The 288,358-nt window shown below is 42.7% G+C and overlaps 7 protein-coding genes across 8 annotated transcripts; 3 read left to right on the top strand and 4 right to left on the bottom strand.

Moving 5' to 3' along the window:
- Nucleotides 1-73,875: 73,875 nt before the first annotated feature.
- On the bottom strand, nt 73,876-78,125 carry spry1 (sprouty homolog 1, antagonist of FGF signaling (Drosophila)). The gene is made up of 2 exons (XM_085789222.1): nt 77,390-78,125; nt 73,876-75,983 (listed from the first exon to the last, which is right to left on the bottom strand). The coding sequence occupies exon 2, from the start codon at nt 75,926-75,928 to the stop codon at nt 74,840-74,842; it is 1,089 nt and encodes a 362-aa protein (XP_085645348.1). The 5' UTR covers nt 75,929-75,983; nt 77,390-78,125; the 3' UTR covers nt 73,876-74,839.
- Nucleotides 78,126-80,423: 2,298 nt separating this feature from the next.
- On the bottom strand, nt 80,424-206,504 carry afg2a (AAA ATPase AFG2A). Its single transcript, XM_085789221.1, has 18 exons — nt 206,402-206,504; nt 205,574-205,778; nt 204,326-204,450; nt 203,013-203,170; nt 202,433-202,491; nt 201,589-202,248; nt 201,384-201,513; nt 200,793-200,849; nt 200,515-200,638; nt 197,546-197,647; nt 197,126-197,279; nt 184,773-184,927; nt 176,281-176,490; nt 171,931-171,984; nt 171,514-171,593; nt 165,826-165,955; nt 107,548-107,712; nt 80,424-81,094 (listed from the first exon to the last, which is right to left on the bottom strand). Exons 2-18 carry the CDS (start codon nt 205,746-205,748, stop codon nt 80,915-80,917), a joined length of 2,718 nt encoding a protein of 905 aa, XP_085645347.1. The 5' UTR covers nt 205,749-205,778; nt 206,402-206,504; the 3' UTR covers nt 80,424-80,914.
- A 4-nt stretch (nt 206,505-206,508) lies between these two features.
- nudt6 (nudix (nucleoside diphosphate linked moiety X)-type motif 6) lies at nt 206,509-225,820 on the top strand. The gene is made up of 5 exons (XM_085789223.1): nt 206,509-206,856; nt 207,786-207,989; nt 219,936-219,991; nt 223,954-224,008; nt 224,401-225,820. The coding sequence occupies exons 1-5, from the start codon at nt 206,607-206,609 to the stop codon at nt 224,778-224,780; spliced, it is 945 nt and encodes a 314-aa protein (XP_085645349.1). The 5' UTR covers nt 206,509-206,606; the 3' UTR covers nt 224,781-225,820.
- fgf2 (fibroblast growth factor 2) lies at nt 224,190-232,960 on the bottom strand. The gene is made up of 3 exons (XM_085789224.1): nt 232,241-232,960; nt 229,473-229,576; nt 224,190-226,151 (listed from the first exon to the last, which is right to left on the bottom strand). The coding sequence occupies exons 1-3, from the start codon at nt 232,416-232,418 to the stop codon at nt 225,966-225,968; spliced, it is 468 nt and encodes a 155-aa protein (XP_085645350.1). The 5' UTR covers nt 232,419-232,960; the 3' UTR covers nt 224,190-225,965.
- A 3,184-nt stretch (nt 232,961-236,144) lies between these two features.
- On the bottom strand, nt 236,145-239,816 carry bbs12 (Bardet-Biedl syndrome 12). Of its 2 annotated transcripts, none has more exons than XM_085789215.1 (2): nt 239,681-239,816; nt 236,145-238,243 (listed from the first exon to the last, which is right to left on the bottom strand). In XM_085789215.1, the coding sequence occupies exon 2, from the start codon at nt 238,226-238,228 to the stop codon at nt 236,285-236,287; it is 1,944 nt and encodes a 647-aa protein (XP_085645341.1). In that variant the 5' UTR covers nt 238,229-238,243; nt 239,681-239,816; the 3' UTR covers nt 236,145-236,284. The 2 variants fall into 2 exon arrangements, with proteins under 2 accessions (XP_085645341.1, XP_085645340.1); XM_085789214.1 differs by lacking the exon at nt 239,681-239,816 and adding an exon at nt 239,174-239,269.
- cetn4 (centrin 4) lies at nt 239,384-245,844 on the top strand. The gene is made up of 5 exons (XM_085789216.1): nt 239,384-239,513; nt 239,709-239,864; nt 240,098-240,226; nt 245,023-245,160; nt 245,592-245,844. The coding sequence occupies exons 1-5, from the start codon at nt 239,511-239,513 to the stop codon at nt 245,679-245,681; spliced, it is 516 nt and encodes a 171-aa protein (XP_085645342.1). The 5' UTR covers nt 239,384-239,510; the 3' UTR covers nt 245,682-245,844.
- Nucleotides 245,845-254,412: 8,568 nt separating this feature from the next.
- il21 (interleukin 21) lies at nt 254,413-258,008 on the top strand. Its single transcript, XM_085788693.1, has 6 exons — nt 254,413-254,992; nt 255,087-255,128; nt 256,930-257,043; nt 257,158-257,196; nt 257,306-257,386; nt 257,553-258,008. Exons 1-6 carry the CDS (start codon nt 254,849-254,851, stop codon nt 257,577-257,579), a joined length of 447 nt encoding a protein of 148 aa, XP_085644819.1. The 5' UTR covers nt 254,413-254,848; the 3' UTR covers nt 257,580-258,008.
- Nucleotides 258,009-288,358: the final 30,350 nt, after the last annotated feature.

Raw genomic sequence — 288,358 nt, 5'->3', positions numbered from 1 at the left:
CATGATCGACGTGTCCGCCTTCAACTCCTTTGTGATTTACACTGCCGTGAATCCCAACTGGAACAGTGACAAGAAGAACAGGAGGAGGCTTTTCTTAGAGGAGCTGGGGAAGAAGTTGGTGTCTGGAGAAATGGTGAGGAGATTTCACCTCCCCCATGGACCGTCGTCTGCTGCTACTACTTTGGCGCACGGTATAAAGGTCTCAGCAGCAGAAGTGGCTCCCATAACGGAACTGCCCGTCAACTCCACAAAGAGGAGGGCATTCTGCTCGATGTGCCCGAATAAAAAGAGGAAAATTGACACCTGTTGCATCAGGTGCACCAAGTTCACCTGCAAAGATCACAGAATTGAATGCTGCAGGGCCTGCTGGATCGACTGAACCATCTCTTAAAGCTATGGTTTACCATTTGGAAGATTGGTAATTATTATCAACATAGTTTATACAGCGATTATGGTCCTGTAGTCCGATCTACAGAATATGAATAGCAAAAAGAGGGGGGGGGGGGCATTGCTAATGAGCTGCTGGTGCTGTGCAGAAGAAGAGCCCTGAGAAATGGCACAGGTTTTGTGATTTTGGCTAAAAACTTCATAATCACACATTTTTTTAAGTATATTTTTTGGGGTTTTATTGCCTTGAATTGATAGCAAAGCTGACAGAGTGACAGGAAATGGGGAGGCAGGGGGCTGCCCGGTGCGGGATTCGAACCGGGGCTGCCTGCAGTGAGGACTGTAGCCTCAACATGGGGCGGCAGCTCTACCAAGTGAGCTAAACGCCACACCCATAATCACAATTTAAAGACCACAGTGAATGTTTTAAAATAACCAAAAAGGGTCGCGGGAGGGGGACTTTAAGTCCACTCACCACTTCAGAAAACCATACTGGGGGTGTAAGGAAATATTGATAGAATGAAATATTGCAATATTTCATTTAGCAATACTGTATTAAAGCAGAAGTAAGCGGAATGTTTGTGTTAATATAAGTCTTAAATAGTTATATCTTCCGACAACAATCGATTAGAGTGTTTGGTCTGAAACACGGGTCTGTCAGTCACTCAGCTCTGCTGTAAGCCGAGGAGAAAACTGTCCTTGTATCCTACAACCTTTATCCAATGAGGAGAGAGAACGGCATAAAGGGGCGGTCCTCTCTGTGTGTGCAGCCAAGGGATGCGCGTGAATGTGGTGACGTAGGGACAAGGGCGGGGACTGCTATCGGCTGACAAGAAGTTAGCCAAAACGACCGGATTGCTTACTTCTGCTTTAATACTGCATTAATTAAGATGCAAACATTCACTGCGGTGGTTCGTGTTTGTGTTGAATTTAAATTCTGACAGCTAATTGGCCACAGTCATTCAACCATTGACTCCTTCGCTGCTCTGCTACCATTAGCTAACTTAGCACAGTCAAAAAAGGAAAAAAAAATAGCAATATTGTACTGTTGCCCCTGTATCGTATCATCAGTATCTTGCCAATGCACACCTCTAGACCACACACGCACACACTTTTTGTTCAAATACTGATGGAGAGATGGAGCAGAGATCGTTTTTGAGTTTTATATTCAAGTGGGCCTATTGTTTGTATAAACATACCTTGTTATTAATACACAGGTTCATATAGTGTTTTTTGTTATGTTTTTTTTATTTTAGGTGCAGTGAGTGGAATGTTCGCGCCTATGCCATTTTTAGTTTAATCATAAATGTGAAAACAAAAACAAAAAATCAAAAATTTTGTGCACCTCCTACGGGTCAAAGACCCCCTGTTGACTACCTCTTTTCTTAAAATGTTATGTTTGTTTACATCACATTTATCTTCTCATTTTCTGTAACATACTCGTTCAGAACATAGCCTATGAATGTTGATTGTAGTTCATTATTCAAAATAAATACTGATATTGCTCGATTGGGCTACTCTTCATCTGTCTCACGCTGTATTAAATATTGTTTCATTAAAAAATAATAATAAAGATTCAAGCAACAACAAAACCATTCAACACCTCCCAGGGCTTACTAAAGTTACCGGAGTGTCAAACTGAAATACACAGTGGGCCAAAATTTTAAAATTGGTTCAAGTCTAGGGCTGGACTGGTTCAATGTTTATTGAGAACTTATTGAAATGACCTTATTGCACATATTGAACCTGCAACTAACAAAGCTTGTAAGTTATTGCATATAAAACAACATTAATCATTAAATAAATGCATTTATTTCTTATGGCTCTATAGCTTTCCATAGTCATTTTTAATTAGTGATGCACAACAAATAGCAAGAACTGACCAGACAGATAACATTTTTTTTTATTAGCTCCTTATGATGGCTTTGTGTAACACTAGTTCCGGTTATTCTGCATACATTGACTGACAGTTACACACAACTCTGAAATGTTTATTGTAAAGAGTTGAGCTCTAGCTACTGGGTAAGAGAGTAAGATGCTGTTCACTGTGAGAATTTATTGTGTTGCTTATTCTCCTACGACTTCTTGTTTACAACATAGAGTTGATTATTAATTGATTACAAATTTAATGACAATGAAAATGGAAAATTAAAAGGTCATAAGGGTTTCCGCTAGGGAAAAAATGGCATCGCACAACGTGACCACCAGGTTTCAATTTACTAGATTGTTTGAAAGTAGCCCATTATCTGACTTTATTGAGCTTAAAATGATAAATGATATGCAGGCTATATGATCATATCAAGGCGTGGAAATTCAACAATTCAAATGCATATTGAGGGAATATTTTCAGCTGACATTTTAACCGAAGGGGTTAAAAAATACCAGACAACGGCACATTTTGCCAGTCAAAGTCCGGTAATTACCAGGAAGAAAGTAATTAATGGAAACCCAGGTCATAGGCATCTTCCTACAAGGTGAAATATTTAATGGGACCAATAAATGCAAGATGAAGAAATACTGTAAACAGTGTGAAACTACAATATAAATATCGAAGAGAGTGAGTGATCAGTGGCATCCTTTGTTTTTTGTTACTTTTGGCTGTCAGTCAAGGAAATTATCAGCCAGCCTTTAAATATAACATGTACATTACTGGTGTAATAATTACATTAACGCTCTTATATAATGACACTCAAAGTACCTTGCTCTCTAAGGATTCCAGCTTTCATCACATTAGGAACAAACATGACAAATTCTGCATGGATTTCAGTAACTGTAAGTAACAATAATTTAATTTTCATCTATTTGTGCCTAACTTACTCTACTCACAGAGTAGCCTATTGGAGATGATTCCCTTCATCCAGAGTTTTATTTATTTAGAAATGTCACATTGTGGGTTGTATTTGTCAGCTGGAGGGAATTGGACACACATCCCTGTTGCTGCATCACTGTCTCATTCATTTGTATTATGTAAAACTTATTATGACTTGGAGGTCGGGAATTCTGGCTTCCAAGCACAACCGGAACGCACCACAACACCCCCGGATTTTCTCGCGTTTTACTCTCGCGAGTACAAACAACTCGCGCGTATTCGCCACTCCGAAACTACAGCTCCCATAAGCACTATCGTCACACGGCGTGTGCTCATTGGTCCATCCTTCTCGACGTCGCTCTGAACAGGAAGTCTCTGTGTCGAACACACAGTGGAGATTTGAAACAGTGGAGCAATTTGGCGGGACAGTACAGCTGTAGCAAAACTGGAAAAACGCGGAGAGGAGACCAAACTACAGAGGCTACACAGGGAGACAGAGGAGAAAGAGGCAGAGCTGAAACCAGCTTCTGAATCACGGCATCACTCCGCCTCCTGTGCTTCATTCCGCGGCTCCGCATTGCCACAAAGGTAAACAACCCTCCCCCTCTCTCTCAGCAGGTCACAAGCAAAAAGTACAGGCAAACTTTTTACATTCAGATACAAACCATTCCGAATGAAGACTTCATATCAACATGCGACGTGACACACCGAGCTGGTGTTTACCTGTGAAACTTGTCTTGCCTTCTGCATTTATTCAGAGCGAATGTTGATAAAAAACATCCCAAACAAAGGCTCTATTCGAAACCGCCTACGTCCAGCCAGCTCCACAGTCATGCTGCATACTGAATACATGCAACTACATTGTCTAAATATGCGATTAGCATGTCGTTCGGGCAGAATGCATTTTGGTAAAGCAGGTTAAAGGCTGTTTTAATCCCCTCTGTATGGCTGCTAATGTAACTTTATTAAGTTTTAATTTTTTTTTCTCAGCCACATTCATTTGTCTGAATGTAAAATTAAAGGGATAGTTCAACATTTTTGGCAAATTGGCCCATTGCCATAATCGCTATAGTCACAGCAGTAGGTTCGTTACCTTTAAAGGGGCGTTCACACCGGACGCGATAGACGCGAATACAATCGCGCCAGACGCTTCATTCGCGCCGCTTGGTCATTTTGGATCATTCGCGTCCATCGCGTCATTCGCGCTAGACGCTCCGTCCGTTCATTTGAAAACCGGTAGCCTACTCTCCCTGCTCTCTTTCCATGTCGATCGTGGCTGATATCACCACCGTTGCTGCACTGTACTTGCTGTACAAGTCTCAGAAACACCGGAAAACCACCCGCCGTCGTGTCTGGGTTCACTGTGTGTGTTTTTTGTTTTTGTTTTTTGTTCACTCTGTCTAGAAGATGGCAGCAGTGCCCACACACAGCTAACGTTACAGTTAGCTTCTCCTTCATGTTGGTCTGTGTGTAAACAACCGTACAGAGAAGTAGCGTCGTCGGCTTGAATTCGTCGCTGATTGGATGTCACGGCGCGATGCCGCCTGAAAAGTTCAATATTTTCAACTTTATTCGCGTCGCTCCAGACGCTTCATTCACGCCGCGTCTCATCGCGCCAGACGCTCCATTTGCGCCGCCTCCGCCTGAATCGCGTGTCATCGCGCCATTTACATTGATTTTCAATGTAGAGTTGCCGCTCCATTCGCGTCTATCGCGTCCGGTGTGAACGCCCCTTAATTGTCGATTTTTGGAATGGCGGAGCAGAGCAGCAGGCTGCTCAGAGCTAAAGGCTGAAGGAATTTCTTGGTTTCCCTCATCAAACTCATCAAATACACAATCCAACAACTCCAAAATGCTCTGGTGGACAAGTTGTGAGCTGCACAATCACCACGCTATAAGATAATAACGGAACGTTATGAGACAGAGTTGTTTTAGAGGGAAAGTCATGCAAAACCGCTGATGCATGTTGCGTTCAGGGACAGTTTTTCAGCAAGCAGTCTCTGTATTACCTCGAAAACGGCTCAGTTTCGTAACGTTGCGTTATTATCTCATAGCGTGGTGATTGTGCAGGTCAAACTTGTCCATGAAAGCGTTTTGGAGTTGTTGGATTGTGTATTTGATGAGTTTGATGAGGGAAACCAAGAAATCACATGAGCCTCCGTAGCGCAGCTCTGAGCAGCTCGCGGCTCTGCTCCGCCGTTCTAAAAATAGCTTACACCGAACCTACTGCTATGACTATTGGGATTATGGCAATGGGCCAATTTGCCAAAATGTTGAACTATCCCTTTAAAGCTTTTCAGGGCTCTATAGGCTACACAGATCACCACATTTCAAATTTCAAATACATGTTTTAAAATGTACAGATAAGTCTTATTTTTTTAAATTATTATTAAGCTTCATTATTAGCTCTACATCCGTGGTGGAAAAGTTCTGCGTGCTGTGCTTGGTAGCCGCCATATTTGCAACTGAAGACAATTACATCAGACAGAGCTACAGATATTCACCACCCCTCCTATTTTCAGAAATAAAATGCAGGGAATAAAGGCCCTTTCACACCGGAGACGTATTTTTCGTGCGAATAATTCGCGCATCAATATATTTTTTCGAACCCCGGTTTTCATAACGGGTCCTTTCACACCGACCGCGAATGTGTCACGGCGAAAATGCGACATAATTTTTTTTCGGAGCAAGGTCGATTTTTCTGAGCTTTCGCCCGGCGAATAAACGCATCAACCAATCATGTGGCGTGAAAAGGAGGTACGCCACAGCCCCCACGTCAGAACACAGCTGTTTCCCATAACAGACGGTGGCCGCACAGTCTCTCACAGGAAAAATAAGTTGTTGTTTCACCGTCTTTGCTCTCATCTCTGCCAGTCAGCCCCTCCACCTGCCGTCTCTCTGGCGTACGGTCGCACCGCACGTACACACACACACACACACACACACACACACACGGGCGCATGGACACGTGCTTGGCCGCTAATGTAAACAATGTAAATAACCTGTGTCTCGGAGGAGAGAGGAAGAGGAGGGGGGGAGGAGAAATAGCAATAGAGTGTGTTACTGTCAGGACAGTGATCAGATATTGATCAGATATTGATCAGATATTGATCAGTGATCAGACAGTGAACTGCTGTGTTGAGTAAAGTTGGTAACAAGACGACAGTGGCATAACGTAGCGAATACATGAGGGATAATTAACAGATTAAAGACATGACGTGGAGGCGAAAAACCACCCGTCGCAAAGCGAAACTTTGGAATCTAATCGTCACATCTGTCGCATATTCGCATCGCCGCCGGTGTGAATGGTTTTGATGCGAAATATTTGGCCGCGAATATTTCGCAATTTCGTGTCGTTTATTCGTTACGTCCGCGGTGTGAAAGGGCCGTAAGACTTGGTTTTACTTTGAAAATGTTCCCCCCATTTAAAAAGATCCCCGACATTAGGCTATTTATCCTGTAGAGGGCACATCCAACTGCATCCACTATCCACTAACCACCGCACAGCAGAGTGACTGATCTGCAGCAGGACACGCTCCGCATAGTCACCCACTCACACTCACACAGCTTATGAACAACTTGATTAACTGTTAACTGTCTCAAAACCAGTGTTGCCGCTGGCTTTCTTTTTACTTTTTTTTTTTTTGCCCGAGGTCGGGTGAATTAATTAATTAATGCTCTTGACTGTTGCCTGTTTATCACCAATAAACGCAGTACCTGGATGAGGTGGGTGAGTGACTGAGCTCATGCTGTGTAACAGCTTGGACGCACTAGACGCGGAACCGAAGCGCAGCGCCCTGGAGCGGAGGGAGTTTCAGTTCGGCGCACATGTTAACAGATCTGCCTGGCCGCACATCTCGCGCTGTGGAGCGCAGTGCGCGCGCCTGGAGCGCTTCAGTTCGGTTCATTTCTATTTTTTGCGCGAGCCGCGCGCACCGAGAGCGCCGTCTGTCAAGCTGGACAGACGTGGTCGTACCAGACAGGAAGTCGGGCACAGAAAAGGCGAGAGAATCCGGTCATTTTTCAAAATAAAATAATTAAATGATGATTAATTAAGTTGTTGCTTGTCCATCTATACATATTTGACCGTTGCGTCTGCACATGGGGCACACAGACACATGTTTAAAATTACGTGTAGGGCTGCAGCTATCGAATATTTTAGTAATCGAGTACTCTACTGAAAATTACATCGATTAATCGAGTAATCGGATAAAACGTATTTTTGCTTGGTTAAAGAGCAATTATGAATACACAAGAGAAAATAACATATTTCACTTAATAATGAATGACCAATTGGTTTCCTTTTGTAGAATCAACTGTTTTTATTTCTTAAATTCACAAGCAAGTATTTTCTGATCTTGAAACATTACCAAAGAGGCGACTGCTGCTAGCATAAATAAGAATAAATAAAACACAAATAAAAATAAATTAAATTAAATTACTTTCAAGATATCAAAAATAAATTAAATTAAATTACTTTCAAGATATCAAAAATGTTTTCTGCGGAGATGCTGCAACATGGAAGACGTGCTGTTGTGGTATGCAAGGGCCGTGTTACAACTATAGTGCCTATAGAGAGACATTTTCTGTCTTTTTGTCGCCTTTTTCTCCCTCAGTCAAACACCGATACGTCCGCCCCCCCCCCGCCCGCCCGTTAAGCCGGGTTTCTACCGAATCAACGGTCTCACCGCAACATATGGTTCACGTCATGATAACTTCAGTATTTTGGCCATTCAAGCTTCCACAGTCCATAGTCCTTTTCTTTGTTTGATATTTCAAGAGACTTGGTTAAGTAGCCTAACCATGGATAGCTCCTAGGCAGGATTGTTCTGCTGTGTTGTCGCCACCGTCGCCACCGTCACCCCACCCCCCGGTCGTCGCGGCCATCGCCTCGCCGCCGCCCCCCTCCTCCCTATCTCCGCCGTCATCCGCGGCGGACGGCCGCGGGGGGGCCCCGCACGGTTACGTTCATAGGTTACGTTACGGCGCACGTTGTGCCACATTGAAAGTAGTCCGTGCGGCCGCTTGAACTACAATTAAATTAACGATTCCTCGAGGCAGAAAAAAATCCTCGGACCATTTTTTGTAATCGAAGTACTCGAATTACTCGAGGAATCGTTTCAGCCCTAATTACGTGTGTGTGAAAAACCGAGTGAATATGAGTATGAACGACTGCAGTCGATGTCTGACCGGCGCGGAGAGAGGAGGAGAAGTATGCTCCCAGTGCGACCACCCAAGCGCCCGAGAAGCCGCGCGCAGTGCGCGCGCCCAGCTTCCGCGTGCAGTGCGTCCAAGGGGTTAGACAGGGGAGGGGCGGCGGTGCAGGTCTCTGACTGCAGCAGGGCTATCATGTCTCTGCTGCGTGACGCCTGGGATCCACTGGCGTCAATGCGATTTCTCGCCGGACGCGACGCCTCCAAAAAAACGGACGCTTCGGCAGGGGTGGAAAGAGTACCAAAAAAATCTACTCAAGTAAAAGTACTGTTACCTTGATGAAATTTTACTCAAGTAAAAGTAAAAGTACTGGTGTAAAAATCTACTTAAGTAAAAGTAAAAAGTAGTTCATTTAAAATTTACTCAGAGTAAAAGTTACTTAGTTACTTTTTTTTTGGGGGGGGGGGGCTATAATGGCCAGAGATTGGCCTAACATTCTCTGTGCATGTCTCTGTGTTTCAAATGTGTCCCTTCTCCATCGATACACTGGTCTCCATCATCTTTTAGCTCCTGTGGCACCAACTTGATTCTGACCTTCTGACACTGCAGTTGTCCAGAGCCAATCAGATGGACAGTTGCAGTTACTGGCCTAAGGTTGTCACGATCATGATCATGATACTAAAATTTTCAACTCAATATCGATATTAAGGAAAATATTCGATACTCAATACCATTTTCAATACGGATTAAAAAAAGCAAAGAAAAATCTCTCTCTCCCTCTTTCACTCACACACACCTGTTTTTTTTACTGTCTTTCCTGTCTGCTGGGGGGGGGGATTTTACTGTACTGTAAAATGAACAGGCAGCCGCGTCGCGGCGGACGCAACGAACCCCAGTGGATCCCAGGCGCCACACTGAGCGCTGTGGGACCGGGGCTCGCGGTGGGACCGGGGCTCGCGGCAGCACCTGCTAAACGTTGGAAACAGCGGTGATACGTGCTTCCACGTCGGAGTCAACAAACCAGAAACGTCTGGAACAACATTGGAAAAAGTCGCTTTTGAAAAAAAAAAAAAAGAGAGAGAGAGAGACCGCCGTGCCGTGTAAAAACCAACAACAACAAAAAAGTGTCACGTGTCATGACTTCCTGTATCTGGCCCTTCAAATTAAAAACCCTATAGCCACAGTTAAGTCATATTGATTTTGACTTAATTTTGACAAGACAGGGCTCCAAATGTTGTTGTTTTTTCCTGCAACCAATTGACCAATGAAATTTTGGCAGCCCTTATTTATATATTATATAATATATGTAGATATATTACTTAAATTAATAACATTTTAAAACTTAAAAATAATAATCCGCCGATTAATCGGTTATCGGATTTTTTCCCCCCTAATAATCGGCATCGGCACCGGCCCCAAAAAATCCATATCGGTCGGGCCCTACCTCTGACTGGGAACTTGTGGCTTGTGCTGGCAGCTGAGCTGTGGCAGCTTATGTTGACAATGATGATTTTACAATCGTGAGTTTATCCATTGTCTTTTTTTCTTTTTTAATTTACCGGATGCTCGGAGCGTTTCACTTCCAGGTTGGAGTGATCTAATCTACGTGAATTGATGCGTGATGGATGGCTGTGATATTCTTTGGTATTGAAGTAATCCAAATGTAACTAAAGTAATCCGGTACACTACTTAATTTTGTGATACTTACAGTAAATTACTGATTACAGTTTTTAACAGGTAACTTGTAATTTTACTGGATTTTTAAAGTGACCCTTCCAACCCTGCTAGTTACATTATTCCATTCCCGGCAAAAAACAAAGAAAGAAAGAAAAACAATGTTTCAGGCTGACACTGGAAGCCCAGGACAGGTGCCCAAGTGTGAGTAAGAGGATCAAAGAGGACCTACAATGGTAACAGTTGCCTTGGCTTAACCATAATCTAATTACTATTTTAGAATTTATAATGTGTTAAGGGGGGTACACACATGAAGTTTTTCTAAATCTCAACTGATTTTTTATCTGTGAGAGACCCCACACATGAAGATAAAAAAAATCTTTGATTGAACAGTTTTGATTGTGTTGTGTGTGGTATGCTGCGATATTCCAAACACAGCACACCACACACATCACGATTTTTCAGAATCTTGACTCTCCGGTCAGAAAACTCAGAAAGAGATTGTATTCGTATTGTTGTAGCTACTCTTTCGGGTCTATTTCCGGAATGGACAATGAGATCGACGTTTTTGTTTTTTTTAATGAAAGCGGGACACTTCAGCCTTTACAACGATCCCATCAGTGTGTGTCTGTGGCTCCAGACGCCGGGCAGTCAAGCGGCTGTCCAATAGGGACCTGTGCGCTGTCACATGACGGGCTGTGAGTGGCGGTCACATGATCGTTTAAACATGGTTGCTCTATTGCCGGCTGTTGCTGGCTATGATTGCTACCGTCTTTGCTATCGGCTATCAGGAAATCTCCCGTGTATGCGTGAATGTCTGTCCTCATGTAATGCCAGGGCTGTACCAAGGCTCTCTGTGGGATTGCCGGTGTTGTGCGGAGAAGTGGCTTGCCGCGAGCAGCATGCAGAGCTCGGCATGCAGAGCTCGGCAAGCAGGCACTTCTCGGCACAACACCGGCTTTCCACACATAAGATGACTTTTGATTGAAACGGCCACGATTGTTGGGGCTGAACGTTTTAAGAGCCGATTGTCGGGGGTATTTTGAGTCTCAACACACCACACACTACAAGAGAATCTCATAAAATAATCTTAGGAGCTTAAGATAATCGGCCGATTTTTGTCTTTGGTCGGAAGAGGGAAAATCGGGGGGAAATCAGCCCGATTATCTTTATGTGTGTGGTAGGCATTACATCACTCTGTTACTAAAAAAAGTAATCAAATTACAGGGAATGCCCAACACTGCAGAGACATTTTTCGTGGGGTGTTCAGTTGTTGTTGAGACCTGCTGTCAGGGCTTGTGGACTCTGAATGTAATGTAACGTTACCAAACAACTTATTTCCCTCTGTACACCAAACTTCATTCAAATGTGACATTTTGTATGCCACAGCCGCTGTTGGTTTACCACACACACACACCTCAGACCATGACTGAGGGCTTCTGCTGTAAATTTTAGCATGCCATAGTCAAACTTGATCATACTAAACATAATGTCCCAACAAAAAAAATGTGGCCTATGAAAATGCTGACTGACTAGTAACTTTGGAAAATCACTACACTGGTTTGTGAGCAAACTAGGGATGCACATTTTGAATTTTTTTTCTGACCGATAACCGACGCTCGTTAACCGATTATTAACCGTTAACCGATAAGATTAAGACACTTGCGGCGCACAGCCAAAAAAAAAAACCTTCCTTCACTGGGGCTGCTGCTGCACATACTGTCAGTCCTCCTGTATAACTTTTTGCTGGGAAATATGACTGAAGGCACGTGAACTCTGCACGTGTCGACACGCCCCCATGAGTTGACGACATAGGAGCTAATAAAATAAATAAATAACCGATAGTATTAATCGGTCAAAGTTCTTGTTATCGGTTAACGGTTAAACGGTTAATCATGTGCATCCCTAGAGCAAACAAAAGTCAAATGTCAAACCCTGCTTACTAGTATTTAAAACTTGGTTCATGTTGCATGTATGCTATACAACGCTGTTTCTTTAAAGACCCCCTCCGATAAAAATCGTGTTTTTCATGCTTTTCACGTGTTCCTGTGGCATTTTTCTGATGTTAGAGGACATATCAGCAGAAAAGTAAGTGCAAAATAAAAAAGAATAATAAGATTGCAGAGCAGCACACCTGCCACTCAGTGGCACATTGCTAATAGGGATGCACCGATGCATCGGTCTAACATCGACATCGGCCGATGTTCGGCTCGTTAACTGCCATCGGCCATCGGCAAAAAAAGATGACATTCACCGATGGCAGTGGCCGATGTTTATGTTGGTTTAAATGGCGCATGAACAGCTGTGCTCGGGAGGAACCTTTCTGTTTTCCTTTGTTTGGGGGGGAAGATATTAGTGGTGCAACGGATCATCATTGATCTGTGATCTGTTCGGATCAATATCTTCGGTTCAGCACACATGTGATCCGCGGATTGATTTTTGAAAAAAAAAAGTTGCGCGCATGTTTAATAAACACGCTTGATATGTGCAGCGTGGTCATGGCGAGCGGAGGAACGGAGGAGCCTGAACGCCCCTCGTCATTTAAATCCCCTATGGGCTTAATACACCGTTAGAGAGGAACTCGTCTGGTCGCTTTTTTTTCCTCTAACCTCCGCCTGGCCACGTGTATGTGTTTACAACGACGCCAGCGAGAAATCAATAAATGGAGCGGTGGATTACGTAACTGTTATAAACATTACGTTACGCAGCGCGTCTGTGTCGCGGTGCCACAGAGACAAGAGCTGGGACACGAACACCGCGGGGCCAGGTAGACTACTACACTGATGTTACAACGAGAGAGACGCCAGGTGAAGACAGAGAGCCTCCGTTAATGTAGTTAACTATCACAATCACTCTGGGGCTTTTTAATTGAGGTAAAAATGTAGCATAGCCACGGGAGAAATCCTGCTTAGTTCCTCTTTCAGTGTACATTATACAGATTATTTTTAGTTCATCAACTGTTTGGGAAAAAACAACAACCTTTTATCCTTCTGTCTCTGTGTTACTAGCCTACTGAGCAAGTTGGTTAATTGCAGATAAAGGGGGTTAGGGAGAGAAGTTGAAGTAATTTGACATATTTGAGCATTTTATTAAAAAAAACACTGTAAGTGTTTTAAGGTTATGTCAAGTAAAAATTGACATTAAAGTTTGTTTTTGTTTCATAAATTTGTCTAACTGAATTTGTGCTCATTAAATAATAATATGAAGAAGAGCTGAAAGACTTTTAAAATAGTTCAGTAGCCTAATGTTTCTGTGGCACCAAAGACGGAATACCGTAAATAACAAAAAGAAAAAACATCGGCATCGGCATCGGCCATCGGCCAAATTGTTATTTTAAACATCGGCATCGGCATCGGCCCAGAATTTCACAATCGGTGCATCCCTAATTGCTAATGAGCTGCTGCTGCTGTGCAGAAGGAGAGCCCTGGGAAATGGCACAGGATTCTGGCTAAAAACTTCATTATCACAATTTAAATACCACACAGAATGCTTTAAAATGACCAAAAAGGAGGGGGACTTTAAGAAACATACATCACTAGGATTTCTGCCAATTTGGGCATCTTGAGCTGACCATTTCGTGTGCTGTGTTTTTTGTAAGACCTGTAAGCCTTTTTCTTGACAAATTTTGGAAATCTGATTTTAATATTCTAATAGGTCAACAGAACACTGGAAAAATATTCATCATACTCCCAAATAATAACTGAACAAAAATATCCACTTCCAAAACATGCTATGAAGACATTACACATTAATATGTTTTCTTCTGCTTTTCTACCAATGTTTGTAGCTTGGCCATTTCATTCCTGTGACGAGGAAGGAGCAAGATGGAGAGGTGTGTCTCTGAGGAATGGGCTCAGCATGGACCCATGGAGGATGCACCTCCTGGTGCGGATGCACCTTCTGAAGAGGATGCACCTCCTGGTGCGGATGCAGCTCCTGGAGAGGATGAACCCATGGAGGTTGCACCGCCTGGTAAGGATGCACCTTCTGGTGAGGATGCACCTCCTGGTAAGGATGCACCTTCTGGTGAGGATGTACCGCCTGGTAAGCATGCACCTTCTGGCGAGGTTACACCTCCTGGTAAGGATGCACCTTCTTGTGAGGATGCACCTCCTGGTGAGGATGTACCGCCTGGTAAGCATGCACCTTCTGGCGAGGTTGCACCTCCTGGTAAGGATGCACCTTCTTGTGAGGATGAACCCATGGAGGATGCACTTCCTGGTAAGGATGCACCTTCTTGTGAGAATGCACCGCCTGGTAAGCATGCACCTTCTGCCGAGGTTGCACCTTCTGGAAAGGTTACACCTCCTGGTAAGCATGCACCTTCTTGTGAGGATGCACCTCCTGACAAGGTTGCACCTTCTGGAGAGGACGTACCTCCTGGTGAGAATGCACCTCCTGGCAAGGATGCGCCTTCTGGAGAGATACAGGACCAGGCTGATGAAAGTGAAGCAGTCACAGAGGGAGAGACTGACGTGGACTTGGCGGTGGAGTCAGATCATTCCTCTTCCTCATCCTCCTGTCCTGACCTTCACACTGATGATGGAGAGGACAAACACAATCCTGAAAGGGAGTTTACTTCAAGGAATGGGCAAGTCTGGCTTCCTACGGATGCAGAGACCATCCGTTATGTTCCTTCTGGCAAAGGTTTGACTTGTGGGCCGACACGGTACGCCATCTCCAGGATGGACAAATTGGAGTCCTCGTTTGATTTGTTTCTCACTCCAGAGATCATCGACATCATCGTCAACATGACGAACCTGAACGGAAAATATGCAAAAGTGCCTAAGTGGAATGATGTTGATGTCACTGATGTGAAAGCGTACATCGGGCTCCTGATTTTGGCTGGTGTATACCGCTCAAAGGGAGAACCCCACTCCAGCCTCTGGGAGGACCGAACTGGACGTGCGATCTTCCGAGCCACCATGAGTTACACCAAATTCAACCGAATCAACTCCACCCTCCGGTTTGAGGACAAAGACGGATCTGACCATCTCGAAGAGGACAAGCTTGCCCCCATCCGCGTGATCTGGGACATGTGGACACAACGCCTCCCAATGCTTTTCAACCCCGGGGAAGATGTGTGTGTTGATGAGCAGCTTGTCCCTCTCAAAGGCCGGTGCGAATTTGGACAGTATATACGGAACAATCCAGCAAAGTACGGACTGAAAATCTGGGTCGCTGCTGATGTTGCCACTTCGTATGCCTGGAAGTGCCAGATCTATACTGGAATGGACTTGGACGATACTGGGGATGTGCCCCAGGGAGAACGTGTTGTCCTGAAGTTTACGGAGAAGCTCCGAAGGGTCACTGTCACATGTGATGATGTCTTCACAACATATTCACTTGTGCAGGAACTTCTGAAGAGGAATGTGGCGATGGTCGGGGCCATTAAAAAAAACAAACCTGAGCTTCCTCCCAAGCTCCGACAGGAAAAATCGAGAGCCGTCCAGTCCTCTATTTTCGCCTTCACAAAGACAACCACTGCAGTAAGCTACGTTCCCAAGCGGGGCAAGAACCTGGTCGTCCTCAGCAGCAGACACAGAGACATGGCTATGAGCAAAGATGATAAAAAGAAACCTGTGATCATCAGAGATTATAACCGCTGCAAGGGAGCTGTTGACAACTTGGACCAGGTACGAGCCTTTACACACATTACAGCATGCATCTATTCCAGACTTAGCCTGCTTACTCTTATTGAAATGATGATTGTCTGAGATATACTGTATTTGGTGATTTTTTTTTATTTTTATTTTGTAGGCCATCAGCACCTACAGCTGCAGAAGAAAGACCTCTCATTGGCCACAGGCTTTGTTCTTCAACATGATCGACGTGTCCGCCTTCAACTCCTTCGTGATTTACACTACTCTGAATCCCAACTGGAACAGTGGTAAGATGAACAGCAGGAGGTTTTTCTTAGAGGAGCTGGGGAAGAAGTTGGTGTCTGGAGAAATGATGAGGAGAGTTGACCTCCCTAGTGCACCGACTGCTGCTACAATGGTGCAGGAATTACAGTCCTCAGAAGCGGCTCCCACAACTGAACTGCCCACCAACGGCTCCAAAAGGAGGAGGGCATGGTGCTGGATGTGCCCGAAAAAATTTAGGAAAGTTGACACCAGTTGCATGAAGTGCAACAAGCAAACATGCAAAGAGCACAGAGTCTTATGCTGCAGGTCCTGCTGGATCGACGGAACTACCTCTTAAGTCCACTCACCACCTCAGAAAACCAATGGGGGTGTAAGGAAATATTGATACAATGAAATTTTGCGATATTTCATTTAGCAATACTGTATCAATATTCAAACACACTGTACAGATTAACAGGCAAACATTCACGGCGGTGGTTCATGTTTGTGTTGTATTTAAAATTCTGACAGCTAATTGGCTACAGTCATTCAGCCATCGACCCCTATGCTACTCTGCTAGCATTAGCTAACTTAGAACAGTCAAAAAAGGAAAAAAGATAGCAATATATTGTACTGTTGCCCCTGTATCGTATCACCAGGATCCTGCCAATTCACACCTCTAAACTACACACGCACACACACTTTTTGTTCAAATACTCTAAAACAGGCCAAGGACCCCCAAACTGATGGAAAGATGGAGCAGGGACCCCCCTACTGTTGTATAAGATTGGGTTTTATATTCAGGTGGGCCTATTGTTAGTATAGACGTACCTTGTTATGAATACACAGGTTCATATAGTGTTTTTTATTACATTCTTTTTATTTTATGCATGTGCAAGGTGCAGTGAGTTGAGTGTTCACGCTAGTGATGCGCGGGCCGGGTTTTTTTCCAACCCGCGGGTCCCGCATCTATGAAGTATTTTGACCCGCCCCAGCCCGCCCCGCACCACCGTATCTATTTTCACAACCCGCCCCGACCCGCCCCGCTGCTATTAAACGTCAGACAGCGGCCTTTTTTACTTTGAAAGGGCAGACAGAGGCGCTGTGTTGCCGGTAGCTTGTCAGTGTGGACTGTGGAGCTCATGAGGAGTGAGAGAGTCACAGTGCAGCGTGCAGCAACCGCGGTGGCCGCCGCCTCTCGTCCTCCCCAGTCCCTGCTCTCAGTGAAACCAACCCCGCTCTGCTGATGCGCCCAGCCGCCGTCTCATCCGGTTCCCTCACACCTCCGCCGGCTTTCCCGTCAACATCAGCGCGGCCCTGATAACACACTCTGGACTTCATCGTCAGTTTTTTTAATGACCCGCCCCGACCCGCACCGCAAATAAAGTAAAGATTTCTTGACCCGCACCGCCCCGCCCCGCGGGCTGACCCGCGGGACCCGCGGGCTACGGGTCAGCCCGCGCATCACTAGTTCACGCCAATGCCATTTTTAGTTTAAGCATACATTTTCTAATAAACGAAAAATGTTGCTACCCGCACTGCAGTACCTCCGTGCACCTCCTACGGGTCAAGGACCCTCTGTTGACTACCTCTGTTCTTAAAATGTAAAGTTTGTTTACCTCATTTGTACATTAATGTCCTCATTTTCTTTAAGACACTTGTTTAGAACATAGCCTATGAATGTTGATTGTATTTCATTATTCAAAATAAATACTGATATTGATAAATCTGGCTACTCTTCATCTGCCTCACGCTGCATTAAACATTGTTTCATGAAAAAATAAAGGCCGACATATTTCAGGCAAAAACAGAACCATTAGACACCTCACCCATCTCCAGGGCTTAAGGTGTGTTCACACGGGACCTTTTATCGCTCTGTCACTCAGCTGCAGTCGCTCGTCAGTTTGGAACGATACAACAGATTGCTCTGATGACGTCATTCAGGCGATTTCAGTGAATTTCACCTCGCTCTTTTCTTCCTGTTTGTATTGGTCCAGTACGGCTGACGTTGTAGTGTTTCTGCCGTTTGCCTGTTGTGGAAGTCCCACAAGCGCTGTACAACGTCAAGCCAGCTTTGCTCTGCCGGACCGGCGGAGTCGTATTACGTTTCCATGATATTTCAGTAGTGGTCATAGTTACGCATAGATTACGGCAGCCAATCAGCGCTGAGCGACAAGTGACTGACGGCCAGAGAGTTGGCATTTCCCATCTCGAGCCCCAGCGATTTTTGCGAGTGATTAAACGCTCAGTCGCTCGTTTGCATTGACTTAATATGTAAACTTGTCACTAGTGATAAAAATAAAAGGTCTGGTGTGTGAACGCACCTTTACTTAAGTTACAATGGTAACATGGTAATCAGTGACACCAGCAGTACAAAACAACCAAAAAGAAAGTTGGCTGACAATTTGTGGTTTGTTAACAATGTTATGAAGAGAGTGATGATTTTGAAGATGTCACAGTGCGGCTTGAGACAGTAAACTGCTGAATTTAGACATTTCTCTGAAGTCTCTGTTTTATTTATAGTGTGGCTGTGACACTAACCTTCTCTATATTCAATCATATATTTTACCTTGTTAATGTCACCAAAACAAGGGCTAAAATCCACTGAACCTTTCCAGTATTATTGTTGATTTTAAGCATCACAGTTGTTTGTTGTTTTGGTCAAATATTCTTTTGACTTTATTGGATTTGCAAAAAAATGTTTCTTTTGGGACTAAATCCGAACTAAGTACAGCATGGTAGAGAAACGGCAGGAAACAAACTATGTCGAATTAATCTCAGTCATAGTTTTGTGATGATTTGAGATCATCAGCCAACCTTTAATATAACGTGCTGGTGTAATAATTACATTAAAGTTCTTTATATAATGACACTCAACGCACCTTGCTTTCATCACATTAGGCGCAAAAATGACAAATTATGCATGAATTTCCATAATGATTTACTTTTCAGCTATTCCTGCTAAACCTTCTCCACTCAGTCACTCGTTGTTGGGCTCCTGTTAAAGATGATTCTGATTCATCTCTTTTATTTAGAGATGTCACATTTGTTGTAGGCTAGCTATATTTTTGTCAGCTGGAGGGACACGTATCTCTGTTGCTGCATCACTGTCTCATTCATTTGTAGTATGTAAAACTTATTATGATTTTTCATGGTTCACATGTTTATTAACTTAACACATTTGTGCATTAAAATTACGACTTGGAGGTTGGGAATTCTGGCTTCTAAGCACCTGCAAACTGGTCACCTTTGGCTACAGTCACCTTTTTTATGTCAACGGAGTAGTAGAAGTGAATGAAGAGGATTTTAGTTTTGTATGTTTTCACCTTTTTCACTACTACAAAGTTTGTAGATCTGCCTGCTTCTGATTTTTCTACTCGCGTTACTCTCGCGCCACTCCCACTGTAAGCAATATGCGGAAGCCACTACGAAACTACAGCTCCCATAAGCACTATCGTCACACAGCGTGTGCTCATTGGTCCATCCGTGTCGCTCTGAACAGGAAGTCTCTGTGTCGAACACACAGTGGAGAAATGGTGGAGCAATTTGGCGCAGTAAAGCTGTAACAAAACTGGAACAACGAGAGGAGACCAAACTACAGAGGCTACACAGGGAGACAGAGGAGAAAGAGGCAGAGCTGAAACCAGCTTCTGAGTCACGTCACTCCGCCATCGTGTGCTTCATTCCGCGGCTCCGCATTGCCACAAAGGTAAACAACCCTCCCCCTCTCTCTCAGCAGGTCACAAGAAAAAAGTACATGCAAACTTTTTTCATGTAGAAACCATTCCGAATGAAGACTTCACATGCGACGTGATGTTTTCCGAGCTGGTGTTTACCTGTGAAACGTGTATTTCCTTCTGCATTTATTCAGAGCGGACGTTGATAAAAAAAAAAACATCCCAAACAAAAGTGAAACCCCTAACTAACGCCCTGCCTACACTCAGTCATGTGCTGCATAGGCTACTAAATACATGCAACTATGTACGATTAGTTTGTCGTTACACATATATCACCACATTTGAAACTTCAAATACATGTTTTAAAATGAACAGATAAGTCTATTTTATTTTATTTTATTTTATTAAGTTACTTTACAGCCTGGATCATTACTATAGCTACATCCGTTCTGCGTGCTGTGCTTGGTAGCCGCCATATTTGAAGACGCTTGACGATGCATTTAGCTACGCCAAAGCATAGATAAGCACGTGCACGTGCTTTTGTTGTGGTTTATTAACGCCACTGTCGGCACGAGCGGACGAGGCAGCACGCATTCGGTTTCTTTTTTTTCTTCCGTGCATGTCCGCGGTCCTCTACGAAGAATGCAACCATTGCATCCACCTGTTTTGCAGATGGTTTTGCCCTTTTTGTGGAGGCGGGCTCGTCATCAACAGCACCATCACCTAGACCAGCGTTTCTCAAACTTTTTTCAGTCAGGGCACCTTTCAAAAGTGCATAAAATCTCACGGCACCCCTGTGTAAAATATAATTCAAAATGACACTGCATAGCCTAAATGTAAATGTCCTGTTTATTTAGACGGGACAGTATTACAGTATTTATGCATAGGTGCCTCTGTAGCCTACATGCACACACGTACACAATAATCCGCAATGTGAGAGGAAGAGAGAAAGGTCTACATGCGCGCAGCGCGCAGGCACGCATTCACATGAATATCCACCGGCGTCTCCGCTCCGTTCTGACTCCGTTGCGAACAATCAGATAATTTCCACCGGTGGAAGAGGAGGAGGCTGTGACTCACCATCAATGTGAGACGTGAGCCTGGTACGACGCATTTTTTTCATAGCGTCCGGTGGACACGGACCCTACTGCTCTGAGTGCCCGTGACCAACGGCCGTGTCCACGGAGCGGTCTCTCTCTCTCTCTCTGAACGCTGCCGAAACGAGCCGCCAGTGCCGCTTGATATACTGTATGGGGTGGAGTGGGGCAGGGTTAGAATAAGAAAAATAAGAAATATGGGTAGCTATATTTTGCTATTTCCTTCAGAAGTGGGCACCAGTTAGATCATGGATTTGTATTAAAAGTAGGCTACAGAAATGCTGAATGGGGTGAAAGAGCTGCAATTAGTGTCACTCAAGCATTAATGCTGCTGACCATAACATTACATCCAGTCAGGTATATTTCCCCCTCCCTACTCTGCTCTGTGAATGGATTTTACTGACAGCGCGCTGCACACGCCACGGTTTCGGGTCTTGTCCATAGACTGTAAAAAGAAGTCTTGTCCTACTCACCAACATGCTTCGGCGCCCATAGGTTCCGACTCTCAAGTGGTTAAAATCCAGAAGTAAGCACGGACTGTGTTGTCTTGTTAAATTAATATACCGTAAAACACCAAATAAGGGCCCGGGCGTTTATTTGCTTAAATCGCTCAAATCAACAGGCGTTTATTAGGGACCTGCGTTTATTAATAGTGTTCAACCTGGACCTCCTTCTGGGGAAAGAGGCTTCACTCTGTGGCGGCAGGTGGTGGTGGAATGATACGTGCGTTTCTCAAGGCATTACTGTAAATACGGCCAGGGCGGACTTGTTCGCTCTCTCGCTGACCTCCGCGGTCCTGGCCCGCACAGGTAGGCTACCAGGAGACTGAGACCCCCCGTCATGTCGGTCCTCCGCCCTTCTTGATCCGCCGCAAGTTGCAAAAACCCTGCGGACGCCCAGTCTCTCCACCCCTCTCCCACACTTCAGCACCTGTTGGCTCGCACCACCGTCCTTTTTTGTTGTTGTTGTTGATTGAATGAAGTAGGTCTATAACTAATAATAATGCAACGTATAGCCTAACTAAATACGCGCATGAGTAATCAGAGAACAGTAGGCTGTTTACGCTACTTTTAAAAGGAGTCATTTAAAACGAGGAGCGAGCCGAGCCGAGCCGACACTGTGCAGCCCAGGACAGGTGCTGAAGTGCAGATGAGAGGATCTGGACAGACCGGGCAGGAGCCACCAGCCCAGAGGCGTCTCGTCGGTCCTCGGCCGACTTTAATGTCTAGAGACACCCGCTATATTTGCATAGAATATTTTTTGGCAACCAGAAAAACAATGTTTGACCCGGCGTTTATTTGGAATGGGCATTTAATATAAAAAATATTTTGCTACACCCAGCGGTTAATTGGGACTCGGCCATTATTTGAAGTTTTACGGTAACTTATAAATAACGTGACACACGGGCAGGACTGATACGCTTTGCTGTTTAGCTTCCGTGAGTCGTTCTATTTTTAGCCCTAGCCGCTAGTTTAATGATAACTTTCTCAGTGACTTTTCTCTAGTGCGTTTCCCATTTCCCATGAGGCTTTGCGCCATTCTACAATTTAAGAACGAACAAACATTGCTGGTTATTTTATATGTTTGGTCATGAAAGTTCAGTTATAGTGGGGCAGATAAGCAAAATAATTGTGCGTTTTAATGACTAGGCTAAAGCATGAAACTTTCAGCATTTCATCTACATACCCCAAGGTTTAATTTCAGACGTGGAACCACTTTGGTGGCTGACCTTTAGGGGTCTTTAGGGGTCTTTTTCCACATTATTCTCCATTGGAAACCTATGAAAATCTGGGAAGTAAATCATTACCAATGAATTTCTTCACCATTGTGTTTAGGAAGGTGTGTAATATCATGTAATAAAATGTTGAAATTCAACTCCAGTGGGAAACCCCCTAAAAAAACTACTCAAAGTTGGGGTACCCGTGCAGATTTTGCGAAAATTCCGAAATGTTAAATTTGGCCTTGTTGAATCTCGGACCCAACGCGGCCGGAGTCATTAATTAATTAATTCTCAACCTGACCACGGGCAGAAAAAAAAGGAAAAAGAAAGCCAGGGGCAACACTGGTATTGAGACAGTTAACTGTTAATCAACTTCATAAACTGTGTGTGAGCTACTATGGTGGAACGTGTCCGACGGGGGTGGGGGGGGGGGTCGATTTGTTTTTTTACAAAATCTTTGGTCGGGGGCAGCCCTAAAGTTTTCCAAAAGGTTTTACAGTATAGCCGCGTTTCCACTGCAGGAGTTCCTGGTAAAAGGAGGGGGTAGGAACTTCTACAGGAACCGTCCTCTCACTTGGCCCTCTCAGTGGCCGTGTCTCCACTGCAGACAGGACCCACCGGGCTCTTATGGCGACGTGCAACAGTTTCGATCATTGCCTGGTCATTGTGCAGCGTTTTTTTTTTTTTTTTTTTTTTGTTACTGCTCTTCTTGTTGTTGTTGTTTTCTGTCAGTAGAGACGCTTTCTTAGAAAAAAATGATGTCTCGATCGTCACGTAATTTACCTTTACCTTTAATTTATTCTTTTTTTTTTACCAGGCCGACTGCTACTCTCGTCTTTTACTGAGTTATTCTCTTTTTTCCGGCTGTTTTTCCGTTTTTAGTAACGTTGGGTTATAAAATGCATCTTATTTTGGGGCTTCCTCTTAGAGTCACATGATCTTGCTTTGAGTCTCAAGCCCTACCAGGACTTCTTCAGGGCCGATCCGAGTACCTACCCCCAGGCAGGGACTCCGTTCGGCCCCACAAAAGTTCCTGTAAGCGGCCCTGTGGGGGAGGTTCCTGCAGTGGAGACACACACCAACGGGGCTGGCCCCGTAAAACCCCGAAGTTCCTGCAGTGGAAACACGCCATATGTTTTTAAAAACCGAGGTTTGAACTGAACCGTGAGTCAAAAACCGAAGTTCGAACCGAATCGTGGGTTTGGTGAACTGTTACACTCTTAGTTACATCACTCTCTAAAAAGAAAAAATCAAATTACAGGGAATGCCTAATGAATGCCCAACACTACATCAGAGACATTTTTCGTGGGGTGTTGTTGTTGAGACCTGCTGTCAGGGCTCGTGGATTCTGAATGTAATGTAATGTTACTAAACAACTTGTCTCCCTCTGTACACCAAACTTCATTCTTCCTGCTGTTGGTTTACCACACACACACACGCACACACACACACACACATACACCTCAGACCATGACTGAGGGCCTCTACTGTAAATTTTAGCAATGCCATAGTCAAACTTGATCATACTAAACATAATTTCCCAACAAAAAAATGTGGCCTATGAAAATGCTGACTGGCTAGTAACTTTGGAAAATATTTAAAACTTACATAGGCCTACATCACAAACATACATCACTAGGATTTGGGCATCTTGAGCTGACCATTTTGTGTGCTGTGTTACTGCACTGTTTTTGTAAGACCTGTAAGCCTTTCTCTTGACAAATGTTGGAAATCTGATTTAAATATTCTAATTGGTCAATAGAACACTGGAAAAATATTCATCATACTCATCAGCATATAAATCATATTAGGGCTGCAACTAACGATTATTTTGATAATCGATTAATCTGTCGATTATTCCTTCGATTAATCGATTAATCGGATAAAAAAAGGCACAAATTTGATTTACATTGTAGGGAAGAGAAGAACGAGAGGAGGAGTTGTTTCTCAGTTTGATCCAGCATGTCACTGGTATCATTTATTTCTTTCTCCCTAACTTTATTCAAAAACATAATGTTATTCCAAATGGACAATATTAGTGCAAAAAATTGCACAAATACGTTTTTTTTTAACTTAGTTGAACGGCCCAGAGCTGTTAAACTAATAATAATACATTAAAAAATAATAATAGACAAAATTCATTAGGGCACTGCCTGATTTGCTTACAAGTGGAGGTCTGCAGCATGTTTACATCCAGAGGAAAATTCTGATCAACCCTGAAAGTTCATCATTCACCGGATCAACCGACAACAACCTGACGTTACTCCGACAGTTTTCAGTTTGGCTCACAGCCCACTTCCCCGACCGGCCCACATCACACCGTGATAAACACCAGTCACCGCGGGGGGACAGGCTGGACCCTCCGGTCTCACACCCACAACGTTACACACACACACACACACACACACAGCAGCGATCTGATGTAAACATCGGTATTAACTGTAATAGCGCCCATCACCATAAAATAAAACGGGTAAATGATGATCAAATCTCTAATCTGAGTCTCCACACACCGAGCTCTGAGCAGAGGAACAGCTGATCAAACCTCAAAGAAATATTTCTTACCTTTACTCCAGGTGTCCAAATCAGTCAGCAGCAGCAGTCATCAAACTCCAACAGTTTTATAATCCATATTATTCCTGTTTGCATCGCGTTCCTCGCGGCCAGCTGCTTCATTCATTTGCATTGTGTGAAAAAAAAGAAAAAAGTTTTAGCTAACGTTAGCTTTAGCGTTAGCGTTAGCGTCCTGACAGGAGAGGCTGACAGAGGAGACAGTGAAGCCTCTCTGCTGCCGGTACCGAGTCCAGACCACCGGTCCAGACAGTCCGTGACCATGTCCGTGACACACCGCGTCCGAGCCGCGCGGACCGTGAGTAACGTTGGACAGGGGAGTAAACAACACGGTGGAACCGGACAACACAGGTCCGGTTGATCAGAAACACGGCTGTTGCTGTTGCCGCCGCTAAAAATACCTCTTTTTTTTTTACATGATGCAAATGAATGAAACAGGCTGGCCGCCAGGAACGCGATGTAAACAGAAATAATATTAGTGGATTATTGGAGCTGGATGACTGCTGCTGCTGACTGTTTTGGACACGGTAAAGATAAGAAATATTTTCTTTTTTTCCCTGGCTCTGGGCCAAGTTAATCGCTACCCAACGAATCGACAATCAAATTCGTTGCCAACGAATTTAATAATCGATTTTTATCGATTTTATCGATTAGTTGTTGCAGCCCTAAATCATATCATCATATAAATATCCACTTCCAAAACATGCTATAAAGATATTACAGATTAATATGTTTTCTTCTGCTTTTCTACCAATGTTTGTAGCTTGGCCATTTCATTCCTGTGACGAGGAAGGAGCAAGATGGGGAGCTTCGTCTCTGAGGAACAGACTCAGCATGAACCCATGGAGGATGCACCTCCTGGCAAAGATGCACCTCCTGTTAAAGATGCATCTTCTGAAGAGGATGCACCTCCTGGCAAAGATGCACCTCCTGTTAAAGATGCATCTTCTGAAGAGGATGCACCTCCTGGCAAAGATGCACCTCCTGTTAAAGATGCATCTTCTGAAGAGGATGCACCTCCTGGCAAGGATGCACCTTCTGAAGAGGATGCACCTCGTAGAGAGGATGCACCTTCTGGACAGGATGAACCCATGGAGGATGCACTTCATGGCAAGGATGCATCTTCTGAAGAGGATGCACCTCCTGGAGAGGTTGAACCCATGGAGAATGCACCTCCTGGTAAGGATGCACCTCCTGGCAAGGATGCATCTTCTGAAGAGGATGCACCTCCTCGCAAAGTTGCACGTTCTGAAGAGGATGCACCTCCTCGCAAAGTTGCACGTTCTGAAGAGGATGCACCTCCTGGCAAAGATGCACCTCCTGGAGAGGTTGAACCCATGGAGGATGCACTTCATGGCAAGGATGCACCTTCTGAAGAGGATGCACCCCCTGGAGAGGTTGATGAAAGTGAAGCAGAGGGAGACATTGACCCGGACTATGTGGTGGAGTCAGATCATTCCTCTTCCTCATCCTCCTGTTCTGACTTTCACACTGAGGATGGAGAGAACGAACACAATCCCAAAAAGGAGTGGACTTCAAGAAGTGGAAAAGTCTGGCTTCCTACAAATGCAGAGACCCCCGGTTATATTCCTTCTGGCAAAGGTTTGACTCCTGGGCCGACACGGTACGCCATCTCCAGGATTGACAACTTGGAGTCCTCGTTTGATTTGTTTTTCACTCCGGAGATCATCAACATCATCGTCAACCTGACAAACCTGAACGGAAAATATGCAAAAGTGCCTAAGTGGAAGGATGTCGATGTCACATGTATGAAAGCGTACATCGGGCTCCTGATTTTGGCTGGTGTATACCGCTCAAAGGGAGAACCCTACTCCAGCCTCTGGGAGGACCAGACTGGACGTGCGATCTTCCGAGCCACCATGAGTTACAACAAATTCAACCTAATCAACTCCACCCTCCGGTTTGAGGACAAGAATAACAGATCTGGCCGTCTCAGAAGGGACGAGCTTGCTCCCATCCGTGGGATCTGGGACCTGTGGACACAACGCCTCCCACTGCTTTTCAACCCCGGGAAAGATGTGTGTGTTGATGAGCAAGTTGTCCCTTTCAGAGGCCGGTGCGAATTTCGCCAGTATATACCGAACAACCCAGCAAAGTACGGGCTGAAAATCTGGGTCGCTGCTGATGTTGCCACTTCGTATGCCTGGAAGTGCCAGATCTATACTGGAAAGGATTTGAATGATACTAGGGATTTCTCCCAGGGAGAACGTGCTGTCCTGAAGTTGACGGAGAATCTCCGAAGGGTCACTGTCACATGTGATAATGTCTTAACAACGTATTCACTTGTGCAGGAACTTCTGAAGAGGAATGTGGCGATGGTCGGGGCCATTAAAAAAAACAAACCCGAGCTTCCTCCCAAGCTCGCGCTACGGAAAGAGAAAGCCCTCCACTCCTCTATTTTCGGCTTCACAAAGACAACCACTGCAGTGAGCTACATTCCCAAGCGGGGGAAGAACCTGGTCGTCCTCAGCAGCAGACACAGAGACATGGCTGTGAGCAATGATGATAAAAAGAAACCTGTGATCATCACAGATTATAACCGCTGCAAGGGAGCTGTTGACAAGTTGGACCAGGTACGAGCCTTCACACACATTACAGCATGCATCTATTCTAGACTTAGCCTGCTTACTTTTATTGAAATGATTATTGTCTGAAATATACTTTCTTTGGTGATTTTATTTATTTATTTTGTAGGCCACCAGCATCTACAGCTGCAGAAGAAAGACCTCTCAGTGGCCACAGGCTTTGTTCTTCAACATGATCGATGTGTCCACCTTCAACTCCTTTGTGATTTACACTGCTACCAATCCCAACTGGAACAGTGGCAAGACGAACAGGAGGAGGCTTTTCTTAGAGGAGCTGGGGAAGAAGTTGGTGTCTGGAGAATTGATGAGGAGAGAACGCATCCCCATTGCACCGACTGCTGCTACTATGGTGCAGGAAATTAAGGGATTACGAGAATCAGAAGCGGCTCCCATAACTGACCTGCCCACCAACGGCTCCAAAAAGAGGACATGGTGCTGGATGTGCCCGAAAAAACAAAAGAGAATTGACACCTGTTGCATCAAGTGCACCAAGCAAACATGCAAAGAGCACAGAGTCTCATGCTGCTGGTCCTGCTGGATCAGCGGAAGCATCTCTTAAGTCCACTCACCACCTCAGAAAACCAATGCGGGTGTAAGGAAATATTGATAAAATGAAATTTTGCGATATTTCATTTAGCAATATTGTATCAATACTCAAACACACTGTATAGATTAACAGGCAAACATTCACGGTGGTGGTTCATGTTTGTGTTGTACTTAAAATTCTGACAGCTAATTGGCCACAATCATTCAGCCATCGACTCCTTTGTTACTCTGCTGGCATTAGCTAACTTAGAACAGTCAAAAAAGGAAAAAAATGTTGCCCCTGTATCGTATCACCAGGATCTTGCCAATACACACCTCTAAACTACATACGCGCACACACACTTTTTGTTAAAATACTCCAAAACAGGCCATGGACCCCCAAACTGATGGAGAGATCGAGCAGGGACCCCCCTACTGTTGTATAAGATTGGGTTTTATATTCAAGTAGGCCTATTATACCTTGTTATGAATAAACAGGTTCATATAGTCATTTTTATTTAGTTTTTTTTTATGCATGGGCAAGGTGCAGTGAGTGGAGTGTTCACGCCAATGCCATTTTTAGTAAATGTGAAAACAAAACAAAAAATTAAAAATTTTCAAATAAATGAAAAATGTTGCTACCCCCACTGCAGTACCTCCGTGCACCTCCTACAGGTCAAGGACCCTCTGTTGACTACCTCTGTTCTTAAAAGTTTGTTTACCTCATTTGTACATTGTCTTCATTTTCTTTAACACACTTGTTTAGAGCCTATGGATGTTGATTGTATTTCATTATTCAAAATAAATACTGATAAATCTGGCTACTCTTCATCTGCCTCACGCTGCATTAAACATTGTTTCATAAAAAAAAAAAAGACTGGCACATTTCAGGCAAAAACAAAACCATTAGGCAACTCACCCATCTCCAGGGCTTACTTAAGTGCAGTGACACCTGCAGCAGCACAAAACAACCAAAAAGAAATATGGCTGACATTGTGAAGAGAGTGATGATTTATTTTGAAGATGTCACAGTGTGGCTTAAGAGAGTAAACTGCTGAATTTAGACATTTCTCTGAAGTCTCTGTTTTATTTATAGTGTGTCTGTGAAACCAACCCTCTCTCTACAGTCTATTCTACATAATTAATGTCACCAAAACTAGACTTCATGCAAATAATGTCACACCATAAGACACAAAACATTGACCACTATTGATGATGTCAGATATATTGCTTTTTAAATAAAAATCTAAAAGGCAGAACTCACCTCTTGACCTGGCATACCACTCCAGAGATGTTACTGTAACTTCCTGGTTGAGTGTGGTCCTCTTTATCATTAAGATGTCCAAATTATTGCCCATTCAAAATATACAAAATAGTGTCACACCGTATGACGCCCATTTTGCGGACAAAATGTATTTGGTCAAAACTTGTTTGGACATTATGCACAGACATCAAATCTTTCTGTGGGCTTTAAAAACACTTCATTATTTTATATGCATTGTACAACTATCAAATATTTATAATTTATTTGGAAATATGCTCTTATTATTAAGGTCACACATATGCTGGACAGTCACACCGTATGACATTTTTGATGTTTGGATCAAAATTCTGAGTAGAAATCTTAATACACCACCAACAACTTTGGTATTATTGTACTATATCTTGTCAGAGGAACAACATTTACATATATATTCTTAAAAAATATAATTTTTTATCAGTATGTGACACCCGGACAGTCAGAATTGTGTTATTCGTCAACCATCCATGTGTGTTGCCCACTTGCTTGTAAATTTATAAAAACGGGCCGTGTTTTTGTTTTTAGGTCTCTTGATCATATCAAATTATACTTATAATTTGTTTATTACAAAATGTAGATTGAAACATTAAGGCAGACGTAAGCGGAATGTTTGTGTTAATATAAGTCTTAAATAGTTATATCTTCCGACAGCAATCACTTACATAATGTTTGGTCCGAAACACGGGTCTGTCAGTCACTCTGCTCTGCTGTAAGCCGAGGGGAAAACTTCTTGTATACTTCCTTGTATCCTACACCCTTTATCCAATGAAGAGAGAGAACGGCATGAAGGGCTGTGTGTGCAGCCAAGGCATGCGCGTGAATGTGGTGACGTAGGGACGAGGACCAATAGATCCATGACGAGGACAGGGACTGCTAACTCCATCGGCTGACAAAAAGTTAGCCAAAACGACCGGATCGCTTACTTCTGCTTTAATGTAGACAACTGTTTTTTTTTGTGTGTGTTTTTTTTTTACTAGCCTATGTGTTAATATTCATCTATAAAGGATCCACGGTGATGCTATTAACGTGGGTGATCTATAAATGTCCTTAAATTATTGAAAATATCAGTGATATCAGTCAAAACAAAGTTGAGTGGCTTTGAGATGAGATGTACAAAAACAGATGTAACTCAAAAAAAAAAAAAAAGCTTTATTGAAAACAACACTATAAGAATAATTCAAGAGCATCCGCTCTTCTTCTTTTTTCAAAATGGCAGTTATCTGCTTTTGCAAATGAACTCTTCATTTGTTGCATTAATATTCCGATTTGGAGGTCGGGAATTCTGGCTTCCAACAACTGGAACGAACCACAACACCCGGATTTTCTGATTTTTCTACTCGCGTTACTCATTCGCCACTCTGAAACTACAGCTCCCATAAGCACTGTCGTCACACAGCGCGTGCTCATTGGTCCATCCTTCTCGACGTCGCTCTGAACAGGAAGTCTCTTTGTCAAACACACAGTGGAGATTTGAAACGGTGGAGCAATTTGGCGGGACAGTAAAACTATAACAAAACTGGAAAAACGCGGAGAGGAGACCAAACTACAGAGGCTACACAGAGAGACAGAGGAGAAAGAGGTAGAGCTTAAACCAGCTTCTGAGTCACGGCACTCCGCCTCGTGTGCTTCATCCCGCGGCTCCGCATTGCCACAAAGGTAAACAACCCTCCCCCTCTCTCTCAGCAGGTCACAAGCAAAAAGTACATGCAAACTTTTTTTTCATTCAGATACAAACCATTCCTGAAGACTTAACATGCAACATGTAACATGCGAAGTGATGTATTCCGAGCTGGTGTTTACCCGTGAAACTTGTCTTGCCTTCTGCATTTATTCAGAGCGGACGTTGATAAAAAACGTCCAAAACAAACTGGCTCTCTTTGAAACCACCTAACGTCCTGCCTATTACACTCAATCATGTGCTGCATACTAAATTCATGCAACTACATACTAAATGTGCGATTAGTATGTTGTTCCACAGATAGGCTATCACCACATTTCAAATTTCAAATTTCAAATTTCAAATTTTAAAATGAAAAGATTAGTCTATTTTGTGCTGGACAACATTTTATATCCCGATATAGGTAATTTTATATCCTGATAATGATATACATACAATATTGTATTTTCTCTTAAAATCATATAGGCCTATGTACAGGGTTTTTCCTGCATAGATAATTTGGTGGCGGCTGCCACAATATCTCACCGTCGACTCACGAGTCAGTGTTTGTTTGTTTTTCTCTGACTTTTTGTGCATTTATTTTGAAAGGACAGCTGGAGAGAGACGGGAAGGAGGAAGAGAGAGCACTTCTTCAGCTTCAGAGTTGGGGCAGACGCACAATAATGGCCCTTTCCACTACAAAGTTACAGCTCTGGTTTAGGTCCTTTTCGATAACAGCTGAGTTCCTCCTCAGCGGCCGGGGACACGGTCGTCATATCACAGCCGTGCGTGTCGCTCTCTTTTTTCTCTCCTCCCGTCAACTCCAAACACACTCGTCTGTGACTCGATCACGGACTACAGCGTGTTTTTCCACACAGCAGTTATTTCCCCCACAACTCATGTGAAACAGTCACCTGTTAACGTATGGCGTAACCACAACGAGCTAGGTGTCCTGTTCCTGTTTAGTTTACAGTCTCCTCTCCTGCAGCATCACGTCCTCACTACAGCTGTTCTGTTGTAAACAAACCCACGTGTGGAGTTCGGCTGTTTGTCTGTCACTCACAGCGTCCAGGGATGATTCAGTGTCCCACATCCTTGAGTTTTACACTGCTGACTTGTACTTGTAACAAGTTTTACATGTCCTGCGACCCAAGTAACGTCACCGTTGCAACAGAGCTAACCCAGTACCCCACACGTTAAAATTACGATATAAACGAGAGGGCTCGTTCGTAGGCTACAATAGACATTATTATATATCGCACTACGATATATATCGTAATATTGCACAGCACTAGTCTATTTTATTTTATTTTAATAAGCTACTTAACAGCCTGGATCATTATAGCTACATCCGCCGTGGACCAGTTCTGCGTGCTGTGCTTGGTAGCCGCCATATTTGCAAGTGAAGACACTTCACTACGTATTTACGCCCAAGCAGAGCTACAGATATTTACCTCCTGTCTCTCATTACATAACTCAGTGTTGGGCAACATCTTAAGGGATAGCAGAAAAAATACCTCTTACTCTACCTCTTGCTCTAAGAAGTCATTTTAATAAATTAAATCATTAAAAGTAATCGCGTTACTGTTCTTCAGTACCTTCTGACTGGGGACTGCTGTGACTTATGTTGACAATGATGATTTTACAATCGTTAGTTTATCTATTGTCATACTATTTTTATTTTTTTTTTACCTGATGCTCGGATCGTTTCACTTCCGGGTTGGAGTGATCTAATCTACGTGAATTGATGCGTGATGAATGGCTATTAGTGCTGGGTTGAAAAGATCAATCCACCGATTTTAAATCGATTCTCATTTTAATTCCTACAGATCAAGTAGGCCTACGTTAACTTTTTAAAAAAAATTGTTATATATATTGTAGTGTCTGACCGGACGTGATAAAAGGATGATGAGGAGTTGTTCAACAAACCTTCATTTATTTCAGGAACGGTACAGTTACTGTCAGCCGTAACCCAAAAGAAAGAAAAACAACGACAAACTTCACTCCTCTGCTCCTTTCGCACACCATGCACACGCAGGCTCGGTCCTCCTCACACCCGCCCCCCACTCTCTCATCCAACCAACTTGGCGACTTTCTCTTTTTTAGTCAAAAGCGACTAGCGACATTTTCCGGTCTCTCGTTTGTAGACTCCAATGTGAAAGCACGTCTCAAGCACCATCTTCAATGAGCCGTGGGTGCTGCCGTGAGCCCCGCCCCCCATCCCCGTCCCAAAGCACTTACAGGCGGTCAGTCTCACAGTGGTGTCACGGTCCCTGCTGCAGTCAGGGACCCACACCGCTCCACGCCACCGACCGCTCGTCAGTCATGCTGCTTTTCACACTGATGCTGCTATTCGGGCTGAAGTGTGCACAACATGCAGTATAGTTCACTGTGTGACCCTACACTTCACTGTCTTAAAGCAGAAGTAAGCTGAATGTTTGTGTTAATATAAGTCTTAAATAGTTATATCTTCCGACAACAATCACTTACATAGAGTGTTTGGTCCGAAACACGGGTCTGTCAGTCACTCTGCTCTGCTGTAAGTAAGCCGAGGAGAAAACTTCTTGTATACTTCCTTGTATCCTACAAGCTTTATCCAATGAGGAGAGAGAACAGCATGAAGGGCTGTGTGTGCAGCCAAGGGATGCGCGTGAATGTGGTGATGTAGGGACGAGGACCAATAGATCCATGATGAGGGCGGGGACTGCTAACTCCATCGGCTGACAAGAAATTAGCCAAAACGACCGGATCGCTTACTTCTGCTTTAAGTTGTTCACGTTCACAGCTGTTTGTGGGCCAAATGGCCATGACAAAATTAAAATAATAGTACTTTTGTATTCAACAGCAACAGCTTTTGGGTGAATTCTTCATGTCATATTTTTAATAATGCACCAGGTTACTGTCCCAGTGTCCCAATAGCAATCCATTGCTGCAGGTGCCCTGGATCTGTTCAGTAATTCTGCCCTACAGCATGTTCATAAAATTCTAGTCTATCAACATTCTGGGATTGGTCCTTGCCATTTTCACCAGTCTTATAGCCATCATTAACTACTACTACTACTACTACTAAACTACTTCATTAATTTAATACTATTAATATGTTGCATAACTAGACAATCAGGTATTAATAACAGCTCAAAAAACGGTTTTAATGACACTAATCCAAATTGATATCGGATCGAATCGAAAAAAACGATTCTGAATCTTAAGAATCGGAATCGAATCGATTCTTGAAATTTGAATCGATACCCAGCCCTAATGGCTATGTGATATTCTTTGGTATTGAAGTAATCCAAATGTACACTATCCGGTACACTACTCAATTTTGTGATACTTACAGTAAGTTACTGATTACATTTTTTAACAGGTAACTTGTAATTGTACTGGATTTTTAAAGTAATCCTTCCAACCCTGCTAGTTACATTACTCCATTCCCGCCAGAAAACAAACAAACAAAAACAATGTTTAGCAAGACAGCGGAGCGGGCCGACACTGGAAGCCCAGGACAGGTGCCCAAGTGTGGGTAAGAGGATCAAAGAGGACCTACAATGGTAACAGTTGCCTTGGTTTAACCATAATCGAATTACTATTTTAAAATTTATAATGCGTTACATCTAGGGGTGTAATAGCCTCGTAAAACCAGCCTCTCGCGGAAGTGCATTTCATTTAATTCCGAGGGAGAGTCTGGCCTCATCCCCCCTGTAAGCGTTTGGGGTGGGCGGGAGCTGGGCGGGAGTAGTAGCAAAGACGGTTTAATATCTTTGGTAGTAGCGTTGACAGACAACCCTAGGCCTGGGACGATAATCAATAAATCAATTAATCGCACGATAAATGAAAATGAACTCGTTCATTTTTCCGGCCTCGATATATCGCCATGTGCATGCGCACGTACAGTATTTGTTTTACTGGTCTCTCGCCTCCAACCAGGCTGGATGACAAGAGGCTTCACTCTGTGCATCGGTCTCAGCACCTGGGCCGTTTGTTTCATAGCAGAATGAAAGGAGTGAACCCTCTTGTCAGTCATCCAGGATCTTTGTTTCCCAGAATGCATTTGGCAGCAACCGGCAGCGCTAGCTGTAAAGCTAAGCAGCTAAAAGCTATTTTCAATCAATCAATCAATCAATTTGTTTATTTCGGGCATGTCAATTTAATACATGGCCGAAAGGGAAAAGCGGGAGAAGCAAAAGCTTATCTAGTCCCGCCCCCACCGTAATTCTCGCTGCAGCGCCATTAACACGTCACTTTTTAAAGTTTTAATATTTTTTCATGCCAGAAAGTCACAGTTTAGATCCCCAGTCTGTGGTCAGTTTATCCACATATCGCCTGTTAGGAGATTTCCTCCGACGTTTTTGGAGCTAATGTGGTAGCAGCGAGCAGGAGGAGCGAGGCTTCCCACAGTCTGCAGCATGGATGTATTATGGTCTGCAGCAGCTCACGGCCGGTCAACCTCCGTCATTGGGGGAGAAAACGACTAAGAAAACTTATCAGCAGGTTTTTAGAGGTTTACCGCCGGCTGGTTTAATGCTTTTTAGGAGATAAATGCTAGTCTCATTGATGAAATCTTACATCAGACTGTGGAAGTCACATTAGTTTGTTTGAATGAAAAGTGGAGCTTCAGGTGTGTAACGTTATTGGACAGAAGAGCTGCACTGCACTGTTTATTATTTTTTGTTTATTTTATTTATTTAGGATTGTAGCTATATAAGTTCTTGTCATTCCAATTACAATGGTTAAAAAATACTTATGAGAAATAAAAGTTTATCGCATTTAAAAGGGTCTACTTGCATTATTATGAAATATTATTATTATATTAGTGGTTAATTTGTTCTCAAAAAAATGTGTCAATATTGATTATCGTCAATAATTTGTGGGACAATATATCGTCCAGCAAAATTTATTATCGTCCCAGGCCTAGACAACCCCCTTCAGCCATTCAGCCAATCAGCAAGTTGGTGTAGTGACGGGGCTTTGCACCAGTCGGTCCCTGATTGGCCAACGTGCTGTGTCAATCACAGTGGGCGACGCTGATTGGCTCGGCCTTACTTATTGTTATACCTCGGACTGGTGTAAGAAGTTTTTTATTTTTTTTATTTAGATGATGTTGAGTAGCCTCGTAAACCAGCCTCTCGCGGAAATGCATTTCATTTCATTTCTCGGGAGAGTCTGGCCTCATTCCCCCTGTAAGCGTTTGGGGTGGGCGGGAGTAGTAGCATTGACAGCCAATCAGCAGAATGGGGTTGTCTGTCAATGCTACTACTCCCGCCCAGCTCCCGCCCACCCCAAACGCTTACAGGGGGAATGAGGCCAGACTCTCCCGAGAAATGAAATGAAATGCATTTCCGCGAGAGGCTGGTTTACGAGGCTAGATGTAGAGTGGTCTTAAGACAAATGTTAATTTTTTTTCTATCCCTGGATAGTTAAGAAATTAATGTAAGTGTTTTTTTTTAATTTATCTATTTTTTTTATAGGGGACTGGTCTAAAGAGAAGTGTTATACTTGGTTAAGTTAATATAATTCTGTCAGGATCACTATGTCAAAATAATATTTAATTACTTGCACAAGTTTTATTTGGCGGTATGATACTGTTCTGAGACCCCCTGCTCTTCCAAGCGCTTGCGTGGAAAGCCTGAGGCAGGAAGAGCACCTTCCTGCCCTTCATGAGCTATCATGAACGGCATAAGCAGGGAGCGCAGCAGCAAGGGAGGTGACGTTGGACTAGAGCGGTTTAAATAGCGCGCTCTGAATGCAATTCCCCAATAGGAAGCGGCCACGGGGAGTCAGCTGAGCCATCAGCTGATCTGCACCGGTGATGCAGCTACGCTGTGCTGATTTAGAGCTTGATGTCATGGCTTGCCAGAACTAATGCTACGCTTGATTTTAAGTCATGTTCATGTTCTTGATATTGCAGTGTAACAATCCAGACATTTTTCTGGAAGTTTTCCAAAAGGTTTTTTAGTATGTTTTTAAAAACCGAGGTTTGAACCGAACTGTGAGTCAAAAACCGAAGTTCGAACCGAATCGTGGGTTTGGTGAATTGTTACACCCCTAGTTACATCACTCTGTTACTAAAAAAAAAATCAAATTACAGGGAATGCCTAATGAATGCCTAACACTACATAACTATCATCAGAGACATTTTTTGTGGGGTGTTGTTGTTGAGACCTGCTGTCAGGGCTCGTGGACTCTGAATGTAATGTAATGTTACTAAACAACTTGTCTCCCTCTGTACACCAAACTTCATTCAAATATGACATTTTGTATGCCACAGCCGCTGTTGGTTTACCACACACACACACACCCACACACACACCTCAGACCATGACTCAGGGCCTCTGCTGTAAATCTTAGCATGCCATAGTCAAACTTGATCATACTAAACATAATTTCCCAACCAAAAAAATGTGGCCTATGAAAATGCTGACTGGCTAGTAACTTTAAACTTGTTTCATGTTGCATGTATGCTATGCAACTCTCTGTTTCTTTAAGCAACATACATTACGAGGATTTTTGCCAAATTGGGCATTTTGAGCTGACTATTTTGTGTGTTGTGTTACTGTATGACACATGTTTTTGTAAGACCTGTAAGCCTTTCTCTCGACAAATTTTGGAAATCAGATTTTAGGTCAACAGAACACTGTGGAAAAATATTCATCATACTCCCAAATAATACGTCTACAAAAATACCCACTTCCAAAAGATGCTATAAAGATATTACAGATTAATATGTTTTCTTCTCTTTTTTATCTATTTCTATGTTTGTAGATTGGCCATTTCATTCCTGTGACAAGGAAGGAGCAAGATGGAGAGCTGCGTCTCTGAGGAACGGGCTCAGCAGGAACCCATGGAGGATGCACCTCCTGTTAAAGATACACCTCCTGAAGAGGATGCATCTTCTGAAGAGGATGCACTTCCTCGCAAAGTTGCACGTTCTGAAGAGGATGCACCTCCTCGCAAAGTTGCCCGTTCTGAAGAGGATGCACCTCCTCGCAAAGTTGCCCGTTCTGAAGAGGATGAACACATGGAGGATGCACCTCCTGGTAAGGATGCACTTTCTGGAGAGGATGCACCTCCTGGAGAGGTTGATGAAAGTGACCAGGTTGATGAAAGTGCAGCAGAGGGAGACATTGAACCGGACTATGTCCCTGACAAGGATGCATCTTCTGAAGAGGATGCACCTCCTGGAGAGGTTGATGAAAGTGAAGCAGAGGGAGACATTGACCCGGACTATGTAGTGGAATCAGATCATTCTTCTTCCTCATCCTCCTGTCCTGACCTTCACACTGAGGATGGAGAGGACAAACACAATCCTGAAAGGGAGTGGACTTCAAGAAATGGGCAAGTCTGGCTTTCTACGAATGCAGAGACCCCCGGTTATGTTCCTTCTAACAAAGGTTTGACTCCTGGGCCGACACGGTACGCCATCTCCAGGATTGACAACTTGGACTCCTCGTTTGATTTGTTTCTCACTCAGGAGATCATCAACATCATCGTCAACATGACGAACCTGAGGGGAAGAAAGACAAAAGCGTGGAACGATATCGATGTCACAGGTGTGAAAGCGTACATTGGGCTCCTGATTTTGGCTGGTGTATACCGCTCAAAGGGAGAACCCCGCTCCAACCTCTGGGAGGACCAAACTGGACGTCCGATCTTCCGAGCCACCATGAGTTTCTCCAAATTCAACCGAATCAGCGCCAACCTCCAGTTTGATGACAAGAAGAACAGATCTGGCCGTCTCAGAAAGGACAAGCTTGCCCCCATCCGCGTGATCTGGGACATGTGGACACAACGCCTCCCATTGCTTTTCAATCCCGGGGAAGATGTGTGTGTTGGTGAGCAGCGTGTCCCTTTCAGAGGCCAGTGCGAATTTCGCCAGTATATGCCGAATCATGAAGGAATGTACGGAATGAAAATGTGGGTCGCTGCTGATGTCGCCACTTCGTATGTCTGGAACTGCCAGATCTATACTGGAAAGGCCTTGAGAGATACTTGGAATGTCTCCGAGGGAGAACGTGTTGTCCTGAAGTTGACGGAGAAGCTCCGAAGGGCCACTGTCACATGTGATGATGTCTTCACAACGTATTCACTTGTGCAGGAACTTCTGAAGAGAAATGTGGCGCTGGTCGGGGCCATTAAAAAAAACAAACCCGAGCTTCCTCCCAAGCTCGCGCTACGGAAAGAGAAAGCCCTCCACTCCTCTATTTTCGGCTTCACAAAGACAACCACTGCAGTGAGCTACATTCCCAAGCGGGGGAAGAACCTGGTCGTCCTCAGCAGCAGACACAGAGACATGGCTATGAGCAATGATAATAAAAAGAGACCTGTGATCGTCAAAGATTATAACCGCTGCAAGGGAGCTGTTGAAAACTTGAACCAGGTATGAGCCTTTACACATATTACAGCATGCATTTATTCCAGAATTAGCCTGCTTACTTTTATTGAAATTATGTGCCTGTCTGAGATATACTGTATTTGTTTTTATTTATTTATTTTGTAGGCCATCAGCACCTACAGCTGCAGAAGAAAGACCTCTCAGTGGCCACAGGCTTTGTTCTTCAACATGATCGACGTGTCTGCCTTCAACTCCTTCGTGATTTACACTGCTGTGAATCCCAACTGGAACAGTGGCAAGACGAACAGGAGAAGGCTTTTCTTAGAGGAGCTAGGGAACAACCTGGTGTCTGGAGAATTGATGAGGAGAGTTCACATCCCCAGAGCCCCGACTGCTGCTACTATGGTGCAGGAAATAAAGGGATTACGAGAATCAGAAGCGGCTCCCATAATTAACCTGACCACCAATGGCTCCAAAAAGAGTAGGACATGGTGCTGGATGTGCCCGAAAAGATTTAGGAGAGTTGAAACCTGTTGCATCAAGTGCACCAAGAAAACATGCAAAGATCACGGAGTCTTATGCTGCAGGTCCTGCTGGATTGACAGAAAAATCTCGTAAATCCACCTCACCACCAGAAAACCAATGGGGGTGTAAGCAAATATAATGAAATTTCACGATATTTCATTTAGCAATACTGTATACTCAAACTCACTGTACAGATTAACAGGCAAACATTCACGCCGGTGGTTCATGTTTGTGTTGTATTTAAAATTCTGACAGTATGGGCCACAGTCATTCAGCCATTGACTCCTTTGCTACTCTGCTAGCATTAGATTACTTAGCACATTCAAAAAAGGAAAACAATAGCAATATATTGTACTGTTGCCCCTGTATCGTATCACCAGGATCTTGCCAATACACACCTCTAAACTACACATGCACACACTTTTTGTTCAAATACTCTAAAACAGGCCAAGGACCCCCAAACTGATGGAGAGATGGAGCCGGGACCCCCCTACTGTTGTATAAGATTGGGTTTTATATTCAAGTAGAACTATCGTTAGTATAAACGTACCTTGTTATGAATACACAGGTCCATATAGTAATTTTTTTATTTTTTTTTTTATTTTATGCATGGGCAAGGTGAAGTGAGTTGAGTGTTCACGCCAATGTGAAAACAAAACCAAAAAAAATTCTAATAAATGAAAAATGTTGCTACCCCACTGCAGTACCTCCGTGCACCTCCTACGGGTCAAGGACCCTCTGTTGACTACCTCTGTTCTTAAAATGTAAAGTTTGTTTACCTCATTTGTACATTAATGTCCTCATTTTCTTTAACACACTTGTTTAGAACATAGCCTATGAATGTTGATTGTATTTCATTATTCAAAATAAATACTGATATTGATAAATCTGGCTACTCTTCATCTGCCTCACGCTGCATTAAACATTGTTAATCAAAAATAAAGACTGGCACATTTCAGGCAAAAACAAAACCATTACACAACTCACCCATCTCCAGGGCTTACTGAAGTTACCATGGTAATCAGTGACACCAGCAGCACAAAACAACCAAAAAGAAACATGGCTGACAATTTGTGGTTTGTTAACAATGTTATGAAGAGAGTGATGATTTATTTTGAAGATGTCACAGTGCGGCTTGAGAGAGTAAACTGCTCAATTTAGACATTTCTCTGAAGTCTCTGTTTTATTTATAATGTGTCTGAAACCAACCCCCTCTCTTATACTGTATATTCAATCATATATTCTACCTAATTAATGTCACCAAAACTAGGCTAAAATCTACTGAGCTTTTACAAGGCTATAGCCCAGGATTATTGTTGTTTTTTATCATTATTATTTTATTAATACCCTTTATCAGGGGGGTAAAGGAGTAAGTCCAACACCACCACCACCCCCCCCCGTCCCCTTTCTGGGACCCCAGAGACAGAACGGAAAGCATAAACACTCGCTGAGCCTCTGTGATGTTTTTCAAGTGCTTAACAGCTCAATCTCTCTTAAAATAATTACACCTGAAAGGCAGAGATCCATCACAACTGCGCCGCTCTGGAAATTGCCCTCAGATGGGCACACACAGAGAGAAAGGGGCAACATTTGTAAGCTATTATAGCTGCCTCCCTGCCTCTGCTGCTTCTCTGTAAACCTTTGCTCTGCGAGTGGTGGTGGTGATGATGTTGATGATGATGCAGGATGTGGTCAGAGGACACATGTCTGACTTTGCTAAAGGCTAAAAATTAAACCTGCCATCAATGTTAGTGCTGACATTAACCATGGGGTTAGTATCAAGTATTAGAATAAACATCAGAGTGTGTGTTGGGAGTGTTCAGGAAGCAAAACTGTTGCTCATATCCTAATAGACAAAGCAATTGCCCATAGGTTATTGACAGTTGGAACACATTCAATAGTTAATAGTTCTATGGACATGAACTGTTGAGATCTTTAGTGAAGGAAAAAAGACCAGTTAATCCATTAGAAAATCATTACTTCTACAACATTACAGGCTTTTAACAACCAGAGGTGAGGAATCAGAAACATTTCAAGCTACGTCCACACTACATTTTCATTTTAAAGCAAAAACATTCTCTGTCTGGACCAGTGTTTGAGTTTCTTATCAGATAATATAATAATAATCTTTATCTTTCCAATCACACTTCAGCACATGTATCACATGACTATTTAGAGACAATGGGCATGTGTGAGCCAGTGTAAACAGGAAAAAGATTGTCTACTCTCAGTGCAGAAAATACTACAAATGAAGAGCAGCAAAGGCAGCTGTAGCAATCCAATGCAAAATATAACTGCACAAGTACTGCAAAGACAAGGTTGTTGATGCTTGTGATTCATCATCATCATCATCATCGAGGCTGTTAAGCAGGGAGCAACCATGGGGCGTCTTTAACTTTGTTTCCAAATGTTTGAATTTCTGTCCATCCAGTGTGCAACACAAATCACAGTAATAAAGATGTGTTTTAAAACTAAAAGAAGTCTTAGCAATAAAAGTCTAACTCACTGTAATCTGGAGCTAAAGATCACATTTTGTATAAACTTGATGGAAAAATTAGGATTTCTTGCTGCTTGGGTTTTATTTTTCTAGCTCTGACCATATTATCACAACACTGTGCTCATCAAAGTAATCGCTTAATCCTGAGCTGCAACCCGATTTGTAATAAACCAAATCTTCCATTTAATAATAAAACCAGTTCACTCCAGGATTCTGGATCAGCGCAAGACTATGGCACGAAGTTCAGGTCCTTGGTTCCAACAAGTGAGATTCAGGCCTCGAGCCGGTGTCTTCGCCACATCGACACCCCCCTGAGGTCGACGGTTGTTGTCATTTTTAGAAAAATCGATGGAAAACACTGACTCCTCAGAAATTAAAGTTGGAATATTAATAACCGATGGGCACGACATAAAACTTAAGCATCATTAAATAATCCAGGAGACTACAGCGTTTCTATTTGGAGGAACAACACTGAGGTTGTCATGAAAAAAAAGAAAAAAATCCCTTAAATGCTAATTTTCAGTGGGGGGAAAATATTTCCAAACCCAGTTGCAGTGCAGTATTTTTAGCATTATTTTAATAGCGGGTGTCCTTTAATCCCACAACTTGTAAGGTTTTCTGGGTTAAACCTTAATACTGTGAAAATATCCACTATTGGAAACTACAGCAACGTTAGATTAATAGTTTGCTCAAATAAAGCAGGTTTGTTGTGCCCATGCAGCCGCTGTGCTGCTAACTGCTTGTGTAAAAAGTGAATCATATGATTGTGCGCTGCCGGCCTGAGCCTGTTACAGTCCAAGCTGCTGCTGCTGTTGTTGTGAAGGCCTGCGATACAGAGCTAGTTAATGTTTACCCAGAAAATATGTAATTGCAGACTTCCCCCTAATAAACTGTTCCAGCATGCAGACCACAATCCTCCTGCTGTAACATTATTATTATCCACAGGCCTCTGACTCCCTCTTTCTCCCTCTCCGCCTCACTCACACATGTATTTATACACACACGTCTGTAGTTATAGAAATGATACGACCAAACTAAAAAATAAAATAAAAAAACATTTGGAGACAATGCTATGCAGAGTTGTTGTGAAATAAAAAGTCACACTTGTACTTTTTGAAGCCGTTTTGGCCTCAAAAACATCAACACATTCAGATTTGAAGCACAAGGATCTAGTTTCTGTGTATTTTTAAAAGCTTTGATGTCCTAACTAAGAACAAAGTGTCACACCAGGTACATAAAAACATATCAAAAATGCTGATAAATGACCCACAGTCCTTTGTACCAACTGTGCTTCAGACTCTCCATTTACTGCGCTTTATCTTTCTCAGTTAAAGCTGCCAGAATAACTAACCAACGACTGAAATCTAATCTGTAGTTATTGATAAATGAGTGAAACATACAGCACATATTATGCTCTTTGAACTCTGTCTGATGAGATGTCAGTGCACCACAGCAGCGGGGTGAACGGGGCTGGGGGAAAAAAACGCAGCCAAATAATATTTACTCGTATTGCATCCTGTTCAGGTTCCTTTATACAATAAAGCAGCAGTGTAAAATACAGTTCCTGCTCCGGATGTTTTTATATTACTTTATGGAGCCATCAGTCACACTGATAGAAAAGGAGGAAGTCTGATTGCCAGCGGTTGCCAAAAAATGATTTAGTTCTGTGAAGAAAAAAGTCGACCGACTCATTTCCTCCTCATGTAAATAAATAAAACTTGTAGGCAGTTGACCTCTTTGATTTTTACTCTTTTTGTGTATGTTGTTATGTCAAATCATGTGTCTTTGTCTGTTGAACACCGTGGGAGATTATAGACTTACTTGTTATCTTTCATAGAAGAAATAAATAAATATAAAATACTGCTCTCATGCCTGTGCATAGACACAAACAGACGTCCTGGAGGTGATTAGTATAGCTTAGCATAAGGCCTGATAGCGTGAAATGGCTCGTGTCAAACAGTGGCCTTCACATCTTCTACACTTCTGTCATTAACATAATTTATATTAGAAACTTCGGGGCGTGTCTCCACTGCAGGAACCGCACCGAAAGAAAAATCTCCCAGAACTTTTACAGGGTCTAAACCTGAGGGTTATATGCTGTCATTCCTACATACCGCTATTCCGACATGCCATCATCCCACCACTCCGACAAGGCTTTCAATATGAAGAAATGTGCGTTACTCAACAGGTGACTCCCTCCTACTTATCTGGGTTTTCTCTATCTATCTGGGCTCTCTCTATCTATCTGGGCTGTCTAGCCTCTACCTGGTCTTTTTACTAAACTTAACCAATCTTTTGAGTAGAAAATACACTATTAAAGGAATTGTCAGAAAGGCCGGATGTTTAAAAAAAGAAAATAATACCGTCATTCCGACCATAGGAGGCAAGAATTGTCAGAATGATGGGACATTTGATAGAAAATTAAGTGTTGCCCATTTAGACAATTAGAGGCCTATGTCGGACTGGTGGGATGGCGGGATGGCGGCTGTCCCCCAAACCTGAGTCACTGCCTCAGGGTAGGTAGCCTACTCCAAGCAGCCTTGAAAAATCCTGGGTGGGGGCTCAAGGTTTACTCAGTGCTGATTGGGTATACTCAATGGAGGATGTGACGCCAAGAGAAAGAGCCCAAATAAGCGGCATTTTTAAAACCCAGCAGATGAGGAGCATTAGTAGAAAGTGTCAACAACAACAGCAGCAAAGAGAAGAACAATAAGGGTTATACAACGATTATGTCCGGTGGGTCCTACACGGGTCCTACTCTGGTCCCGCCTCCAAAATTTTACCAGGAATTTTCTCAGTGGAAACCATACTATAGTTAGTCCATGCAGAATCATACATTCAAAAGAGGATATATGCTGCAAATGTTTCTTGGTTATGTGTAGTGACCAACAAATTTTCATTTGACGTGAACATCGATGAGGTTTAGATCCCTATAAGCCCCTACAACACCAACGCCACCTGTTTCAAGTCTTTATACTAAGCTACCCTAATCACTTCCTGATTCCAGCCCCACACTCTCTTCCAAATACACAGATGCGAGAACCGCATCAATCTTCTTGCAGTCTAAGTTGAACTACAGCACACCAACATCTTTCATTGACACTCACACCACAAATTCATATTAACACAAAACAGAGCACTTTGGAGACCAGGACTTGTTTTTTCCTTGTGAGAAAAAAAAGATTTTCAGAGCAACGAGGAATTTTTCATATGTATCAGCCAAGCCACAAAAGGTGAGTGTGGTCACTGAGGTCGGCAGGAGAGCTCGTGTGCACAGAAATAAATCAATCCTTTCAAAATGTCAAACATCAGCATCATCAGGTGAAAACCACAGCAGTCAAATTTTCTCAGGTTGAATGCTGACATGTTTCTCAAACCGTTTAAATCCTGTGTGTTTGTTCTGCCTGGAGAAAATCTCATTGTGTAATGGAGAAAATACAATAATAAGCATTCTTTCCATCATTCCTGCATAAACACATTTCGCAGATATGTGGGTTTTTTCCGTAACAGCAGTGATATTTCTTAAACACAGGCTTAAGGTTTCACCCAGCAGCTCCGGAAGAATGTTAATATTCAGGTCAGATAAAAAAGTAACTCCCCGTTTCCGGCCACGGCTGTAATTTTTACGCCACAGATGTAACGCTGGACGTCCCAGTTGAGACTGAGGTTGGCTGACGTCGCTTACATTCATGATTACCGTCTGTAACATGTCTTTAAAAGACCATTTGGGATGGAATTATTTTATGCCGGATTATTTTTACATTCTGCTTTGGCTTTTTGTCATGTTGGACAGCTAACTGTAGCTGGCTCTTTCATTTTCCTCTTCTTTTCACAACGACTTATTGGTTTCTGCTCTGCTTTCACTGTAATAAGAGCGGGCATCTGCCTCCAAGTCTGCCCAGTTTAATATATAGAGACAAATTGCATTACCTCAGTCTTTAGACCCAGTTAAGTAGCCAAGATGGCCACCGTGACATTACTGGGACTTTCCTTCATAGAGGTGGTGCACTGCTGTGGATGTGTGGCTCAATCTGTAAGTGTCTGAAGAAGTCTGAAGGACTGATCATATGATATTGATGATGATATGGATGTTTCTTTACCTTAAAAATCAATTAAACTTATTGATCTCTTCTTCCCAAGACACACACACAACACATCCAGTATCCTCAAATGTCAAACGGTTGTCCTGTCTCCAAAGACACTTTAAAAACTGTTTTCAAACTCATTAGATAATCAATACCGTGATTGCTGCTTCGTATTATTGATTGAATGATCAACTATCACACAATCTCATTGAGATAGAGTTTGGGTCTTGTGAAGGTGTATTGATCACCAACTTCCAGGAGGCATGACCAATGGATATGGATCAAAATGCCTCTGTACACAGTCGGATAGACCTCAAAACAATCAGAGCAATGATCCAGATGACATTTGTAGAACGACAGAAAACGTGTATGTCAACAAATGTGGTTGTTTGTTGTATTTTTGCAGGAGCGATGGCGTTGAAGGACTTCTGTTGGTTTTACAAAGAAAATGGGAGAGTGTCTGGCGTCTACAGCCACTCGCTTTTAAGCCAGCCTAAGTAAAAATCCCATTTGTAATTGGGTTCCCCAGTTTTCGGGTAATTGGAAATTTGCCTCGAAGGCTTCTTCTCTAGACTGATCTACATAGCAAAATGAAATTGGTGGCAGGTTCACACAGGGAAAATGGTGGCAAAACCAACATCCAAGTCACTGGTGCAATCCAGCCAATAAAAATCAATTCACCTGTCAAAGCTTTTCAATATCACATAAATGTCTAGCGTAGCTAAACAAGAGCAGAAAGTTTCAGTGTTCTCTGCTAGACGTAAAGTCATTAAAGTCGTCTCGTCACCAGAGGTCATAAAGGTCTGAACCAAACGGCACCAAACATTTGCTGAGACATCTCACTCTGAACCACAAATGTCAACCTGTTGTAAACGTCAGAGGAGAAGTGAAGGGACGAGCAAAGACGTTAGCATTCATCTTCTGTGATAAAACTCAAATTGTAACGAACAGGAATCCTTCAATGCGGCATCAGGCGTGCGTAAAATAACTCTGGCATCTTCTGATGTAAAGAGAAAATCCAGGCGTGACACAGGTGACGATCACAGTGAGTCACAACATAATGGCTCCTGAAGCCAAAGTCAGACTCAGTGACTGGAGCCCAGAGAGGGGAGGTGGGCTGTTTCTCTGCTTCTCCCCCTATGGGAAAAAAGGGGGTTCAGGACATGCTGACATCCCAGGCCAGGACACACTGAAAAGGGGGTGGTGGTGGTGGTGGAGGTGGAAGTGGTGGTGGTGGTCTCTCTCTCTCTCTTCTCTTTTCTCCCCCCTTTCCTCCAACTCCACTCTGCCTCGCTGCCCTTGACTCCGCCCCTTCCGTGAGCCGGGAGGTGGTCGAGAAGTGTGTGTGTGCATGTGTGTCTGTGTATGGAAAGTGTTGAGTTGGGTGGAGGTGGTGGTGGTGGAGGTGGGGGTCCTTATTGAAGCCGAACGGAGTGGAACCTCTCGTATTGTCTCCCCCCGTCCTGCACCCCACCTCCCCACCCTCCCTGCCTCACCCCCTGTCTCCCTCCTCCTCCTCCTCCTCCTCCTCCTCCTCCTCCTCCTCCTCCTCCTCCTCCTCCTCCTCCTCCTCCTTTCTCCAGGGACAAAGAATGCCCTGAATGCCTGGCGTCTCCTGCAGTGTCAAATAACCAAAGGATAGGTGGAGTGGTGCAAGGGCCCAGGAAGGAGAGGAGGAGGAGAAGGGGAGGAGGGGGAGGGAGGAAAAGAGAAAAAAAATCAGAGGAAGTGATCCTCTACTTCTTTTTATATATTTACATAAACCATCCATCCATCTGTCAACAGCACTGGTCGTTTCCCCTCTGAAGACATCTGTATGAGCGTTTCCTAATCTGTGGTCAATAGTTAGTAAAGTAGTTCAAACAGACAGTGTGAGATAGGAAACTAGGTTAAAGACTGGGAGAGAAGATTTGGGTCACTTTTCCTTGTAAACTGTGTAAAAATGGTTATAACACCATTCAACCTAAAATCCTATATCAGCCATAACATGTTGTTCGAGCAATCATAAGCTGCTTTTAAAGGAAATGCAAACCAACAGTTGTCATTCAAGGTCTGTGATGAGATGTTATCATTTAAAACCTCAGCTGTCACATGTCCGGATATGATCACTATACTATGTAGCTGTATGTTTTTAGGTGTGTAGTATGGAAGCAGATCATTTCTGATACAGAACTAAAACCACTGATCATTGTTGTGTAAAACAAACATAGTCAACACAGATGGATACTGGAAGTAGAAATCACAAGAAGCCCCATGATAAAAAAAAAAAAAAGAATACAACACTACTTATGTCTCAATGCAATATTATTGTTATCTTAAACATTTTGTGATATCCTCAACATGTGTTTTATCCACCAAGATAAAGTTGTTCGTCTGTTCACACTTGAATTATTGTTCTTCTTGCAAAACGGGATTGTAAAACAGCCAGACTGACCAACACAGTCATAAATCGTAATTTAGTATTCTGGTGCTAAAAATTTCAATTTGTATTTGCAATTCATACGATAAAAAATTGATACTTGGCGTCTGTGAATCAATACACTATTGCCACACAAAATATTGCGTTACTATGCTTTTCCCCAACACCACTAGGAGGTATTGAGACGTTTAAGCCTGGATCTTCCTATACAGTAGATGCACCAACAGCGTCATCCCTAAAGCTGATATGTGTCTTTCAAAGGATGCATACACACTCGGCTCTGTTCATGCAACACTGACACAAACTTGAGCTGTCAGAAGTTTCAGGGTTAGACCCCCATGAAAGATGTGAAGTGTGATGTCAGACACTTTTCAGACCCACCAAGACGCCGCTCTGCAACTTCCTGTGACTTTGCGACTGAACACTTTTTGCATCTCCTGATGAACATAATTTAACATCTCTCTCTCTCTCTCTCTCCCCCGCAGTGAAAATGTGAAACTGCTGAACTGAGGCAAACCCTCCTCCTTCAGTTTGATTGATTACAGGAGCGAACGGTTCCATTTCTTAATTCCATGCAGCAAAATGAAATCCAATAATTCACTGGATACTGTTTTCTTTCCTGCGCCGAACAGCTCGGAATTGTTTACTGGCAAGAGCTCCAGCGCGTATTTCACTTGTCTCTGCAAACATTTGCCAAAAGTAGTCTTATGAAACTACAAGTGTGGTTTGAAAATTATGTCCCATGAGGTTTTCACGTTCACATCTGCAAACCAACACACACACACACACACACACACACACACTGAAGCTCTCAATTCCACGTGCACACGCCCAGGCAGACACGCTGCAGCCCTATCATACAGTGAATGTAATGGGTGAGTGCGCTAATTGCTGCAGCGCGCTGGAGCAACAGGAACAGCGCGGCCTCGCAAACCACATGAAATCATCTTATTCCGCAAGCAGTGTGTGCAAAAGAGACCATCCATCAAGCTGTCATACTACCCCCCCTCTCTCTCTCGCTCTCTCTCTTCCACAAGGTAGGAAGTGAAACTCTCACACAAACACACACTGTGAAAAGCATGACTTCATCATGACAACACACACCATCCCATCCACTGCTCAAGAAGACACACGGACACACAAAGTCACAAAGCTGAAATCAAATAATAGCTATTAGGTTTGTTTTAATGGTGGTGCCGCGGCTGCAGCAGACGGGCGGCTGCTATTGCGTCAGGATACGTCGAATTGTTCCAAGTATGCCGTCAACCACAGGAGAGCACGATGATTTGATGTTCAGGAAAGTTACTGGTACGCTTTGTGTGTGCCAATGTGGGGAGAAACTCGCTCCATCTGGTGCTGCGCACAGATCAAAACAAAAGGGAGAAGAAGAAGAAGTATTTGGACGTAGCTTCTGAACCAGCCCTGGATCAGAGAGCTTTTTTTTTCTTTTCTTTTTTCATGCATGTAATCAGATGTATCAGAAACTATGCGTGGGATATTCACCTTTTTGACTGCAACGCCAGTGACTTCATCTGAAAATAACTAATTATGCGAAAGCAAAAGAACACATCTGCGCTGCTCCATCACGTTAGCTGTTTCGCAAAACAAAAGGCGTTTCAGTCAAACAAGAAAAACCGCACGATTGAGCCGTGATGCGAGCTCGATGCGGCTACGGTTTGTTGTAGTTACACACGAGGATCGGTTTACTCATCCTGAGCCATGCTTTGCCTTGAGAGAGCAGCTACACGAGAAAACACTGTGATAATGTTGTCAGCGTTTTCTCGGCTCCAGTTGAAACAAAAGTCACAACATTTGCGAAAGCAGGGAGGGAGATAATAAAAAATGCAAGATGCTTGTGTGGGGAGGGGAGGGGGGGGCATCATGGGAAATGTAAGGTGTGTGGTAACCATTTGTAGGCAGATCACCGATAAACATTTGTAGTATTTGTGTTTACATGACAGTCCACAGTTTTGTTTTATGTGTTTCAATAAAGTTGAGTCAAAGTTAATTTAGAAGAAGTCAGGTTTTTTCAGGAATTATCTGCAGCAGTAGCAACACACAGACTTAAGACTTTCCATTTGCAGTTTAGCAAAAACAGCCAAAATACTAAAATAAACATCGGCAATTTCAGTTTTTTGTTTACTTTTTGCTCATCGTGTCTCGTCTTATTCCCTTCGCCATCCCATTTCTTAGTAACACAAATTCTTGTCATCTGGTTGAAGTTCTTGGCCGCAGCTTGGAGCCGGTCTTCAGGGACCACCAGGTGGCGTCCTGCAGCCCCCACCCAGCCAACCACCCACCCTTCTCTTCTCTTGGTGCCATTTGGCAGGATACCACCAACAGTGGTTCACCAGCAGAGATAGGATGAAAGTTTGGCTAAGTGCTGATCGCTGGCAAGATACGCAACTGCTTTGCAAATGGTCCGTTCCACAGAGGGAAAACTACAGGAGCTCTGCCGCAGCATGAAGCTGCAATTTTTTTCTTTTTTTTGCAGTCGACCAAATTTCTTTCATCTGTTGTTCCAAACCAAAGTGGACTGGTGATACGAGGAGGAGGAGGCCGTGTAAAAGACACGGTTTGGTTTCTGTGGAGAGTGTTGCTGGACTCTGACCGAGGAGGTGAAGCTGTGGAGCGGATGGAGAGACTGGAAAAGGAGGAACTGACAAATCTCTCATGAAATAAACTTAGTTTGCTGCAACTAAATAAAACAAGCATCATAAATAAACTGCTACCACACACACACACACATACACATAGACACACAGAAAAAAGAAGATTTCATGGAAAGTGGAGTAAAAAGCAGCTGCAGGCGGAGACGCAGTGACATATGGATACTGCAGACACATGGTGTTTGTATTGAGAAATAATCAGGCTGCACTTTTTTCTGCTCTCACTGACATGAGATATGATCTGTAGCGTGGAGAGGAAAAGCAGAGGGAATGGTTGAGAGCCAGAAATTAAATGTGCATGTGCAGTGTGTGTGTTTGAGTGTGTGTAAAGAGACAGAGTCCCGCAGTTTACGAGGTTTTTGTCCCGTTGCCCCTCAGACTGGACTCTTAAACCACTAAAAAAGAAAATCAGGGAATATTACTTCAGGTCCTGTGCTTCCTTCGCTGCCGGCCTATCAAATACACAAAGCAGTTAAATCAAATGACTGGAAAGTGCACTTTGAACTCGGCCCCTGGCAGAGGTCCCATTCAAGCAGAAATGTAAAAGTTCCTGTCCCCCCCCTCACCCGCCCACCCCTCCCTGTTAGAGGGTGTCCCATAAAAAGACTTATAGCTGGTTACAGCAGCTTGGAAAGGAGCCCATAGATGGCCCAACAAGCCTCGACCAGCATTATTTCCTGCCGGCCTCTTTGTTTGGTGAAGCCTCCGTTCTTGGCAGAGTTCCTGTTGCAGCACCCGACCCCCCCCCCCCCCCACCACCACCACCACCACCACCGAGCACGGCACTGCGAACGAACCCCACAGGCTTCTGGCCCTCCACGTTTCCTTCAGCAAATTAGTCAAAACTTGTTTTTTTCTTGTTGAGACCTCACTGCAACATAAACCACATATCGATCACTGATACTTTGTCGTATTTCTTGTCAAAATGTCTCATTTCTAGTCAAAACTAATCTTTTTCCACATAGACTCATCATCTAAAAATTTACTTTTCAAATAAATTTTCACTTGAAATAAGTAGAAAAAAAAGTTTTTCGTGCTTGTAATAAGAAAGAAAAACTTGCCCTACTATCAGATTTTTCTATTTATTTCAAACAAATATGCTTGAAAGTAAAAAGTGTCTAAAAACAAGTTACTTTGTATGTGATGAGTCTTATTTTAAATATAATGAGATTAGTTTTGACTATAAATGACATTGTGACTAGAAATAAGACAAATATTCTTGGAAAGATTTTGAGTTTTTTGCAGTGAAGTAGCACCTACTTGGTTATTGTTTTCACTGTTTTTTTTATGAATGGGCCCTGCAATCAAAGTTCACTATTGTTTTATTGTCGGGCTAATTTATCAGAGTTCCAGGAGTTAATGGTTTCCTTGCCCGTCTCAACAGCTTGTAAAGATCTGGCTGCTCTCAGCGAAGGTTAAGCACAATTTATAGTTAACTGATAATACAGAGTTACCCTCGCTATATGACCTTATTAAGGTTCTGTAAACAATTATATTCAATCAGCTGTATTCATCCCTTTTCGAGCAGAAATGACTCTTGGACGTGGGGGCTGAGTCATTTGAAGTAAATGAGCCGCGGGGCCGAAGCAGCCTGGCATGGTTCGGCATGTCAGTCACAGTCCACAAGCAGAGCACAGTAGCACCTTTCCATGTTGCCCCCGCTGCCTGTCAGCAGCTACATTAAGCCATTACACAAGTGTGCAAAAGAAAACCGCCCCCGTGGCTGGGCCCACACCGGCACACATCCGCTCAGGGATACATACCATAATTATCCCCCCACTTCATACTCATCTCCCCTGGCAACTGCAATCATACAGCCTAAATAGCTCGGGCTAATTCATTACTTTGGTGGAGGGAAGTTGGCTGCCTGTAATGACACCAATTGCCCTGACCTAAACGCTGTAATAGGACCTCTCGGTACACTGGCGAGGAAATGGCTGCAATTGAGGCTCTTCCACTTCCTAGCAACCGAGGCTCGGGCCTACAATTTAAAAAGGGTAGGGTGGGGGGGAATGCTTTGCATTACCTGTGCCCTGCAGCTTGAAATGCAGCCTAATGAAGGTGAAATTGTACGAATTAAGCAGGCTTCAGTGGGGGTGGGGAGGTGTGTGTGTGTGTGTGGTGGGGGGGGGGCAACAAATAGAAAAGTGGAAGCATGTGTGTCAAATAGGTTTTTCTCGTGAATCCGGTGGGTGTCTATAACGGTGAGATTAGAGACCCCGGCAGAATTTAGCCTGGACGCCGCAATCACAGGAGAGGGCCAGAGGTGAAACAAACACAGGCTGGTCTGTTCGGACCCGGCTGGACACAAACAGAGAGAGAGAGAGAGAGAGAGAGAGAGAGGAGGAAGGGAAAGGTGGTGGAAGTGGGTGGGAAGGCCGACAAGCCAGAGGGGAGGTGGTGTTGGTGGTGGTGGTGGTGGGGGGGGTTACAAAGTGTAGAGTCCAACATTTAACAGTAAATTGCAGGGCGAGCGTTTCGCAACACCGACCCGGGTCAAATAATATTAGCAAATACTTTTTTATGATGTGTTATATACCGCTCAGGTGCCAGATGGAGACGGTGCACCGGGACGGACAATACAGAGAGTGAGAGAAAGTTCAGATAAGCACAGCAGCATAAGTGTTTCTAAAAATCTGCCAAAAAATATATATATAATAACACACATACACTATCTGAGTTTTCCCTGGGGGGCGGAAACAAACGGCTTCCAACAGACACTGAAAACAGGCTCGAAATTTACATATTTGACAAGACAAAAGTCAACAGTGAGACAGAGAAATGTGTCTGCTGCCAAGTTTTAAAGGGTCACATCAACTAAATCACAAAAATAACATAACATTTTCTCACGTATCTGCAGTGGGATCTGGTTTTAAAGAGATATAATTCCCACATCATATCATAGAGGTGAATGGGATTTTGTCTGAGGTTTCACTAAATCAACAGAAACTTCTTTCTCTCAACTTTGTATGTCTTACAAACAGATAATGTATTTTATTCTGGCGAGTAGATGCTTTAAACTTCTGATTATTCAAAAAGCTGTGAGATGTTCACAAACACAAACAACATGTGAACGAGGAGGAGCCTCAGCAGACAAGACAAAGTGAACCTTGTAACCTTGGTTTTGAAAGGTGCTATAGAAATAAAGTTTATTATTATTATTATTATAACTCGGCTCAACTCGGCTCAGCTCTGCACAGCGCTGACATGTTATCCACGCTCATCATCACCTCGGCAAACACCACAAAACACTGGTTGGCCCCAGTTTTTTAGCCGTGGATCACATCTCCACCCCTCCCATTGGTTGGCTCACAATAAAAGCACGGCTCTCTCTACCAGCTCATCTGTTGGAAAAGCCAACCTGTGGGACGAGGTACGGATCCAGGCCTCTGATTGGTCGGGAACGATAACGTTATCTGGCTGATCTTCAGTCGGGACCGACGGGGCCAAGAAGAGCTCATCGGGGGCCAGGGGAGCGATCCAAATTTGTGGACTGGTGAGCAGATGGAAAACCAGGAGAGTTCGTCTTTCTCACTGGGATCCAGGTGGTGGTCCAGGTGAACCGCTTCACCCCCCCCAGAACCTGCAGAGGAGACGGGATCGGAGCAGACACACACTGTATTTCATGATGATTTCTGTTGTTGCTTTTGTTTTGTCTGTGCATAGTTTGGACGACAGGTGCTCAATTAGCTGTTTAGCCGTTTAGACGTCAATGTGCATCAGTGTCACGAAGATAAATAAACAATTAAACAATTGGGAAATAAAAATCGCACATCAATGCTGCCAAAAGTCAGTATCACTTCCCAAGAAAATAATCAAAGTCAAAACCTCAGCAGACATTTAACACAATCAGCTGGACTAACCTTCGAGCTCCCGGGGGTGCAGCTGCTCTCCAAACTGTTCCTGAGATGTTGAAAGTTGCTGCGAAGCTTTTATAATGTCTGGAATCAATTTCTTGTCCACTTTCAAAAATCATCATCATCATCATCATCATCAGGTGTAACTGTGGTTCGTTGAAAACTGAAAACACATCACTGGGAAAAATGAAGCCTCCCGAAATCTGCTCGGGTGTTGACAGATTCCAAAGAAAAACACACAAATCTCGACAAAAAAGCTCAGTGAGTTCATACAAACATAATAAAATTCTTCATTACTCAGCTCTGCAGGAAAGTGTTGGACTTGAAGGAGCTCTGGTTTTACTGCAGAGAGCTTAAGAGATAAAAGAAATAAATTAATTAAAATGTTTGATGGCAGGTTCATTTGCAGTCAGGTTGCAGCTGCAGGTGAGGGAGCTTACTTCCTGGTTGTGATGCACTTTCTGTTGAAACAGCATGTTAAGGGGCGGGGCTTAACACAGAGCTAGAGAAGCTTATTTTCTCAGCTAAAAATATCTGAGTTATTGCAAAAATGTTGGAGGCTTCATTTTGTGTGGTCTCAAATGCAAGTTTTACAAAAACACAATAAATTAAAACTTTTTTTTAAATTGATTCCACTTTAATTTACTTTTTACAGAAGCAGAAAGTACAAAAAAGAGGGTAAAATATAAAGAGACACTTTTTGTTTTTACACAATATTTAGGAACATTTATATGGTATAATATAATATTGATACTTGCATTTTCTTGTTTTCCCTTTACTTTTATTGGTAAAGTACTTTTAAGTGCTGTTTTTTTTTATGTTTTGTGCTCGCAAATGCTTTCTGAACTGGTAAATTACAACTATGCACTGTGTGGGAGTTTGTTTTTTTATTTTCTGGCAAACCAAAGGCAATCAATGTTGATTATCAACATAATGACAAAATGTGCAAAAGTGTCAACATTTTTCTCTCTTGGCTTCTAAAGCAAGGGTAACATTTATGTATAATAGTCACGTTTTGGCAGCTCAAACAACTCGGTTAAGGTTTGGTAAACACCAGTGGTGAGATATGCATGGTTAAAATATTGAGGGTTCAGATGTGTGTGTGTGCAGCTTGGTTGAGATGAACAAACATGAAAGCTGCAAGTTTCCTTTTTTTTTTTTACCAAAGGCCCAAAACCTTTTCCCAAACCTTAAAGGGATAGTTCAACATTTTGGCAAATTGGCCCAGTGCCATAATCGCTATAGTCATAGCAGTAGTTTCATTACCTTTATTTGTCGGTGTAAGCTATTTTTACAGTGGCCGAGCTGAGTGGCAAGCTGCTCAGAGCTATGCTACGGAGGCTCATGGTATTTCATGGTAACTCATCGAATACACAATCAAACAACTCCAAAACGCTCCGGTGGACAAGTTGTGACCTTCACATTCACCACGCTATGAGATAATAACAGAACGTTGTGAGACAGAATTGTTTTAGAGGTAAATTCATGCAAAACAGCTGATGTGTGTTGCCTTCAGGGGCAGTTTTTCAGCAAGCAGTCTCTGCATTTCCCTCTAAAACAACTCTGTCTGGTAACGTTCTGTTATTATCTCATAGCGTGGTGAATGTGCAGGTCACAACTTGTCCACCAGCGCATTTTGGAGTTGTTGGATTGAGTTTGATGAGGGAAACCCAGAAATCCCATTAGCCTCTGTAGTGTGGCTCTGACCAGCTCGCTGCTCGGCTCAGCCGTTCTAAAAATAGCTTGCACCGGCAGTTAAAGGTAACAAAAATGTGTGCCAAAATGTTGAACTATCCCTTTAAAGCTGCAAGCTGCTGTTTCCTTTTTCACCAAAGGCCCAAAACCTTCTCCCAAACCTTAACAAAATGTGTCAGTTACTTTATCTCAGTCACACCTGGAGACACAAACACGGGTTCTTCCAAAAATGGCTCTATATGGAGGATGTGTGGTGACTGTCATTAGTCTGGTGGAGCTCACTGTGATGGAACGCACAGGACACTGTACAAAGTTTACCAAACTACTGGGCGTAAAGTTTGGATGTGTGCGTCCTGAGCAGAGAGGATGGAGCTTTTCTCTCTTGTCTTTCCGTCTGCAGGGCTGTGTGCCACTCTGAGAAGTGGGTTAGAGCAGCAGAGGAGCCCCCCCACCCCCCCATCCCCCACCACCCAACCACCACCACCAGCACCCCCAGCACCAGTCACTTTTGGCCGCTTCAAGTCACGTCACATAAACAATGGCACTTCATGGGGAGAGGCTCGTCTTCCTTCCTGCCTGGCTTCCTGTCGATCGTTCTGCCTGACTTGGCAAACTCAATGTGTCCTACTCCCCCTCCCCAACACCCAACACCCCCACCTCCCCACCCTTTACCCATTCCTCCTCCATGCACCAGCCCCTCCTCCTCCTCCTCCTCCTCTTCCTCCTCCTCCTCCTCCCTCCTGAATCAGACAGCCAAGTTGGTCATGGCTAAGGAGGGGGGGACAGAGTGTTGTCAGAGAAGAAATGATAAACGACAACAAAGCTGCAAGAGGCTCCAGTGGAAGTGGAACATACCAGGACAACAAGCAGGAGCCATTCACATGTAGATGGTGGTGGTGACGGGGTAGGAAGGCAGTGAATGTACCGTTTGGCACCTACAGTGCACTAAACTTTTAACCCCGCCCACGACCTCCAGCTCCTTTCTCATGCAGGCCCCTCTGACCAGATTGATGATAGCGGTGCACTTCCTCTGCAGGGAGCGCGACCTCTGCCTGAATAATAGCTGACTGTTGATTAGCCTGTCTCATTAGCATTCAAGGCCAGGTGTCACTGCATCCTCAACTGTACTACCGCCAGTCTGGGGAAGTGATGAATTGCCGAATTGTTAAATTTAGCACAAGGGAGGAATTTACACATAATAGGAAGGAGGAAATCAATGTTCACAGTCCATTCACTGATTCCACAAAGAATCAACATGATATGACTTTTCCATTTAATACAAACTTTTTTCTACAAAATAAAATCCGAAAAGAAAGAAATAAACTTGATGAACTTGTTTTTTTTAAAAGAAGTCACTCAATCAGAATTACTTTATTGTTTACCGAGGGAGAAATCTTTTGTCACAGAGCTCCTGATAGAAAATTGGAAATATGAAATGTAATATACATAAGACTGGAGTTAGGGAAAAACATAAATTACAATAAAAGAAAAGAAAAGAAATAAGATAATAAAATAATACAATACTGAACTTTTAGAATATAGATACCACATGGCAGCAAAATTAACATATATATAACAAATGAAAGTCGACTCCAGGTTGTGAATTTGGTTGGTAAAATTGAAAAAATGTTTCTGCAGACTTTCAGGAGTGCAGCCAAATTTATGTGATCCTAATTTTTTCTTTGTCTTTTTTTGGACACAGCCTCTATACAAGAAACACAGTTTGTCATAGGAACTAAAGTCTTTAGCACTGTTTTTTTTTTTTTAAAACCTCAGCTAAATCTGTGGTTGTAAAAGAACACATTGCTTTCCTTAGGAGAACATCCTGTCAGACCGACAACACACACAATCACAGATCTGAAGGCCGATCCATGACCTCCGTAAGATGGCCATTGACTTTTTTTTAGAGGCTGTAAACTCTTACGGTGTTTATGGGATGAACTTCCTGAGGATGCAAGATACCTTTATCTGTTTTATGGACCTATTAGGTCAAATCCAGATCAACGCGTCTGGTACAGAAGTGCGAGCAACCTTTGGCACGTTGAAGTACAATTTCAGGACGATTTACTGCGGTTTAAATGACATCCTGACAACTTTTGTTATCTGCAGCCTGGATCGGAGATAGCAGACACAAAGTCGTAAAAGTCCAAAGAATACCCGAGAGAGGCACGGCTGACATCATCGGCCCACATGTCCACAGACAGGAGGGGAGAAGCCAAGGAGCTTTTTCTTTTTTTTTTTTTTTTTAGACAGGTGGTAATTTGTGTTTCTGTTTAGTGTCTGAGCTCCTCGGAGTCTTTACCTGGAGGTTAGGTTCATTCATGAAAAGGCTTTTGTGAAGCAAACTGTCACCTGTCTGCATCTCCGTCTCCGTCATTGTCTCGCTCTTTCAATGACTCACTGTGTCTCTGCCCCCCTTTAGACTCCACTTTCAGCTGTTTAGGGCTGCACCCACTCTCCAAGGTTTTGATATTAACCCCCTGACTTCCACACAAGTTTTAAAATATTTAAAAAGAAGATTTTTAAAAACCCTAACCTGTGCTGTTGTAGTTGGAAAACGCTGCTCAAACCTTTGGAAACACTACACCAACAGTTGCTCCCTGACTCAATCTTATCCGACTCAACTACCAGTAATGAAGGGAACATGAATAACAATTTACAAACATTACTCTTTCACATTAATCAAACATTACTCTGCTTTCCATTGACACTGCAATGTTTTTGTCTCTAGTTCCTGTTTTATTTTGAAACTCCATTGTCTTGTCTTCCTGTGTCTCACCTGTGTTCGACTGCCCCACTTGTGTGTCGCTTCCTCATGTATTTTTACCTCAGTGTTGGTTCATCTGTGTTTGTCCTCAGCATTCCCCAGTTTGTTCTTTTGTCTATGAGTCAATAAATCATCTCTTCGTCCAAACCATATCTGGTTCAGAGTCTGCAAAACCCCAGTAGTTTACATGATTGTTAAAGGGATAGTTCAACATTTTGGCAAATTGGCCCATTGCCATAATCCCTTTAGTCATAGCAGTAGGTTCATTATCTTTAACTGTCGGTGCAAACTATTTTTAGAACAGCGGAGCAGAGCCGCGAACTGCTCAGAGCTACGCTACGGAGGCTCATGGGATTTCTTGGTTTCCCTCATCAAACTCATCAAATACACAATCCAACAACTCCAAAACGCTCTCGTGGACAAGTCGTGACCTGCACATTCACCATGCTATGAGATAATAATGGGACGTTACGAGACAGAGGCAAATGCAGAGACTGCCTGCTGAAAAACTGCCCCCGACGGGAACGCGCATCAGCAATTTTGCATGAATTTGCCTCGAAAACAACTCTGTCTGGTAACGTTCTGTTATTATCTCATAGTGTGGTGAATGTGCAGGTCACAACTTGTCCGCAAGAGCGTTTTGGAGTTGTTGGATTTTGTATTTGCCGGCCGCCATTCCAATAGCTTGCACCGACAATTAAAGGTAACAAACCTACTGCTATGACTATAGCGAATATAGCAATGGGCCAAAATGTTGAACTATCCCTTTAGTGTATGAATACGTTCTCAGGTGCGACAGTATATAAACATGTAGAGCAGACAGAGCCTTATTACATAAAGTTTGCACTCCTCAGAGGTTTTGGGTCAACCCTGAGAACGACGTCCAAGAACCCATAAAATATTTGATCCCTGAATCCAAATATTTTCCCTTCATTTATTTCGGTATAATTGGTGGTAGTGTTTTTAGAGTCATGGTTTGGTTGACACACTCATAGAGTTAATGTCATGTTCATATTTTGGAATCAGAAGAGAGAGAGAGAGAGAAATAAAAACGTCTATGACCTTGAAATGACGATGAGAGAAACGAGAGAGCTGGTTAAAGAAGTGAGGGGAAAAACATGAAGGGAGAGACGTAACTGCAGGCGTCCAGCAGCCCGCCTGCGATGAGAGCGCTTTTAAAGTTGCACCTGTACAGCGTGGTGGGGGTCCGGCTTGATGTGGGCACACTGTTCTCTACCCCCTCAGGAAAGGAAAGAATTAGAGGGGGGCCTTTGTTGTCTACACCAGCTACACCTCATATATATTTTAACGGCACAAATACTTGAGGGTAGCCAAGCCTGTTCACCCCCCAACCTACCCTACGCCCCTCCCCCCCTCCCTTCAAAAATCGACCTTGGCTGAACATCTCCGATATTCCTGTAAAGGCAAATTGAGCGTTTGATTGTGGCCAAACTTGAACAAGGGTTATGAGCATGCGCCGCTGCAGTGTCGTAAAGACGAGGCACTTCCAGACAGCTGGTTTCACTTTTTCGTTCACTCTCTCTTCCTCTCTCTCTAACTCTACGCTTTCCTTTTGTTCGACCGAAAGTGTTCCTCTTTTTGATTCATCCTGAGTAATGGTGTGAGATTCGCAGGGCAGCTGAAGTTTCCTTTCAACTTCTCACATGGCCTCCACAGCTGGCCGTCTCTCCCGAGCAGGACCCTGGAACAGATGCAGACGAAAAGCTATAGGGCCCTTTTTTTTTATTTTTTGCGTGACAGCTATTTTTTCCATCTGCTCTGCTGCGCCGGCCGCCGGTGCCTGTTGGAGCTGAGGCTGCGAGCAGGAATTAAGATTAGTGCAAGTTCTGGTATTAACAGCGGTTTAAGCAAATTGGTGGAAATCCAGAGTGACTTTCACATCATCATCATCATCCACTTGTAGCATCATGATATCACCACCATCGCTCCCCGCCTCGCCTCGGCCTGAAAGCACCAAACGCTGCTGAGGTTTGTCACCTGCCACACTGGCTACAGATGCTCAGACACAATAAAACAGGACGACCGCTGTTTTATACAGACGTGGACTTGTTTCTGCAGACCTCAGTAGACTAAGAGCGAAAAAACTGCTGATAGGAAGTCTGTCTTACTGACTTACAACAAGGAATAGCAACAAAATCTTTAAAAAGTATAGAAAAATACCAAAAGTTATGCAAGTAAAAGCTTAATCAGAAATCAGTATGAAAAACCAGAAATGATGTCTATATTCAATAATATATGCAGTTATATTAATCACACTTTACCCCAATACATTGCAGGAGTTTGCATATTTAAAATAAATGCCCATTTTCACGTGTGGACCACATGTTCGAGAAGTTTCTAATATCAAGAACGTTCATATAACAAAGGGTGAGCTTTGAAAGGAACTTTTTTCTTTATTCTTCAATCGATCCATTTGGTAACGTTAGAAATCAGAAACATATGTCGCCCTGAGAAAGTCAAGATATCTGAGGAAGTTATCAAGAATCCTGGTGTCTTTTTGTCCAAAGTTTGCGCCAGAACATGACAGAGGAGCTGCAAGGAAAATGAACATGTGTTGTGAAAATACTCTGGAAACCAAAAAAAAAAAAAAAAAAGTTTAGTATGAGAGTTAAAATGGTAGTTTTTTCTGGTGCCAGACTTCCCTGCTCTGTCAGGAAGGCAGAAAGAAACATTTTATCTGCTGCCGATTCGCTCCTACAAAAAAAAAAAAAAAAACTGAAAAGATTAGAGCAGCCTGCACAGTAGTCTACAACAACAATTTTGGGTTGCAAGGAAAATTACTTTGGAAATTTGGGTCCGCTGAGAGAGTTTGGAAACCAGTGAAGCGTTGCATCTGTTCCACAGGATGGTGTGCAGGATTGCGTATCTTGCATACTACCACTCTGAGTATATAATGGTCAACATCTAGCCTTGGCCTCTCCATGCTGAAACTGCTTTGTACTGCAAATAGCAGCCTTCAAACCTCAGCAACTTTATACACACACACACACACACAACACTCTGGCAGGGCAGCGATGTGGAAAAGGATCTCTGCACACTCCTTCAAAGACTGCACACATCCTACAAGGTGCCAATCAATGCAAGCGTTGACGATGTCAGAGCCTAACCCCGCGGCTGTGATTGACAGGTCTGTTTCTATCGAGGGGGCGTGGTCGGTGTGAGTCAAGCTGGGTTGTATTATCGGGGGGACGTACTTAATAAGATCTACAGCAGGGAAAGTGCCTGCCCTTAAGGTCCAATTTCCCCTTTGGCATAATAGTGCCATTGAAGGAGATGGAGATGGAATCGCACCTCTCGCAGAGTTCGAAATTGAAATGTTAAAGACCAAGAGGAGTGGGAATAGAAATGATTGAAATCTACTTTACAGGAGCGAGGAGGTGAACTTTTGCAAAATGCCACCAAAGGAGCTCCAGAGCTGGTTGTTGTTAGTTTGGAAACAATACTCCATGTTTTCTCTGTCACATTTCACCACTTAACACCCCCCCAACTCCCACCCACCCGACTGCCTTATCTGCTCTTACTTGTTGCTTTCACTTTTTAAGGGCCCTTCAGAACTGTACCCCAGTTTTTCAAAGACCTGGAAGAACAAATGCATTTTTAAAAAAAAAGATGAAAAGGTTGAGATTCAATGATCCAACCCTGTAATTCCTTGACACATTTCTAGAACCCTGTGCTTGAGCGTAAGCCTAAAATCAACAACAGATAAGCCTTTTCTGTGTCCTTTCTCTTTGATCTACAGCCCCCCCCCCTCTCTCTCCTTCAAGCATGTTGTATGTGTGTGTGTGTGTGTGTGGGGGGGGGGGGGGGATAAGGGTGAGGGAGGGGAGGGTACCTCTAAGCTTCCTGTTCAGGACCCCCCCTGCTCTGGATTTGGGGCTGGAGACCCTGGAGGGAGGTGGAGGGAGGAGGAGTGCTCAGCAGATGCCCTCAGACTTTCCACAGAGTCACTGTAATAGGCCGACTGACTGTAAACAGCCACTAACATAATTATTAAAAGCATTTTGACTGAAACTTGATACAGACCTGTCGCCATCTGCTCCCAACGCCGTCCACTTATTTCAACTGCCTGACGAGAAATGACTTGAATTGTGCTTCAGCGTGGTCGTCATGCAGGTTTTGCATGGACTTAAAATTCTTACTCCGGGTCATTCAATATGTTTGCATTAAGTTGAGCTGCCCTTATGCCCCTTGGACATTTAATTGGATGACTTGTCCCAGTACAGAAGGAACTTTGCTATAAAAGTTGGCGATACGCCTTCGGCTTGTTAGCATTGGGGCTTTTTCCGTTGATCTTCTCTCAGACCAAACAATCAACAAACAAGTTAGCTGGTGGCAAACTGGTAGCATCTTTAGCAGTGAAGATGTGCAGTTTTACCGTGTTGAAGGCAACATGTTACTTTTTGTCACTGTCCTCTTCTTCTGTCGTATATTTTGATTATTATATTCAGACTCAGAGCCAAAGTGTTAAGCATGCTCAGAGCATCAAGGCTATTTTGCACCCAACTAAGGCCTTGTCCGCACAGAAACAGAGTTCCTCCCCAAACGATCTTTTTCTTGTTTGTTTTGAAAAAGTTTTCCGTAAACATGGCATCGTTTCAAGAAATATCTGCATACACACGGATCCACTGAAAACAACTCGAGACTCTGTCTACATGTGCCAGGTCTGTGTGGCACTTGTTTGGCACTGTAACCCTCCCACACAAAACACTGTAACTCCAAACATTATAAGTCGACTACATGTTGACAGGGAGTCGTGTCAAATCATGTGCAAATATGACACTTTAACGGATGCGTTTTGGGCGCAGTATCCAAGAAACCCAACAGTAGTCGGCCATTGTTGTTGTTGTTACGTTACGTCCATAGACTGTGTATATACACTACATAGCAGTGTGGCTACAGGTTACAGGTTAGAGTGGTGGGGGTATGAAATCATCGTTTCACGAAAGATCCAATTTGGGAGTCTATATAAAAACGTTTGGGCCACATTTTGAGATTTACCAAATCTGTCTCAAAGGAGGTTAAATCGAAATCAACTGGACTTAGTTGTTTGTCTGGGAAAACAAACAACCAGACAAACAACTAAGTCCAGTTGCTTTCGATTTAACCTCCTTTGAGATACTATGACCTGGACAAATGAGAATATGCACAGGCTTACCAAATGTGGGACACGTTTTCGAAAAATACAGTTTTTGGCCTCACAAACACTGTTTCCTTGTAGTCGAAAACACTGAACTGATAAAAAAATAAAAAACTTTTGCGGATACTCCTAAACCTGTATCTGTGTGGATGACCCCTAAGATAAACATACAGGAGAACTTCAACTCCCAACTGCATAATGTGGATGTGTTAGTCCAACTTTGAGAAATTCAATTCAGTATTTCAGGCATGTCAGTTTTATTTATGAAGCACCCGTTCACATCATAAAGTAGGCTATCTGATGACACAAGTTTTGGTTTTTCTAAAGGAAAAAAAGTGGCAGAAACCAGTCGAAGCCTACTAATCTGGTTTCAGTCAGACTAACACAACCTGATTGATTTGAAATATTGGGTCCATTCAGCATTGTGTGATTGTGTTGCGTGCAAAAAGGTGAACCAATTTCCCCTCTGAACAAAATGGCTTGTGTGTAAAATGTAAATGTTTTTAGGTAGAGCAGAGGTAGGAGAGGGAGTGACATGAGGTCAGCTCCTTTATGGAGGTAATCAGAGTTGTCTTCCTGTCTATTCTCCCCCTATTCACACAGCCTGGCCCTCATTCCCAAAGTGAAACTAGACACCGAGGGTTTTGTTATGGGTTTACAGCTCCAGAGGGCGAGGAGACAAACAAGACGGCAGAGTGAGAGGGTGAGAGGGGGAGAGAGAAAGGCGACATCTCCCCTGGAGCTGCAGCACCGCTGTGAAATTGACACTGAAGTCAGGAAAATAGTTTACATAGAAAGTTAAGACTTGACTTTTTCAGAGTGTGGTGTTGTTCCTTTGATAGAGATAGTTGCTGGATGGCTGGGTCTCGTGTTAAAACTAATTAAACGAGGTTGTGTGGTTGTACATTTGACGAGCAACAACCACAACCACACAGTGGAGAAAGGAGCCAAAGATGTGGGCAGATGTCATGTCTCCTGTTGGGAAACTATCAAATCTGAACCCGGGGCGGCGGCGGCGGTGGAGGCGGAGGACTGGCGGTGTTTGAAATGGGCTGTGTCACTTTTACAAGTGTACGAGTGAAATATCAGTAATGTGATTTAAAGGAAAGGAAAACTGACACATTCTTCAAGATTGTAAATCATAATATAGTTTCCCCGATTTCAAATGCAAACCCACCAGCACCTGTTGATCTAAGCATTTTAAAACACTGTCACGATAGGGAATTTGTTTCATTGGTCCCCTGTTGTTTCACCCAACCGTAGCAAAATCGGTTTATTTCAGAGGAATCACCCGCAAACCATATTATGAATGTTTCCTGTAGTTCAGACTTTGGCCCGCTGGCCATGAGCAAACCGTCCTGTCAGTGAGTGTAGATCTCTGAGGGAGAGGTGAGCAGCAGAGGAAGCTATCGTAGCTCATTAGCCACGTTGCACAATCAACTGTAACAAAGAGCGAGAGTACGTGACTTTCACCACCTCAACAGACCTCAGCTGTCTTCTACAGGTAGACGGTGAATGTTGATTTGTAAATAGTGAAGAGTGGCAGAACATAAAGAAAAAGAAATGCAGCAATTGCTAACAGTTGTCACTTAGCTGTAGTAATAGAAGTCACCCATCGCAAAGATATTGGAGTATAAACATCCACAGGTCTTGAGTTGCAGACACATGAATAAACACAACTCATTTTCCCATTAGCAATCATGCTAATTAGCTAGATGCCACGTTTGAAGAGCTAGTCCTGTAGTCTAGACAAAATGTTTCCATGCAACCTAAGCACAGCAAATATTTAAGGAAAGATTAGATTCCTATTACAACAGTGAGGATGGGTGTGCATGCATAGGCCCAGCTATGTCATATTTGTTTTTAAATGAAAACATCCATCATGTAGCTCAGTGTCCATTAATAGTGAATCCAGCATTTTCAAATTTGCTTTCTTTGGGGGGGGGGGGGGTTGTGTTTAGACTCTCACATTGCTCAGTTACAGTGAGTGGCCATTACTGGTCTGTGAAAAAAGTTCACAGTGACCCCAGACAACAAGGTTATTTACATAATACAATAATACAATAAACACCATGACCTCTCTCTGACCTTAACCGCAGTGCTTTTGTTGCCTAAACCAAACCACAGACAGGACTGTGGATGTGAAGCCTGGTCTCTGGTGTGATGGTCATGTGCTTTGTAGCTACACTCACTGAACCTCCTGAACCACCTCAAACGATCAACAGCAAATACTAAATATTTTTGCTGTTACAGTTAGGCTAGCTATAATTTCTGGAAGAAGTTCATCTCAACAACTAATAGATGCATCTTACATAATAGGTTGTTTTTTAAAGACTCGTCCAGAGAAAGGTTTTCACTGATTTGATCGTATACAGTCAGATCCAAATAAGTGAACTTATGTTGGCCCCGAACTGAACCCAAACCTGGCAGAAAACAAAATATACACAGAAGGGGAAAAACTCTGGTCTGTCTCAGGCCAGACCTGAGTCTTTGTCAGGAGCACGGGTCTTTAACAGGATCAAAACCAGCCTGATCCAAAAGCTCCACAAAAGCCAAAATATCTCAGCGAGCCCACCTGTCGGCCGACCACACAGCCGCCTCAAAGGTCCGCTGATAGTGCAGCAGATTAAAGCCTATCTATCTGTGTCTGGGGAGGCTCTTAAAGCAGATAACAGCGGCACGGCCGTTTCGGCTAATGCTGTGTTCAAGGCAGGCTTTTGAAACCGTAAGTTACAGCTTCAAGTCACAACTACGACTTGGTGTGTGACTTCACAGGAAGGAAAAACACAAAGTACGAGTTTCCTTGAACGCACCATGAGTTAGCAGCCCCCGCCCTTGTCAGGCATCAATTGGTCCTCGTGCTACGTCACCACATTCACGCGCATCCCTTGGCTGCACACACAGCCCTTCATGCCGTTCTCTCCCCTCATTGGATAACACATGTAAGTGATTGCTGACGGGAAACAAAAACATTCCACTGATATCTGCTTTAAGGGTGGGAGGGAGGGGTGGAGAGGGGCGGGGCGGGGGGGTCATCAGAATAGGAAGAAGGAGGAGGAGGCCTTCGAGGGTCGAAGGGTGAGCAAACCAGCAACTGGGAGGTTAACCATCATACTGGGGATGGGATGGAGGCTTTTTTTTTTGTGGTGGGGGGGTAGGAGTGGGAGGGGGGTTGCAACTTCCACCCTGTGACTGGCTGACTGATGGAAAAAAAAAAAAAAAAAAAAGAAAGTCCCCCGTGACCCCCACTCTGTTGCCCCCCAGCCGAGAAGAGCCGGACGGGACTAAAGCCCCCCATTGTTGTCCCCTCACACAGGATCACCAAGGCCCCAACAGTGAGAGAGGGATGGGGGGTGGGAGAAAGGATGGGGCCGGTGTGGGAGTGGGGTGTGTGTGAGTGAGTGAGTGTATGTGTGTGTGTGTGTGTGTGTGGGGGGGGGGGGGGGGGCTGTGGGGTGGAGGGGGGAGGGGGGGGGTCGGTCCGCCAGCTCAAACACAATCGTGTGATAGGACTTGGCCCTATCTAATCAAGGGCAGGAGGTCACTTCCGAACAACTGGGCAATAAAAGATTATTTTCAGCCACATAACAGAGGAGCCGTTGGAGGAGGGGGGGAGAGGGGAGGAGAAGGAAAGAGAGAGAGAGGGAGAGGGAGAGGGAGTGAGAGAGAGAGAGAGAGAGAGAGAGCAGAGGGGGGAAGGGTGGCTGTCTGTGAGGAGAGGAAGTGAATTGAAAAAAGCCAGCAGACGGGAACCATCTGTCTGGATGCATAGTCTAATCTCAAAAAAAAAAAAGAGGGAATGCAGGGGGGAGGAGGAGGAAAAGGGAGGATAAAGAAAGAGCGAGCTTCCTCTTCTTCCTTGCAAACAAACACGCAGTCAAATCTTACGCTCAGCTGTCAGATTAGCGGGAACACCTTGCTTTTAAAAAAACGAAGGCAGCAGATTAATCCAACAACAGGCCTGAAATAACCCACCGTATTCATGAGGGACATGTTCCTGTTGTTTAGCCTCCACTCACTGAAGTGCAAAAAAAAACACCTCAACATCTTCCATGATTAACATATAGTTGAATCAACATCAAAAACTTTAACATTATAACTTTCATGAAGGAGGATGTATCGCTATCTGATTGTATCTCTCCATATCTTTTGAAGTTATCTATCTAATGCGTAGCTGTGTGATGTTTGATGATTCTTTTTTTTTTTTTTGGTCGTCCTTGGTTGAGAAATCAAAGGGAAAAACAGAACAAAAGTGGTTGTAGGGGGCCAGGAATGCAGCAAACACACAAAACTGTCCCCTGGGGCCGTTAAAAGAGGAACAAGGACATGATCTTGTCAGAGGCCATGTGAGGAAAAAGTTAAAGCAGCTCCGAGTTAGCCGGAGGAGACGCTGCTGTTCGCATTAGAAATATTCTTCCAGAAGTGATCTTTTTCTTTTTTCTTTTTAATGTTAAGGCCAAGCTGTGGTTGGATTATTGTCCTTCTTCAACTATACCTTCCCTTCTTCTAGTATCGTTGATATCCGTTGAGCGGCTCCGTTGAGCATATTTGCAGATCAAATCTAACGACTCTTGACAACTGTGTGTTTCCAGCAACAGTCTCCAATAAGAGCAACACTGATACAAACACCCCGCTGATTTAATTAGCGAGCAGAATACAAAATCACAAGCCGGGTCCATTGGGATCTCTGTGAGAGCTGGCAGAGGGTTTTTCTTTTTTTTTTTTTGCACTAACTTTGCAGAAAGGAAGTGACACTTTGAATACTGATGAGTCAATCGCGCTGATGAAACAGGCCGCCATTGATCATGAGCAAATCTCATCTGTAAGCCGGAGTAACGCCGGGCCATTAATTACAAAAGAGGCCGCAATGAATGATTTGCCAAGGGTTGTGTTTTTGTATTGATCCATCGGCCTCCTCCTCCTCCTCCTTCTTATCATCATCATCATCATCATTGTCGTCGTCATCCCCACCAAGTGGCCTTTGTCCATAAACTGGCAGACAAAGACAAGAGACAGGAAGGGGGCTTGGAGAAGAATGTGGTATCAGATAGCCAGTAACGCTGCATAGACACATAGCAGGTTAGGAGGGAAGGGAGGGAGGGAGAGGTGGTGGGGTGGGGGTGTGAAAGTTTTACGCTGAAGTTCCTGTTGGTGGGTGGGTGGGTGTGTGTGTGTACCCAGGAGCAAATGCTTAAGAGGCTCAAGCTCCAATGAAACACCTCCATCTTGAATAGCCCTCAACACCTGATAAAACACTGGGTCATCCCTGCAGGCCCTTTATGGCTGCCGAGGAGGAAAGAGGCCGCTAAACGACCGACCGTCTGTCTCCTGACACGCCGCTCGTCTGACAAACAACACAGCCCGGCTGAATGTTGTTTTCTCCCGTCTCAGTTACACAGTCTTCAATGTGTATTTTTCTACTTTTGTCGACCTGATTATGTGGGTTCTTTTGAAGTTTGTGCGTCCGTTTGTTTTTGTCACGTTCATAGCCGTTTTGCACCAAACTTTTTGTATTGAGAAACAATGTCTTGGTTGCTTTGGATAACCCACAGACCTCAGTGTCAACAGCTTTCATGGGCGAATAGTCCTCATGAAAACTGTTGACAGTGAGGTCTACGGATCATGCGTGGTAACCAGGACACAGTTTCCGCTGTAATTTGTCAAAGATACCAACGGCAACAAACAAAATTCCCTTGACTTGCATTGTTTTTTGAGTTGTATGGAGGGGAAACGTCTTCTCTAATTTGTCAATACGAAACTGCTAAAGTGCCTGAGTGATCTTTATTTGTGTTTGGAGGGACATCTCTCCATGAGATCACCTGTGGATCTACTGTCAACACAAACCAACACTGCAGCAGCAGACAGCAGCAGCTCCAACCGTGTTTACCTTCTTCTTCCACAAAACCTGTTGGGCCTTTTCTGTTGTCGAGCCAAAGAACAGTCTTTATGGTATCATCTCTGTTAGGTAAAAAAATATCAACATCTTCTCCACCTTTGAGGGGATTTTTCATGTTTTTGGAGTTAAATTGAAGGATTACATGTTCCTCTCTGGGTTGAGAAACATCTCCCAACCACCCCCCGCTTCAATAACCTGTTGTATAAACTCTGAAACACTTTGGTGGTCGGGGTAAACACAAGGCTGCTTGTCTTATTTACTGATGTGTTTACACTTTGGATACGTCAGGTTTTCACCAGATAACAGCAATATGTTGTTTCTCAGATATTTAAGACGTCGTGAGTTACAGCAGGGACTTTATCAGGACCTTTAGAGAAAATGTTTTATGGCCGTCTAATATATTTTTTAATGTTATTCTAATCCTGCGGAGGCCAGTGTGTATGTTGGAGAAGTTTCTAAAAACGCATGAGCTCTCACATGTTGCTCCAGCGGCACCGGCATCATCCAAATCCAAATATCTGAGGAGATAACTTCCATAAACTTTGGTCATCACGCTGAAGTCCAAAAAAGCCGCCTTCCTCTCCAAAAAATCCACCACCACCCCCACATTTCCACTGATTGCTAATTTCTATTTATATGCCATGAGGGGAAATAATGAAAACCAGATGAGGAGGCGGAGGAAAGCTGAAGCAGCAGCAGCAGCAGGCCCTCTGGTGATGAATGCTGTGGAGGAGGATGACTGTTTATAGAGTATCCTGCTCCACCACCGCCACGGCCCGCCATGCCGGCAAAGCAGTGCCATGGCTAAGAAAAGGACTGCCCCGGTAGGATGTGTGGGCTGGAGGTTCCACCATGACTCACTTGGTAGTCATGCGTGTTTGCACTTGTATGGTCCCAAAAAACCCAGAGCTGGAGTGAAGGGACCCCGCCAAGCCTGACGACTCCAAATAGCATTACGTGGGTGTGTGGAGCAGCTAAATTTACTCTGAAACAAGTGCAAAGAGGAAGAGGAGGGGGGCAGGGGGGGAAGTTGTGACCGTTTATACCATTGAATTACTTAATACTGACTCAGATTTCACTCCTTCTCTTCTTTTTTTTTTCTTACAGTCAAGTGGTAGCCCTCTGATGAGTGAAATGTGACGCAGTTGCAGAGCGGTTCACGTGGCAGGGTGACTGAAAAAGTGAAAGAAACTATTCAGAGACCCTCACAATGTTATTTTAGACACCTGTGCTGATTAGATCAGAGATTTAAGAGACGTGTTGAGGACTTTGCAGAGCCAAGTTCTGGAAATGGTGGGAGTAGGATCTGTTTCCTTATTTGGCTTAGGCTGGAAAATACCAAGTAAACACTGTCTTCCTGTTCACCGCCTCCTGAATACACTACCACCACCACCACCCCCCCGTCCTCCTCCCTTTTCTATCCATACAGGGGAACTAAAGTGAAACCTGAAAAAAAAGAAGAAAAAAAAGAGAGGCCTCCTATTGTTTGCTATCATCTATGAGCCAGGAGCAAACAGGGCTCAATTTGCAGCTCTGAAAGGTAACAGGAAATTGACATGTCGCTAATCCACTCTTAACTATTCAGAGCAACAAAACGCACATTTGACCAAAAAGAGACGGAAAAGCGAGTAAGACTAAGTAAGGCCCAGTTGTCTTAATGCAGACATTGTGAACAAACTGGATGCACGCTAGTCAGAGTGTTAGCTTAGCCTGGTCACAGCTCCTTTGTGCTCATGTTTACCATGAGCGTCGTCTTATCTGTGGAGCATTTATCTGTTCCTGCTGCTCAACACTGCTGCTGCAGCTTTAAAACTGTGGGGCTCTTTAGCTTCATGTTCCTGTTTAGCAAAAACTCCACAGATCCCAGGCCTGTTGCACACAGCACCTGAGGGCACCAGCGAGCGTCATATGTGGCTGATTACAGACACGGTTTGTGTTGTTTTCTTGCCAACACTGCAGCGTTCCAAACCCTGAGCCCCCACGAGTATATTTTTTCCCTTTTGTCCCAGAGAATTTCCTGGTCACAGTTTGTGTTTCCCCCAACTGTTGGCATTTCTGGCCCCGGCCAACCAACTTTCAAAGTGATGATCTCATCCCCTTAGGGGTGATGGGGGTCAGCGGACTTCCCAAGTGATAAATTCACTGACAAAAAGTAAAAAAAAAAAAAAAAGAGGCGACCAAACGGCGGGGTCTGTGGGATCTGGTGGGGGCTGGATTTGCCCCCATGTCGTTGCCTTTAGTGCAGGAACCGCGTCATAAAAGCCCAGCATTGATAGCCCCAGTTTATTATCTTTGAACAGGTGGCCCTGGCTACTCGTAATGGTCGCTCTCATTTCTCAAGGCACACACACTGTTGGTTGGCCTCTCTGCAATATGGAGACCATTTGGGAGTTTGGGAACATCCCGATCTAGCCGTGTTAAAGCCCAGGGAATAAACTATAGCACATAGTTTTGTGATGACTTGTTGGCTGGTGTGTGGAGTTTGAGCAGAAGGAGAGTTAAGGGGGGGACGACAACTTTAGAGTTACTTCCTGTGAGCATAACTCATGGAAATGTGGTGGAGGCTCTTGTTGATGCTATAGCAGCTTCGGGGGCTAATCGTGTCAATGACCTGTATTGTTTAGCTTTCAAGGTTACCGAGGAGAATCGCAGCAAAGAAGCCCCCTCCAAGAATGTAAACAGTCCCATTTCTACAAGCTACAAGCTGTTTCTACTCTAACTGCTGATTTTTTTTTTTTTTTTTACCAGGAATTCCACACCCAGCATGAACACACACAGCACGCATGCATGCATACACACACACACATGGAAAAACAGTGATTAGCTGTTCGCCAATGAGCTGGAGGAAACAGGAAGGACCCGCCAATCAAAATCAATCACCAATCACCAATCACATCGTTCACTCCGCAGACCAGTTTCTGTTCAGCTCAATCAAGACACCAGACAGGGCTATTGTTTTCATTAATTAATATATTTTCTGCATTAAAGTTAACATAGTTTTCTTTTGTGCCACCCTTTAATTTTTCAGTAAGTATTTGATATTTTTGTTATATTCAGACATGAGTAAATTTAAGACTGTCTCTTGCAATAAATATCATAAAATAATAGAGCTTCACATAATAAATATTTTTTACAACAAAAAAAATGTTTTAACAGACATTTTTCTTTTTTTTAAAAATAGCCAGAATTCCTCTTATGGATTTTGAGCAATACAATTTACACAAAATAAAGAAAAAAACAAAACAAAAACAAAAAAAACAATGGGAGAATGCCACAGAATGTGTATGAAGAGTTCAGATGGGTGGAAGGAGAGAAACATATCCAAGTGGGAGGAAATACTATGAGATGGATGTGCTTTCGTTAATGCAACATGAGCATAGGAACCACATTTTCTTTTTTTCTCTCTCTTTTTTTTAGTGTGGTAGCAACCAATAATTCAAACATACCTGTTTTGCTATGAATACCAGGTAACAGCTACATAATCGCCCTATAGAAGATCGTCCTTCACAGATTTGGTGAGAGGCAGCTTCCCCCCTGCCGGGCACTTAGACCCCCATCGGAGGAAGCTGCCTACCTAAAAACGGAAGAAAAACTTTTCTTTTTTTCCATATATATAAAAAAATAGTGTTAATGAGGAGCTGAGGATAGACATAGAAACAGTTAAGGCAAACACTGGTCTGTAAAAACATGGTCCTGATCCAGAGAAAATAAAAAATAAAAAATAATTGAGTGGTTTTCATTACTCCTTTGCTTAGCTCCTTAGGGTTCCGCAGTGAGGAGGGGAGGCGGGTGGGAGGTGCTTAGAGAGTGTTTGATAAACATTAATTTGTGACTATCATCATCATTATCATTGTCATCATAAGATCCACATCAAGAGTTCTCCCGCGCACACGCAATCACAAACACACAGGGGCGATCAGGAAGGTTTTTCCTGGGTCTGTGGGTCCCAGCTCTCCAGTTTGCAATAGACAGTGTTGGAGTTCTTGCAGCGACAGCCGGGCCTGTTGACCCGGTCGTAGCAGCTCTGGCACGCCTTCAGACACCCCTTGACAGGCGGGTAGCATAGCAGAGGGGGGAAGAGTACCGACATTAATCCCATGCACAGGAAACGAGAGCAGCAGTGGGAGCGTGACAGCGAGCAGGGGTGGTCAGCGCACGAGTCCCCCTCGTCGTCGTTGGAGCAGTGGTAGAAGATGCCCTTTACCAGGCACATGCACGTGCCGTGCTCCAGCGCGCTCTCGGCAGAGCACAGGCACTGGCCGTTACATGCCAGACACGAAGGCAGGCTCCTGGGAGCCGTGCAGTCGCTGCACTTGCACTTCCCACAGCGCTCACAGATGAACTGGTGCCCAGCAGCAGCCACCACCCCGTTGCCGCTGCCAGAAAAGTCTGATTTCCCTTTGCCCTGGGGCTTGAGTGGAGCCTCTAGTGGAGGCTGGTGGAAGTGAGGTCCCTGCTGGGGCTGTGAAAGGGCCTTGGGCTTGGGCTGAGTCCGTACAGGCCGATCCGCTCGGTGGTGGTTCTGCAAGTTCATGCCGGGCCTGGTGGGGGGCGAGCGTGCCAAGAGTCCCTGCTCAGAGGAGGCGCTGCTGTTGCTCCCTGAGCTGGCAGCACTTCCTGTGCTAGTGGAGCGGCTGAGCCCCGGCGCCCGGGGTCCGCCATACTGCTGCCCCCCAGCCACGACCACCACGCCGCCCCTGACCTGATGGTGGTGGCCTGACGGCCGGTGCTCATAATTGTTGTTCACATTGACGAGGATGACCTCGTGAGTCCTCTCCTGCTTGTCCTGGGGCCTGGGGGCCATGCGGGGCGCAGGGGGCCTCCGTACCACCGAGGGCCCCTCGGTGTACTCGTTGCTGGAGCGGATGGCCTTGATTTGGTCCAGGGAGAGAATGGCGGCATGCTGGAGCTCCCGCTCGTAATCCGACCTCTGCCGGCTCTCCAGGGAAGGCTGCTGGATCACCACTAATGAACCGCCGGGGCCATGTTGACTTTGGAGCTCCATCTGGGGGGATCACCACTTCCGACATTCACCGTAGACTTGGCATGCATCGGAAAACCTGCCAGAGGGGGGGAAGAGAGAGGGGAGAGACAAAGGAGAGGCAGGAGGGAGGGGACATGATCAGAGAGAGCCAAAACATGGCAAAACTGGCAAACACACAGTGTCCTGATGGAAGAGGCTCCACATGACTCCCTGGATATAACATGTAGACCCCAAACAGCATCACAACATCATCATCACTCCTGAACCACAACACTAAACTGACTCTGCAGCTACAGAAACACAAACTCTCAACGTGGACTGATGTTTAAGAAGAAATCACACACTTGAGCTGCATCTAAACTCGATCCACACTCCCCAGTTCTCATCCTGTCAACGTGACAATCTGTCACTTTTGATCCGGTTAAGTGAGGCAACCCGGGGAAAAAAGTTGACTATTAACAAGACTTTTTGTACCTTCCTCCCCAAATACGCTCACATCTAAACTTCAGCAGGCCCTACAAATACTTCCCCTGCTCATTTACATTTGTATGACTAGTTAACATTTAAATGCACCGCGGCGACGAAATGAGGACACGATCCAAGGGAACTAAATGAGCTGCCTCACTTAGTATTCTATTACTACACCAAAAAGGATTTCAGGGAAATGGGGACAAAAGTAGAGCAAAAAAAAAAAAAAAATCCTAAGGTCAGACCAAGTTCCGACAAAATACAGACAAACCGAACTCTGCGCTCGACACTTGTCCGAGTAAAACTGCATCTTAAAGCTGCAGAGAGACGCTTGAAGTTTCTAATAAGAAGTAAATAACCGCGTGTGTGTGTGTGTTTATGCCATTAATACCAACAAACTCTCATTATTAGTAAGAGGCAGAGCGTCAGTGGAAGACGCAGCAGGAGCGAGCAGCCTGATCCGCACAGGAGCGTGTCCCGGAGCGAGAGAGGGAGAGTCGGTGCGCAGCGATAAAACAAGAGAAAAAAGAAGCAGGATCCTGCTACGAGGCTGAGAGCAGGAGATATTACAGGGCGCATCCAAACAGACTCGGGGAAAAACTTATGAATGAAAACAACCGCCGTGGGGGGAGGGGTGTTTATTACAGCAGAGCCGCAGAAGGACACGGGCATGGAGATCCATCAACTTCTATCAACTCACCGAGACCGATTCTGTCTCTCTTTCTCCTTTTTCTTTTATTTCTAATCCCCTAACCCTCAGCTGCGGGTGTTTTTTTTTCACGTGCCAAACGTGTAAAGCATTTTTTTTTTAAAAAAAAAAGAAAGAGACGGAACCTCTCCGGGGTTTGTGCACCAGTCAGACGAAAACATTTATTTCGCTACACAGCGGCGCAACAGCACACACACACACACACACACCGCTGCTGCTCTCCGGCAAGAAACGCCGCTAAAAGCACACAACACAACGTGCGTAAAACAAGTGTAAAATAAATAAAGGTAAATAAAGATACGTACCTATATGCAGTCATCCATAAAGTCGAATCCATCAACCAGATGAGCCTACTAACACTCCATCCACAAGGAAGGGGCCAATGTCCACACGGAGACTAGTTCACCAGGTCTAATGCATAACATTCACAGCCTTGTTAATCCAAGTGCGAGTGTATAGGATCCCTTTGCGTTATTCCCTTTATTTATTTATTGTTAATTCTTGGTTGGTTGGCGTAAAGAAAAGTTCAGCAGCGTGGGGTTTTTTTTTTACGCATGCACTCGTCCCAGGATAAAAAAAAAAAGCCCCAGTAAATCCACGGTGGAGATTCTGATGGAAGCGCGCGGAGGGGAAGGAAAGAAGAAGGCACCCGGAGGACTGCTGCGCACTTGAGAGGACAATCTTTACAAAAATAGAAAAGCAAAGACAATGTTGCCCCTCAAAGCTTCTGGAAGTCCCGTGTGAATTGTTGAAGAATTTAAAAATAAAAAAAATAAAATAAAATTTAAATTAAAATCACAGCGTTAGAAAGCAGTGAAATCTTGTAGCTTATATCCCAGAGTTCCTCTTCTTCTTCTTGGTGCCTCTTGCAGAGAGCTGAGCTGGAGTTCTGGCTCTGACTTATTGTTGCGGGGAATCTGCTGCTGCGCTCTGGTGCAGAGAGAGAGAGAGAGAGAGAGAGAGAGAGGAGGAAAAAAAAAGCGTCGTCGGGTCTCGGGCGACGGTGCGCTCTCTCCAGCTCTGCGTTGCCTGTTCAGCACTGAATGAATGGGAACGCAGGACTCAGTGTTTGCTCGACAAGCCAACTCCCATTGGCCATTCACTCCACTGAAAAAGGATACATCGCATCCGCTCCTGATTCATTGGGCAGATGTAGAAGGCCGGGCAATAGAGATGTGTGCACTAGTTAAGGTGGAACGGCAGTTTTATGTCGAGGTTGGCTCTCGGTGAGGGGGCTCGGGGAGGAAAACACACACACAATGACACACATACACTCACATGCACTCACACTACTAGTTTCCGTTCCTGTGGGTTATGAATAATGATGTGAATAATGTTTTAATGTGACTAAAAGTTACCTAATGTAATAAACGCGCCATTTAAGGCTATTTATACTCTGGCTGCTCACTACACAGACCACACATGGAAGGAAATGAGAGGAAAAATAAAAGTCTCACTTAATCATTTTTTTTCTCTGCTTGTAAAATATAAACTAAAATATCATCTCGGTCCAAATAAAGATAAAAAGCCATTAGGCTATAACCACTTAATACATATAGATCCTCACTACTTATAAAGCAGTTTAAGGCATTTTGATCTTATTAATTGGCCATATAAACACAAGTGTATCTTTCTTATATAGAGCGTATAGGTTGGCAAAGAAATGAAAGCAAAAGCTTTTAACTGTGTATTAAACTGAAAGCAGTGATAATGGATGATGGGAAATGAAGCCGATAAACTAAATAGGAGTGTTTAACTTTTTATTTATACTTTAGATGATCTAAATTGTTGAGAAGTTCACATCAGGATCATATCTCTGTAGAAAACCTGTACATCTGACTGACTGTCATATTCACTCCAATGTTACAGTGTCTTATTCTAAGTTAATTTGATTCAACGTGGACTCTGTTGCAGGAACTGAGACCTCACTGTGTGTCTTCTCTTCTGCACAGACAAACTGTGATTTCAGACAATTCAGGGAAGAAACATCAACAGGATGTCTATCCCCACCCTCCCTCCCTCCCCCCTCTCCGGAATGTTCCCATTACGCATTTACGCATGTCATCAGAGGAAATCAAATGTGTGGAGATGAGTCTGCAGCTTGTGTAACTCTCTGATACGGACACTTTCCCATCATTTGATGAGTTTCATGGGCAGGATTTTTTATTTTGGATGAGGGAGGGGGGAGAGCAGCAGGAGGAGGAGGGGGAGGTGGTGGAGGGGGGGAGTTTAGTTCCAGTCCACCTTAAGAAAAACGCAGCCCTGCAGCCAGGGGAAAGACTCCCCCCTCCCTCCCTCCTCACTCCTGCCACCCCACCCCCACCCCCCTCTCCCTCTCCCCTCCCCTCTGTTCCTGACTGTCTGGTTTGATTGGTGTCGCGGATGCGCTACATCCGGATCCATGAGAAAAGGAAGTTCAATACAAAGTCAATTTATCCTATTCAAATGGAAAAATCAATAGATGAATGACCCTCGGTGCCATTTCGGGTCAGCAACAGCTTCCAAAAAAGAAAGCGAGCAGCAGCCTGAGCAGAGTTAACGGACTGTTAAAGTGACTCTGCTGTGGCGCAGGAAAGAGTCAAGTTTTTTTTTTTTTTTTTTTTTGAGAGCTCGATGTTAAAGCGGAGTCTCTCGGTGATAAAGCCAGTCCTGGTAGACCGACAGATGGCCGCCTCGATCCCCTGCTCTTAGTGGTCGGAAGTGCGGACGGAAATCTCACGATTACAGCAATTAGCTGATTTTCCATGGATGAATGTGATGAATATACCAGCCGCGGCTGTTTTTCTCCCCGTGGATGTAGAGCACAGTTTCCCAAACTAGGGGTTTAGTAACCATCAGAGGTCCTTGAAGCGGGGTGGGGGGGTCCTCAGGTCCTCACTTACAAACCCTAATCCACAGAAACAGAATATCCTGATTAGAGGGTTTATTCTCTCTCCACTTGCAGAATAATCTGTCGTAAAACAGATTTGAGGTTTATTGCAATCTTTTCAAAATATGAGGCTGAAGTCTTGGATCTTTTTGTGCAAGAACTGTACACATAAGATCCATAAGTAGTTCAACTAATAAAAATCATTAAGTGGCAGTAAAACATGCAGGAAGGGTTTAAAGCTGAGCCGAAGCAGATATATGCATGTGAAGAGTTCAAATCCAGTCTAAACCTGTAACTTTTGCATTGAAACACACTGAATTACTAGAAAATATGCATCCACTTTCAGACTTTTCTAACTTTGCTGCAGATGCAGTGTCAGAAAAACGTGTTTCTTAACACTTTATAGTAAGAAGTAAAGTTGCAAAAAAGCAATGTGTTGTGGAAAAAAAGACACAAGGCAACCACAGACAATCAGTACATAAATAATGTGTTTTAATACATTATCAACATTTCATATCATCACACTTTCTTTTGCACAAACCAAACCAAAAAAAAAGAAATGAAATAAAAGAAACAACGCCGTCCTCGTCCTGCTGAGCTGCTGAGTATTTTGAAACTTCAGTCTTAGGAACAGCCAAGATTTTAACAGGCATTTTCGGGAAACTAAATTCTTCTATTTGGCTTGATAGTGCGTGGACTCGAAGCCACTTTTTTAACCACATTTGTTTTCTAATAGCTATAAAATAAATAAAAAATGTTCATAACTTGGCAGAGCAGCTACAAAAGAGAAATCTTCCCTATTTTGCCAAAATCAGCATCGACCACTTTTCAGCTGGACGCCGTCTTATCGTGTTGGTCGGAGACTTCTCCTGTGAGAAGAAAACTTAGACTTTTTAAAATAATAAGAGAAGAATAAGAAGAAAAAGCTCTTTAGTTGTGGATGTGTCCATGGCAGCGTGGTTCAGAAGAAGCCCAGGCCGCTGCGCTGCTGCTGATAGCTGATATACGACTGGATGAGAGAGTCGGGGATTCGGGGTTTCACAGTGTTCAGGGCACTTTCAAAGTGTCTGGCCTCGATGTGCTGAGCTTTGATGTCCTCTTGCAGGGCCAGGAGGGCAGCCTCTCTGCATACTGCTGTTATCTGGGACAGGAAACAGACACAGATATTCAGCTGTCAGGCCGAGCACTGCTGCTGCTGCTGCTGCTGCTGCTGCTGCTGCTGCTGCTGCTGCTGCTGCGTCCACCACAGGACCACGTGAGCGGCCGATCGACTCTGCGATACACAGCTGAGGGCAGATTTGTCATAGCAACAGAGCAGCATTTTGTTTATCTGTATCTGTAGAAATATCTTTATCTCACGAACATCAAAAGCCTGTATAATCTGCACAACCACCGACAGATCGACCGCCGCCTGTGCCGCATGTGATCGTCTGTGGACGTGAAAACATTTCAAACTTCTGATTCTGATTTATCACCATTTACAGCTTACATATTGAACGTATTAAATCCCTTAGAAATATTGATCACATCCCGTTGGCCATGTGAGCGCAGTAAATTACAGCGGTGCAGCGTTGGCGCTTCATGCTTTGGAGAAGACAATCAGCTAAATCAGCTGAAGTACGACATGTAATCACTGAAATCCTAGGAAAAAATGAGGCGTATGATATAAACAATAGGTGAACGGGAGTTTAACTAGGTCTTTAAAAATGTCAATCATCATATAAAACATAATAGTAAAGTGATGAACTTTTTACAGGCTGGAAAGGAAACAAGGAAAATGAACAATTTTGGATTAGAGAACGTTAAAAAATTTGGTTTTGCACACATTTCTCCACTGTACAGTTCAGTTTCTTGTGAGTTTTTCATCTAAGAAGGAACTTTACTACTGCAATCTGCAATAAAACAATGTGTAGGCCCTGGCTCTGCCCTTTAAGATTTACTTAATAGGATTATTTCTGCCTCCGGAGCATCTCTTTTAATGAGAAATGTGTATGTAACGAACATTTCTGCTTTGCTGTGTCTGAAGTGTAAATACAGTAGTTCCTAGGACTTGATGGCATTATGCAACGGCTGACATGGAGGAGGAGTGCTGCTGCAGGTGAACTTTTCGGGGAGAGATTCTGCACACGCCAGAGGAGTGACTCACTTCCGAAAATCGGCGGCGATGGCTGATGGAGCCCAGGCAGGCACCTTTCCCAGCGCTGCCACCCTCCTCCTCCTCCCTTTTTTTTCTAGAAGCACAGCTTTGTTCTGAGCCGGGGCAGCTTACACAACTCCCTCCGACGAGAGCCTCGCAGGAAACTATTCGCCTGTACAACCGCTGATAACGTCTGCTGGGAGGTTAGTGGGACATGCAGTCATGTGATGCAGCAGCAGCAGTAGAGAGAGAGAGAGAGTGGTGGAATATTGCACAGTGAATGTAGAGCAATGTGGGTCCAGGGAAATTGTTCAGTGGCCCGCGAAGCGCCGATGGTCACCGCCCTTTCCCTCTGCAGCTGCACTGTGTGGCACGCTGCGTGACATGCAAGCTGATACCAGATATTCACAATCACATCACACCGTGTGAAGCAAAAACAATTTACAACTAATACGGATGTTGCACTCTCCCTTTAACCACTGCTGCCTGTTCACAAAAGCATGAACAGGCTCAGAAACTATGTCAGGGTATATACACAAATCTTTGAGTCAATTTACTACCATTTAATACCTTTTTTCACTACCTTCAGATTTTTTTAAATACCACCACGACATCGAGTTGCACCAAGTATCAATCAGAAAGATTTTATGACATGTACATAGATTTTATCATCCAACACTTACTTACATCATTACCATTACCCAGGAGACTCGGTTGCACAACAGGGCATCATCCATAAGTCATCAGGAACATTTGATCAAAAATAAAATATCTTATCATGCCTTTCACAATCACCAGCCTCTCTCCCCTGATCCCACCCTCACCTGCCCCCCCCCCCCCCTCACTCACTCACCTCACTCCACCTCCCTCCCTCACCCAGTTTGCCTCGCTCCGTCTTCCTTCCTCACCTCCCTCCCTCACCCAACTCACCTCACTAACTCTTTAAATAAATACCTGGTTCTGTCTCTACCGTCACAGAACACAGTGGTAGGCCATATATATGTTTTTTTTTTTACATCAGTGTGAAAAGTTTCAACAATGTCCGCACATCTGCACCGTCGGTCTGTGTCTCACGTGCGTTCCATCTGACCTCAGCTCTCAGTAGAAGCTGCAGCTGCTGCAGGTGTCTGTATCTGTAGCGCTTCGGGGCTTCCTGCCCTTTCAAACGGAGCAGACCCGGACCCGGTCCGAGTCCGTCCGACTAAACACCGGGCTGGCGGTAGAAGGTTCATGGAGCTGTGAGCCGCGAATGCATGAAAAAAGAGCACATCGGATGTGCGGCGCGTGACGTGCATCTACATTGACACACACATAGGCTACATCAAGGCGCCTGTCATCTCAATTTAAGTCTTCTGCAAACTTGCATTTTCCCATATTCGAAACGTTTTGCCACACGCTAAAATCCGAAGAGATTCACTAGCACTTCTATCCGCCTGACAACTATGCGCGCGAAGACGATTTTAGATTTCTAGCGGCCAATGAATACAATGAATTGATATGACGTCAATATCATTCCTTTTTTTTTTGAAGTAGCGGCGCAAGCAAGTAATGCTTTATTTATTTTATTACGCCTATTTCATCAAAATAAAACCAGTCATTGTCCAATACAAAAAAAATAATACCTATTCTTTAAAATTAATACCTTTGGACCAAATTTATCACTTTTTAAGGCCATTAAATTTTGCTTTTTTGATTTATCACTTTTTAATACTTTTTAAAACCCCGCGGACACCCTGCTATGTAGACACTAGGCTACAGAACTTAAAGCTGTAATCAAATCAACTTTAATCAAGGTGTTATTACATCGGGACTGATTCATTTTCAGTTTTTGAATGAAAAAACCCACTGAATGAGATCTTGCTGAGGATTCAAGAAAGAAAATGACAGTTTAATAATTAATTGTTTAATGTTTGTGCACTTTTCTCATCCTAACTGGCCACTACAAGCGTTGCAGCCATCATGGGTAACCTGAAGTTCAGTATCTTGCCCACCAATACTTGGAATTGAGCTGCTGTTGAGCAACATACCTCCAAAAAAGAGACTTAATAAAAGAAATTTTTTTTTTCGTTAAGTCTATAACAAAAAAAGAGCTCCTATTTCTCTGAATAAGTTTAAAAAAAAGTCTGTCAGACTGTTGTTTTCTCCTTTTAGCTGATAGAAGTGTGACATTAGCCACCTAGCTAATGTTTTCACCCAAGCCACGCTAACAAACTCATTAACTTCGGTAATGCTCATCCAGTATTTACGACTTCTATTTACTAATTTACTTAATTTCTCTCACCAGGGCAGAAACTTAACAAAGAGCAGCTGTTGCACTCTCCATTAGCTAATGTAGCTACTAGCTAGCAAGAAAATGTTAGCGAGCTCTTTATCTAATTTCTTTTTATTTGCTAAACAATTCACCTGGTAAAAAAAAAAAAAAGGATAATTAACAGGTTTCAAGATACGTGGTTCGCAGGATGTGGTTATTCAGGTTTACTCTTGAAGTGTTGGGCTCCAACAGCTGCAACTGTGCAAAGCAATAAGTCAAAGTCTACAGTGAAGCAGTTTCCTCACTGAGGTCGACTGACGGTGAGACAAAGATAAGGAGCTGCAATAAAAAGCCGATGTACTGTAGGCTGCTGCTGCACTGTCTAAATGTGTCAAACATGAACGCAAAGCTTAAAGTCTCAACACAAGGTCCCTGATTCAGTTTGAGGAAAACACATCTCTACGTTTAGATAAAACTATCAACAACATGACATCATCATCCGAAACAAATAAACCACTCAGACTCTGTGGCGACAGGAGAAGAAGAAGAAGAAGAAGAAGAGGAAGAGGAAGAAGTGTGCAGAGGAGGAGGTCGTCCACTGTTCCAGCCGAGGACAGGCCTGCATGGGGAGTGCATGGCTGTTTCAACGTGCTCCGGCCTCGGCCTGCATCATGCACGACTTGGGACAGGTGCTTTGCAGATGTCAGGATGTGAGGCCTGCTGCCCCCTCCCCTCCCCACTCACCCCCTCCTCCTTCTTCTGTTTCAAGCCAGTGAGCGGCATGATTCAGGCCGGGTAAACACACGGGGCTGGGTTAATTTTCTGCGAGGGTTTCTCATCATTCAAGTCATTTAGGCCTGTCAGTAATAATGATGCGAAACAATGAGGCCACGTATCCCTGTTCCCCTGTTTACAAACGGACTTCGAGGGCCGGGCGAGTAAACGAGCGAGAGGGATGCCACATGTTGAACAATATGATTTAGTGTTGTTTCCAAGCAACACCCATAAACAGGAACAGACAAAAAAAAACGCTGCAGCACAATAATCAAGACTGTAATTTCTTATTTACTTTGACTTACAGGAACGCGTCCGCCTCCCTCTGCCTCCGTCTCATGATTCAACGGTTAATAATTATTTGCTTGTTTACTTCCACAACACCCCTCGGGTTTATTAAAAAAAAAAAAAGGGGAGGAAAATAAATGTCCGGAGCTGCTCTTGAAGTACACAAACGACATACACACACACAGGCCTCGGCATTCATGCTCCCTGGGTTTATGAGCTGGTCTGTGAAGGCGATCAACAAGCCAGTGTTTCCTGCTGTGTGTTTGCCCGTACAGGCCTTGAAAAAAAACAGAAAGCCACAAAGGCAAACAGGGCGAGCGAAAGAGCCAGTTTGTTTGTAAACGTGAAGGCATTCCTACACCGGAGCCAAAAGTCCAGCAGCGTCCAGTATCCAGCGCTGACCCCCCCCCCCCCCACACACACACACACACACTCCTACAGCACCACCTTGATACCCCCCTACCACACTGTAAAAACTCAAATTCTTTGATATTTGTCTTATTTCTTGTCAAAATGTCTCAATTTTAGTCAAAACTTATCTCTTTCCACTTAAAATAAGACTCATCACCTAAAAATGTACTTGTTTTTAGACAGTTTTCACTTTTTTCAAGCAAATTTTCAATTGAAATAAGTAGAAAAATCTGCCAGTGAAAGCAAGTTTTTTGTGCTTGTAATAAGAAAGAAAAACTTGCTCCACTATCAGATTTTTCTACCTATTTCAAGTGAAAATCTGCTTGAAAAAAGTAAAAAGTGTCTAAAAACAAGCTACTTTTTAATGTGATGAGTCTTATTTTTATGTATAATTTGATTTGTTTTGACTAGAAACAACATTTTAACTAGAAATAAGACAAATATTCTTGGTAAGATTTTGAGTTTTTGCAGTGCACCACCACCTCAAATACAGCAACCTACAACCCCTTAAAGACGGGCCCCCTGCGCCTCTGAGGAGGAAAAGGAGGAGGAAGGCGAAAAACTGCAAATGCACAGAAATGAGAGTGCATATGTGTGTGTGTGTGTGTGTGTGTTGAGGAGGGGGTGGGGGTGGGGGGTGGAGGGGTTGGGGGTCAGGGTTGGTGGTGAAGAGTGCTGAATTGTGGCGGGCCAAATAAATTATAGATCTCCCTCTCTCTCTCTGTTTTATTTTATTGCAATGCAGACTTTATTTTTCATTCCCTTCATAAATTATGTCAGCAATCACTTAAATATATGGAGAGGGAGGGGTGGGGCGGGGGGCCGCGCTGCTGATGCATTGCAGTGGCTGCTCTCTGGTGATGTGGTGGGCGAGCTCAGAGTTCCTGGAGGTGGCACGGAGCCAGTCGTAAAAAGGCAAAAGCAAATGAGAAAAAAAAAAACTGAAAAGAAAAAAAAAACAGCAGCAATCATCAAGAACTCCTCAGTTTGGAGACTTGCTGACTCAAGATGACCCAGAAAAAAAAAAAGTCGGGCTGATACTGAGTCAAAGAGGGTGGTTTTGATGACGAGGCAGAAAGCGGTAGGGTGAAGCTGGTGCCAGTGCAGCTGGTTCAGGTTAAACAGTAACGCCTGTGACAAACTTCTCTGAATCAGGGGTTTTCGGGGCTCGTCCTTCAGCACATCTGAGCTGATGATACAAACATTGAAAAAATCCTGTGGTGCATTGTAAATACACTGAACTTCCATACTCTTATCAACCAATCAGGCCTCGTCTATACGATTGATCTCTATCTTTTTTGTTCTTGAAAATGTCTGCATACACACAAAGTTAACCCTCTGTTCACTTCCTTTCGTCCTTCCTTCCTTGACCCAGGAGGACAGCAGGAGGGTTAAAAAAATGTAGCAATCCAAGTGTTTCTTACATTTTTTGAACTTTATACCTCATTAGAAATTCAGCACCCAGTTTTTGTTTCTGTTCATGTGAGTTCAGCGTGTTGTCTCCCATTTAAAATGCATACACACAAAACCACTGAAAATGTCTCTAAACGTTGTGGCGGTGTAACGCTGCCACAGGAATACACCAAAAAACACAGAAGAACGTGTGCATAACAGTTTGCACACTGTATATCAACTTGTCCGTGACCATTTGTTGCTCAGCACAGTCATACAGGAGCAGAAGGTTTTGCTGAAGTGGCTCTAATAAAAGGCTCGGTGCCTTCTGTACAGGCTTGTAGTCCACCATTTTTGTAGTTGATGTCTAGCGGAGAAGCTGAGGTTATAGAGGTTAGAAAGACAGGGCTATCACATCATTTCACAAAAGCTGCATACAGGTAGTATACATGAAAATGCCAAAGATGGCGTTTTGAGATTTGTTCACACATGTTTTAAACGAAATACAGATACTCCTGTCCTGAGCTCGTCTCCGTCTGTGTGCTTCACAAAGGGAATCTACATTCACCCGTTCACACCCACAGTCACAGACCTACGATACGTCATTGACATGCAGACTGGACGAGCCGGGAATCGAAACCACTGACGTTCCCGTTGGTGGACGAGCCGGCCGGTCGACGACCTCCTGAGCAACAGAGACGCTTCAATCATCGTAAGGGACAGGATGTGTGTCTTATGGGATGAGATCATGAGAAGTAATGATCAAAGTGTCATGTCGTTACTCTTTTTGACTGTCGGTTTTTGGTTGAAAATCATCACTCCTGAAGGCGTTGTTGTCACCTTCTTCCTTTGATTTGAGGGTTCCACCTTCGTCTGCAACATCTGTGTTGAAGAAACATCTGGTATAACAGGTCGTCTACTGTTCTCTAATGGGGAGTCTAAAGCCTGGCGCAAAGGTACCGAAGTACTTTGTTTGCTCAATCATGGAAGCAAAAAGTCACATTTAAAGGGATAGTTCAACATTTTGGCAAATTGACCCATTGCCATAAACAGTAGTCATAGCAGTAAGTTCGTTACCTTTATTTGTCGGTGCAACCTATTTTTAGAACGGCCGAGCCCCGATCAGCAGCGGTTTTGTATGAATTTGCCTCTAAAACAACTCTGTCTTGTAACGTTCTGTTATTATCTCATAGTGTGGTGAATGTGCAGGTCACAACTTGTCCATGAAAGCGTTTTGGAGTTGTTGGATTGTGTATTTGATGAGTTTGATGAGGGAAACCAAGAAATCCCATGAGCCTCCGTAGCGTAGCTCTGAGCAGCTCGCGGCTCTGCTCTACCGTGCTAAAAATAGCTTGCACCGACAATTAAAGGTAACGAACCTACTGCTATGACTATAGGGATTGTGGCAATGGGCCAATTTGCCAAAATGTTGAACTATCCCTTTAAAGGCGAAGAAAACATACTTATACTTACTATATCTAAACACACAGTGTGATGGAAAAAAATGGATAAACCCCAAGTAGAGCAACCGAAACAGACAAAAAAAGATGATAAAGTGCTGCGAAATACAACACACATAAACTTTTACGTTCATTACATTGCCTTGTGTCCAGCTTTAAGCTCCCTCATATACTGTAGCGCCGCCGCCACCACCACCAGCAGAAATGTCGGGAATCCTTGTGTCAGTCATTCCACCTTAATAAAACGTCCACGGAGCCTCTTAAAACCACAAGGGCTTTTAAATGGGTCGCTGGAAAAGTGATAGATACTCAATTGGAGCGCCCACCACATCCTTGTTTCCACATATTCCTCTAATAACAAGTTTCCCCTGGTGGTTCTCAAACCCCCTCTGAAAACCAAGCCTCCAATGCACGAACATACAAACACACACACACACACACACACACACTGAAACACATGCAAGAGTAATATGTAATCCCTGTTGAAAAAGGTTCATCACCACTGTTTGGGCTGCTGTCAATAAGAGTCTGCAGCAGCGGTGAGAGCGGTGAGGAAGAGGAGGCTCTGACGACTGTAATGACATGTTTGGTGGAGACTGGCACATTGACCTCGGCCGGCTCTCGCTCGTTTCATACGGACGGGAAAAGTCATTTAGATTTCCTATTGATCTTCAAGCGGGCTACAGATCGGCTTCTCCAAAAGAGCACAAAGAGACGGAGACAGAGAGGGAGTGGGACGGAGGAAGGTGATCATTAAACCCCGAGCTGTGGTCATTGATTTCAAGACGGAACTTTTTCAGTTACAATCTGGGGGGAATGGATTTACAAGCATCACCTTCAGGGGGCAGATGTACGTCAAGTCCGACAGTTAAAGAGGAAGAAGAAGAAGAAGAAGGAATGAAACAAGCAGCAGGTTGGTGATTGACAGCTGATCGTCCTTCAGACTGATTGATCGCAAAGCAGTTAAGATGGAAACCAACCAACATCAGAACCAGTGTGTTCTCAACAGAAGTGTTAACTATCGACTTTATTTCTTGTAATAACACATTAATCGGGACTTTTGGGTTGCCAGGTTGGACCAAAATGGACCAAAATGTGTTTCTTAAAGGGACAACGAGGAGTATTGGAAAGCGAAGTGTTTTCACACTACATTTCCAATGACCCGCCGGGCAGCGTCTGGGAAACCAAAAGTAGGAAATGCTGGGCGAGCCGACCACTAAATAATAATATCAAAATAACTATAAAAACAAAACGATATATTTATCGAAAATGGACCCATTAACAAGTGGGTAATGTCGATTCATTCACATTAATATGAGACTTTTTTATAACCAAATATAAACTCCTTATTGTCCCTTTAAGTAACTTTGTGACATTTACAACTCAACGGTTGATGGAGGAAAAAAAAATCACTAACCTGGCAAGAGCTGTGTAACCTGTTATTACAGATTTATAAAGCATGGATTAGATAACTAATGGGTATTATTTAGTGTATTATTAAAACCCTTAATGTCAGCTGTGTTAAAATTATAATAAACTATTATGAATCTTGAGCGTTAAGCCTCTAGTTCCTTTTTTAAAATGTTTTATCAGACAGTATCAAGCTTCCTGTTGTATCTGATTTAATTTTGAATTCTGGTAACGTGTCAGATGAAGCCAGAGGACTCCAGTGGGTGCAGTCGTTTTAATGGGGTTACGACATGAGGACGGGCACGTGCAGCGCTCAGGGCTGCAGGCCCTCGCTCGCCTCCTGCGCTCGCAGCAATTAGGGTGCCACAACAGTGGCCTTTATGCTCTACTGGTCACTGCACTGCACTTCCCTCTGTACTCACAGCTACACCCTATATCACACAGTTTCAGAGCACGCCGCTGTATCACATTGGATATACAGTGGATATACAGTATATAGTGTATGTGGGGTGATATACTGCAGTGTGTCCAGCTCTGTATGTGCGGTCCTGTTGTCCTTGTAAGATAAGACAACACCAAGCTTTTAATGACCCCAGAGAGGAAATTAGGCCGTTGTTGTTGCAGCGAAATGGTAACGAGATACAGTGAAGAATAACAGAGTATAAATAAGAACATAGCAAAGTGGAGGTTGCATAAACACACCTGACACTTTTTAGCACCAGAACATGGCAAGCAGAAATATATGAGTGGAATAAAAAGTCGCAAGTATCAACATTTAGCTGGAGACGCACAATAGCGACAGTAATAATCTCAAACATTAAAAAAATGAAAAAATAAATAAAAAATGGAGCTGAAATGTTGAGAATAAAAATGATTGAGAGATATAATAAAGGCTAAATGAGGTCAGAACACACACCAGCATGTGAAAATAGGCTTAATAGGTCTGCAAACTTGTGCCATGTTGTCAAAAATAAATTAAAAAATTGCATCCCAATACTACATGTTGGTGTGTATTACAGTACATGTCGCATGGCAGCAAGCAGTGACACATATTTACACACCTCCTACATGTTTGCAGCTGAGAAACGATGTAATTCCCATCAGAGTTTCCCAGGAGAAGGTGAGACAACCTGCTCAGCATGATGAAAATAACCCCTCAAGAGAAAAAAAGGGTAGAAAAAAAAAACAGAAAAGCTTGTGAGTGCTGGCAGCGCACAGCAACCATCTCAGGTCAAATCTGTCTGCTGTACTTTTTCGCTTCCTCCTCCAACAAAGGCGCTCAGTGAATGTATCAGACGCCCTTAATGAAGGGCTTGTTAGCCGGGCTACACCGGCAGCGGATCCACTAGACCCCGAGTGTGTGTGTGTGTGTGTGTGTGTTTACTATCAATCCGCCCTTGTGTCTACAGCGGGCTACGTCCAGTCCTCTCCGCCTCACCCACCCCCCTCCCTCACACACAAACGGCCACATTTACAGGAGCGACCCCCCCCCCCCTTTTCCTTGCCTCCCACAAAACCTCTCCTCCATCAATCCACAAGCCCTGCACACATACTTTACACACACACACTGCACTTGCTCGTATAATACATTGCACACACTGCACAGATATGTTAAACAGGCCAATGCGCACACACACACACACACACACACACACACACACACACACACACACACACACACACACACACACACACACACACACACACACACACACACACACACACACACACACACACACACACACACACACACACACACACACACACACACACCAAAAGTATCATGGTTTATAACACATATGAACACTTAACAAACTGCATGATTAATTATTGAATAAACACCGATTTAACCATTTAAAGTCACAGAAACAGGTTATTCTCTAATTTTATGATTTGGTGGTCAGTTATAACATAAACACCAGTCAAACCAGTCAGTCCTGTCACTGTTTAACTGTGAGTGTGAGTTCCTGTATCGCTGAAAACCACAAAAATGTTCGGTGAAAAGTCACGATGCAGGCAGGACTGGACTGTCATTGCTGATTCATCTACTGGTTAATCAAAACTTAATTGATAAGCACCAATAAAACATCAGTTTATCATCACAAACGTCCACCACAGCTTCTAAATTGATGTTTACAAGTTTAAAGCAACTTAAAGAGGAACTAAGCAGGATTTCTCCCGTGGCTATGCTACATTTTTACCTTAACTGCTCCGTAACCGGCAATCTTTTGTTTATGACGGTTAAAACTACACAAATACATACGCCGTAACATCGTATATGTTATGTAACGTTATCCGCAGCTGCATGTATTGATTTTTCGCCGGCTTCGTTGTAAACAAATGCACGTGGACAAGAGGAGCGTTAGCAAAACAGCGGAAAAGCCACCAGACTTGCATAGTTCCCCTTTAATTCAGCCTAAATAAATTCAGTTTACTCAGATGAGTTTACTCAGAAAAGGGAAAAACTGCAAAATTATTAGTATTAAACAATAAATACAAAATAGTTTAGCATCACTGTGGAGAAAAATGATCAATAGTATGTTGCTGAACTTGTTGCAAACTCATAACAACAGGTTTTCAGGTGGTAACTAAGTTAATATGAATATACAGAAGCCCATGCAGTGCACAGACTCCACTCACATCTAATACAGAGATATTGGCTCTGAGAGAGGTGCTTTGCTTTCTGAGGTGGAAAAATATTAATTCCCTTCTTTTAAACTGCCCCCAGCCAACCCCCCTCCTCCCCCCATAACCCCGTCACTGGAGGAGAGAAAGAAAAAGGAAGAAGCCACGCTGCATCCAATTTTCAGACAGGAAATTAAATAATATATAAATCAAACGACGTCGGGGGTGCAGTGCCCAGACTCTCGACCAGAAATAAAATGTTTCATCCTCCAGAAAGGCAAAGAGGAAGTGTCTGCAGTGACATGCCCGCGCCAAGAGAAACAAGGCCTGACCACAGCTCCATGTGAAACCTATTTAAGATTACAAGGCGAGAGAGAAGGAGAGAAGGAGGGAGTGGGAGAGGGGGGAGGTTAAAGAGAGGGAGGTGAGGTTAAGCATGGAGGGAGGAGAGTCACGTGGGGAGAAAAAAAAGGGGGGAGGAAGAGAACGGAAATATGGCACATGATCATAAATAGACCGTGTGTGTGTGGATGAGTGTGCACATGCTTGCGCTCTAAGCCGAGGAATTTAGATTCCATAGAAAACTCTGCTGATGATGAAAGTGTGATCGCGTGGGCTGCTCCTCGCCATATGTTACAGCTGAGACAATAGAGACTTCTTTGTATGTGTGTGTCCCGGCAGAAACACGACAGAGGGAAGGGGCTGAGGGAACTTAATGTATGATATAATGTTCAGTTCATGTATGTGTTCAAGGCTGAAACCAAAGAAAACAAACAGACATCTGACTTTTTTTTTTACTGTAGCCCCTGATCTAATCTAGGACCTGTGAAGTTTGCAGGTTGCTGACAGCTCTGTGTGTGTGTGTGTGTGTGTGGCACGTTGCCTAGCCACACAGGAAATGTTTGTCATGAACGTGGAGGATGCTCCGATTGTCCCATGAGTCACTGCTCGTGTCTTAAAGTGAGTAAAGTGACTAAAAAGGTGATTTTCAGGGTGGAAACCTCCCACTAAGGCAAAACTAAGAACTTCCATGTCATGTGATTATTATTATTAATTCTTGTTATTAAAAGGTGGAGTCTGGAGTTTTGTTCATTGCAGTTTGTAAACAAAACATTGAAAGTCGGCCCCTCCTCTCGGGCTCAACCGTGTAGCCTCCTGCCCCAGACAGCAGCAGTTGTCAGGGCTGCAAAGGAAAGGAAATACAGTCCGAGTGAAGCGCTGGAGCCGTGGGCCGAAACCCGACCGTGACCAACACCGGGAGCCTCCAGTGTTATGTTGTTATGCCGTTGTGGTGAGCTGGGAAGAGGGTGTTAGCGGCGGATGCTAACCGCTACCACTAGCCGAATTTAGCATCGAGCTAGCTCACCACAACGGTCCTAATACTTGTTACCAGTCGAGGCTTTAGTTGTCGGTGACGGTCGGGAATCGGTCCGCGGCTCCATCGCTTCACTCAGACTGTATTTCTTTTTCTTTGCGGTCCTGACCGCTGCTGCACAGGGAGAGAGAGACGTGCTAGCACCTGTTAGCATCAGAGACAGCTAGTGTGGCTAGCAGCCTTGACCCCTCCTACTCTGCTGCACGTAGCTTCACCTGAGCTCCGTCATTGGCTGGAGAGAAAACACTGACTCTCTCACTCTCCACCCAGAAACGTCCACATGCACAACAAAACGAAGCAAAAAACCAAAATACAGGCAGGGGAAGGGGGAGGGCGAGGGGGCGCTGCAGACACAGCCACCACCACACAGGACTACTAGAAGCCCATAGGTGACAATTAAGACGGATTTCATTTGTATAAGTCTAACGTTTATTTTGGGGCACAAAACTCCAGACTCAACCTTTAAGTGTTATCCTCTCCAACCCCCCCCCCATGTTTTGGAAAGACCTGTGTGGGATCGCACCTGTGTTGGGGCTACACAGTGTTAAGATTGTGTGTGTGTGTAGGGGAGTATAGCTGGGCCTCGCCTTTAACGGCATATTTGTCCTCGCCCCTTAATCAGACGAATGAAAGCTCCACATTCTCCGTGGACTGGGAAAAGGCCGGGATGGCATATTTACCAAACACACCCACACTGAAGTGACCTGCAGACTCAGAATGTACATGCATGTGTGTGTGTGTGTGTGTGTTGGGTAATGTCAAGGTAGGTAAAACTCCACCTGTGTGATGTGCTCCACTCAAATGCTCTTTTTCCTGTCGCCTCCATCGTTCACACACAGTACCTGCATACATGCTGCAAAGCCTTCACGTGTTAGCGAACGCAGCACAAACAACATAAACACACGACGCAGACGAACATTTACTGATTACAGTTAGAGCTGAAACGATTTTCTTATTTATTTTATTGCAACATTTTTCTTGATAGAAACGCTGCCGTTTAGTTTTTTAAGGTTTTTTTCCCCCCTAAACTGAGCTGTGCTTTGGTGGAAGTGGTTATTTTTGGGAGCAAACGTCCTCTTAAACTAATGGATTTTGCAGCAGTTACCTGTCAGATCAGCTTCAGCCTCCACACCGATTACAAACCGCCTGCCAACATCTCAAACCTATGTCGCACGGGTCAGAACTGAGACACTGGAGGTTGTGAAGTCAGGATAATGAACTCTCCAAGTGACATACACCCTAAAAATGATCTGATGAACTTAAATTTTCTACTTTATTCATCATGATTCAACAACTTTGGGCAGAACAGCGGCCACTGTGACCACAGGTGGGAATTACAGGGCAAAAGGTAAAAAATAATTTGCTTTAATTACCCTAAGATGTTTTTACACCACATGTAGTGCAACAGGTGTACAATTAATCAGAAAAGTCACTTAACAGGTCAATCTGCAGCCGCAAAAGGTAAATGAATAAATTCATGGAGAATAGCCTATATGTATTTTATGTCTTATTCTTATTTATAAAAGAACACATTACAAACGGACATAGTCTGGCTTTAACTCCCATGTGGATATCCTGCAGCCTCTCAGAGCCAACACAGTCTTCATCCAGTGTGGAAAAAAAGTTTTTAAGCATTCGAGAGCTCAACTGTTGACATTTTAATTCGACCTTTCAAATGTGTGGATGAAGAAATAAATAATTGACACTGACTTAATGGTGAGTCCTGTGAGTTTCCTTCTTGGCTTAACTGTCCTCTTCTATTTTTATTAGCAGGCATTTAAAGGTTGTTCTACCGTTCCCTCTCTTTTGGCTTCTTTCTCCTCACCCCTCCTCCTCCTCCTCCTCCTCTCTTCCTCTGTCCCTTCCTACCCTTCAACCCGTCTTTTCTTGCTCCATTTCTTTCCCTTTTGGCCTTTTCCCACTCACCTTCTGTCCTCTTGCACGGCCAAAGGAAACAGCACAGCTCGTGCACTTGTGGACTTGTATTTCCAGGGAAAAATTCAATTTGTGCTTTGCCGTGTACTCACACATCAACCACACTGACGGCTTTATGTATATATATATAAAAAAAACAAGTTAAATTAGGTCAGATCTGGAGCCCTTTTCCTGCTCCAGGGTCGATCGCTGGCCCTTTTACATGTCACCACAGCTCGAGCTTGGCCGAGGGAAATTATTTCTTTTTCTTTTTCTTTTTCTTAACCTTTATTTAACCCGCCGTGTGTCGGGGTAAGAACAACACGCGCACAATCACAAGAGGCAAAAGGCTTTCTGGAGAGGAAGTGAGGCGAGGTGTTTCACAGCCACACGGCGTTGCAGAGGTGTGAAAGGCTTTTTCCTCGCTGCCTTTGTTGAGATGTTTGACTATGTTTTCCGTGTCGACTGTGTTTTTCTGAGTGGCAGCGTGACCGCCTCTGTGGTCAGACACACACACTCACACAAACCCACTCACACACATACACACACACACACACACACACACAAGGGCTAAGGGGTGAAACCATATTTTGGAAAATCACGGTCAACTTCAGACCTCATCAGACACGCATTCCACCAAAGCTGACATGTTTATTCGATGATGATTACCGATCTTTGTCTATACTCCAGCGTCCTGGGACTGATGGTGTGTATCTGTATCAGGCCTCGCACGTTGTGTTATGTCACTATTATTCAAACAGCAACGTGTTTTGTTGATGCATTTTTTTTTGTTTCTTTCGCGCCTGTGTCCTTGGTGATAAAAATCTTTGCAACAACAAATACCGAGTCATAAATCAGAGACGACACGGCGAGCCAGAGGAGGAACAGCCACAACCACAACAGGTGTTAGGAGGAAACCATTTGTCTTCCTGTGAGGGTGGTGTGTGTGTGTGTGCGTCATGGCTGTGTTGTGTGTGTGTGTGTGTGTTGTCTGGTGTGTCATTATAGCCTACAAAGCCGTATTTGTGATCAAACTCTATTTTAATGATCTTAAATCGGTGGAAACCAGCTCCTATAAATCCAGCGTGTCGTGTCGAGTTTCCATTTTAAAATATGTGGTTTAACGAAAAAAAAACAAAAAAACAACACCACATCATCACAAAACTGGATTTAACTGATGCGTAAATGCACCGCTGCTTTATCAAGTCACAACTCAACAACATGTTGACGTTGTTCACACGGAGCTGCAGAGCGGCTGCTGCTGCTGCTGCTGCTGCTGCTGGGTAATCTAGGAACCAGGGGGAATATTAAGCGTCTGAGGCAGCTCATTGACGTCAAGACGAAATGTTGATCTGCCTGATTGGTGCGTCCTGCATTTGGAACAGACTTGCTCCTGCCAGTGTGATGAAAAAACAGAGTTAAGAAAACAATTGCACCAGTGAGTTTGAATGGCTGCCAGCCAAGCGTCTCAGACACCTGGGCTCAGACCAAAAAAAAAAAAACCTCCACCAGTGTTGGAGGGTAAAGCCCCTGCACTTCCACCACTGGGGTCAGAGGCATCAGAGACTGAACCGACAGAGATATTATCATACTCAGTGTTGGGTAGTAACGACGTTACTTTATTCAGTAACTAATAACGTAACACGTTGTTTTTTTTTAATTCAGTAACTCCGTCTCCGTTACCAAACGCTGCGTTACTCTGTTCCTTTTGGTGAGGTTTTACAACGGCACACAGTTCTCATAACATTTTAGCAATCAATAAAGTTTTATTGAATTGAAATTAAGACAGAGCACACTGTGAAAAACAAAGCACTCGATGCCCTGCATCAGTGCAGAACTGAAATGACGGTTAGAGGGGAATTCAATTAACCTTTATTTAATGGGAGCATTGGAAAAACGTTTTAAAGTAACGAAAAAGTTACTTTCTAGTAACTGTGACTAGTAAGTTACTAGTCACAGTTACTAGTTACTTCATAAAAAAGTAACTCAGTTACGTAAACCAAAAAGTTATGCGTTACTGAGAAAGTAACTTTTTCTATTTTTCAGTAACTAGCACAACACTGCTGATACTGCAGCTCCAGGTTTCATTAAAATGCTTCAACCACCACCACCCGGCTCCACTCCACTCCTCTGGAGATGGATGTTATGTTGGCACTCGGGTGGGACGGTGGGGGGAGGGGAGGGGGGGCACGCCGCGAGGTCGACGCTGTCAGTCAGCTGTCGTCACATCCACGTGTTCTGCATCCAAACAGCGACTTCCAGCTCCGTCCAGCTCGGAGTTCATGCAGAGAAATCCTGATTTCTTCTTTTTTTTTTGTCAACAACTTGTCAAGATCTGCTAAGAGCGTCTTTACTGTGGTGTTTTTGCTCTTGCACGTCCTGGAGGTCACCTGTCAGTCAAACACCACAGGGGAGGTCTGAAACATCCACTGGGTTAAAAAAAAAAAAGAAAAAAGTTTTGACTTTCTGGAAGTTGCGCACTCAGTGACTGTCACTGTTTGTTTTAATGACTCAGTTCCTTTCCTGTTTATTCCATACTAACTGCACAGCAGGAAACATATCAGTCCGACGTGTCTGAGCACTTTTCCAGGGGAAAATGACCTAATGGCTTTTTCCTCATCTGTACAGTGTGTGTGTGTATGTGTGTGTGTGTGTGTGTGTGTTCAAACAGCAATACCAGAGAGTTTCAATTAAAATATATTGTGATTATTTTGTGATGAGACCTTTTCAAGTTCTTTGCAAATACCAATCTATCATTTGTTTCTGCAGAAGAATCCAAATGTCTAATCTTTCCATTCGCTTTTTAATTACACTGAATGACTATTTTGCTTTTCTTCATCATCTGTTTGTTGTTTCCTGCGCAGGCTGAGACGCACTTTGCCCAAATCGATCCCACTCACACTGATGCCATTTGTCATCTTGAGAACCACGACCTATTTCTTTGTTATGTTTAGCAAGTTGACTCAAAACAACCAGCACAGGAGGAAAATGTGCAGGTTATTTTTGAAGCACAGGTGTGTGTGTGTGTGTGTGTGTGTGTGAATATTACAGGAAGAACATGTGCCAAAACACTATTTCCTGTTTTATTTTTGTTATCTGGGCTCTTTTGTTGTAGTAAAATTGATTCAGCTCTATTTTAAGACTTACAGTTTTTATAACTTATTATTAAACTTAAAGCATTTTGAAATAGAAAGCAGGAATAATACATTTGTATTTCTTTACTGGATTCAGCTAAAGTCTTGGGTAACACTTTATAATAACTACACACTATTAAGCATTAGTTAAGCATTAATAAATCCTGATTTCTTCATTTATAATGCATGAATACCTATTAGTATGTAGTTTTAACTGTGTTTATAAACTACATACTAGTGAGTATTAATGTGTTATAAATGATGAATTCAGTATGTCATGCTTAACTAATGCTTAACAGTGTGTAGCCTACTTATTATAAAGTGTTACAAAGTCTTGTTTATATTGCAAAAAACTATATGAAATTTTGATTTGACTGTAGGTTAAAAAGACAAAAGCTGCGTCCCTAAATAGTTCAGGAACCACTTTGTTCAGAGCCTGCAACTTAAAACTGGTTAAGAAGCTGTGGTACATTTCAAAGGGAACAAAGGTGTCAACGAGTGGATTATCTATCAACAGAAAGATACTGGATTATAAATGTAAGCGTTGTTTTTCATCTTAGTTTAAAGACTAATATACCGTACAACGGTTAAATCAAGGGCCCTAAAACCTGAATCCTCCATAGACCCAGACGGTAGGCTTACAAGGACCCTGCGTTATCAATATTCTGTTTTAATATAACATTTGTTGCATAAATGAGTAACCCTGTGGGTATTTTATTCCTCAGAAGTGATATTACAAAAATTTATGTTCATGTTAAATGAGGTCGAAATGAAGCCGCTTGATATCTACAATAAAAAATAGTGTTGTATCGAAACCTGAGAAGGCTTCAGCTTTTCATCAAGGCTACAAACAAGGCCTGCAACTGACTCGATGTCTGTGACAGGCTGCAATAAATCCTCCAGGTCTTTTCCTGTCAGGACTTGATCATAGATAGAAAAAAGAAAAGAGAGAGAGAGAGAGAGAGAGAGAAAGGGGGAGAGAGAAAAGGAGAGAGGGAGAGAGACATGGAGCAGCATCACACCGTCCTTTAGGTGGAAGTTAAGCCCGTCTTCGTCTTCGTGACAACACTGCGATTACAGTATCAAATGTTGCTTCTGTTTGGAGGAGTGATGGCAGAGATGAGGAGAGAGAGCCGGCAGCGATTTTCTGAGCTGAGTGTGAGTTAAAGGTGTGTGTGTGTGTGTGTCTGTATGTGTGTGTGTGTGTGTGTGTGTGTCTGTGTGTGTGTATCAGTGAATCGTTTAGTGGGGAGGTGAGGGTTGGGAAACCAGATGTCACTCCGGGCAGGTAGGAAGACAGGTGAGTTTAACAAGCTTCTAGCTCCGAGCTGACAACAACCGTGTCCTCCTGCATGACCCCCCACCCCCTCCCTCCTCCCTCCTCCCTCCACCTCCTCCTCCTCTTCCCCCGACCTTACCTCCCTCTCCTCTCAAACAAGTCTGAAATCCCAGGAATGTAATTATAGTCAAAGCTTCAGGTAGTCCGACTGCCAAGTCTGAGGACTGAAACATGCTCGGTGTGCCTCAGCAGTCATGTACAGTTTCCGTAAACACCCAGGAAATCGACCCCCGCCACCACCCACCCACCCACCGACTGCCAGTGTAACTGGAGAGAGGGGAAAAAAGAAATGACAATAAATTTACTGCTAAATTCGAGGCAACAGTTGCGTAAAGGTTCGAGCAGCAATCTGACCCAGTGACCATGAGACAGGTTCGATTCCTGTAGCAGCAGATAAGACTGTGACTGTGCTGGACGGCTTCCAGGTGTGGATGTGTAGCAGCTATGTGAACATGGAGCAGGGGGCTAATAACATAACAGTATACCTATGTGACTGAAAAAACAGATTTCTGGTCTTGTACATTATAATATCATGAGTAAATATGCAATGAAAGACAATTAAAAACACAAATATCACCTGTCTGATAATGTATAATCATAACAGCTTCATTCAGAGTGTGCTGCTGTGCTACTATATTGGATTAAAGTGTTGTTCGTACTGTATCATACTCCTGCTACACGTTTACACACAATATATAAGATAAACGTATGTTAATAGTTTAAGTTTTTCAATCAGACCAGTAATAAAAATGACAAATCTACAAGTAATAATTAATGAAGCTTATTTATAAGCTTTAATCTTGCTACATTAGCTTATTTTAGCATTTAGTCATGTAGCTGTTTATTCACCAGACTTCCCATAAGCTTCAGCCACTGTTGCCTCAAAGGGGTGAAACAAGCTAGCTGGTTAGCATGCCAATTTCAATATGAGAAAAGAAATAATAGAAACTGAAGCAAAACAAAAGCTCAGACAATGAACAGCTCTTGGTGAAGTTTGATGCTGAACTCACAGCTGTTAATGCTAACCGTAGCCACGTAGCAACAGTAAAACTCCTTTGAACATGTTTCTATGACACAGCAGAGCTACGTATGTTTTTTTGCCTTCTGCATCTTGATAGACCTGAGATGCATGGTTTCCACCTATAACTAAGATAGTCGTGTAAATTATGAATTATCACCACAGCAGCAAAACGTTTCCATCCCTGTTCATGACACAGTAGCATCATCAACATCATGTGAGAAGATGCAGGCCGTCAATCTGCCGTACTCTGGAGATATCAGAGAAACACATCAGTTTTAACTTTATACAATGAAAGAGGCCCATGCAAACTGAATCTGAACCAAGCCAGCTCCTCATCAGGAGGTGGAGGCTGCAGACGAGAAGATCCCCCCCGACCGCCAACTGTGTCCAAGCTTCACGGTGACACCAGCTGGAGTCGACAGAAGATTTGTCACGCGGTCGCAAAGCCTCGGTACGAGCAGTCGACAGGTAGGGAGAGACGGGGAATGCAATCTAAGGAGGTGAGAACAGTGAGGGGAGCGAGTCGGCGGCGACACACTGGACAGTAAACGATACGAAAACTGAAACGGCACACGGCTCAGTGGCCTCCAGCTTCAATAAGCATCTCGCTGTTGATTTACGAGCTCCCCACCCACCCACCACCACCTCCTCCTCCTCCTCCCTGTCTTCATCCAGCTCGCTCCCTGGCAGCGTGGCCCTGACGCACGGCTGACCAGAGCTCGTCGGCTGCGGCTCACCCAGCTGGCTACTGCATTACCAGTTAGCACGCCAAGTCAAATATAATGGCTCAGCGCTCTGTCACACAGTAGACGGAGAGGTCCAGCTACTCTCCATGTCCACGCCGAGCTAAAGGCAATACCACTCATTCCTCCTGGTTATATAAGCTGTGAAACTCTGCCAGAGGATGTGTGGCACAGCAGCTCATGACGCTGTTACAGTATATAGTGTATATTTCTAATATAGTGGTGAAATACTGCTGATCTGAAAGTGCTTTGTTTCCAATTTGCATTGAAAGCATCAAATCTACCGATAATTGTTTGCAAAAAGGTGACAAATAATGACAATTATATCTGTAAGGGGCATTTTCTCCCTCATCTGTTGTCATCATCACACTGTGAACAGCTTATGTTTTTAATGTTTTTGAATGTCATTGCTTCATTATGTTGCATAATAAATGTGTACGATATATTGTTTATAAAAGCTGATCATCTAAAAAGCAGGTTTTAAACAAAAGGCAACTTTATTTAAACAACACAGCCCTCTGAGGACAAGCAGCTGATCGCCTGATTTCTTTTTCACTCTCTGTGAACAGGACAGATTTTCTCCATGGTCAACAAGAGGATCTTGTTTACTGTAAACTGTGGTGATCGGTGTCTTCCTGCCGCAGGAAACACAAACACTTTTGGGGGTTTGTGTAGCCGTAACAACCAGGTGGAAAAAACAAAAACAAAAAAAACACAATCTGCTCTATAAAATAAATCAGGGTATTTTGAAGTGATGACCTTGACTTTTGACCTCTCATCACCTAAATAACAATCGCTCACGATCGAGTCCTTGTGAATATTTGTGTCTAATCTGAAGAAGATCCAGTGGAGACAATTTAAAATAATCTGTGGAAAAACAAAGAAAAACTCCAAGGTACTCTCTCGAGTTAATAAAAATGCCTTTAATTAATCTGGCATTGTCACAATGACATGTTTAAAATGGCTACGACGCGTTTCGGCATCAAGCCTTCATCAGGGAGTCAAAAGCTTGATGCCGAAACACGTCATAGTCATTTTAAACATGTCATTGTGACAATGCCAGATTAATTAAAGGCATTTTTATTAACTCAAAAGAGTGCCTTGGAGTTTTTCTTTGTTTTTCCACTTCCCTTGGATCCTTCTCCAAAGAGCACCTCTAGTTTTGAGAAAGGAGTCCACGTAGCGCTCTTCGCTTTGAACATTTTTTTTTAAATAATCTATGTTTAATAACGAACATTTATAATTGTTATACTTGATATACTTTTCAACATTGTTGCTTGATGTTAAAACTTGAACCCTCCAGCGAGTAACAGAAGACCAGACCAGTGATCATGTGACCGGTCGGCAGTCACATGCAGCGTGTTTGGACATCCACATGTTTATTTACTTGTTGATTTGTTGCATTTGTCCCTGGGCTCTCTCCTCTTGTAAACACAGCATTATCTCCACTGCTGTGTTTGCTCTCTTATCTGTATCCTGTTTTCCCTGCAAACTTCCCCTCGCTGATCAGAGGAGTTTAAGGTTTCATCTAATCTAATTTGATCTATAGCGTTGGTATGTAAAATATAATACCTACGCAGGTGAGACCCTGCCGGAGCTCTTATCAGCACGACTGTGGCATGTCTTTGAATTTTTTTGCGGGGTTTCAAGAACTCAATGGCAAGTGACTGCAAACCTCCATTCCACAGATGAGACACTACACCAGAAACCCCGATGTCAAAGACAACACCTGATAGTGGGGGGATTGGTTTCCCTCTGCATACCTCCTCCAGCTCAACGCCTGGCTTTAGGGCTTGCTTGCTTTTTTTTTTGGGTGGGGGCTGCCTCGTCAGGATCCGAAGAGGAGAGGAGAGTGTGTACTTTCAGGATATGAGCGGGCCCTATAGATAACCTCGACCTGCCCTGGAGAAGAAAATAACGTTGAAAGAAAAGATGGAAACAGCTCAACACCTCGCTGTCCTGAGCAGACTTGATTCAAGAACTGATGAACAGCTTTGAGAGCGCGTGGAGAGAAAAGTCAACGTGTGCATCTGCATGTGTGTTTAGAATCAGTCAGTACGTTCATATGATACTTGAAAAAACTGAATTATTGCCTTAATCCGACTATAACTGGACAACTGAGTGCATGTAAACGCGTTGGTTCGACTAATATTAATATAAGATTAAGACACCCAGATAATGTGATCGATGGAAAACAATTTTCTTCAGCATGTATTCACCTTGATCGGACTGAAACTGGACAATGCATGTGTGCATGCTCCACAACAGTAGAGACGGCACAAAGTGGAGCAGAGAAGGTCAAGTAAAGAAAAAAAAACTGCGTCAACTCAGCGCAGATTCAGTGCATTTCACACATTAAAAAAGAGAGAGAGAGAGAGGAAGCCCGTAGACTGTCATTTGTAGACCGGCGCATCTGGTCGGGCACTGTATTTGAGAATTTTTTAAGCTTTTTTTTTCTTTTTTATTTAAACAGAATTTTTAAAGCTTATTAAATTGTTTATATTCAGTTTTTTACTCGGGGACAGAAAAGGGGGTGTAGGCTATTAACTTATTTATTAAGATTTATTCGATTTTCTCTGTTGCATGTAAACTGGGACAAGGACAGAAGTCTGATTAGACGCCAAAATCAAATTTTGAGCATAGCTGGATTAAGCTGTGCATGTAAACGTACTGAGTGTTCCTCTACAGGACGACCTTTATGTGATTAAGCCTCGAGTGCTTCATGTTAAAGCAAAAGATTTTGTTCATCTGTGGGTGTTTGGACTCATCAGGTTGGACTGACAGTAACTCCAAACTTTGCTGATTTCTTTCAACAGTTCACCAATCAAAATGTATTAAATCCATAATGGTTGAAAATAACAAGTAATCATTTATATTATCAGTTAGACAATCAGTGTTTTGTTCTTTTAGACAGACATGAGGAGGATTGTAAGGTAACAATCCTTCGTCTAACTGAGGACAGAATGAACTGAACTGCAAAATTTATATAGGTTGATTTTGTGGTGATTGACTCATCCATTAATCGACCAATGTCTTTAACAAACAGATATGATCAGACTCTAGTTCTTGTTGTCATGTTGTTATGTTGTGACTGATTGATTGAGTCTAAATCGATGGGAACAACGAGATAAACAGAAACGAGTTCCTGTTCCAGTTCCTCTGTCAAAGATGTCAATAAGTTTTATGAATGGGTTTCTTCTATGTCACAAAACCAGTCTGTCTTTACAACCTTGTTGTGTTTAAACGTGTTTTTGTAAACTATGACCAACCGTCTAGAAGAGGTGACGCTATAAATCAAACTACGAGTTGGAAGTTTAGCGGTGGTGACATAAAAGCCAAGTCACCTGAATGTTGTTATGTATAGCCTGAGAACTAACAGCTTTTTACTTCAAGTTCTTCAGGTATAAGATTTCAAAAACCATGTAGGTTTTCGTTGGTGATGCTTATCGAGCTGAACAAACAAACTCTTTTCCACACTAATACAGAAGTCTATGGAAAAATCCCATTGGCTTTAAGTTAAGGAAACCGGGGCGATGCTAACCTCTGGTATGGCGCTCTATAATCGCAGAAGACATAGGACACAGGACACAATGTGTGAACTGTAGCTCATTTTAATTACGGCTGCCACAGTTGGTCTCATTATCCTGGAGTCTCAACCAACTAAAAAAAAATCATCCGGTTCAGGCAGCTCTTGTGCGAGTGTCTGTTTCAGATCACCCTAACGCGAACCCACAAATCCATACCCACGAGGACAATCATGGACAAGACCCAAAAGAAATCTCTGAAGTGAAAAGAACCAGTATCGTTCATCTGACTTCTCTGGACAAAGTGGTTTCATGAAAGAACCCACTGCTCACAGCGAGAGGCAGATTTTGTAAGAGTAAGTAAGTGTTTCTGCATCTAGAGCAAAACAACCTTGGCTCCTGCACTGTCTCAGGGAAACGAATGGAGGAAACAACACATGACATGTTCATCTGTACACCGACAAACATGTCACACAAAAAAGCAACAATGAAATGTGTGTTTTCGCAGCCGCTGCCAAAGGCACGTTTGCGTCTGGATCGTTTGAAAACGGCCGATTTTCGAAGACCATGGCATGACATTTCTCTCATGGCTGTAACTGTAACTCTTCAAGTCTAAATATACAGTGGGGGAATTTACATTCAGGGGCAAAAGACATACTGTATGTCTCATGGGGAAAGTTTTTTTTCTTTCCGTTGAAAAGTGTATGAACTGTGAGTCACAATGAAGGTCAAAGACAAACAAGATTTCTCTGACAAAGAACAAGACAGATACCGAGAACCAGACCCAGTAGAGATTAAACTCCCAAAACCCCTTCGTCTCAACCGTCACGAGGTAAATACTTCAACCCGACCCGGCCGATCGTAAAGTGAGGGGAGATCGGTTTGTTCTTATTTCTTATAATGTTTCAGTCGACTCGCCTGTGTCCTGGAGGACGGGAGCAGTTTCTCTGTTCAAAACAATGTGAATCACGCGCTGGAGACAAATCTGTCATACAAAGAAGTGTTTGTACAATTACTCCCAGTCCGCCGTGAGATCACGAGGGCGCTCTGTGACACAGCACAGACACGATGCAGGCATCATGGAAAAGCTCAGTAACATCTCTCTGCAGGGAAACAGCAGCGGTTTCTCTCTTGTTTTTAATTTTCATCAGCTGTTGTCAGAAGGTAAAGCTCTGGCCCCAGAATGTAGGGTTACAGATTTGCAGTGGACTTTTCCTGAGAAAAAGTCTGACGAGTTGACTGAATGTCTTGTATCTCTAAATCGGCTGTTTTTTAACAATCGGCCCAAATCTTTAAAAAAAACTTTGCCAAAACAGAAAACCCTGCTGCAAATGTGTTTTTTGTAAAAACAGATTATAGTTAAATGAATTTGGACGCGAGGCAGAGCCTGCTGCACAAGTATTAGGAGAAATTACACTTGGCTGAAGAAACTTCTTCTTATCTCTATTTTCTGTGTTGCATTCACTAGTTTAATGGTTTGTAGTGGCCTGTTGTCATGCTAGTTTCAATAAATCTTTTGCTTTTCCCAAGTGCAAAAAGCAAATGTGTTACTAAAATAGACAGAGCCGTTCACTGTTGGTTTTTTGGCAGCCGCACTGAGTGAAAATTGAATTTTGAATGAACATCTCACTTCATTCTTTTCATGATTTATAAAGAGGTCACAGTCAGTATTTAATGTCATTAATCTCTCTTGTCATTTTAGGGAAACGAGTTTGTAACCAGTGTGTGTTTTATGGATCTGTGACATTCGCAACTAGTTCCGCGTTGTAAATTATCCAGAGAAAAATGCAACCCACCTCCGCTCCGGAGTATTTATCCGTCCGAGTCACGAGGTCATCGAGAGACACGTCCTGGGCCACAGGCATGTTACGGAACTGGAGGGAAAATATTTCCCGTCGGGTCGGAGCATCTGGAAGAGGCACGTAGATGATTCGGTCGAGGCGACCTGGACGCATCAGAGCCTGTGGGACGGAAAAAAGACAGTCATCGTCTGATTTACCGTCGTATTTCACAAAATGTCACACACACACACACACACACACACACACACACACATGCATCTGTCAAGTTCAGACTCAACACATCAGCGCTCATCATCAGTGTAACGGTCTTTGGCTCTGTGAAGGTAACACACGCAAATCCAGAGGAGATATAACTCTTTCTTTCTTTTGCATATGTGGACGCCACGGTTCTGACCTTTGACCTCCTCTCTGCTCTAGCTCTAGGAACCCAATCTTTCTCCACCGCTGCACCGCCGACCGTGTTGCTCTTCGCACAGAACCACGAAAACCCAAATGCCTAAAATGCAAAACTGTGAAATTTCAGTTTTCCACTTCTTGCAGTCGGCGTGGAGACAATGTTGACGTTATCTGATAAACCCTCCACTTCCTACAGATCACATCTCCATGACCCCAAAACAAGTCCTCGAGTACCCAAAGCTGCCGCTGTCTCGCTTGTCAGACGTCATTAAGTGGCAGGCGCCTCTCAACGCAGACAAGCCGACGGACAGACAAATATGCCCTGTCTCCATTTGCTTTCCCCCGGCCTGGGCCCGGGACAGGCTGAGGGCTACGGTGTGGCGCTGTTTGGTTTGGGTTGTGTATCCTGTTTGAACAGCAAGCCGGTTGAAGAAACGGCGTGATTTGAAAATAACAAAAAAAAAAGAAAAAAGAAAAAAAAAAGGCATTTTGCTGGCTGTGGGTTAACCTTCAATTTAACAGAGAAACAAACATCAAGTGGAACTGACAGTTTCCTTGTTGTTTATCTTCTAAGGCTCAGTGAGGTCTGGTTGTAAAGACGGTGGAGCCCTCTGGCTCGGGGCCAGACAGGCCACAGCGGGGCTAAACCCCGGCCGGCGGAGACGAGGCAGGAGACACACACAGACGCAAGCCATGCAGGAGGTCACGTCAGGAGAGATCAGTGAAGGTTGGAGGGACTGGACCAGCAGCCTTTGAACTCTTACACAGTCATCACGCTGCTGTTCCTGCTACTCTGCATGCACAATGCGCCCTTCAGGCCCGACAACATCTTTATGTCTTTTATATACTGCACGTAGACGGAGAGCATTAGCTGTATGTCTTCCTGTTGGCTTGATGAGAACAGCAGAGAAGAACTCAGATGAACGATGTGCCGGGTTCATCATTTAGATTTTGTGATATAATCTAACAAGCAGAAATACATTTATAAAAGTTTAGCATTAACTATTTATACATAACTGTTTTATATCTTTGTAAACTCTTTTTTTTTTAATAAAGGTAATTTAATGATGTAAACTGTATAGATGTTATTGACAGTGATGAATATTTCACTTTTTCCTGGTGTGGACTGACTAAATCATTAACTAAACAACATGGGGAGAAATCATCTGTATGCTTCTAAGGTAAAAGGGATAGTTCAACATTTTGGCAAATTGGCCCATTGCCATAATCCCTATAGTCATAGCAGTAGGTTTGTTACCTTTAATTGTCGGTGCAAGCTATTTTTAGAACGGCAGAGCAGAGCAGCGAGCTGTCTCTGTATTTACCTCGAAAACTCCGTCTTGTAACGTTCTGTTATTATCTCATAGCGTGGTGAATGTGCAGGTCACAACTTGTCCACGAGAGCGTTTTGGAGTTGTTGGATTGTGTATTTGATGAGTTTGATGAGGGAAACCAAGAAATCCCATGAGCCTCCGTAGCGTAGCTCTGAGCAGCTCGCGGCTCTGCTCCGCCGTTCTAAAAATAGCTTGCACCCACAATTAAAGGTAACGAACCTACTGCTATGACTATAGAAATTATGGCAATGGGCCAATTTGCCAAAATGTTGAACTAAATGTTGAAATATCCATGTCAACTTCAACACCAACATGGATGAGAAGTCCTGAGAGCATCTAGGTGTTTGTGACGATTGAGAAACGACGATATAACCAGCAGCTCCAGGTTTATTCCAGTCTCATGCTGCCTTCGCTGCCTTCAAGACCGAACCGTAATGAAACAAAAGTAAGTTTCACTCCTGTCACAGAGAGAGACCATCATCAAACAGTTTTTATCATGTTACATTTGAAGTCCATCTGCTTGCTTGAGTTTTGCCGGATGCAGTTTTAAGAGTTTAGTTTTATGGTTTGCTTCATTTTCCCTCTGGATAACTAACTCCCGTTTACTGAGGCTATGGACACTTTTCCTGCCTTTTATCTGTTGCTTTTTTTGTGTTCCTGTGTATGTCTATGGAATATGAGAGGATGGAAACTGGAGACAAACATTAGTAGCTACCCTTAGGTAACCACAACAGAGCCATGGCTGACAAAGGAGCAATGGATCATGAGAGGAAACGTTCTTGTTTTTCAGGTCTCTGGATTCTTCCACTCATCTGAGGAGAGGGGTCCGGGGCGGTGGGTGACCAACAGTCGTCGTGATTCAAGGCGAGGAAATGATGGCTGCTGGGAGATCGGAGGTTCGAGTGCTGCCTGCAGCCTTAAAGTAAAGTCATGAGGGTACAACTTGATAAAGATGCGTCTGGCAAAACAACTATTAAAACCACACATGTGGGAGTTTGCTGTCATGATTCTTCCCACAGGTTAGCGCTGGGTATTATAGGTGTGTGTGTGTGTGTGTGTGTGTGTCTGTGTGTGTGCACAGGTTGTGGGACTGCAGCCTGTGGTTGTTTGTCACAGCAGGTCGAGCCAGTCGCGGCGGTGCGTATTGCTCTGTGCAGAGGACGTGCCAGGGACACTTCCTGAGTTGCTCTCCCTGGAAGTATCTGGCGGCTGTGTGCCAACACAAACCTGCTGACCCCCAGCTAAATAACTCACACACACACATACACACACACACACACAGACACTCCCACATGCACACTGACAAACAAACACACACACATACACACATGCACGATTCCAGTAAATGCGCTTTGGCTCGGTCCCTTTTGATTTCAGATCCATTTTTCTTGCCGGCTACTTTATCAGCCGTTAATTCTCTCTGCACGCATAATGGAGAAGTTGCTCGTGGCTTCCAGGCGCTCGGGCTCCAAGGGCTCCAAGGCGCTCCCAAAAAGCAGCAGAGCCTCAGACCCTCAGCTTTGAGACTGCTAAACTCATCTGACTGCCCTGGAGGGAAAGAAAGGCTTTTTTTCCCTTTCCTCTCAGCAAGAACAGGGGGCCCATCCATCACTTAACAAGATACACTTCCTGTTCTCAAGGATCCGGGGGTGGGAGAAGAGGAGGGGAGGGGGGGGGGGGGGGAGGAGGAGGGGGAGGAGGGGGCGGAGGAGGAGGAGGAGGAGGTGAGGGGCACCCCGAAAGACAAATACTTGGCTTGGCATGTCGGGCAAGCGTTGACGGGCTCTTTTCGTAACGGCATCATTCCACCTGAAGTCTTGGCTCAACTGGCAAGAAGGCAGGAGGAGGAGGAGGAGGAGAAGAGGGAGGGAGGGAGAAAATAGAGGAAAAGGAGGAGAAGGAGGAGGAGGAAAAAAAAAAACACACCCAGGCCAAGGGGACAACCCAGACAAACCCACTTGAAAAAGACTGCAGGGACCAAAAAACCCTGCAAACAAACACAGATAAGTGGCGTGGGAGACAGCGGCAGCAGCAGCAGCCGGCCGCCATCCACAGAGAGCAGTGGGATAAATTCTCTGTTGTTCTAACATGAGTCTGCATGACGGATCGTATCCACCTTGTTGAACCACTGACATGATAGGCATCATTACACATGAGCCATTAGTAATTAGAAATGCCCCCAGGTAAGAAATACCAAGTAGCTTTAAGTCAACATCGGAGCATTTATAACATCGCTGAAGCTGGGTCACTGTGCAGCGAGGAGAAAGCAAAACCTTGGCCTTCGCCGGATCGGTCGAGCTGATCAAAACACACAGGGAAAGAGAAGAGAAAACCGAGACAAAGAAGAGGAAAAAGAAAAAGAAAAAAAAAAACCTCATCCGCTCTCCCTGCGCCAAGTTTCACTGCCGATAACAACAGTAATCATTCCAGGCATTGCAATCCTCCTCAAGAAGAAGTGATTACCCCCTAATGACAGACGACTTCCTATCTGTGAAGGCCGGTACCTCTCCCTAACCAGCGAGGAATGCTGGGAATCTTCTCCTCGGAGCGTTTTGTTGCTGAGCACATTCTTGGCCTACAGCGGTGGACCTGACCTGCTCTGAGCTACGTCTACAAACTGTTTACAAACGGACGCCCACGCAAAAGTTCAGGTGTCTTATTCTTAGATTTTTTTTTTTCCAAGCTCAGACACGGGCTGCGGATCGGATCGGCTTCGCTGCCTCACGTTGTCAGATCAAATAAAGAAATAAAAAAAACAAAACACAAAGGAAACATTGAGTTCATGATACTGAACATGATGACTAAGTTCTTCCCTGCACATCTGGTGAATTCAACTGTGTTTTTTTTATTTTTTTATTGTTGTTGTTGGTGCTTTTTCCAAAAGTGCAGGATGATCGCAGGCTTGTCTGAGTGAATAAGTGGTTTGCCCCGAGGAGATATGAGTTGACTTTGTTCCCTGCCTCGAGGCACCGACTGTATGTGGTTTCCTAACCTGTCAGTCCGCAATCCTCGGAGGCCTCGGTGAGTCATACTGACTCGGAGATGGGCCACCCTGGATTTATGCAGAACACACACACCAAAACAAAAAAAAGAAAAAATGCAGAGAGAGAGCATGATGGGAACCAGAGAGAGAGAGAGAGAGAGAGGTCAGAGAGGTCGAATCTGAGGTTCAGATTTGGAGAAATTGACACAGGGCGGGCTCTGACTAAATCCTGGTGAGTGTTGGTTGTCTTCAGATTGAAGACACTCTACTAATAAAGGTTTTAGTTGCTGCAAAATGTTTTGACACATCCCATTCTCAACTCAACTTAACTCAACTCAAAATGTATTTATATAGCACATTTAAAAACAACCTTTGTTGCCCAAAGTGCTGCACAACATACAGTACATAGAGTCAAGTTCTAGCAATATAGATAAAAACAGCATAAATCATCAACATAGATTAACAATAAGAGCAATTACTAAAATGAGGTAAAACAAATAAAAGCTATACTAAAAGATGAAAATAACAGGTCATCCTCGGTGTGGAGAAGCTTGATGGCTTGAACCCAGACTCAGGTTTGTTTCTCACGTGGTTTGAGAGGGAGTTTCTGAACTTTATGTCGATTGTGCAACGTGCATCCGATCGGACGAGACCGAACAGGATCGATGCCGTTGTAGTTGTTGCAATGATCTATGATTATATAGAAGTGTGTTTTTATACCGGTGCATCCTGCGAGGAGACGAGATCCTTTTGAGGAATTAAGCTTCACCTGGATTCAGCAGCAGCAGCTTCACTTTAATAACAGAATAAACTGTGTGAAAAGAAGGGGAGGTTATCAGCCCCGCTCTGGTTCAGCTCCTTCAAATCCTAACAAACTATCTCCCAAAGAGTCCCTGAACACCACACCACATCTTTCTAGAAAAAAGAAAAAAAGAAGAAAAGAGAGATGACATAATTTTGGAGGAAGCTGCACTATTTGCAGAGAGACGCCGGACCTGCCTCATGTCAGTCCACAGTTTGATGCCGGAGAGGATCAGAGGGAGAACGGCGGCGTGGGGGAGAAAGAAAGAGTAAATCAGTGTGAGAGAGGGAGAGGGAGAAAGAGAGAGAGAGAGAGAGAGAGAGAGAGAGAGGGAGAGAGAGAGAGGGAATAAGAGTGACAGGAGAGAGAGAGAGAGAGAGAGAGAGAGAGAGAGAGAGAGAGCAAGAGAGAGAGTGAGAGAGCAGAGTTGGCAACCAGTCAAAAACATGTGAGGCTTTCACTCTGGATTTTGCCCTTGAGTCAAACTTGCATCCGGCAGGCGAGGCCACCGTGTCCAAGAACCAAAGAGCTCTGGCGCTGTTAACCCCCTACTGTCCCGCCGAGGCTGCTCGGCCAGGAGGAAGTCAGGATTTGTAGTTTCAAAATGAGGTAGAAAGAAATCATGTGAGCGGGTTATTTCCTCTGGTTTCTGGCATCGCAATGCAACCCAGTTTTAAAAAAGAATTGAAAAATGAGCTAATTATTTAAAGCATTTTCCAGCACATGTGGAGCACTTAGCTGCGTTTCTCTTATTTTTTTTTTTACACTTTTTAAACTTTTAACTTATGAAAATAACATCTAAGCTGTAATATATTTTTTTTTCCCCTTTAACACATAATAAGAATCGTGAATTTACACATACAGTTTGTTTGTTTTTTGGTCCATGTAGCCTCTCCAGGATTCACATACAGACCACAGATGTGTGTGTGTGTGTGTGTGTGTGAGCATAGGGTCATTAAGGAATTACATGTCACACCTCTTTTACCTTTTATGGTGTGTGTGTGTGTGTGTGTGTGTGTGTGTGTGTGTGTGTGTCTCTGTGTGTGAGGGTCAAGATCATATGGAGACCAGGTGAAGGGGCTGAGTTGAGGGGAGGGGAGGAGAAGAAGTAGCAGCAGCTGTGTTGCTCTCTTTTTGGGTCTGGGGGGGTGGAGGGTGTGGAGGAGGAGGAGGAGGAGGTGGTGGGGGGTATACTCACACCCCTACAGCTGCCTTGGGGGCCGCAATAAAGTCCCTGAATCTGTCAAAACAAGCCCAACTGGCCGGTCCTCACACCTCCATGGAAATAAAAATGGCTACTGCCAAAAAAACAGTGGTATTTTGATAGGAATAGGTGGGCAGAGTGTGTGTGTGTGTGTAAAATAGAAAAAAAGAAAAAAAAAGGTGAAGAAAAGCAGAGGAAATTAGACGGAGGCCATGTTGAAATGTCGACTCATTGGAGCCCAAAATAAAAAAGCACTAAAGCGGCTGCCATAAAGTACATGTATGTTTGCTTTACAAAGAGGCGCTTCCTGTGAGCTGTCCACAGTTCGCCGGTTCATTCTACGGGGCCTTTTTGTTCGGTGTAAACTCACCAGGTCTGGTTTCCATAATCTGCCCCAGAGCCATGTGGGCAACCACCTCCAACCCCCCCCCCCACCCTCACCCCCTGCCTCACTCGCTGCTTGGGACAGAAACGACAAGCGACCGACGTTTATACCTTACAGGTGGCACTGGCAGCGTCATGGAATCACATGTTTTATGACACATGTTGAATTAGGACTGTATTAAAGGATTATTATTATTATTATTATTATTATTATTATTATTATCAACTGATCTACCAATTCATATTTTGATAAATCAGCTCATAAATAAAGTTTTGTCTATGAAACATCAAAAAACTGTGAAAAATTGTGCTTCTAGAGACCAAAGTGAGTTATATTAATGAAGCTTTAAGATTTAGAGATTGAAAAACTACGTCTCTAAACTCTAAACGTTGGTTTTTACAATGAGACTGAGCTGAACATCTGACAGAGAGGTTGGCAAACTCTTCTGTATTTAAAGGGATACTTCACCCAAAATCGATAATTCATCAATTTTCTACTCACCGTCATGCCAAGGAAGGGTTTGGAGAACTTTCAGAGTTATCAAAACGCTTTTGGAGTTCCAGGGGGGGTCTGGCTGGCAACAGATTTTCAAATAATGGCAGCAAATAGAGTTCACTTTTGAATTGTCCAAAACACACACTATGAAACATCCAAATACCGTGTTCACATCATACATCCAGTGGTTTACAACGATGAACGAACATCTTGTAGCAAATCTCGCGCAGCCACTGGGAGCTACTGTTACATCAAGGCTAAAAACAAAGATCAAATTAATTTTTTCCGAACAACTTTTTCATGTGGCGGCTTCAGGACACTTGGGTCAGTATGGACGAGCAGTATGGAGGTATCTGGATGTTTCATAGTGTGTGCTTTTGGACGATTCAAAAGTGAGCTCTATCCGTTGTCATTATAGGAAAATCCACTGCCAGCCGGACCCCCCCTGGAACTTCGAAAGCGTTTTGACAAAATACGTTTTCCGAACACTTCCTTGGCATTACGATGAGTAGAAAATTGGTGAAGTATCGATTTTGGGTGAAGTATCCCTTTAATCACTAACTGCAGATACAGGTGCACACACACACACACACACACACACACACACACACACACACACACAAACACACACACACTAATTTAGCGAACTATGACGTCTTGGTCGTCCCGTCCACTTCCACTACAGTTTGATCACCATCTGATTTCCTCAAGACACAGAAACTGCAAATGAATCATTTCAATAATGAGCCACGGTGTTTTCCACATCTGAAGCTTTTACAGTCACAGCTTCAGCTCTTTAATCCTTGATTTATTTCTCCAATTGCAAACTGGAACATACATAGATGTTGCAGTTTATTTTAATTACTGAGAAAACCATGAATAATCCTACATTAGCTTCTGCTTCCTGTTCAGCGTGTCAGTAAATACCTCCTGTTTCAACAAGTGACCATCACAGCAGCCTGACTGCTCCAATTCCCCACAGTGGAAAGTGACATCCTAACTGCCGCCCCCCCACTGAGACACATGCATGTTAAAAACTGACATATGCACACACACACACACACACACACACACACACACACACACACGCACACACACATCCCTATTCTTTCCACTTCCCCCCTTCCACACACAGAGCCCCCACCCCCCCCCACCCCCCCCATCCCAATCCCCTCCCACTTCCCCCCAGAGACAGACTGCAGGTGCCAGGCCCACCTCGGGGTCCCTGCCGGGCTCTCGTTAGGCCTGGTGCCATTCAGGCGGCTCCTAACACGCAACCCTGAGTGCTTTGTGTTTCTCTGACAGCCCTTGTCGTCCTCCTCATGTAGTGGTGGAATAAAAAAAAAGAAAAGGGAAGAAAAGAAAAGAAAAGAAAAGAAAAGAAAAGGAAAGGAAAGGAAAGGAAAGAAAAGAAAAGAGGAGGACTTCAGGGATTATTGCTCTGAAGAATTTGACAGAACGACAAGGCCGAGATTCACCTCACACTTTAAAAAAAAAAAAAAAAAGGCCCAGCCTCTGTTTTTAGCCCTTTTACGACAAACTGCATATTATTTCTAGACAGCCATCGGCTTTCATTCATTTTCCTTGCTAGAGACTTCAAACATGCTCGAGGGGGAAGACAGTCAATCACGGTGAAAATCACATGTGCCACAACTACGACGGCGGCGGCGGCGCTTATTTCAACAGTTCCCGGCTTTTTAAAGTTAATGTCTCGCTGTCATTTATCACCTGAAGCAGGTCTCCGCAAGTTCACTTAAAATGAATGGAAAGCAACAAGTGCCTGGAAAAATAAAAAAGATTAAAACATTCTGGAAAGATATAAAACAACCACTAGAAAAAAAGGTTTAAAGATCCTGTAAAAAGACAGGAAGTAAAGGATCAATCCGCCAGTTTTCACATTCAAATGCACTGAAATTAACATTTAATTGACATTTTCATCTGTCATGTGATTATATATATAACACTATTACACTACTACTATACGATACACTTCTTTCTTTCTTTTTTCTGCCCAAGAAACATCTGAAACATCTGAAACATCTGCCCCACATGTGACAGAGTGGAGGAGCGGGCGGCCAGATATGTTTTGTCTCCTGTAAATCATAAACCTCTTGTCGCTGAGTGATCAAAGTTAATGTGCTGCTTTTTGAATACATTGTAAGAAACACACTCACACACTTGTAGGTCTATCTTTGTGGGGACATAATGTGTTCCCTAGCCCCTTGCTATGCTAAGGCCTAACCCTGACCATAACCCTCACCCCCTCTTGACCCTCAAAAAGCCCCTTTGATGATGTGTCAGAAAAATGAGGCCCGGCCCAAAATGTCCTCACTCTGTTGTGGAAAAAACCTTTTTTTTTTTTCCCCGTTTGGCCCGTGCTACAGCATGTAACATTCACAAGGACGTCCATATGCTGCACGCCTCCTCTGGTGTTGTTTTGAGGACGGCGCCTGTGTTCAGTTCTGCAGAATATGTTCAAAGGACTCCTTTTTAAAACATTGTTTGACGATTGTTTGCAACACTTTCCCTCTGTGGAGATGTTGCTGCTCAGGGCCGCACGTTCTGAGTCACTGTTGCATGATGGGAAAATAAGATTAGTGCAACCAAAGAATGGCCTAAAACAAAAAAAATAAAGGTGAAATACAGATTGTGGCAGCGTACAATGATCATCCTCACGATGAGGCCCAAGTCAATGTTCAACCTGTTTGCAGCTCGTCCATTCTTACACACAAAGGCATGCTCTCTCTCTCTCTCATACACACACACACAGACTTGAACGCTCACATATGCTGCCACTCACAGATACTCACCAAAGAGACAAACATAAACAGGCGCGTTGCTGAGTGACAGAGCCGACTCGGCCGGATCAGTTTCCACTTCCGTGAAATCTAAACATTAGCTTGTTTACCCTCATCCTGAGCCGAGACCAGGGCCCGGGCGGGCGAGAGACAAGAGTGTGTGTCTCAACATGCAGATCAGTGTGTGTTGCATGTGTGTGTCCCCGGAGAGACTAGAGAAAATAGGGGACATGGTAGTGGAGTGAGACAATACCCCGATAGAGAAGCAGCAGCAGCAGCAGCAGCAGTAGCAGGACGGGACAGACGGCGCTCTCCGTCCTCTCCCTGCTCACCTGCCTAATCCCTCCATCATGATGTCAGCCATGACATCTTTCACACAGCTGTCAGCAGAGTGAGTCCTGCTGAAAAGCCTGATCTGGTGATTGATTAGCCGATTAAAAGCAATTCTGATCATCTATAATTTGAGAAAGAACAATCGATGCCTCTTGTTTTGAACTCTGGGAGTCTTTTTTTGACATTTTAAATGTTTGATTTAACCTTTTTTCTTAAGCGTGTGAAGAGGAAACAGCTGAAAAACTGGTGTGTTTGTGAAGCGAACTCCGGTGCGTCTGAACTCGAGGAACCAGGAGTACAATTCAGCCGTATCTGCTTTTTCGTCCTACTGCACCACACTGCACACAAACAATGTGAGCTGCATGCTAAATGTAATCTACAACATCAGAGCAATTAGCCACCTACTGCAGGAGATAACAAGACAGGGGAAGAGAGAGAGAGAGACAGAGGGAGAGGAGGAGGAGGTGGGAGGAGGAGGAGGAAAAAAAAAATCCCCCACCCAGCATGTGAAAACCTGTGTCAGATTTCGCCACAGACAAGGTCACCCTCTCTTGGTCTCGCCTCAATACCCCGGCTTGGTAACCGGATCCGACACAGGACGGTGACAAACCTGTTTTTGTCACAGCAGAGGTGCCCACTTGGTTTACATGCCCATTGTGTTTACAACACCTCCACGGTTTTTTTTATTTTTAAAATATTTTTCCCACTTGTTTTCTTTCCCAGTGAACCTTTCATTTACCTGTGCAGCGATTCAACGGGTTGTGTGTAACTATGCACAGCTGCAAACACCGAAAAACTTCAGAAAAAAAAAAGAGGCTTGTCCCAATTCCAGAGCCAAAGCATCATCATTGATGTTATGCTGCACAGCCAAGTTAACACTTGGTATGTTTGTAATTGTGCTGCCTATGAAACTGCACTGTAATCCCTTCCAGCTGCCTCCCTCACTCACCCATCCACCCTCCTCTTCCTCCTCCTCCTCCTCCTCCTCCTCCTCCTCCTCCTCCTCCTCCTCCTCCTCTCTCCCCTTTCAGAGAAACTGTAGCTGCAGCTCTCAGTATGTTTTCCATGGGCCCTGGTGGATTCATCCTGTTGACAGCGCCAAGCCTTTTATGCATTGAAAACACAGTATTCCCTTTCAGGTGGAGAGACGATGGAAGAGAGCGGGGGAGCCGGGCTGTGTGAGGTGGAGGTGGAGGGGAGTCGGAGCTATAAGGACGGTCCCCACAACAGCCTTCAAACTTCAAAATCTTGGTCCTCATCTCCTCAGAGAAAGAGAGTGAGAGACAGACGGCGAGAAGGGAGGGGATGAAGGGTCAAGAAGAAGAAGAAGAAGCGGAGGCAGGAGAGGAGGTGGAGGTGGTAGAGAAGAGGGGAAGGGAAGGGGGGAAGAAAAAAAAACAACAACGGCACAAAGGAGTGCGTAATTAAGACAGGAAATGGGAGAAGAGAGGAGGGCTCTGGGGGCTTTCAGAACGAGGCTGGCTGGGGTCGCTTTTCCAGAGAGCAGAGGAGTGGGGCTGATACCCGAGCCGTCTGAATGGAAATCAGATAATCTGTTAACACAAGGCATGGCCCAGATCCTGCCTGCAGACTGACATGGATAGGCCAGTTCCTGTTCCAATCCGCTGCGGTGGCACAAAGTGTTGCCAAGGCAACCAGCTGTTCCAGCCAAACTTTGCCTCTCTCTCTCTCTCTCTCTCTCTCTCTGTGAGCCGCCGGCAAAAAAGAAGAAGAAGAAGAAGAAGAAGAAGAAGAAGAAGAAGAAGAAGAAGAAGAAGAAGAAGAAGAAGAAGAAGAAGAAGAAGAAGAAGAAGAAGAAGAAGAAGAAGAAGAAAAAAAGCGACAGGTGTGGCAGCGAGGTGGGGAAGAAGCAGCACGGAGGCGCTTGTGAAAACACAAAGTTACTGCGACGATGACACGACACCGGGGGGAGGAATTCAACACCGGCAGCCGTCGCCGTGCAAACAAAACAAACAAACAAACAAAAACAAAACAAAAAACGCTGCAGAGCTCAGGTATTGACCAATCAGACGCTGACCAATCAGATGGTCTGTTTCTGCTTGGGAATTGAAAAAAAAAGTCCTTATTAGGACAAGTGAGATGCTACATAACATTTTCCCACTAACATTTGCAGAGATTTCCATTTCTGTTTCTAATATTTCCGCTGTTGGACAAACACATGAGAGGAAAATTAGATATTTACATTGCACACTGTCTTTTTTTTTATTTTATAGTCATAATATGTAATTTCTGCACACTGTAATGCAGTGTTTTTCAACATTGGGGTCGGGGCCCCACATGGGGTCACCTGGAATTCAAATGGGGTCAACTGAAATATCTACTAATTGATAAAAAAAAAAAAAAAAAAAAATTATTTTAACTAATTATTATTCTTTTTAAAACTATGATTAAAAACACCACACAACTGTATTCTATACTTTCACTTTCTCAAATATAAATCAAGTTCAATTAAAATGCAGCATATAAAAATATCTCAGCTGACGCATGATTGACGGTCGCAATCACATGACTGCACGTGATCGGGGGTCGCCAGAAATTTGTGATGTCAAAATGGGGTCGCGAGCCAAAAAAGGTTGAGAGAACCACTGCTGTAATGTCTAAAAATGACTAATCCTGTGTTTATATACATTTTGAGATGTGTAATTATATTTTTATAAATGCTGTGATCAATTCTCCAACCCAGAGGAATACATTATCTTAATCGTGGTAATGGTCTGTTTCATTTAGTCGTCTGTCCATGACGTCACATCCCCTGTGCCGACAGGTGGCTGGTTACCTGCCAGAAACTCAAACCTTCTTTTTTTTTTTTGCAATTTCAAGCCACATTCCTACGATACACTTCTTATACCTCTGTCATTTTCAACCATATGTGGCGTCCAATCGTTATTGACTGGACGCCAGGCATAACTTCCTCCTTGACGCTCAGTGTCTCCTGAGGAATCACTGATTTTGAACATGAAACTGCTTTAATCTGTGTTTCTATTAGGTCTGTTTGTCATGGACAACTGGACAACCCTGTGGAACATCTGGATCAGAGAAACAACGGAAACAAAAGTTAGCAGCAGGCTCAGTAACCAGCCATATACAGCCTCAATGAAACACGTATTAAAAACGTGAAAACTGTTTCATTCAGTTTTTTTTCTGTCACCAGGTCTGTTTGTGTTGGAGAGGAAACCTGGATAACTCCACTTCCAGAGTCCAAATCAAGAAAATATAATAATAATATTATAAATTTGTGTTCAACTAGAAACTCAGCATTAGTGCCATAGTCACAGATTTATTATGAGGATCAGGCGTTCAGGCCATAACGTGACTGGTCCACATAAATACAATGTGTAGATTATAAAAATTAATTGTTTCGGCTACCAGTTAGGTTTATGTCGTCAAGGCACGCGGCCAGTTGAGTCTTCAGGGCCTCGTGCTAACTAACATAAAAATAATTTCACTAAGCAACACACAGCCCTGGTGTATCAGTGTACAATGAGTTGAGGTGTTAAATCAGCATCTGATGAGGAAACGTTGGATCGGCGCGTTTCTGTCTTTGACTCGCTTGAACCGATGGAAAAACAAGTTTGGCTTCCTGCTGTGCGGCGTGATGAACTGCTGCCCTGATCAATGCAGGCTGCTACTGTTGCTAACTAGCCGTATTATCACATCTGGCTAAGTGATCACACTTTTTTTTATTTTTTTTTAGCACGTCTTCTCTGATTTAACTCACACCCCACTCTGCATTTACACAGCCTGAAACACTAAAAACTCCCCTCGGCCAAACTCAACAGTCTCCCCTTCCCCAAAAATAGTAGATTTTTACAACTTTATGCTCATTTACATTTTTGTGTGCTTGGTCACAGTATCATTTGCTGCCGGTCGACACAGAAACAGGGGGGGCCGGGGCCGGCTAATCTACCTAGCAGTGGTGTTGGTCCCAATGAGGTGTTAGGATCAAACTCTCCCCACAGTACCATAAAAGTGTTATTTACAATGGCCTGAACAACTTTATAGATTCCCCTGGAGGTGAACAGGAGGCCACAGCTCTAAATCAAGGCTGGTTAAAGGTAGCTATTTCAACCCCTTTTTAAATTTAAGCTGCGTTCATATTTTAAGAGCCGAGATTTAACAACAAGAAGGAACAAATCTCTGGCAATAAAGCCACCACCACCACCACTTGACCCATGTTGTTTCCCAGCCTCCTCCTCCCCCCTCCTCCATCTCTGATTATCAAATAGCTGAACTGGAGGAGATGATGAGGAGGAAGGGAGGAAGAGAAGAAAAAAACAAAATGAAAACAAAATAATAATAAAGAAGAAGAAAAAAAGAATCTCCTGCAGGACCTCCACCTCTGCTCCCACTTCAAGAGCCAGGCGGTGCGACATGCAGCGGCGTACCGCAGCTCAAACTTCCCCTTCCTCTTGAGGGGAAGCCATTTTATTGTGTTCCACTGAGATAATTGCCAATCCTTTAAATGAAAGGGTTTTCTCAGTGCTCTGGTAATTACTAGATACGCAGCAAGGGTCTGGTGAAGGGGAAGGGAAGGGGAGGAGGAGGAGGAGGAGGAGGAGGAGGGGAAGGGAAGGGGGGGTGGAGAGAGAAGGAGAGAGAGAGAAAAAAGAGAAGAAAACATGACAGGCAGGTATTAAAATTCAATGGGTGGGGCAGGAAGGAAGTCGAGAGAGGGATGTGTTGAAACAGAGAGAATGAGGGAGGGAGGGAGGGAGGGAGGGAGGCACGCTGTGCTGCTGTAGCCTCTGTTTGGGGTTGAGGAAGGACATGTTTATGGTCTGAGGGTTGGGCCTTTTTAGTTTTTTTTTGATCCGACACAGAAATCCTGTGCCAAGCACCAAGGACACATCTGCTCCTGGGCAACGCTTTACCATGGAAAGGTGATTTATGTGGTGAACACAAACTTTTCCTCAAATCAGTGATGTTTCTTTTTTTTTTTTTTTTTTTAGGAACTTCCCATCAGAATCGGAGCAGCTGAGCCCGAGCTGAATAAATTCTTTCAGACAGCGCAAATTACACACTGCGCTTCCTATACTCGGTGTGTGTTGTTGAGGAATGTCTCTGCAGTGATGATGGAGAGATTGAAAACCAGAGCGAACTGTTAACTACACTATGCAGTTATGTGTACACCTCAAAAGGTTTCATGGAGACACTCATTGGCACAGTTTCACAAGAACGAGCTCCATGAATCACCGCAGGTAAACACACAGCAGCAGGCCCCGAGGAATAATTGTGGGGTGCCGTCGTTAGGGATCACACACTTATTAACTGTTGCTGCTGCTTCACATCTTGTTGGAGATAGATAAAGCCCAACTTCAGAGCCCGAGTTCACACGGCAGCGCAGATTAACGACAAACAATGATCGTAAAAGTTGGCTGCGTAGAAAAAAACAACAAACAAAAACCTGAGTATCTTAAAAAGTTGTTGTCTGAAAGCCAATGGCAGTTTTTTTTCAGTCAATATGGTGCATTGCATGTTCTTGCAGCCGTATCAACAAAAGACTGTATAATTCAGCAAAATCCCGGATTTCTTTCAATACAAAAGTTTTTAAAATGACTAATTTCTACAACATTTTCACAAAGAAACTGTAATACGTCGAGGGTTTAAGGGTTGTTATAGTTATTAGAGCTGGGATGTAAGAATTAATTTTGAAATAATTACACTTCTTTATCCCTTTTGGAACAAGAAAATGCTTGTTTTGGTGAAAAGAACGGAGAAAATGTGACACACTAACGATGGAAGATATTTTATGATGACACACTAGAAAAAACAACAGAAACAAGTTGAGATATGTATAAACCTACACAAAAACAAGCCCAATGTTGGAAAAAATGGCGACTGCCCTGGGCCCCCACACTACTATACCACCAGGTATGGCAGAAAATACGCCACATGTACAATATTGTCAAAGTCTGGTGCTGCTTTATTCACTCTGGTTGTGGTGGTGTCTATTAAACGCACAGCGGCCATTGTTCACTTCCTACAGTTGTTAAGTTAATTTAACTCCTACAGTACGGTGCAGTTGTCCTGTGGTGTTGACAGCTACCTCTGCCTATCAGGGCCCTATCAAATCTTTTTTTTTTTTTACATGCCGTCAGGTATCATTTACTTTCCCCTGTGGTCCCTGACCCTGGAGAACGGCCCTTCAGATGCCCAGAGAGGCCCCGGGCCTGTCAAAGGATTGCCTGTTGAGGGGGCCTGCATGGCCTGCTGGAAAAAAGGTGTGCTTTTAGCTTGTTATGTGACACGGAGAGGAGACAGGCCAGAGGAAGGTGAGGGGAGGAGTGTGGGGGGGTGGGAGGGTGGGGGTCAAGGCGCACAACAATGGCCCTTCTCAAGTCGGGAGGGCCCATCAGTTAAGTGTGTTTTCCTGCAATTTGAGAAAGTGGAATCTGGTCAAATTGGTGTCCTCTTGAGTTCCGATTGCATGAGTTATGTGACCGGGGGGGTGAGGGGGGAGGGTGAGGGAGGGGCGGGAGGAGGTGAGATTGGGGGGTGTGTTTAAGGGGGCTGGTACTGCCTTAATTGATACTTTCAGCTCTTCCGAAAGACGAGCGAAAAACCCCTCAGAAGTGCTGAACGAGCGGCATTCCAGGTCAGACTGGCTGTCTCTATGGCGACGGGGGTGGGTGGGTGGGTGGGGGGGGTAACGAGCTACGCCAATTCGCGCCCGGATTGGATGCTGTAAATGGATACTGAGTGACAGGTCAGCGCCACGAGCCGCATAACACGCTGCAGCCGCAAGGTCACCGGACTGAGGCGGCTTCAGCATCCGTCAGCCGGGAGAGGAGATCCGATATGGGAGGGGGGAGGTGGAGGAGGTGGGGGCGAGGAGGGGAGGGGGTTTATTCAGAGGGTCAAGGGCCAACGCAGCATCCCGGCCATGGATACACATACACATATAGTGAAAGCCAACACGGTGGACAGTTATAGTTAATCAATGCGACAGCGCTCGCGGTTGGCTGAGACAGCCGATAGCCCGACTCAATCAAACATTCCTCATGATTATCTATGGGAAAAAAATAAATAAATGGAAAAAAAGAGACTTGTGCGCTTGTGTCTGGAAGGTCTCTGCATCTTTAATGAGATTATTCTAGAGTTACAGTTTCTGTTTTTCTCACATTTCAAACAGCGATGTGCCCGAATCCTTACTGAAAGCTCAATGGAGTCGTGTTATGGAAAAATAAATGAAGGTATGAAGCTTGAAGAAAGTCTTTGTTTGTCTGAAACAACATAACCCCACTGACTCCAAGGCCACAAACTCAGTTACATTGAATAATCAGGTATTATATTTGGTGCTGTCACAGACTGGAGGAAAGACTTATCGATCCAAAGAATCATCTGAAAGAATTAAATCTTATGAATGGGTGAAGTGTAGAAAAAATAGACTATACAAATAAACTTGGCTGGTCTTTTTATGGTTGTCTTAATTTGCTGTATTCTTTTATATTGTTGTGTGTTGTAAAGCACTTTGTAACCCTGTTTTGAAAAGTACTATGTCAATAAAGTTTATTATTACTATCATTAAGCGGTGTTTTACAAAAGCTTAATGCTTGTGCAGCTTCCTGAGTTTTGTTTGTATTCTTCACAGCGCGTTGTTATGGTATTGGTACCAAAATCAAACCATGGCAATATGACTACAGGAGAAAAAAAAGAATACCAAGCCCTCATACCAAGTAATGAGGCCTTGCATGTGAACACAGCCAATATTTCATGTCCTACAGTCTAATACAATGGAACAAGACACCACTTGCTCTACATGGGAACTACTAGAGTGCACTTTGAGCCGTACCAGAGTTTGTTGAGGACTTTATATGGATGATTTGTAGGTTTATGTGGGCTGAGCGACTCATGCACAAGACGGTGGGATCAAAATCAATCAATCAATCAACCAATCAAACAGCGCTGACCACAGACAAGAGGCATCCAGAGATCTCAATGAAAAAAATTATATTATCGGCAGTCCCATCTATTCAGTCAACTCAGCACCGCCCTGTTTGCAGAGACATATATCCTTCCTTTTTACAAGGGGATATTATTTTACAGTCTCCTGACCTTGGGTACACAAAGTGAAACACAACACTGCCCACCAGTCTATTTCTGTATTTGTCTTACAGTAAGCTGCCGGTAATTGAATCATGCTCTCCAGGCAGGACTGCTCGACATGAACGACGGCAGCGGTGGTGGTGGTGCTGTGGACGCAACTCAGACTTAGTCACAGTGGTTAAGAACAAAGCGTAATCTTGTGGCGACTGCGTTTTTAAGTCGTGTGACTTCCAATTATATTTGTTTTTCCTCCGCTCTGTTTTTACTACTCGAACGGCGAGGCTTTACGTGTTGAGTTAGGAAATCAGGTGATCCGTATTAAAACTCACTTGATGCTCATAATCCTGAAAGATTAACTAAATATAGACTTTTACCAGCAACATGAATGAGTTGCATCCTTAAGAAATACCACAGTGTTAGCATTTAGAGCATTTAGCATCATGGTTTTTCAATTGTCTGTGCAGATTTGGTGCAAAAACTTAGCTGTTCCTGGTGCTATTGGTGTTTTTGGTTACACTTTATTTGTGCAGACTGTTTGGGGGTAGTTTGGTGCATGTGATTATTGTTTATTTACAGTTGGCTGAGCAACAAACAGTCCCCTTGGGGATAATTAACATTATGCCAAACCTTGAACTTTGAAAAGAGGTGTATGTTTTCCAGTTTGTCTGCGCATCAAAACTGATGCAGAAAAACAAGCCAGGGTGATAAAAGCCAAGCTCGTCTACTTGACTTCTTTCACGTCTGCTCGGGTTCAAAAACCCAACCACACCTCTGTTGTGTAACAACTCCGGATCTAGGTGATTCCCTTTGGCAAGACAACAACAACCCTCAGTTTCTAAAGATAGATAAACTGGTCTTTTTGCATGCTGTCAACTGCTTAATCTCAGAACTAACAAACCACAAACTGAAAGTCACCGGCTTCTCCAACAACAAGCCTCTGCTCCTCCACCTAAGGTCAGGTCGGGAGCCACTAATTCACCTCAGTGTGTTTTCAAAACAAATTTTAATGATCAGACCAGAACTGTCGTACATGGAAAATGAAAGTGTTCATTCAGTAGGAATGATAACAGGCTAATAAAATCAAACAAGTCTATTTTTACCTGTGGAGGTGTGTTAGCGCTGTTCTCTACACACACATTCCTACACCCATTTCTTTTTTTTAAGGGGGTGAAGAAACAACCTGATTGTGATTTGACGGGCGCCATGTTGGACGATACAGTTCCTCTACTGCCGCAGCCATACGGTTCACCCAGCGCTGCTGCTCAATGACATGGCGTCCCCACACGGCCGCCATCTTGCATGAAGCATGAAGTCTATGCATGTTCTACTAAAATAAACAGAACTTCGGGAATAACCCATTTTCAAATGGTATGGTTTGTTATGAAAGTCAGAAATGCAGTTAGGATACTGCATACTTAAATCACAAATCATTTTAATCATGTACTTTACAGTAGAGTAACATTATGAAAAAAAATGAAGTAATAGCTATACGGACAAAATTTCACAGTTATGAATAGTCTTTTTAGTGCAGATGACTGGACCACCCATCTACAATCGACTGACCCAATATGGCCGCCCGTGAGTTACATCTGCAGGTAGTCTGATCCCCCCGCTTGGCTGCTGCTACACAGTGTTACAGCTGCACAACCTTATTAAAGCAGAAGTGAGTGATCCGGTCGTTTTCGCTAATGCTGCGTTCCAGGCAGGCTTTTGAAATCATAAATTACAGCTTCAAGTCACAACTTACGACTTTGTAGCGTTCCAGGCAACCCACTCGTGTTTTTCCGACCTGTTTTACCGGTGAAAGTCACTATAACGGCCACTCGTAACTTCCGACCCGTGAAATCGTACCAGTACGTCTTTTTGTACAGTCTATGTACCAGATCGAACTGGTACGACTTCACAGGTCGGAAAAAAACGAGTTTCCTTGAACGCACCATAACAGTCCTCGTCCCTACGTCGCCACATTCACGGCGTCCCTTGGCTGCACACACAGCCCTGCATGCCGTTCTCTCTCCTCATTGGATAAAAACTGTAGGATACGATAAATGTTTTCTCCTCGGCTCAGAGCAGAGCAGAGTGACTGAGAGACCCGTGATTCAGACCAAACACTCTATGTAAGTGATTGCTGTCGGAAGATATAACTATTTAAGACTTATATTAACACAAATATATCACTTACTTCTGCTTTAAGTAGGGATGCACCGATCCAATGTTAAGATCAATTTCTCAACAGGAATTGTCATTTAAATGTTTCATTTTTATCCCCTGTGATTTTATTTTATTGTTTTAACTGTTTTCCTCATGTTTCTCTGTTAAGCACTTTGTACTTTTGTTTGATAAATGCTCTATAAATAAAGTTTATTATTATTATTATTATAAGATCGGACATCGGCCCAGATATCGGCTAAAAAGCTAGATCCATGACGCCGATCTATTCACTTTAATTCTATGTTTATGATGCGTTTTACATCACGTGTCAGTAGACAACAAACACTGAGCAACAACGTTTTATAAAGTTAGAAAAGTAATGTTAAAATCAAGCCTGATTCCCTAACTCTCTTCCATGTGGCAAGGTGTACAGTTTATTAACCCAACAGTGGTACCGGACTGAAAAATCCTGATTGGTGCATCTCTACTCTGAAGGCTGCTGAGAACAGTGCAGCAGCAGCAGCAGCAGCAGCAGCAGCAGCAGCAGCAGCAGCAGCAGCAGCAGCAGCAGCAGCAGCAGCAGCAGCAGCAGCAGAGCATCAATCACAGAAAAAGTCGACCTTCTTAGCCAGCTGCCATCTGCTTGCAATTTCGTGTAAAATCTTTTCTAAGAGCAAAAAAAAAAGTCCTCAGAGATAAGAATCTTTTGGGCCAAACTTTCTCAGATGAGGGTCTCCGGTCTAATTTGGGTCCATTATCTATATTTATGTCCTCTGTAGTGTAGTTAAGTCGTTTGTGAAAAACCTGTTTGGTAATAGCATTTACAGTAATACATAAACTCTGAGCTGAGTTTTGACTTGGGGGGTCCTCGGGATGTGAAGGACTGAAAAAGCGCGGCGCTTGCTATCACCGCCCGGTCGGTGTGCGTTCAGGTTTAGCAGGCTGTTGCAGTCCGGGTTGTGATTAGTGCGTCGATAAGGCATTGTTGATGGGCTGTGGAAAAGCGTTTTATCACTGGAGCATAATAGCGTGCATAAAAGCCATGAACCTGCGCTGAATAAATATGAGGTTGCACACACCCACTGAAAGACAAATGTGCATGCACGACGAACACACACACACACACACACACACACACACACACACCTTGTGTTCGTAGCACCTTTCCTGAAGATTATCTCTGTGAAAGAATGGCGGGATCTAGGGGCTTTTTCCCTCCCCGCCTCTCTCTCTCTCTCTCTTTCTGTGTGTGTGTGTGTGTGTGTGTGTGTTGTGTCTCCATGCCTCCCCACACACACTCTTTACCTCTCTCTCTCTCCCTTTCCTATCTCTTCCCACCTTTCTCTTGGCATACACTGCAAAAACTCAAAATCTTACCAAGAATATTTGTCTTATTTCTAGTCTTCAATGTAATTTCTAGTCAAAACAAGTCTCATTATAATCAAAATAAGACTCATCACATTAAAAAAGTAGCTTGTTTTTAGACACTTTTTACTTATTTCAAGCATATTTTCACTTGAAATAAGTAGAAAAATCTGATAGTGGAGCAAGTTTTTCTTTCTTATTACAAGCACAAAAAACTTGCTTTCACTGGCAGGTTTTTCTACTTATTTCAAGTGAAAATTTGTTTGAAACAAATGAAAATTAGTTCATTTTTAGGTGATGATTCTTATTTTAAGTGAAGAGAGTTTAGTTTTGACTAGAAATGAGACACTTTGACAAGAAATAAGACAAATATTCTTGGAAAGATTTTGAATTTTTTGCAGTGTACTCCTTCCTCTGTTTCGCCTTCCATGCCTGAGTGCGAGGTGAGGATCACAAAAGGAACACCTGGCAAACATGGATGTGGTCCTTCTCGTCTCATTGTCACCCTTCCCCTCCCTCCCTCCCTCCCTCCACACTCCTCCTCCGTCCCCCCCCCCCCCCCACCCCCCTGTTGACTCCCTTTTCAGAGAGGTGCTTGCAAGAATGGCAAACAAGCCTTTCAGCGGGAGGAGGAAGGAGGAAGAGGAGGAGGAAGAAGAAGAGGAGGAGGAGGAGGTGTACCCCCCACCACCTATACTCACTCACTCCCTCCATCCCTCCCCCTCTCCTCTCCTCTCTCCTCCCCTCCCTCCCAACCTAGCTCGCCTTTCACACGCCAGGAAGTGCTATTCAGACCAGGAGCTGCATGTACATGTCCCTCTCCACCAGTAACACCTCCCTTCTTTCTCTTTCTCTCTCCGAGTGTGAGAGCACACATGTGTACGTTGTGTGTGTGTGTGCGCGTGTGTGTGTGTGAGATAAGAGAGAGAGGAAAAAAAGGGAGAGGAATAGGAAAGGCAGAAGCCAAAAGAGGAAAAGTGAGTATGGAAATGAATGGAGAATGTACTTGTAAGATCCTGACTTTAAAAAAAAAGACAAAAAAAGTGGCTTGTGTAGAACTTTCTCAATGTTTCAACTTTACACTATTTTGGAAATTTACAAGAATACATTTCACATCCTCTGGGGTCACGAGTTGCTCAACCTCGAGTGGAGGCAGGAGAAGTTTCCATTGAAATAAATTCAATTTAAAAACAACACAAAATATTGAATTATGAGGCTTTTTACTTCTATCTCTTTTCTGTCCTGACACTTTAATGGCTCAACAAACACTGGAACCTTCACCTTGAATTAAATGGATACAGACACAGTGGCTCGATGTGGAGGCCGACTCTCCACATATCGTATTATGACTGTCATAAAAATTTTTTTAAAAAGAAACCTGAAAACCCCCACACAAGGCTCCCAAGGACCAACTTCACCCTTTACATATTTTAAAGCGTGCTGGTGTTTAGACTGGGGGTCCACACACAGCCTTGGGATTTATCATCGCTCTGCATGGTCATAGAAAAATTGTATTAAATAAACTAATGAGAAACAGAAGATCTTTGTTTCTATCGTGCTTTTGGCCTGTAGACGTTTCAACAGCAGAAGGCCGTCATGATTTCAGCAATTGGTTGAGACATCAGTTTAGTCAGGCCTACATCTTGTTATGGCTTTCAGTCATTACTGTGATAAAACATGAGAGGCACTTTGGCCCATGCACAAGGTCCTTGTTTGATTTTAAAACAAAGTTCCAATCAAGCACTCGGATGCACTCGTGGATCTGGGCTCTCGTTCTGCTGTTTGATTTTTTTAAATAAATGCTGCTGTAGTTAATGTGTGACTTTTAAAAAAAATATTAAACGTTGATAACTCAGCGACGACACAGTAACTCAACGTCCTGGCTGCTGATGGGAAATATTTCTGCCTAAAACATGCAGACGTTGATTTTTAGGACTGGAAACTTCTGTTTTTTTTTAGTTTAGTTTACCGTAAGTTAAATTCTGACAAGATACTTTAGCCTTTAATCAATCAACTAAAACATTTTTAAAACCAGAAACATTCACCACCTGAGGCTGTAATCAAAGATCCCTCAGAGTTGAGCTGTCAGGCTGTCATATTTCAGCACTAATAAAAAAAAAATAAAATAAAATGTAAAGGAAGCCTGATTTGATTTTTTTTTTTTTTATCATTTCTTCTCTGTAAACAAAAGACTGAACATTCAACAAGAGAAACCAGATGCTGGGATGACTTTTCAGAACAGAGAAGTTTGGACTGGGCTAAACTCAAAATGAACAAGTCTGTCTGTATTTTAGACAGTGGTGCTAAATGTGTTAACAGCAAGATGTTTGATGTGATTAATCAAACAAATGATGACAACATGATAGTACTGAGACGTTTCCTCATAACATCGGTTGTAAAAATTAATAATAACAAGCTGACTAAGGTTTCCCAATTCCAGCACTGCAGACGTGTCAAGATGCAGGGTTTCAGACACTGCACATGTACTATTAAACTAGTAGTTTAAACCACACTAAGTAACTACAATCTAGTTTTTTTTTTTATATATATTTTTTGGCTTTTATGCCTTTATTTGATAGCCATAGTAGAGATAGACAGGAAAGGGGGAGGCAGAGAGAGGGGAATGACATGCAGGAAGGGTCTGCCCGACGCGGGACTCGAACCGGGGACGCCTGCGTTGAGGACTGTAGCCTCTACATGGGGCGGCCGCCTTAACCACTGCGCCACGCACCACCCCAACTACAATCTAGTTGATCAGAAGAAAATTATTGATTCTCTGATAGCGGCAATGACTGTGAGTGAACATTTTTGATTTTAGGAAACAATTTAAATAATTTATCCTTTTTTAAATACTACTACTACTTTTGACTCTGTAATGTTTTTTTTGTGAGTTTGTCAGAAGTATTCACCTAAAAAGTAAATAAAACAATAAAATACACTGTTAAAGTGTTAAGTTCCAGCTTTATAACACAGTGCCCTAATTAAAAAAATACTACTACTACTACTAGTAACTACTGTATGTCAAATACTTCCTCCTTTCAGGGGATTATTAATGTTCACATGAGCAGTGACTGATTTAAAATGGTATATTATGTATAATTAAGTAGAAATGTGAAAAAAAATCAATGTGAAGTGATGACTAACAAACTGCAGCTGGGATTTCCTGTCAGTTTCCTACCATGGGAACTTGACAGAGGGTGATAAAACCCTCTGGGGGGCAGCTGCTGGTGCTGAAGGTGGTGGTGGTGGTGCTGTCCCACCACCTTGTGTAAAAACCTAATGATAAAAAACAAAACAAAACAAACCAAAAAAAAACATGACAAAACACTTGAGAGAAAAGCTCCTTTGTTCCACAGCTTTCAAAGCGAAAGGAATCGGGGCCTGAACATCATCAGCGCTCACAATGATTAAGCTCCTTTCACACTTGAATACAGGTACCGGTATGTTTTGGGTTTGGTTAAAAAAAGATCTTTCCTTTCTCTTGAGAGTCTTTGTTCGGGTCAGGATGTTGTTGTAAGTCGGCCTCCAACTCTAACAGGAGATATTAAAGCTATCGCAGCGACGCATCAGCAGCAGCAGCAGCAGCAGCAGACAACCTGCATGTGGCAGAGAGGAGAGGGCCATGCAGGCCGACTGTGTGTGAGTGTGTCGGGGAAAGGGGGCGTGGCCTGTGGAATATGATGGATAGAGCAGGAGAGTGTGGGTCCATAGATCTTCATATATCTTCTCAGTGAAGCACACACACGTGCACCAGGCGGAGACGTAAGAGGTTCATCTGCCTTCAGACACAATATTTAGTCCCTGTGTGTTGAACTTTATCCTTATTATACTGCCTCTAAACTTTATCGACTGAATAAAGAAAAACTTTGGAGCAACGTGTTCGACATAGTTCTCCACCAACATCATCACAGGATTCATTCCCACAGTAGAAACACAGAGATCAAGGCCACACGGCTACATTTTTATTTTACACAACTTTCTTTTGGTACGTTTTTGATGCCAACGGTTGCTCCCCGATTGGGTCTCAGCTGCTTTGACTACAAGTGGTGAAGGTAACATGGATAATCAGTTACAGGTGTTACCTTAATTGTTAAGATTAACATTATGGGGTGTACTTTATTGATCCCAGGTTAGGCAATTATTGTTACAGCAGCAGCTACAACACAGTGCAAATAAAAGTAAGCAAAGAAAAAAATAGTAACTATTTGAGAAAAAAAAAATCTTCAAGGCTAAAAACCTACTTATTTAGGATGGCTTTTAATACCCAGTAGCATGATGACACTTTTATCTCATTTGATTTTGTTGTATTTTATTGCTTTCACTGTTCTTTTAGTGTTTTTATTTATTCTTCTCTTTATTTATTACCTGCTGAAAAGCACTTTGGTACACTGAAAGGAGTGTTGTAAGGGCTGTATAAATAAAGTACATTTACATACAAGTAAGTGTTTGTAGTTTGAAATGAAATAAATAACTAAATTTAACTTTAACTTGACTAAAACATGAGTGCAACATGAGTACTGGAGAAGTGCAGGGTGCAGATGAGTAGTTAGTGCTCTCTGCTCTAATTGCGAAAGTCTACAGTAGTTGTTTTTGATGGCAGATGTTGTACAGTTGTTTTTTTAACTCTGCAGGTGGAGCTGGATATTATATGCAAATAGAAGTGCAAATCAACACATCTGATTGGGTTCACTTGTGTGTTGCGGAGTTGTGTTTTCAAGCTGATTTCTGTCGACAGCCTTATTGACAGCACTTTATGAATCAGAGCTATAATCACTGTCTGATCGTACCGACCCTTTCTTCTGCTCACGTCATTATTCAGGAGGACGTTTGTTTATCTAGTTAAGAGCGCTGAGTCATTAAATCTTTACATTCCAGCCCTGACGAACAATAAAGTCGTATCGTTTAATGTTGTTGATTTCACACATGCATCAACATGCATCATGTTAAACCAGAACCTCACTGTACTGTAGAAGGAAAATCACAGTTTACTAACTCTGCAGCAGTTTAACACCGAGCTCCTCTGTTGTGGGGAAACAAGTTGTTTAAAGGGATGGTTCAACATTTTGGCAAATTGGCCCATTGACATAATCGCTATAGTCATAGCAGGAGGTTCGTTATCTTTATTTGTCGGTGCAAGCTATTTTTAGAACGGCGGAGCAGAGCCGCAAGCTGCTCAGAGCTACGCTACGGAGGCTAATGGGATTTCCTGGTTTCCCTCATCAAACTCATCAAATACACAATCCAATAACTCCAAAACGCTCTGGTGGACAAGTCGTGACCTGCACATTCACCACGCTATGAGATACTAACAGAACGTTATGAGACAGAGTTGTTTTAGAGGTAAATTCATGCAAAACTGCTGATGCGTGTTGCCTTCAGGGACAGTTTTTCAGCAAGCAGTCTCTGTCCCGTGACATTCCATTATTATCTCATAGCGTGGTGAATGTGCAGCAGTGTTAATTTTGACAACAAATTCTAATTTAGTTTTAGTCTTAGTCTTTTGACTAAAATACAATTTAGTTGTAGTCATATTTTAGTCATCTGAAATATTTTAGTTTTAGTCTAGTTTTAGTCGACGAAATATCTTTAGAATTTTAGTCAGCTAAAATTACAGTGGATTTAGTCGACGAAATGTTTCTCCAGAATATCCAGTCATTGGAATTATCCATCAATCTGTTATGGAATGGTATTAAGGTTTGAGTCTACAATACAGGCACAGAAACAGTTGTAATATGGTGCATTTTGTTTTATTCATGTTCTTTTAACTTTCATGTTAATACTGAGTTTCAATCAAATTGCTTTGGTTTTCTTTGGAACAGTTTAGTCAGTCTCCCATCTACTATCTCCATCATTAGCACAAAGTCCTCAGCTGCAGTTGTGAGTGGTAAATGTGTGTGTCCAGTCCATCTGGCCTGCTCCTTGGTCTGTTGTTCTAGAAGAACTGAGGGAAGCTGTAGAGATGAACTGCTGCTGGGCTGCAGCACTAGCTTTATCTCCACTTGGTCCATGGTCATCTGTGTCATCATCAGAGTCTTCTGTATCTGTGAGGGTGAATAAGGGGGGAATCAAGTTGTGATCTTTGTCGCTCAGTCCTCCCAGATCTCTCTGTCACACTACACACACACACGCAGGCACACATGCACGCGCTTGCACACGCACACACACGCGCAACGAATCAATCTTATCAATACAATTCAGAGGTGGTTTCCCTTAGCTTCTATTGCATTTCATGTTTAGTCCTATAAACACGGTGGTTTGTCTGATAATATAACTTTAGCGTGTGTGCTTACCGTCGCGTGTTCTGTGTAGATGATGCTTCACGTTGCTGGTGTGTGGATCGATGTGGGTCCCAGCGATTTCTGCTCCAGTTTACAGGGGGTCCTGGGCATTGTCCTTGTTGTCATATGTGAAGTGTGTGACCAGATGTCATTTCTTCGTTTCCGTCCTAAACTCACTGCTGATATTTCCGTGGTGTTGTGTTCATAACTCATGCTGTCGCGCTCGGAGCGCGTGCACCGCAGGACGCTAAGGAGCGAGGCCAGTTTTATTTTGAAACTTTTCATGTGCCGCGGCTGTGGCTCTGCTTCCGGAGAAATCAACATGATTGGACCTCTTCTCCATTCGTCCCTCCCTAACATTTTCGTCTCGTTTTTATTCGTTGACTAAATTGTTAATTAATTTCATCATCGTCTTCGTCATCACAGCTGACTTTTTATTTAGTTTTTATTTAGTTTTCGTCCGTGAAAAAGGTTCGTTGACGAATATTTTTCGTCATAGTCTTCGTCAACGAAATTAACACTGATGTGCAGGTCACAACTTGTCCACCAGAGCGTTTTGGAGTTGTTGGATTGTGTATTTGATGAGGGAAACCAAGAAATCCCATTAGCCTCCGTAACATAGCTCTGAGCAGCTTGCAGCTCTGCTCCGCCGTTCTAAAAATAACTTACACCGACAATTAAAGGTAACGAAACTACTGCTATGACTATAGGGATTATGGCAATGGGCCAATTTGCCAAAATGTTGAACTATCCCTTTAAATCTACTTTTTATGAAGTGCAAAGCTGCATATATATAACTATACTTGTGGCTGTGCCTGACTTTCTGCTCTCAGTCTTTTCACCCTTCAGTGTCACTGCTTTAGTTTCCAACAGAGGCCGATGGAGCCAATCAGGCGTCCCCTCACCAACCAACTTCCTGTTTACACAGGAAGTCAAATTCTGCTTGGAAAGACTGTAAAATACAGACGGACACAAAAAGCAGGAGGCTGAACCTGAGGATGGTGTGTGTGAGTGTGAGTGTGTGTATAATATGTGAGTGTTCATATGCGAGTGCATGCTTGCTTCAGGAAGACTGTGACAGCTTTACTGCGCTGTCAAGTATTTATAACCTACAACCTTTTCAGAGCCCCTACCCCAGCGCCGGGGCCCTGCCTCTCGCTCCGTCTGAGGCCCTCGCCACAGCGGCGGGCCCCCGCTGCACCCAAACTCCACAGCACTTCAAGCCCTGTAAATCTCTCAGTAAGAGGACTACAATACATGTGTATGTGTGTATGAGGCTCCAGCTCCTGCTATGACAACAGACGAGCCATCACAGCCTTAAGAGCGGCTATTTGCCTGTCAGGCTTAATCTTGGCTCGCAGTTCGACTGGAGGTGGCTTTTACTGTCTGTCAAGACGAGAGGAAGAAGTAGAAGTTGGAGAAGAAGAAGAAAAAAAAGCAGCAGAGCGGATATTTCAGGGGTGGAAAGTGGTGCATACCATAAATAGCTTGACGTTCACAGCTAGGAATCCCATTTTTAGTGGGAGGCATGAGTTGTTGTTTTTTTTCTCTTTTCTTTTTTGGTTTGTGTGCGGAAATGACTATTTATGTACCAAACACCGTGATGTGTAATTTGGGAGATTTTGTTTCAAGCCTTGCGTTCGTGCAATTGAGATAATATAATACTTACTTGTCTTACATCCTGTGGGTTGCCTAGTTTCACTGACACCCTTAAACACACCATCTCTCCCCTCTTTAACTCTCTCTTCCTTCCTTCCCCAAAGACCACAACGTGCCATAAGTGCCTCCGATACCATCATCTAACAAATCACCAGTGCTCACATGAAAGCATTTCTGCGTGGTGAACATATTTCCTGCAACAGTCTGTCACCTCAAAGCGTCTTGTTTGATTTTAATATCTCCATTTACACTGACTGTGCAGTTTCAGCTCTTGCTGCATGCGCTACGGAGGAAACTGTATTCCTCCAGCAGAAGATCCTGAGTAAGAGGATTTCATTCAAGTGACTATTACGTTGCTGTTTAAGACATTTTCTCCTGTATCTATGTAGCAGACTCGAAGTTGACATATTCCCCGCATCGCCTCCGTCCACACACGGGTCCCTGAGCAAAATAACTTATTGCTTTTTTTTGTCGCTCCGCGGTAAAAAAGCTCTCCATCAAAAGGTGCGCGCTGTGTAAAGAGGAGCATTGCAAACTGCTTTTCCAGTTATCTCCTGGATCGCGGTGCTTCTCAGAGGGACTGCGCACAGTAATTCATCCACACTGACAGCCATATGGTATACTGCTCTGCTCCGCAAACACTCTTAAAAACGAGCGGGAGCCACCAACCAGAGAGGGGAAAAAAAAGAAAACGCATATCCTGACAGGGCCTCTCTCTTTCTCCTGCTATCTCAATAAGAATGCAAACATTTTCAGACATGCTGGCAACAAAACACACATCAATATTAAGACTATGACTGAAATACAGCCGCCCCCAATCCTCCTTAAAAAACTGAAAGTGGTCCATGCATCTATAATTTGACCATACATCTATAATTTGTACCTATCGCATAACATTTGTTTATCTAACTATTGGTTCCAACTGTGTTTGGGCATATAGGGACGGTAATTGCATCGTTGGTTAAGTGACTGTTTCAGGGAAACGGAGCGGTGCATGTGCCGCCACTGACGGCGGAGGAATGCAGAGTACATATTTGCCAGTTGAAATAACTGTAATATGGCGAGAGGGGGGAGGGTGGTGGGGGGGGGGCAGCTGAGTCAGTCAATCAAATTACTGAGTGTAGTCGGGAGAGAGAGAGAGAGAGAAAGAAAGAGAGAGAGAGAGGACAGACAAGAGAAGTACGGCTTTAATTCAATTTGGATGGCATGCCGTCTCAGCGGTTTGTATGGCAAATTGTACCGTATACGATTCTGGAACGGCTCGAGTACACAGAGGACCACATTTCACCGAGGAGCTATCAAATGTACAGAGCTTCAGCCTTAATGTAAATCTTTTAAAACCCAGTAAAAGTTTCCTATCGACGATCTATGCACATTAATACTGATTTTTGTTCTTTCTTTATGTTTATTGAAGAAATTCCTTCTCAAGCCATATGACCGAGAGCTGAAAACTTATGGTATAAGTGGAGTAAACAAGTCAGTGAATCAAACCTGTGCCATTAAATAATGTAGGAAAGAGCCAAATCTCCATATTAAGGACAAGAATGCATGGATTATACACTGCAAAAATGCAAATCACCTTGTTTCCCATAGTTTGTAAAAGCAAGTTATGCTCTTTTTTTATATGGTGCAGAAACCTGCCTTGTTTTATGACGCTCATACAGATTCAACATGTTCATTTTTTACTGCACTAGCATTTCAGGAAAAAGGTAATGTATTTAGGATTTAGTTATTTGATTAAATAGGTTTAATGAGATTTGTAGCAGCGTAGAAACTGGACTGTACGCCGGGTTTACAGGTTTCATCTGAGGTTTTATTGGCCAGAGTATAACGCACTTTAAGTTAATGTGCTGCACAGGTCTGTTAGTTGTAACAATGTCACCAGGTGATTCGTGCACATTTACTTTTCCTGGCTCTGAGAGCGATTTCTCCTGCGAGTCGAGTTTTTCACAAAGCCACATGCAGATACAATGTTTTTTGTTTTTTTGTTGGTTTCTTTTTTTTTTCCTCGGGGTCATGGGAGTGTCATATGTCAAACTAAGTGCTTCCTGAGGTTAGCCATGTGCACACACCAAGTCAGTGTCACCTGTAAATCACACTTCACTAAATGCCAAAATGCATTCCACTGCAATCAGTGGGGAGGAGACCAGAGTATAAAACCCAGGACATTATATTACTGTACATTTCCCCCTGTGCAACTCTCTGAGTCAAAAACTTCCCAAACAACCAACAGATTTGCTTGAAAAGAGGTGGAACAACAACAAAACACTGTTGTTTCCCGTCGTCATGGTGATCATACATGATACGGCCTGGACTATTCGCACTCATTCGCACTGGAACAATCTCGTTAAAAGCAAAAGTATACCGCAACCAAACCTGTCAGGAAATTAACTATAACATGTGTGGTTGGAGTTTGATCATAAACATGCCTAATTAAAAGTGCAATTTGCAGATCAGGATTTCCTGTCCTGAAGCTACAACGGCAACAGTCTGCTCTCGTCAATCTATAGTTTGAACCACAAATACCTTGTCCTGAAAGCAAATCAACAAATAATTGTTTACTCAAAAACAGAAAGGCCTCTTCTCTCATGGAAATCCACTGTGGTACAAAAGTGAGGAGCCTTTTTCATCTATTTATCGTGCCTCTTTTTTACTTGAGCATACAATTCTGCAAGTAAAAAGGGATGCATTTAAAATATAATGGTGTCAGATATTTCATGTTTTGTTTTTTTCAAAAGGCAGAAAAATGGGGGTATCTTACTATCTTTAGACAATAAAAACTATACGTTTACAAAGATGCCTTTAGCTTTTTTTTTTTCTCTCAGTTCTACAACTGCTCTGACTGACAAACCTCCTGCCTCATTTTCTGTGAAGTATCAAATCAAGCGTTCAGCTCTTAATAGGTCCCGACCGATTTGTTTGTAGACACAAATTGGAGTGACTTTCACAGAGCCAGCCGAGCGTTGTGTGCATCATCATTTTCATTGTGCTTGGGAATTTTAATTATTCATTTATTTGTTGCTCTTCCGCTCTCACCCCCACCTCCCATCTCTATAACCTCTTCTCACCCCCTCATCACACATCCTGGACGGACATAGACACAGAGGACGTAGAGTTGCAGGGCCCCGATCCCGGAGCCCACAGAGTCCTAATTGGTGCCCCCACCCACCACCACCACCAGCACCACCAGCACTACCCCCCAAAAAAACCCCTATCCCTCTTCCCCATCTCCTCCATGGTGTTTATCCACTAATTGGGCCACTTCCTGAGACAGAGGCCAAACAGGGAAGGGAGGAATGCATGGCAAAAGGCCACTCAGACAAGCTAGCGTCAGGGTTGGGGGGGGGTTGGTGGTGGGGCGGGAGGGGCAGTGCAGAGATAGACAGGGGCAAAAGATAGAAAATAAAACAGAGACAGATGCTTTCTTTATCTTTTTTATGGGGAGGGGTGGGTGGGGGGGGCCCTTGTTCATGACATAACATTAGATATTCCACACGAGGACTTCCCGGTACAAGCAGCCTGCGACGTGTGGCGGCTGCGCTCGCTCACTTGCTATAAACTGTAATGCACGCAAGGCTTTTGCGTCTCGACCGCCGCCAAACCCCCACCCACCCTGCGCCCCATCGACAAATTGCCGCTTTAATGGGGAGAAAATGTGTATAAGTCATCGAACTGACAAATGGGAGGGTTCATGCTCGTTTTTATCCCGGCTGACCATCTATTCGCTCGGTTCCGTTTGATGTGCTCGCCCTTTGAAGTCGGCCTACAGGGTGTATTGGTGTTTTCCTGGGGTTAGAAGTTGAGCCCCCACACCAGTGAGGCCAGACTTTTCAGGCCAGTTAAAGGATGCCAGATGAGCATCCCACAGGCCCAGTGAAATAGGCGCATTTGTTTCTGTACTATATGGGAGAGGACTCCGTTTTCTAGAAGAATTAAGACCTATGCCGTTGGAAATTAAGATATAATTGGGGAAAACTTCGTCTGTAGGTTCATCTAAAGAAGTAGAAGTTCGAATCCTGCTTTTTGCTTTGAGTTTTGAGCAAAAAAACAGTGAAAAGCCACAGTATTTTGATAATATTGCACGCCCTGTCTAGCACATGCACATATGAACAAAGACATTACAGTCATCCTTAGTCTTCGTCCTCCTGGTGGTGTGTAGTCCGGAAAAAGGTCACGTGGTGGCCATTTGGATGGGGAAGAGTAAAATGCAGCTGGACTGGTGAGAATGACTCCGAACAAACAGACCAGGCCAAGCCGGCTGTTGAGGGGAGGAGGAGGGGGACGGGGACGGGGACGGGGGGGTTGGTCGAGACAGACACAAACCCTTTCCTGTTGTCCTAAATAGCAACAACCAAGGGAGCGCTATCTCAACCAAACTTCCTGCCCTATCAGCTCCCGTGGAGTCTGAGAACAGGGCAAGCCGGGCCGGGCCAGGCCGGTCAGAGAGCGAACACTGCGCTACGCTGCTGGAGATCCACCACAAGGTGCTGAATAGGTGATGTAGGGACGTGTAGTTTGGTGACATGGATACGATGAGGCTCGAGTTAGGACGCCTTCTCTTCGGTGTATTAAATCTACATTCCATCGAACTCATGATGAACGAGTCACATGCACCAAACTTCCCCCAGCGTTAAGTGCGTAACATCATGCACACTGTCTTTTTAAGGACTGATCCCTGCACCAATTTCAAAGACACATTCCTTGAAAATGATATAATGTTCTTCTAAGAGAAATGGAAAGCGAGTCCAAGGTTAGAGAAACAAGGTAGAGGGGAAAGAGAAAGGGCAGATAGAGGATGAAGTTTATCTGCAGTTTACTCCATTTAAACAATCTGGGTGTTTGTTTTGTTTGGAAGTGGCGATCTAAAAAAACAAAATCAAAGTGGGAGGTAGATATAGCGAGACAATGGGAAGCCAATACGAGCCAAACTGCAGGGGGTGTGTGACGTTCGGCCGCTGTCCCCCGGTCTACTGGCAGATGTGGTCCTGCAGTCTGCAGGTGGCGTGCAACAGCCCGGGTCCTGGCCAATGGCACTCCAAAACAGGATGTCTGAAACTCCCCAGGCTTGGGACTTCCTCTCCCGGAGCGCCACGGCCCAGAGTTCAGCCAGCTCCCAGCCCGGAGGAACGCATTACAGATCTGGCACGTGAAACAGTCTGCTGCTCACAACTGAACACCACGGCCACCCGCCCCCCTCCACCTCCCTCCACCCTCCCTTTCTCTGGCCCTATCCCCTCTTTAACAATTTAAAACTACAGAAATAGTCCCCCTGGTGCTTTTCCAGAGGAAAGAGCTCTTTTTCTACTCGCTCGGTTTTGCGTCAGTGAGGGCATCGAGAGTGCACCCTCCACGCTGTTAATGAAACTAGGCCTCGCCAGCCAACGTGCCAAATTAAATCCAATGTGCTTTTTCCAAAATAGCACAAAAAAAGGAAAAACAAAACAAAACACAGATCCAACCTTGACATGAACCATAAACGATTGTAAAGTTCACAAAGAGGATGTGCATATCTTTTACGACTGAATCGCTCCCCGAACACACAAACCCGTTGATGATTCACATTTATCTACATCACAAAGTGTTCTGGGTCACAAAAAGACACAGTGCAACATAGTGTTTTACGATCGCGCCATGTGGCCGCAACTTCCTGTTTGTTAAAAAGATACCTTGCAATATCACCGGGCTTGTAAACTACAAATATTTGGCATCGGTTTGAAAGACATAAATACCCCCTCCCTGTTCCTACAGTCCCGATAGCACTTCTCTGAAGCGGTTTAAGACCTTGCAGCTGCGGAGGCTGTGTTCACAAGCGTGAGCCCGTGTTAATACCATCAGCAAAGATAGATGAAAGATAAATTTGCCTTTGAAGGAGTGGATGAAGCCAGGAGGAGGAGGAGGAGGAGGGGGATTCAGGAATAAAAGTGGCCACATTAGAGCGAAGCGGCAGTCTGCTGGGGGCTAAAGGCCAGGCTGGGAGTGTTAAGCAGGATCCTCTGGCCCTTTCCAGGCAGGCACCGCTTCTCGAATTATCCCCCCCACCCCTCCCCTCCCCTCCCCCTCTCCTCTTTGCCACCCACCCACCCACCAATTTGGATCACAGTGACTTCATTAAGATGGCACGCTGTTTTGCCAATGTGGTTCCAATCGGGGCCCAAACTGTACATAAACCCCGCAGGAAATGCAGCTGGGTGACAGACTGTCCAAAAATAAAGAGAGAGGCAGAGCAACGAGGAGTTAAGGGTGTGTGTGTGTGTGTGTGTGTGTGTGTGTATGCAGGGTGAGGGCTGAGGAAAATAAAACACATGTGAGGCGACGCACAAGAGGTGGGATGGGGGGTGGGGGCATGATTAACGACGCCGACACTTTGAAGACAGGAAGACACCTGGCGACCATCTTGTCTCCGTGGGCCCTGGACAGACGGTAATGCTTTAGTGTGTAGGAATTAGGCCCTACGCATCTCCCAGCTTTAGCACGGAACCGCTGGCCAGATGGGGACTAAGCCACGGGGGAGGAGGGGGGAGGCGGAGGGGGAGGCAGAGGGCTCCAGGAATGAGACATGACTGCTGGCTCTACCCACTGCGGCGGAGTCTCCGTTGCTTTGGCAGCATGCTTAGAGAATGATGGATAGTACGCTGGTCTGCGAGCTAGTTCACTTCCCTTATTGACTATGATTGTGTTAAATCCCTCCCATACGGCTGCGCCTGGGAAGACTAATGAAGTGACTGGGCTATGTGTATTTTCCAGAAAGGATACTGTACACTTCCTGCCTTTGCCAATCCACAAACAGCCATTGTTTTATCGTGCCTCGCAAACAATAAACATCAGGCGCCTAAAAAGTCTCCTGTCTGCATGACCTTAAATATACAAGTGTTAAAAAAGAGAAAAAAAAATACGCCTGTCTGCTGCATGACAGTACTGACAGCTAATATGAGTTCTGTGGTAAACATCCTCAGCGGCCCTATCGTTTCAGGAAAACATAAATAGGATGTTTAAGTATCATTAACGGAACCATTTCCCATCTGTGAACCAGCGCCGTCCCCTGAGCTTTCCAGTTCAAACTTTACAGGATACATACAATGATTTCCTCCCATTTTTTTCCCATGAAACAGAAGAAAAAAGGAAAGACCCCTGAAAACTATATTTGTCAAACCCCCCCCACCAATAAACACATTGTAAAATGTCAGCTTCCCAAGCCAAAGATGGCAATAACAAAGTCTTGACAGGAAAAGTGGCGACACAAGGCTACACGTTGGGAGCTGAGAACGGCCTGGGGGCTTCGGCCAACAGTCGATGAGGGTTTAAGGTCCGAGCTATTAGACCAAACAGGCGAGGGTGGGGTGGGGGTGGGGGGGGTAGTGGGATTGTTCCTGTGGCAGCAGCAGCGTCGAGTGTCTCTTCCTAAGGTCGGCTTTGTAAGTAATTGGTCTGGTAGTTAGCCACAGTTAAGCATCTCCTCAGTGGACCCTGAGGGCTAAACCACTAGCAACGTTGTCATTACCAGGCTCCCTTTGAAGACGCCAGAGATTGAGTTTGACCATTCGTTACGCTCTTTATGCTGTTTCTGGAGGAGCCCAGTATTGCTGCTGGTGACAAACCCCTAATAATGACTACTCTGGCCTGTTTGATGGATGCCTGGGGTGTTGTACTTTGACATGCAGCAGTTTTGGAGTGCATGCGCCTCCTTGGCCCAATTACAATGGCCTCGTTTAGTCTGAAACACCTCTTGTATGTAAAGTATCAAAAAAAGAAAAAGCTACGATACAATCTTTTCAATGAGCATTCAAAAAAACCCAAATGACCCTTGACAGCAACACATAAGAAAAAAAAGCAACAGAATCCTTCAAAAATATGTGGAAATTCTGTGGGAAACTGATGGTTTGATAAATAAAAAGGACTTAAATGCACAGGAAATCAGCAAGTGTAAATAAGATTTCCCTTTTATTCCAACAGGTCAATGGGAACAGTAAAGGGATATGCAGATAGACATCCAAAATGTTAAAGTGTTGCACTCCTCTTCAAAACTCTGTGATTAGTTGTCTTCTATAGTCTTATAATGATACAACTGCATTAAACATCATGCCTTCATTGTTGATGTGTATTGTTTTTAAGAGCTCCTGTCTACCTGTACCAGAAACTGCAGATGGAAAGTATCTAGCAGCCAAAACTTGCTAAAAAGCATCTCCTCTCATTGGTTGAGATTTACACAGGACTTTTGTATAGGGCCTCTGACAAATTCAATTTAAACCAACGACGCTTCAACACCCCGAAAATGAATTATGCTACAATAAAATGTCTACACTCACACTTACATAAACAGTGAACATTGGCAAGTGGCTGCCTCATGTCCTTAAGAAAGAACAAGTAGTCCATGTACATGTGTCATGACCCGGTCTCTATAAATATACACATGGCGGGCCAATACCCACAAAACATGCCACAAGAAAGAATGGCCCTTTGCAGCGGGTGCAGCGGAGAAGGCAGCAGCCCTGGAGCTCTGCTCCGAGCAGGTCTCAAATCAGTGCTTGGGGAGAGCAAAACATATGTTAGCTGTGTTATGGTTAGAATTAGCATCCCTGGTTTTCAACGGATGTGGGTTTGATCCCTTTGGCCTCCAGGCTCAATCAAGTCAATCTAAAATTAGTGGGCTGCCTCTTTTTTTTCCGGAAGACAGATAATTCCCCCTTGATTGTGGAGAAGGAAAAACATTGGGAAAAGCAAACATGGTAAGGTACTCGGAGAGAGAGAGGGAGAGAGTGGGCGAGTCCAAACTGCATGGACGGAACAGAGCTATGGTGTCACCGAAAATAGTGACAGGTGCAGCGACCAGCAGTTGCCAATAAACACATTCATGCTAAAAATACACGGAGGACAAGAATGGGAAAGCTTTGTGTCAGCTTTTAAAGCTTAAAGTAAATATAGCTATAAACATGGCTGTATACTGTCTGTGATGCTAGGAACTGTAAAACTGAGGCGTCTTGTCTTTTGTGAGACAAAGTTCAGTTACAGTTTTTTTCTCCATTGGTTTGGCTCATTTCTTCAAACAGAAACTACATCCTCAAAACAACATGGACAAACCTCCAAACCACTTGACAGGTGTTCACAAGAGAATTTAATTTCTCATTCATTTCATCAAATTGCAAATGTCTTAGTAGGCTACATCTTTGCAAATATAAGTTCTACTTTTTAATCTTTTCTCACCTATTTCAGATTTTAACCCGTCAACTGTTATACTTTAAATATGCAGGATTCAAGTAATTTCCAACCATTTCATATAGCCTCCTTCTTACACAATTTTGTTTTACTCTTCAGATATTGTTTCATCTTTTCAAGATTGCTTCAGCAATTTCTTCACTTAATTCAGCATTGTTTCAACAATTTATTCAGCTCATTCAGCTTCCAGCTTTCAGTATTCACCCGTATTTCCTTCAGGAAATGTATTCTCTAGTACAGGTAGCCTACAGTTGGCACAATGTCAAAGTGAATAGATCTTGTTGATCTAACCTGATTGATTTGTTCTCAGTCTAATGGTTGTTCTCTCCAAAACATGTCAGCATCATTTCATTGTATAAGTCACCACATGCACAATAGTCTATTCAATTGTCAGAATTAGTCAAGAACATAATACTATGAATACTATACGAATCTCTTGGAACATTTGATTGATTTGAGTTTATATTACAGTATATTATGCTGTATACATTTTCTTTTTACTCTGATGTATTGAAGTTACTTTATGTGTGTGAATAAAAATGGTTACAATTTCCTTGGCAGTAAGAGTGCAATGTGTGTTGTCAAACCTTGGAGGCTACTCTTACCCTAAAATCTTTTTTTTTTCTTTCGGTTTTATACACAATTGTATTCTGTTAGCTAGACAAAAAAAACCTAGTACAGTAACTATTGTCAATGAAGCACATATTTCAATGGTCCTCTGCCATAGTGACAAAACATCTAAACATTTTGACTTGCAGCGCTCACACAATGCCAAAAGGACGATGCATTTTGGGGGAACTAGCTATTTGTATGAGAAAGGAATTCAGTTTTGACACATGATCGAACTGTTTTGGGAGAGATATGAGCTTTTGCAAGTGAGCTATGGTGTTGTGCTGAACTGTAAGACTGTTTTGCCAAATGATCTTAGAGTTTTGAGAATGTAATTTCTGTTTAGAGAAATGAGCCAAACCAATGACGAAAGACTGTAATTTGAAATCCATCCTTGGGGAAAAATGAACATGTGTTGGTTCAGAGAGAAACCTGATAGTTACTGATCCTGAACCAGGCAACTTGTCAATGAGCTACTGTGACTTTTAACAAGGTAAAAGGATGTGGGCACCTCTGATGTGTCTGCATCCATCAACACTGCTGCTACATGAACAATGCGGCAAAACCCACACTGGTCTGAAAAGGCAAATATGACTTACTGTTATCTTATTACAGGGAAGGGGTTTAGAGACCGTTAGTTGTGACAGTTGCAACATGCAAATCACATCAGACTTTAGGGACAGTTGGCTCCTTAGGGCCCAACTGTAATACGTGTCCTGTTTGCTTTCTGTCTGAAGAGGGATCTGCACTTGTCAACAGAAACATAAACTTAATTCAAACATTAAAGTTGCCAATAAGCAAAGATCTTTTGTTTGCAGGTTAAAAAAAGATTGTAGTTTCAACAGCATTTCAATAACTCTACTTCAGCATGTGGTTATTACCTGCCTCCCAGTGAACTATGGTAATTGGAGCAGTCACTGAGTGAGGTTTGGATATTTGCTGAACAATCACTTTATAAAGAGCTGGAATTAGATGTGAATATCATGCAGGCAGGACTACAGAGGAAAACAGAAAAGGAAAAACACTGCAGCCTTGGCTGCTGATGTCACTGGATTCTCAAGTGCTGTTTTGTCTCTTAAAAAAAAAAAAAAAAAAAAAGGAAAACTGACACAAGAAATATGTTTTGCTGTGCTATCCTGTTTTGTACATTTCCTGAAATCCAAGGTGTAGGGTACAGGAAAAATCCAGTTGGAGAGGGAAGGTCAGCCTTCAGTGTTCGAGGTCTGGAAAAACCATTAGGCGGAATGGAAGGGAAGAGACAAGGTCTAAGTTATTTCCTCTCTTTTTTTCTCTTCTCTCCATCATTTGAGAAAAGGGTCGGATCGGAGGGGATGGGGAGGGGGGGGTTACCCTCCTTGGAGTGTCGCAGCGGTCACTGCTGGGAAGGAAGCAATGACAAGGGGATTCAGGACACATATGTATGTGTATTGGAACAAAGCAAGACAACTGCTCATGCATCTGGTGGGGTCACAGGGTCACGCAAAAAAAGTGTCCGTCTGTTGTGTATCTGTTTCTCGGTGTCTTATTGTGCTTCCTCGCTTTATTACATATTTCAAACATTGGAAGAAAGCCTGAGCTAACAGCTAACTAAATTAATACAAGCAGAGGAAATTCAATCAACTCCCAAAATAGATCCTTTCAAGTGTGTGTGCGTGTGCGTGAGGCTATCGTAAATGTTCGTGTACAGTGGTTACACAACATCTCGAGGAGAATAGTTGCCAAGAGGTGTTAGGTAATCACCCATAAAACAATGAGCAAGAAATAGAATCAGGAAGTTGAGATTTATATAAAACAGGCGAGGGCCTCCTTCTTTTTCAGAGTCTCTCCTGATAAGATTTCATGGCACACTGACTTTATTTTTTCATCCCCAGAATAAATACTGAGACTTTTCAGGTTCTTCATGTGGGGAAACAACAACGTCCGCGGTGTTGCTTTAATCTCATAGCAACGTTGGCGGGGAAATATTTGAATACTTTTGTGATTCTTTGGCTCACTTTGTTACCTATTTCTGGGAGCGCTGCCCGTCAGTTTTGACCACAAAGTAAAAACAAAAAAAAAACATAAAAAGGCCTGGAGTCGCCTCCTTTTACAATATGTGCGCAGAGACAAGTGCTCTGGGGTCAGTTTGCCAAACGGACACCATTACTCTGGAAGCGTTTGGCGAATACAAGCCCCCGGCCCTTTTGTGAGCCCAGTGTTCAGAGCAACCCTGCGGCTTTCCTCAGGTGCTCAACGTTTCCCTGCAGCTTTCCAAAGCAAGCGTATTGGTTAACCACCCAAACCACTCGAGCATAATGCAATCTCCGATTCACAACACACAAAATGTATTGGCAGCGATCCACGGAACCTAATCCAGGAAGGGGAAACATTTCTGCAAAACAGACTCTTGTTGAAAACGGCTAATGAATGGTTTCTCGTCTATTCTGAATGATGTGGAGACTCCAGGATTTTTCCAAATTTCCCCAGTTTGTGCTTTTTCTTTTTTAGTTTTCCTCATTCCAAACTACCAACAAGGGAGAGGGGCAGACAGACAGTGCTGCCTCTGTGCACAAGCGCTTTCCAAACACAGAAGGCAGCTGTCCTGGAATGTGCACTGGCGTACAAGCAGGCTCTGAAATTATGGCCCTGGCCATTGCTAAAGAAAATAAAATTGATGCAATCTGTAGAGCATGCAGCTTTTAATTAGTGGCTTCCGTCTTCCTAATTGGTTTCTCTCCGTTTCCCTCCGCCTTAATTCGGGATTGGACCAATTGGCCATGCTGCATTTAGTGTGCTTTGTTTGTCTTGAGAGAAACCGTACACCGTAATCAAGGCACAAAATGAACGTTTTCAAGGGCAGCGAAGGCAAATCAGTGCACAGAACAGTAAACCTCAGTCTTTTTTTAGTGTTCCCTGTTGTTTCTTTTTTGCCCTTTTAAAAGGAAATAAATGTGTGCCGATTGTGGTACCACTCAGAGGACAAGTCTGTGTGTTGTGTTGTGTTGTAAACACGAGATGTTCAGAGAATGTGGAAGAATGAGGACATAACATCGCACTGTTCTCACATTCTTTGTATCTAGCATATCATTTTTCAAAGAGCATGACAGTATGACACAGTTAAATACTTAGATTTCCAAACTTACCATTAACAACAGTAGTGAGGTCAAAGGTCAGACCCACATGCATTAAAAAAGCTTTGGTTTTATGGCGTTCGTATAGAAAAATGCAGGGATTCTGCCAGCTGGAAGAAAGGCCTCGCTGCCTGCACTTCTATACGACTTTGAACATATGCAGCTTGTGCATTTAACACCACTGAGAAAATAAATAAAGCCCCATTCATGCACAAGCTGGGGGTTTATGCCTATGCAATAAGCACTCTTCATAATGGCCTGTGGAAAGTGCATTATCTGAACGCAAATGTTTACCCATGACCTAACAACAGAGTCATGTTTATTGCACGCAACAAAAGCTAACTGTGAGTGAAAACACACAGGAGATCACAAAGCTGAAGCTTACTGTGGTATGTTTATAGCCGGGTATGTGGTCTCTTAGTGGTTTTTGTGTCACAGCGCTGATGAGTAAACACACCCATTCGGCTTTTCCAGTCAAGGTGTGTGAGCACGGTATGGGCAGTATGCAGGTAAAGGAAACGACGAGTGGAGTCTGTCGGCCGTCGCGCAATGTCGACTTCTCTCTGGGTGAAATAAGTAGCGACGAAAACAGCTGGAGAGCAGCTGAAAGGCCGACGAAGCAGAGCAGAGAGAGGTTGCAAAACATGCTCGGTTTGATAACACCAACAAGATCTTTTTTCTTTTTTTTTTCCCCAAACAACGACCCGCTGGACTCTGGGTACACTGGAGAGATAAGTGTGGGAAAGGAAAAGAGAGAGAGAGATAGAGAAAGCAGAGAATCAGAAAGCAAGGACAGAGGAAGAGGAGATAAAAGCAGGGGAAAGAGAGCGACTGGTCGGCTGCTGACGGCTCACAGCACAGGCTTTCAGGAGCAATCATTTGAGGTCAGGGACAGGTCTGGTTGCCTGGCATTACTGGATTCTCATTCACACACACACACACACACACACACACACACATTCCCTGTGTCATCCTCTCTCATGTTTACTGTTTCCACCGGCCAACAAACGCATTTCCTTGTTGCTGGGGCAACTTGGGAGAAATTCACTCCTGCATAGAAATCACATTCTCCACACAGCGGTGCAGAGGCCTCAGCTGCAGCGCGCGCTACAACTCAAGACTGACACACTACATCAAATTACTGAAATGACTGGAATGTCATGAACTAGTTTTGGACTTCTGGCATTTTTAAAGAAACTTAACTCAACAAATCTATCCCGAGTGTAAACTGCTACCTGTGTTGCGATGCTCGTATTTCTCAGTTTTGCATCACATACGGACATATCATTGGCTGGAAATCAACTTTTGCAGTTGCACATTAAGGTCATTTGATTGTATGAAATACTATATATGAAAATGCCAATATTTTTAAACCCTTTCACCTTGATAAGACTGTAAACTAAACATCAGCCTGGAGCCCCGAACCTAAGGTTTGTCAAAGAAATTATGCTGTTATGACTAAATTCAGATCCGACCAGATGAATAAAACATCCAATTGCTCATTTGTACTTGTTTGTCCAGTAACACTGACCACAAGGATCCAAGTCCTTGTTTGACTGATGGCTTAGGAAATCTGTGTTTGTTTCACTGTGCGATTGTGTGCACGGATCTCCCCGGAGCTGGAACAGACAACAAACATGTGACTCCGTTTTCTGGAAAGCAAAACAACATAGCGAGTGTGTAAGCTGGGCTCTATTAAGTATTTGAGGGCGTAACATAATTCCATGCAACATTTAGTGGTGAAACAAGACACAGATCGCCCGTGGATGCAAGTTGTGCCTGAATTATGAGGGGCTGAAAATGAGGGAGGTGGAGGAAGGAGGGAAGATTGGGGACGTGGAGTAAGAGGGGAGGAGGAGGGTGGGTGAAGGGGTGAGTAATAAAGATGATGGAGATATGAGAGATGAGAAATGGAGGAGAATAAGGAGGAGGAGGAGGGTGAAAAAGGGAGCTGAGGAAAGAAAGGAGAGAGTTGTGAGTTTCTTCATTCTGCTTTCTGTCTGTGACCAGTGAGTCTAATGCTCAAACGTCCCTCTCTCTCTCTCTCTCTCTCTCTCTCTCTCCCTCTCTCTTTCTGTCTGTTTACAATTACCGTGCCGCGAATGAATCTTCCACGAATGACCGCTCAACTGGCAGCCCTGACTAGTCAGGAACAAGGGAGCTATTAGTGGAGGAACTGAGGAAGGAAGGAAGAGGGGAAAGCCAAAGGGAAGGCAGTCCAGCTCAGAGGCCCATGGAGGGAGAGGAGGGGAAGGAGGGAGGGAGGGAGGGAGGGAGAGAGAGAGCAAGCAAGGGGGAAGGCTTAGAGGAGAAGGGAGAGAGGGAGGGAGGTTGGGGAGCAGTAGAGAGGGATCAGCGGAGTTATAGAGCACAGAGGGAAGGGCGATGGAGAGGGAGGGCTCAGCCACATCTCCCTGAGGCGATCTGTTCAGCAGAAGCACAGATCCCAGATGAGGAGGAGGAGGAGGAGGAGGAGGAAGAGGAGGAGGGCAGCAGAGAGAGAAGAGGAGATGAAAGAGATTAGTTCTGGGGTCTGGTCCGGTGGACAGTGGACCAGGCAACCTCTGAAATTCTTTCTTTTCTCAGGCAACAGGATTTAGGATGAGACCTCCCCGTGGCCTTTTGACAAAAAAGAAATACATGAGAGTATTTGGAGGGTGTGACACTCTCCTCACCCCCCCTCCTCCCCCTCTTCCACTCCCCCCATCTGACCCAAGTCAAGGTTTTTTTTTCAGACATGAGGGCGCTTCTGGGGACTTCCTGACAGCCATAAATTGCTGAGACTTCAGAGATGACAAGCTCAAAAGAAAAGAGAGAGAGAGAGAGAGAAAAAAAAAAAAGCACCGGTGCCCTTTTTTCTAACACCTTTTTCATGAACGCACACACACACACACACACACAGAGCTGCAGCCCCCTTACCCTTCGAACCAGCCGCCTTTCACACGGTCATTCATCAACAGAGCCTGCGAAAGAGGAAATGAAGTGACACTGCGGCATCATCCTCTTTCCAAGGCGTCTGCCAAGTCCCTGCAGCAGGGCCACGAGGCCTCCAAGACCTCAGACATGTTTGTGTCTCTCTTGACTTTACAGCTGTACCTGACCTCAGGCTTCCTGTTGTAGCTGTCAAACGAACGAGGCAGGTCAGTCCAACTATCCATCAGCACGTATGTAGCCGATGATTATTTTAACACCTCTGTGCAATCAGATCAATAGTTGAGAGATCTGTCGCAACACCTGGGTACTTCCATTCAGATACAAACTTGTCTTTGTGTGTTTGTCTACATTTTCCTGATCCAAAATTTCATTCCAATTGACGAGGTGTTGATGCACCAAAAGTTTATTTGCCAAGCAACCGCTGTAAAATTGAATAAATTAAGAAGAGAACAGGAGGAGGGGAAAAAAGAGAGAAAATATAATGTGTGAGGCCCAGAAGAAAAATCACAATCGATGTGAGTAACATGTGATACCCCAAGAAAAGAGTCAGTTTTGTTTTCTGGAGTATGTGCAATCAACACATTTTCTATGAGACAATCTATTCTGCATGGTTAGAAAGTTGGTGCTGCACATCAGTGTCTGCATAATAAATGGCCTTGTGAAATACAGTCATCAAACAAACTATCCTACAGTAGAAGAAAACACATCATTGGTTAAAAGGGTCATGAAACAAAAGCTGATGTTTCATATCATTGTCAATAAATCATCTTTAGGTTGTGTACTGTTTGAGGAATTTGAGGATCTCACCTTTGGGGAAACTTTCGATAACAGATTTTACTTCACTATTTCAGACATCTATTCACTGGAAAGATTGTGAGAAAACTACTCAATAATAATCATTAGTTGCAGCTCTAATCCTTACACTAATTATTCCTCTTCAACAATAAGCACTGGGCTTATATTATCCAAAGGAATCTACTTAACCACATGCTTAACCAGCACTGATATACTGTATACATGCAGCTCCGGTACATGGAAACTCAACCCCTGCTCTGACAGGCAAATGGTCCTCCTCACAGAAGAGCCTGGTGGGATTGATTTCATCTCAGCTACAATGGGTAACTTAAATCTTGATGAAGACGACTGAGGCCGGCAGAGGATATACATTGGGATACCGTTACTCCCCGCCCGGGCCTGACCATGCAGCGCCCCTCTGAAATGACTGCGGCAAATAATAGCCCATTTGTTTAGCCATTCTCCAAACATGGCAGTGGACCTTGTTGAACACACACAAAAAAAGCACAAACCTGCTTCTTATCACCGGAAAAAAGAGAGGAGACATTAACCGCACCCCCCTCGTCCACCAACTCCCATTTCAAATCCCCCCCAAAACTTACACCTTATCCACTTGTAAGCAGCTCTTAATGTGGTGTTGGGATCCCCGGAGCAGAGAGCCGGGCTCAGGGGGGCTACAGCAGGGGATACTTGGAACATACAAAGGGAGTATTATTTGTTGTATCCCCCCCAGTTGGCCCCCTACCAGCTTCTATTCTGTATGTGGGTCTGACTGTATCCTGATGGTGGCAAATGATGACTCCTTCCTGCTCCTAGCCTAGAAAAAGACCCGGCCGGCTGGCTAATGTCCTGTCATGTGGCACAAACATATGTTTATATATATATATATGCCCATTCATGTCTAAATTTAACCTCAGGTTAAGATGCATTATAATGATTAAATCATATTGATGTCCGCATATTCTATAACAACGTTAAGGCAATTGAGTCACTAAAAAATGTAATGTTTCTCAAATTTTAGATGCAATTTCCCTCCACTCTATATTTTACCAATGGGGCCCGTTTTTCTAGGCCATGGTGAAACATAGATATAGTTTGAGTCATAGATCCATTAGTTTCAAGGCTCTTCGGACGCCTAAATACTGCACAGTGGTTTACAATAACAGAGTTACAGGGTTTTACCCCTCAGGACAGTTGTTACGATGGATATCATATCAAATTGAGTGTTTGCATACAGTACATGTATTTCATTTGCTATGGCAGCGCTCTGGTGGACGTTATGTTTTGGCTTTAGTTTTGCTAAGTTCAGTCTCAGGTCACAGTGTCAAAGGACTTCTCCAATTCAAAATAATTAATGTTTTGTCACACTAAGCTCATGTGAGTCTGTTTGGAACCTGAGCACATTGATAAACAAATTAAATGCATTTAGAAAAGTTAAGCTAGTAGTTAGCTAACAACTAAGTTACACAGGGTGATAAAAGACCATGTTTCATAAAATATTGGCTAAAAGACATTACATTTTTGTCAAAGTTTTGATGATCAAGTTGTATAGATAATGATAACTTGATAGCTAACTAAGCGAACAGCTATGTTGCGGCTACTTGGTTAGCTAACTAATCCATTAGCTGCTTAACTAGCAGTCAGTTTAACATTGTTGTAAATAAATATAAGACATTTAATGTAGTTGGCATTAGCATCGACTCAACATATTGTTAAATCTAACTGTTCTATACTGTAGCTAACATTGCTCAACTACAGTAGCTATCAGGTTTGGGGTAGCGCTAAAGACACATTATTTTACCGTGACATATTTGAAACAGTTAACTGTACCTCCAGATAACATCATAGACTTAAGTGCAAGCTAATTGGTGATTGAGTCGGAGATCACTTTTTCTTGCGTCATTTAGGCTGCAATGGCATGCAAAAGTCTGGGCACCTCTGGTCAAAATTTCTGTTAATGTGAACAGTTCAGCAAGTGGAAGATGAAATGATCTCCAAAAGGCATAAAGTCACAGATGACACATTCCCTTTACATTTTAAACAATATATTTTACAACATTTTCAAAATGACAGAAAGGGAACAGGGCCCACAGGAAAGGTTTGGGCACCCTGCATACAGTAATTGGCTACCAAGCAGCTCCCCCTTTGGAAACAATCACAGTGTGTAAATTGTAAATAGCTCATCTGATACTTTGGTCAAAGTATCTGAGAGCTCAAGTCTCCTGAGTTTCTCATTCTTTTGCAGGCTGCTGCTGCTTTGTTTCCCTTTCTTGCCCCAAAAACTGTAGAAAGCAAAAATAATAGGACTGCTTAAAATATTGCAAAAGAGCGTTTATTGTTTAACGTTGTGCCTTTTGGAGATCATTCAATCTTCCACTTGCTTAACTCTTCACATTAACAGAAATTTGACCAGGGGTGCTCAAACTTTTGCATGCCACTGTACGCTCATTGAGTGTCAACACTTCCCATCACCTAGACCATGTCCTTAAAAAAACCAGCAACAAAGAAGTTGAAGAAAAAGACAATGAAGTAACAGTGACAATGGACACACCAGGACATAAAAAACAGATACACCAGCTCTCCAGCAGGATTGCAGGAGGGGGTTAGGAGCAGCATTTATGAGAATAAACGAGATTTCCTGAACTGAGAGCATTCCAAGGGCGCCGGTGGTCTCGGCTTGCCAAGAGGCAAGACGACACATGCTGGAGATGTCTGCCAGGTAGCAGAGCACAAAGAGCCCTCATTTCCTCCCTATCCCTCCCCAACACACACACACACGCACACACATACACACACACACACACACACACACCTCCCTCAACCATCCTCATGTCTTTTCTCTCTCTTTGCTCACCAAAACACAGGAGTAGCTGACGGAAGTACAGAGTGTCTGTTGATTTATAAATGGCAGGTTTTACACTTCTTCTGGTCACCTCAGCATAAGGAGCAGTTTGTCAAGAAATGGGTATTAAAAAAACCAAACAAAGCTGCAGTAACATTAAAAACACAAGCAGCTTCCTTCCACGACTTTAATGCCTCTTTATTTTCATTTTCTACACTGTCCATATGCATTTCTGACCGTTTTAAAACTCCTTTTGAACTCTACGTTGTAAATTTCATGGAAAAAAAGGAAGAAATTCCTAAGCCCTTCTTGAACTTTCTTCCGCAGACTTAAATCTTTTTAGGGCTGGATAACCAGAGTTGGTCTGATTGTGCAGGTTTCTTGTTGGCGTCTGGTCAGATTGGAGCCTTTTTTTTTGTGGTGGATTCTTGGATGCGCACATGTGTAAGCCGATACTAATACAGCCCTTGAAGTTTGATACTTGCCTGGGGATCCAGCTCCCCCAATGCTCACAAACACATACACACATGCACACAGCTTTCCAGGGCTCATCCATCCCTAGGTGGTATCCCATTACTGGCTTGCAAAGACATACACACATAGACACACACACTTTTTGTTTTCTCTTGCCACTGTAGCTTCACTAAGCCACAAGCCAAAACTCTCACTCTGCCTTCTCATTACTGCATCTTAGAAACATAAGCAGCGCAGGAAATGCTTTGAATACTCTCAAAACAGGACGGTGAGAGAACAGTGTTCAAGCAAAGAGAAATATTATAATAATAATACCAAAACAAACTATTGGCTAATATAGAGAGAGCTCGATTTAGACCAGTGTGCACTGGCCGACAACGGCTATGGGGATAAATTTAGCCAAGAAGAGCGAGAACACAGCAGCAAAACACCAATAATGGTGTGGGTAATATGGACGGCTCAGCTCAGCTTCAGCAGGACGCCCTGTACTGTGGCAGCGGGGCCCTATTCAGAACTGTGCAGTCAGGAAAAAACAGTGAATAAGCTCTAATCCTTTAAGACAGCACCAATAGAGATTCCATCATGCTTGGCTCGTCACGAGAGGAGAGCAAAGCTTGGGAGATGATAACGTCAGGCCCAACACAAAATAAAATATGGCCTGTTTTGACTGGCAGGCTTATAGCTGCTCTTTTTAGCTAAGGGTTGTTTCCTGTTGCGTGGAGGCACCGCTCAGGTGGAGGTTTCTGCCGAAGAAAAGGCAAAAACAGAAGGTGTTCGCAGGGACGAAAAGAAGCTCTGAGGATCCGGCGGTGGCCTCGTGTGACGCCGCAGGACAAAGACTGAAATGCTTTGAGTGTTTTCTTTATGTACAGTGTGTGTATGGAGGGAGGATTTAAGAGGTGTTCATACCAGCAAACACACACACAAAAGCTGAATGGGATGCACACAAGTGTTTTCTATTAGGGCAAGAATGAATTTTGAACCACAACTTTAAAGATAAGATGACATGCATGAAAACTTTTTGAGTTAAACATCTAAAATGATGATGTGATAAGATCTAAAGCTACAGAACAGCTGTTTATGGAGCATGAGGTGAGACTGTTTTCTCAACTGCTGTTTTCCGAGGTTACTTACTTTCAAATTCAAGATTAATTCAATATATTAATAATATATCATGCAAAGGTTAAAAACAAAACACAAAAAAAGCCCTGCTGATTGCATCTATTAGTTCATAAATTGATTTGGGGCAGTTTTTCCACTGAAATAATTAATTGGAAGACATTACTTTGGAGTCATTGGCTGCATTTTTCCGTGATTTAATAAACCACAAGAATAAACTGAAAGATTAAAAAGATCTTCTAAAGAATCCTTAATGTATTAAATTCCAGTCAAATGCATCAAAATGTATGTATTTTTCTTTAAAATGATGAATAATTTCCTTGACACTTTCTCAGTAAGGGAAACCCCGCCACTCTGGTTCACCAGGCAGGTGATAACAAAAGGCATAAATCATTTGCAAAACCCCACTGATTAAGATCTGGGATACCAGCATGCAAGCATACATGAATGGAGGGCCACATACATACACACACACACACACACACACACACACACACACACACACACAGAGGCACTGATACGAGCTGCAAATGCAAAAGAAAGCGGAGGGGAAAAAAAATCAAAGCCTCTCTTAGCTAATGCCCGAATATTTACCAAGTGGCCCACTAATTACAGTCTGGAGGAATTCAAGTGTGATTACAATTAGCAACGTCCAGACTGGGTAGGAAAACACTGGCAGATGTTCAGGGCTGCTCAAGCGGGGCCGATGGCAGATATTTACTCCACCGCCACAGAAGGACTTCATGAATTAATTCACCTTTCATTAACGTGCATGTTGGCGAGGAGGACGCGTGACCAGATGTGCTGCAGCTTTCCTCGGGTCTGAAGATGTAAATGAGAAGTTGTGTGGCTCTGCAAAACCTAGCATGAACTGTGACTGTATTTTAAAAAAAAAAAGTCACATGTTTCACAATTACAATGCTAGTTTGTGTTACTGGAAATACATGAGGACACGAGACCGCAGGACTGTGAGGGCTCGTAAAACATCTCACAAGACCTCATGCTTTATCCTCATGTGTCGGTGCTGCAGAGCTGCGTCTCAGCGGACGACTAAAACGTTGGACATAATAACAACCAAATTACTGCTAAATTGAGACAACATGAAAATGTGGAGCTGCGATGAGTCCACGCAGCACAGAGTGTCATAATCCACCAGTACAGACGATTAAATAATACAACATGTACCACTCCTTAAGACATAACTCTAGCTTTTCAGTGCGTTTTTCTTTTATGTGGTAAAAATTTATTTAGTGTGACAAGTTTCCTGCTGTTTGCCAACCACAAAGGATGACGACATCAGACATTTCGCCATTATTTTTCTTTAGATTTCTTTTTATCACTCTGAGTGCAAACTTAATCTCAGTAGGAGCTGAACCTCTGAACCGCAGATGTTTCTCACTTCATCCACTCAACAGCAACAACTGGGGAGGTGGTTGTACACTTTGTTTTATAAGCATCGCCATCAATTCTGGCAAGTTCCTAATCTGTCAGTTGTTGGGAGTCTAATTGTCAGAAAGAACTGACCCATGTCAAGTTTGGCACCATCTCCTGTTCAGAAGCCACACTACAGTACAAGAGGCTGATTTTCAGAGGGAAGTGCCTGTAAACACGAGAGAGGGGAGAGGAAGGAAAGGCTAAAAAAAAAATAAAATAAAATAAAGGCGACATCCACAGAAGACACTCTGACACTGACACCTTCACATATCATTTCCCACCACGGACACAATATAGCGATGGGATGGCAGCAGCCGTGACACCTGTCTCCATGTTGACGTCTCCACTCTGGGCCTTCATTCTGATCTCACCTGCACACCTGTACAGTTTTTTTGTGATTGCATCTCGGACGGTTGTGATGCTATCGCAGTGACACAATCTGTCCTCAGACCGACAGACGTGGGAACACCTGGAAAAATAACTTTACACTAGATACTGTGGCAGTTACACCGCTACGGTGGGTGTCCTGAGGAAACACAACATAAAAGGTCATTCGTATGTGTTTTACAATCTTGAGGCTTATTTTTTGCCATTTTGCTAATAATTAGCTAATTTCAGTGGTTGCTGGCAAACAGCATAACCAGGAAGGAAAGTGTTAGAGGCATTTATTTGTTGTAATTCCTCCAGCATGGTAACATGCCCGTGGAGCTGTTAGCTGACTCAAACAGCACTCTGGCAACACTTCACCCACAATGAGGTGAGTAAAACAGGCAGATAAGATGGTGGGTGGGCCGCCATGCTCAGACCTGTACATCCCATTAGAGTTTTAACAACATTTATATTTATAACATGATTGTATCTGGGCTTGTGGTTATGAATGGATATTGGTTCATCATGAGTGCAATTTGTTTGTTACTGTCAACTGAACTGTTCATGTTGAGAAGCTGGTGGATGCAGATTCAGTTTGCTGAGCAACACTTGTGTTAGCGTCAAGAAACTGCAAAAATAAGCAAAGCTGAGAGGATCCATTGATCAGCTGATTGGTCAATCACCAGAGAGGTAATTGGCACATTCATTATGAAATTGAGGAAGCAAAACTACCAAGTTGGTTCCATCCAGAGAGTTGGAAGCACAAGACTGGAACAATTCCCATTGGCGTTAGGTGGACGTTGGTGGTGGAGATTTCTCACTTTTTATCAGAATAAATGATTATTAATTAATCAAAAATAATCAGTCGCCCTCTTCTTCTTGTATTTCATGTTATATACAATCATAACAAGTGTTAGTGTCACCATCTTTTGCACAAAGCAGCCAGGTTGACGGCTCCTGGGGTTAAATCTCTCACAGACATCAGTCCTCTAATTCCGCTGCCTCTGTTTTTGTTTTGGCCTCTTGATCTAATAAGAGCCCAGTTGGCAACTTCTGATCCCAAACAAAGACCCATCTGCTACCAATCTCCTCCACTGTAAGAAGCCCTGCCTCCTGATAGCCCTAGATGTAGTTTGGTTGCACATTAAGGTAAACAAAAAGATCATCTGGTAGCAAAAACAAACCAGAGGAGAAGAATAATCTGCCTAAGGATTCGTAATAAACAAACTGTAAAAGTTGAAAAAGTGTTTTTTTTTTTTTCCTTTTCAAATGGCAAAAAAAGGGACGTGTTGTCTAAACGAGTGTATGTGTTTGTGTGTAGGAGCAAATAGATGGGCAGCTGCTCGACAAACACAGTGACAGGGGGGTGCTTCCTCCTGAACAGGCTGGATAAATATTCCTGGTGGTGCTAATCAATCACCAGGGCCGGGTCACGACAGGTCAGAGGTGTGCCTGGGTGATTGGCGCAATACAAAGGAAAGAGGAAGTGTAAGAAGTTTTTTTTGGAGGGGCTCAGTAGGAGGTGTGTGTGTGTGTGTGTGTGTGTGTGTGTGTGTTTGAGTGTGTGTGTGTGTGTGTCATCATGCAGAGGAATGACCGGGCTAACTTACACTCATCCCTCCACCGTTAGACCTTTGTTGCATTATGGCGACGTTACGTTATGTGTTGGGGCACAAACACAGTTTATTCTGGTTTGTCTGGAAGTCGTTGCGTTATATATTTATCGCATGCACAAAAGCCGAGAGGAAGTGCTTTCGTGTGCTTGCGTGAAAACTATGTATTTGTTGTCTTTTGTTATCCTTTTGTTAAGATATGATTCAGCTGCATTAGTCACATTGTGTGTGGATGTTGTTACAGACTGGGTCATGTCAGTCAGTGATGTAAGTCAAAGGAAAGAGGAAGCCCGAGGACTCGGTGTGCGTGAGCGCAGAAAGACAGGACGTCTTAGCTGGAAAAGTTCAGGCTCATCAACTTTATACACAAGAGTCTGAACCACACGAGCAAACAGGCCACTGGTAATCACACATTTCTACTAAAGATGTAAAGAAACAAAGGCTTTGAGTGTTTTACACTGGTTCGTAAAGGAAACAATATAACTTGGAGTGTAATTGCTTTTGTTTGTCGTTTGCTTTTGCTATTGTATAACGATAAAAACAAATAAAGTAAAAAGATTGCCCTTTGCAGTGAAGATATCCAGAGACATGTTAAAGGAATAGTTAACCAAAAAATGAAATTTGCGTGAACACGAGAGCGTGCCCCAGGCAAATTCAATCCAGGACTGTTTAGGCTGTAAAAATGTCCTAAATGATGTTGTTTCCAGTAAACTCTGTACTATATCCCTTCAGGACACTTGGATTGTAGCGGATGAGCAGTGTGGAGGAATATAAAATGTTTTTTGTGTAGTATTATGAACTTTTTTGTGTCAGGCCCTATTAATCTCATATAAAGTTTTCGTTGGACTACGAACCAGCCTCCCGGGTCTCCAGATGCACTTTGAGGAATAAAAAACTACTCCAGAGTATTCATCAGCATGAGGGTGAGTCACTAATGACTGAATTCAATTTTTTGGTGAACTATTCCTTTAAAGTTTAGACGCTGCATATTCTGTTTTTTCAGCTGTGAAGCATCCTGCTCTGAACTTATTCAACTTATCAACAGTGATTTCATATTATATTTTTATGAGGAAAAATAAAACAGGCTGATGTATGGTTGGTTGTCAGATTATCCAAATTCTCAAGCACTGAGACGCCACGAAAATCTAATCTCCGTCTTTAGAAATAAAAAAACAAACAAAAAAATGAAATATTCAAAGGACTACATGAAGGATCTTTCAGTGAGTCATATATTTATTAGCCTCCTTCTTTGAGTTTATCAAATAAAAACTCATTCCCATGTTGGTGCCACGTTTAAAAAAACGGCTCCAAAAAAAACCTCCTGACTTAGAGAAACAATGTGAAAGCTACTCTGTGGAGCAGCAGGAGGTGAAAGACAGACAGCAGGCCTGCTCCTCTCAAAACTAGTAAAGTAAATGCCACTTTCTCCTCATCCCTCCCTCCCACTCTGTCCGTCAAACAGCTGAGGCCCCTAGGAGCCTCCTCTGCTCCATCAAGGCCTGACAATGACTTCATTGACACCCGAGCGTCCCATTAATCTTCATTTGTCCCATCATATCCTGCTATTGGTATGGAAATGCTCGCCCATCTCCGGTGTGAGCTGACAGTCAGGGAGGCGCAGGGCCAGTAAAGTGAAGGCGGGTATGGAGGCTGCTAAAACAGTAAGTGAAGGGTGTGTGTGTGTGGTGGGGGGTGGGGGTGGTATCTGTCCATTTGGCAGCTTCCGTTCCCAATGCAGCAGATAGGTTATTCATTCAAATGACTTCAACCTCACTAAACACACACACACACACACACACACACACACACACACACTCACACACACAGTGGGGGGGGGGGGGTGGGGGGTGGGCAGGAGGACGAGGTAATCTGATTTCTCAGCTGCCCGGGAGACCCCACTTCCTGAGAGGGAGGCCAGCCTGTGGAAAGAGACGCCTGGGGTTTCCCATCTGTCCACCCAGGGGCTTGACCCCCTGCTTACTGTTAATAGAGTTTCTTTCTCCCCCCTCTGCCCCCCACCCACCCACCCCCCACCTCTCAGATTTACACACACATTATTTCTTCACTGTCATGCGTCTAATGGAGTTTGAAATGAAATGACAACCAGTTGCAGAGGTGGAGGAAGATGCTGTCATTCCTCCACCACAGTGATGGATCAATTCTCCACAAGTGGGCTAGAAGAGGGGGTTGGGGTGGTTGGGTGGGGGGGGGGGCGGTTGCAGTGTTTGGGAAGCAGGATGAAGTTGGGAGTGTGGGGGGGTTACTCAATATTTCTATGTCTCTACGGAGTATCTGTAAGCGCTGATGGATTTGCGGTGCACTGTTACACAGTTTACGTAAAAACAGTTTTTTCCCACTTCGATGAAGAAAGAATAGAAAAATAAAATGACGTCTGGATGGAAGAGCTGAGAGAGCCGAGGTCCAGCAAAATGCAAGGTAGATACAGTAAATACATGAGAGAAAAATGTAAACATCCCCCAAAAGTTGACAAATTTTCTCATCAATTTCATCTCATGTCAGCACTCACTCACTCTTAGTTTACATGCTGGTCTTATTATAACTGAATGACGGATGTGCTACTTCAGAACGAAACTCTTCCTGACGGCAGTAGGAGCAGTAGTATTTTTAAACCGACTGGAGGAGGAGGAGGAGGAGGACCAATGACAACAACAGAAAAGAAGAAGTGGAGGAAAGACAGAGACAGAGACAGAGACAGGCGGCGGCTGCCCGAGCAGGAGCTGAAGGAGCGCCGCGACGTTCTCCTTTCCTGTGTCCCCTTTCTTTCTTTCTTTCTTTTTTCTTTTTTTTTGACGAGGCGCAGGCTCCGTCTTTGATCAGCACTCAGGAAATTTCATTAGAACGGAGATGGGAGGATAAGAGACCAAAGAAAAGCTTTTGTGGATGGGGAAGAGGAAGAGAGGGAGATAAAAGGGGTAGAAAAATAGAAAATAGAAGGGAGCAGCGAAATAAAGAGGCTGATAGTGGGGTTCTCCCTTTTTTTTTAACTCTCTAATTGTCATGGACGGGAAGAAGAAAGGACGAAGGGGGCCGATGCTTTTACTCCCACCTGAAAATTAGACCACTTGCTGCCAATAGGAAGCCCCTGATGCAGATAATTAAACCGATAAACTTAAAACGTTTAAATGAATTAAAGTTCAACTGGTCTGCTGCCATGCCAACAGCTGCCAGGCTGTAATCAAGCACATTTAAACAAAGAGAACAGGAAGTTATTTGCTGTTATTTAGTCAATCAAACTAAAATAAGCGAGTAAAAGATGGTTAAAAAAAAACAAAAAACCTCAGCAACAGAACAACAGACAGGCGGCGTCCAAGAACAGACAGGAGAGAGTCCAAGAAGACAGACCGGAGCAGGCCACCTTTGACCTTATCAATCACGTACAACAGAGGAAGGGAGGGAGAGGAGGAGACACACAACATCTCCCCAGTCTTATCAATCACAGGCCCAAAGGAGGAGGAAGGAGAAGGTAAAGACAAACAGCCGGCGTCTGTTTACCTTATCGATCATGTCGGGCCGGTTGGTGGCGGCCAGCACGGTGACGTCCCGGAGCTGCTCGATGCCGTCCATCTCTGTCAGGAGCTGAGCCAGGACCCGGTCCCCGACGCCGCCGCCAGAGCCCGAGGAGCTGGTGAACGAGAGAGAAGAGAACAAAGAGATAAGATGAGAGGAGAGGATGAAAAGAGATGAGATTGATGTGGTGGAGTAAAGAGAAGAAGTGAATCTAAGGATGGATGAGTGATGGAGGTTAGACTGAAACCGGTTGAAGAGAAGATGACTGATGGTGTGAAGTGACGGAGGATGGACAGACGAGAGGAACGACATGGTGTTACTGTAAAGGGAAAGGTGGAGAAGTTGTCCAGAAAACACAAATTGAAAGATAGAGATAATGGAGGTGAATGTGTGATGGAGGAATGACAGAAATATGAAGCAGCATGCGGTTTGCTCTGGGGAGTCATTACAACACATGCCGTAAAAACTCTCATTATGTAATAATGAACATTGTCCAAATACTTTTTTTTTTTTTACACAGTTTCAGTGACTGATAGCAGCTTCTTTCATTAGAGCAACTCTTTCACTTCGGCTTTGGCAGCAGAAGTCGGCCTCCCTGCCAGTGAACATCACCTAACAAAACTCAAAACAAGAAAACAGCACATCGATCTCAAATAAAGACGTCCTCCTTCTTAGAGATTAATTAAATGTCACCTTGTTTGAACTTGTAAATGTAATGCTTTTGTCCTGCCAATTTGGCAAAGTGTCTTCCTCTCCCAGATTTAATCAAATTCATCATTTTACACTACGCAGACTTTCTCGCTCCTTGTTAAAGGGGTGAAGTTTGTTGAAGTTTTCTCTGATGGTGATTGTGGTTTCTTTGCCGGGAGCAGGCAACGTCGTCTGAGCAGCATTGATGTGTTCGGGGCAGAAGTTCCTGTCAGAAAGTGAAGGAACAAGCCGCTGAGCGCGCTAACAAGCCGGCTGATCCATCTTAATGTCCAGGAAACTGAGGACACGACCACTGATTTTAGAAGAACTCCTCAGGGATCAGCTGTGAAGATGGTTGAGTCTCACAAGCATTTAGAGACAGTGATTGACAAGAACTTTTATTTATTTTTTGAAAAGTTATTCATTTGTATGGAACCAACCAAGCTTTTTTTTTTACTTGTGGAATGCACATTTTGTATTCATTTTAAATCCTGACGCAAAATATTTGCATCAGTTCTAGAGGCCTTTATTTTTATATCAATAAGTAATGCACCTTATTAAAATACCGTAGATGTCAATTTGAGATATCAAAAAGTTTTGTTTGACATCTTTTAGCAAATGTTTGAAAGGCTTGCTAATAGAATATCTTCATTTAAAGAATCAAAACTGTTTTTGGTTTTGTTTATAGTATTGATGTCATGATATTTTAGGTCCTCGCTAGTCTTTCTTATCTCCAGGTATATTATCGGTTATTGGTATCGGTATCGGCCTTTGGAAGCAGAAAGTTATCGGTTATTGGTATCGGTTTAAAAAAAAAAGTTATTGTGCATCCCTAATTTTTTAATTTATTGAGTCAATTTTAGACTTTTTTTTTTTTTTTTTTGTTTAATCTCCTTTTATCTTTCTGTACAAAACAAAAACTGTCTTGTAATAATGAGTCCAGTCAGCTAACTGGCGTTCTGCAGCTCTCTCTTAAATCAGTTCAGCCCTTTTTAGTGATTTTATTCTTCTTCCTTCAGGATGGAAAATGCTCCTTTGTTCCACATGCAATCAGTGCAGTGGATTGGCAGAATAATCAGTTTGCACTTTCAAGTGTTTGCACTTGAACTACATGAACTGTTTTTTATTGTTTTAACTCAGGTTTGATAGTTTTATGTTCTTAAATCCTCCTTTAATGTACCTTACTTCTATCTTTATTGTTTTTATTGTCTCCGTTGTGTTTTTTAGTACCACTGTAAAACAAATCTCCCCTCTGTGGGACAATAAAAGCTCTGAATCTGAATCTAAGGGCAGTAAAATAAAAGACATGATAGATAAACTTTTCCATTTGATGCTTCACTCTTGCACTGCTTCACCCGAGCACCTTCAGCCTTTAGTTGCTGGGTGTGGCTGCAGGTGCAGCAGGGCTCGGCTCATCACGGCCCACGCCCTGCACTGATCCTGGGTGTGGTCTCGGGCCTGAAACCTTCCACCAGAGGGGGCAGCAAAAACACGGCTCCGCCTCACCTGGCGTAACCCCTCACCTCTATAAGATGTGTTTGTTGTTTCAGACGCTCACTGCATGTGTTGGCAAATCAACCGGGATTGGCAGCTCTCCCATCAATCCCATTCATTTTATAATAATTATTATTTTTGTGCATAAGGTGAAGGGGAAAAAAAGAAAAAAAAAAAAGAGATGTTCCCATTTTCCACGTCATTATTGTTGCTATAACGGCAGACGAAAACAAGGCAAAACAAACTACATTACATCAGACGTAAAACAGAAACAAATCCATAACCATGTGCTTTAACTTAATGGCTATGACTGGCATAATTCAATATTTTTGTTATCGTCGAATAAGCAAGTGTAGTTGGGGCCGAAACAAGAGGGAACAGTGCTGTTGTTGAAGACCACTTTAAAACAAGCAGTGATACACAGTTGTGTGTTTGCTGCAGCTGGACAGACTCAACCTACAGTGTCCAAGTTTTTAATAACCAAGGAACGGGTCACACAGAGGACCAGTGTGGCTTCCTGCTGAGTTTTTAATGACAAATATGAATAATAAAGTAGAAATTACAACATTTTTGGTTCAATAATGGGCTCTAGGATGAGATGGAACAGGCTTTGGCAACACTAGTGATAGTTTTTTGTTGGATTCATTGATAGTAAGAACAGGATTTATCAGCAGCTCGGTCCTTTAAGAAACTCATCGGCGTGTTAGACGCTGCACTACAAGGTGGTTATTTTCCACAGCGCGGTGCAGACAGCCACCCTTCCCAGCTCAAGCACACACACAGACACACACAGACACACACAGACACACACAGACACACACAGACACACACACACACACACACACACACAGTCTCTGTTGACAGGGCCAGCGGAAGTGCCAGACGTCATTAGCAAAGACAAGGCTGCAGAGGAACACAAAGGAGCTCTGTCACTGAGATATGAAGGAGGGAGGAGGAGGAGGAGGAGAGAGGGGGTAGAGGGAGAAAGTTTGGGTCAGGGGAGATAGCGGAGAGAGAGAGAGAGCGGGAATATGGAGGAAGAGAGAATAAAAGTGGTGAGAAATAGAGGGAGAGATGAAAGGAGAGAGGATGTTGGCAAAAAAAAGGAGCTGACAGAGAATGAGTGACGATGGGATGAGTGTGAGCAAAAAGAAGGAGTGACATGAGATTATAGGCGAAGGAAGGAAATATAAACTCTTTCATTCATTGATCTTTTCGAATCCAATGATCCCTCTCTTTTCCCTCTTATTGTGATCGTCGACCCAGAACAAAGCAGAACTTCCTCCTCCTCCTCATCAGAAAACAGTTCCCTCTCATCAATCAGCCTCTGCCTCTATCTCCACTCTTTCTTTCTTTCTTTCTTTGTGCTCATCTCTTTCTCTCTCTCTTCTTTCTGTCTTCTTTGTTTCATTCCTCCACTCTGGACTCGTGACAGGTAGGGCTGACAGATTTACAGGTGCTTCTCATCTCCTGCCTCCACGGGAAAACACACGCACACACACACACACACGCGAGACAGCTGAGGCCGTCTGGTTGTGTCAACAGTTTTGAATTCTGAGTGAGCCACTTCATTGATTAAACATGGCAGGAAGTGAAGACCAATAAATATCCTTTATAGATCAGCGCTAAGTGCATTTTTTTTCCCCCCTTCTTTTCCTTTTTTAAATGGCGAGTGGCCTGGAGGCACAGGTCCAGCCCCACGTTCATCACAGCGAGCTGACAAACTCCCACCGCCGGGCGGAGAGTCGGCAGCGTCGGCTCTCGCAAAAGTGCATTCCCCAAATTAAACAAACAGAGCGAAGTTGACGTCCGCACTGGCAAAACAACTGATTGATGAAGACAGGCTGAAATACAGTCGTACTCAGAGCTCATTGGAAGCGAGTCTAGACTGCACTGAACATCAAAGTTCAGCCTTTCTCTGGGAAATGCACGCTCACACGGCGCTGTCCACTCAACGAACCTCTGGCTGATCCCCCGGCCCCGGTCGTTCTGGAAGGATTTAAGTGAATGAGACATAAAGGTATAAAAAAAACTGTGAGAAAATAAAGATGGAGGAGAAGAGGAGCGGTGCTCTTATTACAAAACATCCTGTTCCTGTAAAACAGAAACAAGACGCTGGAACCGAGAGCGAGAACTGGAAAGTTGGAACGGATGCAGAAATTACCGACTTCCCAGCAATTCAGTTTAATTCTTAAAATATGCAATTCATTACAACAATGGTTATTTTTCCTTTCTCGACATGATTTGATTCTGGAAACATGATTTCATAACGATTAGTCAGTGCAGAGCATTCGCTGCAGAAACCTGTACTTGTGATGTGCATCTATTGTAAACTTATTATCCTACAAGGTGAAGAATTAAATATAAATGCGGGTGGAGCACTTAATTGGGATATTATACATTATTATGGCAGAGCGCAATATCCTTTTAGAATGTGTCCTAATGGACCGTCATGATTGATTGGTGCAGAGATCGCCAAGAATGACCACTCCAAGTGAAACTGACTCATGTTACCATCAAAATATCCTGTTTTTTTTCATCCAGGCCTAATACATACAGTATTTCCAGTATATACTGGAAGCTGAGTTTGATTTATTGGAAAAGGAATTCTCAAAATCACTTTGTTAGTGGTTCTAGTATGAATAAATAAGCTGGAATAGTAGATAAAAGGTTAGATATTCATATGTATGATACTGTTTTTCAGGATTAACAAGAATCCAGATGTCAACATGTGTTACGTCTCAGACAGAGATCGACCGAGGGCCCACGTTAGAAGAGCTGTAGCGCCGGCCCGTTGGCCTCTCTGTGCTCCTTCCTACAACATTTAGTTTCATCGACTGGTTTACCAGGAAGCAGGCTGCATATTTGGCCTTCTCCATCTGCCGTGGAAGGGCACAATGAAGTGTTTGTGTGACTCTGATCTGTGTCCTCTGTCCCCCCCACACCCCACCCCACCGCCCCCCTCGTCCTCTTTCCTTTAAGCCACAGATGTTCCCAGTGCCATCCCACTAAAGCGCCTGCAGACAAGACTGCGTTCTGTGTTCGCCAGCAGTGAAAAGCCGCAAACGTCCAAGAGGACACCATGGGAACCGAGTGGCTGGCTTTGATAGCGCAGCCATGCAGACTTCTCTGGGATGTTTGCTCCGTCCATTCATAAAGTGAATCTTTGTTGAAGACGTGTGTGTGTGTGTGTGTGGGGGGCACGACACACAAGGCTGCGGCCGGTGAATTAAAGCAGACCGCAGTGGCGATGACTGTGCATTTGTCATCATCGCTGCACAATGAATGACCACAGCGCTGAAAATAATCAACACTGGACAGCAGCAGTGGCGAACAGTGGACAATCACCCAAATAACTATGAGGGAGGAAATGCAATGTTCACCACGTGGTTAGGGAACTTTTGCTGCAACGTTATTATTGTTTTTAATTCCAGGCATCTTTCTGTAGTGTTTAGAAAAACTAAATAAATAAAAGAGAACATGGTGTACCTTCCTCTCTCGCCGGCAAGAGCATCGATCTCATCAAAGAAGACGATGGAGGGAGCGACGGCCCTCGCCTTCCGAAACACCTGCAGCCAGCGTCAGCAACAATAGAGCAGAAGAGGGAGGGGGGGAGAAACAGGACAAATCCTTAAACAGGAACGATGATGAATCACTCTGAGCCAGAAGTGCGCACAAACATACACAGGAAATACAGCACTCATTAATGTCATACGCTGCATCGTATGCGGGTCATCCGTTCATTATGTCAACAACTATAAATATGCAGTGAGGATAAAGTCACTGGGAAAGAATCTCAGCTTGCATAACTGTCCGTCAGCGTGAGGACGGCTTTAAAAACCACACACTATTGTGAACCATGTTGACTGTCATAATCAAGTAAAGGGGGAAGTTGAATGTGCTTACCTCTCTCACAGCTCTTTCAGACTCCCCCACATACTTGCTGAGTAACTCCGGCCCCTGAAAAACAAAGTTTTGAATGGTATTTAGACATATTTTACTGCACAATCATTTTGTGATGTAAAACAGTGGTTCTCAAAGTGGGGTCCGGGGACCCCCAGGGGTCCTTGAGAGGGTTCAAGGGGGTCCCCAACTTTTTCTTGAAATGTTACCATTTTTTTGTAGAATTTTTAAAGTTTTTTGTGGAATTTTTTACCACTTTTTTTTTAAATTATTATTTAACTTTCCATAATTTTTTCTGCAATATTTTCAAAAATTCATGCCATTGGCCCTAATTTGAATGTACATTGACTAAAAAAGTAACATTATCAGTCTCAGAACAAATATTTGTGTATTTCTGGTGTTTGCTTCAAAATTTATCCAATTGGGGTCCGTGGTCTAATTTGTGTCAGTTTAGGGGTCCTTGGTGTAAAAAAAAGAAAAAAACAACAACACTAAATCACCAGCACCATCGCCCAATATCACATGCTGGTGGAGCTGCATTTGTGATTCATTTGGTTTAAACTGAGATTTAACAATGTTTGAAACCATGTGGCGTCTTCTGAACACACTGAAACGGTGATAACGCAGTGTGAAAATGTCAAGGAGGACCACAGGCTGTGTGTGTGTGGTGTAATTGCACTGTGCTGCTACAGTGTGTATGTTTGTGTGTGACGTCTGTGGTTCACCTGGCACATGAAGACACTTCCCACTGTGTGATTGTATGATCGCAACATCACCATGATTGCTACCACTGCCAGTACAACAGGGCTACTGCTGCTGCCGCTGCTGTTACAGTGTAATTACCGCTGCTATTTCTACTCTGCCGTCTAAATCCGACCTTTAGTGAGTTCTCAAAAAGCAAAAAAAAAAAGACACTTTTGAGACTAAAAACACTGGATCAAGCTGCTTTTTCCTGTAAAGACTTGTTACACTGCCAACTTCAAAAACACTCCAAATACTCTGTCCCCTGTAAATGTCCACAAGTGATTTAGTGCATTTCCACTTTTCAGGGTTTTTATCTCCAGTGGTTTCATCCTCTGAAACTCCTCCGGCTTAAGGAGAACTTGACTCTGTTGGGCTGCGATTCAACAGTGTTTGCAAACAAGTCCTATTCTATCTTACTGGGAGAATACAGCCAGCCTTACTGCTCTTATAATTACATGTAATACCACTGATACGACTTTGATTGTGTATTTTTATGCCCAACCTAAGCTACTTTTCCTTCATTCTCGACTACCATCCACACTAAACTGATTTGAGCTTTTAGAAAATGGTTGGATGATTCATTTTCCGTAATGTGGAACAATAAAAATCGAGATTCTTCAAAACGGTGACACCTGGCAACAGCAGCTAGGTCTGTCACAATTATTACATAATCGCCTGATCGTGATCATTTTTCATCTGTATAAAACGGTTGGATGAAACAGAAATATTATATTTACAACACTGTTTCCTCATTGTTTTCCACAGTTTGAGGTTTGAATGGTCCTCTTTTAATAACATCATCACGCTGCACCCCCTTCGTCTTCTATGGTTTAATGACAGATGAGTGGAGAAAGAGAACTGTTCATTTCGAGGAGCTTCATTTCTAATATTTGATGACCACATCTCAATAAGCATCTATTGACTTTAACATATTATTAGTATGTGTATTATTAAACCATGTTTAGGCTTATACTTAATAAAATGATCAAAAATTTGACAAATTGTTACTCGTAATTATTTGTTTGGCAATTAATCGTCAAATGAAATGTCATGCCCTAGTAACAACTGATAACACAGCACCTATAGTTATTAATTTGTGTACATTTGGACTTTTGTGAGTCTAGTCTAGTGTCTATTATGTTATTGGTCACAAGGTAGCGGTTAGGGGTCATTATAGGGGTTATTTTACGTATCTGACGAAGAAAAGTGTCAATGACAAGAATTTAACTGTGAGTTCGGCTTTAATATGAGTTGATTGTGTTGTTCTGTGACTAAAAATTAACACTCGGCCATGTTTGGTGTTTCACTAAGGACAGGAAATATCTCCAACGCATCGTAAAGTCACTCGTTCTGACTGCATTTTTCAGATTTAGCCGTCTGCCTCCAACACTTGTGCGTCTGACCGGCTGAAGCTCCTATATCCCCGTCCTCTTTTAACTTTCCCTCCTTCTTCTCTCCCCTTCAGCTCAGGAGCAGATAAACATCCACTCAACCCTCAGAAGAACTTCCTCCCCAGCAATCCACCCTTTCAACACCTCCGGGCCGACGGAGGAGAAGACACTTAACTCCCAGCCCTTTTGTCTCCTGCAGTAAGTGTGGAGGTTGACTCATTAATCCCAGGTTCCCTCTCTCTGTAGCGGAGTCAAAGGTTGGACATGGTGAGTTTGAAAACCATTGACACTGTAGAGATACGAGCCCCGCATGTGTGTGTTTGCGTGCGTGCGTATCCATGTGCGGATGTGAGTGTGTTTCAGTGGCTGCAGTGGGAGGAAACTGAAAATGACAAGATGATAATAGGGCTTTTTCACACAGAGGAAACAGGCTGAGCTTTAAAGTATCCACATTTAAATCTGGATAACATATCTATGTCAAAGCAACCGCCGCACTGGAAAAACCTGATACTGTTATTGCAGATGCTGGAGAGCAGCTTTCAGCCGGAGGGACAGGATGTTTTTTAGTCTTTTCACAGAGCACAGATACTCTTCCTGATGACTGCAAACCTGCTGTTATACAGCTCTCTTTTAACACCTTTGTGTCAAACACAATACACAACTCAACAACGATAACGTCGCACGTAAAGTGAAACATTTTAAATTTCATCCACTGCCCATCCGTGAAAGCAGGAGCTCAACTGGTAAATAAAGTGATTCATTCAAAAGTGGTTAATTTTATTGTTCACCTCTGAAAATATTCTAATGCATTTATTCAAATTTATACTTTTTTCTATACATGAGGTGTTTTTTCAAAGGATTTCGGCTCCAAAATCAAAAGCTGCACAGACTAAAGCTGCTGTGAACAACAGCAAAATCAAGATTTCAAAGAGTTAAGTAGCCGGGGATGAAGAAAATAAGTTGTTCCAGTGAAAAACCGCAGCATTTTACTGCTAAAAACAACAAACAAAGTATTTGCTGATGGTTTTAATGCCTCTGGGTTGAGAGCTTCTGTCGGAGCCCGTTGTCTCACATCATGGCAACTGTGTTTTTCCAAATATTCACCCACTGATCAACAATTCAACGAGCTGATCAATCAATCTCCGTCAACCCGGGGCCTTGATGGGTGGAGGCGATGGGGCGACAGCGGTGGTGGGGGGCGATCGGGGTGATGAATGAGAGGGGACAAACATGGGGTCGGAGGTCAGACAAAGAAGCTCTCTGCAGAGGAAGTTGGGCAGTCGGGCCGCCTTCGGGTCATCAAGGAAACATCTTTCAACCCAGGTCGGTATCCGAGGATTCACGTCCCTAATGGACCGATGTAACCCAGCGCCAACCAACGGGGGCAACAACACAGGAAGTAAAGAGTGCTGTACTGTATGTAGGAAGGTGTATAGTGAGGCTGTGAGGGTGGATGGCTTTTTAACCAATGTGCTGTTGGTTAAATATTGGTCATAGAAACATTGTAGAGGGCAGGAATGAGGAAAAAACATCTGTGTTAAATGTAAACCAGAGTTTTACACCCGACTGACATTCTTGCTTTGCCCACATGAAACCAAACTTGATGTTATTTGTTTGTGGATAATTTCCTCTGATCTGGTTAAACAGCATCAAACTGAGAGGCTGAACTACAACATAATCTGTATGTTTCAACTTCTTCTGCCCTTATATGAAGGTGTGTCTTTTGGCTCTATGGTTATTATTCTATAAGAAAAAAAAAAGATGGCAGTACAAATTGCACAACTGCAGCACTTTACTCTGGGATGAAACTGAATCAACACATCATCAATCATCAGGCTAATGGCATCACTTCTAAAAAACTTGCTCAAAACATGTTGGCTATCACTAAACTTGCAATAACTTTTGAGTGAGTTCTTGGCTGAGCTCCATTCTCTTATTCTGGTTTTTGTTCACTGAGTCATATGTGGACGTTTTTTTTTTTGCCAGATCATTCAACCCAGAATATGATATGAGGAGCTACACCTGTAAAACATTATTTGTTCATATTTATGTATAAAAGTTGGAGAAAAACAACACTCTATAACTTTTTTTTTTACCATCTTTGATTAGAATTCATCATCCGCTGACGCAAAGATCCAAATAATCATTCAAAAAATCATGTCTAGACAAAGAAAATAAACGATACCACTGGAGTTATGACTCAGTGATGAAAACTCACTTTAATAGCCAGAAAGTTCAGCCCACTTTCATTGGCTACAGCCTTGGCGATCATGGTCTTGGAGCAGCCCGGGGGCCCGTACAGCAGGACTCCTTTAGGTGGTTGGATGCCCATGCGGGTGAAGGCCTCGGGGTGTTTGAGAGGCCACTCCACGGCCTGCTTCAGCTTTAGCTTCACCTCCTCCATCCCACCGACGTCCGACCAGCGGACCTGGAAGCGGGAGACAAGTGAAGTTTGGTGTTTTAATAAAGTTTTGGAGGACGTAATGTGTTTAATACATTCGTACTGAGTGGTAAGATGGTAAAAATGCACGAAATGAAGTGCTCAATAAAGATAATTTGAACATCAGGTTTTTTTTCCAAATACATAAATAAATCAACATCTCGTAATCCCTGGCATTGTTATATAAAAGCAGCATAAAGCTTTTGGTATTTAGTATCTGTTGATTTAACCTTAAGGAGCTTTTCAGGCCAATTTCACATCAATATATTTGAGTGAAGCTGCTCAACTCAAGCGACGAGTCTTAACTGTTCCCCAGGGACATCTATCATGCTTTGACACCGCACTTTGACAAGTTCAAGTGCATAGAAATAATAATAAATAGTGATAAGAGATTAAATAAACAGAAAGAAAGAAGTAAATATAAAGAATGAGAGGAAAAGGATGAGGTAGAAGAAGTGGAAAGAGAAGAAAGGAGTTGGGTCAGACAAAGAAGAAGTAAACCGTATTTGTAGAAGCAGAAGAAGGGGACGCCATTGGGTGAAGGCGGGGTACAACCCGGATATGTCCAACCATTCACACCTATAAGTCCCCAATTAACCTGAACCGTATGTGTTTGGATTATGGGATGCAAACAGACGGACAAGCCACCGATCCACCGATCCACCGAGCTGCCCCCAAATCAAATCAAATCAAATCAATGAATGGTATTAATCAATCACATGGTGACATGGGAATGAACCTAAATGCACTGTGTTGTGTATGAGATACAATTTGGCAAATTGAGTGGAGGCTCTAATAAATGATCACCATCAGTCTAATAACGCCGGTCCAAGTAATCTGTGGCAGCTTGAACACAAACACGTCGCCAACAATAAATGCAACAGACCAAACAAACTCTGATTGCGCGCTGATGTCACTGGTGTGCTCATGTAGCTTTTCAACTCCCTGACCGCCCGGGTGAGTTGGAGAGAACGGCGAGTTCTTGCAGACGATGAGGATGATGATGATGATGATGATGGTGATGATGATGACGACGAGGGGTCGAGTCGGGAGAGCAGAGGAGAGGAGTGAAATATAAAAGCATATTTGGAAGGAGATGGAGGAAGTGGGGGCTCGGGTTGAATCAGGGAGACTCTGGACGGAGTGAGCAACAACAGAGGGAGTCGGCCAATAGCTGTCTGTCTGACAGATGGAAGGAGGGAGGGAGGGATGAAGGGAAGGAGGTGGTGGTGGTGGTGGGGAGAGAGCGAGTCCGGCAGTGAACAACCGGAGGAGATAAAGCAGATAAGGAGAAACTCTCGTCCAAATCCCTCTCTCTCATCCTTCCTGTCTCCTTCTTCATCACCAAGCCTCTCCTCCCTCCCATTCTCACTTCTTCAGCTCTAATCCCTCCATACCTCTGTTCCTTCCCCGTCTCTCTTCTTTGTCTACATGTCTACATTTTTATCTGTCTGTATTCATCTATAAAGCTTCTCTTTTGTCTTATCTCCTCCTGTTTCCCCCGCCCCAACACTTGGCTCGATCTCTCTGATTACATTTACATAAGAAACCAGGTTACTGGTAGAAATGAGGTTACGCAGGAAGTTGCACCATGTCGCCATCTGGTTACTGTAAAATGAAAAAGTGTGTCGGATTACTTCATGACTTAACTGGTTTCGTGTTGGTTTGGAGTTTGACAGATGTGTTTACTCGACCTCTGCAGCTTGAAGCTAGCAGCTCAAAGCTATGTTAGCTGATGAAAACGACTCAATAAGTTGTAGCACATCCACCAGGCCTGTAGTGGCGCTGTAACACTGCCACACTGAACACGATAAGTCGTGCCAGTACAAATATGCCGACGTTGAACAAAAGACGGAAGTCCGCAATTGTTGTTGTAACTTTACGTCTAGCAGCATAGCTTAGGTTACAGGTATGAGGTTTATCAGTGTGAAGGCATGACCCCTGTAAATAAAACGTACTTATCGCATTTCTGGAAACCTTTTGCAATGTGTTCATCGTGCCCGTTGTCATTACGCTAATGATGAAAATAAGATTAATCGTCAGCCCTATAGCACCACATTTGATGTGATTAAAACATGTTCTGGTTCTTCGGCATCCATTTTGATCCTATTTGTTTTAACCAGTCCGTTACATGAGTGCAATGCTAAATCAGAGCAGTTCTCCTTCAGTGTCAGTTTCAGTTTTTATCAAACTTTTAAATAAAATGTACTTGTAATATGTGAATATATGATTATATTTGAATGTCTAAAGTCTTTCTACACCTCATGTCTTCAGGTCCATCATACAACGGAAAAGGTTCTTAAGGAGAAATGTAACTAGGTAAAACCAGGTTTCTCTCAAGCCCAGATCACTGATTTGGTGATCAATCAATTACTTGGTTGATGGGGGAAAAAAAATCCCCAATCAATCTTGACTGAAGCTGTTTATTGAATAAAGATGTCAAAACGTTGTGGTTCCTTCCAGGTTGTGAAACCTGAGGATGTGACTGTTGATCGGACAAAAAACAAAGATGTCACCACGGGCTCTAGGTCTTAGTGATGTGAACTCGTTCTCATCCTTTTCTGATATTTTATAGACTAAACGATGACTCATGAGATCGATCAAATTAATCCTTAAGTCTCAGCCTTATTCAGGTCAGTGCAGAGAGCCAACAGTCACCAGTTACTTCCAGTAAGTGCATGTAAATGTTCATCTTCCTTCCTACAATATATTTCCTCCGTATCTGTTTCTTATCCGTCTTATCTCCCTTCCTCTCATTTAAACCCTCTATCATACCATCTCTCGCTCTCTCTCCTTTAAATACAGCTCCTTGCTTCTCTCCTTTCCCCTCTTTCTGACTTCCTCCCTTTTTGCATGCTCACCCACCCCCACCCCCACCACCTCTCCCTCCCTCTGCTCTCCATCCAGAGGTAACACATCCCAGGCCACCGGCGCCGTCTCCGGGGTACGAAGCACCTAATGGAAACCTGGCGTCTGGCCACATACTGTAAATACCGAACAATTTATGGACAGCGCCGAGCGAGAGAGGGGAAAGGACAGATGGAGGGGAAGGGAGGAGGAGGAGGAGGAGGAGGGGAGGAAGAAAGAGGAGTGTTGCAGAGATGAGGAGATAGGCCGGAAGCAGGCAAGCGAACCAGAACGCTCATTTGAAGGCCCAGAGAGGAATGAAATGAAATAAAGGAGTGGAGCGAGATAAAAGCAACAGTAAAACAGGCTTATAGACGGAGAGATGGAGGAAACAGGTGAGCAGGAGAAGATGGGCAAAGAGATAAATGAATACATACGGAAAAGCAAGAAGGACAGAGACAGAGGAGACAAAGAGGTTTTGTGTCTGAAGTTAAACTGGTTTGGTAATTTTGTCTCCAACTTTTATTCTGACGCCAACAGAAGCTTCTGGTTCAGGCTGCTGAAATCATTGACATCAAAAAACGCATAATGTTCCACAAAATGGTCTCATCACTTCCTCAGCGCGATGCATCACCGCCGACAACATCGGCTGTGGCGTTACTCAGCGAGCGCAGAGTACATGAGATATCAATTATGGTGAGAAAGATCAAAGGGCGGGAGCGGAAGTTATTATTTACCAGCTACGATGAGTGCGGCATTTCGTCACTGCTGCAGATTTCGTGTTTTCCCAGAAAGTTCAAGTCCCCTGTTTCTCGAAAGGGCCACACTTATTTCTGACTCTTAACCATACCACGTGGTCTTCGCCAAAAGAGAGACGCCAAGATCAACCAGAAGTCAGGGCTCAAGATGTTTGAGTATCTACAGCCTCTTAACAACTGAGCAAACTCTATTCGCTGATGAAGACAGTGTTATGACAGCTGAAAGCTCTAGAACAAGAGATTTAGTAAGTGGACCTTAAGCTGAGACGGTCTCGTCGATGACTATAAATCTACACACTTGTGATGTGTTTAGGAGACTGTTTTCATTATTAATAATCAGACTGAACTCATATTTGAATCTCCATTCACTCCCATGGTCGCCGGTGCATTCAAGGACACTCAGCGAGTTGGAAACTGTTGTGCTTTAAGTTGTAAACATGGCAGAGGACGGATCTTAAGTAAACACAGACAACAGGACGACATCAATGTAATTCCTTTGTTTAGAGTGGCTGCTGTTGCAGCAATGAACAGAAGCTGGAGTTTCCTTGAACACACAACACAAAACAACAATATTGAAAAGTGTCTCTGCTTGTAGCTGAATCACTTTAAGTAAACAGTATAACTGAATATAATAAATAACAATGTGCACTTAATATGAACTCGAGTTTCTGTCAGCGAAAGAGGGAAACTGGTTTAAAGGGATAGTTCAACATTTTGGCAAATGGCCCATTGCCATAATCCCTATAGTCATAGCAGTAGGTTCGTTACCTTTAATTGTCGGTGCAAGCTATTTTTAGAACGGCGGAGCAGAGCCGCAAGCTGCTCAGAGCTACGCTACGGAGGCTCATGGGATTTCTTGGTTTCCTTCATCAAACTCATCAAATACACAATCCAACAACTCCAAAACGCTCTGGTGGACAAGTTGTGACCTGCACATTCACCACGCTATGAGATAATAACAGAACGTTATGAGACGGAGTTGTTTTTGAGGCAAATACAGAGACTACTTGCTGAAAAACTGCCCCTGAAGGCAACGCGCATCAGCGGTTTTGCATGAATTTACCTCTAAAACAACTCTGTCTGGTAACGTTCTGTTATTATCTCATAGCGTGGTGAATGTGCAGGTCACAACTTGTCCACCAGAGCGTTTTGGAGTTGTTGGATTGTGTATTTGATGAGTTTGATGAGGGAAACCAAGAAATCCCATTAGCCTTCGTAGCGTAGCTCTGAGCAGCTCACGGCTCTGCTCCGCCGTTCTAAAAATAGCTCGCACCAACAATTAAAGGTAACGAACCTACTGCTAAGACTATAGCGATTATGGCAATGGGCCAATTTGCCAAAATGTTGAACTATCCCTTTAAGCTAAAGCTTTTATAGGTTAATGATCGTCTTCTATCAACAGGCTACAGCAACAGACTTAACGATCATGTACTTCCTAATGTGTGTAACAGGCCGTCACATGCTCTGTGTGTGTGTGTGTGTTCTACCACACTCTAGTAAACATCTCTATGATTTGTGACATGACACCTCGTCTTTATGTGGTCGACGACGCAGCAGACGGATTCCTATCATTTCATGGTATATAACATCATATAGAGCAGTAAACAAACCCCAACAGACACACACACACACACTCACTCACACACCCGGGGGGCAGACGATGCCTAGAAAGACGCGCAGTCTCATTCTGCTATCTGAACCAGATTTAGTGGCGTCGGGGATTTAAAGGCCTCCAGCTTTCCAGTTTACTGACAACATCCTCCGACCTGGTCGTCGCCTGAATACAAATCACTCTGCTTCTCTGCAGCGAGGACGCAGATGTGCAGCAGCGCAACACTGTGAAGTCTCATCGTCCGCCCTCTTTCTGGCACGAGCTCTGCAGACTTAATGGAGTCATTGTAAGAAATGACAATACAGAGAGTCATTAATTGAAAGGTGCTTTTATTTTGTCAGTGGAATTAGAAGGCAATGTTTTGACTCACACTTGGTCGTGCTGTGTTTTTCCCCACGTTCCTCTTCTTCTTCTTCTTTTTCCTTCCCTTCCTTTTTGTACGAGACTCAGTTATTATCTTTTACTGTTGTTTTCTGAACTTTACAAGGGGCCTCTCAGGCTCGGGCCCTTTGATGGGGGTTGAGAGGAGGGTGCGGGGGACTTCTCAGACTTAAAAAAAAAAAAGAAAACTCAGGGGAGACGTGGAGTAGGTTTAAAAGGAGGAATAAATGGGCTTGTTATAGAGCTGCCAAATGATAATATTAAAGCCAGACTGCAGGGTGGAAGATGATTGTTTAAAAAAAAAAGAGAAAGTCAAAAAAGATGAAGAATGCCTTGTCACAAAACAAACAAAGGATTAAGATTGAATGAATTTATTTACATGTAAATATAACATAAATCGAGAGGCGTAATCTGTAAAAACTCAAATCTCCAGATACGTGATCTGAGAGCGTTTCCGAGGAACTCGAGGCGTGTATTCATCCGGCACCACTGGAAGTTTCTTATATAAAATGGATTAGAAACAAATGTTTGCACTCATGTGGATATAATCAAGTCCGGGGCTCTGCGGCCGGCCTTTCAGCTGAGCTGTGCTAGGGGGATAAAAAAAAAGGAAAAAAAAGAAAACTCACTCCTCTCTCTTGTTTCCAGGAACCGGCCACAAGGACTGAACGTCTCTGGGTGAGCTCAGCGCAGAGTGTTGCAGCACAGAGGAGAGAGGGGAGGTGGGGGGAGGCGGGTGAGGGGAGGTGGGGTGAGAGGATAGGAAGGACGTTCCTTCTTCTTTTTTTTCTTTTTTCTCCTTCTCCTTTTTCTCTTTTTTTGGTTGCTGGCAGGAACCGTCAGCGACCCGATCTGCTTTCAATTACCGGTGGAGGATGATGTTAGCCCTCTTCCTGTCCGTTATGTCTTGCACATGCAAACTCCAAAACATCCTGGAGTCTCACCACTGTCCTCTCATCCCTCCTTCCCTCCCTCCCTCCCTCCCTCCCTCCCTCCCTCCCTCCCTCCCCGTCTCCCTCCGTTCGCTGAGAGCAGAGTGATTCATCTTCATTGCAGCGGAGGGTAAAATGGCCACAGGGTCATTTCCACTCTTCCCCAGCCTTCCTTTAAGTGCTGGTGATTCAGTGGTCAGTGGTCCAAAGCGTAGTTAAGGGATTTTCTGAATGTACATTAAAGGGTGGCGGGTGGTGGGGGGGTGCAGGAGGAGGGGGTGCATGGCTGCTTTTGCTTCTGCTGCTGATGAACTTTTTGTCTTTCTTGTGGTGATAAGTGTTTGGGTTATAAATTTGTCTTGTGCATTAAATGAAGCAAAGACGTGCGTGATGTAAACCAGTCTGCTTCCTCCTCCCGGGGCCACGGCGAGGTTGAATGCAGCCGAGACACAACGAATGCTGATTACGAGCACAGGATCCAATACAGATTGTGTCATTAAAGATGATGCTATAAACTCGGCAGGCATGTGAGGGGAGGGTCTCCACACAGTCCATGTGTCTCTTAATGATTTTTTTTTTCACCCCTTGGCATGATTTTTTTTTTTTTTTCCTGACTCGTCCATGACATGAAGCTCTGAGCTCCAGCTGAAGCAAAACCAAATGTTCTTTTTGTTTTTTTCTCTTTTTTATGTATTTTCCTCTGTCCTTCCCTGGACATCTTCTGTATTGGTCACTTGTGGGGCCAAAAAAGCTGTTGTAGGAGTCCTCAGAAAGTCTTATGTAACATAAATCTTGATTTCTTTACATGGTCTCCCCATTAAATTTGGATGTTTTATCAGCTATTGCAGGTTTTACATCAGCTCAGGTCGTCTGAACAGGGACTGCAGCCTGTGTGTTTGGCTCCTAAACCTCACTCACTCTTTTTAAGCTTGAGATTTGCATCTTTTGTTGTATGCATTTTTAATTATTGTCATTTTTTGCATATTTCACGCTTTTGTAATTGTCTAAACTGTTGCTTTGGTCAAGAGCAGCTGATGATCTGCACCGGCTAATGACTCTTAAATCATAACTTTTTATCGCGATGCTCTTAATGATGTCTCCTCCAGAAAAAGGTGCTAATAAACTTTTCTGACTTGTTTACTTACTTCTTTTTTGACCAGCTGCATTTCTTACTCTCCTCTTGGCTGACTTAATAAGAAACACAGACAAACTTTGGCAAGATGGAGGAACTCTATCTGTCATTTTCTGGGCCTGGAAAGCATCAATTTTCCAATTTTATGTCTTTTCTTTTGCTCCTTGAACACTAACTGCAGACAGCCCTTCATTCACATTTACGGCCTGTTTCCACTCCAGGAACCATTTCAGGAACTCAGGGAACCTTACCAGCATTTCAACCAGGACTAAATGCAGCTCTTCTGACATACATCCTGTTGCCAAGTCCCTTTCCTGGGGGTAATACTGTACAATGGTCCTGGAAGTATTGGGGCAAAGTTTGCCGTGCGTAACGCTGCTGATTGTTCAAACAAAAAAGCTGCATGCTGCTACTTGTTTACAGCTCCATTCATGTAATAAGGTAGCACCAAAACTCCAACATTGTTAAACCAAGGGAAAGGCATTTTGTAATGTTTATCGAGTTTGAAAACAAAGTTAGGTGTCTGGCTTTGCTACTGGTCTAAAAACAGAGAGAGATAATGTGTTTGCATGAACAAATTAACAACAGCACTGAAGAGTTCACGGTACCTTGGGGACGTCGATGGCAACCTCCCTCATGGCGCTGGGCTTCACCACGGACATGGCCCACTGGAGGTCCTGCACAGTGACGGTCACTGTCCCCATCAGCTCCTGGTCTGACGGCCGGTGGGACCCTCCCAGCGCTCGCCTCAGTGCATGCAAACCTGTAGAAAGTGGATTTACACATGTTAGATGTGTCTCCCCGGACCAGAGAGGAAAATAAATTGACAAAGTAAAAAAGGAAAATATATATACAATGAATCCTGATCCGTCTGGACACAGCATGGAACAAAAGTTACACTCCAGAAAAACATGGTTTAAAGAGATGGAAAGGAGTCATCAGTCTTCGGCAAAGTTTATAAAAAAAACCAAGAAAAACAAGTACCAGTTGTCCCATAAAAAAAAAGAGATTGGGTCTCAGATGCTACAACAGAAAAGGTGAATCATATAGACAACACAAAGGCCTGTGAGCTGAGCCATAAAAAGGATATAAAAGTGGTGTTTGTTTGCCTAAAGAAGCAGCGTTAGTGTCATTGTGGCTTGAGGGTTTTTGATTCCAAACCCACATGCACTCAGTCCAACTTTGTACTGAAAACATTCAGGTTTGTACACGCTGTGATGATACACGCCTAGCAAATGCAAATCTTAAAATGAACGCTAATTCCCCTTTTGACGGTGAAAATAATTGGGCCTGCATTATTTTGGAGAAAGGAGAGTAGGCCGAAGGGAAGGGAAGTGTAATTGAAGCGCTTAGGGTTTGAATACCCGCATCTCCAGAGACTCCTGCACTGGAACCAAAAGACGACAGCAAAACAAACACTGATGTGTCAATATCAAGAATGAGCCTTTGTTGAGCCTTGTTAAAAAAGAGAGAGAGAGAGAGCGAGAGAGAGCACTGCAGATTGATCTGGGGGAGACACAGTCTGGGCACAGACAGCTCTGCAATATGCCGAGGTGATGAATGAGTGCAGACTTACAGTGCAACACACACTTGTAAAGAAGAGGGCATCCGCACACACACACCAAAAAAAAGAAAAAGAAAAAAAAAAGATTTCATTCATTTACAGGAAAGCTTGTCAAACAGGCATGCTCTTCCTGTATCGTGTTAATAACAGTTGCACAGTGTGACAGCTGGAGCATTGTTACAATAATCTCTGACTCATCAGTAGAAAAGATGAGCAACTGCGTCAGGAGATAATTGGCGGAGAAAAAAAAAAAGTCAGAGATACAAGTCTCCAGATTTGGATGCAAAAAAGAAATAACTGAACTGACCTTAAAATCCAACTGTGTGCACTGTGCATCATTTACAGGTTGTGAAACTGTAGTTAAAGATTGAGTGTTATGTGAATTTAGTGCTGTGTTTTCTCAATGACCCAATTTTCCAGGGGTTTTAAAGAAAAACCTGCCCCTCGGTTGGACCTAGCTGCTGACCACTGCTGAGAAAAAAAAAACTAGGAAAGCGGAGGCCAATGGTTGACGTTCTGTCAGATTTGTGTTCTGTACTAAGCCAGAATAGTTAAATCTGAATATTTCAACCATCACACAAATCTGTAAACGTTACTCAGAGTGTCAGTCAAGTGCACAGGAAACCTTTTTGTGTTGTTTTTTTTTTTTTTCATTTTTGTAATTTCACCCGACTCGCTCACTTTCTGCAGGTACTTTACTGTAGGTCTGGTTGCAATATTGCCAGCGATCATCTGGGAAAAAAACTGATGGGAAAGGAAAAAGGCAAGAAAAACGCCATGTGTACATCAGCTTGCATCCAGCTGTGCAGATTTAACCCCTGCAGGTGGGAAGACAGGTCCTCTCTGAGTGAATTACATGCTAAATGTGGGCAATGATTAGTAGTTACAAAACCAACCCACAACCCACGTTTTCCAAGCCCGGAGTTGGGTAACAGTACATTAGACGCACAAACCGTTCCCGATGCACATGTGCACACATCACACACAGACGCACACACATACACATAAACTATTGGCTTCCTCTTCTGAGCTAAAAAAAAAAGGGGGGGGCGGGGATGTGGGGCAGGGAGTTGGGGTGGCTAAGGGCTGGAGGGGAACGGACGTGGTCCAGGGCTGGGGGCCAGGGTGCAGACGAGAGGGGATTTACGATCAGACAAGACTGCATCCTGTTTATATTTTCCAGGACCCGTCCGACGAGGCGAGGGACGGACAGACAGACAGACAGAGAGACGGAGAGAGAGACAGACAGAGAGGAAGAGAAGAGAAGAGGAGGAGAGGGAGCAGCACAATTAATGCAAGCAGGTTTGCTTTCTGTGAGCACGCCAAGCCGAGGTCAATGTGTTCCCCAGTCCCGGCTCCCCGGTGTATGATGTCTTTCTTTCGCTCTTTCGCTCTCTATCCCCCCCCCATCCACCCACCCACCCTCCTTCTCGCTCTCCATCCCCCAGAGGACCAACCATCCCCGATCGTTCCACCTGGCCGCCGCTTCGGCTCTTCGTCTGCGTTAATACTTCAGACCGGAGGAGCTGCTGCTGCTGCTTAGGGCTGCACAAAAACATCTGGTCTGAGAGTGGAAGGGGACGACGAGGCAAGACAGGACAGGATGTGGAAGGAAGCTGGGGTGAGGAGGGAGATGAGGAGCACCAGCCACAACACCATCTGCACTAAACCCCAAACCATCAGCTGCCTGCCCTGTGAAGGTGGAGGCCGCAACCTCCTTCACTGCTGAGAATAAAAACTGCTGTGTTTAGATCTCGTTTTAAGACATAAAAGGACACTTCGTACAGATTGTTTGATTAAAAAGGGCAAAAAAACTAAAACCACTTGCTCAAAAATAGCTTAAAGGGATAGTTCAACATTTTGGCAAATTGGCCCATTGCCATAATCCCTATAGTTTTAGGAGTAGGTTTAATTTTCGGTGCAAGCTATTTTTAGAACGGCGGCGCAGAGCCGTGAGCTGCTCAGAGCTACACTACGGAGGCTCATGGGATTTCTTGATTTCCCTCATCAAACTCATCAAATACACAATCCAACAACTCCAATCCAACAAAGTTGTTTTAGAGGTAAATTCATGCAAAACCGCTGATTCGCGTTGCCTTCAGGGACAGTTTTTCAGCAAGCAGTCTCTGTATTTACCTCGAAAACAACTCTGTCTCGTAACGTTCCATTATTATCTCCTAGCGTGGTGAATGTGCAGGTCACAACTTGTCCACGAGAGCGTTTGGAGTTGTTGGATTGTGTATTTTATGAGTTTGATGAAGGAAACCAATAATTCCCATTAGCCTCCGTAGCGTAGCTCTGAGCAGCTTGCGGCTGTGCTCCGCCGTAAAAATAGCTTGCACCCAAAATGTTGAACTATCCCTTTAAAACTCAAAGGTTTTGCATGTCTACATGCTGTTCGACTTCTACGAGATTGAGATATGCTGCTTCATTTTGCTTTTTCCACGATCATTTTGTAAAACCTCACTTTATTTCTGCTGAAAACGTTATTGCCATGTCTCAATTCAGCACCTAAAGCACAGACAGGCTGCTGCTTTAAAGGGTCGAGTCAATGGTGGTGCTGAAGAAACGCAGCTGACAAATGTTTAATAAATGTTTCAGTAAGAATCATCTGAATCTGTCTGGAGTGACTCTAACACATTGCCAGCGGTAATGAAAAGCTTTGCAGAGAGAGAGAGAGAGAAAAAAAAAAAAAACGGCCCCCGACCAGAGGGGAATGGAGGTTCATAAGCCGCAGATCTCCGAGTCCAGCATGGACACCCGGAGGGCAGCGGAAACTTGATTCAACGACGTGACTTTAACATTTTGCCTGAGGGATTCTCTCTCTCCTGACTGCTCTTGGCTGACTCCGAGCACACATTTGGTTTAGTTATGAAAACATCCGATGGGAAGGGAGGAGGAAAAAAAAAAAAAAAGAGGCAACACAACACAATTTAATCTGAACCTTATGTGGACTCATTTTCCTCTTTCTTTCTTTCTCTCTTTCTTTGCACTCTGTCTTTCCAAAATGCTTCGAATTCACCAGCGATCTAGAGGGAATTGAGGGCCCCCTAAATGTACAAGAATGCACATTTGCAAAACATCACACTCGTATCCAAACTAGGTATGGATGGAAGAAGAGGAAGAACTGGAACTGACCAGGGAGCATGGAGGAGATCGGTCATTTGTGGTTTTTCCAACGAGGATGGTCTTAATTATGTGGGTTCACAAGAGACCCCCACCACCACCACCACCACCACTGAATCAAGGCCTTCTCCTCAGGGGTCACATCCGCTGACCCTCACACCAAACTGGCTCCTTCTACTAGAGAATCAAACCTCTAAATACAAAACATTGGAAGCGAAAGATACTTGCGGTGTCATTGTAAGTTGAAGTAACTTGAACTTTTGATTGATTGAGAATAGAATAGGATAGAATAGAACTTTATTGATCCCTGAGGGGGAAATTCACGGTGTCACAGCAGCAACAGATACAAAGACAAGGCACACAAAGAAGGTAACATATCAATGTTCCTCTGTGCAACATTCGCAATAAATAGAATACATAAGTTAAAAAACCTATGTGTTGTTAAAGTGCTAGGATCTGATTGACTGTTTTCTAAGTAATCAATAAAAATAACACTCAGAGAAACTAAATGCTACAAGGTTGGATGGTGGATTCAGGTGGGCTGGGCTTTGTTGTGACATCACAAAGTTACAGAAGTGCCAACAGCTCCTTATAAGGCTCAGTTTCTGAAAACAGACTGTGTGGATTTCTCTGCGGCCTGAAGCTTTGATACATTCACAGTATCAATTATGGAGCCTGGAGCTGCTCTATGATCAAAAAAAGACATGGACTTCTCACTTTACACAATATGGGACCTTTAACTTCCAGTGATGAGGTGAAAAAATGAGTCAGGAAGTGGGGGTTAAGTTCCAGTACGGGACTTCAAAAAAAGGTAAAACTCACAGATCTTCAGTGTCAAGACACAACAGCTCATCACCCTCAGAAACCAGGAAGTTGTGTCAAAAGAAGTCCGTCAGCACCTTCGCATTTCAACAGGAAAGAACCCAGGGCTGTGTTTTGCATTAATGTTGTGCTTCTTTTTTTTTTTTCCCCCTGCACCGAACTCCCTCGAGCCACCGGAGCTGCAGCAGTTCTCCAGCGGCTCTGTCCTCAGATGAATTGTGAAATACTTTGGGCATTACACCATTACAAAACCACAGGAACGTTTTCATTACTCGCCGGGGCTTCCGGAGCACTTCTTTTGCACCTGTATTTACAATACCCAACATCTGTTCCCGGAGCTGAAACACCGCAATAATATGTGCTCTTAAAAGTGCGCACACACAAACACACAGCGATGACAAAGACAAACACACGTGCTCACACACTCCAAACATGCGGAAAATGTGTGCAGGCATACACACACGCACACAAAGAAGCACACACACAGCTGTCACTGGGTAAAGGTAAGTGCCGGGGTTAAGGAGTACAAGCAGCACATTTCCGGATTTTATAAACAGAGGCCTCAAATAAACTTCACATGCTGATCCGACTGATATTTATGTGACCCGTCCTGAAATTCCTGAAGTGTCTTTAAAAGGACAGATGAGTTGGGAAAAGCACTTTATAAGGCAAGGCCAGGCTGTAAACATCAGCGAGCATTTAGCACTGTTTGGCCCATTTAGTCTTGCACAGCATAATTTATGTCAAACACACAAAACACAGCTCATTTTTGCCGCCGTTTTTTTCCCCCTCCTCCTCCTCAGCGGAGTAACTTGTTTCCTGCGTCCTGTCGGCCCAGGAAGATCAATGGGTTTGGTTTAAAAACACTCAAGTACTGAGTATTTAGGTTTGGGGGTGGGATTTTTTCACTAAGCAAATCACTTTTCACATTTAACCGAGTAAATCATTTAAGCCGTTTAGTCTAAGATAGAGAAGTGGATGCTAAATATCGAGCCTGATCTTTCTCAGTCAAATAACAGGCTCAAGCAAAAAGCTTTCAAGCAGACGCAGCGCAGAGTTGTGTGTTTATTATTCTGCATAATCAATTTTACTGGCTCTTTTTGTTCCAGTGGGCTTCCCCTGTTTAGAGAGGCTTGTAAACAGTGTGTCCGGATGTGGCACAAACCAAACACGCACACACGCACGCGCGCACACATGCGTCCGCGTACAAAAAAACTCGAACAAGCGTCTGTGCGCTCACACACACAATTTGCACTGTTTAGACTGTGGAAATGAGTCATCTGCTCGCACCAGGATCAGTTGAACGCCAACAGGACGACAGAGAGACGCCCGGGCTCCGCGAGGCTCCACAAGACCGCATGATGGTTTCCAACGCTGCACCGAAAAAAACACCTGGAGGGGTTCATTATGTGAAGCTGTTTTGTGTAGTCTGTGCTGAGGTGGGAGCAGGGTCAACGCAACACAACGCAACGACTGGAGAAGTGAGATCAGAAGAAATCGGCGCCTTTGTGGACGAAAATATTTTCAGTGATTCTGCGCAAATACATAAACACAACACCGTCTGCTGGCTGCGTCTCCACTGTTTGAATCGGCCCTTCACCTTGTTCGCCTGGTTGTTTTTTTCTTCCATATACAGTTATACACAGTAGATTTTACAGGTTTTAGAAAACAGACAGCTGTGGCTTTGTCTGTATAAATGCTCCAAACTGATCCCAGTCTGCAAATTCCAACACAATTTGGCTTATGACCACAAAGGGAAACATTGTCTACTTAAAGTTGTCCACTACTACTGCTGCTGCAGCGTGACTCTTCCTTCACAGCGCGTTTCATTTATTAGAGGCCTGGTGTGGAAAAATGATCAAGTGTTTCATTAGATAAAAGCTTAATTGGTGGAAAATCGACAATGATTAGGGTAGCAAAGACATCTGTCTCTCTGTCTCGACCTTTTAATCATCTCATGTCCCATCAGATTTACTGTATCTCATGACTCTTTGAACCTGGAAACCCTTGGAAAGAGCTCTGTGGTTCAAGTTACTGCAGTTATTGTTATTTAGTTTATTTCATCTATGCTCCTGTCTTATCAAATTACAGGAAAGTTAAGTCCTTTACACTCTCTATTCAACATAAAACATTAAATATTAAGCGTAAAAATGATTGACTATATATTTCACGTAGCAAACATCTGTTGCTGCAGTTCTGCACCTGACAGGCAATAAAACACGGTCCCTCGACAACGACTCTATCCATGTCAGCCCGTCCAGTAACAGCGCTCCGTGCTGACACTCGTCTGACAGAGAGCCCGGGCAGAATGACGTGACGGGGAGCTACATCAGATACATCAGGAACGCTGCCGCCACTGCTGCTCCTGCTGGCGTGCAGACTGCGACTAACACAGTCCAGTAGATCGTCTTAGTGTGTACATAAATCTGTCAGCCTGTGAGAAACGATGATGAAAGCCATGTCTACTTCAGACGCAGTGACTGAGACGGAGGACGGCGAGCGGACACGGAGGAGTGAGTTTGATTGAAGGTCAGAATCCACAATTGCAGAAGGGGCTGAAGGAGGGATGTGGTTTTACTGTGGCGGGTTGTTTGTCTCTGCAACGTGTAAAATCTGCACTCAAAAGGTTAGAAAGACCAAAACAGGACATTTTTAAGAATCCAGACAAAAAAATGCTGGATTTTTTTCCAAAAAGCTCTGCATTGGTTCATTTTACTTTGGTGTCAAAGTTTAGATCAGTGAATGCAAACTGGGGTCAGTATTTACCCTCTCTACTGACATTGCCCTCACTGATAGCTGCTCTGCTTGGCTGTTTACATCCTCAGCAATATAACATTTGACCACTAGAGGTCGCTATTTAGAGATACAACAGTGCTGGGCAGACATGTACTGGTACTTTATCCAAAGACTTTGATGTTATTCAAACCTCTCAGGTGCATCAAGACCAAAACAAACAGACTGAAAAACAGCTTTTATCCCAAAGCCATTACAATACTTAATGTAAATATGAACTGACACCCTATTGTTATATCATTATATACATATTTCTTATGTATTTACTTTTATTTTTATAAATATTCTCTTATATTTTACCCTGCTAGCCATCAATGCACTTGCACTGTCACTTTATTCAAATGCATACTCAGGATCATACATAACTGTTGAATAACTGAATGATTGTTTGTTGTCTGTCTTGTTTCTATGTCGTTGCACTTGCAGGTTTTATCTTTTAATCTTGTTGCGCTACTGTGCAATGACAAAATTAATTCTAAATTATGATTCAAATACAACAAACTACCACTTAAACATTTCTGCTGCAAAATTAACATGATTTTTCACAAAGTAAAATCATCTCAATGAAGCAATTTTAGAGTGAAATGTCACCCTTTGGTTTAGCTGCTCATGATACATACATCAAAAAGCTTAGAAAGCACTGAGCAAATGGTCACTTACAGCACAGCCATTATAGTTGGAATAGTTATGGTCTGTACTGTATCACCCTGACCTCTCTGTTGAGACAAGTTAGATCATGGTTTTAAATATCTAAAAATAATTGATCAGAAATGATTACCTGTTCTTTTAAGTGTAAGAGCAGGACAGTTGACACAGATGCTAATGAGTGGAGATTTAAATAATAAGCAGAGGCCTCTCCCCACAGAGCATAATGTGTCACTGGAATAAAAATTGTGTGAATCAGATGCTGTGACCTTCACAGTCACCAGATATCAGCCCAGTCTAACACCTACAGAGAGGCAGAGGTGGAGTCATACATTAGAGCTTTTCAGAAACAATGAATAATAAATACATACTAATAAGAGTGGAAAGCAGGGGAAAGCCACGTCACCCGTCTTCTCCTGGGGTCTCATGGTGTCCTGACTCCTTATTTGGACATTTTATGATGGTTGTTCCTTTAGTTTAGCATAGATAATGTACATCTTTAACTGAATAGTACAGACTCTATTCAATTAATGGAAAACCAGCTCTAGTTATTTTCATTTTAAACAGAAGTATTACATCATACTATGTTAAATCTCTCTGAGAAAGAGTGGGTACATTTCTATCAACCAGTGACGGGATGCATTCAAGTTTCAAGTTTTTCCTCTCCAGGTTTAAAAATCCTTCCTTTCATTAAAGGATCACGGCGTTCAACCTGGATTCCCTCGGTCAGTGCGTATGATGTAAAGAGCAGATTTTCTTAATAATTTGGGCGCTCAGCGGCGGCTTAAAAAGGGGATTTGAAGTGACCTCAATGAAACAGTCTTTAATGGATCTGGTATGAGTGCGCTCTTGCATTACATTACATTGCATTTGAAACCGGCCGACCCGTGATCAACTGTAATTAAAGTGCTGATTATGTAACACATCTGTCCTCAAGAAGTTGTTTCTGCGGGCTCGGTGCGAGTCGGAGTGGACAAACAACAAACTTCCCTAATGACATCAAGATTTCCATCCATTCTTGTGCGCACACAAAGAAAAGAAATGCACAACCAACACTGGGCCTGACGCTGCTGCCCTCTGCCCTTCAGCACAGATGAAGAATTGATTTAAACAGTCTCTGATCTATAAGCAGGTTGGTATTGTGCTAGAGGGCAGGATGTGAACCCCCCACCTCCCTCTACCACCACCACGATGTACTTCTTGTGTATGCCGCCTCATGTGTATGTGTATGTGTGCATGCTCCTCTGCAGCTGTGCAAGGTGGGGATCGTGTGCGTGACCCGAGTGTGTCGCAGCCGTCGTTATGTAGTCGTTTATTTTATTTTTCAGGAAGCGGTGCGTCGGAGAGTGCGCTCCTGCAGCAGCTCATTGTTACCTGAGCAGCACAAGGAAACAACTGCAGTTCCTTCTCTTGATGTGTTTTTGTGCCTCTTCGGCTTTTGTTCCTTTTTTTTTTTTTTTTAATGAAAGCGAAGAAGGAAAAAACACAGATCGACTTGTGGGTACATGAGTGTGTTGTTGTGTGGCTGCATGTGTCTGTTTGTGTGTATTTAAGCTACGTGTGGTGGTATAGGGGCCCTGGTGAAGGGGCCGGGGGTGTGGGGGGTCCTCACCCATAATCAACCTCTCTCTATCACACACACACATGCAGTCAAACTCCTATTTACATCTATTCATCTTTGTTTTGCACCTTCTATCAACAAAGGATCAAATGATTAGGTGCATGTGAAGCGGTGCCTGTAAAGTTATAATTACCGCTCGACTCCGAGCTGCAAAGCGTTTCAGTCTCCTTGCTTGGTGTTTTGATTCGTGTTTCACTCTCGCTGCTCTTGTCTGTGTTGTTCACCAAAACAAAAAAAGCAGCACTGTGCACCACCTGCTCTGCAACAAACAGCACTGACAATACCACACACTAACAGAAAGTTAGCAACAAGCTGGTTGTTGTCACCTGATTGTGATGCTGCATGAATCTAACATGCATATGGTTATTAATTCTTACTAATTTCTTAGTCCACATCTGAGTAAAACAAACAACCCCACCGTTTGATCACAGAACTTTGGCTTTTCTTTCATTCTGACACCGCAGCTTTGAGCTGCAGCAGTTTCAGTGACTTTACTGTGGTGCTGTTTGATGTGTTGATATCAAAGAAAAAGGCTGAATCGCTGCACAATTAGATATTTAGACAGATAATCACAGTATTTCTCTTTTAACCACGCCCGCTATGATTAATTTGTATTAGAAATAGTTGATTTTTTTGCTATTTGCATGATTGTCAGGTTTGCTGCCTACATCTTTAGGTACAGTCAAACATAGTCATGATTCTGGGTAAAGAAAAGTGTCAAAACATCAGAATATTAACTGTTCTTCATATATATGAATGATGGATACGCGCTACAATAAATGCATCAATCAAACATTAAAACTGATGACTAGCTTTAATGTTGCAAATGATCTGTGTATTTTTACGAGCCTTAAAAATGAAATGAAATGTGAATATCAACCAATTAGATCTTCACAGTATATAGTTTAATGGTCGGACTACGATAAACAGGTTCGTGTTGCACTTCCGGAACGTTTCTAGCTGTGTTTGTTTTCTATTTCACATCCGTTAGCATTTTATTTGCACTTTATTTAGAGGCTGAAAGAGCCTACAGAGCGCAGCAACGTCAGGACAAAGCCTTAAATGAATTCTGAAGCTGCTGGTTCTCCTGCGGTGTTTCTTGCGAGGAGCCTGTGTTTGTCTAGTGATTTGGGTTTGGAGATTTTTGGGGGAAGCGAGCGGAGTCCAACGGGGTTGAGGAGGTTGTTGTCTCCCTCCGGGGCGCGAGGAGGTTTCTCAGAAAACACTGCCAGTCACGTCTGGCCCTCTGCGGACAGTAAATCACGCTCTTCGCCGGAGTGCTTCCGCACAGCAGCCCCAGATCCCTCCTCAGCTGGAAATGCAATACGCCACGTACCCCAGGCACCGGGACCACCCAGGAGGCACATGGGGTCACACATGCACATGCACACACACAGAAAAACTAAATGTGCATGTGCTCATACAATCACACACACACATATATACAACCGATATGTTAGTCCTGGGGATGTGAGGTGGATTGGTTTGTGGCGGCAGGGGTGAGGGGGCAGAGGAATTTCACAACAAGTGGTGGTTTCAGTGGTTTCTCTCACTGGGATCTGAACACCACAGAAACTCCCAAACTTCCTCCTTGGCACATATCAAAGGATGGTTGACCGACCCTGTGCGTTTTTTTTCGGAGGGAGCTGCAGGAACGTCCGGACTCCAAGAAAACTTCGAAAAATAATTGTTAAAAACTAATTTAGGAAGAAATAAGGCACTATAGCAATTGTGGTTTGGGCAGCGTCCTGGCAGGCAGAGGTGGGGTCCAGAGACAAAAGAGGGAAAATAATATGAGGCCTGAAAAATGCCAATGCTCAATAACAAAATGCGATTCGAGTGCCATTTGTTTGTTGGTCGGATGCCTGAGCCCGTGAGGCAAACCAAACTACTAAAAGATGGTGAGCGAGCATTTTTCGGCGAGCTGCCACGCGCAACTTTATTTTCCCAAATGATGCTGGTTTTAGGGGAAAGAGAGCAAAGAGGCAGAGGATGCGAAGAGCAGCAGTGATGTTTCGCAACTGCTCTGAGGAGTTGGGCATGTTTTTTTCTCCTTGGCATATTTATATTATACAGATTTCATGACTTTATCACAACCTATAGCTGTGTTTCTAGTGACAGGGATTTGATGCGTTTAGGGAACTTGTTGCTGCTTCTTCAGAGGCTACTTAGAAATCTGGGATGATCAAATGTTTTTCATGTGACTAATCTGATGTCTGTGTTAATAATAAGATACCTTTTAGACTTATTGTAGTGATGGAGCGGGAAAATACGTGAAAAAACGCTGCAGACGATATTCAAACCCAACCCTCGCCGATCTGAAAACACTGTTGGATTTCATCTGCTTCATACAAACGTGGCCTTTCGACAGTAGGACAGTGTTTACTCGCCTGCCTCTTTGCAAACAGCTGCGAGGTCTGCTCCCACGTATCCATGAGCGGCATCCGCCAGCTGCGTCAGCTCCTCGCCGGTGGCGCTGCACGGCACCGAATTCAGCTGCTTTTTCAAAATGTCTGCACGCTCGGCTGCACCAGGAACTCCCACCTGCCAAAACCCAAACAGCAGAACAGAATGTTTTATTTACGCGTCCAGCGACTGTGGTGGAAACTTTCAAGGAACTTCCAGGATTTCACAACATGGCAATGGTTTTTTTTCTCAGTAGCCTGATCATGTTTTCAGTGATCGTTGTTTGAGCTACCGACTCTTTCATCACTGACTCACACAGTGTGTTGAACGAAGCCAGGTCTATCTTTCTAAGTTTTAAGCCCGTTCACCCGCTACTCCTGCTCACAGTGCCTGCTGGGACTCACCTCCAGCTCTTTGTCAAAGCGTCCTGGTCGGCGCAGGGCGGGGTCAAGGGCGTGGGGCCGGTTTGTGGCCCCGAGGACCAACAGCTGACCCGAGTGACCCTCCTGGAAAGGAGATGAAAGAGTGGAGATTAGTTTAGTGCAGATAGTTTTATGTAACTTTGTCATTACTGTGCTGCTTCGATGCACAGATACTGAATGAACTGCTGATCTCCTGCTCAGTCCAGTTCTCACTGCCGAACCGGACCACAAGACACTTAAAGGGGAACTATACAAGTTTGGTCGCTTTTCGGTTGTTCTGCTAACCCTCCTCCTGGCCATGTGCATTTGTTTACAACGAAGCTGGTGAGAAATCAATCAATAGAGCGCTACATAATGTTATACATCATATACAATGTTACAACGTGTATATTTGTGTAGTCTTATCTGTCATAAACAAGAGATTACAGGGCATGTTTGTGTCATGGTGCGCAGAGACGAGAGCTGGGACACTGGGGCGGGGTTGTTTTCCAACCAAGAGACGAAAATGTGGGAAGCAGAGAGCCTCCATTCTCCCTTGCAACAAGTATTGTCATTTATTAAACTATCACAATAACTCCAAACCTGTTTAATTAAGAAAAAAATGTAGCATAGTTAAGCTAGAAATCCTGCATAGTTCCTCTTTAAACCTCCTTCTTCACTTTGGGCAGAAACTTCATCCCAACCGATTCAAAGTAGTAACGAGGCTGCTGTATCGGATGCCTCAGCGCGACCTGAACTCCTCCATTGGGTGTCTGGGAGAGAGTGTGATGAGCTGTGACATCCAGAGGAGGCCAACAGTAGAGCTGCTGCTCCTTAGGCTACAGGAGGTCTTGCAGGCAAGTCCAACTGGTAGGAGGCCTTGGGGTCAAACCAAGAACACAGCAGAGGCCACAAAGCACCTCAGGAAAACTCTGCTGGGGGGGGGGGGCATCTGTACTCTACACAACCTTGCACAAATAGATGAAAGTATATGTGTGGACAGATGGATGGAATAACTCCAGCATGTAGAGTTATATGTGACTTTACTGCGCTGGCTGAGGCGGACACCAGGAATTACACTTAGTAAAACATCCGTCTATTTACTGTAACTTCATGACCACACATTTGCGACTTCATCCCCACAGCTCAGTGTTGCGTGTACTTAAGGAGTTTGGTTATTTTTTCAAATCCTCAGAGAATGTTTGGCCTGCGTCCGAAGCTGAACTCCACTTGTTTCCTGCGGTGGTGGTCTGCCGGCAAGATGAGGGATATTTTTTCCACCTTTCAGGCAGAACTGAAACACAAATAAATTACAGCGCAAGTAGGAATGCTGCGCTGCGGAGCAGGAAGTGCTCTCTGCGCATTCCTAGAACCAATCAGTGTGATGACCTTGGATCCTCTGGTCTGGAAAACAGACAGGAGCAGGCAGGGAGGGAGTCGATGCATCTGTGTAGTATCACCAGCTGAAATGTGGGCTCCATGCCTGAGGACACAGAGTTGTACTTCACTGATAAAGTTGTGGCAAATTGGCAGGTCATGGTGACCATAGGTGATCTCTTTCCCAGGCTCCCACTGGGTGTGTGTGTGTGTCTTTTTTCTCATCATGAGCCATCAGTGGACGAACGACACCCAGGAGGTCCAGCCCACGGCGTGTGAAGGGCGTCCAGCAGGATGCGGAGATGGTTTCTGCATGACAGTCTGCATTTCCACTGAGGACATTTCCTGACTCTTAAAGGGATAGTTCACCCAAAATTCTAATTTTGTCGACTAAGGGCTGGGAGAAGTTTCAGAGTCCTCCGTGCCTTCTCTGAGTTACAGCGGGGCTCCGTGCAGCACTGCATGTCCATATGACGGTTGCGAACAGAGCCCACTTTTTTTCGTCCAAAAAGACACACCAAAAAACATCCAAATACCTCCATAGTGCTCGTCTGTAATGTCCCTCTTGTATTGAAGCCCCAACATGAGAAATTGTTACGAAAAAATTTAAATAAGTATATGTTTTAAGCTTGTTTGTAGCGGAAGCTCCCAGTGTTGCTCTGCCGGAATCTTGCACGATTTGCAGAGCCGTGAACTGGGTGTCAATGCAAATCGCGCAAGATTTGGACGGACCAGGAAGAGCAGCGCTGGGAGCTTCTGCTACAAACAAGCTTAAAACATATACTTATTTACTTCAATACAAGAGGGACATTACAGACGAGCACTATGGAGGTATTTGGATGTTTTTTGGTGTGTCTTTCTGGACAAAGAAAAGTGAGCTCCGTTCGCAACCGTCATATGGACATGCAGTGCTGCACGGAGCCCCCCGGTAACTCAGAGAAGGCACGGAGGACTCTGAAACTTCTCCCGGCCCTTAGTGGACATGAGGGTGAGTAGATATGAGTGAAATTAGAATTTTGGGTGAACTATCCCTTTAAGCCGTGTGTGTGCTGGACGAGCAGCTGTCGGTCAGTCTAACACGGCGATAATCACTCACACTGTCGGTGCAGACGTATTGTGTAAATGATGTAAGCCGAGGAGGAGACATCTTCCCTTTGAGATTAGATTAACTAGTCTAGAGAGGATGCAGCTTCAGATGAAGTAACAGGGAAACTTAAATAAACATGGAGGAGAAATAATAGAAAATGTTTGCTCAAGAGGAGGAGGAGGAGGAGGTTCAGGGGAGTCAGTGGGGGAGTATTTTTCAAAACAGTGCTGTGAAAGGTCAATCTAGAGGTGCTACAATATTAGATTTTCACTTCATGGTTATATTATATGGCTAACAGAATTCCTATTTAGGATTTAAATCACTATATCTATAAAAAATAAAGAAAATTAACAATGCTCAATAAAATTCTTCTTAAACATTGTTTTCTCTTTTTGGTAAATGGATTAAACTCAAATTAAAATGTAGGGAGGTGGTGGAGAGAGAGTCCGTGGCTTTAACTTTGCAGAAGTAAAACACACAAACAAGAGTCAACAGGTGCAGAACTTACTGATCCGATCCCGTCCATCAGAGTCAGGAGAGAAGCTACGACTCGTTTCTCCACCTCGTTCTGAGCTCCCTCTCGCTTCGGGCACAAAGCGTCCAGCTCATCGATGAAGATGATGGCGGGCTGCCTGTCAAACCGAGAGACAGGATGAAAGACGGGTCAAATCCGCAGCTTTGTACTTTAAAACAAAACTCTGAGTCTCAACACAACATTTTGAGATGGATTAGTTCTCTTCTATGATGTCTATGTGAGTAACAGTGATGGTCGTATGTGGGCTTTACCTCTGAGACGCTTCAGTAAATATCTGTCTCAGCTTTGCTTCTGTTTCACCATAGAATCTGTAAAAAGATAATAATAACAATAACAATAACAATAATAATACATCAAATAATAATAACTTGTTGCCAGGCAAAGCTGTAAACATGTCTGAAAAAAGAGGCTGTAAATATGAACTGTGACTAATATTAAATGTACATCCATTTCTGTAAAAGGGTGCATACTGAGTATGGAACAATCTTGAGAATGAATTCTTCAGAGATTTAAAGGTCTCTTCAAAAACAAAATAATTGATAAATATAAACTAATGGTTTGATTTCATATAATAGAATATTTGATGGCATCATTATCTTTGTAAAAAACACCAGTAGAGGAAATGGGTGATCTGCCAGTTGTATAATAGGTGAAAAGGGTAGGCGTTGCAAGCTTATAGCTTCAGCCTGTACCATTTTGGTTGAATATAAAGTTGTTTCTTTATGTTGATTTATACAATCAATAATATATAAGAGAATAAACCAACTTCTGTTTATTCTTTTGCCCAAACAGAATAAAAATCCAAACATATATTTTCCACTGGGACATGAAAGTGATCGTACTTGCTCAGGATCTCTGGGCCGTTGATAACCGTCATGTGAGCTCCGACCTCATTGGCTATGGCTCGTCCAATCATGGTCTTCCCTGTGCCCGGGGGACCGTACAGGAGAACTCCTCGGGGAGGGGGGATCCCTGCGTTGACAACAGCTCATGATAAGCTGAAAACTTACCACTGAACATTATAATGAGGTGAAAACCTGAACCTACCGTAGTTGCTGAACAGCTCCGGGTGCTTCAGTGGAAGCTCGATTGTCTCTCTGATGGCGTCCAGCTGGCTGCTGAGGCCACCGATCATGCTGTATGTGACCTTTGACCTCGTAGCCTCTGCGTCCGGAGCCTCCTGTCCCGCTCTGTCTCTGAAGCTGACTTTGGTGGAGCAGGAGAGGCTGTAGAAGGTGTCAGAGCTCAGCACGCCACCAGGGGGCGCTGTGGGGATTTTCTCTGCCAGGTCTAATTTGTGTGAGCTCTCCTCCTGACCGACAGCATCCTCCGCTGACTCTGCAGGAGGATTCTGGGAGTTGTAGGAGGGCGTGCAGGGAGAAGGGAGTGGGGAGAGGGGAGAGAGCTGGATCGGCCTCCGTGGGGTGCTGGCTGCAGGACCGGGCTCTCCAGGGGCGCCCGGTGACCCGTCAGCGTTCCTGTCGTCCACCGTGAGCATGCTGAGCTGCAGGGAGAGGTCGGCCGACGTGGAGTCCAGGGCAGAGCTGATCACAGAGGACTCCTCGGTGTCAGGGCCGAGTCCTGGGGAAGGAGCTTGTCTCTGCAGGGTCACACCGTCCTCCCCTCTGATGGCTTCGACACGGAGGCCGCACGACCGGCCATAGTAGGACAGAGACAGGACGTTCCCTGGTAGGACGATGTTCCCAACTGGACCAAGAGAAACAAAGCAGGACAGTTATTCCAGCTCAGGAAATGAGGTAGATTGATTAGATTAGCAATTAAACAGAAAAAGGCAGGAACATAGAAAATCAAATCACAGTAGATATGTCTCACACATAAACTGGAAAAAAGAGATACATCTGATAGAAGAAAATCAGCAAAATGTACTTACCCAAAGATCTCAGGAGGAAGTTCTTGAACTCATCTGTCTCCAGAGTGTCGTCTTTTGATCTGAGAAAGAGTTCATATGTATATGACAATAAATTACACACACACACACACACACACACACTGTACAATTTCCTTTACAATGGTGTCCAGGCTGAAACAGCAGCATCACACAAAACAAAAAATGTAGGTTACAAAACTATATTATGAACTAATGACAACTTAGATTCTGATGAAGCACCATAGAAATACACATACACAAAAAAAAAACCTTCACATGTGAAATAACAAAGACGCACAGTAGATTAAAACATGTATTGAAAAGGATGAAGAAAATATAGAGCATACTGATTGAACACTGAACATTTGAACAGTAGTGGCCACATACAGCCAGCAGATGGCAGCATCAATTTAACTGCTTTTGATATAACAAAATGAGGTGATATGTTGTTGCAACATGAGAAGTGAAACCATTCCTCATCTAATGATAATATGAAATGATGTATAATATGAGGCAAAATGTAATTTCACTGTAGTCTGATCCATTATGTACAATTCTCCAGTGATAACCAGATGATTTTTACCTGTTGAATAAAACCACCTCTTCAGCCCGAAGCACAGGACCTGTTATCGGCTGCAGCGTCACCTCCCCACCTGACTTCACCTTCAGGTTGGTCTGGATGTGTTTGTGAAGACCGACTTTCCCACCAGGGAAGGGAGCGACGGGCCATCCCAAACACACCTGTAACACACCAGATATGTTTAATGCATTAGCCAGTGCTGGTTTGAAATAACAATATAACTAAAGGCGGGTTTACACTGCACGACTATTCGTCTGTTCACATCTCAAACTGCACGAGCTTCCCTCTTCAGTCCTATGTCTCAGATCAGTCTCAGACCCCCACTAATTACACGTCGTTCTACGATTGCTCTCCACCACGATTACCCTGCGATGCCGCTGAGATTTGTGCTGCTCTATAATTGCTCGATTGTAAACCTCAAATTGACATTGGTTCCTGATATTGGTTCCTATAGCAGAGTCCATGTGGAAGATCAGACCGACAAACACACACACAGAAAGCGCGCATCACCTCCGAGGACGCTGCTGCAGAGAGAGAGAGAGAGAGAGAGAGAGAGAGAGAGAGAGAGACACACAGAGAGAGAGAGAGAGAGAGAGAGAGAGCGGCGCTCTCCAGCCAGCTGACGTGTAGCTCACCTGCAGCTCACCTGCAGCTGTCAGAGGAGCCTCACTAGTTCTCTCTCTCGCCTGCACTTTGTTTAAAAATTCAGCTGATCAGGAGCCAGAGCACAGTGGAAGTGGCTGGTGTGTAGGCTCGCTATTTTATACTGTAACGGCAAGAAAAAATAATCGTCCTCAATTGCTGATTGATAGTGTGTGTACATTTGTCGGGCTGATCTTCCACCACGGACTGCGCTGCATTACTGATCATCACCCGGTCACCCTGTCTGTCACAGCTGTGGTCTAACTTCAGCTGGTCACTTCCCTGTCCCTCCTCTCTCTGTCTGCCCGTTCTAACTCCATCTGACGAGGTTCAGCATCACACTCAGGTTCATAAAGGCTCTGTGCTCTGTGCTAAAACAATCTGTCATGGTAAAAACTTGTCGTATGTGCAGAATCGTGACGTAAGACCCCATACATTGTCCGTCACGACGAGAAATTTTCTGGCATGTCAGAAAATAATCGGGAGGTCGGCGACTCGTCTTTAGGACGTCGGGACGTGACGCAGAGCCTCACTAACCATACGTCCCGATTATGCTCACGACCCCGCGATCCCTTATGCAAATTAGGCTGCGACTCGTCTGGGACGAGAAAATCGTGGCAAAATCGTACAGTGTAAACCCGCCTTAAGGAGAGAGGAACCAGATGAAAGGACACCTGTTGTTGTCCTGTGGGACTCGTCATGAGGACCGGTCTCCCGATGCACACTCCGGCTGACTTCATTGAATTGAGGCCCAGTTGGACTAAAGTTGATCTGCAGGTTTTTGGTGTTTTGTCATCGGCTGTGAAGAAATTAACAAAAACACATGAAACCAGGATTTCAAGAAAGTGTTTAAAACCTTCAATAAGAGAGGAGATTACAGCAGTTAAAGGCAGTAGATCAACTGTTAATGATGGGGATAGAGACGATCATATTCTCTATACTGAAAATGGGCTCTGATGTCATTAACCAGTCAGCTACTGAATCAACTGGTTCATTCAGCATTTGGAGCTGAAGCTAAACTACTGATTTAGGAGTATTCATTAACAATATTTCAAGTCTTTTCTCTGCAAACAGTTTACCAGAAGAACACTGAAGCAGGATGTTGGCTGTAAGTTACCATTCACCACATTCATGCTGATCACTTCTTGTTAACAGGGGGAAAATCAAGTCCTCACATGTGCACAATTAAAATCACAAATCTTTTGAAAGTTTAGACGCTAATTCAAGGCTTCAGTGGCCTGTTATGGAAACTAATTACATTTCCCTAAGTATTGCACTCAAATTTGAAATACAGTGCTTTACATTGAGTATTTACATTGTGCTTTCTATTGCAACTACCACAGCCGTTCTATGATTTCTACTACCTTTTACATTTGATGCATTACACATTTAAAGCTGTGTTTGGCCAAGACCCATGAGACCCATATTAGACACAGATATCAACCCGACATTTCCACTCTAATTGTATCAGGTGGTTGCATTTCATTAAGTGTTTAAATTTCAAAGGGGTAAAATTAATTCTGGACCAATAATCTGATTGTATCTGTATCTTGTATCATTTAATGAAGACTGATGTAAGCATCATTTTACTGTTGCAACTGCTTGTTCTGCAGGTTGAATATAATGCATGCAAGTAGGCCTATTGGTCCTTTTAACCTGAATACTTCCTCCATTTCTGGGTACAGTCTGAGCTGCAGTTGATAATAAATGCAGCACAAACTAAATAGTTAAAAGACTGTCACAGTGGAAGAAGTCATCTGTTTGCCTCAGTTTGAATGAACATCATCCAACATGAAAACCACGTTTGGTCTCAAAACGTGGTTCATGTTCAGTTAAAAACTGGATCAAAGACTGCAAAAGAGTCATTGAGTTTTAATATCCAATCACATCTGCAAAATATAAGTGAGTAGAGCAAATCTCACCTTTTTCTATGAAATCCGTGACAGTGAATGAGTTGCTGTTTGAACTTTTGCAGCTTCCTCCGTCCTGTCCAGATGTTTGCAGGTTGGAGGAGTCATGTGAACCCTCCTTCAGCACCAGAGAACCGTCCCCTTCACTCGACTTTTTCGATTTGCTCTTATTTTTCTTAGAAGACATTTTAATTGTCACAATATTCTCCACGTGAAACTGCAAACATGTGTAAACACGGAGCGGTGTTGCAAACTTCCTGGTTCGCCCTTAAGCCCCGCCCCATTTTTACCGTAACACCAGGAATCTCATCGGAAAATTAATAATTTTGTATTACTTGTATTTTAAAAATAATTACGCTGTAGTTTTTTTTAATTACTTGTAATAAATATTATGTTCCTGATTTAGAAAAAAAAATACCGAAAGTGCTTGGAGCTAATCTAGCCTTGAAAGGGAAAAAAAAAAAAAAAGCAGAACTCCTTTTAAAAATCACACAGATTTACTTTTTCGTTCTTATAGGAAGGTCAAAACATATTTTTCTCATTTAACATGATGAATTTTAAGCATTATAAAGGCACAGTCGTTAGTTCGGCACATATATACAATGTTATACGTAACATTTTCTAAGGTTTTCAACGATTTCTTTGATTGAACCTGTTAGCTTTTCTTCACCTCAGGCGCCATTTTGGAGACAACCCGCCAACCGCCACAGCGCGCGGTGTTCATCAATTTTATTTGTAGCCAGTTAAAAATCGATTCATGTGTGTTGATTATCTAGCCGATTAAAACATTACACATTGGCGATTGTTTCGGATATAATGTTCGCCCGGTAAATCACCCACCGTGGTAGCAGCAACGAGTTGAATTATCAGATTTGCGAAGGGAGTTAGTTTGGCGCAGCAGCTGACGTTATTACGGTATTTATGCAACGTCCGGGGCGGACCTTTACGTAACTGTCCTGCACAGTTGCACGCATATGCCGGTTGGAAACTGAGCCAACTGAACCATTTAAGCAGGATTTTTGAAAAACTGTTTAACTGTATTGACATGGCAGCTCGCGGCTTTGTTTCCAAACTTCTCCCGCTGGTGAGCGCGGCGTCACCTGTCCGCGCGCCGTTCAGGTGCTGCTCGGGAAGTCGTTACCAGTTACACAGCGTGGAGGGGACCGGCGGTGGTGTCGGTGGTGGTGGTGTCCTGACCGGGAAGCTGGACCGGTTCGGTGGAGTCACGGTGAACCTGGCTGACGTCAGTTTACCTGCGGACATCAGCGAAAGTTTATTTAGCGGATTATTACAAGGTTTGTTGACCGGAAGTTGGATGAATGAGGGACAGAGAGAAAGAAACAACATGCACAAGTTGCAAATCATTAACCGGGTGAAATCAATAACCATACAAGGACAGTGATTTACAGAGTTGTGCATGATGAGACTTGCAAGTGTGCATCATGCATGGAAGTACTACTTTGTTTCTCACATGAAACTATTCACTATTTTAAGATCCTATGTCTTGCATGATTTCTTAACTTCTCTTTATTAATCTGACCTAAATTGGTCAATGTAATGCCCATAAACGCCCATTTAAATGTTATATTATGTGCATCAAGGATGCACAATCCAGCTGCCAGCTAACATGACTGTGTTGAACCAACCAGCCATTGAAGCCTGCTCTTTAAATATAAACCAGTTTTGTTTGAGGTTGTTTTGGGCAATTTTTAGATATTATATTGATTATATATTGATTCATACAGTTTCTGCTTGATTTTGTCCTTATTCATATGTAGCTGTGATTTAACTACCCCACCTTGTTCCTGCACTATACACCATGTCAAATTGTCAAATGCCATTACAGTAATAACTACTTGGTATTACTCTCCATTTTACCCCCATACTGTAACACTCAAATTCAGCACTGAGTGTCTTACTTCAACCCAAAATTACAACATTTACTGGAAGTTAAAGTGCTTTTCTTTTAAATACCTTTTTCATTCTTCTAATCTTTCACAACATCAATCTGCTCCTGTAACATCAAAGCTGTTTCCACCAAACTGTGTCTGTTATTCATTACTGCATAATCTTTGTTAAATTTCCCATCTTTGCACAATCCAGTTACACAGAAATGTAATTTAAAACTATCTGTTGTTTTTCAAAATGTGACATCTTCCACATGTTTCCTGTTTAACTGAAGCAGCTACACACTTATCAGACATCTGACTTGTGTCCTCCTCAGAGTCTTTGGTGCAGTGGAGAGCTGAGGGGAAAGTAGCAGTGTGGCTCCGTGTGCCCATCTCCCTGTGTCGATGTGCCGCCGCCGCTTCTACTCACGGCTTCACTTTCCACCACGCGTCGCACGACCACGCCGTCCTGTCCCTGTGGCTGGGAGAGGGCGAGAGCAGACTGCCGGGGTTCGCAACTCACCAAGTGGGGGTGGCAGGTAGAGATGGTGTTTTTGACAAAACATACTCATTTCAATACCTTTTTCAACCACATATCACTGTCTTAACCAGCAGATGGAGTTAAAACTTCACTGAGCTGATGAAGACTGTGAAGTACAGCTAAAAGCTCCAGAAAAAAGGCTTGATTCAGGATTATATTGTCAAACCTACAGAGGCACAGTTGAGGATAGTGTAGGTGTGATACACAGGTGTATGCTATAACTTATTCCAAGTCCAAAATTTAGTGAATTAGTAAATTAGTAATTACTGTATTGACTTTGTCGCAGACTATTTACTGTTGTTAATTAGTCCTTTTTCTCCATATCAAAAAGATACATTATACTCTCAATCTTTACTTTCACAATACATAGTAGTACATGATACATGATACTCACCAAATTAAACACTCATAGATCTTAACATCATAAATGTGTGTAATTATTTTCAGCATAATTCAAGCATTATATTCTGAGAAATTAAAAAAACAGTTTTAAAGAAAAAATATCCTGTATATCTGCATCTTTAACTAGATCAACGCATGACCTCCACCACCATGAGAAAATATCACCCTTTGGGCAAACATCACACAATATCATCAGTATATGTGTAAAAAGAACTATAACAATAGAGCTGAAACAGTTAGTTTTCCAAGCAAAAACTTGTATTATCTTCTTTATTCTGTTTCATATCACTGTGTAAACTCAGCGTGTCTCATGTTTGGACAAACCCAGACATCTGAACACATCACCAGTGGCTGAAAACTGGGTGGATTTCTATTATTTGAGAAAATAACGTTCCTCTCTCATATGGTTAAATACTGCCCTCAGTCCACTCTCATATGAATATACTGTATAGCTGCATGTCTGAGTATCTAAAGCACTTAGCTGAGAGTTATATCAATAACTGTAGAGTAACAGATCATATTACCTTGACTGGAGGCGTTTATCCATGCAGCCGAGCCCTCTCTGCAGAGTCATCTATATTTTACCTCTGACTGGCCGAGCTGACCACAGACTCCCAAGACTCACACAAAACACAAAATCACTACTGAAACAGAAGCAAAGTTTACAGCAGCGATGAAAGCCGACATCAGACGACACCGAAGAGGAACAGAAATTATTTCTAAGTATAAATCAGTGCTGCAGGATTTTTTTGGATAACTGCTCCACCACTGAGTCTGATGAGGTTTAGGTGTTTTTAAAGATAAAATCCACTCTGTTGCCTCTTGTTAATTAAAAGATTAAACCCATAAACTGTGACCTGCATTAAATCTAGTAGTGGTTTGTTTTTCTGCTAGAGGTTGTTTGTGTGTTGGGGCTGCAACGTTCTGGATCATTTCACTTGCGTAAATGGAAATTCACCCATCTATTGTGAATGTGGAGAGAGAGGTAACAAAAGGAGGAGCTGCTGCTGCTGCTGCTGCTGCTGCAGAGCTCCTGAGCGTCCAGCAGAGGGCGCAGTGCTGCCTGCCTGCTCCTCCACCACACAGCAGAGAGATGCTCTTGAAGCATGTCAGAACATGTCCAGAGAGCATCCTTCCTCACAGAGGGATGGAGACCAGAGTTTCCCTCTCTGATGCCAGAACGCTTCCCCCGGCGACGATGAAACACAGATCAGGAATCTGAAACATGCGGCCGTCGAGATATTTGTTTCCTTACTCGTCTTAGTTTTTCATCATCTTGACAAAGACGGGGATCAACCCCCACAGTAGGGGCCAAAAACTCTGCAACACTGTGCAATAAATGTGAAACGACCGGCCAGATATTTAGTCCAATCAATTATCGCTCCACCTTTGATCACAGCGCCAATAACTGGACTTTACATGACATTCAATACATCTTCATGAAGCCTTCAGATATGACCTCATGCTTTTAAACTGTCAAACCTGAGCCCAAACATCAGCAGCTCGTACTTTAAGGTCAAGATGATCTTTTATCTGGTAAATAAGGAGGTCAAATCTTACAGTGTGTTTACAGTGACATGTAACTGAACTGAGTCAGATAAAACAAGAGGAAGTCATGAAGATACAGAGAAGTGAAGCACAGGATCTGATTTAGTTGTTAATGAGAGTTTACTGTATGTTTCTTTGTCCCTGAGGGGAACACATTTTGGTTTGGGCTGAATATATGAGTTAGATTAATCATGTTTTTATGCAACAAAAATACACCTCTCTGCTGCAACTGAACAGCCTTTGCCATATTTCTAGCACTTAGGGTTTTTATACAGTTTGACAGAGAAGTGGCAAAGTGAACTAACCCCATGGGTGAAAATGCTTCTGTTTCATGCAAATTATTTCATAAAATTCTATTTATATCAATTCTATCAATATCCTGTAAGTTAAAGGAAGAACGAGGAGTTTTGGAAAAGCGAAGCGTTTTCACACTACATTTATGAGCCTCCGCGCGCACCGTGAAATTCTTTGACCGACACAAGACAGACTATTTCATTCATCAAGAATTAAAGTCAGAGGTTCGAAGACGATCACATACCGTCGTAGTCCCGACCATAAACGGCAATTCGGCGGCGTTATTCTCATGACTCGCCGCAAAACCGAAAGTAAAGAACTCTGAAAGTTCTCCAAACCCTTCCTTGGCATGACGGTGAGTAGATGATTGGTGAATTATCGATTTTGGGTGAAATTAAGGGGGGGGGACTACAAAGTAATCTAATTACTGTAATCAGATTATAGAATATTGATCTGTGTTGATGTGGGCACATGTAGCCTACACAATATGTCTTATTTATTGAAGAAATTTTGTTCAAAATGAACAAGAGTCAAAGAGTAAAGAACAATGTAGCTGTCAACAAAGTCTAGCTTACATTTTCTGGGAGTTGTTAATGTTATTTAAATCAACGTTTTGTTAGACAACAATACGATGTTTAAATCATACGTAGTTGAGTTCTGACTTACTCAAACAGCTCAGCAATCGAAAGACAAGTATGACAAAGGAATTCACTTATGTCGACTGAAAACACTCGTGGAACTTTGAACTGCGTCCAGTTCTGATGAAAACTGGCAGGTGACCGTCTATTAGTTGTGTGGGTAACTGGCCAGAAGCATTTTGAGAGGAACCCTGTGTAACCACTTGAAATGTCCGTGTTACAACTGACCCCGCGTTAGGACGCACCACGCTCTCCCCTATTATAAGACTACAGTCAAAATGCACCACTGCATTGTTTGAGTTATATGTATCAGATCTAAACCACTCTGCTGCACCAGATTAATTCTGTTTCTTCCTCTGTGTCATTATAAATAATTATGTTTTCCACAGTCCGTTATTCAGCCATGGCAGGCCTGTGGATAGTTTTCAATGCAGGTTCTGACTTATAAATAACACCGGTGTTGGATCAGTTCAGACAGGTGACCTGAGCTCAGGTGTCAGGAAGGAAAAGACTGGATCAATGCAGAATGAATGTCACGTCAAATACCAGACTGTTGTTTTCACTGACTGTAGGAAATCAGCATTTGAGAATAAAACATTATGGAGGAATAAAAAGAAAACTTTGATTGTAGCATTTACAAACCTGCTCTTATTGGGTGGGCAGACCATGGCGGAGCCGTGTCGTGTCCATATGTAAAAGGTCGTGTCCGGAAGTTAAGCTACGGCAATTTGAATACATTTAATGTTGTGTTTTGTGTAAAATGATTTGTGTAAAAATCGGTATCAGTCAACCAGTAGCCTACTTGTGCTGCATTAGCTACTCATAGGCCTACTGGTCCAGAGAATTTCTTCAATACGATTCAGACCAGATCTTCGTGAGGACGGCCTGGAGTTTGCACACCCACAGCTGATGAAGGAAGATGACAAGGAGACGTTACACTGGACTGGCCTCTGGAGGACTGACTGACTTCCTCAAGACAAGGACATTCACCTGAATCAAGGTGACAGGCCAGAGCCATCCACCACCAGGCCTGGCCAAAGTCTCCAGCCATCTACCATCAGGCTAGGCTATAGCTATCCACCACTAGTGGAGGCCAGAGGCCCCAGCCATCCACCATCAGGCCAGGCCAGAGGCCCCAGCCATCCACCATCAGGCCAGGCCAGAGGCCCCAGCCATCCACCACCAGGCCAGGCCAGAGGCCCCAGCTATCCACCATCAGGCCAGGCCAGAGGCTCCAGCCATCCACCACCAGGCTAGGCTATAGCTATCCACCACTAGTGGAGGCCAGAGGCCCCAGCCATCCACCATCAGGCCAGGCCAGAGGCCCCAGCCATCCACCATCAGGCCAGGCCAGAGGCCCCAGCCATCCACCGCCAGGCCAGGCCAGGCCAGAGGCCCCAGCCATCCACCATCAGGCCAGGCCAGAGGCTCCAGCCATCCACCATCAGGCCAGGCCAGGCCAGAGGCCCCAGCCATCCACCATCAGGCCAGGCCAGAGGCTCCAGCCATCCACCATCAGACCAGGCCAGGGGCCCCAGCCATCCACCATCAGGCCAGGCCAGAGGCCCCAGCCATCCACCACCAGGCCAGGCCAGAGGCCCCAGCCATCCACCACCAGGCCAGAGGCTCCAGCCATCCACCACCAGGCCAGGCCAGAGGCTCCAGCCATCCACCACCAGGCCAGGCCAGAGGCTCCAGCCATCCACCACCAGGCCAGGCCAGAGGCTCCAGCCATCCACCACCAGGCCAGGCCAGAGGCCCCAGCCATCCACCACCAGGCTCCAGCCATCCACCACCAGGCCAGGCCAGAGGCTCCAGCCATCCACCACCAGGCCAGGCCAGAGGCCCCAGCCATCCACCACCAGGCTCCAGCCATCCACCACCAGGCCAGGCCAGAGGCCCCAGCTACATCATGGCACCAAGGAAAAACACTGTCACACTTGAAGATGAATTAGAGGAGATTAAGAAATCGCTCAACTTCATGTCAGCCATCCACCACCAGGCTCCAGCCATCCACCACCAGGCCAGGCCAGAGGCTCCAGCCATCCACCACCAGGCCAGGCCAGAGGCCCCAGCCATCCACCACCAGGCCACAGCCATCCACCACCAGGCCAGGCCAGAGGCCCCAGCCATCCACCACCAGGCTCCAGCCATCCACCACCAGGCCAGGCCAGAGGCTCCAGCCATCCACCACCAGGCCACAGCCATCCACCTCCAGGCCAGGCCAGAGGCTCCAGCCATCCACCTCCAGGCCAGGCCAGAGGCTCCAGCCATCCACCACCAGGCCAGGCCAGAGGCTCCAGCCATCCACCACCAGGCTCCAGCCATCCACCTCCAGGCCAGGCCAGAGGCTCCAGCCATCCACCACCAGGCCAGGCCAGAGGCCCCAGCTACATCATGGCACCAAGGAAAAACACTGTCACACTTGAAGATGAATTAGAGGAGATTAAGAAATCGCTCAACTTCATGTCAGATGAGCTAAGCAAAGTGGCTAAACAGCAAATGTTGCTTGATTTGATTGGCGAAATCAAGCAGCTAAGGAATATAATAAAAGAAAAGGACAATAAAATCAATGACTTGGAAAGAAGGATTGAAGACTTAAGCAGTACACAAGAATGGAGGATGTAATTATAAACGGTCTAGAGACACTACTCAGCTATGCCAGCACTACAACAGGCAAGAGCAAAGACGGGGAGGATGCACCAACAGAGGAGCTGCAAACACTGAAACGGCAAGTAATGAAATTTCTTGAAAGAAAAAATATAAACATTCATCCAAACAGTGTTGCAGCATGCCATACTCTTCCTCGTCTGAACAGTAAAACAAAACCGGCAATAGTGGTTCGCTTTGTGAACCGAAAGCATAAAATTGACCTATTGAGACAAGCAAAATATCTGAAAGGAACAGGTGTGTACATAAATGAACATCTAACGAAAAATAATGCTGAAATAGCCAGACAGGCACGGTTCTTGAGAAAACTGAACAAAATTCAAGCAACATGGACAAGAAACTGTAAAGTAATGATCCGGCTGAAGGGAACACCAGAGGAAGCAAAGGTGATTGTGATAAGAGAACTAAAAGACCTTGAACAATATAAATGAGAACATGCTGAGGTCACCAGGGAGTATCATTGCCAGAGTTCTAACTGTGTTTGATACAGTAATGATACTTACACTAAAACATGGACACTTGTGCTAGTTTAGTAGATGATTTAGATGATAAGATATACAGCATAGATAGGGACACAGACCACAATTTATCAATCCTCGACAACAACAGATGTGATTATTACACTGAGAACCAATTTATGGATAAGATAATGATGAAGGGAAACCTATCAGCAGAAGTTTAAATTGTAACTTACCCAAAATAAAAGACTACTTAAAACAGTTCAAAGAAAACTTTACTATAATTGCTATGTCTGAAATATGGATAAAGAATGATGAGTTGGATGAACTTCAGATTGAAGGATATGACTTATATAATGTAAATAGAAGAAATAAAAGAGGTGGGGGGGGTAGCTTTGTATATCAACTCATCCTTGAGGTGTAAAGTTGATAGTAATATGACAGCGATGGTTGATAACGTAATGGAAATTATAACTGTGGAAATAGTAAATGAGAAATCAAAAAATGTATTTGTGAGCTGTGTCTATAGAGCCCCAGGAACCAGTGTGGAGTCATTTACTGATATTATAACAGAGTTGTTTGATCAAAACCATACTGTTTTTGTGTGGTGATTTCAACATTGATATGGATAATCCTGGTGTTTATATGATTTTACAAATGCAATGTATGGTCTGGGTTTATTTCCAATGATATCTAAACCAACAAGAATCACTTCTCAGAGTGAAACTGTACTTGACAATATATTTACAAACATGATCGATGGAAAAGTACTGAGTGGGATCTTAATTACTGATGTGAGTGATCATTTACCTGTTTTTGCTGTACATGAAAATTATTGCTATAATGTCAAAGAAACCACCACAAAAAGCAATTAACAGATCTAAAAAAGCATTAGAAGCATTAAAAGAAGACCTTAAAATTCAAAATTGGGATGGAATATATGTTAATGATGTCAATGAAGCATATGATTTATTTATGAAAACATTCTCTGTGCTGTATGACAAAAATTGTAAACTGATGAATTTTACCAAGAGGGATGCTATTGACAAACCATGGATGACTAAAGGGTTAAGAAATGCCTGCAAAAAGAAAAATTATTTATATAAATGTTACTTAAAATCAAGGACACGAGAAGCTGAAGACAGATATAAGAAGTATAAAAATAAACTAGTAGAGATAATAAAAAAGCATAAAAAGGAATACTATGGTAAATTACTCGATAAAAATAGAAAAAACACAAGAGCAACATGGAAAGTAGCCTAATTAATAATGTAATAAAAAACCACAAAAATAAACCAATTATTCCAAATTATTTTGAGAAAGAAAATGTAGCCTATGCATTGAAGATAATACTAAAATTGTGAACAGTTTTAATGACTTTTTTGTAAATGTGGGTCCTAAGTTAGCTGCTAACATCCCAAAAACAAAGGGTGATACTACAGATGGAAGTCTAATCATGGACAATGTAAATAGCATCTTTCTTGGAAGGGTTGAAAAGGAGGAAATACTGAATATTGTTAAAGGTTGTGCAAACAAGGGATCAACTGACTGTGATGATCTAGACATGATTCTAGTGAAAAACATAATTGAATCTGTCATTGTACCTTTCACTTATATATGTAACCTGTCCTTTTCAACAGGAACTTTTCCTAATAGTATGAAAACAGCGAAAGTAATTCCTCTTTATAAAAATGGGGATAAACATGTTTTTTTCCAATTACAGACCAGTTTCCTTGCTTCCTCAATTTCCCAAGGTACTAGAGAAATTATTTGTAAATCGGTTGGATGATTTTCTTGACAAATGTAATATTTTGAGCAATAGTCAGTATGGTTTCCGAACCAATCACTCTACAGCAATGGCAATCATAGAACTAACAGAAGAAATATCCACTGCAATAGACAAGAAGGATTACTTTGTGAGCATTTTTGTGGATTTAAAAAAAAAGCCTTTGATACCATTGATCATACTATACTTCTTAAAAAATTGAGCAAATACGGAATCAGAGGGGTTGCTTGATGGGTATCAAGCTATCTAGACAACAGAAAACAGTTTGTACAGATAAGTTATGTTAAATCTGAATTATTAAATATAATCTTTGGTGTGCCCCAGGGGTCGGTCCTTGGACCAAAGTTGTTTATACTATATATCAATGATATTGTTAATGTATCTAAGATATTAAATTGTATACTGTTTGCAGATGATACCACTTTTTTCTACTCTGGTAAAAATATAGAACATGTGTTGAGTGTAGTTAGACAAGAATTTGAAAGAATAAAAACTTGGCTTGATATTAATAAATTATCACTTAACTTTGATAAAACAAACTTTATGATATTTAGCAATAGAGAAAAAAGTATAAATGCTCCAATTATTATAGATGGTGTAGAAATTAAAAGAGTCAGAGAAATAACATTTTTAGGTGTCATGGTTGATGAGAACTTGAGTTGGAAATCACATATCAACTATACTAAGAAGAAATTATCAAAAATTATTGCTCTGCTACATAAGACAAAATAGTTGTTAGATGAGAAAGGATTGTATATTTTATACTGTTCCATGATTGTTCCACATCTGACTTACTGTATTGAAATATGGGGAAATGCCTGCAAATCATTTACACATTCAGTTTTCATTTTACAAAAAAGAGCCATATAATTAGTAGGAAGCATTAGAGAACACGCAAATCCAATATTCCTTCAGTTACATTTGATGAAATTTCAGGATCTGGTTGACTATAGTATACTCAAAATAATGTTTAAAGCTCACAAAAATATTACCAACTAAAATCCAGAAAAAATTTGAAAAAAGAGAAAGTCATTATAATTTAAAGGGAACAGAGATATTAAACAAACCGAGATTCAGAACTAAACTGAAGGAACATTGTATCTCTGTGAGGAGTCAGTTTATGGAACAGTCTGAACAAGGAAACCAAAGAAGCAAGATCAAACAGTATATTTAAAAAAAACAGTTAAAAATAACATGATTCAGAAATATGACCTAGTGTAAATGTAATAAAACCACACGTAAAGGTGTATACACAAACATGTGCATAAGTGTCTGCGCGTGTACATGTAGGTGTGAAAATTTTTGTTTGTATGGATTTATACACAGATATTGGTGTTTATGTATTTATTTATGTGTATATGTGCGCATGTGACAGTAAATTCATATATGTGTCTATACTGCATGTAGCATGTCAACACTTAACAGAAATGTACTACGATGATGAGTAGCTGGCTGGGCTGCAGCCGTCCAATTTATTTTATGTCACTTTTGTTGTAAACGTTGTTTGTTGATGTTTTTCTTCTTCTACTTCCATTTTTTCTCTGCTTGGATGTAGCTACTATCTAATTTGTGAATTAATTCTTTGTAACAAGGGGTAGACAGTATAAGTTAGCTTCTTTCTGCCCCCTTTCACTCAAGAGTTACAGTATTGTCATTGTTTATTTTATTTTTTGTTTTTATGCTTGATAAATGAATGAAATAAATAAATAAACTAAACTAAACTAAATTATTTAATGTGATGCTAAAATGACCTTTGGCCTCTGGAAACAGGATTATTAGTCAAAGTGGTCACAAGAAATTTAAATTGCTTCATTTAGCTGAGTAAAATATTACACATCATCATTATTATTGTTGTTGTTATTACTACTATTAATGACACATAATTATACGTGGTATTTTTAGCACATTTTATTTATTTATTTTAGCAGTAGCTCAGACAGGTTAAGTAAATGAACTTCCTGTGTCCGCCCAACGACAGGACGACTGAATGAGCCGCTCTTCGCAGGAAAATGACAAAAAAAAATACAGTAAAGGAAATATAAAGGAAATATACACACACACACACAAATTAGTGTCATTACAGTGAATCACACAAACGTTTCATGGTTCAGTGCATCAGACAGTGACTCATGAAACCGTTAATAACTCACTCTCATAATACTGCGTGTGTAAAAACCACAAAAACTGAAGATTAATCTTGTGCATCAACAGCAACTGATTATTTTTCCCGACAATTTAACGAGCAATTTGTATAACAGTGTAAAAAAAAAAGAAAAAGGAAAAAAAAGACGAGACATCAAATTGTATTTGTGGCCCAGAATTCAACTGTAACCTCAAGTGATTAACATTTGTTAAATAACAACCCCTCTGGGCTTTTTCCTCATAATTCCTATCCCCCCCCCCCCGCTCCTGTTGAGCAGTTTGTTTCCTGGACTGAAGGCTCCATAATGATAGCCTCCCTCCGCAGCAGCCAGGCCTCCTCCGGTGAAGCGCCATATGGCACGGGGCTCGGGGATGACATCAATTTCCACTTGGAAGTCCAACTCAGGCCTTTAGGACGACCCATCCCTCTTTACACATCTGTGACATTCATTTAAGGAGGCCCGTCTCGCTCCGCTCGGGCAGACGGAGCCACCGGAAAAGAAAGTGGCCCGCTCTCCTTCCTCTTCGTCTTTTCTTCGTCCCGGGCTGTCGACAGCAGTGCATAGCTGCCCCTCTTAGTCACTACCTGCTGAAAAGAAAAAACCCACTCAAACAAGAGAGAAAAATGTTAAATGTTGGAGTGGGAGGTCGACATCATTCACAAGCTCAGCTGAGTCACTGCAACTCTGTTTAGACTCAGTGAAGAATTCTGCCCTCACTCATTACCTCTTTATTTCAACCCACTGTTCTCAGACGTTGACGTATTTGAGTCTTATTATGATGCATTATAATACTTCACTGGAACTGTTTTTGTAACAGTGCCTGTTTAAAATTATGTAGTGTTGAAATTAATGTAAATAATCGACAATTTTACAGGATCTATGGTTCATGTGGCTACTTGTGGGTGAAAGGATTATGGCCCAAATCTGCAGTCGCTGTCAGATTTAACAAGTTTTATTGTTGTTGTCTTTCACCTCAGTGTTTCACAGTCCGATCTACAGCTTCATTGTTTTGGTTCTCAAACAGCAAACAGACAAAGCTAGCATTAGAAAAGTGTTGGAAAAAAAAAAAGACGAGCGTCGAACAGCTAAAATAACCTTTTCTACATAGGTTGAACAAAACACAACCTAAAGGAGAGTGAATACAGGACGTGAATTTATTGGTTGGTTAGAAGCTCGACTCCAGGACGCTGATCTAACTCTGTGTTACGAACAGGTTTGTTATATCAGCTTTTAAACTGAGGCCAATGTCGTGTTTACAGTTTGTTTTTGCTGCCCCCAAGTGGCCAGAAAATCAATTGTCGCAGATTCAAGGTTAAATTCTCAGTGAGTTTCAGTCAAAGTCTGTCGGAGCCGAGAATTTAAATGTAAAACCTTTACAAAAGCAAAACTGGAAGCTTTCTGAAACAGTCAATCGTGCTCATAATGCAACAGTTGGCCAGGTGTGCTCCACCTCTGTTATTTAAGCCTTGATCCAAATATTCTAGTTTCATGGATCTAAGTGACATTACTAACAGCTTTGGGAAGAGACTGTCCGACAGTCGGCACTGGTATCGTCCAGCAGTTCCTTCACTTTCGTTTTAAGTGTGAAACAATGTGAAGCAGCATTTTATTACTGTTTTATTTTTGGGACTTTTTGTCATCACTCTAGTGAAAAGTCACTTCCAACAGTTCAAGAAGTCGAACAAAGTTGAATTCCAGTCTTCTTAACTACGAGCAACAGGCTCAGAAGTCGCTGCTACTGTCGACTGATTAATCCTCAAAGACAAAGTGTGTGTTGTCTTCAGGCTTTTTCCTCGACACTGTGCAGGTTTTAACCTGATGATTAACTGCGAGCTGCGCTGCCAGTAGGTCTCCCTTTAAATTGTTCTCACAGTAACTCATTCAGTGCACAGAGTGGGGATCGGATTACTGTGTATACTGGGGCAAAGTGCTTGCATAATACATAGAGTGAAAGTTTCAGCTTTTTTTTCTTCTTTTTTCTTCTCTCTCTCTCCCTGCCTTTAGGTGCAGTCGTCGACGAGTCCAATGGAAAAGTTCTGGTCGTCCAAGACAGAAACAAGGTACATATGTCACACACTGTCACACCACTACATTCATGGAATGGACTGTGTCGGCCATAGAGAACATATGGTTTCTTTACTTTTTACTTTGAATGCATGCTCATAGGTTGAGTTTCACTTTATTTTCTATTACCCCGATATGGCCGATATTTATTCATTATATATCGATCAGATTAAGTTATAAGGTTACATATGAAACATTTAGAGCATCTGTTACATGGGGGAGACATTACATTATATCTGATTATTTCTTTTCTTCTAGTAAAAGTAGTTTGCAGCTTAATTTATTGTTTGCCTCTAATTTTATTGACATTTGTAAAAACAGAAGACGACACATGTTCTGTGTTGTGATGGGATGGACCAGACTGGTATGACACAGAAATAAAAATTATTAAAATAACATAAAAATGAAGCTTTAACAAAGAGCAGTGACTTTTTAAAATACAGGTAGGGTTAATAAGGCGGAACAGCAAAACAGCAAAAAGCAAAAACATTATTAACAGAAAATGTTAATATTGACATATTTTGTCCGGTGCTGCTCCCTCCATCCTCACTAATGATGCTGCCGCTGCTGCTAAAAATGTCTGATCAGTCATGTTTGTGTAGTGAGTTGTGTGTTGCCTCTGTTGACCTGAAAAGTGGGTGGAAATCCTCTCGGGCCCCCCTCGGCCACCTCGGCCCCCCATCTCACATTCTAACATAGCTCCACACAACATTAGTCGACCTCAAGCAAACACGGTGTTTACTTGGGCTGAATGCCCCCAAACAGCTCAGTGAGTGTGTGTTTGTGTCGCGCCTCACAGAGCCTCGCTGTGGTGCTCAGGTTGTTACGAGGTTCACTCACAACAGGCCCCTCTTTTTTAAAAAACTCTCTCCACACTGATCTGTTTGTGCCAAAAACGAGATTGCGACCAATTTGCGAAAAGCGATTGCACAATGCTGCAGCAATTTGGAAGCCAATTACGTTTTTAGAAACACCAGCTACCCTTAACTTGATATAAACGAGGCAGTGAGTAAAGAGCCTCTTCAGTGTTATTTGAAACAATATGCCCATTTACACAGCATCACCACAGCGCTGCAGCTGCACATGCCAAAAAAAACAAAAGTCAAAACTGACCAAAGTGAAGCATCAGCGCCAAACAACGACGACAACAACAACAACACTGAACTATAAGAAAAGCATGTTAAACTTTAATCTGCCCTGTCATAAAGAGTATCTGAACAAAAAACATTCATTTAAAAATATAATGTTGACATATTATAAATTAAACAGTCACCAAAAAATGCTTTATAGGTAATGGGAAAGCCTGTTTGTTTAACACAACACAGCAACATGAACTCATGAGCCATCGGTCATTGTCAGGAGGAGGAAGAGTTCACATCTCTACTGAGGAAGAGAAGAGAAAAATAATCTGTGCCTCAACAGAATCCATTAAGACTCTTTTGTAACGCTGCAAAACTTCAACAAAACAAACACAAAACTATCTGCAGAGTCCAGAGACCACACACAGTATATCTGCAGTTTGAGTAAACATGATAATAATGATTATTTTAGGAAATTTCAGTGATTAAAATCCTTTAAATTCATTTCTTTATGATAACTACACAACATAAAGGATTAATTCAACATTATTAAATACTTACCTTACCGGTAATTAATCACATATAAATGTATGTTATTTATAACTCTGGAGTCTGGATCAATAAGATCATATATAACACTTCATTTATCAATCAAATATTATTTCAATTACAAACTATTTAGATCAACATTTGTACATATATAAAGGTAAAGTAAAGGTACTTTATTTGTCACATATACAGCTAGTACAGTGAAATTCTTTCTCTGCATTTAACCCATCCCTGAGGAGCAGTGGGCAGCCGACTGCGGAGGACCAACTCCAGATTATGAGCCAGTGCCTTTGGTCAGGGGCACTGACTGGAGGATTAACCTAGCCGACATGTTTTTAGTGGTGGGGGAAACCGGAGAACATGCAAACTCCACACAGAAAGGACCTGGGCCGGGGATTCGAACCCAGGACCTTCTTGCTGTGTGTTAAAGCAGAAGTAAGCGATCCGGTCGTTTTGGCTAACTTCTTGTCAGCCGATGGAGTTAGCAGTCCCCGCCCTCGTCCCTACGTCACCACATTCACGCGCATCCCTTGGCTGCACACACAGAGAGGACTGCCCCTTTATGCCGTTCTCTCTCCTCATTGGATAAAGGTTGTAGGATACAAGGAAAGTTTTCTCCTCGGCTTACAGCAGAGCAGAGTGACTGACAGACCCGTGTTTCAGACCAAACACTCTATATAAGTGATTGCTGTCGGAAAGATTTAACTATTTAAGACTTATATTAACACAAATGTTCCGCTTACTTCTGCTTTAATAGATTTATTATATATGATCGTGTTATTTCCGGAGTTAAATATTTCTAACTGTGCTAAATAACTGGTTTTTGTTATTGATGTAATACTTGATTGATAAGTGTTAGATTCATAATGTATTGAGTATAAAATACAATAATTTAACACAATGTAGATGATCTTATTGATCCAGAGTTGAACATTTATAACTGTGTTTGTAAATTACATACTAATTAATATAGATTAACTAATGTTTAATAGTGTGTAGTTACTATAAAATGTTTCTTATTTGACTCGATTTAATTCATCTTTCTTAAAAGTCTCTTCGTAAAACCAGACTGAGCAGATACATGGTCACTGTCTAGTCTGGATCTGATGGTCGATTGACAGAACTGAAGTGAGCGTCTTTTCTGGACTTAAATTTTTAACAGGACATGTAACATGTGTCCCTCTGAAGAACCTGAAGAGTTAATGTTGATGTATGTTGATGGCTTTTGTCCAGAGGCAGAGGGAAGCAGTTAGAGGTCTGGGAGTGTGGGGAGTGTTTTATCTCTATCCTCCTCCTCCTCCTCCTCCTCTCCATCGAGCTGTTTACTGGAAATGGGCTTTATAACAGCCTGGCCCTTGGCAGTAGAGCGTCTCTGGCAGAGCGAAGCCAGTTCAGAGCTCACGAAGGGTTACGAACTTCCTGAGAGGAAACCAGGACATTATCGCTCTCACATCAGTACAAAAGACATCTAAACAGATCCCTGGTGGCCTCAAGGTAATTTCATCCATCGCACAGATGAGTGATGTCATATCATAGCTGAGTGTTTCATTTAATCACGGTCCGATGACATTTACGCAACATTTCCCTGTAGGTTTGGTGTGAACAGTTTGTGTATGGCCGGCGCGTTGCCCCCACACGTCCTAGAGATTATTATTATTTTCGCATTCATGCTTGAGAGCTCCCGTGGGAACGAGAGCTTTTACTCTGACAAACCACACCAATTACACTGATTAGAGTTACACAAAATCTCTTTATTTTTTCCTTCGTACCAGCACAATGTAGAAACAGCTTCCAAAAATATAGCATTCTGTCGACAATACATGAAAATAAATGCTGTAGTGCACTTGAGTTCCCCCACAAAGATGAAATGAAAACAGAGCGTAGCGTACAAAATTCGTTAAGTAACTACAAAAATATATATACACACACACACACAACACTGACTTCATAATTTAACCAGCAGCAAACTGTCATTAAATATCAAGGATAAGTGGTGAAAACAGTTTTTTTTTTCTTTTGGAAGACACACACTTCACTGCAGCAAAAGTCTCCAGAGTGAGGCCCCAAATATAAAATATATAAATGAAAATGATGCTCAGATCAGAGCAGTGAACATCTCTCTCTCTGTGTGTGTGTTTAATTATTACTTCAGATACATAAGACATTCCCTTTGTACACATCTTCTACTGACAAACTACGGCCTTAAGTAAGAACGTTATACTGACATTTTATTTTCTGCAGTGTCCGTGTTGAAGCTACTCCTCAGAAACATTTACAGCAGTGCCATCTATCACTACATGGATGTTAAAGTTTAACTCTTTGACTTGCAGACAAAGAACGCCTGGAAGTTTCCCGGTGGTTTGTCTGATCCAGGAGAAAATATCGGTGAGTGTCGCTCAAAAACAACAACAAAAAAAAAACTAATACAGTACCTCTATAGCTAAAGTCTTTCAGTTTCTCTATTATGATTAAAGGTGATACATTTACATTCATTTGAACTTTACAAAATAAGGCACATGATATATATATGCAAAGAGTTTCTCCTTATTCACCTTCTTTAAGATTTTTTATAAGCAGCTTTTATATAATGTACATGACCCAAACCCAGAAAGCAGCGTCAATGTTTGTCTTTACAAAAGAAATATGTGTTTTTCCTCTGTGAGGCGACTCTGACGAGGGAAACACGGGTGTGTTTCTTCTGGTCATGCTCCTCTGAATGCCTCCACATCTACTGTGCTCAGACACAGACACAGTTTACACATGTCGATCTCTCTCAGGGGTCACTGCCGTACGGGAAGTCTTCGAGGAAACCGGCGTTCGCTCAGAGTTCAGGTCTCTGCTCAGCATCCGGCAGCAGCACAACCACCCCGGAGCGTTCGGCATGTCCGACATGTACATCATCTGCAGACTCGGCCCGCTCACCTACGACATCAACTTCTGCACTCAGGAGTGTCTGCGCTGCGAGTGGCAGGACCTCGCCGAGCTGGCCAAGACAAACGACACCACGCCCATCACGTCTCGCGTGGCCAAGCTGCTGCTCCACGGGCTGGAGCGAGGCTTCGACAGCATCGACCTCGCCATGGAGGAGCTTCCTGCCGTCTACTCTGGGATGTTCTACCAGCTGTACCACAGACAGCTGCCAACACAGAAGTCCTAGCCAGACGGACGGGGTTACACAGCCTGTCATGGCTGAACTGTGTGGGCACATGGTCGTCAGCGTTACTCGTATTTAAAGTGTATTTAATGACTGGAGTTAAAGTTTTCTCTGTGTTTGACACACCGACTGTTACTGTTGAAGAACTGAAGGCTGGGAACTGGTGCACCTTCACTTTGTGAACGATGCCACTGTGGCACCTGAAACAATCTCAGACGGTTCATTTAACACTTGTTGGCGGCCATGTTGGACGTCTACAGCTGCTTCATTTTTAAAGGTACAGTTCTGAGAGTTTATGTATTCTTGACTGGGAACAAATGATTTCACAATCAATGCTGACTTTAGCTAATTTTAGCACATTTGCTAGTTAACAATATGAATTCATTATTAATGATGTCTTGCCATGGTAGCCTATTGGCTAGGTAAAGGAAAAAAAAGTACAAAAGCAAGGAACCTGCCTTTTAATGAATCATTGTGCCTCTGTGCAATTCAACATTAGGACATCTTGCACAAATCTGTAGCTATTTAAGAACAATATGGGAACGTAATTGTATCAGAAAATGAAGACATGTGTAAGAAGCCTACAACAAACACTTTAAGTGTCAATATTATGATTAGTGTGTTAAAAGAAAAAAGAAAAGGTAGAAAAAAACTTGATTTGAGTGTGTTCACTGAGTTTAGTTTAGTTCTCTTTAGTTAGTGAAATTTTAAGTTAAAAAATCTAATTTTAGTTTTTGTATTTATTTTTGTCAGATTCATATCCTCAAGTCATGATATTTTAAGATTTAAGTACATCTACTTTTTCCTGCTGATCTGGGAGACTCGTCTTTTAAAAAGAAACTCAGTTGGGTAAAAGGTCACAGGAAGTTTCTGCCATTCTGGTGAGGTGCACCTGAGCAAAGCACCTGGTTCCAGTTGCATTACTGTAGCATTTAGTTGATTTAACTGGGAAGTGGCTAGGTGTGAATGTGTGCCACCGTTTGGAAGTAAAGCTGAATAAGAGGAGATGTGCTCAAGATTAGTAAAAAAAAAAAAAAGAAACAGACTGAACTGTCAGGATGTAACAGTTGGAAAGGATCACAGCTATTTAAGGCAACACTCTGTCGTCACTGCTGTCACATCTTCCTCTTCTTCTTCATCATCATCGTTGCCACTAAGACTTTTAATATTTCTCGTTCAGATCCCAGATTAGCACTTGGCGGACATCGGGAGAAAGAGAATGGCCTTCTGACCCGGTCCAGTTTTGTTTCCAGACTTGTACTGGCCCGTCCGCTTCAGTGCCACGTACATGTTCGGGTACTTCCTGGAGCGATAGGTGTTGTAGTTGTTGCTCTCCAGACGCTCCAGGAAATGGCATTCGTCTGTAGCTCGTCTCTGGAAAGAAACAAACGGAGAAATGTGAGAAAACTGTGCTGCTGCTTATTTACAATACACAAACAAATGGGAACTCATCACTTTGGGTGCTGTTTGATTAAATTTGTTTCATATAGTATGTACTGTACTGGAAATGGAAGAAATTTGTAATGCTGACATTTTATGGCATTAAATTACCACATAAAACACCCAGTGCTAAATGTCACCTTTATTTTGAAGGAGAGTGTTGGACCAGTGTTTCTCTCTAACACAGTGAAGACATTGTTTTATTTGTTTTATTTTTTATTTTATTTTTTTGAGACCATGTCTGACCAGGAGTAATTATGTAATTAAGCTGGTCATTTATTGTCTTGGTTCAGCTTCCTTGTATTTTGATCAAATATTAAACCCAGAGGTGAGTGAACTACAAGTCAAAGTAATCAAGATGTAAAAGATAAAGTTGGATTTGATGCAAATATAAAATGAAAAACAAACATCAGAGCTGACACGACCTCCTTTCTTGACATTATTCTTTTGTAGAAAACATGAAGAAACATTAATTACACAACATCTGGCTAAAATCTGACTGTCTGGCTGGGCGTTAACTGCCCTACACCCTGTCCCACAAGAGGCTTTTGTTTTAGTTTCTGTTTTTAGACAAACGTGACCAATGAAGTTATAAGTCAGAGCACATTTTCTGTTTGTTTGCAATAAACATGGAGGATGTGTTTGTTAAATTCACAGAAATGTTCAGAAAGTAAAGGTCCAACATTTTTCATTTTCCAGTATTTTGTTCAAAGTGTTGATCCATAAGAAGATTTATTTACCATATCATCATATTATATCATATTATGTGGTTTTACATCTCCTATGTCAGCCTCTTTTTTAGAGCTTTAGTAAGAACAGGTTGGTGTCATCCAGTCAGAAGAGAGTAGGCTCTGGAGCTCTCTTCTGATTAGATCACAGTTTTCATAGTGTTTTTTTTTTTTAATAAAGCAGATATTAGATAAACTCTGTAAAACAAACAATCCTGCCAGGTTGGATGGTGGGTCCAGGTGGGCGGGGCTTGGTGACTGCACAATTTACATATACAAGCTGTGTGCATTTCTCTGTGGACTGAGGCTTTGATACTTTCACAGAACCCAGAGCTGATCTATAATAAAAAAAAAACCCACAGACATTTACCTTCATACATCATTGAACCTTTAATTAAGTTATCAAAAGTGCTGGGAAAGTGTATTTGAAAATCATTAAAAGCATTATTCAGCTGTGTAAGTTTGTCAAAGGTTTCGGTTGGAATAAACTCTGACGAAAACTTCAAACTTGCTCAGATCTTCATCTCATCAAAAGAAAAGTTTTAACTCAGTTATAAGCCGGTGCATGTTCTCATTTGTCCAGGTCATAGTATTTCAAAGGAGGTTAAATCGAAAGCAACTGGACTTAGTTATTTGTCTAGGAAGACGTTTCACCTCTCATCCAAGAGGCTTCATCAGTTCATGTAGCATCTGACCAGGCTGGGACTGGTCCAACTATCTGGTGTGGAGACTCAGTTATAGTAATAAAATGTGATCAGTCAGGATCTAATAAATAGCAGATGGTTCCTGACTCAGGACAATCCTAACTTGAGACGCATCTCTCAAAGGTGCTTAATGATTTTTCATCAACATGTGTTATTCATCCTATTGCTTAATGGTAATGTTTCTTTTTTGACACAACACATGGTAATAAGAAGAAAGTGTCTTTTTCTCTTGTGGATGTTTTTAAATGATTTTCCACATTAGAGCCAAAGTGGAGCAGAGCGACGCCCTGGGTGGCACCTCACTGCCGTGGCTTCTCATTAGGAGGAAGTGCCTCTTACAAATTACATGGACTGCGGACAAATCACAACCACCAAACCACATCAGTCGCCAACACTTTACACTGCGTCAGCACCGTCAACACTGTGGCACCGGGCCAGCTGTGGTGCCCAGCTGCTGTTGGCCACTTCTCATAAACACTCAACAAAATATCTTGCATAACTTCATAACTTTGCATAACTTCGCATACTATATCTTTTGTGGAAGAAGAAGAGGAATCCTCCACTGGCCAAGTATGTTTTATACACATGGGAATGTGACCTGTGCATTTAACCCTTGAGCAGTGAAGCCAACAGTGTTACGCACTGTAAAAACAACTTGTTTTCTTCAAGTTCATCTGCAGCACGTCTGGATGGAAGTGGTGAGAACATGTGTGCAGTGTCTCCACTTTGTTTTTAAGAATTTTTCCTATGAAAAATCTGATTATTCAACAACTGTGACCAGCAGCCAATATAAAGTCTCATTGTCCTCTGGTCTATGGGATAATCTGTCATTTCCTGAAAACTTCCAAGGCTCTTAAAACTCCAGACAGACAAAAAGTCAAGACTACATGTCGACAGTGAGACCTTCCAACAGACAGAGTGCACTCTGTGGAACAGCAGACGTCACGGGTCTAATAATGACCTTTTTGCAAAAGTTCAATAATCTCTAAGATTTAATTCTCTTTTCCAATCACCTGTGTCTCCTCCTGCTGAAAATTCCTCATGTCCTTCAATTCCATGTTCCATAGACGCAGCTCCATATCCTTGTGATTGTGATTCTGCTCTTGTCTCTCAGACCTCCTACTGTACGGCTCCCTACACCATCACCACCCTGGCATTAGGCCATGCCCCAGAAGATTAAAGAATTTCATAATAAAAGCCTTTGAATACAAGTCTCATAATTCTCCCACTCACTTTTGCTCCGACACCTCAGTTTATTTTGTTTCAAAGCCAAATAAGTTGTTTGTTATACACAAGTGGTACTTAATTGAGTGTTCGGTTTGAGTCCTGGAACATACTTTGATTTGGATTTTTTGGACTCAAAGTCCTGTCAAAACAAATAAGAGAAGTGTAGATGCAAAATAGTTTTGTCTCTGTATATCTCAACAATACTGAATCACAAATCTCTATTACATTTAGACTTGGGCCTATCTCAATGTTGTGGTAAATCTTTTCTCTTTATTTTAAGCTCTGACTATGACCAACGTGCGTCAAGCTCTAATTCTTTCCCTGCGAGGGAGGATGTCTCGTCAGGTGGCTGGTAAATATTTAGTTTCCAAAACACAGCAGCCTGAACGCTGCATGTGACAGACGACTGGAAGACATTTAGATGAACAACACACATTTGTGAGAAAGAAAGAGTAACACTGTAATGCATTCTCAGGAAGTGATACTGAATGATTTTACAGGAATGTCTCTGGATAAAACAAAAGTAGAACAGCAAAACAGGAACTAAGTTGTTTTATTTATTTTTTTATGGAATCATTATAACTCAGGTCACTCACCGCTCCAAACAGCCGTCCATCTCTGTTCATGGCCAGATAGCGGTTCGCACAAACTCCCTTGATCACCACCTCCCCCACGGAGGTCGCCTGGAGTTGAAGTTTTACTAGGAACAAACAAAGATAAAAGTTTACTTGAATGAGCAAAGACACAAAGAATTTTAAATTTGATCATGAGTTTCAATTAAGAATATATTAGATTAAAAATACGGTTCAATACATGCAAATTTATATTAAGGAGTAAACATCTTTGTCCCTGGATAAGTGTAGTTTTTGTATGAGTTGCACTTTCTTGTTACTGTAGGTTTTGTTTTAAGTCATCTGACGTTTCTACTGAACAAAACGAAAATCACAGTTAAGATGTTGTGAGTGCTGTTTGACATTCAGAGCCAAAGAGAAACAGAGCAGGAGACTGTTTCTTCAAGAGAAACCCCAACAACAATACTCAGAGATAATGATACGTTGACGCAGAGAGCTGCTTTCATTGTTTTTAGGGCACGTTCGAGAGGAGGCTGAAACGGCCCCATATACCATCACAGGCTTTAACATGCTGGCAGTAAAATTGCCCACTTAGCCTCCACATCCTGCAGACATGCTCTGGTGCATGGACCAGTGGTCTACAGTGGGTTTATCAGAGCTGCAGCTGTAGCAGCAGCTGGAAACCAGGAGTGAGAATGAAGCAAACTGTAACAGGTCCCATAAAAACCAGTGAAGAGGCTATAAGCTCCAGGAACGGGGGCAAGTTGTCTGTTTTATTAAAGAGTCAGATGACTCAGTGTTGATCTCAAATATACTGATTCATGAATATTGCAAAAAAAAAGTCTATATTTTAGATTCAGAGGGAGTGTGGTCTCTCAAACATTAATCTGCTGCAGAAGGATCTAATTCAGTGTGAGCCACAGTTGCCAACGTCGATTCTAAGCGAAAATAAACAGATCTTGAGCTGCATCTGCAAATAACTCTGGTTTTAAAAATATTCAAAAGAATGAAAGCCTTTCAATGCTAGCAAATTTTTATTGAACATCATAGCTGCCTGTTCTGTTGAAGCTTTTTCTCCATGTTTATGGTTGTATTTGCAGTTACTGTATGAATGAAACAGCTAATACCAGTTGTAACACGAAGAAGCTGCCTGACATCGGCCACCAGGCAGTAGCATTTACAGTCCACCGTGGGCAACAGCAGAGCTGACAATACCTGATGTCTTCCTCTTTCATCATGTTTGTTATGTTTTTCTCTTTAGCCGAGACGACACTTTGCCAACACAACTTTACATGAAGCGAAACCACCAAAAAAGGAAGCAGAGGCCCTCGTGAGGTGAGCGAGGAGGATCTGTCCAGAATTAATCCACATTAAGACTTTGGATAGACACACATCTGTCTGCAGTTAAGCCGGCTGCCTGGGTGATTCATATCACAGATCAAAGAGGTGTTCTTCCTCAGAAAGAAACAAAACGTATAATTAGTCTCAGTGTGGTCAGATGAGGCATATTACACCCCACAGCTATTGTGAGAAGAGGCAAACTTTCCCTTGACCGTCGTTGTTTCTGTGCCGTTCGGACAGATCTCTAACTGTCCTGCGGTGGCTGATCTGAGGCCAGAAGTATGTGGCAGTGAAGATGAGCAGTGTTGTCTTTGGAAAACTGTGGCACGAGTAGCAACGAAGAAATACTCTCGTCTGCATCAGCACAAAATCCCACGTGAGGATCCCTGGATGCGCTGGGCCACATTTCCAGCTCTAACTGGCAGGTATGTTGTGTTGTCTAAAAACCTGGCAGGTCTGATCCAGCTTCAACAAAAGGAGCATTGATGAAGCTCAGCTCGGATCATGGTCACTCTAAATGATTAACACTGATTCCTGTTTCGTGACTCATTATGAATGCATTTATTTCACAACTGAGAGGAAAAAAACAAACAAACTAAAGTTACCACTTCTGGTTCATTTCTCATCAATGTGTGCGACTGAGGTGTAATTAAATTAAAAAGGTAACTGAATTATTCTAAAAATATCTCCTCCCCTCTTAAAGTGCTTCCATGTCAGGCATCTGTTTTGGACGCACCTGCTTGAAACGTCACACCGGATCTCGGGGGCAATGTGTTTCCCAACTTGTGTTTTCCAAAGAAGAAATTCAACGTTCATGTTCCCCCAACTCCCCTCCCACTTACTGATGCAACTTAGGACACACACTAAACAGTGTTCAGTGATAGAGAGGCACCGAGGGGTATCACAGTCATTCAAGCCAAACAAGCATAAACATTATGATGTTAAAAAGACTAAAACTTTCTACATAAATATTGACTGACGGGTGGTACAGATTTGATAATTATTATCTTTCGTTATTATTAGTGGCTCAAGTTCATAGACCTCAAACAGTGACAGGGACCACTAAATCAGGGACTCGCTCATCCTGGTTTTTAACTCCATGTTGTGCCTTCTTGTGTGACGTAAACTTCACAGTGAGCAGTGTGAATGGCTGTGACTCAGCAGGGTGAACTAGGTTTACTAAAAACATAACTGGCATATTCCATCAAAGTTCCCATTGATTGAGAAAATCTGAGGCGTACTTTAATTATACTTTCCAGAGGTAGAACTACACACATTCTCAAATGGAGAATACACCTCAGTGAGCTGGAAAAGTCACATCTTTCCTCCATGATTTTTTTCTTTTTCTTTTTTTGCTTCACTCTTACTTCCCCGTTGCATATTAAAAAACATAAAGAAGCTTTGTGTGCAGTGCAAAGCAAGAAGAAAAAAGGGGGACTGGAAGCACTTACTGTGGGGGTCGTTCTTCTCCCGGATTCCATCCACTCCCCCGTCAGACCTTATCCTCAGGAAGAAGCCCCCGTTTTTACAGTACAGCCTTTTGGGTTCCTTGAAGTTCCCGGGGGGAAAGCCGCCGCTGCCGCCGTCTTCAGGTGTGGTGGGAAGTGTTGTGATTTCTCCCGTGGCCATTCTCCTCCTCTTTCCCCCGCGTCCTTCCCGGCGACTGCTGCTTTCGTCTCCTTCTTGAGAAGTGCAGGAGCCCCACCGTGGCCTCCCACCTCCCACTAACTGCTGCCTGTTCCCTCCTCCCCTCCTCCACACTGCTTCACACAAACTGATTCTACTTAACCCTAGAGGTCAGTTTGCTTGAACGACCCCCCCGCCCTCCTCCTCTCAGGGCAGCAAGTGCCCTCTGAGTCCTGAGAATCTGAGGCAGGACGGACTCCTAGAGCCGAGCGGCCTGGACCTACCAGCAAAGCTCTAAATCGACCATTTGGAGCTGCTCGTCTGCAGTTTGTAGAGCTGACAGCTGCTTTGCCAGTGTACTCTGAGCACACTGGTAGGGGGGGAGATGCATGCGGGTTCCCCCTCTCTTCCACTCTTCTTGCAGGGAAGTGTTTAAAGCAGGGCAGCTGGCTTAGATCTGTGTAGAAGGCTTTCCCCTTTGGGCCTCAGTTCGCATGCGCCCTAGGAGCACCAACACACACATTCACATGCTCACGCCCACCAGTGCTCACTGATTTCACCAACCAGGCCAGGAGAAGTTGAGAAGGGAGAGGAGGGCAGTGAGGGTGGGTAGGGGCGGGGGGTGGGGACATGCAACTTGATGTCACTGAGACCTCTTCAGAGAGCCAAGAGCAGCAGCAGCAGCCAGCCATGTGAACAGAAGCAGAGCTCTCATTCATCCAGTTTGTAAAAGAGCAAGAAAAGAGAGAGAAGGAGTCTCAGTGATTCACTCTGAGCTATTCATAGGTTAAAAAAACAACAATGTGCAGCAGACCTGCCAGCAGGCTTAGATGAAAAAGCCTCCATCATGAATGAGTGGTTTTAATTGCTATTCTCAACTCCCTCAGAGCCAGCTGAATGGAGGATCAGCGATGGGAGTTATTCATGCAGGATCCGTTTCCTTTTTGATTTTCGGACCAACAGCATCACGCATCTGTCAGAATAAGCTCTCGCTGGTCGAGGCTTCTGGGTAACTGTTACCACATCAGAAACTCATGCTGGATCGGTAGAAAGTCAGCTGTGCTCTCAGCTGACGTCATGTTGGTGTCCTCTGCGAGACTGGTCAGCGAAACATCTGACATCCAACCGCTGCATTATGGGCGACTAAAGCCAGAGACTTAGTTGTAAGACTTGCAGTCAGGACAGAGAGTCAGCTAGAGGAAGGATTCAGGTGGGTTTGGAGGTCTTTGGGATGGATTTCCTCGATCCAGAACTCTGCAAAACAACAGGGCAGTTTTATCCACAGACACAGTTTCCACAGTCTCATGCATGTTAATATCGGGTAAAGACATGATAGGAGTTTTGCAAATAACCAATTAACAACAGAGGATCATTGATACACTTTGTCAATCATAGGCCTAACCTTAAGGCTTTCTAAATCTTTGTAATAAGAAAGCAGGAGGGCGTCAGTCAAAGTTGTTTCAATTAGAGTTAGACTGATATTGACCTGACACATTCAACACAAGCATGTATGAATATTATATTTAGCGTTATGAGCCTGAGTGGCTACAGATAATGATTCTCTGTAGAGGCCTTCACAGAACTGCTGGAAGATCCCAGTACAATGTATCTCTTCCTGACTGTGATGTCAATAATGTTTTCTTAGCTCATGCTGAGATAAAATATCAAGGACAATATAAGAAAGGGGGCCATCATAGCTTACCTCATTGTGTGAAAGGAAGATCTTTTTTACATCACTGAACCAAATGTAAAAGCTCCAAGTGGTACATGTCATCACAAACTGATCACTGCCTTTTGATCGGCAGATTCAAACAGACAAAACCTGCCAGGAAAGACGACCTACATTACTGCAGAATGAATGAGAGTGAATTCACATCTCTCTGTGTGATTTTAAATCTCAGTTCTGCATGAATAATGAAAAAGAAATGTGTGTGGGTTGATAATGAAATTAATGTAAAGCTGATGTACTGTACACATAGCACCATCAATAAGATTTACTGTCTGTCATACCACCACTAAATAGAGTGATCAGACTGACGATGTGTATGGTTACACATGGTGGCCATAATCAGACCGGCAGTTGTAGCATACACACAGATAAGGTTTATGGTTTGGTTAGTGGTTGTTTCATTCCAAGAATAAACTCCTCTGACACATTGTGCTCAAACCTTCAAAACCTGTTTCCCCACTGATGACCTATTAACACACTTGACTGAATTCTGCAGCCAAGTTGGTCCAGTTAAAACACGCAATTGTGCAAATATCATAAATTGCCTCAATATTCACATGAGTAGTAGTGTACTGTATGAGCACTGCAACCTAAGAAAACACATGCAAATACACAAACGTGCTACAATACCATGTTTTTAGCATTTTTCTGTCTTTACACTATTTTTAGAGCCCAAGCAAGAAGCTCACTCTGTCTGATCTGAGAGGAAATGGAAGATCTCACATGTCGTTCTAACTGACACCTCTGAAATACAAGACACAGTAGGAAAAACACTGAAGCTAACTTAGAGCGTCCGCGCTTTACTTTCATGTGAACCGTAGTTGTTTTTAACATGTTTTTGAATTTTCCAAGTAGTCGACACATAACATTCACCAGCTGATGTACTATTTTTTCACTTGTCAAGTAACTGTCAACCTTATTTGTATAATCAACCAACTTTATGTATCAAGTGCTGAGGCGTACTGAGGTTGGCATTATTAGGGTCAAACAATTGAGAAAAGAACGAACATGACAAATATATGTACCCTCTTTTCCATTAGGGCTTTTTTAATATTCCTGTGACCTTTGAATTATCACGTAGGAGGGGAAATATTAACTTAACAAAAGGTTTCCAAAGTTCAAACAGCTAAAGTAAATTCAGAATGTAATGAGACCTAACCAAAAACATTCACATCGTGTGGAGGCGTTCCTTCCCCATCAATTATTCCCATTATGACAAAGCAGGTCATAAAACCAACGCAGTTGGCATGGGAGCAGAGTCAAGGTTCAGCTGAAGCAGACACATAATGAAGCGTAGGCAAATATCGTTAAAGGAAGTTTACCAAGACTAAGACGCACGCTGGTTTCCTCCCATGCTCCACGACAGGGAAATTTAATTGTGGTTTCGGACATGTTGTATTTGTTTTCCCTGGCTTAAGTGAGCACGAAGACAAGGTGTTTACAAGATGATGTACAAGCCGTGTCAGGTGAGTCAGGCCTGGTTACTAATAAAACTAAAGCAAATTTCAGGTTATTTCCCAGTAGGCAGCACCTCCAAGACAAAAGGTTAAGACGACCAATTGAATTAAAGTACAGATACTTGATTACTACAGATCTTTGTGTGTCTTTTTATGATAATATGCTCATTTGTCATGACTTTCTATTATCAACCAGATCAGGATGGACGAGGTCAAAAAGGCAGGAAGACATACTCACTCCAAACTTTAAAAATAAAAAAAATAAATTTCCTTTGGACTTTTAACTTGCACCCTAACATAGTTTTTATTTTTCAATAACTTTTTTTTGAGTTTGCCATGTTGTAGGTCCCTGCAATCTACACATATTTTATTGGCAATATCAGAGTTGAGCCATGCATTTTATTTACCTACAGTACATCACCTTGTATGAGACAATGTCACATACCTTTGTCACCCCCTAGTGGTAGGGAAAATGCTGCTTCACTTGTCTCAGCTATTCATTGAAGAAGAAATAGTCAGAAAATAATGTTTCTTTTAAGACTTTATTTTGTACAAGTATTTTAAAAATTCAGACTTAATGCAATTTTGGTAAAAAAAAAATAAAAAATAAAAATGAAACAAAACAAAAAACATTAAGTTGTCTACATGTACTTCTGAGAAATTCCTAAGCTGCTGCATGACAATCACAACAGCATCAGATTTTCCTTTGCACCCTCACTTCTTTGGGCTATGCCTGTGATGACCTCGGCGTCAGTCTGTAGGACCAGGAAAACCAGGTCTAAAGCTCTTCTCCATGCTTCCTGCTTCACACTCAGATTGTCAAAGATTTTCATTGCTGGTGCTGTGTCAGATTCGGAAAATGCACTGTCCTCTGTTTCACCCTCCAAGAACAGTGGTGAGAAGTTTGCAGAAATGCCTACACGTCCATTACAGTCCTGCAGTTGTTGGCTCACCGCAGTTCTAGCTTTAACTTTTGTGAACCTTCCAGTGTTAGCCATTACAGTGGATATGTAATCGATTAAACCATCTGCCCACAGTTGCAACACGACACTCTTGTAAGGGTTAGCTGCTGCCTCTGCTCTGGATTGCTGCTTAGAGTCACCAGTACTCGCAGCGCAGTGCTTCACATGGTGCCCTGCTCGTTTTTGGAGGTGATGAATACAAAGCATTTCTGTCACTCCAGCACCAGGCAGGAGGGCTTTGTCTCTCAGTGCGTGGTGTACGCGATGAGCACAGGCCCAAAACTGATCCTCCAGGGCCTGAAGCTTGCCATGTACACAGCTTGTGAGGATCACTGTGACCAATCCGCTGTTGGCACCCGTGGAAATATTCACAGCTGTTGTAAACTTCCTACCAGGACTGCTGAGCTCCTTCCATATCACAACCTTCACCCCGGTGCCAACACATTGCTTTTTCAATTGCATGGCATAAGTCACTGGAACACCTCCTGCTGCGTTAGCGAATGCCTTCAAAACGGAAGTCTTCACTTTTTCCACCACAAGTATCTCATGTCGGCAACAGCACTGAATCATTTTCTCACTTGCAAGGCCACTGACTAGTATCAGGTTCACGCCCAGATTCAGCAGAAGTGTCACAACCTTCACCATCCACTCTTCTTCTTTACTTGAGTTTGACAAAGCCGACTGGTCACTGACGTGCTTCATTCCTTTCGGTTGACTAAAGCCAAGATGACGAAAGGTCTCTGATAAATCTCCACGAATAAGAGCGACATTCAAGTGCCGTTCTTTTAAGCGATGTGCAACAGAAGCCTGTTCAGCAGATAAGAGAACAAAGCAGCCTGGTAAAACACACGCATGCTCCTCCGGTAAACCGGGTAGAAGACAAGTCACCATTTTAGTTATGTCAAATGTAGAACAGCTGAAATCCTGTTGATTATTTTCTGATTGCACCTGGCTTGCTTGCACCGCTAAATTCATGGCATTGAAACAACCGTGCCTCAACCCCTCAGCAATGTGTGCCATGTTAGGGAGCTTGGGCTGATGACACTGTGGTACTGTGGCGGTATTTTTAGACGTGGCCTCACAAAAATGTCTGCTGAGCTTTATTTTTCTTTGTCGACTGCTGTTCAGAGTCTTCTGGTCACCGATACTTGGTTTCCCTTGCAGGTGGCTCGATGCCTGCGAAGCTTCCATGTCGGATTTCTTTGACAGCTGAAGACCAAGAGATGTCGCACTGCCACTCTCCGACTTTGCCACACCAAGACCCTCGGTTGAGATGTTGCATTTTCTGAAAACATCCATGCATATATCAATCCCTTCAGACATAGCAGAGATGATGTGTGGCACTGAAATTCCTCTGTGAAGGCACTCCAGAGCAGCGCGGCTCCACGCTCCTGCAAGAAACAGCAGGCATCCTGAGCCCGTGTTATAGACCTTGTGGTGGGCTTGAAGGGTCTCATAAACGAGCTGACCCACAGCACAGGTCAGCTCCAGGTTCTCAAAGACACGTAAACACGAGCACACGAGAGCCGACTCCCCACTTGTGTCATCCTGGATAAACTTGTACTTTTTATTGGGGCCCAAATAGGAATGTGTGATTCCTGCCAACGCTGAGAGCTTCTGCAGTCCAATATGTTGTTGATGGTTTATGACCGTACTTCCCAGCATTACTGGAGACTGGAACTGTAAAAGGATGACAAAAGTTTTAAATTGTTCACCTTCAATTGAGTATAAATTAGTAAGACAACAAAATGAACATGGTTTGTGGCAACAGTTAGGCACAACATTTTTGAATCAATCATTTGCCTATGAAATATAAAATCATCATGAAAATTTTCCTTGCCATGTCCAAGATGACATCATCTTTTAATTGATCAACACTGCAAAAACCAAATTAATTTACTTTGCTTCATATGACCAAGAGGCAGTGAATCCTCTCATTTCAGAAGCATTTTTTTGGCAGGGATTTTTTATTTATCAAACAACTGAAAAGACTAAACACAACTAATAACAGCTCTGTGATAAGCCTGTGAATATTCTTATTTGTCCAGGTCATAGTTATGTCAAGGAAACTCCTTGAGATAACAGCTCTGTTAGTTTAACTCTCTACTTCATTATATTTCACAAGCTTTTTTTCTGTATTTTTCTGACTCAATCTAACTGTGCAATGTGTCCTGCTCTCTGGCTGCTACTCAACCATAAATCTGATGTCCATCTGGGTGCTTGACATCCACTGACTAAGTAGGGTGCCCACTGCCCAACATTTTGGACAAATGAATATGTTGTTCACATAAACAGAGCATAAACGCTTGAAGAAAGACTTTAAATGTCTGTTTGCTGCAGGACTTGTATTTACTACATTTCACAAAGTCAAAAGGTTTTTGCACACAACTGTAAGCGATGGTTAGTGAAGTCACACGGTGCCTGCACAAAAACAAAACAATACAGACTCTATACAGAGCAAGCTAACAAGCTAATGTCTTCAAGTATTTACTTTAGCTCTAAATGCAGCCTGTGTATAACAAGACTAAAGTGAAATAAAGAAGCACGTGTGTTTCCAAAAGATGTACCTGTACTCGAACACTTTCTATATCCATAAACATACAACATTACCTTGTTTTGTGATTGTATGACAGTTGTATTGAATGCTATGTGGTCTCCTGCCTCAGCTCCAACGGTTTAACACTGCGCCTGCGCCATCGAGTTTCCCGGTTGCTGGGAGACAAGGAAACTTTACTCCCGCATTGGTGGACACCGTTAAGGCCCGCCCACTCTAGTTTACGATTGGCTAATAAGGCTACGTCACAGAGCCGTTGGGGGTTTCTATTGGACAGCTCCCACGTCAATCAACGGAAAAGACTCTATCCAGCCGTTGCTGCCTGTTTTTGTTGACATCCGGCTACAAAAAACAACAACATTGAAGTTTGCCAGGCTCAATCATCTGTTTTAAATGGTATATCTTTACATAAATGTTAAGTATGAACGGAACGCTGAATTAACTGATGGTATTTGCCGCGATTAACTAGTTTGAGCTTAAAAACGTGTTTTTGTTCGGTCCAGTGAAGCAGCGTGGAGGCTAAGGTTAGCTAGCACGATACGAACAGTTGACTGATAACTTACCCTGCATGTCTCTCTTGATTATTTTCAGGCTTCCAGTTTCCGAAAATCAGCTCCCTCGGCCACACAGAGGAAAAAGACAGCGCTCAAAGTCGAACTGACCGAGGAGCAAAAGCAGGAAATTAAGGAGGCTTTTGATCTGTTTGACACGGATGGCACAGGAACAATAGACGTGAAGGAGCTAAAGGTGAGCTACTGGTTTCATCCACCGTGCATCAATTCGTGCAATCAAATTTAAACTTTATTTGTTGCACATCGTAAGTGCGGAGATACCATCAGTAATGTGCTGCGATAATATTAGAAAGGGAAATAACACAACGCCAGGGGTTATTGCAGTTGTATTGTTATAAAATGTTGTGCAGGTGAACAAATAAACGTCAGGGTCAGATGACATATTGTGCATTTGTTGTTGTGCCACAGGTTGCCATGAGAGCTCTTGGGTTTGAGCCAAAGAAGGACGACATTAAGAAGATGATCGCAGACATCGATAAAGAGGGCTCGGGAACAATCGACTTCAGTGACTTTCTCAGTATGATGACAGTGAAAATGGTGAGTGTGAGCAATATGATGAAGTGTACAGTGGCATGCAAAAGTTTGGGCACCCCTGGTCAAAAATGTCTGTTAATGTGAACAGTTAAGCCAGTGGAAGATGAAATTATCTCTAAAAGGCATGAAGTAGTTACAGATGACACAATCCCTTTACATTTTAAACAATATATATTTTATTTTCACCTTTTACATTTTCGAAATGACAGAAAAGTAAAAAAGAAAAAAAAAAGGCCCACAGCAAAGGTTTGTGCACCCTGCATAGTTAGTACCTCATCACAACCCCCTTTGGAAACTATCACAGCTTGTAAACAGTGAGTAGCTTGTCTGATACCTTGGTAAAAGTTATCTGAGAGCTCAAGTCTCCTGGATTTCCCGTTGTTTTACAGGCTGCTGCTTTGTTTCCCCTTTAAAATTGTAGAAAACAAAATAAAACAATCATATTGCTTAAAATACTGCAAAAGAACGTTTCATGTTTAACTTTATGCCCTTTGGAGATCATTTAATCTTCCACTCACTTAACTGTTCACATTAACATAAACCTTGACCAGGGGGAGCCCACATTTTTGCATGCCACTGTATACTATGTTTTGGAAACACCTCAAAAGATACATAATCGGTCATCATCATGATTTGCAGCGACTGAAAAGATAACATTAAACAATTCACAAGTTGCATATGCATATTTTAATAATTAATGTTGGGTTGCATGTTGCTACTGAGAGGAAAGTTTCTCAGTAACTAATTTCCTCAATCTGACATTTACTGGTCATGCAAATTGCCGTATACTCTGGTGTTAAAAAGTAATAGGAAATGCATTTTGACTGTAGTTGTGGATTGAATGTACTTTGATCTGGAAATGAGTAATCCACAACAAAATACATAAATGTGAAACATTTTCTTCAGACCAAAACTTAATGCAAATGTGTTGCAAAAATGGTACTTAACATTTTCAGTTCCTAACTACTACTTAAAGGGATAGTTCACCCAAAATTCAAATTTCACTCATTTTCTACTCACCCTCATGTCGACTAAGGGCTGGGAGAAGTTTCAGAGTCATCTGTGCCTTTTTGAAGTTACGGGGGGGTCCGCACAGCACTGCACGTCCATATGACGGTCGCAAACGGGGCTCACTTTTCTTCGTCCAAAAAGACACACCAAAAAACATCCAAATACCTCCATAGTGCTCGTCTGTAATGTCCCTCTTGTATTGAAGCCCCGACACGAGAAATTGTTCAGAAAAAAATTCTATATTTTAAGCTTGTTTGTAGCGGAAGCTCCCAGTGTCTCAGTCTCAAATCGCGCAAGATTTGCACAGACACCGGCAGAGCAGTGAACTGAGCTTTTGCTACAAACAAGCTTAAAATATAGAACATCGGAGCAATTTCTCATGTCGGGGCTTCAATACAAGAGGGACATTACAGACGGGCAGTATGGAGGTATTTGGATGTTTTTTGGTGTGTCTTTTTGGACGAAGAAAAGTGAGCCCCCTTTGCGACCGTCATATGGACATGCAGTGCTGCGCGGAGCCCCCCATAACTTCAAAAAGGCATGAATGACTCTGAAAGTTCTCCCAACCCTTAGTCGATCCGAGGGTGAGTAGAAAATGAGTGAAATTTGAATTTTGGGTGAACTATCCCTTTAATTAAACTCCGTGTTGAATATTTGGTTGTTTATTCATTTGATAACTAATGAACATTTGTTTAATAAAGACAAAGTCAAAAGTCACATTCATCTTCATTGTTTATTTCTGAGATGTACAAGACATACAGAGCAACATTGTGTTTTTCAATGTCGTTGTGCAAACACAACAAGTGTGTAGGAAAAACATCTACCGATATTAACGACTTTGACATGAGGCTAATTAAAAAAGTTTTACCAGGTATCATCATACCGCTAACATACATCTTCAATCTGTCGTTTCAAACTGGGACATTTCCCACCAAAATGAAAGTTGCAAAAGTTGTGCCACTGTTTAAGAATGGGGACACACATGAGTTTACCAACTATAGACCAATCTCAATACTGCCACAACTGTCAAAAATCCTGGAGAAGCTTTTCAACAGTAGACTAGACAACTTCATCAATAAACACAAACTGCTATATGACAGCCAATATGGATTCAGAAAGAACCACTCAACTGCCTTAGCTCTAACTGAGTCTGTGGAAATAATCACTGACGCCATTGACCGGAAATTACATTCAATAGGTATCTTCATAGACCTGAAAAAAGCATTTGACACCATTAACCACAATATTTTAATAGCTAAACTGGAGAGATATGGCATTAGAGGTATAGTTCTGGAGTGGGTTAAGAGCTACTTACACAAGAGATCCCAATATGTGAAAATAGGTGATAACACATCAACTTGCCTGGACTTAATCTGTGGGGTCCCACAGGGGTCAGTTCTGGGTCCGAAGCTATTCATACTATACATAAATGATATATGCAATGTGTCCAATATTCTGAAATTAATATTATTCGCAGATGATACTAATATCTTCTGTTCTGGGGGTGACTTGAGCCAACTTGTGGAAACAGTAAACCAGGAAATGGCTAAGCTTCATGTGTGGTTCAATATAAACAAATTATCACTAAATCTAGGGAAAACTAAATACATGCTATATGGGAAAAAAGGTTGTAATAAGAGTATTAACATCCAAGTAAATGGAGTGAATATTGAAAGGGTCAGTGAGAACAAAGTACTGGGAGTAATTATTGATGACATGTTAAGTTGGAAACCACACATAAGACACCTAAAAAGTAAGATAGCCAGGAGTGTGTCCATACTCTGGAAAGCACAAAAAATAATAAATCAAAAAGCACTTCACCTGCTGTATTGGGCACTAGTCGCTCCACACTTGCAATACTGTGCAGAGGTGTGGGGTCACACATATAAAGGCTCCACTCATCCCTTGTTAATACTCCAAAAAAGAGCTCTGAGAATCTTGCATTATGCCAACTATAGGGCACACACAAATCAATTATTCATGGATTCAAGAATACTCAAACTATATGACTTGATAAATTACCGTACTATACAAATGATGTACAAGGCCGCGAATAAAAGCCTCCCAATGAATCTGCAAATACTTTTCCTAGAAAGAGAGGGGAGACACAATCTTAGAGGGAACAAGATTCTCAGACAAAGAAAGGTTCGAACTACGTTAAAATCCTTTTGCTTGTCGATCACAGGTGTCAAACAGTGGAATGCATTAGAAGATGAAGTTAAAAACTCAGAGACACTGAATGTCTTCAAGAGAAAGTATGTCAACTCAATCATTAACCGATACAGAATAACACAGGAGGGCTGATAAAGGTCAGAGACACGAGTCAACAGACACTGTGCTGAGACGGCATGGGAGCATAACAAAAAACATTTTGTACCCAAACAATACGTTTAACCAGAGAAAATTGTATGTCAAAGGTCTAAGCCTGACTGTTTGTGCAGGATGTTGTTATAATGTCTATCAACAAAGTACAGATAAATTAGGGTGCTAATGCATGCTGTGACATTACTGTGAGAGATCAGAGTACTGAAGAACTCAACTGAGCCCTGCCAATCGATAAGCTGAGTTCAATCAACTGGTCCACGATGGATTTGCTGAGCTGGTCACTGAATGCCATTGACAGAGTGTTCTCAACCAGGCGTGCGGGCTCTGGAGAACCCAGATGCCCGGACGGAACCTTCATCTCCGGCTACATCTTGGATGGATGGGAAAAGTGGAGAGTCCTCTGCCTTGCCGCACTGGATGTGGAGGATGTCGAGGACGTGTACATATTCACGTTCATGACAATCGGGATGTTCACCCTGGGATGCGGTATTTTCATGCAATATCAGAAAATGAGGAAGATCGCCTCCGAGCAGAGCAATGCGAGGGCGGACAACGCCACTACTCGAGGTGCTGTGGTCGGGATACGATCTGACATCACAGCAGTTCGTGAATTCGTGTCAATATTGCGAGCTGACATGGCCAAAACTCGGGAGGATATGGCCAAGTTAAGCGCGGCAAAGGCTGCAGAGGAGATGGATGATTGAAAGAATATGGCAAAAAAAGGGCTCTTACTCCACACCACACCATCAAATAATCAATACACTGGACTTTGCTCTCTGTCAATTGGACCATTCTATGACTTTGTGACAAGCCAAGCTACAAGATGAGACTGTTGTTCACTCATGACGGACAAATATGGACACATGTGCAAACACACACGTAATCTGTATGTACTGTCTAGAGCTAAACTTCAGCTCTGTATACTGCCTGCTGCCAACATGTCATGTCAAATGTCATAAGTAAAAGTATGTTACATTAAATGTAAAAAAAAAAAAAAAAAAAAATTATGTTATGATCTGTATACTATCTACTACCGTAACATGTTATGTCAAAATGTCATAAGTAAAAGAATGTTACATCAAAATGTAGTATGTGTGTATGTATGTATATATATATATATGTATGTATGTATGTATATATATATATATATATATATAATAATAAGAAAAGAAGAAAAAAAAGCAAAAAGATATGTATGTATGACAAATATTCTTATTCTGTGGGTAATGGGGGCGGGACTAGATAAGCTTTTGCTTCTCCCGCTTTTCCCTTTCGGCCATGTATTGTATTATTTGATGATGAAGTGTGATGATGATGATTTAAATTGACATGCCCGAAATAAACAAATTGATTGATTGATTGATTGAAACAACAAAACAAAAGTATGAAAAGAAAGAAAGCAGCTTTTTTTGAAAATTTGATCAAACTAATGTGTTGGATGTGTCTTGGTTTATTGTCATCAGGGTGAAAAAGACTCCAAAGAGGAAATAATGAAGGCTTTCCGGCTGTTTGACGATGACTGCACCGGAAAAATCTCATTTAAAAATCTCAAGAGAGTTGCCAAGGAGCTGGGCGAGAACCTCACAGATGAAGAGTTACAGGTAATATTGAGCTCAAAGACATGTAGCGTGTCACATACACTGTATCATTTGTTTTTGGTGGTTATTTGATGAGTAAAGTGCAGCAATTAGCTTGTGAATCTCATGATGCTGGCTCTTCTGTCCATCGATGGCAAACGTTTTTTTCTGTCCAGTGGCTGAGGTGAATAATTTCCAGAATTAATAGTAGCAGTATGATCTGAAATAAGACTGATTCACACCTCTCTCTTTACTCATCCTGTAACACTGATCTGTTCATAGATTTGATATTAATACAATTACATTGTGGCCTACTTCTCAGAAACCTGTGCAATTATGACAGATGTTGTTGGCTTAAGTGAGAGTTTTTCTGATCTGGCACATGCTACAGTTGAGTCCTGGATTCACGTAGAGCTGTTTCTATTTGAGCATCACCGTGTTTCTAATCCTTTCAGGAAATGATTGACGAAGCGGACCGAGATGGAGACGGTGAAGTCAATGAGCAGGAGTTCCTGAGGATAATGAAGAAGACCAATCTTTACTGAGCTCCAGTGTTACAGTTTTTATCCTGGGACTTTTTGAAGACTCATGTCTGACTTTATCAGAACCGTTTCTACAGTAGCTTTTTGGGGACTTGTTTGTAAATACATGTTGTATCTTTGCACAAAACTTTCTACAATGCAAGACAAATAAATATATTTCATCATAGCTGATGTGTCTGTTCTTCTACATTAACCTCACACTGTGAATTTAAATTGAAAGAACATGCGTGAAATTGCAGAGGTGCATTAGGTTTGCTCTGCAAATAACAGATGTAGATTCAGGTTTTTTTTGTTTTTTTTTTACTTTGTTTCTATTCAAACTCAGAGCGGTAGATCTGCAGAAACAGAAAGGCTGCACATGTTTTCATATGGGCTGAAAATCTAAGTGAAGTTATTTTCAGTACGCTGTGTGTGCTGCAGTGCATCTTGCAAAAGCACAACATGCCAACAATGGACAGATGTTGAACAGACAGTGAAAGTTATATGACTAAGTGGATGGCGACTAACCAGAATTAAGCTACTGTAAACAGAAATGACAAGCGTGAACCTGAGATGAGTAACTCAGTAAAAGTCACTCTCACTTCATCTTTTTAATTACTGAACCAAGTCACTGTCTGCACCGAGCCGTCTTACCTACATGCTCTGATCATCTTATAGGAAAAATGCTCCTGCTGATTAATAGTATACAGCGGAAGTCTGGTTTTGGCCAAAACATCATACCTTGTTAAAATAAACAGGATATTGTAGTGACGTGTTTTTCCGAGCCGTCAGACGGCCGCCTATTATTTTGAGGATGCTTGCCACTGATTCTGAAAGTTGTGATAACCTGTTATAGACGGCGAAGGAACATCTGACGGAAAATATGAAAAGTTTCGTCCCAAGATGAGAGATCCATTTTTTGCAAAATATTCCACAGTGAAACACTTGATCGTATATAAAAGAGAGAAGTATAACCACATTTAAAAGTATTGCAGAAAATCACAGCAATTAGAAAACATTCCCATTCAAATTAATATGAAAGTGGCTTCAGACTTTTAGATCTCACTATATTGGACTCTCAGATTAATACTCTGTTAAACCTAAAATTTATAGTTATGTCTGTATGTCCGCTTTAACTATCATTTTCAGTTTGCACCAAATTAAAGAGCCAGAATATGGAAATTCCTATGGATTTCTTTCTTTTTGTAACAGATGATATAATGTGCACAATGATACATAAAGGTGTAGATGAGGCAAATCAAAAGGCCAGTATTTCAGAAGTTTATTTTATGTCGCCTCCCTATGACTCAAATCCAGCCACCTTTCTCAGAGTTCAAAGTAGACACCGCACACCAGGTGAGAGCTGAAATTATGTACTGAAATTCATTTTGAGTGGACACATATGATTAGAAACTGGCACCTGATAGCCTGGGAGAATATCTTAATCTGAAACTATGCCTAGCTGTGCCAGCTCCTTTAGTGTTTTACAGCTGCCCCCATGACGCAACATGCGGCAAACATATGTTTTCGATAGGTTTCAGTTGCTCAAAGGTGTGAAAATCCCCCCACAGTTGTTGTGCTCCATTTTCAGATGTTGCTACCTCAAAGATTTACACAAAAAAATAGCATTAACACAACTGATGACTTAAGTAGAGGGTGTTTTAGATGACTGCTAGTCATTTTAGAAGAGTAGGTGTTGTTCAAACTGTGGATGTCTGAGTTTTAGAACAAAACTTTCCAATTGGAAGTTGAGTGTTTTTTTTTTGTTTTGTTTTCGTGGCCTTTAATATGTTCACAGCCCCTCAGCTGAGTGTTATTCCCCTACTGTTGTGGTTAAAGAGCACTCACATCACACCGTCTGTTCACTACTCCCACTGCTCCGCTGCGCTTTTTTCTTTTCCCATAAAACGATCAATTTCCAAAACAACCAAGTGTAGCCGCTGCTGGTAAAAACATGATTATATTATTAACCCTTAAAAGGTCAAGAATGTGTCACCAACTGGTAGACAGCCTATTTTCTCAAGCCCCTAATGAATAAGACGCGTTGAGGACAAACTAATAACCGTCATTGTGTCTAGAAGAAGCAGGAGTGAGAGTGGCTGCATCAGTGGTATGTTTGCTTTTTAATTTCAGCCTTATTTGTTAAGAAGTATTTATAAAAACATTCAGGAGCAGCTGTTGAAATGTTTACGCAGCTTTTTAAAAAAAAAAGATATACAGTAGATGCCAGTGTTTCTGAGGTCAGTATTATATTTAAATGTACCTGCAGATACATTTGACTGCTTGTTTTGTTTGACACATGATAACCACAAACCACTTAGCATGCTTTTGTTAGCCTCTTCGTTTTATTCAATCTGTGAAAACAATGCATAGGAAACTTGGCGTCCCGACTCTGTAGTGTAAGTGACGCAGACAGAACAAGATCATATCTGATGTCTTCTCTAATCCTAGTCCTCGTGTTTTTTCTCTTTTGTTTTGTTTTTTCTTTGATGCGGATGTACCTGAGCCATTTACAGTTTATGTGTCTCACTTGTTGACAACCAGCTCAATTGGGGGGGAAATCTGTTTCCAGTCTTTGGCCAATCACCTTTCAAGATTTAACCGGATCAGGTGTGCATAAATATGGAAAGGAAACCAAAAAAAAAAAAGTTTGGTCAACAGTATTGTCATGCATCACCTCTGCACCTGAGGTAATAAACATCCTCTCTGGTTTTATTACTACAGATATTACGTGTAAAGGACGGGGGTTGGGGGGGTGGGATAACATTTATATAAAACTTTTCCAGTAACTGATAGTGGGCTGATTTATCCATCACGTTGTATTAAAATGGATGATGTCAGGAGGACACTCTGAGCTCCTTGTTCAGTAGCTTCCCCATTGTTAATAAAAAAGAATGATTATGAATTTCACAGTATGTGGATGTGAAATCTCATCTCTCATCTCAAAGTCTCTGCAAAATAAGTCAAAACAGCTCTGTGTGCTGTTTTGGCTCAGTTTTCAGGTTTAGCTTCAGTGACATTATCATTATTATTGAAATGCATTTCTATTATTTAACTCAGTTAATTTGAGGTGACAACAATTTAAATGGTCAATACTCAGTCTGAGAAAACTACTGTACGGTGTGTTTCAACAGGACTGAGATCAGTCAGCAACTACAGATCTAGCCGACGTCTGCTTTCACTTGATGTTACATACAGCCGTACATTACATTGTTAACTGAATAATTAACAGTTATTACAAATTTGTTTTCAGATTGTATTCAAATATAGATTTTTTAAAACTTTGTCTGATGAACCCCCCAAAAAAAAGAAAAAAGAAAAAAATGGAGGGCACTAATGCAAGATCAATCAATTCACAGATCTTTGGAATTTCAAAAACTTTAAGAAAATGTCACGATTGCAAGTTCAAGTCTCTTTTTTTGGTGCATGTATGTGAACCTCATTAACTCGTGCAATAAGCAAAACCTTTACACTCGTGTTTAGATAAAGAAAAAGAAACTGTGGGTGTGATCACACATTCAGACTAGAAACTAAACACAGGCCTTATTTTTTCAGAGAGGTTTTATCGATGGCCGACAGAAAGTTGAGATAAGATCACTTCAGCACTTTTTTTTTTAATTGTCGACTGTGCAGATTCCGATTCATGTTGAATATTCAGGAAAAACAAAATGGCTGGAAAAACTCTTAACAGTCAGGCCTGTTGAGATCAAAGCATCATCTAAATATAAAATCACATCCAAACAACAGCTTTAAACTCAACTCTACTGCACACTAGCAGTTTGCCAAACTTTATATTATTTAGTTGAGTTTGGGAATGATCAACTTAACTCAACTATTTTGGATTCAGTAACAATGACCGTGAAAAATCTGTCGTCATAATCAAGCTGTGTCATCCCTGCTGTGGTGTCGGCGACGAGGACCAAAACAGGCGATCCCCCACCCACACGCATCTCTGTACTCTTCCTGTAAACTTACGGTAATATCATGCACACTCACTTTTCTCAGCCACTGAAAATAACCTTCACTTAAGGTTGTCGACTCTAAAAATGGTTGTAAAATACCAATGAATTGCATATTTACTCAAATGCAGTAAAATCGGTTTTGAAAATGAGCTAAAATCTGCAATATTTCAGTTTGTGGATTTGTTGCATGCAAACACTTCCGTGCGCCCACTCGCCACGCAACCCGGAAATGCGAACAGTTCACTAAGGGGAGACCGCAGTGTAGGAAATCACACTACAGCAAGTGGGAGTGAAGGGAACTACATCAATAAGATGAATTAAACTGGCCTCATAGTTTTAAATACTGACACTTAACTGATGGTGTTTGATGGTGAGATTTTGACCATGTGTTTCTGACTTTCGCTAAAGCTTCCACAAACATAGATAAAAGAAAGGAGGCTGATATTTCTCTTCAGTCACCCACCCACAACAGCATAAATAAAAACTTCACAGCAACCCTGCATATAGCCGTGTGTGTGTGTGTGTGTGTGTTTATGGGGGTTTAAAGCTGTGGGAAGAAACAGTAAACAAGAAAATGAAAAAACAAAACAAGAATGACATCATTACAGTGTGACCAAGTGACAAGATCTAGTCAAAACAAAAACAAAATTATGATATGGATGAGCAACAACTGTGGCCGAGACGTGTGCCGATAGTGGAGGTTACGTAATACTGAGATACAGTAAGAGTGGAAAACCAAACAACGCTCACATTAAATATAACGTAGCACTGTCCTCAGAGAGAAAATATATTGCTCCTTTATCATTCTGTGGTGTTGAAAATATAAAAGTCATAAAGAAATTAAAGCATTAGAGTATCAGATAACTCACACCAATAATGTCCTTTTTTAAAAATCCTCATAGCCCCTCTGTTATTTATAATCAGCATCATGATCTGATGTGTTCCTAACTTTAAATGTATATAAAACCTTCTTTTCTTTTACCTTTTTTCCCCTCCTTGCATTTAAACGCCGCAATCTCACTGCACATTTTGCTTTACTTCATAATTTAATGATTCAATTAACATAGGGAGAAGGGGTGGGATTTAATAAGCTTTGGCTTCTTCCCACTCCTTTTGAACATAAATAAGTGTTAAGTCTTGTTGTTTCATTTTGTGTTGTTGTGTCTTGTATTTATTGCCGTTTGTTTGTTTGTTTTAATTCTGTTCTTTTATTCTGTGTTCAAATAAACTTTCATTCATTCATTCATTCAATGACATTTTATTGGGAACACAATACACCAGTGCTAGAGAAAGTTTTTCTTGAAGGTTGTAATGTTCATTTTGTGTTGAACTGTGTCAATTATTTGTTGACGTGTGACCACTTTGGCACCATTTTGACACCTGCAGTTTGTGGTATTATTGTTAAACTGCACTGCATTATGTCGAGTCAACCAATGTCACTATGATTTTGTCCACCCCCTTCAAAATCAATCAAAATGGCAGAAATACATCTTTTAGTAATGCGATACATGCAAAAAGCAACTCTTTAACACCGTCTCAACAAAAACAGAACATTATAAACTTCATGCTTCATCACAAGACTGTTGTATTAGACCGCAATAGTTTTAGCAAATGCTGTAGCCAATAAAATGACAACTAAGTGTTGAATATAGAATATACTGTATATTTGACATGGCAATGGTTCCTTTTAAGAAACCGAGCCACTCAAACTCTGGATTTGTCAGAACTTTTCTGATGCACTCCAAACAGGCTCAAGCTGAAGATTTCTATTCCCTCCTTCACTATTTTCTAATGCACTGCTTCTGCACATTTAACAGAAAAAAAAGAAATAACTATTTGCACACAACTGGAAGTGGAAATGCCTCCCAAACTAAAAAGAAACAATTCCAACCATTTCTTTTGTTCAACTTGCAGCTGACCTCCATGTGTCAACTTTCTCCTGTGAGCAGCTTCACTTCCAGCGACACCTCTGACATTCTGCGTTTAACACTTCGGCTGACCACAAACAGCTATTCACCGAGTGACACGCTGTCAGCCCTGACCGAGAGTTTTAGTCACCGCCGAAAATAAGTCAGTGCTGCAGAATTTAGTGGAAAAAAGCTCAAGATGAGACGTTTGTGACGACTGCATTTCTCCACCAAAGAACTTTCTTTCTTTTCTTTTTTTCAGTGACTGTTGGAGGACAGAGTTGATCAGATTGTGGTCACGATTATAAACTGATTCCACTGCCTCTTACAAATCATTACTAATGACTGACAAATGGCTAAAATAAAAAAGCTAATGAAGGTGGGTCAGATACATTTTGCCTCTATTTTTCTTTTAAAACTCAAAATTGTTTAATGCATTTGTAAGTTAAAATTCAACCATTAAAAATGCATTTGTTTCCATTTATAAATCCCTTACAGTGGCCTCATCAAAAAGCAGCACAAAAACACTTAATAAAATAGAATAAATCTGTGATTGTGATGGACATAAATAAAAATTAAGCAGAAATAAATGTTCACCTCTTTTTTTTTATCACCTTAAACCTATTTTACCTTTATCTTCTCCTGCACTGTGTCAGTGCCAAGTTGCTGTGTTTGTCGTTATGCATCTTCTGTGGCTTCATGTGGTTGGAGAATGTCATGTTTCTCACTGCATGAATTTTCACTTTGAGACATGTGCTCATTATGACAAAGCTGCTTAGTAAGACTTTTCTGCTGACACACACACACACCCACACCCACATCACAGGTGGGTTACAGGGGGTTCCTTATAGGCAGCTACTGGAGGAAAATTCTTCTGAATTTGTAGATCTACCTGAGGACACATTTTCCCTTCCATGTGTGCATTACGCCAACAAAAAAAGGGACTCCTGATAAGAGAGGAGAGTCTCAGGGTGATGCACCTCTCAGACCAGTCGGAGCCCCCACCCACTTTTTCCCTTACGCTGACAGAGAGAGAGAACAGACGAGAGGGGTTTTCTCTTTCACTCTCACTTCCTCCTCTCTGGTTGCAGAAAACTGATGTAAAGATTGTGCGTGGAGAGAACTCCACCATGATAGACAGACGCAGCCCGGTGGACACATTGACTAACAATTACGATGCCTCCTGAATTTCCAGTGTGTAATGCTTAATGCACACCGGAGCAGATGACCATTTCCTCATCAATTTCCATTTTGTAATTCTCTGTTAGTGATTAAACACTGGTGATGTAATCTCAGGTCATGAAAGCCTCTGATGTGCTGCTCTGCTGGAAACTGTGTACTGTGCTGTAGTTTACATACATAGTAAGAGTAATGCAATTTAAATACATTTCTCCTAATGTGGATATATGGCAGGGTTGTGCATCAGAAACACATTTCATGCAAAGATGTTATGCTTAATGAGCATTGAAGGCCGATGCTTTGACTTGTGATTTGCAAAATACTAAATACTAACTCTAATTGGAAAACTGTAAAGAATTACAATTATGATTTGAGTTGTGGAGGAGGAATGTCCGAGAGTCTCTACTGGTCACCCCTCCAACTTTAAAAAGGGAACTACGGTATGCAATTGTGGTCGATTTTCTGCTGTTTCGCTAACCCTCATCCCAGTCATGTGCATTTGTTTTCAACGAGGTTGGCGAGAAAGCAATCCATAGAGCAGTAGATAACATATATATTATTATATTTGTGTAGTCGTATCTGTCATAAACAAGAGATTAGGGGTTGCGGGGCCATTTGTGACGCGGTGCTGCAGAGACCAGAGCTGGGACACCCAGTCCGAGGCACTGATCTTGCAAGATTGTTTTTTCGGCCAAGAGACGCTATAGGTGGAAGGCAGAGAGCCTTCATTCTCCCTGGAACAAGTTACAAGTTATTAATTTAAACCTCACAATTCCAAAACTGTTTAATTAATGTAAAAATGTAACAGAGTTCCTCTTTAAACATGCAATTATGGACGGGTTTAACCCTCTTGTGTGGTACTATTTTATGGTGTCCCCCAATTTGAAACCCTCTTACTAATTATATACTGTATGCTACATCTAGACTAGAGCATCTACATGACCCCAATCCTTGCAGCCTTTACTGATGTCTTGTGTGAGTTTTAGCATTGATTTTAAGATTTTACTGCTTATAAGAGCTTTAAATTGTCTTTTTAAAATACATTTTATATTATTTTATTGGGGTCTGGGCTTCATGGCTGAGGAGATCCCTGCTGGGTGATGGGTCAGGCAGACCCACCTTATTCTTAGTTGAGGGTATTGGGTGTTGACATCTGGTTATTTCTTCTAGTCTGTATCTGACGATATCTGAAGTCCTTGGTATTTTAAATGCAAGTTTTATTTCTAGAGCACTTTGTAACTTTAATTTTAAAAATGTGACATGAGTATTAAGAAATGTAAAGAGTATGAGGATATGAAGTATAAACTCAGCTAAATGACAACTATTGTGCCAACTAGTTTGAACTGGACAATTTCCTTAGTAAAATACTGTAACATGTCACATAACTGCAGCGTCGAAACTCTGAATTAGGCTTCGGGCATGTGTTCCAAGTCAAATGACATTGCATGGTATTTCAATGCATATCTAATAAGATTGCAGTATCAGCAGCCCCATTTATTATCCACAGAAGTGCCCTTCATGACTTTCATGTGACCACAGTTCCACGGCATTTCCCAATTGTGCTCGAATGAAACTTGACAAAGTGATCATTTAGACGGCATCGGCCTATCGTGGATAGGCCCTACACCGAGAAAACCATTTTCTCACTTCTTCTTTTCATTCAGCATTAATACTGTTACTAAATACTAAATAATGTTTCCTGTTGTTGCCATGTAGTGCAGCCATGTAGTGTTTGTGTAGGCGGCCGTCCTGCGGTGAATACATTCAGGTTGTCAATACCACACCTACATAGGCTACCTATGACATGGTATAGCTGTGGCTCCATGATTCAAAGTGAAAATGGGAAGTGCCGTCTCCCTGTAGTTTCCTGTCGGCTGCACTCAACAAGTTTACATTCACACACACTACGGGCCCCACGCACGCTTGACGACACTCTCGTATCACGTAGTGGTGATTGCCAGTGGAAAAGAAAAAGTCATTACTCACACACCAGTTTCTGCAGCTTTCCAACTCTCTCGAAGTGGTTTTCCTGTGTCCTCAGGGATACATATAAAAAGGTAAGCAACACAACCATCTACATTTCCAGTAAAACCTTCGAATAGCAACTTCTGGTGACCTGGTGCCTGCTGCTCACACTGAGAATATGAAGCTGGTTATTCTTTGCCTTTTTGCAGTCTGCTGCTACACCATGGCCAACACAACACCAAAAGCGCTTAACAAAGACGACCAGAGGAGAAAACTAAAGGAGACTCTGAATCAGTTGATTGAAATGAAAGAAACCCACGAGGTAGGTTCATTTATATTGACTTTTTCACAACCTTTCCAGAGTGCGGCCATAGTATTTATCACTAAACGCAACATTCTTGCTTTGTCTCATGCAGCACAAAGATATGATGCTGAACAGTCCACCAGAGAATATTGAGGTAAGCAAATCTGATTTGCATTCAAAATAATGGTGACAGTATGGTCACCTTCACATTTAATATTTGTGGTTGCTTAGTCATTGTTGTACTTGTTGTATTTACTGATTGTCATGTGTCGGCTACTGTAGGAGTACATCAAATGATGTGTGAAATCACAAAGGGCATATGTAATCAGGGGGCGCATCAACGGGTGACAATTACGCTTAACTGCACTTCTAAAAAATAATAAATAGATCATAGCTCATCTAAAATCAATCAAAAAATTAAATATATTTTGATATATTTTATATTTCATCTTGTGATTCCAGTATAATGCACAGTGCAGGCAAGTTGGACTTTCATAAGCAGTGTAAAGTTGGCAAAGTTAAACTTAATTAAATCTGACAGTTTATAATTGAAACGATGAGCATTTATTTGAAAATAGTAAAGTACTCTTTGCATGTGATGCAGCAAACAGGGAATATAAAAGTAACCAAGTATTGCTGAAGTATTTGACAGTTTCAAGAAATATATAAAAAAACATACAATTTAAATAGGATTACCAAGAGCAAACCACCACCATAGAACTATACACCATACACCACGTTTAGTTGTAAGAGAATTTCTATAAATCTAGAAAAACCTGTAATCAATTAGATTTCACTTTTAGCTTTAGTGCCAAACTGAACTTGGAGTTTAGCATAATCAGTCCTTGTCGAAAACAAACACTTTATTTTGCAATGATATGCAATTAATTTGTGATAATGTGATTATATGCACTTACTTAAAGTGAATGCCTATGAAGGTCAACTGCATTACTTGTAAATTCAGAGCAGCCTTTTTTCTTGTCAGGCTCACAGTCCTCTGTGAGTCAACTCAAGAGTTTGCTCAGTGTATTTTCTCATAGCTTCCGTTGCACTCAGGTGAAATGTGATGAGTAATCAAGCAGAGAGCAGACAAAACCATGACACTTCCTCACAACCGCTACATGTTTTCTTGCATGCTAGAAAAAGTATGACTCAATCTCTTGTTGTAAAAACTGTCAGGTTACTGTTTATCTTAATGACAATGATTCCTGTGTGGGTGTGTAGTCACTATTTTATAAAAAAAACAAAAGCTTGATATCAAGAAGGAAAATCATAACACGAGTGAGAAACAATTTGTGACTGACAATAAAAAAAAGAAAAAAAATTCCCACTCATAGGGAACTTCAAAATACACAGATCAAAAGGTAAAGTCATTCGTTCCTATTGTTCCTGTTGCCTTTTCATTTAGCAGAAACATGAACCTGTTTCCTCAAGGAGATGAAAGATTTGACCCTGGTTTTTTCGGGGGAGTCACACGTTGCAGTGCAAGTAACTAAACAGAAACCAACTTGGAAAAAATATGTCTAAACAAATCAAAATCTTCATTATAATTCAAAGACACACAAAGCATTTTGGGAACAGAAACTTGACTTTAAAATAGTGGAAACTTGTTTGAGTTTCAGTTTAGGTAAAAGTTTTGTGCATGTATCTGCTTGGAAAGTTTACTGCGATGATGATGATGATGCGATGAAACCAAAAACGTCTTTCTTGGAAATCTTTTTTGATTGTTTTTCCTATAATTAATGATATAAATAATTATTAACTCCAAAAAATCCAAAAACAAACAAATGTGGCAGGCTGTTTGTGAACTGGATTTATGGTTGAAATAAAAAAAAAAGTTTCCAGTTTTCTGTCGAACAACAAGAACAACATCGTGTAGTGTTTTGTGTTGTTTAGATATACTGTACACGTTTTATTCACAAATAGTTCTCTTTTTCCTTCTTGTGTCATAACAGGACTGCTGCTGTGTGTCAGCTCTGGAGTGCTTTCGGGCGAACCTGCAGGTGCATTTCGACATGACAGACAAAAAACAGAAGAAACTTCACAAGAGCCTTAGGAGCCAATACACTGTGAGTAAACTGCTGGGGATGTAAATCCATCTCAAAAAGTGTTCCTCAACAACAATGTCTTAAGGTTGAAGTGTATGGTGTTTCTAAAAACGTGTTTTCTTTGACCCATTTCAGGTGCAAGGTCTGGACTTCTGTAATTCAGGAAATAATTTGGTAAGAGGAAATTTTGTCCAAGTGTTTTCCAAATGATCGTTTGTTGCTATTTTCAGTCAAAAAGCTCACAGTACATGGCATAACACTATTTTATCCTGTTTTCTTTCAGACCACATGCCAAGCCTGCGACTTACATCCCAAAGTAAATGCCCAGGAATTTTTCAAGCGGCTGGAGGCTCTTATTCAACGGGTAAGAGATTTTTTTTTCTTTTCTATTATTATATTTCATAAACACATGATAAATACTAAAATATTCTGTTTTTGTTGAGCTTATCCTAGCACAACATTATCATAAATGTGATGAAATGAGTGTATGCAACAAGTACAATTAATCAATTGTGTTTTTCTTTCTTCAGGGCATAAGCAAACTGACCATGGACTAAGAAGAAAGATGTAGCTGCGACCAAGGAATGAATGTAGAGAGGACACTAAGCTGAGAAGCTGCCAACCGTGGCGATGTCTATATTTTTTCTAGCCTTTTTAAATATTTAACTTATTTAATATTTATTTACAAAGTGGTGGTGAACTCACTGAAGCTATGAAGAATGTATTTTCAGGAGAGCTGCTTTGCCGCCACCCAGTGGACTTGGCAGTTTTTTTTCTCTCTCTTTTGCACTCAGAGTGAAAGTTAATTTATTTATATGGCGTAGTTCTTAAAGAATATTAAGTATGTAAAGACATTTATACCATGTATGATGTGCCTTAGTACAGCAATCATTTTGTTCAAACGATTGTACAATTATTTCCAATTAAAATCCAACCAAAACTGAGTTTTTGCTTTGCTTGGTTCATTTGTCAGATGTTTCCAAAAGCAACCAGCAGAGCACTGGAGTTTGTCTTTTTGGCTCAAGGTGGTGGATCATCATACAATTAATCTTTCTTAAATCTATGTATGTGCACCCTACCTACTGAAGAACTGCTGCTTTCTAAATGACTTTAATTTCACAAACTTTTTTTCTGGGAGTAAACGTGTGTGACAAACTATTAATATGTTACTTCTCCTTCTCCATGAACATGAAACAGTTATTAACATTTACATGAAAAGTCAGACTAGAGGTGGAGATTTAGCCACACAGTCTGTCAACTAGAGCTTGTGCAAAGACGAAAGATAAAAGTTTGAAATCACTGTAGATAAAAGATCGAAATTAGAAGACAAAAATTGAAATATTCACAGTTCCCCTGTGTTGCACAAGATGGCGGTATTAATCCTTCAAGCTTAAAATAAGCACACGTGAGAGCAGCTTTATATTACTATTCAGATGTTTTGTTTTGAACTTGTAGTGTTACATGTCTGGGCTTTGCCAAAACCCCACGTGTTGGGAAACGCAAATATTAAGACAATTACATTCATTTTCTCCCATCTTAATGATTGTAACTTACTCTACGCCGGCATCAGTCAGAGCTCCCTCCACTGACGCCAACATCCAGGATGCTGCTGCTCAGATGTTATCTGGTACCAGGCGTTATAAATACATTACACCTATTCCTGCCGCCTTACACCGGCGTAAAGCATCAAATGGTCTCGCACTTTTAAAGCATCAAATGGTCCCTGCTCCAAATCAAATCAAAGACTTACTATCTGTCTCGTCGCTCACTTAGGTCAGTGAATGGAGCTCTCCTAGTTACGCTTGAAGGTGACCGGTAGGGGTGAGGGGAAAAATATTGATAAGAGTGTAGTATTGCGATATTTTGCATGGCAATATTGTATCGATATACGGGACGCAAAGTATTGATCTGAACAGACTAAGAAGTTTATCTTATTGGATTAAACAGATGTCAACAAAGTTTTCATTTGGAGATAAAAATCATGATATTATCGTATTGCATGTCCTCTGGTGATTCCCACCCCTATTGATTGGTCCTTTGCTGTTAGAGCCCCCAGACTGTGAAATAGTCTTCTTGTTGAAATCAGGCGGGCAAATTGTTCAGTGTCTTTTAAAATCTTTCTTAAAACATTCTTTTATTGGAGAGCCTTGAGAAATGTTTGACATGTGATGTGTTTCATTATCTAACTATAGTGACTACTTCTTGCCTTTGTGTAACTACACTTTATTCTCCTGTTTTATGATCCCTGTTGTCTTTGTTTTCCTTTTTATTTTGTTATTTCTTTTTCTTTGTTTTGTCTTCTTTCCCTGTTAAGCACTTTGTAACTTTGTTAGGAAAAATGCTAAATAAATAAAGTTTATTATGTTATTGTGAAGGTATCAGAATCACTGCAGACTGAAATATTGCAGCACAGAGATTGTGTCAACGTTATACACACTCTAGTTGAAAACCACAATAAACCACTGTGGACTTCTTTTCCACTTTCCTGTCCCAGTGTATTTATTACATTGTTTTCATTTACTGCTCCATTGGCCATGTTCCTTATCAAAACCATGTCAGAAGCTGGCACAGCCATAGCACCAAAAGGAAACATTAAATCTTGCAATGCGACACAAATGGGACCAATACTGACCAAAACTTCACATGATGCCAGGTGCAAATATAGAGTTGGATGGGCTTTACTCTGCACAAATTGACAAAATCTAGAGTACTAAAGTACTGTCACTCCTAATTACCATTTCTTGCCACGAGAGGGCGCCATGTCGGAGGCAAGACTTAGGCACTACTATGTGAACTTTATGTAAACAATGATGGAACTGGAACAAATGTGCCAGTAACATTTTAAAATCCGTTTTGTTGTAAATATTCTTGTGCTATGTGCTACAGTATGTTCTCAAATGATTATTGTTTGTCTAATAAAACTTAGAAAAGTCATGTAAACAACAGGTGGACTTATTGTGGGTGCATGCATGGTTAAAGTCTGTGGTACAAAAATTACCACGAAAAATTTAAAACAAAAAACACTAAAACAAACAGCCATACAACAGCACAATCCCAAACACCACTAACTACTCTCACAATGACAGGTGCATCATGTTTTGACCAGGTGCTCTGAAGACAAACAGCCCTCCTGGACTTCCCAGGTGACAAAGGGGATTTCAGCAACACCACCAAACTCAACAAGTTTTACCGAGGTGTATTTCACACATGTGAACAAACATCCTCAAGTTACCTCAGCATGTGCTGATTAAACCAACAAGATGAACCTCAGTGCACACGTGTATGTGTAAGCATCAGCCACCTTTTTATCTTTCCATTTTCACAAAGTATTTGCTCTCCAAGATGTTGGACCACTTGCACAAATGCAGTTTGTTGCTGTGCTTAAGAATGCCCAGTAAAAAAATACTTTATCCATAGGTAACAGAATTACATAATGCATGGGTGCTATGATTATGGGTTTCAAAGACATTCTGTATTGAACATCTAAATGCATAAATATCATCAGATTGGAGCTGGTGTTGTGTTTTGTGTCAGTTAAGGAGCCCTTGATGTGACAAAGTTTGAGAACCAGAGATGTCAGATTTTCTCAGACCACAGCTACAGTAGGGTTGAGCCAGGTGTCAATGTGACCAGAGATGCACCTGACAATGTCTTAGCCAGGTGCAGGTGTGGTGTACACAGACGTGTGACAAAGTCAAAAAGGAACTGGTGGTTCTGGGACAACCTGAGCCTCCAGAGCAGCCTCAGTTATCTGACAGCCCTTCAAGTTGTCAAATTCACTATACGTACATGTATGTTGATTTTACTACATGACCATTTGATGAACATGAATGACAACCTCTCAAAATATCCAATGCCAATTATCCGATCCTGTACTGTGTATGACATCTGTATCCCAAAAAGAGGACGTCAGATGTGTTAATGCCAATAACTTCACAAGTAACATAGATGGAGTTTTTAGAAAGAGCTACTAGTGTTTACAAGAGACTAGGCACCTCAGTTATCAAGCCCACATTAAAACATCCTTTGCATGTTTTAAATTTAATCCAGATTTTTTGATTCTAGGTACAAATTGACTGGTTATGCCAAGCATTTAGAAAAAAAGAGTGTATTAAAAACTATGCTGAAGGCTGTCAGTCAACTGTGTTTTCAGTCATTTATTTCACGCACATCTTACGAAACAGGCTCCTATTTTCCTCAGTCCAGCCATCTGAACAATAAACATAACAGGTGTATTTTTGTGTACAACATCTGCATTTGTTCTGTCTTATGTGTGTAACTACAAGGATTGTCTACAGGTTGCTGAGCATTTCAAGAACATGGCTTTCACTCAAAATACTGTCCCGAAAGGCATTCTGCCAGGAAACAGAACACCACTAACGAGCTTCTCACTGTAAAACAGCATTTATTTTTTTCTTTCCTCATTCATTCAACAACTAGCATTTAAGACTATTTATTTTTGTTGTTGTATGTTTTAGATAATTTACTGTGTAATGTATTACTTTCTTTTCAATTTGTATTTCCTTTAGAGGATCTGGGAACATGGGGTGGCGAGGGAGGGAATGGGGTGATTTATTATGTACATTTATGTGATTTGTACATGTTTAACTAAAAACGGCAATGAACAGATGAATAAAAAGACTTTTTATATTCTTACTGGAATAAACTGTTATATTTTTAACCACAGCCTTCTGTTCCTTGTTTATTGTGTGTATTTTATGACGTGTATATTTCCTTGATGTTAACTACTGTTGTGTCTCCAAAGCAAAAGAAACAAAGGCTTGAACACAGAGAGGCCAGTAACATAAATTAAGGATGCTAACAAAAGTTTAAACTTTGAAAAACAATGATCCAAGCTTTATTTGAATTCAACCAGACAAAATGAAGTAAATAAATCAATATCAAATAAGCCGGCTGAACAAAACAAAAAGGGGACGGGGGGGGCAGAGACCGATCCAGCAGTGGGCCATAGGATCACTCTCTGCCGCCAACTCAGGCTGCCTAAAGGCGCAAAGAACCAAAACCGAAAATGGAACCACCGGCCACCTACTCCCCAAACTAAAACAACAAAGCCGAGCAGTCGCAGAACACATGGGACAAATCGACGGAGGGGGAAATAATAGCGCTTAGAACAAAACGAGGAAAGCTTTAAACTGAAACACAACAAGTTTGTGAGCCTCATCCTTGCTGCAGTGGCCATGGGTCTGAATCACTTCAACCTAACTCTCTTGTCTCTCTCAACTGTGTCCGGTCATTATAAAAAGGCAAAATGTCCAAAAGTTTTTGAACAGAACTACCATCAGGCAACAGACACATTTTTAAGCAGGCAACATGCTACAGTGGCAGGCAACAGTGGTAACTCACATGATCAAGATGTTAAATAACTATTTTTCATAACTGCTGGGACTGCAGAGAATTGAGCGTCAGGTTAATTTCAAGATATTTTTTTTTTTTATTTATTCATTATGTGCCCTTAATCAGGAATCTGTTACAATATCTCAAGATGCCAGACTGGAATGGTTTTTTGTTTGTTTGTTTTGTTTATGCCTTAATTTGATATCAGCATAATGATTTTTTAAATGATTCAGAAATCAGGGTTAAAGCAAACTGAAGTAACTTCAAAGTTTTTCTTTGATCATGATCAATAAAACAAAAACATGATGATACAATGCTCTAGCAAACTTTTGTACTGCAGTGGAATTGCCTTCTTTACATCTGAAAAACCACATTGTGCTGAGCCCGACCAAACCAAGCAGCTGTGTTTTACAGATGAGCACAAGTGCACAGCTGTGTGTCAGTCAACAGCTTTAGACCAAAGTGTGTGTAGCTCTGTGTAAATCCCTCTAGTTGCCTATGTGGTAGTGAATAGTCGAGCAATGGGTTTTTCCACAAAATGTATAATGTGTAAACTAAAATCAAGAATTGCAGGTTTGCAAAAGGTCACACAAGGTTGCTCATCCCTGTTTCACATTGCTGTCCAAATTTGGACTTTTTTGGCTCAAGCCACCTTCACGATGGAAGAAATTAGTGTGTGACATCACAGAAACGATATTCAAATTTTTTTTTTTTCCTTTTAATAACACATGTATCAAAACTGTTGAAAGAGATTGGAGGTATCTTTTGTGTACTAGAGATAGAGACTACTGACTTTTCTGTCCAATACGAGAAGAGAGTTAACATGTAAGTCTGCTGGCTATTAAAGCTATTTAGTCTAACAAAAAACATGATTACAATCCAAAACTAGCATCTCATACAAAGGACTGACTCATTATTGGGTGGGGGGGGCATAATCAGACAATATACAGCATTTTTTCAGATTTGAATGTTTTTTTTCTTTCTTTAATCAATAAAATAAATGTAATTAAAAATTTTCACCTGTGGCTTGGAGACGCTCCATCTGATTACACTATGTATTGTTATTTCAGTGCATATATATAGTTCAGATACATACCAATTCGTTCAAGTCATGCACTTTGCAGTCTGGGCATACCACTGGTAATTACTAATATTTTGTTGGTAATTGCTCGATTACTAATAATTGGTATCTTCCCTGAAAGCGAACATATATATAATATATAATATCTAATCCCCATTTCATACTAAAAACCTTAATTCTAGAGGTACCATAGGTGGTGCATACTTGTTGTATGCAAGTCTGGACGATCAAACACCAGATGGTCAAACTGCCATTTGGACACGTTTTTTGTTCTCCAGCAGTCTGTTTTAGTTTGACAAGAAGAAGTCTTTGCTCTTTACATTTAGTATCAAAAAGGAAAACGTTTAAAACAGAGAAGGGGACTGAGGAATATAGAAAGCAGAATGATCTTTTCAGGAACCGGCTTGTCACTCTGCACTCTCAGCTGTAGCAGTTTTCTTTTACTGTTCCTGTTTAGAGTTTCGATCATTGCGTAATTGTGTAGTTGTCTGTCCACTTATCATACATCTTGTCTTTTACCGTCCCATTCTCTTTTTTCAGGGCATGTGGACACTTTTTTAATAAAGCTGGGTTTCGATATGCAGCTTATTTTAGGGCCTTCTCTTGGTGTCACATCTCACTTAGAGTATGCCCAATCAGCAGAGTAAACCTCAAGCCCCACCTGGGAGTTTTTTAGGGCAGCTCTGAGTACCTACCCCGAGGCAGCCCACAAATGTTCCAAGGGATGGTCGTGCAGTGGAGACATGCCCCCTGTAAAATTACCACTGCAGTGGAAACACCCCAATGGGCTCTATGCCCAGCTCCACTACTTCCTGAACTCTATGCTGCTCCTTTGTTTCCTGTCTTACATTTTTGGACAAACTGATTAATCCAGGTGTGTCTGACCATTGTGACTACTCAGATATATCTGGATTAATCAGTTTGTCCTCCCTCTTTTCCAACTTTCATTTTGTAATTCTTCCCTTCAGCTTTAGCTGCTGCAGACTTGAGACAGTTTAAGTTTACTTTTAGTTTTGTTACCATTAATATTATTTTTGTACTTTAAGAAACAACGCCTTAATGCAATTTGCAGTGATGGAATGTTGCAGTTCAACCAGGAATATACTTTCACTCGCAATTCCTTTCTAATTTTAAAATTGCACTTTTCAGACTTGAGACAGTTTTGTTTACAGTTCAAGTATAAACTGCACAATTTACAAGTTTGCACTTAAAACCTGTTTACGGTGAAAAGAAAAAATAAAGTATTTGTAATAGAGTTAGGCCATTTTCATTATTTAAGAGGAGATTGAATTGAATCTAATCGTGATTAATGGATTTAGAACCTTATGAATCTAATTTGAATCGATTTAGGAAATTGGCCACGATACCCAGCTCTACTCCAACTGCTCCGATATGATGGACTCTAGTGTAGAACTCAATCACACACCCAGTCATCTCTACAGCTGTAATGTAGATTCTTGATACAGATCATCTGCTTGCTTGCCAGAGCTGCCTTGAAATGACACAAGAGATGCACTGATTGCAATTTCCTCAATGACTACACTAGCTGTGCACCAAGACATTGTGAAGACAAAATCTGCATATGATAAACACAATTACATAAATGGTAAATGGTAAATGGTCTGTATTTTATATAGCGCTTTTCCATCGGAAACGATACCCAAAGCGCTTTACAGTATATCATACATCACATTCACCCATTCACACACACATTCACACACTGATGGCGGAAGCTGCCATGCAAGGTGCTAACCACGACCCATCAGGAGCAAGGTGGGTAAGGTGTCTTGCCCAAGGACACTACGGCAGCAACTGGGACAGAGCGGGATTCGAACCGCCAACCCTCTGATCATTGGACGACCCGCTCTACCACCTGAGCCACTGCCGCCCCCCATACATAATGAGGAAAAACGTGACGTAAACTTTTGGATTGAGAAAATCCCTCAGAGTTAAAATATATGATTTTGAACACGAGACTGTGTAAAAAATTATCGATTATCCATTATAAAACACACATGCACGCGCGTAAACACCAGGCTAAAGGCAGAGGGACAGCAGAGCTCCTCTGACAGCTCGTCTGTGGAGCTGCAGGAAAGCTACAGTACAGGTAAACCGGCTGGAGAGCGTAGTGTTGTCCTTGTTTTTTTCTTTTTTTTTGCAGCCCTGCGTTACAGGTGATGCACATCTATATCCATGTAGGCTACATTTGTTGTACAACCTTCTTTTACGGGAACTGGCTGCACATACTGTCAGTCCTCCTGTGTAACTTCTTGCTGCAAAATATGATTGAAGGCACCGTGGACGTCTGCACGTGTCCACACGCCCCCATGAGTTGACAACATAAGGAACTAATAAAAATTAAAAAATGAACCGATAGTATTAATTTATCAAAGTTCTTGTTATTGGTTAACGGTTAATCATCTGCATCCCTACCTAGAAATGTGGCACTATTTAATGAGCCCAAACACAAGTGTTTCACAGACTTAAATCACAACTGTCACAGTAAGAATTGGCAAAATCAAGTAGTATTATTTAAAAATTATTATTATTCTACCAGTTTACTGCTACATTTCTATTTCTACAGTCTGTTCACAATCGATCGTCATCCATCATCACCCTCAATGGATGAAGGCAGTGTGACCTTCAAAGTGATGTTGGAGACAGACAGAAAAGACAGAGGGATCAGATGAGTTACTGTACATGAGCTGAAGCAGAGAATTAGAATCTGCTTTTTCAAGCGGACAAATTAACGGCCATAAATACTGTACTATAAAATGAGCAAAACTTGATGAACATAGAAACTTCAAACTGGAACAACCCAATCAGATACAGTAAATGCAAGTTGAGGTTGAAAGGGTGCACTCGCTGAAAATGTAAAGGGTATGAATGTGGGCCTCGGGGGCTTGGTAAAAGAAATGTGGGGACTATGCAGCAGGAGGGGGGAAAAAAAGATAAAAAGTCAAGATAAGAGTTTAATAGGTTTGATTACAGCTGACTCAAATGCAACACGTTAACTCTGCAAAGCCGCCACCTGACTCTGATACTATGCTGTGGCCTGTGGTAAGGAAACCTTCTCCATCTCCAGTGACATCACTACTATCACGGAAACCGAAGTTTTTATTTCCCTTTGATTATTTCTGTGTAGTGAAATCAAGTGAGAGTGGTGACATTTATTTATAGGACTTGAAGTGCATTTTCTGGTCAGTGCATAATTTAAATGATATCAACCCCAGACACAGCGTCATAGGAAGTCAAAGGCGGAATTATGCAACGACCACAAAATTACCTCACTTATCCAGATATGAACAAAATGTAAGACAATAAATGAATGATCAAGTGCAAAACTGTCAACTAGAACCAAGATGCAAGAAAAGACTAACTCCGCTGCAAAGAACCACAGGCCTTGAATATCACACTCCATATAGTTTTTTTTCCAAGTTCCAAAAAACAAGAATGTTTAAAATACGTAGTTAGCGGTCAAATCTAACTGAACTGACCACATTTTAAATACCAACGACTCACCCGACGACCACTAGTTTTGTCTTGTTAGTCATAAAATAAAATAAATCTGAGGACATTGCCTTGAATGAACTCTGATAACTCGTGCCGGCCACAGTCTAAATGACTAAAAGTTCAGTTTTCAGAAAGTCATCAGTGATATCAATTTAAATATCTTACATATCAGTGAGACTGTAACCTGCGTTGAAATAAAAAACAAAACAAAGTTTATAAATATACAAAATTAATGGAAAAGTGCATTAGGAAGTTCCCAAACATAGACAGCATGATTTACATGCCTTGCATCATAGGTGCACCACCTGTGGCAAAGATGACTCAGTAATTTCTCAAGGCTCCAAACAGCCTCCAAGAACGACACACACATTGTAACTGTCACAAAGGAGTGAAGGTGACTCCCTCCTCTCAACTATCTAACAAACCGATTAACTAATATCAAGTGTGGGTCTGTTAATAGTGTAACCACAGAAAGAGCTAAATAAGAGAAAGTGAGGGGTGGGCAAGAAAGTGGGAATACCTGTGGGGTAGTTAAGTTTCTAAAAAGTGTTATAATTAATGAAAATACAATGGGCAATAATATGAAAGTCAGCAGAAGCACAAAGCAAAAGCAAAAGTATGTTAAGCAATAGTATTTCACAATGTGAGCGCACATGAGGTGCATCTTCAGTTTTTCTCATTGTGGTTCTAAACATCAAACAAACCAGATACACAGAATCTCACTGAAAGTGAGACACACAAAAACAGGAAATGTGCAGATGGTCCAATCTAAGTTATATTTTGCATCAGCCACAATGTAAAACCAGTCAATTTAACTTTTGCTCAGGATACTCATTGATTGACGGGGAAGATAAAACTAATACATGTTGGACAGGCTCAGAAGGTGGGCACATTAACCCTTAATATCAAAAGCCTATCTTTAGTGTGGGCAAGGAGTTCATAGTAGCACATGGAAACAACAGGGATACCCCCAGAGAGTGACAGCTTCCATGGATAGAAATTTCCCCACCCTCTGCTTTTCACGTCAAAAATCCTGTCACATTCACTTTTTTTTGTGACTCCTGAAGAGAGTTCAAAACTGAAACCTAACCAGTGAACCACCCTAGGCTAAGCATTAAAGAGTAGCTGATGACGATGGCCATGGTTAACAAGGTGTGATAATCGACTGGTGCCACTTTGTCATCTACTTTGGGATTATTCTGGGGAATCCCCATGAGAGCGTAGGTGCATGTAGAAACCTCCATTCACTGTTGCATGTGACATCAGCCTATCTGGAGACACTCACACACCTGTCTATTTACTTGTTGCTCAATGAATTAATAAGCTCACAACTGACACTGGGATGCAAAAAAGAAAGAAAAAAAAAACACAAATGTGATTAAAAAAACTTTTTTTTTTTTTGCTACAGCTCCAACTCCTAAAAATATGTATTTCTGCCCTGGACCATTTAACTCCAATACTTACAATACAGTGGTTGTTTTGTTTTTTTATTTAAAAAAAAATAATTTATTACCCCCAATTATTTCATAATGCATCCTTTATTTTGAATTTAAAAAGTGTCAGACAGTTTAACAGTATGCTTCACCAGCTTAAGAAAAACACAAAGTATAAAGACATGTTGTGGTGTTGCAGATACATTTGTGGTCATGCAAACTGCTCTACAGCTAACGAAAAAGAAATACCAACAACTTTCTTTGAAGAGAGGAAAAGACCTCAAAGCATGCTCAACTCGTCACTGATAGATAATCTACGAAGCATTGAAGTTAACATCAATAAAACCATAAAACTTGAAGCGTACTGTGTTGTACTGTGTCTGACGAATAAAATGATACAAATATAAATTGGTGAGACAAAAAACTGATAACAGGCAATAAAGAAACATCAGATAAAAAATAATGTAGTTATTCAATAAACTTGAGGTTTTTTTTTCAGTACTATCTTGCACTAAAGGATTCTCTCTGTGCCCACCTGTTTGTGAACTGGGATTTCACCATAAGGGGAAAGACATGAATAATAGGAAAAAATAAGAAACAAAAAGTGAGTGGGCAGGTAAAACAGTATAAATTGCCTAACTGCTCAAAAGGGCATCACAAGCCACTGATAAACACACCTATTGAGCATCTGCACAGGAAACTTCAATCAACCTTTACTATGGAGCAGTATATCAGAACAGCAATCTGGATGTTTTGTCTTGTAACATGTCTTCAAGCAAAACCTGTCACAGAAGTGAAACCTGTCCTAAAATGTGAAGCGCCTATTGATTTAGTGGACCTGGACCCTGGCCGCCTTGAGAAGATCTCATGTGTAAGTTTTATTTTATTTTATTATTTTTTTTTTTTGTTAATTTATGTGATTATGATGATTACCATGGATAGCATCTTCTCTTTCTGGGCTCCATGATTAAAGTAATGTACAGTCGTCATACATTTTAGACCAACTGTATATTTGTTTTAATTAAGAAAAACAGTTTATATTGTGAATTGTAACATCTAATATTGTTTCCTGTGATTATTTTGCAGGACACTACTGAGACTTTCAAGATTCCAAAAAGTCTGGTAAGAGATTTCTCTACTTTACACAGGATGTTGATGCTTACAGAGATAAACCTGAAAAATATATTTTTTTAAGAGTCTCTTCACTTGTATTTACATTGCCACACTTGTTTTTGAGAGACTGACATGTTACATGTGTAAACCAAACCACTAGGGGAAGCTCTTGTTACCATGTGCCCACCACTGGTGGACAAATCACTCAACAAGTCTCTTTCTGTGTTACAATATTTGCTCTTCATTAAGAGACACTGAATGACTCCCCTCTAATTTAAAAACTAGTAAGGGTAAATGACTTAAGGTTGCTGTCAATGCTTTTTCTATCTGACTGTTAATCAAATTATAACATAAACCATAACTGACTTTAACTTCTACTGGATCTGAGGCAACTTTTCATTCACTTTACAATTTTGTTTATTGCCCTCACTGGACAAAGTGTGACCATATCGTCTAATGTCTTTTTCAGTCGGAATCCACTGCCGAAGCCCTGACTTTATTCATTAAGGAGCTAGAACATGCCGCATTAGTCTGCCAAGATGGCGATGACATTCTTAACTTAGCAGACAGTCTGGAAGCGAGACGGAACGAGTCCCTTCACCTGCCGTGCCTTAAGCCTGTAAGTATCAACAGTGTCTCTTTCAAGTTCCTCACTCAAAACATGATCTGATACTGAACCACCACTTTCCTCTCTTCAGGCAAATACCCCCCTTTCTGTTGTGGAAGTGCAGTTTACAGACTTCGCGAAGATCTTCACAAGCTTTCTTCAACGACTCAACTACAACTATGTAGTTGAGTGCTCTACCTCACAGTGTCTTTCCATTCCTGCCTAATCACCTCCAGGGAGATGGATACACAATGCCATCGCGGAGGGTGGGGGGGTGGAGGGGAGTTGGTGCGCTGCTAACCGCCGACTGAGCGCCAGACCTGTCCATTCCTCGCTCCGCCCACATTCTCTGGTGCTGATCAGCGGAGCCAATGGATGTGTCGCTGCACAGCTGTAGGCTGCTGTATGTGTTTTACAACATCGGCAAGAAGAAAACCATCTTCGATCATCCTCTGAATCATCGAGGCACGATCGGATTGCGGCACAAGCCTATTTTATACTAATTTATTTTTATTTCCTCTCCCAATTGATATACACTGCAAAAAAGTTATTTATTTATTTATTTATTTAATATATGACTAATGGGCCACACTATGTAAGAATTTGCTAATAAAATGTGTTACAATTACAACTTTGATTTGTGATTTTGTTTTCTGATAGGAATGCCTTTACTGTTCATGTAGCATGGTAACTCTTCTCTAAAGCCAAAGGAGGGGATCTGTATTATTACAGTTTAAGCAGAGAAAAAAAAAAACTACTCTTGCAAAATCTTACAGCTCAGATGCAGTAAAGACAAACATAGATAATATAGATACTCGCTGGTGTTTTTAAGAACTATGTTCCTTTTTGTTTTGATATATCATGTAAAAGTAGACACTGGTGTCAATTATCACTTCTTCAATTAATCTGAGACGAAAATAAGGGTGACAAGCCAATGTGCAAATACTGTTGGGATGATGTGGAAGTCACTATGAAAGCCACTAGCCCTAATGAGATGAACAGCAACACAAGAGCATCATACTATGGTGGGGATCAAAAGGACAAATGATTCTGCAAAACTGTTTAAGAAAAATCACCTTAAAATCTGAAATGTCCTCGATCATTGCGAATGAAGATTTCATGTTGAATGTTTACATGTGACGTGACCTATGTGCCATGGCATTTATTCAGAACGGACGTTTTACAGTCGTGTGACATGCGCAGAGAACTCCACATCAGGGTCAGGCTTCAACAACCGCGGGTTGGGCCGGGTCAGGTTTTTATTTTCAGACCAGTTGAGAAGATTAATCAAAACATCACATGACTGATCAAAGACAGAGATGGATCCTCTGAAAAGCACAGTAGTTACTATTACTCAAGCATTTGCAAGTGAAGAAATGTCTCAATGCATTTACGTTGCATGTGCAAAAAGAACGCAACCACCCTTTCACTGTTTGTTATAATTTTACTTTTGATTGTTTTGGGAGAAGGAATATTCTACCCCTCTGAAACCGAATTAAATTTCATTCGGTTTGGGCTTGTTTATTCTGATTGAGGTGTCAATATTGAGCATTTTTATTCAGTTTGGACATCTAAACTGATTATAACTGGATGGCTCCATGTAAACCAAGCTACTGTCTCAGGTAAATGAGCAACTGATAAGATGTTTAAAAAAGAAGAAAAAAGGAGAAAAAAAAAGAAAAGTCTTTTCGGATTGCCCAACAGAGGTAATGTAGTAAATAACTGTCCTCTGTCATTGTCTAGTTGCACTCTGCTAAGTGTCAACCTGTCATTCATCTGAAACCCGTAATCTCTTGTTGATGACAGATAAAACAACACAAATACACTCAGTAACACGTATATGATAAATAACGTTATCCACCACTCCATGGATTACTTTCTCACTGGCTGCGTTAAAAACAAAAACAAATGCACATGGCCAGGAGGAGGGTTAGTCACTTTCAAGCCAATTTTCAGCTGCGCCTCAAATCCTGATCCCTAATGACCTCAACTGGCAAAATTAAAAGCACCGACCTAATCAAGTTGTTCTGTTCACTGCAAGTAACTATTGATGGTGTTTCGACCTGTTCCTTTCTCCATGCATCGTGGAAGAAGGTGAAGTTGTTCTACTTTTATTATTGTAAAACTTTATTGATCCCGATAGAGAAACTGGTTTACCACAAGAGCAGATAGACATACTGACATAGGATGCACATGGCCATGAAACATTATTAAAGGGATAGTTCACCCAAATTTGAAATTTCACTCATTATCTACTCACCCTCATGTCGACTAAGGGCTGGGAGAAGTTTCAGAGTTATCCGTGGCTTCTCTGAGTTACAGGGGGTCTCGGCATAGCAGTGCATGTCCATATAACGGTTGCAAATGGATACCAACTGTCTTCGTAACAAAAAGACACAAAATAGACTTATTTAACTTTTTTCAGGACAATTTTGCATTTTGGGGCTTCAATACAAGACGGACGTTACATACGAGCAGCATGGAGGTATTTGGATGTTTTTTGGTGTGTCTTTTTGTTACAAAGACAGTTGATATCCATTTGCAACCATTATATGGACATGCACTGCTATGCCGAGACCCCCTGTAACTAAGAGAAGCCACGGATAACTCTGAAACTTCTCCAAGCCCTTAGTCCACATGAGGGTGAGTAGATAATGAGTGAAATTTCAATTTTGGGTGAACTATCCCTTTAAAAGTCACTGAGACATGATTAAAAGATTAATTAAAGCCGCAAGCGGCGATGACGGGCCCTCGCTCACCCATGCGACCGCGGGGCCTGAGGCATGTTGGGGCTGTGGCGTGAAGTTGAAAACGAGAAAAAACCTGGAAGGAGGAAAAAAATGCAATGTTTCGTTCATCCACCAGATGGCGCTAAGCAGTTGTGGGTGGGTGCGTTCAGGGGCGGTCCCTCATCACTCGTGAAGTTTGGAGTGAATCGGACAAAGCATGAGGGAGTTATGAGCAGTTAATGGTTCATCCACCAGGGGGCAGTAATGGGATGAATGCAGGTGTGTTCAGGGTCAGGCCCTCATCACACATGTGAAGTTTCGAGGAAATCGGACAATGTTAATCAGGGTTTCTGCAGGTCATTAAAAAGCATTAAAAGTCATTAAATATATTTTGCTAAAATTAAGGCCTTAAATGGCATTAAAAGGCATTAAACCCGATTCTCAAAGGCATTAAAAAATTGATAGATTCATACAGTGAGATTTTGATATCATTACATCCCTATAGAGCACAAAGAGCAGAAAAATATGGGGATTATCCACTTAATCTACAGTAAAATTAAACGTGGGTGAAAAAATGGAGAATTTTCTAAATTCATATTTTTAGGTGGTGGCAGGCTACTGTTGACTTTTTTTTTTTTTTTTTTTATCGCTATCAGTAAAAATTGGAATCGGTGGGTCAGGCTTTTTAAAAATCGGTGATCGGCTAGAAAATTGCAGTCGGTGCAGCACCTCTATTGGTGTGATAAACATGCAGAACCAAGTAATTGGGTGTGTGTATGTGTATATAGGTAAGTGTATGTACGCACATGTATAGTATTTGCAGTCACGGGCATTAAAAATGTTTGAAATGGCATTAAAAAGGGCATTAAAATGCATTAAATTAGATTTGCTGGTACCTGCAGAAACCCTGTTAATGCAAAAAATGGCACTTCCTGTTTCCACAAGGGGGCGACATGAGCGACACCCCTATCAGATCAAAGACCTTGCCACCCTGGACCTGTGTATCAATTTTCATGATGATACGAGTTCATTAAAGCCATCAAAAGGACAAATGTAATTTCATGGCGAGGGACGATAGTCGCCGCATCGCCACACGGACGCCATTACTCGTAGCTTCACCAACTGGTTCTGCAAGTTTTAGAAGTGGAATGAAGTTGATGGGGTCAACTATGTGCCATCAGTACATGTTAAAGGAAAACCCGGCCACTTCCTGTTACCACCGGGGGGCGCTATGAGTGACGTAGGAAATTAATATATCGGGACGTTCAGGGCGGAGTCGTCATCATGTCCAGCAAGTTTGAAGTTGATTGGATAAAGTATGTGGGCGTTAGAGCTGTTCGAAGGTCAAATGGCGAGCAAACGAAAAGTCGCCAAAATTCTCAAGGCCCTAGAAGCCACGCCCTTTGACCTACACACATTCTTTTAATAACTTTTGATCAGAGTTGCATCTAGATGGTCTGTAGCCAGTTTGAAGTCAATCGGGTGAAATCTCTAGGAGGAGTTCGCTCCAAAAGGTCAAAAGTTCAAATCAAAATGGCCGACTTCCTGTTGTGATTTCACCATGTCATTAAAGCTGTACAGAAATGGCCGTTTGTCCTGTTTGTCGCGCCGAGTTGTCACGAGCTGCAACACGAGTTTACCCGAGTAAGGAAAACAATTTTGATTGGTCGTTATCGAGCGGGCGGGATATTCAAAGCCTGGGGCGAGACCGAGCTCTGTGTGTGTGTGTGTGTCTCAGACGTTTGAATGACGGATGACGGATCCAATATCAGTGGCTGGTGAATCGTGTACAGGCTGACGTATAATCCGTGCGCCTGCATTATCCAATGTGAAAAAAAAAAATACACACTTTCATCCCGGATTTACTCAAAAATAGAATTTTGCACTAAGTTTGGCCTACATCGTCTGAAATATGAGTTATTACCTTCATTTTATGACCCAGAGTGGGCTTAACCTCTTAAACCCTGGCCACATTTTCAGAAAAAATGCCTAAAAAGACATACCCAAAGTAAATGAAGAATTACTCCACTATAAAAACGTTCATATGCATGTTCTTGGTGTCCTTGGACATCTATGGACTTCAGAGAATGTATTCCCAGTCTAAAGAAAATTGTGTCTGTCACTATGCCTGAGTAAATTGGAATCAACCAGTGCAATAATGTGAAATTTCTATCCTCGCCTGAATTTTCCCCCTATTTGACAGAGGATAAAACAATGCCAACAATGATTCCATGTAGACAGATGCCATTGATTACCTTCAGCAAATCCTTGACTACATATTTATCAAATTTGATAGAATTTGAGCAAAGGGAAAAGCCTCTACAAAGGTTTTAGTAAGGATACAACCAGGCGGACACTCATTTTGGCACAATTTGGCACACTTTGTGCCAAAATGTGCCAAATGGATTATTTTCCACTTCCCATGGAAACTGGCTGGAAAACACAACTTATGTCCATTAGGCTAGTGTAATGCCATCTACTGGAGCTTTTGGATATAACATTTACCATGTGCTTCATCAGTTTGTACCATTGTGCATAATATATGTATAATTAAAATCAATGAAAACAACAATAAAATGTATCGTTTTGTCTCCACATGGAGTAGTTTTATGAAAACAGTGCAGATATCAACAATAATATGATAAAAACAACAACAATTAGAACAAGAGCAGGGTAAGTGCAAAAAATGCAACTATTCACATGGCCAAAAATGTCAATGTGCAAGAACTTTGATGTGCAAGTAAAGAAAACATCAAACAACAATCACAATTAGAGAAAAATAATGTTCTCTTGAAAACAACAATTGTAACAACAATTATAACAAACAGCAAGCAACAAACAGAGTGAAAAAGTGCAACAAATGTAACTATTTACAATGGGGTGGGAGGGATGGCATGCCAGCAGCGGGCTTATTTTTGAAGTCCCATGCCATGGTACTCCAGGAAGCAGTTTCTGTCAGGAACAAGGCAAAGTGACACATTGCACCTGGAACAGTACATGGGTGTCTTCATGTCCCTGACTTTGTAGCCCGGCATCTGCTTGGCCTTCACTTTCTCCTTGGCTGCACAGACCACACACTTCCTGCGGTCCTGAGTGCCAGTGCTCCCTCTGAACACAGGCATGCAGGTGTTGGTGAGGCTTGGGCGGGGGGTGGCTTCAGCAACCAAAGCTTTAGCCTGCTCAACCATCTCCCTCATCAGAACTTCTCTGAATTGTTTGTGGGACATGGGGGTCTGGTTGTGACCGCTGGCCACAGCTTTGTGCATGATGTAGCTGTTGACGACAGCAATGTCGATGAAATGGTAAAAAAACGTCTTGTACCACCGCATTGTCTTGCCATGCACCGAGTAGTAGTGGATGAGGGCGTCTGAGAGATCCACCCCACCCATGTTGATGTTGTAGTCCCTGCACGCATCAGGCACATCCACTGGAGCCCTGTGCCAGTGTCCATCTGGCCTCTTCACCCTCCTCAGTACAGTGGCTCCGCTGTACGCCTTGTGAAAGGTGCTGCAGATACTGACCACTTTTGTGTCCATCCACCGTGCAAAGAGGAGGTTGCCCTTACGGATCCACCTCATGTCTCCCCTCTCAGGCTTCTTTGGAAGGTCGTTGTTTGTCGTCCTTGGAAATCCCTCTCTATTTGTCCTGATGGTGCCACAAGCTGCCGTGTGATTTTTTAAAAGCTTGTTGAAAAGGAGCGGACTGGTGTAAAAGTTATCAACATAAAGATGATATCCTCTTCCAAGGAGGTCAAACCTCATCAGGTCCATGACAGATGTGACACTGAGGCCATCATCTTTCTGTCCCCTCAGTTTGACCTGACTATTATCTTTACCCTGATAAACAAAAAAATTGGAGGTGTAGCCAGTTTTAGAATCTGCCAAAACGAATAATTTGTAGCCGAATTTTGTTGGTTTGTCTTTCATATACTGCCTGAATCCAATGCGGGCCTTGCTTGCCACCATCCTTTCGTCAATTGTGATGTTCTGGTATGGTTGAAAAAGAGAATTGCAGGCAGTAACTATCTCGCCGTAGAGTGGTTTAATTTTGAAGAGTTTGTCAAACTGTGGTGTTCCTCTCTTTTTTTCGTTTTCCTCATCTTCGGTGACATCAGAGAGATGCAGAGACCAAAAGATGGCCTCGAACCGGTCCCTAGACATGCTGCTCTTGGGGAATGCGAATTGATATGGCCAGTCCCTCCTCCAGAAGTCAGCCCTTGAGTGCACATGTACCAAGCCAAAGAAGATGATGATGGAAAGGAAGACATAGAAGGAGTCGACAGAGAGGGGAGACCATTTGTATTTTGAGCCTCGTGCCAGTCGTCGCACAGCATTCTCATTTGTGTTGTTAATAATGCTGTGTAGACTGCTGCTGCTGAAGAACAACTTGAAGAGGCTGAGGGGAGACCAGTTGACACTGGTGTCTATCCTGGGGCCAGGTGGGTTTTTTGGCTCAAACCGTGGTGTTGGGGGTTCGGCATCTGGCTCCTCCTTTGTCCTCCATCTCTCCTGCTGCAAGTCTCCAGCAGCCAGTTTTGGCCGCTTGCTGGCTTGCCCTCTCTGGCCAGGACCACGGCCACGACCTCGACCTCTTTTAATTGGCTTGTCGGGGGAAGAGGACCCGGGACTGGAGGATGAAGGTTGGAGACTGGAGAAACTGCGTGGTGGGGGGACATAATCCAGATCCTCATCTCCCTCATGATCACTGTTGCATGAAAACAGAGCAATAGATGTTGAAAGAAATATATTCAAAAGACTGGCAAATCACATAAATTTCTAAGAGCAGAAAAGCATATAAATGTATCATTGAAGCAGTAAGAGACAAAATGTACACTAATCAGTACACAAACCTTGATAGGAGAGGTGACGCCTCAGATGGAGAGGGTGGCTGAGTGTCTGGAGTTGGGGGGGGCTGAGGAGATGATGGGCCTGAAGCCTCACTCTCCTCTTCTTGTTGGCTGTGAAAATGATGATAATAATTAGTATTTGGGACAAAATATGTAATGATGTACGTACATTTGACCAAAGGAGACAAAGGTAGGTCAATATAATTGAGTAGCCCTGACCTATAGGCTACTGTATTGTGTTTGCACTTGTATGTACTTTACATAAAAATATATATCTACAAAAAAATAGTATTGAATTGAATTGCCCTGCTTTATACTGGACTGTGTTTACACCTCTTCAGCCTATTCTGTACAGTACAGAGCACAGCCTGTCAGAAATTACTCCCTCACACACTATATATATATTTTTTGTCATTCACAAAATGCCGACAATATGAGTATGATGAACATAAACAAACGGGACTGACTCAGTGCGCAGTCATGCCGGTGCAGAAGCAGTACCGGTAATCCCAAAGATCGTATAATAGCAGAGGACACACTTCACTTTTTTTTTTTTTTTTTAGACCTCTTGGTTTGTAAACACTGAACAGCCCCCACAATGCATGACAAAACTAGCTTACAAACTATCAGCGGTTTTTCGAGCTGGAATAGGCCTATAACTTTTGACCACAAAACAGCAAAGGTAAGATGCATTTTACGATTTTGTGATGTTTATTTTTCGCTACTCTTTGGCTGCTAGTTCGCCGAGTTTACGTCGCACAGTGAAGGGGGAGACATCTTTGTATTCAGCAGAGCCTCTGCTTTCATATGACATGTCGTTTGTTTGGGTAGCATCTGCTAGCATGACATGGTGAATCCCGTTTGTTTGGTTAGCATCTGTTAGCGTCTGTTAGCATGATGAGGTGAAATGAGAAGTGACAGAGAAGTGCACCTGCGCTGTTTTCATGTTTTTGTTACAGTACATGCCAATATACGTTTGCTTGGGGTTTGAAGTGTGTTTCGTTTGGTTGGCAGGGCTTAGGGTGGGCTTTCACCACAAAAATGAGCCATTAGAAAGAAAGACAAATACTTACAGGTGAACGCGATCCACACGTAACGAAGCTGCTTCTTCCTCCGAGCCGCCACTCTCTGAGTCAGATGAGTCGTCAAAATCAATGTCCGACCCTCTCTGTATCTCAGCCAAAATTTCAGCCATGTCCTTGTATCTCTTCGCCATCGTGACAAGAAACACTAAATAGCCTACTCAAAAAACAAACAAAAAAACAATACTTCCATGCAAAAAACCCACTTAGACCGTAAAAAGACCGACTACAACAGGTGATGACGCTGGTGACAAAGAGTTGGCGCCACCACTGTTCGCAATGGCGCACTGCAACGCATTTTCGCTGTTACCTTTACGCGGGGTTTCAATCTCTGCTGGGTATTGTAGTCCATAGACGGCTTGGTCTCATTCAATTCAGCTGCTCCTCCCCTTTCAAAGGACTACAAACATGGTCGCACCACATTGTGTTCTGCGATGATTCAAGGCATTTATTTCCTCGAATCACACTTTTTAAATGTCACGAATTTCACACCAACAAGGTTTAAAATCATATCTAAACACTAACGTTTTCACTAAAATGCACATCCAACATTCTTTTATGAACATTAGAGTATAAGGATTGATCAACAATTGAAAGTAAACACCTTTGTACTGTCTTACTACTTTTTTTTACTGTGTTAATTACTGCCGGGTTTTTTCGGCCCGCCCACGGGCCGAACGGGCTTAACAGGTTAAATTCAATTTTCTTTTCTGTACACCTTTAAGAGGATTTTTTGTGCGTCTTGCAATGTTCTGTAACCCCATCAAATTTCATGCGTCTAGGTGAAACACAAAGGCGAGGCTGATCCTTGAAATTTTCTAGGGGGCGCTATTTAGCCATTTGGCCACGCCCATTCCCAACGACTTTAAAATATCAAATTTTTCGCCAGTCCTGATGTGCAAGCCAAATTTGACTCGTTTTGGGGCATGTTGAAGCCTCAAAAAATGCGATTTTAGGGAGAATATAATAATAGAAGAAAGAAAGAATAATAATAAACAGAGCAATAACAATAGGGCTTTCGCTGGGCGACTTGCAGTCGCCGCTCGGGCCCTAAAAATAAACCTTGTTTATCATCAAATCATCAGAGAAAAAGAAGTGGGGTTACATCCGCTTCTGTGCTGGACCAAAAGGCCTGGGAAAGGCCAACACTGCATTCCCTGGACAACCTGACATCTGCAAATGTTATATTGTCTAGACAGAAATACTTAATAAGCAGTCCCAGCGGCAAGGGTGGGCCTGTGCGGGCAGCAGTCAGCTGTGCCCCACTGGACTGGAAGCTGTTTGTGAATCTGAAGCTGTTGATTAGCAACGATGACCGTGCTCGTCCTGTAGGATCTCAACTCTCTGATTGATGTGCGAGCACACGGCCCAAAGCCTACTAGCCCATCATCACCGCAGCACTGACTGCATCTCTGAGGTCCTGCACATCAAGCTTGTAACGGGCCGACCCGCGGTTGTTGGGAAAAAAAAAAAAAAAAAAAAGGACTCATATTTTCAGCGCGTCCACACCGGCCGGGTTGGGCCGTCCATGCTCACTTAACCCAAAAGAACAGCCAGGCTGCCCAGTCCAGAGAGCAGCAAAGAGGAAGAGAGAGAGACAGCAGAGTAACAGGTGTGTGTGTGTGTGTGTCTGTGTGTCTCTGTGTGTGTATGTGTGTTGTGTACCTGCTGTAAAAGATAGGCTAATTCTATAATCATAGAAGGCTGAAAATCTCAGGACATGTCTGCTCCAACTATTCAGCAGTATTAAAGCTAAAGAGATGAGACTAGGGCAGAAGTGTGGAAGAAGACAGTGTGGCCTGAAAGAGGAACATGGTGAAGCAGAGGAAAGGCTTGTGTTGTAAATATTTTCTATGACATTAGGATAATAGGTTACAATAACAAATGCTTTTATTTTGAAATAAGAATGTGTTATGTTGTCTTCCGCCAGTGTAGTGTTTAGACGTTAGTTCAGAATGTTACTGTTGCTAAGTAATAGCGTTTAGACGTTAGTTGCTACAAAAGAATGTTGCTGTTGCTAAGTAACGAATCTGCAATTTCCTCCTCGTACTTTTATGTCGCCGTTGTTTGTTTTCCTCGCTTGTAACAGTGTTTCCGTGTTTAAATCAGTAAATATGATCGGCTTGAATGAGAAACGGCAGTGATCGTCAGTTTTTAAGAAGCTCCAACAACTTTGAAACAACACATTTTGGTGCCGAAACCCGGGATTCCAAGACGAAAGACTGTGAACGTTGTCAAGTTGGAGCTACCGTTGAACCTGTTGTTAACAGCGGAGATGGCCGAGCAATACGAGCGGATGAAACGGAAACGAAAGACGATCCGCACCTCCACAACAAAACTCTTGACTCGTATGGAAGAGGAGGTGAGGAAGGAGGATGGACCCGACTGTGACAAACTCCGTGAAATGCTGTCGGTGTTGGTGATCAAAGAGGGAACGTTAACGGACTTGGACAACGGCATCGAGGATGAAACGCCGACGGAGGAACTGGAGGCAGAGATCGCGACCACTCAGGACTACCAGGACCGCATCATCACACTGAAAGCCCGGGTCGATAGGCTCATAAGGACGACGCGGGACCCCGTGAGTGAGCGGACAAGTGAGCGGATGAGTGACGCAAGCTCTGGCACAGTAAGATCAGAAAGCAGACAGACTGTTAAACTGCCGAAGCTGGTGATAGAAAAATACGACGGAGATGTAAGCCAGTGGCAAGAATTCTGGTCCCAGTATGAAACGGCTATTCATGAGAATGACGCGCTGTGTAAGAGGGAGAAGTTCACCTACCTGAGATCCTATCTGACTGGAACAGCAGCAAGAGCTGTAACAGGACTAAGCATGACTGATAGGAATTATGATGCAGCAGTGGAATTACTACAGAGCCGTTTTGGAAGAAAAGACATTGTAATTAGTGCACATATGTCCAAACTGTTGAACCTGGCTCCTGTGAAAAGATCATCAGATGTTGCAGCACTCAGACAACTGTATGATGAATGTGAAATTCAGATCCGGAGCCTGGAATCCATGGGAGTTCACAGTGACACATATGGCTGCCTGCTCTGCCCAGTACTATTACAGCTGATACCAGAGGACATTGCATTGGCCTACACACGCAGATCAGACCCAAATGCTGAATGGAAAGTGCCTGAGCTCATTCATTTCCTTCAGAATGAGGTTCAAAGCAGAGAAAGAGCACTTCAACTGACCAGACCAGGTAACACACAAAGGGACATTCCGTCAAATAATAGACCTGTCTGTAAACCAGCACCCTCCTATGACAGAAGACCTAAAAGTTGGAGTATGCCCTCAGCTACAGCACTGCACACAGCGAGCATAGCACCACAGACCTGCATCTATTGTGATAGTCCCAGTCACAAACCAGAACATTGCCCTGACAGCTCTGTGCTAGCTCGCAAAGAAAAATTAAGGAAGCTGGGAAGATGCTATGTGTGCTTGGGTCCAAAACACATAGCAAAAGTTAAAAGTGTTTGCACTTTATGTGGACGCAGACATCACCAGTCAGTGTGTGACCAGAACAACCCCCAGACAAGTGTGAACAGTGGTAGTACGGAAGCGGTTGTATCCTCTGTGTCCAGCACCGCAAAACCAAAGGCTAACATACAGAATACAGTGCTGCTGCAGACGGTGAAAGCGTGGACAGAGGGCCCAGCTGGAAGAAAAATCGTACGCTGTCTGTTGGATGGAGGCAGCCAAAGAAGCTTCATTCATGAAGGTGTGGTGAAAGCTCTGGGATTACCAGTGCTAGGAAAAGAGACACTGCATCTGCACACCTTTGGATCTGCTGCTCCTGTGACAGTACAGCGCAACATTGTCAAGGTATCACTGCAAAACGTGTGGAACACACAACAGAAAATAGAGATTGAGGCAGTGGAAACCCCTCAAGTGTGTACGGCAGTGATAAAGGTCCCCAGCGAACCCATCCAAGAGGAGCTAAAGAGACAGGGTCTGCAGCTGGCTGATTTTCCACTGGATGGTTCTGATGATGCAGAACTGTCACTGCTAATAGGAGCTGACTATTACTGGCAAGTGGTATCCGGCAAAGTCCAGAGAATCACAGAATCACTTGTTGCCATAGAAAGCTGCTTTGGGTGGGCTCTGCAGGGGCCTATTTCATCATCCAGTGTGACCGACACCACCTGCATGCACATCAGCCTAGAAGAGGACACAAAGATCTCAGAACAGCTACATGCCTTCTGGGAGGTGGAGTCACTGGGCATAGTCAACGAAAAGACCCAGAGCCCAGCAGAAACCGAGGCTCTACAGAACTTTGAACAGACTGTGACTTACAAAAATGGTCACTATGAAGTTGAGTTACCATGGCGACATGACAAACCAGCACTCCCAGACAACTTCAGAGTTGCAAAAAGACGGTTTGAAAGCCTCAAGAGGAGATTAAAGACGGATGCAACTTTGTACTCCAGATACAATGATGTCATCACAGATTATCAACAGCAAGGCATCTGTGAGGATGTAACTGAGAACACCGCAGCAGAAGAACATCCAGAGACTGTGAAATACTACATGCCACATCATGCTGTTCTCCGAGAAGACAAAGCGACAACAAAACTGAGAGTAGTGTTTGATGCATCATCACATGAGGAAGGTTGCCCCTCCCTAAATGACTGTTTACTGACTGGGCCAAACCTTAATCCAAATCTGCTAGATGTGCTAATCAAATTCAGATTACACCAGATAGCCTTTACTGCAGACATCACTAAGGCATTCTTGTAGATAGCTCTAGCAGAGAAAGATAAAGATGCTGTTAGATTCCTGTGGCTCCATGGACCTCCAAACAAGAACTGTGAAGATGAGCTGCGCATTATGAGAATGAGTAGAGTAGTGTTTGGAGTGTCACCCAGTCCATTTCTGCTAGCTGCCACTGTAAGAAAACACATAGAACAGTACGAAAGTCAGCAGCCCAGGGTGGTGGAGGCACTGAGGGCGTCTCTCTACGTTGATGATTTCATCTCCAGCTCAAGTGATGTCGAGGAAGCCTTTTCAGTTTCCACCACAGCAAAAGAGATCCTGTCCCATGCTGGCATGAACCTGTGCAAATGGGTGACAAATTCACCAGATCTGAGAGCCAAGTGGACACAACATGGAGTGGAGCACACAACAGAGACAGATGCTGGTGGAAATGTGCTGAAAGTGCTGGGATTAGTGTGGAGATCAGAGAAAGATGAGTTTGTGTTTGACTTAAAAGGGACTACTAGACATTGTAAAGGGCAAAGAAAACACAAAGAGAAGTGTGTTACAGACATCAGCACGTATCTTTGACCCTATAGGATTCCTCACTCCATTTACCATACGGGTGAAATGCCTGTTTCAAGAACTGTGGGAGAGAGGAATCAGCTGGGATGAACAGTTACCCACAGACTTGGCTGAAAAATGGGATCAGTGGTGTGCAGAGCTACCAAGGCTACATCTTGTAGCTATTCCAAGATGGTACCACATTGAAATCCAGCCAAAGTCACAGACACTGAAACTGCACATCTTTTGTGATGCCAGTGAGAAGGCGTACAGTGCTGTTGCCTACCTGCAAGGACCAAACAAAGACGGAGACATTGTAACATGTTTTGTGGCATCCAAGTCAAAAGTAGCACCCTTAAAGAAAATGACTTTACCACGCCTGGAGCTTATGGGTGCACTGATAGGAGCAAGGTTAGCAAATAACCTACTCAAGCCACTAAACATGGAGAAGAATCACCTGCACATGTGGACAGATTCAATGATTGTGTTCCATTGGATACGCAGCACAGCACAAAAATGGAAACCTTTTGTGTCAAACCGAGTGACTGAGATACAAGGTCTGACAAACCCACAGCAATGGTCCCACTGCAGTGGGAAAAACAACCCTGCTGATTTACCCACCAGAGGCCAGAGCGTCGACAACCTCATCCAGAGCCAGCTGTGGTGGAGCGGCCCTCCCTCACTACTGTCAACTGATGAAGCAGAAAGCATGGATGAGGACTTTGTTGCAGATGAGGTGAGCTCTGAGCTCAGGTCCAAGTATCAGACTGCAGTACAGCTCACCAGAGGAGCTTACTGCAGCAGAAGTGTACTGGGTAAAGATGACTCAAGAGCAGAGTTTTAGCCAAGAAATCAGTCAGCTGACATCAGGTCAGAACATCAGCAGAGATTCAAAAATCAAAGACTTGAAGCCATTCTTAGATGAAAATGGGCTCATTAGTGTAGGAGGCAGGTTACAGCACTCTGATTTCAGCTTTAGAGAGCAACACCCATATGTGCTACCTGCAAACCACAGATACTCTGAGCTACTAGTTCAGCACTGCCATGAGAGAGTTATGCATTCTGGAGTCAGGGATACTCTAGTTCAGATGAGGGAGAGATACTGGGTTCTAAAAGGGAGACAGCTAGTTAAGCGGTTGGTATCACGTTGTTACATCTGTAGGAGGTTAAAGGTGAAACCAGCTCAGCAAGTGACAGCTCCATTACCCAGAGACAGAGTTACAGAGTCTCCGCCCTTTGAAGTAACTGGTGTAGATTTTGCAGGTCCACTGTATGTAAAATCTAGTGGACAGCCCAAGAAAGCATACATTGCACTTTTCACTTGTGCAGTCACTAGGGCAGTGCATCTAGAGTTAGTGTCAGACCAGACAACTGAAAATTTTCTCTTGGCTTTAAAGAGATTTATTGCTAGACGAGGGCTATGTAAGATCATTTATTCAGACAATGCCAAAACATTCAAAAGAGCAGACCAAGACTTAAGAGAGCTTTGGAAGTCACTGAAAGGATCAGAGCTCACCGAGTTTTTCTCTGATAGAGGAGTCACATGGAAGTTCATCGCCGAGAGAGCAGCTTGGTGGGGTGGCTTCTGGGAGAGACTTGTGAGGTCTGTAAAAACATGCTTAAGGAAGATCCTGGGGAAAGCATCTTTAAGTTTTGAGGAGTTAACAACCATACTTACGGAGGTGGAAGCTGTGTTGAACTCCAGGCCCCTCTCATATGTTCATGAAGATGCCTCTGAACCCCAGCCACTCACACCTGCTCACTTCCTGGTTGGTAAAAGACTAACCTCTCTACCACCAAAGACTCTGCTTCCCCCTTCTCAGATAACAACAGTGAGTAGAGAGGACATGGGCAAGAGATGGAGATACAGACAGAGACTCCTGACCAGCTTTTGGAACAGCTGGCGAAAGGATTACCTGATGGACTTGAAATCAGCTCACAAATGTGAGACACCTACACCCACTGAGCTGAAAGTGGGAGATGTCATCCTGGTCGGTGAGGACAACGCACCCCGACAGACCTGGAAAATAGGCAGGATAACCGAACTGTTTCCAGGGAGAGATGGACTTGTACGCTCCTGTATAGTTCATACATCCACAGGCAGTTTATTAAGAAGACCTGTTCAGCTAATCTATCCTTTAGAGATTAATTAAATAATTGCAATGTGATGTGATGAACATGATAGTGATGAACAACTGTTCATCGGGCGGGAGGATGTTGTAAATATTTTCTATGACATTAGGATAATAGGTTACAATAACAAATGCTTTTATTTTGAAATAAGAATGTGTTATGTTGTCTTCCGCCAGTGTAGCGTTTAGACGTTAGTTCAGAATGTTACTGTTGCTAAGTAATAGCGTTTAGACGTTAGTTGCTACAAAAGAATGTTGCTGTTGCTAAGTAACGAATCTGCAATTTCCTCCTCGTACTTTTATGTCGCCGTTGTTTGTTTTCCTCGCTTGTAACAGTGTTTCCGTGTTTAAATCAGTAAATATGATCGGCTTGAATGAGAAACGGCAGTGATCGTCAGTTTTTAAGAAGCTCCAACAACTTTGAAACAACAGCTTGTCACTAGCCGGTCCAGGCCAAGAGATTTAAAAAATGAAGTTTTGTTTTTGCTCTCCAGCCACAGCTCCACACTAGACCAGTTCTGAGTTAAGCAATATTACCCGAGAGGGTGTGCTTTAACGTCATTTGAGCACGACGGTGATGCGGTCAGGACCGAGGCGCTTGCGCCGAGGTCTGCAAGCATCACTGAAGTGCTCAAATTATGTTTAAGCACACCCTCGAGGGTAATATTGCGATTATACAACAATTACCAACAAAATAAAGCGTATAATTAAATCAATATTCATGCTGATGGACGTTTTGCTCTCAAAATTTAAAGTTTTTTGCGAGTGTGCTTCCCGTTTCCATGGGAATAAATGGGGTCTGACTAATAACTGAAACACAATCAGTCATGTCAGTAGACTCCTATGTGTAATGGAACCTAGTTCACCTCTACAGCAAATAGTCCGAACCTTAGTAACGCCCTAGCAACAGAAAGGATTTTCTAGTCCCAGATGAGCTGACGTTCATGTTTTAACGCGGTCTCGGACTTTCCCGAACTAAATCAACACTGCACAAACTCGCCCAAATTATAACAAAGATGCCGGTTTTTTTCCTTTCACAGATGTAGCTTCTACAACCGCAAACTCTGCATGTAAATGAAGTTATAGCGCCGTGTCGCAGACACAGCTGATAGAGAAAGCCAAACGATTTCTCCAGATTATTTAAAAGCCCAAAAGGCGCAAGCGAGAGAGAGGGAGAGAGAGAAAAATACAGGTAATCACCTCCGTTTTATCCAATGAAATATTCAGCTCCAGGCCATATTTTAAAAAAACATATTCACCGCGATCACAACTCGTGTCTCTCCGACTTTGTAACGTTACACACATGGGAGGGAGACAATCCTCTCGGCTGTAACGGGGAAGTTTACAATAACAAAAAATAAAATAACATAACTGTTCTACAAATGTGACTTTGGCAGCTGTCAGGAACAACCTACAGGAGGTCAATGTAGTTTGTGATTTATTTTCACGAGTAATAAATGACGTTTTTTAAAATAAAAGGGGGGGAAATCCATGTTGCCATGGAGATGTGTAAACAACATGACATGGCGAAGTAATATTTTCAGTGATGACTGATGAGTCAGCCGTGCTGTAATGCTGATTTGAGCACGTTCTAAATGTCTTATTGACCAATCGGATTGCTTGGTCGGAACTACTTGTTGTATAATTCAATTTCATACACTTCAGCCATTCTTGCAATTACAATGATAGGAACCTCAGTCAGTAGGCAAATCTGCTTTAAAAAAAATAAAATAAAAAATCTGAAGCAATATTGTCATTTCCCTCTATTTCTCCTCAGAGTACAACCAGAATGCCTCAAATGTGTTAAATGTTGTGTGTGAAAGGGGGGGGGATCCATAATAATCCATATTAATGGGGATTCATAATAATAAACTAAACTACACAGTAAATAGTTAGAAAAAGTGCGCCCCCCTGAAAAAATGTAATGTTAATAAGTCAAGATGTCTGACATCGATTTATACCACATATATCACAAATGCGGGGCAGATGTATAACTCTTACACCACAATAAATGTACTGCTTGATCAACTGCACTATCAAAAAGATGCCACAAGGCTGCATCCTCTCATGTCATGCAAACGACTGAGTCATCAAAGTAATTTTGTAGAGTGATGCAATTCAAAGACTTGTCGGGCATTCAACTGATGATGGTGAGAGATCTCTAAAGGTTACCTCTCTG

This window comes from Trachurus japonicus, chromosome 10, assembly GCF_045865225.1.
Source record: "Trachurus japonicus isolate A0001 chromosome 10, Traja_1.0".
Classification (NCBI taxonomy): domain Eukaryota; kingdom Metazoa; phylum Chordata; class Actinopteri; order Carangiformes; family Carangidae; genus Trachurus; species Trachurus japonicus.
The sequence above is the reverse complement of the archived record's forward strand: the minus strand, read 5'-3'. Positions and strand labels throughout refer to the sequence as shown.

Coding starts and splice junctions, on each gene's coding strand:
- spry1 (XM_085789222.1), bottom strand. CDS start 75,928: ATGGAGCTCCAAAGTCAACATGGCCCCGGCGGTTCATTAGTGGTGATC.
- afg2a (XM_085789221.1), bottom strand. CDS start 205,748: ATGTCTTCTAAGAAAAATAAGAGCAAATCGAAAAAGTCGAGTGAAGGG. Junction 203,171..204,325: donor GTCCCACAGGACAACAACAG/GTGTCCTTTCAT, acceptor GGTGTGTTACAG/GTGTGTTTGGGATGGCCCGT. Junction 202,492..203,012: donor GAGGTGGTTTTATTCAACAG/GTAAAAATCATC, acceptor ACTCTTTCTCAG/ATCAAAAGACGACACTCTGG.
- nudt6 (XM_085789223.1), top strand. CDS start 206,607: ATGGCAGCTCGCGGCTTTGTTTCCAAACTTCTCCCGCTGGTGAGCGCG. Junction 219,992..223,953: donor TCGTCCAAGACAGAAACAAG/GTACATATGTCA, acceptor TTTGACTTGCAG/ACAAAGAACGCCTGGAAGTT. Junction 224,009..224,400: donor TGATCCAGGAGAAAATATCG/GTGAGTGTCGCT, acceptor GATCTCTCTCAG/GGGTCACTGCCGTACGGGAA.
- fgf2 (XM_085789224.1), bottom strand. CDS start 232,418: ATGGCCACGGGAGAAATCACAACACTTCCCACCACACCTGAAGACGGC. Junction 229,577..232,240: donor GGAGAAGAACGACCCCCACA/GTAAGTGCTTCC, acceptor GTTTGTTCCTAG/TAAAACTTCAACTCCAGGCG. Junction 226,152..229,472: donor ATGGACGGCTGTTTGGAGCG/GTGAGTGACCTG, acceptor GTTTCTTTCCAG/AGACGAGCTACAGACGAATG.
- bbs12 (XM_085789215.1), bottom strand. CDS start 238,228: ATGCTGGGAAGTACGGTCATAAACCATCAACAACATATTGGACTGCAG.
- cetn4 (XM_085789216.1), top strand. Junction 240,227..245,022: donor GTATGATGACAGTGAAAATG/GTGAGTGTGAGC, acceptor TATTGTCATCAG/GGTGAAAAAGACTCCAAAGA. Junction 245,161..245,591: donor TCACAGATGAAGAGTTACAG/GTAATATTGAGC, acceptor TAATCCTTTCAG/GAAATGATTGACGAAGCGGA.
- il21 (XM_085788693.1), top strand. CDS start 254,849: ATGAAGCTGGTTATTCTTTGCCTTTTTGCAGTCTGCTGCTACACCATG. Junction 254,993..255,086: donor AAATGAAAGAAACCCACGAG/GTAGGTTCATTT, acceptor TGTCTCATGCAG/CACAAAGATATGATGCTGAA. Junction 255,129..256,929: donor GTCCACCAGAGAATATTGAG/GTAAGCAAATCT, acceptor GTGTCATAACAG/GACTGCTGCTGTGTGTCAGC.